Raw genomic sequence first — 222,745 nt, forward strand, 5'->3', positions numbered from 1 at the left:
CAGGGCCGATACCGATGACTAAAAGTCGTGGAGGCCGATGTTCATTTGTGGGAAAAGAATGGTGTCGAAATTTTGAAAACTAAAAATTCCAAAAGTTGGCTTAGTTTCAATTTGTTTAAGCACAACTTTAGTGATTTGTTTTTTTAGCTCTTAGAAAATACACAACTTAGCTTTAAAAGTCAAACAAAAAGTGCACGGCGCTCCCCAGCTCAGCTGCGTGTCTTCTAGTTCAATAAACACCAACATCTCTTTCAAGTTTACGACGGCAAATAGTTTTCAATTTGTTGCGAGTTGTCGTCGACTGAAAACGTCCGCAAAGTTGGTGGCTTGTTGCCTCCCGTCGTGCGTGTGACTCCAAGTGAAAAAGCAAGCGGGCGGCTCTCTGCTCATTGGCTGCGACCCGCTGCGCAAGGAACCAATCAGATGGTGCTGCGGGCGGGCCAATCTGCTTCTGCCGGCAGGGCCACCAGCACATCAAAGAGAAAATATTGTGGGCTTCAGCGAGCCAAAATCAACCAACTTTGAATTTATTGGCCTTGAAAATAAAAAAAAAGTTCAAATGCCAAATAGCGACCCCGATAATCGACCCGGTCGATAATCGGTCTCACGCAGTCGAAGAGGCCGAATCGGTTCCAAATAACAGACGAGCCTCAACAATGCGAGGTTTCCGCCCAACAATGACAATTTGCATGAAAATAATGAAAGAGGTTTGTGCGTTCCGCCGTCATTTGTTTTGAAGCTCGATTGTCGTGGGCGGCCCAAATCAGCCAGCAAACGTTTGCCTTTTCTGCGTCAGTTTAACGACAGCTTGCTGTACACCACCCCCGCTCCGTCGGGCCAGTACAAGTTCAACAACATGTTGTCTCTGGCGGGCATGAAGGTGAGAACTTGTCGAACGCGCCCATCCCGCCGACCGTCTCCAAACCATGATCTGCGTCGTCGTCGCAGGTGAGCCGACCGAGCCAAGAGGTCCAACCCAACGAGTTTCTTCTTGAGAGCGTGGAGCGCTCCTTTATTCTCTCGGCGAGGTCATCATTTTGCCTTTTCTTCTTCTTCATTTTTTATTTCGCTCTCGGAAACGACCTTTGTTTTTTTTCTCGCCGCAGTTCGTCGTCCGAGCGAGACGAGTGGCTCGAGGCCATTTCCGCGGCCGTCGGCGACTACGCCCGGAAAAAGATCACGTTCATATCCGGAAAGTCCTTTGACGAGGTCACGCGACCGTGACGGAAAGATGGAGCAAAAGATCCGCGCGCACGTCCTCAACGAGTCGTCTCTTTGCTTTCCGAATGTTTCAGGTCCAACTGAGCCACGACGATGGCGCTTCTTTGGGCGCCAAAGCTCCCATTTGGATCCCAGACCCGCGCGCCAGCATGTGCATGATCTGCACCTGCGAATTCACACTGACGTGGAGGCGCCACCACTGCCGGGCCTGCGGAAAGGTGAGCGGGCGGGCGCTTCGCCGAAGCACGCCGACGCGCATCTAGACCACTTCCCATCATTCGGGCTCGACAAACAAGACTCTGGCGGTCGGGCCGTCATCGTCGAAAGCATCGATACGATACAAAAAGGCGGCGCAATCGTTACCTCATCTGGAGCGCGTCGCCGTCATTTGGCGAATAATAATAACTCGGCATCAAAAACACATCTTGAATTCATCGACGTTTCCGTGACGTATGACGACCGGCGGGACGATGACATGATCGTTCGTCCGTTCGTCAGATGGCAGAAACAAAACCGACATCAATCGTTGGCGACTTCCTGCACGTCGCTATCGGCTTTGCGTTCACTCGAACCAGCCCGCGCGGAGCCGAAACGGTCCCACGGGGGGGGGGACAAATTGTGAAAAAGGGCTCGACGGAGCCAGGACGGAGGGGAGTTGGAGTCCGGCCTTCGTGCGTGCGAAGCGCTCGCGAGGCGGCCAAAAAGTTCAGCTCGACCTACTCGGCCAAATGGGCGACGACAAAAATGCCCTCAAAATTGCCGATTCGCATCGGGCTCGTTTGCGGAGAAAAAGAAAGAAGAAAATTGACACGACGAAGAAAGAAACAAAGAAGACCATCACGAGGTAAGCGCAGTCGAATCGTAAATTAGCCAGCTCGTGCTGGTGAAAGAAACGTTAGCATCCCTCCCGCGGCGGCGTTTTTTTTTTTTTTTTTGGGTGGAGGGGAAGGGCGGAACAGAGTCGGGGGGGGTGGCCGACCATTTTTATATCTAAGGCCAGAGATTGGCAGCCGGAGGGCGGGGGACTGACTGACCTCTCTGTCAATGCGCGAGTCCACATGATTTGGTCTTTTTGTCCGGTCGCCCGGCGAGATTTTTTTTTCATGGAAAATGCACAAAATGGCACCAAACGCCACCGCGCTACACGGTTGTTTTGTAATTATTGATTTATTTGCCCACCAGGTGGTGTGCCAGTCATGTTCGTCCAACAAGCAAAGCCTGGAGTACCTCAAGAAGCAGTCGGCGCGAGTGTGTGACCAGTGCTTCGCGGTTCTGCGGGAGCACCAAAGTAGCCTTTCCAGCAGCGCATTTCCGCGTGTTGCGTGTCTTCAAAGAGGTGGTCAGCATTTTTTGGGGGGTTTGGTTTGCCAGGCCGAGAAGAAGATCCCTCCGGAGCGCCACTTCCCAAAGCCTCCTTTGCTTTCTCTCGCAAGCACAAGCGCATTCCGGCCGCCCTCAAGGAGGTGAGCCCAACTTCCCCTCGCTAACGTGCACTCTCTCGCCAACGCCTCTTATTGCCGCGCGTGCGACTTTTGTCAGGTGTCGGCCAGCGCGGACAGCCGCTCCATGAGTGGCTATTTGCAGAGGTCCAAGGGCAAAAAGAAGCCGGCCAAGCGCTTGTGGTTTGTCATCAAAGAGAAAGTTCTGTACACCTACGCCGCCAGTGAGGTAGGCCCCGCGCCATTTGCGTGGCTTTGCTCTCGGGTGGCGCGGAAAGAGAAAACAACACATGGAATCGGATATCATCAGATCATTCACAATTTTGCGCATGAGGATGAAAAGACCACATTTATCGGATCATTCCTAACGCAAATTTGGCGCCGATCCCATAAAGTCGTGAACCTCCGTTTATCGGGGGAAGCGCCTGCGATGATGGCTTGAATTCCTACACTAGAGACAGTGTATATTAAAAAAAAGAAAAAAGGAGGGGGGCGGGGGGAATACCAACAGTGCGTACTTATTTGCAGAAGGAGACAAAAAAATCAGATCATGAAAAATGGCCTGGCCTCACTCTTTGAAATCCGTCAAGAGGAAGCAATCGATGTGCAACTCCGAGTGACGCGGTTCCATCCTGTAGGACGTGGCCGCCTTGGAGAGTCAACCGCTTTTAGGCTTGGTCTTCAAAGTCGACTCGTCCCAGAGGTCGCAGTTCGGGCTTTACCACAAAAACACTCTCTACTACAATTTTCAAGCGGACGACGTCCAAACGGCCCAGAGGTAAACTATGAAGGTCTCGTGAGGAGAGACAAGCTGACGATAGCAACTTGAATTTGCGCTTCGCAGGTGGATCGACACATTCCGAGAATCGGCGATACTGTAGTGCGTGACGTTGACATTTCATCTGTGGCCTGGCAGCTTTTGACCTCAGCGTTGCCGGACTTTGCCAGCTGGAGACGCCCCATCTGGAAGGCTCTCGCCCCGATTACTGACGGGACCTCTTCTCTCGCTCGTTTCATACGACACAGGAGCATGCACGTATTGTCGACGGCTCTCGCGTTCTCATCTGCGCATTTTTAAACCGTAGTTGTCTCGAATTAAGTTTTGGGGGGGTTCACGCAAAAGCTTGTTGTTTACGGTATGTAGCACACACTTTTTTTTTTTTATTCCTGTGATGAACGTTCCTTTTTTTTTTAAATTAGACCAAGTGTGTATTGGTGCACCACCACTCGTCAATATTCCATTCACTTAACTTACTGAAATGTTGCTAAATGCCGAAGCACATGCAAACACTGATAAGAACAAAGGATCTGTAAATACACATCTGGTTTCTGTCATAAATACTGTGCTGTTTTAAAAACTTGCAGCTCTCCATAACATTTGAGTTTTATGATACATGAATCCCTTTGCTTGGATCTGTTTGACATCTGCCGCCATAACACATTTTGTTTCATCGTGCACTAGAATTATTTTTTCATTTTTTTTCCCGCCAACAATCCTAAAAATCACATACCGTTGACTAGACTTCCTTCGTGTGCGACACAAAAAAAAAACACAACAACACAATTTAAAGGTGGACAAAAACAACTTTGCTTTCTGTGCTGGCCAAAGTCATTTTCATGACAGGCCACATTGAAAAAAAACATTCAAATGTCGACTCACCTCGCCAGATTATCACGTACTAGGACTGCTGATAGCGACTTTTTTTTTTAAACTGGCAATTAATCTGTCAATTTCTTATTTGATCATTTAAAAAAAAAAAAAATTCCCCATTTCCATTTCTCCAGAAACGGGGCATTTCAAACTAATAGTACTGATTATGATTCAATTACTGGCTTGCTCTGCAACATGTTAAAAAAAAATCTGCAAAAATGTTTACTATCCAGCCGCTTCTCCTGTTTTTTTTTAAATTTTAAAGCAGATGTTTGCAACGGTTTAGTCAACTTTCATGAAGGATCTGACAATATTTACCGTTTAAAAGTTGAATTTTGTTTCTCGCTAAACGATTCAGCAAATATCAAAATAATGGATTGTACTAATCGACGAGTTGTTGCTTTATTTACTAATTGCGGCATCTCTCACATTTCAACATTTTACCTTGCATTATATATTTTTACCAAATGAACTTCAAGTCATGCAAAATAGCAACAGTAAAATATTTCAGTCTCCATCTAAATTCCATTTTATGTTAAGAAGGAACTTGGTTAAAAAGGATTGCTTGTAAAATCGGCGTAAGTGAAGAAAAAATGCGTCCGTTGGAGCCTTTGAATGCATTTGCAGCCATATTTTAAAGAAGCGAAAATTGTTGCTTAGCGCTTTCAAAAAGTTGCTAGGAAAGTCGCAAAAGTTGCTGACTCGAGCAAATTTAGCTCTAACTTGTGGGCTCATATTTGCGCATGCGCACACTTGCCAAACGGGAAACAATTGGGGTCACGAACTCTGACCCGCCCACCAATCTCTGAAATAAAAAAATGTGATTTATTTGGATATTAAAGACTAAAATACGAGTAGCCGCCTACGGATAGGTAAGGAAATCGGGCTTTTGTGTGTACCGAGGTGTCTCGGTGAGCGTCGCCGCTTGAAAGCTTCCATCGGCGGGGAGGGCGCCAGGGAGCAGCCGGGTTGCCTGACTGCCTGCCATTGGCTTCCTGCTAGCACACAGCTAACAGCTAGCACTCTCGTTAGCACCTCGTCGACTAAGTAAGTAAATCGTAAATATGAAGAAGTCCCTGAACCAGGGGCACATTACTAGCAATTTGCTTTTGTTCATATTGGCATAAGTACCGCATTTAATGGTTATCTCGCGTGCCAGCTGCTATTCCGCAGACGTTAGCTTAATTGCTAACCATGATTTCAATCTGCGACCGGAAGGGCAAGTTCGAAATTGGGCAAAATTGTGATCCTAAAACTGGGGAATATCGAGGCTATTGAACGCGAACAACTTTTTTTTTTTCTGCCGTCGTCGTCGCGGCGTTTCGTTTTCGCTGCGCTCGCGCGGGCCTCCTAGCAAGCTTGAACTCTTCAATGTTGACCTTTCACCGACAGGAAAAGAAATACCTTTATCTTCCGTATCGATTTTTTTTTTTGCCCAACGGGGACACTGCCAATCAGTCGGGAGTTTTTTTTTTGTTTGTTTTTGTTTTTAATCACACATTCACGCCGGGTTTTTCCTTGCCTTTTCCTCGCGAATAAAACAATTGTCATTTAATTGTTGCTAACACAGGCCACAAACGTTTGGCGGTGACGGCCAAGAATAACTCGACTATGGAAAGGCGTTCAAGCATTTCGTTATTGGCTTTGATCTCCACCTTCGGGTCCTTTAGGTCCATGTACCAGTACACTCCTAGTCAGGCTCGACCTGCAATTCAGTCTCGTTATTATTTATTGTTTCAGTGTTAGTAAACGCTTCCATGTCTCAACCAACTGTGGTGCCAACGTTCGGGGTCAGGGGTCGTTCTATAACGGACCTGTGCCCCCAGTGGAGCAAATCCTATGATGCAGACGGACCCACTGACTCTGCTGTGTGATATAATTACGAGCAACATGATTTACAACTTTGTTTAAGTATGGATCATATCCTTTCTATTTGAACAATATTCCCAATTCAATTTATAAAAATGATTGGTGGTGCTCTGCACCAATACTTGCTCGCTGTCAAAGTTCTCTCGCATCCTCACAATCCTCATCATCTAGTCCGGACAAGCAGAGCTTCCTGCTGAATGATATTCTCACCAGTAAAACAATTCAGCACACGAGTAAAACTCCATTTTCTGCTTCTGACTTCCACTATTATAAAACATTTCCCTAGAAGAGTAGGACAACTTGAGGACTGAAGCTATCAGATATTTTTAGATTTGATTATGTCACTATTCAAGTAAGAATACAATAACCAATTTGCGTGTGACATGTAGGAATTTCTTTCTTTTTTTTGTCCACATGGGGTCACCACATTATAATATCTGTGACTTTGGTAGCGAGTAGCTGGGCCTTGTCTGGTAAGTGACATGGGCGCCCAGGTAGCTGCCACTGATATTCCATCAATTTATGTTTCCTCCCTAGGTGTGTATACTTGATGGGGCACTGAGGCGAGGCGCGGTGGCAATTGGATGTGTGCAGCCTTAGCATGGATGGGCAGACTCAGAGGATACAGCTTGTGTCAGCAGATAGCAACATGTCCGTGGGACACCGAATTCAGGTCATCTTTTTTTTGTTTTTTTCCGGGGGGTTGGCTGAGTGGATACTGGTGTGAATCGTTTCACTTCCACCTTTACTAAAACAAAAAGCGGCCATATTTGTACAATAGCAGCAGATGATTTGGTGGTGTGAAACAATATTCATAAGGAACATTTGATTAGCTGCCTGCCGATCGACTTGTACAGGCAGTTTTCATTTTCAATGCTTTTGGTCTGTCATGCGGTAACAAAAAAAAAAAAAGTCTGCCTTTTATGGTTAAAAACAAAACAGTTTATTTATCAAGTTGTGCCTTGCGGTACGAGTTCAATTTAATCTATGACCACACTTGTTACTCAGAACTCCTGCATCTGAAATCGTCTTCTCCCAAACAAGTGAATGGAAACGGCATGAATCCGGTTCAGCCGAAAAAAAAGAAAAAAAACTATTCCGGGTTCATACCGGAATGATTTTCGGAGGATCTGCTTGCACGTCCCGCGCTGCTCATCTGGCTCTTGACTGTTGTGTTTATTGTTTAGTGATCTTCGAATATCTCTTCTCCAGATTGTCACTGATCCGCAGACTGGCCAGAAGCTCCAGATCGTCACCGCTCTGGAGCCGGCGTCTCCCGGCAAGCAGCAGTTTATCCTGGCCAATGCCGAGTATCCCCCCGGCGGCAAGGTGATCCTGGCCAAGCAGGAGGGCTCCCCCAACAAGGTCATCCTCGCCAGCCCGGACGGCTCCGGGCTCAACCAGCTGCTCTTCGCCTCTCCCGATCTGTCGGGCCCGCAGATTCAGGTATCTTATTTTGGACGAGAAAACGTGATTTAATTTCCATCCCTTTATTAAAAAATGGGGCGCCATTTCAAATGTCCCGAAACATTTTGGGTTTGTAACATCAGTCAGAAAATTGGCCAAAAATGTTTTTGAAAGTAAAAGCAGAGAGATGTCTTATTTTGAAGAAACAAAACTCAAACATAAAGATAAAGATGTCCTTTATTAGTCCCACAATGGGGAAATTTGCCAGGATGGCCGAGTGGTCTAAGGCGCCGCGTTCAGGACCCGGTCTCCCCAGGAGGCCTGGGTTCCAATCTCGAATTTCCCCATTGTGGGACTAATAAAGGGAATATTATTATTAAACATAATCAGTCTGCTATCATGGCGCACTACAGAAATCTGTGAATATTTGACTGTTGAGAGTTTAGGCAATTTTATTTTTAACAAGGACCCGAAATTGATTCTCAAAAATGATTTCCCATAAAAGTGATAATCAATGAGTTGACGATTTAATTGTTGCGCCTCTAGAAACAAAACAAAAGAGCAGCAGTTTGGTGCAATTAAAAGAAATTAAAATCTAATCTCAGCAAGAAGAAAACAAAAAACACTGTTTTTGCGATTTTCTTTTCATTTCTTCCAAGTGATGTCATACAGTGAACGAGAGATTGACGGCGGCACCGCGCGATCCGGTAAAAAGTGTGTTCACAACTTCAAGTGTGTTTGACGTGTGCAGGAGGGGTCAAAATATTCAAGGAATTTTTTTTTTTCCATGCTTTCTCTATTTGGTTGATTTTCAGCCACAACCAAAAGTTGACCTTTTCACGTCTCGAGTTGCTTGCAAGGTGTTGCGTGACTCTCTTCTCTGTGCCGTGTGTCAGTTTGTAACCGAGGGCTCCGAGCAATCCGTTGCCAAGCCCATCGTGGAGTACTGCGTCGTGTGCGGCGACAAGGCCTCAGGTTGGAATTCACTCGAGTTGGCCGTCACGTTCGCCGGCGCGCGCATCTTGCTTATGCGTTTGGTCCCTCTCGCAGGGCGCCATTATGGAGCCGTCAGCTGCGAGGGCTGCAAGGGCTTCTTCAAGCGCAGCATCAGGAAGAACCTGGCCTACACGTGCCGGGGCTCCGGCGAGTGCGCCATCAACAAGATCCACCGAAACCGCTGCCAGTACTGCCGCCTGCAGCGCTGCATGGCCGTGGGCATGAAACAGGATTGTACGCCGCCGCCGCGTGCGCTCAAGTGTGTTGCGCCGTTCTGACTCGAGTGTGCTGCTATGTCGTAGCCGTGCAGTGCGAGAGGAAGCCGATGGATGTGCCCGCGAGGGAGAAGTCTGTCAACTGCGCAGCCTCCACAGAGAAGATCTACATCCGCAAGAACCTGTGCAGCCCGCTGGCTGCCACGCCCACTTTTGTGTCTGACAAGGAGACTTCCAGGTAACGCGCTCAAATGCTTGCTTTTGCGCGTCTGTCCGTAGGCTCGTCACTTGGCGTCGCAGCAAGAAAACGGACACGATAGGGTTTTTTATTTTCTGGCTCGATAAGTTGTTTATCCTCGTCATCAACGTTCAGTTGCGCTTTATGTTCCTTTTCCTGTCACTCAACGTGCTCGCCGCTGTGGAAGGCGAGTCTCTCTCGCTCTCTCTCACACACACACAAAAGACAGACGGCCTAAGCGGCATTAGTATACTCTGAGTTGTGAAAGTGTATTGGCCTAAAAATTGTTATAGCGAAAGGCTTGCCTATCTGCCCCCCCCCCCCCTTTTTTTTTTTTTTTTTTTGACAGACCTTGAGCTCATTTTGGTTCGCACTGGAGCTAACTTTGATTTTTAACTCTCACCATTTTTGTCATAATAGCAAATGCATTCTAGAAAATTGTTTTCTTGTGATTGTGGTGCTTTGTCTTGACCGTGCCCAAACGTCGCCGCTCCAATTGGCCCTTCTGGCATCTGGTGGAAGAGCTTTTCATTGTCACTATGCCGGCAAATCCAAACAACAAAACACCATTTGTATAAATTCCCGATGACAAATTGCCGTGTTTGTTGGCTGCTAGCGAGTCGACGGTGTCAGATGGGCGGATGGATGGATCTTTGTATTTTTTGTGATTTGTGATCTGATGCACGTCCGTACAAACAGGTCTACGCATTTGCTGGAGTCAAGCATGCTGCTCAACATCCAACAAACCTTCCCGAAGCTGGAAAACGCCATCTTGATCCCAGCGTCCCCGGAAAAGGTAACGCCGGCCATCCCAGTGGGAATGCACAAAGACAAAACACTGCCAGGACACACGAGGAGCGAGAATGAAATCCAGTGCGGCTCTAGAACACGAGCGGTCTACTCCCAAAGTTGAAGAGAACATGTTGAACTGCCGTCCGGTGAATTGGGGAAAAAAAAACAAAAAACCAAGAAGCAATGCGACGGCTTAGATGCTCGGTGTGTTTTCAATCCGCATTGAGCTTTGCCTGCTTGCGTATTCATCGCATCCGTGCGGACGTTGCAGCACGACGACCCTTGTCAAGGTGACCTTGGCACGCTGGCCAACGTGGTGACCTCCCTGGCGCACCTCAACAAGGCCAGGGAGGCCAGCGAGGGTGCCGGCGAGCTGGTTTCCATGGAGACGCTCAGCAACGGCGACAGCTCCATGACCGACCTGCAGGAAGACGAGCAAAGCGATATCACCAGGTGAGCAAGCGGGCGGCCGAGACCTACGTGCGGGCCGTGCGTGTGCTCCAAGTGCGCTCGCTCGGATGTTGCGCTGCCCTCTCGTCGGCATTTTTGACCTTTCTGCTTGAACTACATCATGAAGTCGTGCTCTGCGCTAGTTTTGCTTTCGATCGAATAATACCGCGAAAGAGCTGTCCACGTCACGAGCCACTTCCCGTTTAAGGCGCGTCAGGCGTATTTAGCACACGCCTTTCTGGAGCAAAGACGAACATTTTGTTGATGTTGTTTTCGGAGCCGTGGCAACATCTTCACGGCATTTTCATTTGAATGGGGAGCGTTGATTTCTTCAAAGGGGATTTGAATGGAAATATTGTTTTTAATTGAACGGATACGATGGCCTCGGATCGGCTTATTCGCCTTTAAAATATATGGGATCCTTTTTGGGTCTGATCTGAACCGCATCAAATTGAATTGTAACCGCATCCGATGAACTTTGCTGGCTTTGGTCAAGCTTCCGCTTTGTCCAAATAAATACATTTTCCCCGACAACATTTGTGCGCCGTTCAGAGCCTTCGACACGCTGGCCAAAGTCCTTCACGCGGGCGACGGCTCGTCGGCGACCAACCTGGAGGCCACCATGCGGCTGATGTCGGGCGACCAGTCGGGCCCGGTGTTGGAACTGGAGGGATCGCTGCTCTCGGAAAGCCATATTCCATTCAAAGTAAGCGCGGGGACGGCGACGTGTGCTCTTCTCTCCTCTTGTGGCCGCTTGCTCACCTTTTCGTTGGCACAGCTTATGATGCCCGTGCCTGTGCCAGAGTACCTCAACGTCAACTACATCTGCGAGTCGGCCTCACGCCTCCTTTTTCTCTCCATGCACTGGGCGCGCTCCATACCCGCCTTCCAAGCCTTAGGGTCAGTCACAGGCGCTCCTCTTGCTTGATGCGCGCGACAAAGACGCTTCTCGCCAACTCCGACGCCGTTGTGTCTTTGCAGAGGTCAAGAGGACAACGACATCAACCTGATGAAAGCTTGTTGGAACGAGTTGTTTGCTTTGGGTCTGGCTCAGTGTTCCAACGTGATGAACGTCGGAACCATCTTAAGTGCCATCATCAGCCATCTGCAGACGAGCTTACAGGAAGGTAGGAGATCTTTCAAGATGCGGTCGCCGACGCACGTTGGGTTGCTCGTCGAACGGGACAAACAGTTCAACGCTTTCGCGCAGACTAACTGATTCAAGCTCCTGACTTCATGACCCTAAACAGAGAAGCTTTCCCAAGACCGCGTCAAACTGGTGATGGAGCACATCTGGAGGTTGCAGGAGTTCTGCAACAGCATGACCAAGCTGTCCCCGGACGCTTATGAATATGCCTTCCTCAAAGCCATTGTTCTCTTCAGTCCCGGTGCGTCTCGGCGGGAGTTCAACAGGGCTCCGTCGCGAGCCCACTCGCGTGCACGCCACGTGCCGAAACGGCTTGCCTTGATTGTATTCTCTCCGTTAAACTTTGCATCAGATCACCCCGGGATAGACAATACTCTTCAGATCGAGAGGTTCCAGCAGAAGGCCTACATGGAGCTGCAGGATTACGTCACGCGGACGTATCCAGAAGATTCCTACCGGTCGGTACTCTCGTGGAGTTCCTCGGGTGTATCGTGGCATCCATGTAACCTGAATTTGGACATTAAATCCAGAGGCACTCAGTCTAACACTAATCTGCGCTAATGCAGTCAAAGTCAAAGAAAGATAAAACTACAAAAAAACAGAAACACGGCGGTAAGTGAGCCGGCCGTCTCATGCCACGTGACCAACGACGTGCAATCCACATTGAAAATAATAATCATCATTTTAACACTCCCACAAGCCTCACTCATTTCAATTTATGAAAACATGCTTTGACGTATCCCCCAGAACCTTTTCTCACTCGCGGTCAATAAACAAAAGAAAGACCATCGCATTGATCATTTTGAGAAAACGCAAAAAAGGGGCTTCGTGCTGCAAATTTGTCACTCCGCGTTGAGATGAAAATACAGTAATACCCCGGTTATCGCGGTTAACGGGGACCGAGACCACCCGCGAAAACTGAAAATCCGCAAAGTAGCGGCGCACCTTCAAAAATGCTTAAAAAAAAAAAGTGCGAAGTAGCGGCGCACCTTCAAAAATGCTTAAATAAAATATATATATATATATATATATACGGGTAGAGAGAGAATGAAATTCATGTTATAACAAAAAAAATTTATTATTAGAACTTATTTTTTTTTATTCCCCAGCCAGTATTTTTGTATTTATTCAATTACTTCTTTTTGTATTTATTTAATCACTTCGACTTTTACCTGCTGGTACGCCGTCCGGTGTGCCCTGTGAAATGAAAGGTGGCATTCTTCATTTATTTATTTATTCGTTTATTCATTCATAACTGACAGCCTCGCGCTGCGCTCGTGCCCGGGCGGAAGAGGTGCTCCTCTCCGGCTTAATTGTCACGCACGCCGGACCTGCTCCCCCGAAGCGTGTCTCCGTTCGGTTGAACTCGGTTTCATTTCGCCCCGCCCGTGCCCGGGGAAGGTGCTCCTATTCGCCGTAACTGTCACGCACGCCGGCCGGCCTCCTCCGGAGCTCTCGTCCGGTCCGAACCGCGCGAAACGTCGCCCCGGATCGTGCCCGGGGGAACTTGCTCTTCTTCGTCCACTCTCCTCTTCGCCCACGCTCTTCTTCGGCGCACGCCGGCCGTCTAACCGCTCCAGCGCCCCGTCGTGCCGCTCGGCGAAACTACAATGCCCCCGAATATTTTTTAGACCCGCGAAGCACTGAAGCCGCGAAAGGTGAAGTGCGAAGTAGCGGGGTATTACTGTACACTCACACAGAGAGGAGGACTACTTGTTGCCTATTTAAACACCAAAATGCTCAGCCACATCATCAAATTTCATCTCACGAAAGTCAGCAGCTTGTTGCAAACATCATGAGATTCTTAGCGCGCAAGTTTCGGAATGCTAAGCCTTCAAACGGTTGCGACTATACTCGTCACAAGCGTCGTCCGTTGCAAAAGAGAGTTTGCGACGCACGTTCTTCTTGCAGTTGATGACCTTGCGGCACAACGCGCTACGACACGGACGCTGCGTCACTTGCTCGTCTTGAAGCTTTGCCGAAGAAAGCGCCACGCAGCAGCGCCTTCCGATGCCAACTTTGACTGTTACCAGCTCGCTCGCGCAACAAAATTGTGGAGAAGTTTCGAAAGTCGACCACCAAAAGAGTGCGTGATGACTCGGCGTTGTTCCGACTATTCAATCGAAATGGACTTTGTGTTCACTTCTTGAGTTGATGTCCATTCCGATGTTTGATTGTCATTTAGAAGAATCACGTTCACCTCAGCAAAGACGCACGACCGCTAAAGTCGCCTTTTTCTGCGCAGGTTGTCCAAGCTGCTGCTGCGGCTTCCCGCCCTGCGTCTGATCAGCGCCGCCGTCACCGAGGAACTCTTTTTCGCCGGCCTCATCGGCAACGTGCAGATCGACAGCATCATCCCTTACATCCTCAAAATGGACTCCACCGACTACAACAGTCAGTCGCTCCCCGGGGTGTGAGCGTCTTTCCTCGCGGGCGTCGCCGCTTTGGCGTTTGGGAGGTGCGGACGGGCGCGGCGCTTGGAGTCGGCCGGCAGAGCGTGATCGCGCAAGGTAAGAGAGTCCGGTGGCAACGTGTGCGCGCGCGATCAGGACTGAAGCGAGTACGCATTTGTCTGTACAGAAATGAGGATTTTATGCTTCGTCGCTTTTTTTTTTGCAAGCAAGTGCGGTTCTGTTCGACACGTTTTCTCGGCACTTGTTGGAAACCGTTTGCGATATTTGGCTTTGGGGGGAAATTTCCGAATGAATCGAAAATGCGCCGACTCCAACGGTGCATCTTTCAGTCCTTAAATAAAAAAGGATAATACGAATCCCCGCAAGTATTTGATCCGCGAATGGACCGGCAAGGATCTTCTCCACTTCTTTGCCTCTCGGTGGCGCTTTCATTTTCTCTGTCGCAACCTGCGACGGTGAAAGAAGCTCAGTGACCGCATCAGCCGGTCGCACCGCAAACACTGCAAGAGTCACAAAAAGGCATTGGTGATCATCATCATCATGCGTTTGAGGTTTGAATTTGAAATTTCACCCCAACCAAGCCCAATAGCCCAAACGTTTTGCGGGTAAGCTCAAGTCATGCTGTCCTGTGTTTTTTTTTTTTTTTTTTTTAATGGACTTAAAATGTCCTCTTGCGAATTTATTTGTGGCTGTTGTTCAAGGTTCTGACCTTGTTTTTCTTTTAAATTGTGCATTTGTTTGCCCATCCAAAGGATCGGACCAACAATGCTGTCAACTGTGTGTAAATAGAACTGTGATGATCACATCCTGTCTTTTGGACGCAAAACGATATCTATGATGGGCTTGTCATCTGAAAATAAAAACATGTCTCTATTATATTTTTACGACTTGAACACGTATGTGTTGCTACGCAGACTGCTGAGTCGGCTTTGTTGAATTTTGTCTTTGCCTTGCAAAAGCCTTCTCAACAATTGGCGTGATCAATCATTCAATTCATCATTAAGAATTAGACTCGTACTCAATTGTGCAATTTCAAAATGAAACGTGGCGTATATGCGTGTATATGTGTGTGTATATATATATATATATCCATATCCATATCCATATCCAAGCACACAGTAGACAAAGAAAAAAAGGCCCCAAAAGATAATTTATGAATTTGACTAAACTTGGGCAAACAAACTGACCCAATAGGTTCGTGTTACAAATTTGGGTTGTCGCCACCGGAACAAAACTCCAATGATTTCCAAAATGAAAACTGACATGAAATTACAATATCTGAAAAAAAAAAATACAGCAAAAAATGTATACAAAAAAAACAATACAGTTCATCAAGGAAATCTGGCGAAAAAATGGCACACCTTAAAAAACCGACAACAAAAAGGCAAAAACATGCAAGGGGCTACGCTATGCTACTTGCGAACCACGCGTTAGTTGAGTGTGGTGGCGTCTTGAGTCAAGTGGGCCATGCCTGGCAAACCTGTTTTGGTGAAACTGACCTCAGGGTCACGTGACTCAAGCATGCAATCAGCGGAGCACGCCATTATTCGCTCCTCGTGGGGACTTGACAAGCCTGCCTCAAAGTGTTGTGTTCTTTCAAAAAAACAAAGAAAAGGTCAGAGGTCAGTCATCCCACATGCCGCTCCAACGAAGCCATCAGATTGTTGACATGTTGCCGGTTTTGATTAACGTCGGGGATGTGGTGGGAACTCTTGAGTGTGCGTCATTTCTTGTTCATCTCTCATGACCAGCTCCCTAAGTCCGCGAGCACGACGCTTTCCCTTTCCTCACCAAGTAAAATGGGTCCGTTTATTGCATGAGATGGGAGGACACCAACTTGAGATTTAAAGGTCAAGTCAACCCTTCCATTTTCTTTACAAGAATTTGAACGTTGCTTTCTTCCAAACGTGGCATTCTGATGAATATTGCGTCTGTGTTGCTCATCTTAAGAAAACAAGTGAGCGGTTCGCTCAGCCCCGAGCCACTGGGATGTCGTTTTCAGTTGACAGAAGTGACAAAATGGCCGCCCCCGACATGGCTAAAAACAGGTGCATTTTGCTGCTTGAGTCATATTCCACAAATGCAATATTCATCAGAATGCCACTTTAGGACGCATGGAACATTTTATTGCAAAGAATTTGTGGGGGTTGACTTCCCTTCAGAAGCAAAATGGCGTCAAAACGGTCGTGTTCCCAAGCAAGCAAACGCATTTGACCCAAACCCAAATCCAAAAATGCGTCCCTTTTACTTTTTGAGGAACTTGAATTGCACAAACGGGCGGTGACGCAACGTGTGGGCCGGTGCGCCTCGGCGGATTAGCCCGTCGCCGTCCATCGGGCTCAATGTGGAGCGTTCCCACGCTCTCGCTGGGGATTTGGGATTCGTTGCGCCCAAGCGGCCGTTGCCAAATCAGGCCACAAAAGCTCCATTTTGCAAGCAGACTTCATAGCGTTCACATAAGCGCACTTACGTAACCTTGGAAGAGTGGAAGGGAACGCAAATTCACTTGGACAAAATAAGTCAACATGTACAGTTGAGCAGCGGACGTCTCCATTTTCTTTGGTCACGTGAGTAGAATGTTTTTTTTTTTTTTGGTTTTCTGGTTCGACATGAAAGCGAATCATTTTTATTAGGAGTGTTTCTAGGAAATAAATGAAGCTAATTGCTTTGGTTCAAAGGGTTTTTCTAAAGATGCCATTTCATAGCAAAACTCAAGAAAATCTTTTTCTTCCAAATCATTTTAAGCCAACTCTGAAACGCTAAATTGAACTCTTCTCATTCTGTTTGTTTTCTGAATCCAAGTTGAGAGCGGGCGCTGCTACTTGATTGCGAGTTGCACAACTCATTCGTTGCTAATTAGGATTACGACGCTCTTAAGATTGTGAGATTTTGCAGATGTTGTCCTGTCACCCGCAACTTAACTTTTTAAATGATTCATTTCATATTTTTAACCCTTTTGTTTTGTTTCATGTCAAATGAATCCATTTTCAAATGCAAAATAAAACTCAAATATTTTTAAAATGTGAATGGAAATCACAATCTTGCAATTGTGACGTATAACTGATATATTTTTTCAGCGAGTACAGGCAAAAAGTGGCAAGAAAGTGGTCGAATATGAACTGAGTGAGTAGCCGCACTGCATATTGACTGATGAGTTTGTTGCGCTCTTGCCAAGTGTGTTCCTTTTCTAATGTTTAATTTTCGATGGTTAAACATGCTTCGGGTCACTTTGACCCGTGAACATAGCAAAGGTCTTTTTCATGACGCTTCATGTCTTATGTCATATCAGACCACTTTTTTGGAAATCACAATCTGTCCTGACTGCACAACTCCAACATTGCTTTTTTGGGGGGGAGGGGGGACTTGAAGCACACGAACGTTTGTGTGATGAAGCAGGCGATTGAAATGCAGGGCGAGGCCACTGTGAGACACGCTTGCAAAGCCCGACTCGGCCCAAGCCCTCGCTTAGAATGATACAGTGGCAAAACAATCCAAAAAGGTTACGCAGCTCTCGTTCACCATTCTCGGGTGCACAAAGCGAAAGCGACGACAACAAGTGCTGATGATCCCCGCCCCCCAAAAATGGCACGGCTAAGACGCTGAAAAGTGTGAAAAACGTCACATCCCCTTTCAGCACCCCCCAAAAAAAGCCAAATGTGTTGCGTCATCATCAAAGAGAGCAAGCCATTTTTAACACTTGACATTATTCAGCAAAAATGTTTTCTTCTTCTTTGTAACACATCATATTTTTGAGAGATTTTCATTTTTGGTTTTTAAGTTTGACCTCTGGAAGCGTCTCTCATGAAAATGGTAATTTGTCAAAACAATGTAGCCATGTGGAGAATGGCCAACAGTATCAATTTATTAAAAAATGTGGATGGACATTGGAGGTTTTCGGCCCTATGCCAGAAAAACACTTATAAAAGTATGTTTAAAAAAACACTTGCAGAACAAATACTACAGTAGGTACATGTCATAAAAAGTTAATTTCTTTACATTTCCTTGTATTTTGTTTTCTTATGTTTTAATAGGGATGAGTGAGTATCGATACCAGGTATCAAAATACGTTCTTTTAAGGTATCGGGTACTTAGGGATGCCGCTGATACCAGTCACTGACTGGGGGAAAAAAAAATCTGCCATCGAGTTAAGTCCTCCTTGGCAGTAGTTGGCGTTACACTGTGTTAATTTGACACATGGGTGAAAAATCAGATCTGTCAACAGGAAGTCCTTCAAAATCCCAAAAATGATTTCTTATCATTCAAAAGTACAAGACTCGGGATTAGTCTGGAAAAAAAATGGTGGTATTAAACAGCCCCTTCGTTTTAGGTACAGTGCCATTTTATTTCAAAACACTTTTTTTTCGAAAATGGTTTTACAGCGTTTTGATTCATTTCAATGTTGGAAATGGATTTGCAGAGTCAAAATAGGACTGTGCAAGTTTGTTTCGATTCAAGACAACATTTGACGTAAATTGACTCACGATGAGCAACAAAAATTGGAGTCGAGTGTATTTTGTGTTGAAAGAGTTAAGTCAGGCACGCGCACAAAGGCGGGGTTTATTGCGCACACGCACACGCACACGCACAGGGACGGCAACGTACAAGAGAGCGGCGAGAACGCGCCCTGAACAGCAAAAGTAGTCGACGCTGAGCGAGAGAAAGTCGAGGTGCGAGCGCACCAAGATGCTCACTCGACTCGTACGTGCTTGTCAAGTGGTCTTCACTTGACGCCGCTTTTTTTTCGCGGGGGGAGGCGGGAGGCGGTTAGCATGCCCAGTGCTAGCGTGTCCGTGCGGAGTTTGTCCGAAGTGGAGAAACACCTCAGCAGCCGGCGGGTGAGTGCTGTGCCGTCGTCGCTTCTTCTTCTTTTTCATCTTCTTCTATTTTGTTGTTGTTGTTTTGCGCGTGCTGGCCTGCCACCTTTTTGCCGGACTTTCTGCCATCTGGTTTAGTTTGCAAAGTGAGGCAACAAAACGAAGGAACGACTGTCACGCTGCGTTCAGGTTTGGGCCAAAAACGTCGGAAAAGAGAGTAACGGAACATTGTTTCATATTCGGTGGATATTCGAGAATACGACTCGGAAGGGAGGGAAAGAAAGAGTCGACGACGAGAACACGATGTGGTGATTATTTTTTTTTTTTTTTATACTTTTTCTTGGTTTTCTTGCTGCTGTGACGTCATTTCAAGTTTGCTCACAAAGGGAGCCTTCATCTTAAAGTGCAGCATCAGCAGCTTCTTTGTCACAAGATTTCAAGTTGCGTTGTTGGGCCACACTAATTAGTCACGAAACAAAAGTAGAAAAAAAAAATCCATTGTGGGATTGGGGTCAATTTGTAAAATGTATTATATGTATGCCCCAATGCAAAATGAGGAACAATAATAATCTCAAGTGTATTTATAGAGCAACCAGTGCTGTAAACAAAGCTGCGTGCCGTACATGACGCAAAAATAAGTCATAAAAAACGAATTAATAACAAAGACGGTAAAAAGTGTGAAAACAAAATCAGGCTTCATGCTGAGTCTAAAACCAAAGAATTAAAAATGAAATTTAAAATCAATTTCAAAGATTCAAAGCGACATTTAATTTAGACAGAGGTCAGTCTGAAGAGTGGCAATGAAAAAAGGAAACGTTCGAAATAAATAAATGCACCATGAAATGTTTAATTAAAATTTAAATTAAATCAATAAATTCACCATTAAATAAGTAAATAAGTGTCATTAATTAACTCATTCACTGCCAACCCAGGTAAAATGAATGTACTTTTTGACTTCTATATCCGTCAATGGCAGCAAATGAATTAAACATTTCATTTATTAATTATGGATTTAAATAAATAAATGCCATTAATTAAATTCTCCTTCTTCTTCTGGTGCCATGGCTGAAACAGCCCTTGACGACTCATGATGAAAAAACTTTCAGTCTTCGGTTTCTTGCGGCGTCCCAGATAGCTCGCGAGTTTCTGAGCCCGGTGTAGTCCTTGATCTGATTTAGGTACATGAGCCTCTGTCCGCCTCTAGCTCTTTTCCCAGGTACTTTTCCGGCTAGGCATAGTTCTTCAATTTCGCCTTTACAGATGATGTGGCCGGTGAAGTTGACCTGTCTTCTTTTGATGTCTTGGAGGAGTTGGCGTTCTTTCCCAACTCGTTGGAGCACCGAGATTAAATTAATTAAATTAATTAAATTGCCAATGATTGGATGTGAAACAAATCTGTATTTCATGATATATCTTTGGTTTATATTTTTATTATATTTATATTGTATTTCATGAACGTTATTATTGTTTCTGTATTTAATGAAGTCCCACTTTGCAGTGTTTCATGAATTCATTTTATCTGTCCAAGTCATGCATCAAAATTTGGAGGGCAGGTCCGAACACCTGATTGGTTGCGCTGTTCATCAAGGCAAATCAATTCCAGAATAATGGATGGATGCCAACTGAGTGTCTCGTGAAAATATTCTGATACACGGAGTGGCGCTCTCCACCTCTCTGTTGCTTTGAATACGCAAGCAAAACAACCAAATACAAGCCTCGACCGCTCAATCAGGGGAGCTCATAAAAGTCCTCCATGGTTGTTTGTTGTTGTTCTTTTTTTTTTTTTTTTTTTTTACAGATAATTATTGGTAATTTAATAAATTAATGACACATTGATTTAATTCCACATGCAATTAATGAATGAAACATTGAATTAATGACACATATTTAAATATCTAACGGTGGCTTTATTTGTTTGATTTATTTAATTTCATATTTAATGAATGAATGAAGCGATTGTAATGAATTGATGACAATTTCACCTAAACATTTCATGGTGTATTTCTTTCTTTAATTTGGCCTCTTTGAGTCCTCCTGTGAGCCTTTGCTATCCCAAAAATGTCTCAAGGAGTATGATTGTACGGAGCCCCTTAGGGGTCATGGAAGAGAAAAAAAAATAATTTGCGTTCCCTCGCAAAGTTGGTTTTTTTTTTCCAGTGAATGTTTATTTATTTATTTTTTTAATGCGCGTTTATGTCGTTCCGAGTCAGTTTGACTACCCTTGCCTCGAATGCGCTGCTGTTCAAGAGACGACAGTACGTTGGAGGCGGCACTAATCATGGAGGAGGGCTTGGAACTGTCTTTCACTTATTTGAAAACCGTGCTTAATATCCACAACTGATTTTATTTCTTTGTATTTCAAGACAATTTCAAAGTAAAATTCAATTCAACTCGCCCACGGGTGAACACACTCCATCTTTGCTGCGTTTGTTTACACGGAAGATGACCCGGAAGTACATAAACGCGCATTAAAAAAAATAAACATTCACTCGAAAAAAAACAAAAAAAAAAACTTTGCAAAGATTTTGCGAGGGAACGCAAAGTTGTTTTTTTTCTCTTCCGTGTCCCCTCAGGGGCTCCGTATGATTGAGACTTGAATCTTGTAAAAGATCCTTTTTTCCTTTTCATGTGCTTTGTCATTTTTTTTTTTTCAATTAGCCTAAAACTCACGGACTGAGCAGACGCGTAATTGTTGATCGTCCATACGTGCGTGTCCGCCTTTGCCAAGAGAAATTGCTCGTGAGTGGTGACGTGAAACAAAGTGTAGAATGCGACACTTGAAGTTTGGATGTTTTCAATCCGTCGAGAATTTTGTTGACAGAAGGTCAATCTGTCCAATTTGGAATTCTGTTGGCAGCTTTTTGGGAAACGGAAGAACGCTAACGTGCATGTCGTGACGTTTGTCGATATTTGGACTTTTTTTTTTCTCGTTGGCAAACTGCACAATTGTAAATTTGGCGAATATTTGGACACGGGAATCATTTGTATCGGTTGAGAAATGTTTGAATCACTTGAGATGTGGAAGGATGAGGTATCTCTTATTTGTGAACTTTACTGCGGGAAATGAAGGAATTGTTAAAAGGTGACCAATGTTCTAAATTTTGGATATTTATTCAATGGAAAACAAATCATTTGGGAAAGAGAAGGTAAACAGCAGAAACGTCCGAGGTCTGGCTGCACGCTTCGAAACGAACGAAGCGTCTTTTCTACTCTTCGGCCTGGCTGACTGCTGTTGCTCAGTTCGAGCGGCTGCGGTGGACGAAGAAGCGTGGCCGCCCCGCAAAGGAAAAACAATGTCCTCTCGCGTCTCTGCCGAGGAATTGGCCTACTTTTCCTTCGCTTGCTCCCAAACTCATATGCAGCCCTCCACCAGGGGTGATTGAACTATGGCCAGTCCTTGGCGCTGTGCGTGTGTTGCTGGGGGGGGGGGGGGCAGCGGATTAAGAAAATGGAGGCAGATGGCCGCGGGAGGCGGTTACGGCGTTCTCAGAAGGGGCAGTTGAGGAGATGCGCTTTGGGTCAACAAGTCCAAAAAAGGCACCCAAGAAGTGATGGATGTTCAACTCTGGAGATCCAAACAAGTTTGACGTCAACAAAGCTGCACGACAGCGAGACGTTGACTTGACTCGAGCAAAACTTAAGCGGAGCAGCTCGGACTTTCATCTTGCCAGCTACTTGGTCCAAAGAGGTCCTGCGGCGTGTCCCGGGACGCCCCCGAGTGGGCCCTTCCCGGAACACCTTCCTCATCTCGGCTCCCGATCTGAGCCGCTCCCGGCTGACCAAACGTCTCACCTGATCTCAAGAGGAAGCAAATGTTGCGTTCACATCAGAAAAAAAGAAAACAAAACGTCTGGCCAACTTTTGCCGAAGGTTTGCGACCCTCCGCAAATTCCGACGTGGATGGGTATTCTCGACCAACATTCGCCCCTCAATCGGATACGGCAGAGCTCGTATCTGCAATCGTGTTCTTTCGGTCGCGAGCATCGCTGAGGGCGGACCGCCAAGTGGAGAGTTTGCCTTTTTGGCTCAGCTCCTTGACCTTTCGACCTCGACAGACCAAAGCGGAGTCTGAAGGAGTGGAGACGCCGCCCGCCGGATGCCTTGCATGGTTGCTTTCGAACTTGTGAACAAGACCTGGAGACTCAAACTCCTCGGGCAGGATCTCCTCTCAGATCTGAAGAGGGCGCCACCGTTGTCCAACCGCGGCCTCCGAGTTGGAGGTGCTGGTTGTCGTGCCGACCGCTTCGCACTCGGTTGCGAACGGCACCGCTGAGGCTCGTGGCGCTTTTCAGGCGGCTTCGATGTTTTGTTTCAACGTTGAGCCATCCAAAAGGTGCCGATGTTAAGTTTGGGGAATCCCCAACAACCTGAAAGCAAAGCGCAAAACGTTCATCTCAGTCGCTTGGAATCGAACGTTGACTGGCTGACTTGAACTCGCCAAACTTGTCGCGAGCAAAGAATGCGGCAAACGATCCGGTTTTGCCATGAGCGCCCGCTCTGTCGCCTTTCACTTTGATGTCATCTTGCGCTCACACGAGCGTGCGCATCTACTCGTTGAGGTCGTGAAGGCGATCCAAGCGGCCTGGCCCCGCCTCCGCCTCCGCCTTCGCCTTTCTCTGTGTGCGCGCCGTTTGCCCTGGCACAACACAAGCCTCTTTCTTTAGCTCGCCACTCGGGGGTGGGGGGGGGGAAGGGCCCGCTTTGTCACCAAGCACCTCCGTCCGCAGCTAAGCCGCCCCATGCGGAGTGACCTCACCGAGGCAAGGCGGGGCAGCGCAGCGCGGCGGGCGGCCTCCTTGGTGCCTTTGGGCGGCAGGCATTAGCTTCTGTTCGGTCCAACCGGTTCGATCACGTGAGGAGCCTTCTGACTTGTTTTCAAAGAAAAGAAATTCCCTTGACAACACTTTGCTGAGTTTGTGTTGGGTCAGAAAAAAAAAAAAAAAGAAAAAAGAACCTCGGCACCGAATAACCGTCGGGCTCCTTTTTCATTGTGATACCAAAAGTCCAACAGAACACTTTTGGGCCACCAAATGCTCTGATTCAGCCATTTCCGCCGTTGGCCCCCAATTTTGGCGATCCAATGTCAAGCCAAACCGTTTGTGGGGTCCTTCCAAAGGGACGCGCGACCCAAAGCGAAATCAGTGACGTCATGCAGTGTTTACGAAGGAATGACGGATCCAATGCAGCCAATTCTCTTTCATCAGTTTGTGATAATATAACAGTGATGCTTTGGCGCCATCTGGTGGCACCTGCCGGTAATTGCAATCGATATTATGGGCGATGTGAATTACTGCAGCGTAAACAGGTGGTTACGTTTTTTTTCTCCTACAAAATTCCAATCAGTTAGGACAACAACTTGACTGACTTTCTTTTTTTTGAATTTGGAATCTTTTACTTTAACGAGTTTCATGTCACGTTAAAAACTACAAAATCATTCAGTGTGCAACTGTTGCATATCTGAAAAAGAAAGTACCAGTTGGTACCTTGCAAAATTCTGATGAGGTATTTCCAAATGATTTTGCATGTCAGAGCTCTATGCTCCATTAATGATGACTTGAGAATTTCCAAATGTTGAGCTCCGACTTCTTGGTGCGAACTCGTGTTGGCAGCACCCGCGAGTTGTTCAAAGACAAACATTGCGTTAATGAAGCGTTGGTGACATTGCAGGACCGGAGTGCCGAGGGCAGCTTTCTCAGTCTCCCGGCGACGATGCGTCGAGGTTCCTCGGAGAACAACCTGGACCTGGACCTGGACCTGGACCTGGACCTGGACCTGGACCTGAGCGACACCGTTCCCTCTCCGGCGCTCCGGCGCAGCCGCTCCTGCTTGGACAACCTCCAGCAGAAGATCCTGAAAGTGACGGAGCAGCTGAAGATCGAGCAGACGGCGCGAGACGACAACGTGGCCGAGTACCTGAAGCTGGTGAACAGCGCCGACAAGCAGCAGGTGGGGCGCATCAAGCAGGTGTTTGAGAAGAAGAACCAGAAGTCGGCGCACAACATCGCTCAAATGCAGAAGAAGCTGGAGCAATATCACCGCAAGATCAAGGACGGCGAACTGCAGCACACCCCGTCGCCTCAAGCGGCCGGCGCCAAACACAGCACCATCCCCAGGGAGTCCCGTCGGGAGCTGCTGAGGGACATGACGGGCAGCGGCCGCCACCCGACCATGGACAAGATCAAGACCATCGGGCCCGGCGTTTCCCTCTCGCCGCCTTTCTTCTTCAGCAAACCCAGAGAATTTGCCAACCTCATCAGGAACAAGTTTGGCAGCGCTGACAACATCGCCCACATGAAGACCCCCGTGGACGCGTCGGCGGGAGTGCCGGACGCGGCGGCGCCGCCGGCGCCCAAGGGGCTGAGCTGCAGCACCTCGCTGGTGGGGAAGCCCAAGTACCCCAGCGATGACGAGTGCTCCTCGGGGAGCGCCTCCAATTCGGCAGACAGTAACGGGCAGGGGCGCGCGCGGCCGGTGGAGGGCGACGCCCACGGCGGACTGGCAACGAGCCTGGAGGAGGTCCGAGTCATTAAAGACGCACAGAACCAACTGGAGGAGGACATGGAGGAGATGAAGGCCCAGTTGAAGAGGGAGTTTGGCGTCATCAGCCAAACGCTGCAGGAGGAGCGATACAGGTCGGTGCGAAGATGGAGCTCATAAAAACGCAAGTGGCAGCATTTGGCGGGCGGGCGGGCCTCTCCCGTCCCCCAAAAATGCGAAACCTTGAGACGAGACCACCGATGGGGGAAGCCCCCGATGCGGCGCCGCAAAGATCGACGCCAGCTTGAATGTGTCAAATTTGAAAAGATGTCGCGCTCATTTCTGTATCGGGCCACGTTTCAGGTCTGCGCGTTTGGAGGAGCAGCTCAACGACCTGACGGAGCTTCACCAACACCAGATGACGGACCTGAAGCAAGAACTGGCCAGCGTCGAGGAGCGGGTGGCCTACCAGGCCCAAGAACGAGCCCGAGACATTCAGGTACATTTGCCGCCGACGCGTGCGCTTCCTCGCCGATACGCGAACAAATTGACGTCACCCTCACAAGAGCGTCCATTTGCCACTCAAATCAAAAGAAGCAAAAAAAAATAAAGAAATAATCAACTTAGCTCCACGCCGCTCGGTTGAATTCGGATCCTCTGGCCAATCGCCGGCTTTGCGCCGAGCCATGTTTTTTCATTAGAAAGGATCCGAAGGAGCAAACGGAATGAAAAGGCTCCATGGAAACGCCCAAATCGGAATCAAAAGTCTGAATAGGATTTGGATTCACAGAGCCGGCCTTGCCAAGTCAACAGTTGGATCGGATTAGCCCAACGGCGTGCCGTCGTGATACGCACTTGAAAATCGTTTTTCACCCTTGTGCCGCGTTCATGAACAAAGGCCAATTCTGCGCTCAATCGATGAACGGACGTTCGCGGCCATCTTTGCTTGTCACACGCCTGTAACGCGGCCGATCCGATGAGCCGGGCGGGGCGGAAAAGATCGCACGTCAACAGGAGACCCCGCCCGGAGAGTGACAAACAAACAAAAAAAACGCGCCTATTGTTGGCTTGCCGACTGAATTCGGAGCCGTTTTTAAGGCGGTGCCGTCGGCGTCCACTTGGTGTTCCCAGGAAGCGCTGGAGTCGTGTCAGACGCGCGTGTCCAAGTTGGAGTTCCAGCAGCAGCAGCAGCAGACGGCGCAGCTGGAGAGCGGCGACGCCCGCGTCCTGCTGGGCCGCAGCATCAACATCATGCTGGCCCTCATCACCGTCGTCCTGGTGTGCGTCTCCACCGCCGCCAAGTTCGCCGCGCCGCTCACGAGGAGTCGCCAGCACGTCGCGGCCACCTTGCTGGCCGTCTGCGTCCTCGCCCTTCTCTGGAAGAACTGGGAGCGCGTGCACTTTGCCATCGAGCGACTGCTGCTGCCCGCGTAAGCGTCGCCACGGCAACGCCGGCTGCCGGCCGATGGCTCGCGGCCTTTTTACTGTCAGACTGAAATGAAATGACGTCGTTTGCCTTCTTGGACAGGAATCTGACAACCCGGATCGTTGGATTTCTAGACTACGAAGCCGCGAACCCGTTTGTGGCGGGAAGTACGCTCAATAAGGAAAAAAAAAAAGCAACAACATAGCATTTCAAAGTTGAACCTCTTCGGCACATTCCAATCGGTTCTTTTTCAACGTCGTCGTTGGGTTCAAGAAAAGGGAGGCTATCGTTTAACGTCGCGTGTCCAAAAGAAAAAAAGAAGGCGAGGCGTTTCGTGCGTCACGTCGTTGCAAAAACAAATCAAAGTCCTGGCGATTGATGATGAAAAAAAACGATTTTAGAAAATGCGAAAATTGGGTTAGCATATCCGTTGCTACAATGTCGCGGCCGAGACGGAAGTCAACGGTCGCGTTTCTCTCATGTCGTACTTGTGCCTCACGCGCGTCGTGCCGAATGCGCGAAACTTGGAGTTCCCCGGGGATCGATCCCCAGGGTGCAAAAAAAAAAAAGAATCTCTTGAGCCTTGTTCATTTTGGCACAGGCGTACCTAATGAAGTGTCCGTTGAGCGTGATTTTGATGTCAAATTTGCACATATTTAAAGTAACTCTCTGCGTACATCAAAAATAATTCCATGTCTTTAATCAGGTAGCGCTCGCGGTTAGCACACTAGCCTCACACTTGTGAGGTTCTTGGTTCGAATCCCGCCTGGGATCTTTCTTTGTGGATCTTCCATGTACTTGCGAGTGTTTCCTGTGAGTGCCTCAAAATGCTTCTGATGTCAACTGCACACGCAAAGCGTGAGCGTGAGGACAAGCGCTGGAGAAGATGGATGGATGTTTTCAGTTGTGGTCACAAATGGAAGTTAGTTTTTGTTTTGAATGTTCCTGTTGTTTTTCAAGTGCAATATACTCGATTTCCGAACAAGGTTAAGACATTTTAGGCTGTTGGCTGAGTGAAAGTGCATTTTTAGGTTCATCTTGCAATTTCTGCCCACAGCCAAATCTTCCTAACTTCTTCTGAATTGAGCTTTTTCTTGTTTTCTTTGTTTCCGATTTGAACTCTTGTTTCCGTGCGAGTGTGCTGAAATTATTCCGAATGTTCCTCATGAAGCGACGCTGGCGGCGTCGCAGGGTCGGGCGGTCCAGGAAGCCTCCCGAGATGGATCCGCTCTTGGAGCTCCTGCTCCCGCGCAGCTCGGCCCCTGGTTGCCAAGGGCGACGCATCTGTCCGGACGCTCCGACCAACCTCCTCTGTCCGCTTCCGACACCCTCCAAGCAGGCACACGCAAACGCAAACTCTTGAGTCTGCGTTGTGGCGCGATAACTTTCATACTGTGATACTTTTTTGGTTTTAAGGCGCAAACATCCTGGAAGGATGACAGGAAGACATTCCTGAAGGAGCTTAGCAGCAAACTACAAAAATGAAAATAGTTCATGTGCACACGTGGCAAAAGAAACAGAAAGAAAATGACCGTTGAAAGTAATCTTGTTTCAACACCTTTCTGTCGAAAAGATTCTGCGAGCTCATGAAAGTACAAATTCATGGCCAATTTTGATGAAATGAAAATGTTCACAAGTACAAATATTTGGTTACTTCCCCACCGCTGTGCATGTGCTGAAACTCATGTGGACTTTATTTTTTTTCTTTCAATCTTTGGTCTGGCGACTTTATCTGAAGTTTTGCCTTCAGAACCACACTTTGCGGTCATCGAAATTGTACAATCCCCAAAATTTTGCTCACCTTTTGATTCATGCGGTCATTAAAAAAAAAAAAAGTACCTGTTAATCAACTGAGCTGATGTCTCTTTTTTTTTTTGTATAAGGGCTGATTTCTGGATTGTGCAGGTGTCCCTAATGAAGTGGCCTCGTGCGTGGGTTTCGTGAAGCGCTCACCTTTGGTGCACTGTGACCAATCTTGTATTTGCTTGCATTTGACGAGCCTTTCGCCTTCCAGGGGTTGTTCAATTAAAACCCATTTGATCAGCATTCGCAGTTTGTCTGCCGAGTCACATTTTTGACCAACCATTGAACTGTTCCCTCAACGTCTTTGGACATTGACGAAGATCGTTTTCTTTCATAGAACTTTTGCAACTGCAGTCAGGCCAGTTTCCACGCGCAAAGACGAAGTCGGGCCGGCCGCCACAGTTATTTTTAATGTTGTGCAACACGGTGCATTACGGTAATGCGCCGAAAGCGCTTGTTTGCCACCTTCAAAATAAAAGCTGTAAAACTCAAGAATGCACGTCAGTGGTTTGGATTTAAAATAATGTTATTAAACTTGGCTTTTCTCCCAGGGGGAATGCAAACTGACTCAGAATTGCACCAAGAAATGTTATGAATTGAGCTAGAAAGAGAAATCAATGTTAACTGCATCAATGGCCGATATTACAACTGATTAAAAAAAAAAAAGAATTAAAAAACAGGTTTTGGTTATCCCGCAACTATACCAGTGCTGGTGCACACTAGGCCACTCCTGGTATCCAACCAAGGTACTTTCATCAAAATCTGATGTGGCATTTCAAAATAAAAGGCAGGGGGAAAAAATCTAAATTTGGCCTCTACACCCAATTTGGAAAATTCATTAAAAATTCCGTTTTCGTTATCCCACAACCAGACAGGTTTTAGGGCACACTAGGCCACCCCAGGTAGGTACTTTCATCAAAATCTGATGTGGAATTTCAAAATAAAATGCCAAAGAAATATCAAAATTTGACCGTTACGCCCGATTTTGAAAATTCATTCAAAATGAAGTTTTCGTTATCCCGCAACCGGACCAGTGCTGGGGCACACTAGGCCACCCCTGGTATCCAACCGCGGTATTTTCATCCAAATCTGATGTGGCATTTCAAAATAAAAGGCATGAGAAATATAAAAATTTGACCGTCACAAACGATTTCGAAAAATCATTAGAAATTAAGTTTTTGTTATCTCGCAACCAGACTGGTTGATATTTCTCCTGCCTTTTATTTTGAAATGCCACATCAGACTTGGATGAAAGTTCCTTGGTTGGATACCTTGGGTGGCTTATTTTGTCCCAGCACTTGTCTGGTTGCGGGATAACGAAAACTTTATTTTTAATGAATTTTCCAAATCTGGCGCATTTGTCACATTTTGATATTTCTTTGGCATTTTATTTTGAAATGCCACATCAGATTTTGATGAAAATACCTTGGTTGGATACCAGAGGTGGCCTAGTGTGCCCCAGAGCTTGTCTGGTTGCGGGATAACGAAAACTTCATTTTTAATGATTTTTCAAATTTGGGTGTATAGGTCCAATTTTGTGATATCTCACAGCTTTTATTTTGAAGGTGGCCATCAACAAGCGCTTTCGGCGCATTACCGTAATGCACCGTGTTGCACAGTATTGAAAATAAGGGTGGCGGCTGGCTTGACTGCAGTCTTTTGCAGCAGACACTCGAGTTTTATTTTTTTTAAACCAACTTTGGAACATCCTACAAAAAAAATCTTACGACCAGCTGTAACGATGCAATGAGTACCTAAAACACCCTTCTTTAGCAGACACTCGTTTTTTAACCTTGTACCCTTGACTTCTTTTCAAAAATTCAAATGTTTTTGCTTTGAAGTAAGAAGTTGACTTTGAATACTGCAAAAACCAAGGAGATCGGCAGAGAGCAAAGTTTTTAGTGATTCATCCATCCATGATCGATCAGCTTCTCCTCACACGACGTGTTGGAGGCCCATCACAGCCGGCCCTTTGTTGATGTCTGCATGACTGCATTATACTGCCACCTGGCGGCAGGGCGAGCTCATCACATGTGCTGTGATTCCTTAAAAAAAGAAAAGACAAAACAAGCTTTGTTTTTTTTTGGGGGGGGCGGCGATTTCGCTTCGTGGTTCTGCTCACACATGAACGCAACAAGAAGAAACGTTTGAAATCATCGTTTGGGACACGCCGAACAAGAGCAAAATGAGACAGAGGGCCGACGTTGCATTCGCTGCTTTTTGCATCAATGTGAGCGTTTGTGTTTCACGCTCGACATTCCTGCGGCGGACTGTGGGCGTTCCGCCCACAACTTTGACAATTTGGAAAAACAAAGACACAAGTATGAGAGCAGTCGAGAGAATGTCTCTCTCTCTCTCTCTCTCTCTCGCTTTTATTACAATTGCTATAACATGAACAGCGCATACTTATTTGCATTGGTGAAGAAGAAGGAGACAAAGAAGACCATAATAAGGTAAGCGGATTTGAATAGTAAATAAGGCGGCTAATGATGTTTAAATAAACCTGTGTCGTCAGCATCTCTCCCGCGGCAGACATTTTTTTTTTTTTTTTTACTGAGGTGGGGGGCTGGTAGAGGGTGCGACAATAAGGCCGGAGGGGCAAGACCAGAAGGGTACAGAGAGTACGGCCGCATGGCGGGGGACTGACCGCCAAAAAGGGCCGTGTGCCCAGCTCTGTTGATTAATTGGATCAAAATAAAGGTGTGATTTTCCCATTAAAATGTCACGATTTCACTAAAACACTTTTATTTTTATAGGAAAAATGACATTTATACTTCAGAACAGTCATCATTTTCTTTTTAAGAAAGCGATTAGTTTATTACAACAGTCAATTTTCACTTTTCTTGACGTGAAGGAGTTCAATCAGTACTTTTTAGTTTCCATTGTAACTTGTAACGGCCAACACACATATGAGTTCTTCTACTCAAGTAGAAAGTGTGCGCACGATACTTTTTGTCACCACTGCAGTGCAACAAGTTTGGGGCATCAAAAGAAGCTCCCACATGACTTTTATCTCAGGTGCGAGCAGAGTGAGCATCACACACATTTTTTTTTTTTTTGGTACATTTCCTCTTTCAGATGTGATGTCACGTGTGTGTGCGTGCGCATGTGTGTGTGCGCAGAGCACTTCCTGCTGTGTGACAGCATTCTGATCCGAATATCCTCATTCCAGGGCCAGAGCGCAATGCAAGAAGGAGCCGTCCTAATCCACGCGTCCCCCCCCGATAACACATTGACGTCTTTTTGGCGACATTCCTCACATTTGTAGCTCGTGACGTACTCGGTGAGACGCTTGCAGATGTCAGCGAGGAGAGGCCGAGCGACTCCGCAGCGACAAAGAGGTGAGAAACCAAGAATGAACAGAATTTCTCATTCTGAACCGGAGGCTGCGGTTCCGAACGAGCAGTGAGCACAAACAGAAAACGGGGACAATACCGCATTCCCTATAACACCAACTGTGCGTACTTACTTGCATTGGGCACGTTTGTGAAGAAGAAGAAAGAAGATGAAGAAGAGCATAATAAGGTAAGTACATTTGGAATACCTTATTGTGGTCTTCTTCGTCTCCTTCTTCGTCTTTCTTCCTCTCCACGAAGGTGCCCGACGTGTCTTGTTTTATGTTGAGCAAGTCAGACAATCTCACGCACGTCGTGCTGCCAACTTAGAACAACATAACATTTCTCTCACCTGGTAACATGAGCCAATCACCTTCGCGTGCACGGAAAACAGAAACTCAAAGAATGATCATTTTTGGTCGAGTAGGTTGAGATGAACTTTTGGCCGCCTCTCGACCACATCACACGCATGAGGGCCGACTAAAATCCACTTTTGGCCTTTGCTAATCGAACGCTTTTTTATTTTATTTTTTTTTATTTGCCCCCCCCCCTTCAAAAAAAAAATGGACGTTCGACTGTTCCACCCCCGGGACGGACTGCCCAGCTTTGTTGAAAATGAACGAACAGAGCATTTCCAAAGGCATCCAGTGGTGAAGATGTTAAAAATCTTGCGTCACAATAGACAGCAGGTGGTAAAAATAGAAGGCAGAAAATCGGCTGAAAAGAAGTGGAGGCACTCACAAAAATGCAAGCTGGGAGGGAATGTGTGTGCGTGTGCGTGTGCGTGTGTGTGCGCGCAAGGGAGCAGGAAGCAGCATCGAGCGCCACTTGGCTCCGCCCCCTTTCCCCTCTCGCCGTCGCTCCCACGCTCCGCGGACCCTCCTCATTTCTGTCACGCGCGCGAGACGAGTGGCTGCTCAGCGCCCGCTTGGCGATCGCGTGCTGGCCTGCGGCTGGAGTGGGCGTGCGGCGCCCGTGAGCCTCTCCGTGGCACGCGCACGCGCTTCTGCTGCGGCAGCTGATGGACGGCTTGCGCTTACCGCCGCTCATCGAGGAGACTTTGGACGCCGCAGGTCTGTGCGCGCTACTCGTGCGTCGCGATGTTGTGCTGGTGGCGATTTTTAGCAGGGAGAGGGAAGGACGGATGGACGAGAGATGGATGGATGGATTGAGGAGGAGGAGGAGGGGCAAAAGGAGGTCAGGTGATCAGGAGGAGGGGAGATGAAAGTGAGAGGTTGTCGGGCGAGCAGACGGACAGACAGACGTGCACGCGCGCGGTCGGGTTGGCTGCAGGTGACACATGGGCAGGTAACGCAGGCGGAACATGAGTGCCGCTTGGCGAGCTTGTCCGGGGCTGTTTGGAACCTCGGCGGTCGTGTCCTCAAAGCCGTTTGACTCGGCTGGTTTCAACTGAACGCGCAAGAGTGGTCCAAGGGAAATCGGCGAAAATGCGGTGCTAATCGGGTTCCTTTCGACGTCACAAGTTGTCAAATGGTGTTTTTTGTTGCCAGGGCTACAAAAAAAAACAACCCAAACCTGAGTTTCTTTTCCGAAAACATCCCAATGAAGTCTTAGCGACGATAATTTGTCGCTGTCAAGTTCCTTTGTGACAGGAAGTCAACAATCAGGCTATGAAGATGGCTCGTCACATTTTTGCAGCCGACTTTTGTTTTCATCGCCGCTTTGCGAGCTGGCGTCCACGACTTCAAATGAGCTTTCCGCACAAGTTGAAGAGAAATGGATGAAAAAGTGGCGCCGAGACGCTTGAATTCACGCTGATCCACTAATTTGGTGCTCGTCTTCATCCGCATACTTGAGAAAGTTTTCACAGCGTGTGCGCTGGCATGAAAAAAATGTGGTTTTGCGTGCGCGTGCACGAGGAAGTCGCTTTTATGTGCAGACTGAGAATGTCGTTTCTCAACAACCTCGTCAGCAGTGGCGAGCGCGTGGCTTCGTCTTCCCGACTTGCCGCAAACATTTTCTTGTTCATTTCTGCGCAATTCACGACACGGACGAGCAATTCCTCGCTGGCGACACGCTTCGACGACGCCTTTCGATGTCGCGTGACGTTCGCGACGACTCGACATGACATTTCACTCACCCCGTAACGTGAGCCAATCACCTTCGTGCGCACTTCAAGGACCGCGCGGAAAACAGAAACTCAAAGAATATGAGCCAATGCCAGGAAGTACGTGAAGTTGGTCGGCCACTCCCAACGACGTGTTTTTGCTGTTTGGCCATTTGGCGAGGAGGTTCCTCACGTGCACCAGGATTGATTTGCGGGCCACCTCCGGCTGTAATTAATTGAAGCCTTTTTTAAAAGGACTGCCCAGCTCTGGAAATAAGTTTTAGGGTCTCTTGTCATGGCCGATTTTCAGCTCTTTCGTTTGGGCCGGAAACTGATTCCCTGGACGTTGGCTGTATTTGGAGAACGAACGATCGAACGATCGAACGAACGATCGAACGAACGAACGAACGAACGAACGATCGAACGAACGAACGAACGATCGAACGAACGAACGAACGAACGATCGAACGAACGATCGAACGAACGATCGAACGAACGATCGAACGAACGAACGAACGAACGATCGAACGAACGAACGATCGAACGATCGAACGATCGAACGAACGATCGAACGAACGAACGAACGAACGAACGAACGAACGAACGAACGAACGAACGAACGATCGATCGAACGAACGAACGAACGAACGAACGAACGAACGAACGTATGCAGTCGCAGCTGCTGGCTGCACGTTGGCATCAAGTGGCGCTTTGACATTTGCAAGCCGTTTGCAAGGATGTTGGATTTCATCTTTCATCTTTCAGGCACCACATGGCGCCACCTACGTGCGTGCGCCAGCCAGCGGCTCCCTGCTTTCCGACTCAAACAAGCGCCTTCGCACGCACACTCCAAGGCAGCTTTTGACCTGCCTCAGCCCACTTTGGCACCTCCAGCAAATCTGGAATAATACTAAAATGTGTTTTCGAGAGCGCTTGTCGCCATGGATCCATTGTTCAAGTAGCGCATTTTGGTGGCGATCGGCTCCGGCACCCCCGTGACCCTCGTGAGGAGAAGCGGTTCCGATAATGGACGGACGGGTGGGACTTGGTGGATTTTGTGCATTCCGGCAACGTAACTAAGAACGGCCACATTTTTTCATTTTTTAGCACAATCTGTCCAGTGAGAGTGTAGCATCCCCTCCGAACCAAGGATGAGACTTTACTGATGATTTTGTGGTTTATTTTTGAGCCAGATGTATCCATAACCGTGTAACCTGAAAACCGAATCACCGTAAGAGCTGAAACACAGTTCAAAACATACGCATACAATTAGCTGACATATTTCACATTCAACACTTCATATTTACAAACACAAAATACTTATATCCATCATTTACACACCTTTTGCCTCTTCGGAGGGGGTGCTAGAAAAATAAACGTCCGTTTTCTGAGACTCAATATGAAACTTTTTGCCATATGGCGTTAATTTACCTTAAGTGTGAACAGTATTAAACATTCAAAATAAAAGCACTTGGCTTAAACCGGAAGTAGACCATTTCAATGCAAATTTCAAATAAAAATAAAATACAATAAACAAAATCACCGCTGCTGTTCACAAAATATGAATATGGTTAGTTACAGAGAGTCTCGAAAGTTTTCCCTCCGACGCGCACGTGTTGAGTGGCGGCTTCGCTTTGCTTCAGGTGACACCAAAAGCCCCCCAAAAAAGATGGCGATGGTGTCAGGTGGGAGGCGGCGATTGGAGAAAATGGAAGGGGTGATCAGCGTGTGGTTTGTTTGCCAGCATTGTTCTCTCGCTGCTCGCGTCGCCCCGGCGCAAGAACGCATCGGGCAAAGCCAAGAGACTCAAAAGACATTTGCGCCGGCCGATTTGCGCGCGCTGTCAAACAAATTCATTCCAACCACCCACTTTGAAAAATGCAAAGATCTTGCTTGCTTCCTGCGAGTTGCTCATCCTCGACAAGAAGAAGAAGAAAAAAATCACCTTTCGCCAGTGCCACGTTTCACTTGCAGCAAGTGTGCGCACGTCACTGCGATGACCAACGACACCACGTGAATTGGACAACAAATGAAGCACTTGTACGACGGCCATCTTCCGCCAGTCCTTCCTTCTGCTTTTTGGGCGCTTTCAATATCCCCCCACTGCTCCCCTCTTAGCGGGAACAACCACAGTTTGCCTGTGCAGCTCCACGGCCCGTTTTCCAACTTCAAAGATGTGATGCATCAGCACCAACGTGCAACGAGCGCGCGCATGCTCGTGACGCGACTCATCCGTGCATGACGCGAGGCATCGCACAAACGCCAAAATATCGGATGGCCGAGTGGTCTAAGGCGCCGCGTTCAGGACTCAGTCTCCCCAGGAGACTCGAATTTCCCCATTGTGGGACTAAATAAGGGAATATTGTTATTATTATTATTATTATTATTAGCAGGATGCTCATTGGCAGCGGCGCTCCAAGCTTGGTGGCCCTTGTGCGGCCAACCTGAAGTGTCGCCTCAAAATCTGGAGTTAGGGCTTCAAACTAGGTTGTTTTTGTTTTTTGGGTCTAGTTTGTCGCTGAAGGCGGCGTTGGCGCAGTCAGTGACGTAAAAAAGGGATGTGCTGAAACAGTCCATTTGATGGTGCTGTTTGAGCCACTCGGCAGATAATTGTTTGCCAATTTGCTGCTTCTTGAGAAACACGTCAGAACTGAGCACACGATTGCTTCGTCTGGCCGTGCATCCGCCAGACAATTATGGAAGATGCGCTTCTCTCGTCCTTGACCCAACCTGCACAAATCCGCCTTTGTGCCGCGTGACAACATTTCGGTGGCACGCGCTCAACTCACCAAATCCCAAAAAGGACACTAAAATAAATAAATAAATACACATCGCAGTTATTTAATTTCATCTCAGGCAAGTTGAAAAGAAGAAGGCTGCTTGCACCGCTGCCTGCTGACACGACGGGTTCCACTGTAGCGGGATTACGTACACAATAATAGATATATAGATATTTTTTTTATTCAAATTCCCTGGTGACGGTGGTGCAGTTTGGCTGCACATGACGCCACGCCTTCTCTCTTCTTCTCTCATGCGCATGCAACAGCTGTGCATGATGTCATCAACTGGAGTCTTGATTAGGGGCGTGAAAACGTTTGTGCTCAAGGGCTTGTGAATGTGTTCATTTTTTTTAATGCTATCATTTAGAATGGCCAACACGCACACACCTCAAAGTGACATGCGAGGACGTGTAAATGACACGTGCGTTGTGTTTGTCCCATCTCCTTCGAATGGTTTCCTTGCTCCTTCCTCTTGGACTTGCATTGCTGAGTGCAAAGTCATCGTCGCGGCTACAGCAGCAGCAGGAAAAAAAAAACAAGAGAGAAAAAAAAAAGCCCACTCCTCTCTGCATTCTCAACTCTCTCACGCCACCTGCTGGACTAAAAAGTCGAGACCCCAAAAGACGCATTTGGTTTTTAAATGCAGTGGTTGCAACTACTTTGTTTCTCGGGTATCTGCACTTCACTTGAACATTTACCAGTCCAATCACGTTTTAGTTTGACATTCCTACATCCATAATTTATAGTCTTCAAAGATGTCATTTGAGTCTTACATTGTTGCACTTTAATTCCGCACAGGGTGCGAGTTTTGCCACGTCTGTTTCAATTTCATTCGACGCCGTTTGTCCAAAATGACAACTCATTTCGAAGCGTGTGCGCGAGTGCCACCACCTCGTTCCATTTTGCTTCACGTGGCCCTCGGCTCCATTCTGTCAAGCGGGTCAGCTCCAGCACCATGAAAAGATGGCCGCACACTGAATATTCAAATGCTGCTGCCGCACAAAAAGAAGATTCAAAAGCACTTTCATCACAAGAGGGTGCTCTTGATTTAAAACAAACAAACAAACAAAGCGAGGCTCGCTTTCAAGCGGGGCTGACGCCAGGAGGTTTTGTCACCTCCATCTGACCGACCGACCGCTTTCATGTCTCCTTCAGATGATCTGAGCGAGCTCAAAGGCGACAGCGGCCCCGCCGTCGAACACAAGGAGGGAGGCGTGCCGGCCGACGACGAGAAGGTGGAGATGGAGCGCGAGCAGGCTGGCAAGCACGAGCACGAGCACGAGCACGAGCACGAGCACGAGGATGAGGAGCAGGAGCTGGAGAAGCTGAGGGCTCAAGTCGTGCAGATGCTGCTCGAGTTGGAGGACGCCAGGGAGACGTCCAGCAAGCACCGCGACAGCTTCCTGGAACTGCAAGGTAACAAATGTATATGCAGGAGGACCACTTGGTGGCGCTGTTTGGCCTGATATGCACTCAACCCCGTGGGGGGTTAGAATAGGAGACGTCATACTTGTTCTGTTTGTAGTTTCCCCCCAGCCACTCATTTCAAGCACACTCAGGACTTCTCCTTAAGAGCTTTGCCTTCTGTTGCGCTAACACGCGAGCCAAAAGGTCACGAGTGGGCTAATGAACAGAAAACTTGTTACATGTTTCAAATCAAACATGAACACGTGACAAAGACGCCGCCATCGTCAAACCATCTCACTTGTCTGCACGATTGTATTATACCGCCCCCCGGTGGCCAACTGCCGCATATCAGAAGGAGATGCAATGAATGAATCATGATGAGCAAACGTTGAATTCTTTCATCGTATTTCATGATGTCATGACTGGGAAGAATTCCAAATGAGAATATTTTGGAGTTCGAAAAAAACCCCAAACAATTTGGTGAAGTCCCATGAACACGACACGGCTCAAGTCGTCTGCCAGATAGTTCGAATTGTCGGACGCGTCGCTAATAATTCAGATTGTGTAAATAATTCACGAGGCTGCTGCTGCCCTGTTGGAGGAGCAACTGGAATAATATCGATCAAATAATTTTCCTCGGTGCACACTGGTGGCGCTCGATTATCCGTCGGCGCTCGGTGTCGTATTAAAAGCGAGGCGATGATCTCGACCGCTCCCTTCAACAAACGCAAACGTGTCGTCTATATGTTGTCCCTGATGTCATCGTTTGGAGGCCCTCGGCAGCCACGGCGAGGCCTTCGTCTGCGCTCATCGCGTGAGTGTGTGTGTGTGTGTGTGTGAGCAACACATTCCCGGGACAACTGCGTCCGTACGCTCAAGAGAAGCTTCCAGACTTCCCAGCGGGCCAGCTCAGCTGTCGCCCGCCGCCAACTGTCGGGGTTCCTCAGCGAACATTGTCAGCGAGCGGGAGACTATTTTGGTGGCGCTGCCGGTCACGCGCGTCACTTTGCGACGTTGCACAGAATCGCCGAGGTTTTTTCCCCATCGGCGAACAATTCGGCAAACGGACGTTCTGTAAAGCCATTGTGGCAGCTGTCGACTTTTCAATCGAAATAATCACAAAACTAAATGCACAAATCGCGACGACTGCAACATGAGGGTGAGCACGCCGAGCTCTTTTTTTTTGGGGGACTCACCCCATCGGGGAGGTTGGCCTCACGATTCCGTTTGAACGATTCTTTTGGATGAATCGATTCGAATGATTCAGTTGACGTCAAAGCGCTGTCCCGCCCACCACCAGTTGACACAACTAGGAGAAAAAAAGTCTTGTTTGGGGGCGGGAAATGCGCCTGTGATGAAAACTGACGTCTCCAAAACAAAAAGATCATCTCAATTTCTGCAGCGACAGAATGAACGAGTTTCTTTTTGGAATTTCACACGGGACAATGAAAACATTTCATCCATTCCACGCTTTGGGAAGAAGTGCGAGTTTCTGTTTGAGCGAAAACCTCCGCGAGAAAAAGTCGGATTCATTGCGCACGAATCGGAGGAGAAGACAATTGCGATTTTAGTACTTGGATGACGCAACATTTGGCCATCAAGTTGAACGGCGCAGGTGCTGACTCCAATCTGGCGTTGCAAATGTTTGCTGGGCAAACGCTCTTCGTTTGATTTCGAGCATGTCCATCTTTGCTGGCTTTCATAAGCGGAAGCACGTCCCCTTCCGGTTCGGTCGCCTCCAACGGCAAAGGACAGATGACGACAATTGCAGACGCATTTGGCGAGCCCGCAGATTTGCTTTTGTCCCTCGGTTTGGCCTGACGGGCGAACGAACGGCTTTTCAAGCGGTCATCTTTGCATCCGTCTGCCGAATTGACGTGACGTCGTCCTCTTCTCTCTTTTGCTCACCTCGGCCTCGGCTCCTTCCCGAAGGACTGCTGGAGGACGAACGTCTGGCCGGCGCCCATCAGGCCGAAGCCTTCGCTCGCCGGATTCAGAATCTGCAAGGTACGAGACGAAAAAAAAGAGGAAAAAATTGCATATGGTGTCCTGATTTCGGGGGATGCGTTTGAGATTTAGGTCGGATTAAAACCAAAATGAGGGATGAAAGGCTAAAGCCACGTTGGCGACAATTTCACAAATATGTCGTCGGCCTTTTGTTTTGTGCAGCCATGGTTGCTTTTGAAAGCAGACAATGCAGTGCGACATTTTCCTGAAAATATTGGCTTTCATGCAAAAGTAAGAAAATACTTTGTCCCCCCCCCCCAGCCCAGCTGCGCTCGGTGCAAGAGGAGATGGACAGTCTGGAGGAGGAGAAGGAGAGCGAGCTGGCCGAAGCTCAGGAGGAGCTGCGCCTGGCCCGGGAGGAGGTGCTCCTGCTGCAGCAGGCGGCCGAGGAGGCGGCGGCCGAGCGCGAGAACGACATCGCCTCTCTGCAGGAGGAGCTGTGCCGGCGGCGGGCCGAACTCCAGCGCCTCGGCGACGACGCGCAAGAGTACGCGCTGGAGATCGCCACGCTGAGGGCCGAGATCAGCGTGAAGAGCCGGCGCGGGGCGGCCGAGAGGAGGGACGGTGAGAACCGCCGCCGCACATTTACAATTTAGTGATGTAGCGCATTTCACAACCGCTGGAGCTGCAACAAATCGCTTTCCGGGGGCCGGATTATAACTTAGAACGCAAATGGAAACGCAACTACAATCGATACCAGAAGAAGAGGAGCGGAGCGGCGACGGTCTCGTGTTGAGTCGAAAGCCAGCGAATGAAAATGTGTCTTCAAATGAGTTTGAAAAGTGGACACAGAGGGGGCGGGGCTCGCCTCACATTCAATGGGAGGTCAAAGGTCATCCCATAGGGAAGGACCGGCAGCAGAAAAGGCACGATGAAGTACAGTGAGGAAACGTTTGTACCCGCAGATGGTCCCGTCTCTCTGAACCAGTCCTGTCCTGTCCTGTCCCACCCAGGCGACGTGGACCTGTTGAAGGAGGAGTGCCAGGCCCTGAAGGAGGACAACCGGCGTCTCTCGGAGCGCCTGCAGCTGCTCTGCAGACAGAAGACGTGGTGAGAGGTCGCTCGGCAGCTGACGGCCAAACATTCCGCGATTGGCGGCCGCCTGTTTGGTTTGGTGGCCATCGTCTCGTTGCGACGCCACGCAACCGGCGGCGGGCCGCGCGTTTGCTACCTGAGACTTTGCCGCCACCGTCACGCGGCAAGAATACGAAGCATCGAGGCAAAACCAAAATCGAGACGGTGTAGAAAAGGGGCCGCTCTGCAACAACCTCACCTGGAGAAATTCGGAATGGCCAAAACGGATTTCTTTTTCAGACAAAACATTTATGCATTTATTCAGAAATGTCGGTCTGAAAAAAAACGGAAACTTTTGAAATTGAAAAAAAAAAAAACGCTGTCGTGCCGTTTCCAGCGCTCTTTCCATTTTTAACTTTTCCGGACACTCGAACTGAGCGAAAGGTTTTGCAACGTGAACGCCTTTCGTTGCAACTGAATGGCCGGGGAACGCTTCCGTGCGGAAGGAGCGGCCGGATGCCGAGGGACGCTCTCGGCGTGCAACTTCCTTGACGCCACGCGCGCTGCAAAGTCCATGCTCGGGTGCGTTTGTTCTGTCACAAGTTTGTCATTTTCATTTTTGCATCTCCTTCCAGTTCCAGCGTGTACTTGTCCCTGAAGGAGGAAGACGCTGGCCCCGAAGGCCCCGAAGGCCCCGAAGGCCCCGAAGGCCCCGAAGGCCCCGAAGGCCCCGAAGGCCCCGAAGGCCCCGAAGGCCCCGAAGGCCCCGAAGGCCCCGAAGGCAGCGAGGGCAGCGAGGGCAGCGAGACGCAAACGGAGACGCCCGCTGACGGCGTTCTGAACGAGAGCTACATGACGATGGCCCAGGCGGACGAGCGCCGCCCGGTGGACGCCTCCGTCCAGAAGAACATCTCCTTGGACGGCATCGGCGAGATCTTCTCGCTCCGGGAGCAGCTGAAACAGGCCGAGGAGAAGGCCTCGCAGGTTCAGAGAGAGGTCAGGAGATCTTTGGGACTTTGTTCAAAGCATTCAAGTTGTTTCACGCTACGCACGGCTGACGTCAGAAACAAATGCAGAACTTTGCCTTTCAACCTGCTCGATTAATGCAAACACTTTTGGGGAGCGCTAACAAAATAGCATCCATCCTTTCAGAAACACCAACGGCGCAGCAGCACACAAAGTGAGACAATAAAACAATACTCACGGCCATCGATTTTTTATCCACGACAACGACTGCTTTATGATATGACCAATAATTCTTCAAACGTGCAATATTCCAGTACAAATATGTGGAGTTTGCGTGCTCTCCCCGTAACTGCGTGGCTTTTCTCCGGGTACTCCCGCCTTCCAATGACACGCATGCTCAATTGCGATGGCGAGCGCAAACGCTTTTCTGTCTTTGAGAGCCCGGCGATCGGCTGGCAACCAGTTGCGGGTCTTAGCCCCGCCCACTGCCCGAAGACGGCCGGGTGAGACTCCGGCACAACCGCGACCCGCGTGAGGAGAAGCGGCTCGGAAAATGGACGCTCGAATAATGTCGGTGATCGCCGCGAGAACACGAAACACCATGAGCGCACGCGTCGAGAAGCCGCTGAGGCAAACGCGAGGATGCCGGCCAATTTTGCGCTAACGATCTTGTTGCCTTTGGTCCAGTGCGACGGCCTGAAGCTGGAGCTGCAGGAGCTGCAGGAGCTGTACGACAGCAGTCAGAAGGAGCGCAGCGAGCTGGAGGAGGAGCTTCAGCGCTGCAAGGCCGAGCTGGAGAAGTTGTCTGGGGGGGCTCAGGTGGGTAAAGCCGCACAACGGTAAAAAAAACACAAAAAAAACTACTCGATATGCAGTGGTGCCTCGAGTTACGTGAGTTGAGCTTTTTTTTTTTTTCAATATTTTTGAGTTGCAAGTCAAATACTTGCGCTTCAGACATGCATTAAAAAAAAAAAAAAAAGGGGAGCAACTGTCATATTGTCACGTGTGGACAAGGAGAGCCGCAATCATGGCTGGACTTTTGGTCGTTTATTGAGCAGGTCAGAAGAGTCCAACACTCAAATCCAAAAATGAGAGCACTCTCAAGGAGCTGCCGAAGGCCACGAGTGACCTCCAGAAACCTCACACGAGGACAAACTGGCCGGCAACACTCCAGCTCATGATGTCGCTCAGCTACGCTCTTCTCGATGAAAAAAAATCTTTTGGGTTTGGAGCCAAGCGGAAGTCGAAGGCTCAAAAAAGGAGCCTTGCCGCACTCCGCAACTGGATGAAAGCAAAAGGACATTTTGGCTGATTAAGAACATTTAAATGGGTGCGTTTATTCAGAAATTGAGTGAGGAGGAACAAAATTCAACTCTTAAGTCAAGGCACCACTGAAATGAAGACACTCGCTAAATTTTCTCTCTTGTTACCGAGCGACAAGACGTGTCGACGAACCCAAATGGCATCGCACCTCCTGTTTCTTGTTTCCGTTGCGTGTCTGTCATGATGTGGTGGCGTACGTCTACGTACGTTTCAAACTGATCGAGGGTGGGGGGGGCAACAGGCCTTAACAGAACACACGCACACACACCGTCTTGTGCGTGTCGTCCAATCACCGTGAGACGGCAAAACCTTTCCAAACGTGCCGCACTAAAACATTCAAGCGCCATTTGTGTCCCGTCTGCGTCACAGCGAGGCTCATGCCGTCGGCTCGACGGGAACAAAAGGACCGGCCGCTCATTTACAAAAAGAGCACCGCGATCGTTTGGGGTCTGAATTCACCAAATCAAACAAAAATGCCACGTCGGCATTTTATGAGGGATATTTCCGCACCGTTTGAGCCTCGGGCTGCGTTTTAAGCAGCGGCAGGGAAACAAAAGAACAAACATGTGACAACCGACAAATATCGCACCGGACGGCTCAGAAAAAGAACACGCGGTCCGAGTTGCCGGTCAATGTCGAGCAGGTCATGACGCGGATCGGGCGAGTCCCACGTCGTTTGCGGCTCGACGCGCCGCGTTCGCGACAATCGGCGAACATGTTCACGATCGCGTCGTTTTTGAAACGCTCCCGAAGCACCGCTGCAATTTTTCCTTTCTCAAAACAACATCTTCCGACCGCTCACGTCCACGTCAACGTCAAGTCTTTCGTGCGACTTAGCCCAGCTCGCCGAGTCATTCGCAGAGCCGATCTCAAACAATCGAAAGCCATCCGAGCGATTTTGGGTGTGGCAAGACGTCCGCGTGTGTTGTGTCAAACTGTCCGGCCGTCTTTAATTCTCCCAATGTCCCTGACCGCTCCGGCCATTCAAACAATCATCATCATCATCTTCATGGCTTGAAGCAACGACCCACTCGACCAATCCGTTGCGCCCATTCCACATTTTTCCAAAGCATTTTTGAATCTCGTCGCGACCAAATAAAAATGCGCTGTTGCGGCCTTCGCCGGACGGGAAATTAGGGTTCATGGTGAATGTCTCCAAACCGTCGAGCCGTGTCCGCCTTCAAAAAGAAAAAGTTGCCCTGATTTGCTTTTGCTCTGAGCTATTTGGTTCAAAACTCTTTTTTTCAGCACCAAGCCAAAGGGAATGTCCAATTTTTCTTTTGGATTTTGCAACATTCACGCCTGATGCCGTTCCCGCAAATTTTCGCCACTTCCGCATGTTGAATGCAATTGTGGCGGCCGCACGTGGTCTTTGTCTGATTTGCATCGTTGCATCCCCGCATGTGTTCATTCACCGTCGCCATCTCCACGGTTCCCTCCTCAGAGCGTCATCCATCCTTCGCCTGAGCTCCCTGTTCTCTCCGCCCCCTTCGTAGGAATGATTGTAATAGTGGCCGTGGTCTGGTGCTGGCTGTCCGAGTTGGCGTCCCGGAGAGCAAGGTATGAGAGGAGCGCGCGCGTCGCTTTGCCGTTTCGCTTTGGACGAGACAAAAGCAAAAAAAAAAACAAAGCAATTTGGCTTCGATCCACAAAGCGTATAGAGTGGCGACTTGCGATTCGAGCGACGTTGCGTACTTAAGACGACTTTTGCCAGCTGCTAGCTAGCTTCACGCTAACACAAAATGCAGCCCTTCAAGCAACCGATGGTTGAACACAAAGAGTGCCGCAACACATGGAGACACACAATCGAAGAATCCTCACAGGAGTATTTCAAAAGCATCACGCTGACTGCATTTTACGCAGTCATTGAGAGTTTCGGTGAAAGTCTTCTTTCTTTATGACTCCATGAGTGGATTAAGTCGCACAAACCAGAAGGAGTTTGCACAATGACATTTTTTGACAAATTTGATTATCTTATGACTTTATCATTCATAAAGTCAATATGTTGAAAAAAAAAAAAACGGACTTGAGAGGACGCTGAAGGATCGAATTGAACCCGTGTCGCAAGGCACCACTCAAATTTCGCCAAAAACAAGTTTCCTCGTAAGGACGACGAGATTTGGGGAAGGGAAAACGGAAACGTGACGGGCGGGCACTTTGTCCAAACACAGCACGACTTGTCGTGTGTCGTCAAGACGACGGGTGAAAGCGACACGCTTGCGATGCCAGAAAAACAAAACAAAATAAACTCCAAGTTTCAAGGCAGGAAACTTTGATTTCAAGTTGCGCAATTCCACAAAATGTTTGACGTTGTCGTGAAAATTGGCAACAACGATTACTTTTATCAAAGCCCAAGTGGAAACTTTGACACGTCGAAGCGACTCGTCACTAATTCAAAGCGGAACATTTTCCGACGTAAACGAGACCCAAAATTGACGAGTTGTGTTTTTTACAGGGCGGCGATCAGGGGGGAAAAAAAAAAAAAAAGCAAAAGCTCCTCGTCACTGGCGACAATTGTATTTTTGATTGTGCGATTTTCCTTCCGTCAGGGGAGTGAGCTAGCTTGGGACTCCATCTTGACGGCGGCGGCGGCGCTGCTCGTGATGAGCGGCTTGATGAGGGCGCTGGTCCGATGTTGACTCGATTTCCACACGTCGGCTCGAGAGCGGTCGGCGTCCGTTCCGTTCGCTTCGAATCCACGCGGGGCGACGACGACGCGTGTCCCGAGGAGGCTGAGGACCGTCGCCGTGGCAACAGCTCCAGGACACTCTCACTCCTCTTCTGTGAATATTTTAGCCGCCCATGTGCACCGAGTGGATTTATTTCAGCGTTATTTATTCCTTTGTTGGCTTCCATATTGTCAAATGTCGTCCATGCGCTGAAATGTACTCGTGATGATTTCATGATCGGCGCGGTGGCCAAGTTGTCGTGCACACATTGGATTTTTAAAGCAAACACTTGGTTGAGCGCATTTGTAGTAAAAAAAGTAAACGCATGTCAAAGAGTTTAAAAATCAACTTCCATTCCTTTATTCCAAATATTATATTTCTGGTGGTACTTTGATTCGAAAATGTTTCAAGTTTGCGAAGAGTGAGGAAAAAAAAAAAAAGCTGGGCCGCCCATTGTGATTTTCTAGGACGGTTGGAGAAGTGAGCAGAGATTTGTAAAAATATTGATGTGACGATCGAAGCCGTCGCATAAATGAGGATCATTCAAATCACAATAAAAAGCAAGTTGAGATTTGTCTTCATGAAAAACACGCCACCAAAAAATGGCAACCGGGATCGCAAAGGATTTCAAACGGATTGGAAGTCAACGTTCACGACGACAAATTGGCAAAGAAAAATCGAATTTGGAAATGATCAATTCAAATGAATAAAAAAAAAAAAAACGGGTTTCTTCCAATTATTGCATCCTAATAGTGATGGGTCCAACGACACCGAGGCGTCGATGCGCGCGCCGAGCTTCAAGGGCAAACCCCGTGTCGGTGCGCGTACCGCTTTAAGAAAGTCACGTGACCACTACCGGAATCCGTCGCGCGCCAAACTGTGTTCATAAGGAAGCGCATCTGTCAAAACAAGCATCGAGTTATTGGCGCGTTACTTTGCGTTAAATATCCGCAGTCAGACGTGCAGCGTTATACGTCAGCAGGACACGTTGCACGTACGGAAGACTCGCTCTTATACTGGAAGTCCACGGAGGCAACGTTCCCTCACCGATTTATATTAGCCACACCGCCCTCTTCAGTGCCTTGTGAGAGGATCTTCTCAAAGGCGGGGGAAATTGCCTCAAAAAAAAGAAACTAATTTTTTGGAATAAAAATCTTTAATTACAATGAGTCCATTGTCATTCACAACACTTTTATTGTTCTCTTCATTTATCAACTGCGTCTCGAATATCAAAGATTTCTTTTATGAAATTGCGTGTATGTCAAAATAATGTGAAAGCAAATGCCTAATCGGAATCACAAATCCCTTTGTCATTGTACTCAAGTGCGCGACGAGATTAGAGAGCTCCCCTCTCCAGTGCAATACGACAAGAATTCAGTTAAATATATCAATTAGATAAGAGAATAATGAGTGCGATGGAAAGTAATACGAAATAGGATATATAAAAAGACATCAATGGAATTGGATCAAATTAGTTTGACAGATCAGTGTCAGATGACCCTGTCAAATGTATCCTGCAAGTCCACCAGGTGTCAGTATTCAGCAACACAGTGTCAACACAGTGTCAATACATTGCGTCACTGTGTCGAAACGAGACAGGATGCCTCATCTACCCGTCACTACATCCGAAATATCGGCCACATTGAAACTTTTTTTAAACGTTAAATGGCAAATAAATCTATCAGAAGTCACCATCGAAGTCTTTGTTTGCTGCCCTCACGGTGTGTGTGAGCGTTTTTTGTTTTTTTTTGTCTCACCCGTGTCCCATTCATGAGCGTGAGCCGTCGCCGCCGGCTTCACGTGACGCCGCCGTGTCACGAAATACGAATACTTTGCGACCAAGTCAAGTTCTCAACTCCGCACTTTGATTCGTGCCGAGCCTTTATGGCTCCGCCTCAACGTTTTGCCGATGGCAAAGAATGCATGTTGTCTCCTCATCTATGGAAACATTTTGCGGGGAGGTCAAAGGTCATCCCATCGGGAAGGACCGGCAACGGAAAAGGCTGCGCTTTGTCCTCGACACCTCCAGCGGCATTTGGTCCTGACGCAGACCCGAGGCAGCGGGCGGGTGCGTTGCTTAAGGAGGTCCGCTGGGGCGAGTCCCTTTCAAGATTTCAAGACGAACATCTTCAAGTACACTCCAGAGTGCACTGGGAGCCAGTGAAGAGAGGCCAAGTTTGGGGTGACGTGATCCGTCTTCCGAGCAGCAGCATTTTGGAGCGACCGGAAGCGCTCGAGGGAGGACCGGCTGACTCCAAAATCCAAAAGCGCATGACGGTTCTGCACTTTTCGACAAGCACAATCGTCAATTCGCAACAAACATCTTTCCAACAAGTGACAAATCTCGTATGTGTGGATTTTTTTTTTTTCAAAGTCTCCTCTCACTTTCTTTTCTTAGCTCAGTTGTTCAGCCTCTTGAGTGCTTGGAAGTGACACACACTGTCAACAATCACGCACGCACACACAGGCTCTCCCAAATAGGAGGGCCTAAAAATACCCCGCGTGCTTTGACAGGGCTCTGACCAATCAGGCCCCCCCTAACCGGTAAACCGAGCCGGAGCCCCCGGACTGCTTGCGGATGAGCGCATGGAGCATGATCGCAGGGCTACGGAATGACCCGCCTAGCCGGGGGTTGGTGGGGGTCTTTATAAAGCCAGCGCTGGTCCGTCCGGACATTCAAGTCAAACACGTCGAGAGACGAGCCGCGGCCTTTTCTCCGGGGGACGAGAGCGTGCCGATCGCAAGCCCAATTTGGACATCCGTCAACGACGCCGCTCTCTTGACTCCAGCCACTTGCGCACTTTGCCGTCGCCAAAAAGCGAAGCGGGACTGCCGCCATGAGCAACAACTACGGCGAGGAGCCGCAGTACTACCAGGCCGCCGACTTTGGCGGCGAGGATGACGACGAGGTGCCGGCCACGGAGAAGGACCTGGCCGAGGACGCGCCGTGGAAGAAGATCCAGCAGAACACGTTCACGCGCTGGTGCAACGAGCACCTCAAGTGCGTCAACAAGACCATCGGCGACCTGCAGCGCGACTTCAGCGACGGCCTCAAGCTCATCTGGCTGCTGGAGGTCCTGAGCCAGAAGAAGATGTACCGCAAGTACCACAGCAGGCCCAACTTCCGCCAGATGAAGCTGGAGAACGTCTCGGTGGCGCTGGAGTTCCTGGACCGCGAGCACATCAAGCTGGTGTCCATCGGTGAGTAGCGCCGACGCTTTCCGCCACGGCAAACTTGCAAAATCCACTCTGAAGTCAAGCCATTGGAAGCGTGCGGCGAAAAGCGCTTCCGACGGTGGGGAGCGAGCGGCACGTGAGCCGTCTTTTTTAGGACGCCAGCAAGCACGCCGCCGCCCGCTTTTGCGTGATTCAGCTCATCCCGAGCGGGAAGGCGCACCCGAAACCAAAAACGGCTCCGGCAGAAGCCAGCACCAAAGGTCACGTTGCGCCGAAAGGAAATCCAACACCGAAAAATGCTTTTCTTCTCGTTGCCATTGGCTCCAAGTGCGCCTTCACGAGCGCATTTTTTATCGATTGAAGTTCCGTTTTGTCCGTTCCGTCTGGTTCGCCGGCGCGTCACGGGACGTGTCATGGGACTGCAGAGGCGTCACTGAGGTCAGAACCGCCTCGGCTTTCCGCTGGCTTGAGCCAAGGCGGCGCATTCACCGAGGCACGTTGCGCGCGCATGCATTGTGCCAGGTCAGGGGTCAGAGGTCGGCAGGCAACGGGACACACGGCCCCATACATATTTTTAACTTCCGCTTCACCTGCTGGCAGGCGGCTCCTGCACTTCTGGACATGGGCGCGTCCGCTCGGCCTGCGACGGATGTTCCTTTGTGCTGGCACTTGCCACACGCACGCCGGGCCTCTTTTCGCCACTCAAAACGCGACGCATCGAAGGTGACGAGCGCTCGGCAGAGCACAAAAAAGGAGCTCACTCAAATCAAGAATCAAGCGCAAAACCATTTTGGTAAACGGCAGCCGGGCTGTCACGTGGCTTTTCGGCCTCGCGTACTCGTTACTGACGACGCAACAATCTGGCGCATGTGCTCACACTGCAGTCGACGGCGATCGAACCCACAACCGCCGAGTTGGGAGACAAACTCCCCTCCGCTGATCCGTGCCGTCGCTATACTGGTAGAGGCAAAAAAGTCACGACAGTCCTGACATGAACAAAATCAGGTAAAAAAAAAGGACGGACATCCCACAAAACTTGGAGAAAAATCGGGCAAACATCGGAAGAAGAAATGAACAAAAGAGCACCAAAAGGAAGCAAACGTTGGACTAAAGCCTACAGAGAATTTAAAGAAACATAACGAAAATATGACGATGACGATCGGACGTAAATGGACTTTTCGGGGGGGTGGAAATCTGATAACAGTGGACCAACACCGGCAAGGAGAAGAGAAGCGGTCGAGGGAAAAGGTGAATGAATGCCATCGGGGGGGCGTGGCTTCGTTTTCCACTCCGGCACAAATTCGGGTTAGGATGCGCTGCGCACATTTGTCGTCGGACCATTCGAGAGCCGACGATCAGGACGACGATGCGCGAATCGAGGAACATCGAAAGGGAACGTCGCATAGCAACGGAACAGCTTCTTGGCATTCAGATCGGATCGAAACCGAACCCCCCCCTCCAAAAAAAACAGCGTCGGCGGCTGCGCGGCGGGCGTCATCGTCATTCCACAAAGTGCCGAGCGCATCAAAAGTGTTTGAGGTGAAGCGATGGCATCTTTAAACGAAAGCGGCTCATTCGGAAAACTTTCCCCGCCGGGCAACTTTTGGGAAATGAAGCGCTCGCTCGGCGTTGCCGCCGATTGGGCCGAGCTCCAAGTCTTTGATTTATGGCCCGCTGGCGCTCCCGCTTTGGGAGGTCATTGAAATCCAAGCGCTATTTATGCGGCGGGCGATCGGCTTGCACGTCTCCTCAGCTGTCACCGTCTTGCTTGAGTGCGCCATTGTGAGCTGGCGACGTGACGGATTGTGCCGGCTCTCGCGCCAGACAGCTGTCGGCGCGAAAGGGGGCTCTCCTGTTCTCTCGCGTCTCTCCTCGCGACTCAATCGCCGTTGTTTAGATGCCGACTCAGAATAGCCCGCTCAGCTCCGCACTCACACATGGAGAAAACACGGTCGGCCGGCGTCGCTCTTCAATCTCGTCGCCGACGACAAATAGTCGAGCCCGTTCCACGGGTGCTTTCATTGACAATTTAGTTTTCTGTCGCACGTGGCGCTTTGAAAAGAAGCGCATCTTTTGGTCCACTCGCTTAACGCTATCGCTAACTACCCATCTGCTTTTTGTCAGGGCCGATACCGATTCTGAGAAGTCGTGGAAGCCGATAACCGATATTTGAAGCCGATATTCATTTGGTTGGAAAAAAAGGGTTGAAATGGTGTCAAAATAAGTAAAAAGTTCAAAACTTGACTTGCGTTTTAGCACACATTTATTCATTTAGTGTGTTCAAGCTTTTTTAGACTTTTGAAAACAACAAGACAATTTGGGTTTAAACGTTGAATAAAAAGTGCACGGCGCTCCCAGGCTCAGCGGCATGTCCTTCAGTTCAATGAAAACAAACATTTGTTGCTTTAACTTTCCCGTGGCGTGTGCGCGCGACTCCAAGTGAAAAAGCAAAACCGGCGGCTCGCTGCTCATTGGCTGCTACCTGCCGGGCCAGGAACCAATCAGATGCTGGTGTGGGCGGGCCAATCTGCTTCTGAAGGCGGGGCCACCAGCACAGCAGAGAGAGAGAGAATATTGGGCGCTGCAGCGAGCCGGCTTTGCATTTATCGGCTGATGCCGCTAATCAATCCATCACAACGGCGAAGGCATTCTGGAACCGCCGCTGTTAGCATGTGCCATCATCTGTGTGGCTGCACTAGAACCCTTTAAGCAAAAGAGAGACTAGAACAATGTTCACTTGCGTATGTTCTTTCTCGTCTGCAAAGAACGACAAACACGATTGTGGAGTTGCGACACCTCGTCTGTCGCCGCGTATATTTGCCGGCTCTTCGGAAACACAAGTTGAATCCCACCTTGTACTTTTCTTCCACAGGAAGTCGCTTTCAATATCTCGGACTTGGTAACGAGTGGACGTACTTTGGTGGTGAAAATGAGCAGCCAGAAGAAAAAAAAAAAAAAAACTGAACTTTTGTTTTGTCTCTGCCGGCAGACAGCAAAGCCATCGTCGACGGCAACCTCAAGCTGATCTTGGGCCTCATCTGGACTCTCATCCTGCACTACTCCATCTCCATGCCCATGTGGGACGACGACGACGACGAGGAGACCAAGAAGATGACGCCCAAGCAGCGTCTGCTGGGCTGGATCCAGAACAAAGTGCCCCAGCTGCCCATCAACAACTTCAACCGCGACTGGAGGGACGGCAAAGCTCTCGGAGCGTTGGTGGACAACTGCGCTCCAGGTGACAGTCGGCGACTTTGCACGAGAAATGACCAGCAATTGAGCAAGTTGCGCTCACTTGTTTTGTTTTGTGTTTTTGTTTGCCGAGCAGCCTTCACTAGATGGCGCCATGGTAGTTGCACGACAACGATGCCGCCACTAGATGGCAGCAACAACACAAACTGCATGCCCCCGCTCCACCCTTTTTCAAACACCAAAAACACCGTGGGCAGCGCCCACCCGTACTCTCCATTGCCCATTGCGATTTCCAATTTCAGCCTTCCCGTGTGGACTTTGCATGTCCCACATTGTGTTTTGCGTTTGCGTTGCTGTCAGGGCATGTTTTCGCCCGTGAGCTGTGATTGGCCGGCGACCGGTCCAAGTTGTCTGCTTATCAACGCCAGCTCAAAGGCGACGCTGGACAAAATGGATTTCGCCAAAGCGGCGAGCGGTAACATTTGCGTCCCGGCTTTGCTTTCCCGGCGGCCGTGAGCCGCCGCAGTCTTCGCCGCGCCTCCCAATCTGGCCAGTTGGCGTATGAGGCGTCGGTTTGAGTTGTCCCCGGTCGCCACGGCGACAAGGCCAAGCACGCCGTCCATCAGTGCGTCGGAAACAGTAACACACACCTTCCAGAGAGAATTTGCCTCCTCGGCATCCGACGTCACCCGTCGTGCCGAAGTCTCGCTCGTGGCTCGTGACGCGTCGGCCCGCTGTCAAGTCCGACGCGCTCGCATTCGATTCGCTCGCCCTTTGCCGCTACGACGACAACCCCAAATATGGCTCGCAAAGCTCGTCCTCGGCGGAACGGGACGCTTGGCCACATGTGTCACAGGCAGGAACAGGACAGCCACGAGGCCCTCCGAGCGCACGACGGCCGTTCCGAGCGGTGGCAACCAAGCGCAACTTTCCTTGAGCGATTCTTTTCCTGAAAACATTTCTCTTTTTTTTCTCCCCACATTTTGGGAACGGTAGAAAAAACCAATTTCAATCGAGGAAATTGCTTTTGAGTCAACGGACCGAATGGATTTGTTGCATTTCAAAGTGTCGCGTTCTTAAAACACATCGCAGCCTCGTCTTTTGCGAAGCTTATCAAATCATCTTTTACGTAAATCGGCTTGACCTTGCCGATGATTTGTTGTTGATCTGAATTTCATTCATTTGAGCACGTTGAATATTTGGAAAAATGAAAAAAGAAATGTAGCTGCGCCGTAACAAATTGAATCGAAGCAAATCGAAGCTTTCTTTTTAAAATCGTCACATCGTAGTGCGCGTTTCAAGAAAGGCGTCGAATGATCGGTGCACCGCCAGAAAACACACAAGTTGTCGTTCACCTCGACTTGCTTCTTTTTTCAACTTCTGCATCACTGGGCCTACAGCCCCCCCCCCCCCACACACACACAAAAAAGATAAATAAAAAAAAATCTGAAATACACAAATGGTGAAAATGTGTTGAACACATTTGTCAGTCTTTGCAGGTTTTCAACAATTATCTGGAAGCGCGTGCGACGGATTTCCAAAGCGACGTCTGAATTGACCTCGCAGGGACGTGTTCGCACGAGACGCTTTTGGAGGCGAGCGCCAGCCGGGGCCGGAGCGTGTTTACGCCCAGACGGCGCTGCAACGCTGCCCTTAAAAGGCCGCCTGACGTTCTCGCTTCCACACGCGGCGGCTCTGCTTTTTGTTCACGCGCCACTGTGAACAAAACAGCGCTGAGATCAAATCAATGATGGCAAGAAAACTTCAGCAGGATATTGCAATGATTTGAATTTTGCTCAAGTTTCAATGCGAAATGAAACTTTCACATCATCACGTCGCACCGTCAGGAACGTCGATGTCACCAATGGTGGCACAATGACACGACTTACACGATTGTGTTTGTTTTTCTTGCTTCGATAAGATGGAAATTGATTTGAAATCTGCTTCAATGCTGCCGACCTTGTCAAACGAGTCACCCGAAATTTCAATCTTTACAGATATTCGACCAATTTCTTTCTATGACTTGTGAGCGAAAAACTTTGGGTGACGAACGGCGTTTGGCGGTCGCGAACGCAACTCGACTCAATTGACTTTACGAGAAGTAGCGAGTGAACAATCGGTCTTTCGGATGTTCTTTGACCCTCCACTTGAAGTTTGCGCTCAAGCGAAACCTAAAAGCAACAATTGCGCATTTGGTACATCGCGAAATGCCTTAAGAAAGGCCGCTAGCTTTATGCTAACAAAGACAAATGTCGTAGACGGGCGAAAGGACAGCATCGGTAACACAAAGGTGTGTTATAACCCTTGAAGCGACGGATATTTCAAGAGAAAGCGTACTCGCATATTCTTGATCCTCTGCACAAAACAATTCCTAACACTCACGTGCGCGTCAAACGTGGCCCTCGGTGGCCACAAAGAGCCGCACTTTCACACACTTTCTTTGCATTCAATTTGATTATTTTAGGATGGTCAAAGCCCGGTCCTCGAGGGCCTCTATCCAGCACGATTTACGCGTCTCCCTCCTCATACACACTTGATTCAAACTAGATCCGGATCGGTATCAGGCTTCGCAGAGCTTGCTAGTGACTGACCGTTCAGGATCAGGTTTGTTGGAGGAGGGAGACATCGCAAATTTACAGCATAGAGGCCCCCCGAGAACTCGAGATGGACACCCATGTCCGATGTAATCTAACGCTCTCTCTCGGCGCTATGCCCCCCGAGTGTCTCTAATAATTGGATTAGAGCATTGTGAGCTGGCTTGGCCTTGAAGCGGAAGGCCCCGTCCGTCGTCAAGAATAATAATCCAATTTAGCGATTAGCCGCCCACGGTGTGCTAGCGTTAGCACGCCCCTCACGTTTGTTTGCGTTGGAGGAGCCAGGCGAGCGATGGAGCTGGAGGTGTCGTAGCGACAGTCCGACTGGGGCCTCATTATGATATCCGTGTTTGCGTTCCGCCAGGTTTGTGTCCCGATTGGGCCGAGTGGGACCCCAACCAGCCCGTGGAGAACGCCAGAGAGGCCATGCAGCAGGCCGACGACTGGCTGGGGGTGCCGCAGGTAAGAAGGTGCCGAGGACGCACGCGCACGCGCACGTCTTCGTTCATGCCGACGTGGATTTGGATTGGACTTTGCGACTTTTTCCTCGTTTGATTTGATTTGCATTTATGTGGGCGGCGCCTTACACGCTTTGAGAATCTCTCGTTAAATGCGTTCCAGGACTGAGCTTGACTTATTTTTTCGTGGCGCAATAACACGTCTATTAGAAATGATTTTCAGGGAGTAGGAGTAGGGAGGGTGGGGTGTCTGGATTCCAGCGCGCTGGTGTTAAGGAGATGCGGGGAGAGGTCTGGCTAAGAATAAATCCCCGTGGCGGGCTTAAAGAAAGCAACAATCCTTCACCCTGCAGGAGCGGGGTTAACTAGAACCAGCTCAGGTCATCGTTTTGTGCCGGCAAACGACCTGACGGCAGTCCGAGTGCGCCGCGTACAACAAGGTGCTAATGGATGTGTTTATTTTCCTGTCGAATGTCATTGCGCCGTGGTTATGAGAGCTTTGCCGAAATGCACTTTAGGTGATCGCACCTGAGGAGATTGTGGATCCCGATGTGGACGAGCACTCGGTGATGACCTACCTGTCGCAGTTCCCCAAAGCCAAACTCAAGCCGGGAGCCCCTCTCAGACCCAAACAGCTTTTTCCTCACAAGGCCAAAGCCTACGGACCAGGTGGGGAGCCCGCAACCGCAGCGGTGCAGACACGTCTCGCACGTTCGACTCGGTTTGGGACTGACATCGATACGGTGCCGTCACAGCACCGCTCCCGTTGCCAAACCAGACATGCGAATGGTGCTTTTGTTTCCACGGCAGGGATCGAGCCTCACGGGAACAAGGTGCTGCACCCTGCCGTTTTCACGGTCGAGACTCTGGAAGCCGGCAGTGGCGAGGTCCTGGTCTACGTGGAGGATCCCGAGGGACACAAAGAAGAGGTCAGCTGAGTCTCGCCCAAGTGGGCCATAATATTCTGGCGAGGAGCCCTCTCATACTTTTGTCCGTTTTGTGCAGGCAAAGGTGAAACCCAACAAGGACAAAAACAGAACCTACACCGTCACTTATGTTCCGAAAGTGGAGGGTCTCCACAAGGTCAGACAAAGCCGTCATGACATCCGACGATTGAGAGCACACTTCTTCAAGTGATCCGTTTTTTTGCGACCCGCCCCCCTCCCTCTTAACTTTCAGGTCAAGGTCTTATTTGCAGGTCAGGACATCGACAAGAGCCCGTACGCGGTGAATGTGGCAAAGGACATGGGTGACCCCAGTAAAGTCCACGCCAGGGGACCCGGCCTGGAGCGCACCGGCAACGTGGCCAACAAGCCCACCTACTTTGACATTTACACAGCCGGTAAGAAATTCAAACCGTTTTCGCACATGAGCGCGGACGGAACACTTTGTTCCTCAAGGGTTAACCGAGTGAAATAAATGCGGCTTCGGGCATTCTTAGAAACGCGTTTTTCTGCACCGAGGCCTTCCGTCCGTTGACAACAAACGTTCACCGGCGACCCATCTTCTTCGCCGTCATTTAGGTGCCGGCAACGGCGACATCAGCGTGGTCATCGTTGATCCTCAGGGTAAAAAAGACACGGTGGAGATCATTCTGGAGAACAAAGGCGACAGCGTGTTCCGTTGCACTTATCGGCCGGTGATTGAGGGTCCTCACGCCGTCCACGTGCTGTTTGGAGGCCAGGAGATCCCGAAGAGCCCGTTCCCCGTCAACGTCGCCGAAGGTGAGCCACGCGTTACAATTTGCTGGCAATGTTTTAGCGGGCCGGTCAAGTCTGGGGGATTAGTTCATCACGCCGCTATTTCCGTGGGATGCGGTCGCCGACTTTAGAACATAACGCTTCTTATCTGTCATTTCTAGCACCTCCTGTTGCTCCTCCCACGGGAGCTCCTTTGCAGATAATCCCTCAATCAGTGCTCACTCCTCCTGGGACAAAGGGGCCCCCACCCCAAAAACCCGCCCGCCCAAGTTAGTATGTCCCATCGAGATGAGCCGACGCACAGCGCTCAGCTCACGTGGCTTCCCGAAAACGTGCTCTCTGTGTGCCGTGGCCTCGGACGCTTTCACAACGGTGCCGTGCGCTGCTGGGTCCAACTTCTTGCGGCCGGCCAGCTTGACACTTTAGTTTCGAAGAGGGCGCAGACGCGACGTCTCTGTTTTGCGTTTGGATCCACTTTGGCTTGCCCGGTTGGCTTTGAGCGCATTCCGTTAGAGCCTGCAAACGTTCACTTCTGACCGACTGGTCTGCTGCCAAAGTGTTGCTCCCTCCGTATGTCTTGAAAGTGTCTGCTTACGTAAAAAGCATCTCTCTCAAAGGCCGGTCTTTCCAGACCGCCTTGAAGGAATCCCACTTGAATATTTCGCTGCTCACTAACACTGCTGCCAAGTGCCGACTTCTCCAGATGAGAAAAGACTGTCGTAGCGCCAAACGTGTTGCTTTTACTTCCAGCCATCAATCCAAACGCCTGCAGGGCGACCGGCAGAGGCCTTCAGCCGAAGGGCGTCAGAGTGAAGGAGGTTGCAGACTTCAAAGTTTTCACCAAGGGAGCCGGCAGCGGAACGTTGAACGTCTCCGTCAAAGGACCCAGTGAGTCACGGCGCCTTCTCATCTTCGCTCTTTCCTTTCTCGATGACTTTTCTCCTGCTGGCTTCTTGGCGCAGATCATGCCATAAATGAAATCAAATAAATGTTGTTTTGAGGGACAATCCGTGTTGCATTCTTTCGCCTAGCTGGAGCGCAGGAGCAAGTGAAAGTGCGAGATGCTGGGAATGGCGTTTATGAATGCGAGTATAACCCCCTCAGGCCGGGTAAATATACCGTCGGCATCACCTGGGGAGGCCAGCCCATCCCGCGCAGGTGAGAGCCACCCGCTGCTTTCCCGTCCCGTCATCAGAAAGAAAGCAAGCAAGAGAATATTCCTCGTGGATGCGTGCAGCCCGTTTGAGGTGGAGGTGGGACCCGAGGCCGGTTTCCAGAAGGTGAGGGCCTGGGGTCCGGGTCTGAGGACGGGGATGGTGGGAAAATCGGCAGACTTTGTGGTCGAGGCCATCGGCGCGGATGTCGGGACGCTGGGTAAGTCACGGATCAAACGCTCATCTTTACCTTTACAAACGACCCCCCTCGCATGCTCCAGAGCCACCCGCAAAAACCGGCAACGCCGCCGCAGTGCCAACAGTGAACGGTTGCCCGTATCTGCCATCTGCGTTTGTGAAGGCTTCTCCATCGAAGGCCCCTCGCAGGCGAAGATCGAGTGCGACGACAAGGGCGACGGCTCCTGCGACGTCCGCTATTGGCCCACGGAAGCCGGCGATTACGCCGTCCACGTCATTTGCGACGATGAGGACATCAAGGACAGCCCCTTCATGGCTCACATCCTGCCCGCCGCCAAGGACACCTTCCCCGAGAAGGTCGCCATCCCGCCCGCCTAAGCGACGCGCGATGACACGCACCGCTGCGGCTAACCAATACTTTGAAACGTTCAGGTCAAAGCCTTCGGACCGGGCCTGCAGCCGACTGGCGTGACGGTCAACAAAGCCACCGAATTCACCATCGATGCCCGCATGGCCGGGAAAGGTCCGCTCACCATCTACGCTCAGGTACGGCGAGCCCAAAACTGCAGACGTTTTCTTTTTCACTATGCTGGTAGCTTTGCAAAGGAACACGCCCTTTTTTTCCCCCATACGCCTAACACAACTTCCAGAGCGCTTGACTTTGGAGATGCGACCGTATTGGCTGTCTTGAGTTTGTGAGCACAACACGCTTTTTGCGTGTGCTTAGGACGCCGAAGGCTGTGCCATCAACATCCAAATCAGCGACAAGGGCGACGGCACATTTCTGTGCACGTACACGCCGACCAAGCCCATCAAACACACCATCATCATCGCCTGGGGCGGCGTCAACGTGCCCAACAGTCCCTTCAGGGTAAGACGCACACGCGCTCCGCCACGTCTTTCACACGTCCACGTTTCAGCTAGCGAGCTAACGACTTTAGCGGCAAGTCTGTGCCGCTCAAAGTCAAGTAACCAGCCGATCGCTCGATGATCATGTTCGGACCCGACGAAATGCGAATCACGGCTGGCGGCTCGTCACAACTCGGCTTGCGTCACTTCTCATTTTTGAGATCCATGGAACTTTTAAAAGATCACTTGGACCAACGTCGTCATTTTTCTTTGAGACATTTGGAACGTCATTGTGAGTGGCCAAAATGGCTTCCATAAATAAGAATGGGTTGCGAAATTCAGTTTTGCCTTTTGTTTTTTTTCGACGCAGATCTCTCCAGTTAGCTGGCAAAGATTTATTCGTCAATTATGGATAACAGCATCGGAATTGTAGAAAGCTGCCACTCGAGTCGGAGATGCCTCCAATTTGACATCATTCTGGTTTTAGATCATTTTGCCTTGTAAAAAACGTGAGTTTAGATTTGGACTCGGAGACTTTCAGTTCGCTTTTAGTCCGTGCGACGTGACGTGAAGACGCCCACAAGCAGCCGGACGCTCGCGTCTTGCCCGCTCAAGAACTCGATGGTTGACTAGGTGCTGGTCGGCGAGGGTTGTCATCCAGACAGGGTCAAGGTCTACGGGCCCGGAGTGGAGAAGACGGGCCTCAAGGCGAACGAGCCCACGTACTTCACGGTGGACTGCAGCTCGGCTGGTCAAGGTGAGCGTGCGTCGGATTTTGCAACATTGCCCCGCCGGCGTCCAGAATGAAGCGGAAAGAAATTTGTTTTGAACTCTCTGAACTTTCAGGTGACATCAGCATCGGAATCAAGTGCGCCCCGGGGGTGGTCGGCCCGGCCGAGGCAGACATCGACTTTGACATCATCAAGAACGACAATGACACCTTCACCGTCAAGTACACGCCCCCGGCGGCGGGTCGCTACACCATCATGGTGCTCTTTGCTGACAAGGTAACATGGTTACGTAACAGAACCTTTGGAGAGGATTTTTTTTTTTTTTTTTTGCTGCTATGATTATTAATGAATTCGCTCATTGTTGACCTGGTCAGGAAATTCCCATCAGTCCCTTCAAAGTCAAAGTTGACCCCTCTCACGATGCTGGCAAGGTGAGAGCAGAGGGCCCCGGACTCAACAAGACAGGTTGGTAACGGTCGGGGGGAATTGGTGGGGGGGGGACTAGGACGTCGTTGAAGTTAAACTTGTGGAACCACAAAAAGAGATTTTTGTTCTTTTGACTCCAGACTACGTCAAAATAAGCTTGATTCTTTTTTTCAACTGCGATTTTTTTCAAATACGATTTTAGGCAGATCTCATCGGCAGATATTTTGCATTGATTCAAAACGGTCGTTAGAATAGGCCGATGAATCAATGATGCCATTTTTTTCCCAAATGTTTTAAAATGAATGGGTGTTCCTCTCCTTTTTATTTGGTTCACGAATGAGGGTCATAACCTCTCACTACACTTGCGAACAATATCGCCAAATTTGAATGTTTCAAAAAACTACATTTAAATGGTGTAAAATCAAGCAGTGGGCGTGTCTGGAAACCTTTGTCGTTTTCCGAGTACAAGTACAGAATGGGACTACTTTGTCAGCCGCCGTTTGTCAAGGTCCAAGTGTGCAGCATCGCCTGAACGACCAAAATGTGTCTCGGATTGCAGGAGTTGAGGTGGGCACGCCAACCCACTTCACCATCTTCACAAAGGGAGCCGGCAAAGCCAAGCCGGAGGTGCGCTTCGCCGCCCCGGGCCCAGGAGAGCCGGTGCGAGACTTTGAGATCATCGATAACCACGATTACTCGTACACGGTCAAATACACGGCTCTTCAACAGGTACGCCGGCTTTCAAGTCCTTTTTTGGTGTTTGCCTTGAAAAGTCAGCGGGACGTTTCCCTCTTTGGTCTTGCCAGGGCAACATGGCCATCACAGTGACCCACGGAGGAGATCCCATCCCGAAGAGCCCGTTCCATATCACAGTGGCGCCACAGCTAGATATTGGAAAAGTCAAAGTGGAGGGGTTAGACACCAGTAAGTGCATGCGGTCGTTTTCCAACGAGGTGCCGAATGCGAAAATGGGCAAACAAACGACGCAGGAAACGGTTGCCTAACGCGAGTCGACAAATATCTCTCATTCTTTTTTGTCCTTCAAGGAAACTAATGTGCTGATCACTGAACATGGTGGGGGGGGCACCCTAGCGCCCCCTTTTGACCAGCGGCCGCGGGCTCAGTTGCTGCCAAAATTACTCAGTTTCATTTGATTGTTTTAATTTTTGCCTCCTATAAATATTTCCGGGGCTTGCAGTCACGACAAAAATGTTGCACTCAAGTCGCCAGAAATGTCGAAAAAGCTTCCTTGCAGTTCAAACGGGGCTGCAAACCGTCCCAAAAAGTCCAATTGAAATGGTTTTGTTCCAGAAGTGGAAGTGGGACGGGACCAGGAATTCACCGTGAACGCAAAGGGTGCTGGCGGGAGGGGCAACGTCGGCGTAAAGATGACCTCACCCACCGGCCGACCAATCCCGTGCAAGCTGGAATCGGACAAAGGCAAAGGCGTTCACAGCGTGAAGTACATCCCCCCGGAGGAGGGCCAGTACAAGGTGGACGTGAGCTACGACGAAAACCCCGTCATGGGAAGCCCCTTTGGGCTGGAAGCCGTCATGCCTGCTGATCCCTCAAAGGTAAATGGTCAGCAAAGTTGCTCTTGAACAATTACTGATGGGGGACGTTTGGGGACCCCCAGCCGCACCCGCCTGCGGTCGCCTCCCAACCCAGATGTTGTGGGTCTGATCCCCGGCCCTCGTGACCATGTCCATGTGTCCTTGAGCGAGATACTGACCCCCCCCAGTTGCGCCCGATAGTGCGCCTGAAAGCAAACTCAGTGTGAAGTGCCGTGGTCATAGGTGGCAAAGCGCTAAACACGTGAAAATCCACCAGAGCGAAAGCATATGAAGGGTGCCTGCTTTGAGGGAGGCAGCGAAAGACGCCAGTGAAATAATAATTGACGCGCTTATAAAATAGGAGAAAATGAGACGAATCAGAGGATTGTGCCCCAAAAAAATGAAGAAAGAAAAAATGGAGACGATCGTACCACGATCATAAAACATCGCTTTGACGTCAGAAGACTCCAAATACGAGACAAAAGGTGCCTGCTTCAACCTGTTTGTCACAAATGAAAGCAAAAGACAAGTCAACATAGTAAATTCGAACAACAAAATGTTTGAAAAGGAAACAAAGAAAATCGAACAAACGACAACTAGCTTCATGCTAATATAGAACAGAAAATGCACGGAGCAGCAACACAAACCAAAATGTTCTTGCTTCTTGCAGTCAATGATGCTGCGTCTCCGCCAGTAGAGGGCAACGCTGCTCAGTATGTCGAGGCACGACGTGCTGGGACGCCGAAGACGCGCAACTCGCCTGTCAACCTAGCAACGATGAACGGCGATTCCGAGGGCTCGATTGCATATCAAATATTGACCTGACCTATTTGCGTTTCAGGTGCGAGCGTTTGGCCCCGGTCTTCAGGGCGGCATCGTGGGTAAACCGGCTCCATTCACGATCGACACGAAAGGAGCGGGCGCCGGTGGGCTGGGTCTCACGGTGGAGGGTCCCTGCGAGGCCAAAATCGAGTGCCAAGACAACGGCGACGGCACATGCTCCGTTGCCTACCTGCCCACCGAGGCCGGCGAGTACGCCATCAACATCCTGTTCGCCGAGCAGCACATCCCCGGCTCGCCTTTCAAGGCGGCGGTGCGGCCGGCCTTCGACCCCAGCAAGGTCTCGGCCAGCGGTCCGGGTCTGGAGCGGGCCAAGGCGGGGGAGACGGCCACCTTCACCGTGGACTGCACTCGGGCCGGCGACGCCGAGCTCACCATCGAGATTGTATCGGAGACCGGGGCCAAGGCCGAGGTGCACGTCCAGAAAACGGCAGAGGGAACTTTCTCCGTCACGTACATCCCGCCGTTGCACGGCGCGCACACCATCACCATCAAGTATGGAGGACACATGATCCCCCACTTCCCCAAAGTTCTGCAGGTGGACCCCTCCGTGGACACCAGTGGGGTGCACGTCTACGGGCCAGGAGTGGAGCCCAGAGGTAAGACGACTCAAAGAAAAGCTGTTTTGTTTGAACACGGTGGTACCTTGACTCCGGGATTTCCAGCAATCGCTCGATTTGCGTTGTGACTTCAGAAACACAGCGAGAGAACTGTGCCAGTCTCGAATGCCAAAAATAATCCCAAATTATTGAGGCATCTATGAATTGTTCCTTCCTTCGACTTCGACTTGAACGTGCTCTCCGCCATCCTACAAGTCATTAAGACCGCCACTTCTTGCTTTTGGAGCAGCACGGCGACGAGTAGTTAGCACGTAGGCCACACGGGCGAGACGTCCGAGGTTTTCTTCAGGTACAGCGGCTTCTTGATTTCTAAGCGCATCAACGGAGCTCAGTTTTGGAACAAGTTAACGACGAAAATCAAGATAGTACAGAATTCGGTTTTGAACAAGTACTCAAGTAGACTGACGCTTAGCTGCTAAGCGCTGTTAGCATGTAAAGGACACAATTCCAAGTTGGAATGTCGATGACTAAAAATGTTCTTTGCGCGGAAATGTGGGTGTGAATGCGTGTTTGGCCCACGACTCCCACCGCAAATCAGCCGCGGTTGGCTCCGGCTCACCCGCCTGCCTAACGGCTGAGGCGCAATAGAAAATAGACGGATGGGACAAGCCCACAAGATTCTGTAGAACTTTGCTTTTGCCAGGGAATCATTCATCATACAAAACGTCAAGATTTGGAAAGGTTTCCTGCTTCTGTCCTTTTGCCAAAACATATTTTAGCCATGACAAAAAGCCATCGAGAATTAGCGGCGCGGGATATTGACTCGGGGCTCTGGGACGTCATCTTCAAAGAGTTCCGGATGATGAAGGGTGACCGGGCTCAGCGACAGTGACAAAGCGCTTCAATCTTTGTTGTCAGGCGTTCTGCGAGAAGTCACGACTCACTTCATTGTGGACGGCCGTGCCCTCAACAAAGTGGGCGGGAATCACGCGAAGGCTCGCATCGTCAACCCCTCGGGAACCACCACGGATGGCTACATCACCGACAAGGGCGACGGCACCTACAGAGTCGAGTACACGCCCTTTGAGGACGGTAGGCGCACACACTCGATCGGGTCTTGATCCGATGTCAAAGGATGATGATGATCACTCTGCGGTCAGGTTGACAAAACGCGTTTCCATCGTGCGCCACATCGTAGTTATGATCGCCCTCAGCAAAGCGGGTACGACAATTTGACGCGTTGCCAAAATTCGGACTTGCGAGCATTTGATTGATATCCTTTTCACGTCAGAAGAAGAAGGAAAATAATGTGGCAAGACATGGAGGGCCTCCCGTTTGCCAACTGTGGTCGGAAAGCTCTGCGAGAACACAAACGGTCACACAATCAAGTGAGGAACGAACGAGTGTTACTACCGCTGCGGGAGCAGAGAGAGGCGAAAGTCAGCCAGAGAGATTTGGCGAGGATATAAATACGAAATGATGCAGCGTTGTAATGATGTGAGGGCCAGAGAGCAGGCAGCCACTCAGACTCCCGATTTATAAATAGTCGCCTCGGGAACAGAAGCTCTCAACCAGGCGGGCATGTGTGCCTAAAGGCTGCGAGCGCACCTGCCATACGAGGGTCCGAAATAAAGTCGAGCTCTTTAACGGCCAACACGGCCACGACGCCGTATGACACAAATGAAAACAAAAACAGGTTCCGCTTTTCAACGTTTCTTTCTTTCCACGCTATGTGACGCGTTTCGACTTTCGGCGCGAAATTGAAAGGCCTCGGAATTATGGCAGCAACCAAAAGATTGGCTTTCTGTCCAGAACGCGACTAATTCAAAGTGTTTGTGAGCAGGCGTGCATCTGATCGAGGTACTCTATGACGACGTGCCCGTACCCAAGAGTCCCTTCAGAGTATCCGTGGCGGAGGGATGCGATCCCACCCGGGTGAGGGCCTACGGACCCGGCCTGGAGGGGGGCATAACCAACAAGCCCAACTGTTTCACGGTGGAGACCAGGTCGCGGCAGAGTCAAATATGGCTCAACAGTTCCTCTCGTGGACGCTCGACTAAAGTTGCACTTTGCTTGTCTGCAGGGGCGCCGGCACGGGAGGTTTGGGCCTCACCATCGAGGGCGCGTCCGAGGCCAAAATCGCCTGCAAAGACAACAAAGACGGAAGCTGCAGTGTGGAGTACGTTCCCTTCACGCCCGGAGACTACGACGTCAACATCAACTACGGCGGTCATCCCATCCCCGGCAGTCCCTTCAAGGTTCCCGTCAAAGACCCCGTGGACCCCAGCAAGGTCAAGTGCTCCGGTCCCGGCCTGGGCTCCGGCGTGAGAGCGCACATCCCTCAAACGTTTACGGTGGACTGCACTCAGGCTGGACAGGCTCCGCTGGATGTGAAACTATTTGGGCCAACAGGTTATTGATCAATGATTTAGTTCCTGATTTATTTATTTTTTGCCATCATGTAACACTTGCGTTTGTTTGACTTGAAGGCACCATGGAGCCAGTGGGTGTGAAAAACAACGGTGACGGTACCCACACCGTTCATTACACGCCAGCACAGGATGGCCCGTACACGGTGGCCGTCAAATATGCAGACCAGGAAGTCCCACACAGGTACGGCGCCACGGAAGCCACAGAACTATCAAGCAGCAGCGGATCACCTCAACTCTCTCCATCTGATCCCAGTCCATTCAAGGTCAAGTCTCAGCCCGGGCACGACGCCAGTAAGGTGCGAGCCAGTGGCCCCGGTCTGGACAGCAAAGGCGTGGCCGCCAGCCTTCCCGTGGAGTTCACCATCGACGCTCGCGATGCTGGCGAGGGGCTGCTCACCGTGCAGATTCTAGTCAGTCAAGCGAGCGTCCACCTCTCGAGCGTTTGCCGCTTCAACTCCACGACGTAACCCGAGCCGTCTCGCCGACAGGACCCCGAGGGCAAGCCGAAGAACGCGAGCATCCAGGACAACCGAGATGGCACCTACACAGTGTCCTACGTTCCCGACTCCATCGGCCCGTACACCATCACCATCAAATACGGAGGCGATGAGATTCCGTACTCCCCCTACAGGATTCAGTCCAACCCCACGGGAGATGCCAGCAAGTGTCGGCTCACAGGTAAATGCGTGAGTATATCGTAACCCACCGGCTGACGGACAATCGTTTAGAAGAAAAGAAGCGTTGACCGTCACAGAGAGCGAGCCATCTTCAATGACTTCAATTTGAAATCATCAACAACCAATAGTAACAATTTGAGCCAATTTGGAAGTAGGAGGATTGTGGCCAGCAGCGACGACAATATGCGGCGTCCGCGATACGGAGGGGGGAGACGTTCGCCTTTGGCGAAAAGCCGCCATACAAGTCCCGCTTATTTCAACAAAAATTGGAAGCGTTCAACTCCCAATCACTTTCAACTCGTTACGTTCATTTAGAAAAAGGCACATTTTGATCAAAGTTTTCTGGAAAAGCCAATTCGACACGGGATACAAACGTTCAACCAAAACAGAACTTGTCTTCAGCTAGCTTATAGTGCTATCTGCCATAGACGAGCGGACAGAATTTAGCCTTGACGTTTATAGACGGCGATTATCATTTTCAAAAAACGCTGACCATTTACAGAGCAGCAACACATTCAAACAGCGCAGAACGAGGCACACGCCGGATTCCGCGCGTTGGTGACCGTCTCCGTCTCGTCATGGTGATGGGAAATCGGCTGCATTTACAGCATATCCGGTGGAGCTCAGTGGTACTGCACCAAAGGTGCGCCACTCTCAACTTGGACGAGCCCGATTTGTTAAAAATGGAAAGATGAAGCGTGGCATTTGATGGATGGGTGTTATTTATTGACAAGGTTACCTTTTTATTTTTGCAGTGTCCATCGGAGGACATGGTGTATGTAAGTCATCGTATTTTACTTTAGTTTTTTTCCTCTGCAAAACCTTGCAATTTGGTTGCCTTCACACGTTTCTCACCCCCTCTCCCCTGCCCCAGCGGGCCTCCAGAAGCTGCAGACCTCGGAGGACACGGTGATCACGGTGGACACCAAGGCCGCCGGCAAGGGCAAGGTCACGTGCAAGGTGCTGACGCCGCAAGGGATGGAGCTGGACATGGACGTGGTGGAGAATCACGACGGGACCTTCGACATTTACTACACGGCCCCCGAACCCGGCAAATATGTCATCACCATTCGCTTTGGGGGCCAGAACATCCCCAAGAGCCCCTTCCACGTGCAGGTGGGTCATACGTTTACTCTTTTCAGGAAGCAAACTGCTGTATTAAAATGCACACATATTGCCTCATACAGATTGATAAAAAGGTCGACAGCAGATTGCAAACTTTTTTTTTTTATGTAAAAAAAAAAAAAAAAAAAGTCCACTAAAAAGACCAAACCAAATCATTTAAGTTGTTTTTACCATTAATGTGACCCCTAAGTTTTGAGGGCGGAAATGAAAATAAATGATGTGTTTGCATAAGTGTGCACACCCTCCATGCTTGGGGAGGTGGCTGTGTTGAGAAGTTGGAAGCCGTGTTAAATGCCAGTCAGCACAACTGCCAAATACACTTCGGGCGTTCCAGTTGGCTTTCCTGAAATTGTTCTGCTTTGTAGACAAAGCCGAAGAAGTTTTTGCCAACACGGACGGCAATTTGGAACCGTTCATAATTACGTCCACCTTGAGCGAGGCTTCAGAGGCTTAAATTCATTGCACCGTTTTCGACATGTCCGTATTTTGATGTCGGGCTTTGGAAAAGACAAAAAAGAACGAGCAGCAGTTGGAAATATCGGCCAGTGAGCGGCATCACAAACTGTGGGAACAGACAAAAAAACATCGCAAACGTCTCGATTTATTTAGATCACAAAAAACCTAGCATTAGAACAAGGGTATGTAGACTTTTCAAATAGCGCAGTACCGATGGAAGGATGGATAAATCGCTAAGAATAGGTCCCCCCCCCTCCCCCACGAAAACATTGTATTTTGCACAATTTGGTCAAAAGTTTCTGGTGTCCGACAGGCCTCAAACGAGCCGGTCGCGCCACGTGACACGGTGGATCCGCTCTTCCGACCCGTCAACTTCCTGGTGCCTTTCACGCCGCAGCAAGGAGAAATATCAGGTGAGGCTGCAAAGAGCAGAAAAGCTGGCGCCCCCGCGCGCAGAAGCTAACCCAAGCCATTGGCTGCCATTTTCAGGTGAGGTCCGAATGCCGTCCGGCAAGACGGCCAGGCCGCACATCACCGACAACAAAGACGGCACCATCACCATCAAGTACCAGCCCACCGAGCGAGGCCTGCACGAGATGGACATCAAATATGACGGCAACCACATTCCAGGTGCAGAAAAACACAAAGTTGTTGCTCGGCGTTTGAACGTTTTGATTCAGAGATGAAAACAACAACTGGCGGGCGGGTTACACTTCTTGCTCGAGAATTGGCTTGACTCGGTCCAGAAATGCGTCAGGAGAAGGGCGAGATGTGAGCGCTCTGGCCTCGTTCAGCAATTTTACTCGGAACATTTATTTGGACAGTCGCTGAGCTAAATATTCGGAATTTGAAAGAAGAAAGAAAATCTCTCTTACGTTGGGATTTTTTGCTCGAATCGTCTCGAATTTGGGGAATATTGCAAATGATTGGGAGTTGCAACGCCACAATTTGGAAAACTTCTCTTCATTTGGGAAAGTGGAAAACGACGTTTCATAATCAACACAAGAGATTCCCGAAGGAACTGAAATGATCAAAATTGGAATCCAAAATGCAAACTCGATTTTCATTTGAGAACTTTACAGAGAAAATTTGGGCAGGACATGAAAATTTCTTCAGGTGTCCTGAGACGGAGCGGACGACTTTGAAAGTCGAGAAATGGAACTCACTAAATTTGATTGTGAAAATGCCTCCAATTGGGGAATGTGAAAAACGAACTTGAAGATGAATCAAAAAACAAATGGAAAAGACGTCCTTATCGGTGTGAAGTGTCAAGTTGGAATGTTTTTCAACCAGCATAATCGATCTTCACTCGGAAGTTTGAGGAATTTCTGCACTTTGTCGGAGGAGTCCGAAAATGGTTAATTATTGGACAACAATCGACACTTGTACTATAGACTTAATGAAACCATTTTTGTATCTTCTGCTCATGTAAATGAAAATATGACTTTGCCACTGAGTTGAGGTAGAATTCTGAAAAAAAAATAATAATGTGTGCTGAATCCAGGAAGCCCTCTGCAGTTCTTCGTGGATGCCGTGAACAGCGGAGTGGTGTCGGCGTACGGTCCCGGCCTGAGTTACGGCACGGTCAACAAAGCCGCCACCTTCACTGTGGTCACCAAGAACGCGGGCGAAGGTACGACACGAATCGCACAAATTTCAAGGCGGCGTCATTCGCTAGCAGGGCCTCCCCTCAGAATCGAGGGCTGTTCCGCAGCGCTCTTTTCAGACCAAAATCAGGACGAGTAGTCCCTCTCTGAGCACTCGCCGATAGCTCGAGAACTTGCGATCTATAACTTTCCATTTAACACAGTAAGACGCCGAAGGCGTCACTTATTTTGCTTTAAGTATCGGCAGCCTCCACGAGGTCCCCAGAATAATGAAGGCCCCAGAACATCGGCCTGATACCCACGCTTGGTATCGCCACTCGTCCGCAGCCAAGAAAAAGCATCAAGACCGGACCAAATTACAATCTCACAGCATGCAATCGAGCCGTGGAAATCGTCAACATTGATCTCAAATCACATGCCGACGATTAAATGGAGCAACGTGTTCACTCTTCACATTGCTACAGATGGGATTTGCCCGTCAAAGTAGGCCGGAACAAGTTTTGCTCCGACCACCCAATCAGAGCACGCAAAAAAGCCAACGTCATCAAGGGACGTGAATTTGAAATGTGTTCCAATGCTCATATTCTGTACTTGAAGAGACGCGGTGGCCACTTTTAACTCGTTAACTGCCATTGACGGCTAAGACTTTTTTTTTTTTACTCTGCTGGTAGTGAATGAGTTCATTTTTAGATTGACACGGCACCACATGAAGGCAGTTGATAGTGTGAAGGCCAGCACCGCTGCGGAAAGGTCGTTGCTTTGGCAAACGATTGCTTGTGCGTACCGTCAGGTGGCCTCTCGCTGGCCGTGGAGGGCCCGTCCAAGGCGGAGATCACCTGCAAGGACAACAAAGACGGCACCTGCGCCGTGTCCTACCTTCCCACGGCGCCGGGCGACTACAACATTATCGTCAAGTTTGACAACAAGCACATTCCCGGCAGTCCCTTTGTTGCCAAGATCACCGGTGAGGAAATGATTTCTTGGGTGAGGCCAACTCACGCCGATATCTAAAAAGAAAACACCTTTGCCTCGCCAAGGGGACGACAGCATCACCAGGACGTCCCAACTGAACGTGGGCACGGCCGCCGACGTGTCGCTCAAGATCGCCGAAACGGACCTGAGCTCTCTCAGCGCCAGCATCCGAGCGCCGTCGGGCAACGAGGAGCCGTGCCTGCTCAAGAGGCTGCCCAACAGACACCTCGGTGAGAAAGCCCAGCCGGATCGCGCTCGCCCTTTGTCGCCATCGTTCCATTTCACGACGCCGACTGCGGCTCGGCCTGACTCGCTGTCGACCGCGCAGATTTATTCGGCGATATTTAGATGTTTTTTTGTTTTGTCTCTCAGGTATCTCATTCACCCCGAAAGAAGTGGGCGAGCATGAAGTCAGCGTGAGGAAGAACGGCGTGCACGTGGCCAACAGCCCTTTCAAGATCATGGTCGGCCAATCGGAGATCGGCGAGGCCAGCCGCGTCAAAGCTTTCGGCAAAGGCCTGGTGGAGGCGCACACGTTTGAGATGGCCGAATTCTTTGTGGACACCAGGAATGCCGGTACGCTCCGCCGAAACGACGACCGGCACGTCGACGTTAACGTCAAAGTCTGCTCGTTTGGTCCCCGCAGGTTACGGCGGGCTCGCGCTGTCCATCGAGGGTCCGAGCAAAGTGGACATCAACTGTGAAGATATGGAGGACGGCACGTGCCGGGTGACCTACTGTCCGACGGAGCCCGGCAATTACACCGTCAACATCAAGTTTGCAGAAAAGCACATCCCAGGTTAGCGATTGATGGCGAAAGGACTCGCGCTCTACTTCAGGTTGAAGTCGATACGTCGATAATTACAAATTCAAAAATCCTGTTTGAGTCACTTCTCTCAAGCGAGCCTCTGACCTTTGTGACTTTGCACCAGGGGAAATGTCGAAGGTTTTAAAATGCGCTTTTTCTGGTTGCTCCAGGAAGTCCGTTCACGGTGAAGGTGACCGGCGAAGGCAGGATGAAGGAGAGCATCACCAGAAAGAGGCAGGCGTCGTCCATCGCTTCCGTGGGAAGCACCTGCGGTCTCAACCTGAAGATTCCAGGTCAGCACGCCAGCCAGCCATTTCCAGTCAAATGCCACAGCGTGCTCGGCGGGGCGACGCCCACCGCCTGATGTCGTACGATGGGCTTGTCTGTGGCCGTTTCACACGAGGTCGCTTTTTCCTAGTCTTCGCCTTACGTAAAAAGTCTTAGCAATAGATGAGCGCTGATTGTTGTTGTCATTTGGAGGACAGACCGACCTCGTCGCCGTCGCCGTCCATATCACGACATTCGGCAGCGTTTTTTTTCTGCCCAAACTGCCGCGCACACAAAGGCAATTTCTTCTTCTCTGTATTCTCGATTGTTTTGTCCGACATGATGGTCCAAATTTGCAAAAAAAAAAAAAAATGAAAGAGTTTGGTTGTAGTTTTGAAAACTTGACTCAGACTCAGACAAAAGCCGCGACGAAAAACTCGCGAGCCTATCTTTAAATTCCCAAGTGTCTTTTCCAAATCTTCTCAAAGTCATCCGCCGCTCGAGTGGCATTAGCGCCAAAAGATTAGCGCGAGCGAGAGGAATCGGAACGAAGCGTGGCATTTCGTCTTGCTTTCCAACAATCGTCCCGAGTGGAGCATCCAAGCTTTTCTCACACGTGTCCCGTTGCTTTTAGGAAACTGGTTCCAGATGGTCTCGGCCCAGGAGAGGCTCACCCGAACGTTCACCCGCAGCAGCCACACTTACACGCGCACCGAGCGCACCGAGATCAGCAAAACCCGCGGCGGCGAGACCAAGCGGGAGGTCCGGGTGGAGGAAAGCACGCAGGTGGGGGGTGGAGGAAGCCCCTTCAGAGACGTCTTTGGAGACTTCTTGGGCCGGGAGAGCCTCAGCAGCTTTGCCGGCATCGCGGCCAGACCTGAAGGTGAACTTGACACGATACCGTGAAAATTTCTCTCATTTGCCTTTTTCTTTTCGGTGCAATCCAAGAGCAACTGTCCAGTGAAAAGCTGGCAATTGGTATCAAGGAAGTATGTTGAAGGGCTACGTATTGGCCCAGAGGCACCTTTTGTATGTTGGGGAAGAAAAACCAAGTTATGAGTTTCTATTTTGAGCAGCTGTACGGAGTTTGCAAATATTGTCCGATGTGTGAAAAAAATGGTGCCTCCGCCCTCCTCAGCATTGAAGTTGCCCGTCAAAGTCTAAATTGTGACAAAGCAAATGATGTTTTGTTCCTGAGCAATTGTGATGTTCCACCTCAGCGGCAGAGCTGGGCTCGCAGGCCATGACGGCCCAGGTGACGAGTCCCGGCGGGAAAACGGTGGACGCCGACATCGTGGACGGCGGAAACAGCACATACAGCGTGCGCTTCGTCCCCCAGGAGATGGGACCGCATACCGTCAACGTCAAGTACCGAGGCCAGCACGTCCCCGGGAGCCCCTTCCAGTTTACGGTGGGGCCCATGGGGGAGGGTGGGGCGCACAAGGTCCGAGCAGGCGGTCCTGGCCTGCAGAGAGGCGTGGCTTCAGCACCTTGTAAGTCACGTCGCGGAGACGCACATGAGCTTGTCTACGGTCAAACGCCGTTTGCCGCGCTTCGATACGTTTCACACCCAAAACCGGCATATATTTTCACTCCCTCACGCGCTTTCGACGCACTTTTGAAAAATCGATTCATTTGCACTCGCGCTCACATTCTCGCTATCAAGAGATGGGAAAAGTATTGTTGCGTAACATCGCAATATTGAGAAGCTCGCACAATTGGGCTTTTAAATGCCGAAATGTTGACGTCAACCAAATTAAATCATGCTGACACGCAACACAAGACGAAAAAGTTAGCTCGCTGAAAGTTGGATGGATGTCCGGTAAAATCTAGATCCGTTTTTGCACTTTTTCACTTTTCCCACACGAGTCGTAATTAAACATTGTATAATTAAACGTATTAGTTAACCAAACGGAAATTAGCATCCATGCTTCAAGAATTTCAAAACTTCAACCAACGCAGCACCGGTCTCTTATTCGCCAGTTGAATGATGTCGCAAGTTTTCTTGTTGTGGCAAAACGTGGTACTACAACTCGGAATTTGGATTTGGTTGTCGACGGTCAGCGCCCTCCGAATCTGATCGGCGACAAACCTGCCATGTAGCGAGAGCGTGGACAAAGAACCGCACGCTGTTATTTATTTGTATTTAGCTGAATTTAGCATCTGGACCAGAGAGGCCGGCGCCGGGGGGCTGTCGATTGCCGTGGAGGGGCCCAGCAAGGCGGAAATCTCCTTCGAGGACAGAAAGGACGGCTCCTGCGGCGTCTCCTACATCGTGAAAGAACCGGGTGAGTCGCTCACGAGGTGCCTCGTCGTCCTCTCGTTCATTTTGCTGTCGTCCGTTTGTCTCTCTCCCCTTTGCGCTGAAAACTAAGCAGCCACGTCTTCCCTCAGGTGACTACGAGGTGTCCATTAAGTTCAACAACGAGCACATCCCCGACAGCCCGTTCATCGTTCCCATCGCCACGCTGTCGGACGAAGCCCGCAGGCTCACGTTCACGAGCCTGCAGGTGAGAGCGTGCACGCGTCCACACGGACAATTTCAAATAATCCAAAGGTGTCAAGCCGGACAGCGGCAGCGCGAGCGCTCTCTTTGCCCTTGACGTGTGCGGGTGAAGCCGCCGTACGAGGTCGCTGGCGGCCGGTAAAGGTCGGGATTAAGTGTCCCTTGCTCAGCGCACGCCGGGCTATGCGCGGACCGTCGGCTCGTCCGCGGCCACCGGGACAACAATAATGCCACCTCATTTGGACCCGTCGTGTTTCATTCACAATGGGGGAGTGTGCAATCTCATTTTTTTTTTTTCTTCTTTGTTGACATGTTGGCGCGGGGAGTCCGGAACCGGTCAACGGAAAATTCCAATCCCAGTCGGCTTCATGTGTCGCTCAAACTATTTGGAAATTTTTCATTTCTTGCTTTTAAGTTTGATCAACACGAGCTCGCGCAATACAAATTCCTGCTAACCCATCCATCCGGAAATATTGTTCTTGTTTTTTATTCGTGAAAAAAAAACAACAACAAAAAAAAAAAAAATCAAGTGATGATTCAGAATCAGCTAAAAAAGTCAAAAAGTTTGCTTCCACGTCTAATAATTGTCGTCGTGTGTTCTGAGAACTATTCAATTGATTCATTGAAAAATCAAATATATTTCAATGATTATATTTGGGCGGCACGGTGGCCCGACCGGTTAGCTCGATGGCCTCACAGTGAGAGACGGCATCGGGCGTGGCTCCGGCCATCCTGTGTGGCGTTTGCATGTTCTCCCCGTGCCTGCGTGGCTTTCCTCCGGGTACTCCGGTTTCCTCCCACATTCCAAAACATGCACGGCAGGCCGGTCGGACACTTGAAATTGCCCCTCGGCATGAGTGTGAGCGCGGATGGTTGTTTGTCTCTGTGTGCCCTGCGATTGGCTGGCAACCCGTTCAGGGTGTCCCCGCCTCCTGCCCGAAGACAGCTGGGATAGGCTCCAGCACCCCCCGCGACCCTCGAGAGGACAAGCGGTATAGATGATGGATGATGGATGGATGATTATATTTGTATTTATTAGAAAAGCATTTTTCCTCATGATTGCCATTTGGTTTTGTTAAGTGATTAAAAAAACAACAACAACAACATTCAAGCAAAATCACACGAGAGGCATTCATTCAGCGTTTTGAACCCGATTCAGTCAACTACTTGCCTCGTTGTTCTCTAAAGTAAAATTAAATAAAAAAAGGGGAAAAGCAGCTCGGGGAACATTTTTGACGAGAGAAAATCTGGGCAAAAAAGTGGACTATTTCTCAACATGCCTTCGTTTTGTTACTCAAAGGAAACTCTTCTCCGATCGGCAGACAAGTTTGCCTTGGAAATAAGCACCAATAATTTTGGGCCAAATTTCGAAAGGTTCCCCGAGTCCGGGCAGCAAGATGACAAGGAAAATGTTGGAACAACAAAACGCGCAGCGTGAGCAGCGGAACGGCTCACGCAATTTAGTCCCCCAATTGTTCCGACCCAAACGGAGGACTTTTCGGTGAAGATGGCGATCGCTTGATAGGTCGCGACGAGACCAGAAGTCATCATTCCGAAGAGTTGAGAAAAATAACGCTCTTCTTTGTGGGAATATTTGGAAGAGAAAGGAGTTGCTCATCGTCTGCAAAGCCAAGCCGGCGTTCCGTCCGGTCGGTCGCGCGCAATCGGCTCCGTGACCCGGATTAGACAGGTGATGTTTCGTGACGGCAACAATTTGAAGCAAATGTGAAATCATGAATGAATGCTTCCTTGAGTCAAAATGCATTTTTAATCATATTCCCTTTATTAGTCCCACAATGGGGAAATTCGAGCCTCCTGGGGAGACCGGGTCCCGAACGCGGCGCCTTAGACCACTCGGCCACGCCCGATCCACATCTGAAGCTTTGGAGTATATTGCTTCCTTTTTCTCACAATTTCAAACAATACGCACGTCGGGGATGCCGAAATACACCAGAGATCAACCGTTTTTCTGTCACCAAAGGCCTGCTGAAGTGCCGGACGGCAAATGTCAGGCAAGCGACGGCCGCTCGTACGCCTGCGGGCCACAAACACAGCAAACGCCTCGCCGGCAACTCTGACCTTTCCCGCCTCGCACGCCCAACTGCTCCGTCTATTCTTGTCCGACCTGGATGAAGCGCATACTCGCCATCCCCGGATAATGTGATCCCATTTGTCCCCATCTTTTTTTAGGAGAAGGATTTGAAGGTAAACCAAGAAGCCTCGTTTATGGTGCAGCGCAACGGCACTCGCGGCGCGGTGGACGCCAAAGTCCACACCCCCTCCGGCTGCTCCGAGGAGTGTTACGTCACCGAGCTGGATGGCGGTAAGCCACTCGCACAAAGCGCCCAATCCTCTCCGTTTACAACGCAGGCCTTCATACGCGCATTCCAGATTTCATGTGCTATCCTGTACTTTGCGTTTAGAAACAAACCGCACTGCCCCAAAATGCAAACAAACAAACTACGAGTGCTGTCAAGTACATTTTTCAGCAACAAAATAGGATCTAAACGGAGACATCTTCAAATATTTCCCCAAAGTGTCCGCAAGCAGCAACACTCCAGCAGTGTACCTTGAGCCCCGCATTTTGTTCTGAGATGACGTGCTAAAGATGGACAGCTAATGCGCGACAATATTTGCAAAGGATGCCAATTATTTTCTGATGATGACCGTGACCGTTAGCTTCATGCTAACACCGTGGACGAGCTAACTGAAATTAGCATGGAAATGACCGCAATTTAAGCCGTCAAACTGCTACTTGGCCACGCAAAAAACTCCGCATTTGAACTTGTCGGTCGAGTCCAAAAACGCTGACAGTAAGTTGACGGCAATGCAGAGGCACGCGTGATGAACACTTTTGCCGCAATTCTTTCAAGGCCCAATTGCTCAGGAACAACGTTGGCGCAACTGACAAAACGCAGCATCTTCCCGGGTGAAAGAACGTCGGGCCGAAGCGCTCGCAAAGAGCGAAAGGGAAGCATTGTGCCTCCTCGCCACAGTTGCTGAGCGGGAAGTCAACGGCGACGCGACACGACACGACACCGGCGCCGCCGAATGGACTCGGTTCCTGTTCGGACTCCATCTTCGTATTTGGTTTGCTTTCAGACAAGACGTCCGTGCGCTTCATTCCTCGTGAGAACGGCGTTCACTCCATCGACGTCAAGTTCAACGGCTGCCACATTCCCGGAAGCCCCTTCAACGTGCGGGTGGGAGACCCCGGACTGATCGGAGATCCGGGCATGGTGACGGCGCACGGCCCCGGACTGCTGGGCGGAAACACAGGTGGCCTCCTCCGCCGAGCGCAATGTTTTTCAACCGCGGGCCACTTTGATTTCCTCCCAAAGGCGTGCCCTCCGACTTTGCGGTCAAGACGTGCAACGCCGGCCCCGGGACGCTGTCGGTGAACATCGACGGGCCGTCCAAGGTCAAGATGGACTGCTGCGAGTGTCCCGAAGGCTACAAAGTCACGTACATCCCCATGGCGCCCGGCAACTATCTCATCACCATCAAGTACGGCGGCCCGCAGCACATCGTCGGAAGCCCCTTCAAAGCCAAAGTCACGGGTAAGCGGGCGCCGCCCTTCGCGCCCGCAACATGATCCGGTCGCTAAGAAATGATTCAAATGTTCTGTGAGCGTTTTAATATTAGAAAAGTCAGAATTTGGGAAAACAAGAAAAAAAAAAACAAGACAATTGATTGCTCGTTGCACACTTGAGTACAATGACAATAAAGGGATTTCTAATTCTAATTCAATGATGCCATTTTGCTCAAATAGAGTAGGAAAGATTTGCGAAAGATTCCGACTTGAAGCTCGTCGTGCGTTTCCTTTTGTATTTCTCAATAGCGCCCTGTTCTTTGTCTCGCAGGCGCTCGCCTGTCAGGAGGCCACAGCCTCCACGAGACGTCGTCCGTCCTGGTGGAAACGGTGACCAAATCGTCCAACGTGGGCGGCGGCGCCTTTGGCGCCTCGGCGTCGTCCAAGCCGCCGTCGGACGCCAGCAAGGTGGTCTGCCGCGGGACGGGCCTGAGCAAGGCCGCGGTGGGCCAGAAAAACAATTTCACAGTCGACTGCGGCAAAGCGGGTGAGGCGCACGCCCACGCACGCACGTTAACGAGTCTTCCTTTCAGGGGCCGCTCGGGTCGCCTCCTTTGCGCTCGTGCGTCTGTGTGTGTTTTTTTTCTTGGAGTGAAAACAGCCGTGCGCTCCAGATGGGCGTTTATCGCTCGCATTGTCAGCGAAGCGCGCACGGAGGCCGTGAACGCAGCGGCGCGAGGCAGCCGACGATCACATTTGCTCTGAAGAGAAGTCGGCTTCATTTTGTCGCCGTCCGCCCTTGAACATCGTCGTCCTCCGAAGTTGCGTCGCAATTAGCCTCCCATTTCCCGTTCCAGCACGTGAGCTCATTTGCGGGGAGCGCTTTCAAAGCTCTCGTCTGTGGAAGAAACTAGGAATTCGGAGGTTCGTGCGCATCATGGGAACATGCGTTATTTTGCATTTTCATCTTGGGGTTGCGCTCACTTTTGTTGCGTTTGCGGACGCATCATGAAGAGATTTTGCTTTGCGCATTTCTTATTTCTTTTGTACTTGACTTATTGAAGTTGTCCTAAAAGTAATGAGCCGATTTGGATTCAAAAATAAGTCAATCAATAATTCAAAGTAGAACGTCATCAGAAGTCAAGGGACAGCATGTTGCCGAGATTGCTCCGGAAGCCGAATGTTGGCCGTCCTGACTATTTTTCTTTTTCGTGCGCAGGCAGCAACATGCTGATGGTGGGCGTGCACGGCCCTCAAGCGCCGTGCGAGGAGGTGTACGTGAAGCACGTGGGCAACAAGCTCTACAACGTCACCTACGCCGTCAAGGACGAGGGCAGCTACACCGTCATCGTCAAATGGGGAGACGACAACGTCCCCGGCAGCCCCTACAAAGTGTCTGCTACCTCAAAAATAAATAAATAAATCCAAAAATTCTAAATCAAAGCGGCTGAGCTCAGCCCACCAGCAACAACACGCTCATTTTGCAGGCGCTCAATTGACGGCACGAAAGCTAAAGGCGGTTTCAGACGTGCGTGTGTGTGTGTGTGTGTGCATTCCCAAATAAGCATGGGCCTGTCAAGACAACAACGCGTGCTTTCCAATTGGCAGTGATGTTTGTTTGCAAGTGTTGCGCAACATCACGACAATATTGACGTGTGGCACACTCGGGTTTTTGTATGACTTCAAAAGGAACCATTGCTTTTTTTTGTTTTGTTATATTAACCTATTTTTGCAGACCTAATAAAGATTTCAATATATCCTCATATATTTGATTGCCACGTGTGTTGAGTCGCGGGGGGTGACAACTTTTTACCACAAATCTTCAAACGCCAACGGTGCTCACTTGCATAGAGCACGTTTGTGGTGAAGAAGAAGGAGACAAAGAAGACCAAATTGAGGAAAGCCGATTCGAATAGTTAATTAGCCAGCAAATGACGATTCGTCTTTTGTTAGCATCTCTAGCTCGGATGCTATTATTATGAATGAATGAATTTATTTATTGATTTTTTTAACGGGGTCGGAGGCCGACAAATGTTATAAGGCCGGAGGGTGGTACCGAGATCGCGGCCGCAGGGCGGGGGGCTGACCGGCAAAAAAGGCACAAGTGCCCGTCTCTGGAGGTTCCCATTCCACGTCTTTGTTCTATGACGCCGTTTGTAGGTCAATTGAAAGATTTGCTCATATTGCCCATGCAAAAAAAAGTGTTTCACATTTGAGGTCGTGAACTTGCGCAATGTTTTCCGAGCACCCTCGTGAGCCGCCGACTGGCAATTTTCTCCATCAGGAGCCCGAGGCCTTTCCAAAAGTGTCGGCCGCATATTCAAACGTGACGAGCGCATTACGCCTTCTCGTTTGCATAATGTACTTGTCGAAAGGCAATCACAAGACGGCGGCATCGTCGAGCCGTCCTCACGTCTCCGGAGCGCATCCAAACGTTTATCACGCCCGCCTGACGAGCGCAAAGAAAACACAAGCGTGACCTTCTGTTGTGCGCTTAATTAATCTTGTTGGCGGCGTCACGGCACCGGAGGTCGTTTCCGTTGTTGCGTCCTCAAGGGGGCCCGGGGAGGGGGGCACAAACCGACCGCAAAGACGCGGGGAGGAGCAGGCGCAGGCCGAAGCGTCGCTCAACAAAAACGACGTCCGCTCAAATGTGAAGAAATCACAGAGCAACTACAGATTCCACTCCAGTCATGACGAGCGCCAAGTACAAAGTGGGAAATGGTCGCCGCAACGCGTCTGCGGATGTGCGAATCGGGCGGGTCGCGCTCGCCAACATCGCCGTCATCCGCTCGCCTTCGAGCTTACGCACAAATGGGGACGGAGCGTGCGGCAAAAAAATGCAAATTGTCCTCCAGCGTTTGAAATGTCGTCAGACACCTGCTGTCCTCGCTCGCGCGACCCATTTTCATTTTGCCAGCCTCTCTCGCGTCCTCTGTCAAGTCCAATGCTATTAAGTCATTCACTGTGATTTTTGGCGTCAATATCCGTCAACGGCAGTCAGTGAGTTCAGATATTTCCCAAAAAGTTTTTTTTTCCAGAGGTTCTAAAGAGATGGAATTACATCAAGTGGAAAGAAATGAAAGCGCTTTTCACATTTCTTGCTTCAGTGACCGTATTTTCACGAGCAGAAGGCTAAGTATTAAGTGGCACCGCCTCCGTGCTATTTGGGCGCAAGCATGTTAAAACATACGCGACTGAAAAACACAGAGATGAGCAGTACGTCCTGGACCAAAGTGGAAGGACGCGAACATCAATGGCTGTTGTTCTAGAATCTGTCGGAGTGTTTTGCTCCACCGTTTGTGTTCAAATCCTCATCGCTTTGAAGTCGATCAGGCCAACAGCATTTCCGACGTGGCACACTTTTCACAAGACAATTGTCCCAAATGGAAGACACGTTGGACACTTTTCCTCCTCCATTTCATGACCGATTCAAGCAGCGCAACATTCAAATATTCCCGAAGTCAAAACCATTTTCCACAAACATTCATTTGCATATTCAATGGATGGCAAACAAATGTCACGTCCTGCATTTCAACAACATTTGCCTTCAGCTCTGAAGCATTCACGCAACCTTTTGACATCAATAAATAAATAGATTTTTTTCAAAAAATTTGCCTTCTGCAGCTTCCGTAATTTGGCGGGTCGCCTTCTCTTCGCGTTGCTCTGCCGCCGACCTTTATTTGTCAGCGCGGCGGTTTCAAATGAGAGTTTTACAAGACGCTGACCTCTCTCGGAGACGGCAAAGAGAGAAAAGCTCCCGTTGCCGAGCGCGCCGCAAAACAAATGTTTGCGCAAGCAAATGGTCGCCTGGCTCCATTCATGAACGCACGCGCTCATGCCGTGCGCGTGTGCGTGTGCGTGCGCGTGTGTTGTTTGTTGGGGGAATTGTTGGCGCCCTCGGGCATTCCGTGTAACTGCTTCATGCATCGTTGATACGGCGTGTAATCAAACAAATACGGCAGCTGTCGGCCATCTTTGAATGGACGAGCACTCGCCGTCATCCCTCCTCGTACGCACCGACGAGGCTGATGAAAGCTAGGTCGGCCCGCGGCTGAATCAAGGTCGCGCTGTGTTTTATTCATATGGAACAAATATGAAATATTCAGAAGCGAGCCGTGTCGTGAATGACTCCGTCTCTCGCGCTCGCAAATCTCCATGAGATCAGACCAGGCAAAAAGCAAAAGAAAACAAGCGGCCGGAAGGAGCTGCCAGCGGACGGCGCCAGATCAAACGCGGCCAAAAGTCATGGGACACGCCTCCTCATCCATTCACAATTCAACAAGAGGTCAGACCAGATGCCGGAGTCACCAATCTTAAATCTTCCGAATCTTGCACAATTAAACACGTGCGCAGTCTCACACATTGAAAACACACACACATGCACTTAAAACACACTGCATGAACTTAAACACGCATGCAACACACACACACACACACACATGCAAACACACTTCACGATGGACACTAAAAGACGACTTCCGGCAACACACATATTGTGTTTAGTATCGTTAATGCTTTCAAGATGGTTTGGGCATTTTTGTTTCAGACTTTCTACTTTTCTAAATGATGATTTGCAACTTGCCTTTGCCGTTATTTTGTTTGCCGAGACACGCAAGCGTTGACGCATCGCCACAAGCTTGAGCACTCCTTCATTTCCAGGCGGGCATTCGTGGAAATGACCGAGTGGCGACCCGAGGCAGCGGCAATGACAAGGCAGGCCGGCCCCGCCCGCTCGCCGGTTGTGAGGCTCTGTCGGCCACCGCCGCTTCAAAAAAACAACAACAATAAACCGGCGAAGAACGATATTTGAGAGATACACGATGAGGCCAGCGAAGGAGCGACACCGCCACTTCTCAGGAAGCAATGTTTGGAAGCATGATTGTGCACAGGTGCTCGCGTTCCGACGCCACCCGCTCCAAACGCAAAGACGCCTCATTTGCTTCTCACGGCTGTTGAGATTTCCAAAATGGAATTCAGAGCACACGCCAAATTCGTGGCAGCAGCGAGCCCCGCTGAGCACGAGAGTGAGTGCGTGCGTGCCGGCGGGGCAAAGCGCTTGCAAATATTTGAGCGGATCGATCATTTGGAGCCAAAACAAGAGCTCGGCTTAACTGTCGGACGGGGACAAATTTGTGAAGCCGCCTCGCAGGCTTGACCGCAGCAAAATCCGAACGTGGACGGTTTATCCTGCACATTTGACAGCTGACGTTTGCTGCGAGCGGCCAAAACGCAAAGTGCCAATTGAGTACAATTTTTATCTATTTATTTCTTTCTTTTTTTTTAAATCGTGACACGCCACTGTGACAGAGTTGGAATGGTTTCTTGTGGATTTTTTTTCCCACGTCACATTTCTTACACCAAAAAAAAATGGCGTGTTCAACCGACTCCATTCGAAGTTCGGATTCGATAACGTTTTCAAGTCGACTTGGATCCGGATGACTTATTTTGAGCGACCGCGACACAAAATAAGACTGGAGTGAATTCAACACCGCTGATTATTAAAGACTTAAAAGTCGACTTTTCTTTCGGTCCCCCGACGTGACCTTTTTCGTTGGACAACAAGATGGACCGAATCTTCAAATTGCTTTTTATGGGGAAGACTGCTTTGAAAAGGGCAGCCGGTGGGAAAAAAAAGAACATTTCTTTCCCGATGGGGAAAACACAAGAAAGAGAAGCAAAGAAATGCGAAGCGATCCCATCTCGTAGCGGCAACGACCGCGTCGCTCGTTGTCGTCAACACATTTCGGAGCGCGGGAGGCCGCACGAATACGATGCGTCGTCATCGCCAGGACGTCTCGTGACGTGCGCGTTGATGAACACGCGCACGCCATCCGGATGCGGCGCGGCTCGATCGGCTCGCTGACACTTTCGGTGCACTTTCAGCCGTCATTAACGATGTGACGCTTTCATTTTTTAGCGGCCGGAAACAAGAACATTTCTTTTGCATTTGCATGTACATTGAGGCCACATTGGCGCCGCGCGGGCCCGCCGCATTCTGGGAATTTAATCAAGCGTGCTGTCTATATCGTGACGCGGCGCATTGCAGCCGTCCCAAGCGGCGGCTGGGACGATAACGAGAGAAATGACGGAGGGCCGCAAAAGCCTCACTCGCATCCTTTGGTTATTCCACGATCTCGGCGAGCCTCGGGTGGGCTGTGTAGGGGACTCGGCTCAAAGGTGATACGCTCCCGCCGGGTGTCGGTGAGAACGCAAGGACGAGTTCAAGATGCGGCTCGGCAGTTTAATGGTTTCTCATCAACCGGCACGGGCAACGGGCGGACAAATGTGGCCACGGGTCGAATTGATTTGAGGATGAAGATGGGGAGTGCATGGGTGGGTACCAAAGTGTGAACGTGTCAACGTCTGGATGACAGAAGAGTGTCAGGTTTAAATGGCCATTTTGGGAGGGCTTACTGAAATAATTGACTCAATGTAACGGCCGAAATAAAACGCTAGCTGAATGGCCAGGAGGAACCAGACACCGTTGTTCATTTTCACCGCCGAGTGGGACCGAGAGCTGCCTGCTCGCGGCCGCTCCGTGCAACTCCTCTCTCACCGGCTCGGCTTTTATTAGTTTGACTCAAGAATCCCAAGAAATTAGAATACAATGAAGGTCTGTTTAGCCGAAACTAAATCGCCAGAATACAGGAGATGAATTAACGATGGTGGTCTAAACTAATCAGCAGAAGACAGAAAACATCAATAACTAATCATCAGTAACTCGAGCAGGCGGAGAATCACAACTCACAGTTTAACGATACACATCATCGGGATGGGGTGTCTATGTGTGCGTGTGTGCTAAAATAACAAGTAAGTGTCCATGTGTGTGTGTTTAAACATGAATGAGTGTATAAAAACATGATTATAAATACACAAACTGATTAACTATCCTCAGCCCATCTTACAAAGAGAAAGCAACGCACTCAACTGAACACAACAGCCGCAAGTAGGCTGCAAAATGTACGCCAAATGAGACGCGCATTGACTTTGCGACCTTCAACCAGAGCCCATTACAAGCGTGGACGGCGCGCACTGCCCAGTAAACGTACAAACGTGATGTACAAAACTATGCACAACCACCGACACACAGAGAGAAACATTGAGCTATTCGGGAACACACATTCAGTTGGGCGGCAAACTTCACGCACAAGGGCAAAAAATAGAAATGACCATGCACAGCGGCTCTCAACCATACAAATAGACAAGTGTACTCACTCGAGGTCAGGAACGCACACAAACGCATCTCACGCTAGTAGCCGCCGGCTAACAACTGCCACGCGACGGCCAGTTGTCGGGAACCCGTTTGCAGGTATTTCTCGGCACTCCCGCCATTCTGATCGTACAATAAGAACGCAAACCGCGACGTCGTCCGACTGAAGGAACCTTTCTAACGGATGAGCATTTCCACAAAGCTGAAAGTCACTCCGTGCCATTTCAGAAGCAAACGCAGCCGACGACGTCATCTCGGCTCAAGTGTCAACGTTCCAATTTTGTACAAAAGTCATTTTGAAAAAAAGTCGACACTCCTGATTTTTTTTTTCCACTACAAAGAGAAAATCACAACTCCGTTTGGAGTTCTTGACCCGTTCTTCAAAAGGTGGCAGTTGTGCAAAGATTCGGAATGCCGAATTCCACCGCTGGGCAGTCCGTCCCGGGGGGGGACATAGTCCGACCCTGCGGCCAGGCCTATTTCACCGTTTTTCCAGCTGTGCCGATTGCGCAATCGACTTTGATTAATTCATGAAACACTCGACGCCGTCGGCCCGTCTGTCTTCTCTGACGGGTCTTCAAACTCGCGGCGACCCATCCTTTCAGTCCGCTCAGTGAGACGAGTGGTGAGATTTGGAAAAAGAAAAAAAGTTTTTAGCATTTCATTTTTTTTCACCTTTTATGCATATGTGACATTATTTCGTTTTGTTGCGTTTGTCTGGGCGGCACCGCTTCCAACACGCGTGTGCATTTTTTTTTGCCATGCCAAGCTGATGTGGGCAAAATCAGCAGTCGACTTATTCAACTCTCAAGGGAGCGCGTGGATATTTTTCCATCGTTGCAGCCGACTGTCAAACGAAATGCAACAATTGTGACTCGTTGTCACGACAACGGATCCACGTGGTTAAAAAGCCTTGGCTTCTTCTGCAGGACAACATCGGCGTTGTCTGCTTTGGCCGGACATAAACGACGTTATCCGCAAATCGGATGAGGGCGGACGGCGCTGCCGAGTCCATTATTGTCCTCCGGTGCGGCCGAATCAAGTTCAAGTTCAAAGTTCGACGTAACGCCACGATCGGATTGTCCGGGAGCAGAACACCATCGGCAACATTTTTCTTTCTTCACCGGACGCGTAAATTTGTTGCCCGATAAATGATACATTTATTCCGTTGCCTCGCAGTGGCCAAAGCCGCCGATAAAAACGGCTCGAAGCGTTAGTGATGAATCAATGTCAGACGAGAGATAAGAGCCTGACGGTTCCTCTCGTCGCACCGCAACGCACTCCCGTTTGGCTTGTCGGCAGGGATGACGCAACAAAGGTGACGCCTTGATAACATGGCCGTGCGGACGGACGGCGGAAGGCCGTGACGCAACGGATGCAAAATATTCTGCATGCCGGCCTTCCCGAAGACAATTTGTTGATGTCGACCAGACGGATTATTTGTGGCGCTCGTCACTCAGATTCACATCAAAATAAAAAATTAAAAAAACGCGGCAACGTGACGCCAATCATCCTCAAAATAAATTTGCCGCCTCATTAGCGCTAGCTCGCTCGCTGACCGGCGTTTAAAAGGCGCACTTTCCGCCACAATGACACGACAAAGAGAGAAGCTTACAATCGGGCAAAGTTCCTCAAAAAAAAAAAAATGAGACTCAATTGGGTTCATCCAAACTGTTCAGCTTGTCGTCTGGCCTGTAGGTGCGAAAAAAAAAAAAGAGAAAAGACGACCGCAGGAACGCGGAGGCCCAGCGTGTGCGCGATGTGGCGACATTGTTGTCGTCCCAGTTGTGACTCATTATCGGCGGTCGTTTTAATCGTCTTGGTCGTTTTGTCCGGCGGCAAAAAGTCTGAAAACGGAAAGCAGAACATCCCTCCGGTGTGCCGCAGGGAAACGAGCCAATTTCATCAATTGATTTGGATCTCGAGATCCAAGCGAATATCGGCGAGACGGGTCAGCTTCATCCCCGCTCCGCTAGGTGGCGCCGGTCCACTTCAAAACGTCCCATCGCCATCAAGTCACGTTGCAGTGGAGGCACAGCATCCGTTGGTGGCGCTCATGCACCATTCAAACGCTTTGCCAACTCCCACTTCAGCAAAAGCACAACAACAAGGGAGGACAATACATTAGGTACAGTTGTGTTTTTTGGGGGGGTTCGCTCGAATTTTGCACGTTTATAAAAAATAAAAAAAAAAAGTGAAAAAGTGTTTTTATTTATTACAATCGTGTTAGGAGCATTTTTTTCCGAACTTAAAAAAATGATTCCAAAATGAATTTCGGTGTTCTTGTCCCAGTTGGGAAGAGATTGGCTGCGTTTCCATTCATGTGAATCGGGAAAGATGATTTGAATCCAAATCGCTCACGAATGGAAGGGCCTCGGCCACATTTGCACGCGACAAAAATGAGTCGTTTTTGTGTCGTCGCGACCGCATCGGAGGGAATCGTCTATTAATCGTGGCGACAAACGGCGGATCGATGCTTTTTCCGAGCTGAGGATGAGTTTCCCCCTCGATGCGATGACAACGGCAGCGGGAGGAAGTGGAGCGACTTCACGCTGAATTGCCTTCGCGCCTTCACATGATGTTGATAAAGTTCAAGTCAACACATTGCAATTATCAACCTTCCCTCCGTGCGTGCGCGCGTGCGCGTGTCAGCCTGTTGAGAGAGAGGATTGAGGACTCGTGATGGATCAACTCGGGCTGCAAAACAAGACAAAAGTGTCTGTCGGCTAAAAAAAAACTAAAACATTTTTAGCATCGGCAGCGCTAACTTGAAATACCAGCGTGTCTTCTTCCTGCCCTTTTTGTCTTTTTTGTACTCGAGAGGAGCAACGCAACGCAGCACACGCCGAAGGAGATTGCACCGTTGCGCCAACAACAATCACGAGTCTCCTGGAAGAATCACACGCACGAAAAAACCAACAAGACAAGGATTTGCCGATGCTCAAAAATGAGTGAAAGACGGACAGTAGGTTTAAAAAGAAGAATAAAAAAAAAAGGCACACAACTCGGAGAATTCACAAATTGGAAAACTCTGGCTATACGGTGTTTTTTGGGGGGGTTGTTTTATTCAAACAAAATAAAGTTGAAAGCAGAGGTCACGGGAACGAGTGATATTTGATGTTTTACGGCAATGTCAAGAGGAGATTTGCTGAAAAAAAAAAGATTGGCCGCTGAAATGAAAAGCACGAAAAGCAAAAACGAGGCCGACGTATTTTCTTCAAACGGTGATCCGACCAAGCGGCAGTTCGGACAAGGTTGAAACGATGCTCGCAGACTGTTTTGGAACATGTTTGAAATATTGTTGGCCTCAAGAAAAAAATAAATAAATATATATTTTCCGATGATCACCCCAAACTCGATTGTGTCAGCCCGCAAGCGGTCGCCGCTTAGTTGGCAGCATCAACAAAAAATAACGCGGAAGGCCTTGAAATTGGAAGAGCTGCTGCGATTGGCTTCGACTAAAGTGTGACCACACCCACAGTGGCGCGGCCCTCCCTCGCCGATCTGCGATATTACAAACAGCTAAGTCACGTAGCGCTCATGCCATCGCAAAAAGTACAGCCCCAATATCTCCACCAGTGAAAAGTCCGTTTCCATTTCAGGAAGATTTATCTCGCAGGGATCTTCACATTATTCACTCTGAGTACTCGCCGATACCTTTATATTGACTTTTGCTCAAGAAAATGTCGCTGAACACAAAACCAAAAATTGTGACCAAAGATGCAGATGATGATTCGCTGATTGTACTATATTTAAAGCGCTTTGTTACAGCTCCAGCTGTTGTGAAATGCGCTTTCGAAATAAAGTCGGATTGGATAGGATTGAACGTGTCCACCTGCCACAGTATAGCGCCATCTACGGCAGTGGAGGTCTTTGGACTTTTTTATTTCTTTATTTCCTTAAGTATCAGTGACCAAGACATTTCACCCAGTGCGTGTCGTGTCCCGCGTAAGCCTCGCACATTTGTCATTTCCGCCCAAAGAAAGCCAAATCCAAAGCCAAATCCAAATCCAAATCCAAAGCCAAAGCCAAATCCAAATCCAAAGCCAAATCCAAAGCCAAATCCAAAGCCAAATCCAAAGCCAAATCCAAATCCAAAGCCAAATCCAAAGCCAAATCCAAAGCCAAACCCAAATCCAAATCCAAAGCCAAATCCAAAGCCAAACCCAAATCCAAATCCAAAGCCAAACCCAAAGCCAAACCCAAATCCAAATCCAAATCCAAAGCCAAACCCAAATCCAAATCCAAATCCAAAGCCAAATCCAAATCCAAATCCAAATCCAAAGCCAAATCCAAAGCCAAAGCCAAAGCCAAAGCCAAAGCCAAATCCAAAGCCAAATCCAAATCCAAATCCAAAGCCAAATCCAAAGCCAAATCCAAATCCAAAGCCAAACCCAAAGCCAAATCCAAAGCCAAAGCCAAAGCCAAAGCCAAAGCCAAAGCCAAATCCAAATCCAAATCCAAATCCAAAACCAAATCCAAATCCAAATCCAAAGCCAAATCCAAAGCCAAAGCCAAAGCCAAATCCAAATCCAAATCCAAATCCAAAGCCAAATCCAAAGCACGGGAGCCTCCTGAGTCCGCCTCGCCGAGAAAGACGATTTGCTTCGAAGAACAATTGTGCGCCTTCGTCCTTCCTTTTCGCTCCAACGACAAAGATTCGCGGAGGCTTTTTTTTCTCTCTCTTTTTTCTTAATTCGAGCTTTGATTGGATGGTCACAGGCCATAAAGCAGACATAAAACTGCTTCAATCCAGTTGCAGGTCTGCGCTCGCTTTTCTTACATTTTATCGCCTGCAGGAAGCTGCCTAATGCATTCGTGTGCCTCCATGTCTTCCATCCGTGGATTTGGTCTTCTCCTCCAGGGAGGATGCAAAGGAAATGAAGAAAGCGAACGTGACACTTGAAGGGGCGGAAAATGGCGCGGCTAATCCTCTCCGGGTCATCCTGAGGAGGAAGCGTCTTTGGAAAAAGGGAAGCGCAGACACGAGCAAGGTCCTCCATGTCCCGAAAGCTGACAAAAAGAAAAAAAATCAAGTGCAGGCCACTTGAGGAGGTGTCCGATTGTCTTCAGAATGAGAAAAGGAAGACGATCGATTGGCACGAAGACGTCGTGGCCGTTTTACAGCTTCGCAAAAAAAAAGGAACAAATTCTTCACCTCGGGAATTTCCCACCTCAATTACACCCGCCGGCACCAAATATTCGGCACGACTCAATCATGTCCGAGCTTTATGAGGCTTTGCTTTCGTACGTGGCGATTCATGGAGGTCGCATCGCAAAGATTTTCTGAAGACAAACGGAAATGAAAACAGCGCATTTGCTTTTCACGTTTGGCTGTGCGATCCGACGAAAGGCCAGAACGCGAGTCAACGAAACGCAAACACAAAAAAGTGCCACGTTGAAATGAAAAGAAGAGCAACAAAAAAAAATCATCAATGGTGTTTGGCAAAGTTCAGCGTTTTGCGTTTGAAAACGTTCAAAAGGTTTCCCGAGAGAATCGTCATCGGTGTCCGGATGAGCAAAATCGAAAGAATTTCAAATTGTTTTGGTTTTGGATCGCGTTGCAATCAAAAAAGTGACTCAATCCTTCATTTTGCCACGTCGGCGCGCTCTCTCGTCACGTCACGTGACGACGTTGGCCCTCAGCGACTTTCAAACGTCGGCACGTCGCCCAGCGGCGTTTCCCTCCTCCGCGCTGAACAAAACACGTCAAAAAAATAATCAAAGAATAAAAAAAATGGGTAAATATTTCAAAGTTGTTTTTCGCATCAAGAGACACAGCGGCTCAGTGTAAAGCTTAACGCGTGGCTTTTTTTGCCTCCGAAAATAAGCTGACAGCAAACTCCATTTGATGTTAATGCGACGTACGCGTCCAAACTTCTTTGACGCCGACGTACTTTCGCCTTGCAGTCGCACAAATATTTCATCACTCATCAAACTTAAATGGGACTTTTATTTACGAGGGAGCTCGATGCGCCGCGCTCAGCGGCACAGCGCGGAAAAACATCACGCACGCACGCTAACCGCCAAAGTTGGGCAAGTTACGGCAAAAATGGAAACGATTACGGCAAAACGAGGCCGGCCAAAATGAGTCGACGAATCACCGCGACGTCGCAAAGCTATCGACGAGTCCTTTTCGAGATTGATTTATTTGCCGCGTCGCTTCGTCTTGCGCCGTTGCGGTGAACCGGGTCATCCGCGATCTGTACGATGCAATTTTATTTCTCGAGCGGGAGGAAAGCGCTTTCCATTTGCCGCCGTAGAAATGAGCGGGTCGTAAGAACACAAATGGAAACACGGCAACACGTTTACAATTGATGCAAAGAAGAAGAGCCGAACAGCGACAGTCTCACGTTGAGTCCAAAGCGAAAGAATGTGTCTGCAAACGGGTTTTAAAAATGGACAGAAAGGGGGCGGGGCTTGCCTAACATTTAATGGTGAAAAGTCACGATACATATCCATCCATTATCGGTAAACGGCACACGGGAAGGCCGGAGCCGGAATTAAACCCACGACCTCTGCAGCGTGAGGCCATCGTGCTAACCCGTCGGGCCACCTTTGCAATATTTAACATGACAAAAAAGAACTTAATTTGGTGACTTTAGGATTATTTTTTTTTAATTTCCATATCAGCAGCGCCGCCCTTTGAGAGGCATCTTGAATCGAAACTCATTGAAAATGAGAAGGCATCCCTGTCGGCTCGTGTATTTTGTGGGCCTTGGCAGGAGGAAAAGCGATGACGACGATGACGACGATGACAACAACGACGACGACGACAATGACGACGATGACGACGATGACAATGACGACGACGACGTTGACGACAATGACGATGACGACAATGACGACGATGACGACGATGACAACGACGATGACAATGACGACGACGACGACGATGACAATGACGACGATGACGTTGACGACAATGACGATGACGACAATGACGACGATGATGATGACGACGATGACGACGACGACGTTGACGACGATGACGATGATGATGACGACGATGACGACAATGCCGATGACGACGATGACGACGATGACGACGATGACTAAAGAGCCGTGACTGACGGGTGCTTTAGAAAATCCGATTTTCAATTCGCAGCATTGTGGAGGCAGTTTTGCATAATACAGTCATGCAAACGCAAATGAAAAAAAATCGTACTTCTAGTCTCGGCAACTCTGTAAGATGCCGCTCCTGTAAGATGATGCTCCTTTTTTCCGAGAGGTTAAGCAATGGATGCCAGACGGTGAGGGTTGCTATATTTTCTGTCAATATGTGTTGCTGCACCGTTTGTGTTCAAAAATAGCATTCCCTCTGCAATTGCGACGACTGACGCTAACCGTTAGCACGTCTATGGCCTTTTGAGCCCGTTCGGTTGTTTTAAATACGCAAAGTGTCAACGTTTTTCCTTGATGTTGACTTTGACGTTCAAGTTCGAGGAAGCAGCTCGAAGCCTCGTTTTCATCCACCGTTGACGATTTGCCAAAGTGCTGAAGTGAGTTGACGTCGGCACGCGGGACTCCTCGCTCAAGTTTGCGCTCGCAAGTCAAAACCCAAAATAAGCGGGCTGACCCGTATCTCGAGGCGCCGCCGTCGTATCGCTTTGAATATGGACGATGCGCACGAGGCGTCCGCTTTGCTGTTGTTGCATCGAGCGACAGACGGAAGAATGCGCGTGGGATGTCGGCGCGCCGGCTCGCTCTTTCCTCCCACCCTGCGGCGGAAGAATTAGCGCAACGAGGACCTCCGCCGGCTGCCTGCCATTAGAACAGTTTCGGAGGAGCCTCGTTTTGTTTAAGGGAGCACGAGGGACTCTAAAATGATTTCATGTCTCTTGAAGAAGTAGCAGGCGTGCGTGCGTGGGGGTATCCGTGATGTAAGAGTCATTAAGATATGGGCTCACATCTCACAAGGGCTTTGCACGTGGGAGACCATCAGATAAAAGCCGCCGTTGAAAGAGTTTGCTTTTAAAAGAGCGACTTTGATTCATGACAAAGCGCTGAGCCGACGCTCCGCCCCCGTCCGATGGAAGCCAAGCCGGCCACCCGGCGACCTCGCCGTCTTCTTTAATTCCTGCCAGCCACACGGAACTTTGGGCCAGGCTGGAATGCGTCGTTATCTTCATATAAGACGCTTACGTGCAAAGATTTCCTTCAAAGGCGCCGATGAGACGCGCGGCGTCGGCGAGTCGCACCTTTCAAAGTCAAAGAGGAGTTTAGTTTCTGCGGGGGATTTCAATCAAAAGATCAATATCGCGCTTGCTCGTGTTAGCTTAGCAACGAGCTAACGGCTCAAAGAAGGCCAAAAGCGCCACTTTGCTAATTACACCATTTTTTTTTTTCTTCATTGACAGCGTGTGTTACGGGACGTCAGGGTCACATATTGGCTGGCAACTGTTGCTAGGCAACCGCTCAAGACTACAGGAAGCCGCGGCCCCAGCGCCTTTGCTTCTTTCCGGCAATTAGCCGCTCGAGTGTCGCGCGCGCGCCCTCACCACGTTTCGCCGACGGCAGTCACCCAAAAAAGCGCTTCTTCCGCATTTTGCTCAATGACGAAATGAGTCCCCCCGTCGAAACGCCAACATTTCAACAGTTCAACCCAGCACGTGTGCCGTTTTGTTACGTTTGCGCAATCATTCAAGAGAAACGCTGGTCTGTTTTTCGCTCAGCAGATTTGCGTTTTTTGCTTCGCCTCTGGCAGGAGTTTTTGTTTCTCCCTCAATGGCCGCCCCTTCACCGATTTCCTCCTTCCGGCCTGCACGCGTGTCCCGCCACCTGTCCGCACTGTCGCGACCTCGCTTCTATTGCGGTCGCTTCGACCATCCGGGCATCTGCTCGGACGTCGTTCCTCGACGCGACCGCCTCGTCTGTCGCCTCGCCCCGCGAAGGTCGACGTCGATGCTTAAATGCAACGTCGGGCCGCAACAGGGACCAAACGGAATTCGGGCGGCGACACGAAAAGGAGTCAACTCTTCCGAGAGGTGGCCACACGCTTGGCGGGCGCGTCCAATTATTTGGCCCCGCCTCCCTCGTCAAGATGACGGCACCTCAGTCCACCGCCGCAGAATCAGCAGCGAGGACGACGGCCTCCAAATTCCGCTCGCTGACGAACGCTGCTTTGCCGAGCCCCCGGCCGGTCGGCCATTTTCGTATTTTAGTCCGGCCCGCGAATCGGCCCTCGTGCGTGCGATGCGGTCGCGCCATCCGCTGCTGCCCGCTTGAGACTTTTTTAACCGTCAGTTGTCCGCCCCCCCCAAAATGGACAAAATGGGCCCCCGGGACGCACTGCCCATCTTTCATCCTGAGCAACCTCTCAGCACGACGAGCGCATCAATCCAGTGCGGCGGCGGCCTCCAACTTCAGCACTCGGTCAATTATTTGGGGGGGCTGTGAATCGATTGGTCGCCTTGCCCCTCCCCCCTCCGCTTTGTGCCCAGTGGAGGCAAAGTTGCGGTTCGCAGCGCACGCATGCGTGCGTGCTGATCCAAAAGTGGGCTTTTGGAGGCGCCATCTGCCATCTGGCCTCAAAGTGGCGGGAGGGCAAATGTCAGCGGTCGCTCGGGCCGAGCGGTGCCAAGGCCTGACAAATGACGTCAGCAGACGAGCCGATAAACAAGCGGCGCCGCAACTCGGACCCTCGCTTTCGTTCGGCTGCTCGTGACAACGCGAGCTGCGTGCGGATCGAGACGACTGCGCGACTTTTTTTTTTTCTCACTGCCGTGCAATTGGTGACTTACGAGCCGACGCAAGAGTGAATGAAAGCAAAACCCCCCAAAAAAATCATTCGTTGACTGCTCGCTCTTTTGCCCCAAAATAAAAAAAGCAAATCACTCGTGTGGTGTGATCTGTATGGTGATGGTTTGGCCCAGACACCCCCCTTATGTTGCGGTCCGGTCCGTTGGCCTTATCGGGCGGGCGCTACGGGGGTCAGTTAGTTCAGTGAATGTCGAGTTCAAGTGAATGTCAATAAATCCCGCGGTATTGGAACTTTTTTTTCTTGGCTCTCCATCCCGCCGCGTGCACGAGATGCAGCTGCAGCAAAGATTGTTTTGCGCCGGCGCGTTTTGCCGTTTTTTTTTTTTTTTTTTTTTTTTTTTAGCAAGCGCTCGGCATGAGCGCCTTCAACTGGAAGCGACAATTTTGTCTTTGGCTTTGAATTGGGGCGCCGTGAGATGAGCACGCGCACACACACGTCAGCGCAAACATTTGCGTCCGGATGTTCGCAAGTGGCGACGAGTTGGGCGAGGCGCGTGGCTCGCTGCGGCTGAAGGCGGACGGCGGCGATGCTCTCGACTTGTTTTAGCGCCACATCGATTTTCTACCGGCTAAATTCAACAAAGCGATCATTTCCCGCACGTTTGATGTCATTTCGAGAACAAGAATGGCAGCGCTCAACCATTGGAGTCCCAAAGCCAAATTTGCCACTTCTCCCGAGAGTCGGAGGAAGCTCGCTCGTGACGACGACACGAGATTGGGAAGACCGCTCGTCGGCGCCGCTTATCCTCTCCGTTTATTCAGCGTGGCTTCAAGTCCAAAAATTGGCGCCTTTTCAAACGAGGTCAAAGGCAAGCAAATTTACGGAGAGATTGGCTTGCGATTGGCAGTTGTCCACGAGGGGGCGTGGCCTGTTCATTCCTCCAGCCAACAGAAGTTGTGAAACGCCACGTACGCTAGTTTGAGCCATTAATATTCACATCAATGCTAATTTAGATTAGCCCGCCAATGGAATTTTGCATTAGACATTAGCATTGAGCTAGTGGACTAATCAATAAACGGGTTATTTATTTATTTATTATTTTTTTGCTGCATAACTTTTCATTTTAGACTGCTTTATGTGTCACTTTTAAGTAACATTTCAACTGGGAGAGACAAACATTTGGAAGCAAGCGTGCTTAGCCACTAATTAGAGAAATGTCTTTTTGGAATGAAGCGAGCAAATGTCCGCTCAATGGCTCGAATGCGTGAAAGAAATGCCGAAAGAAACTGGATTAGAGGAGGCCATGCGGCGTTCAAAGCAAACGCGGTGACTCGGCATGCAACTTGCGCGCCGTTTTGGCATTTCAAGCATATTGTTCTGGCGTCAAATGACACCTTTTGCCTCCGTCATGGTCCATTTCTGAAGCTTTTTTGACTGGATGCTACGCAAGCGTATTGCTCCGGCACACGACAAAAAAGTTTCGCATTTTGACATGAGAAGTTGCCACCTTGAAAAAAACGAAAGAAAAAACAAAACAATTGCTCCAAGTGGCAAATTTTTTGCTTTTGTTTTTTCTCAACGTGAGCATGGTGCAAACAAAATGGAAGGTGAAGGGTTAAAAGCAAAAAATGAAGCTGTGATGTTTGTTTAAAAAGTCGCCGTAGCAAAAGCGCCAAAAGACAAAAACAAAATACACAAGTTGCAGGCGGTGTGAAAATAAAAAAGCCACTAAGTCGCTTTTGGTTGCGTGTGAGACGCTTTGCTGGCCACCTCTCAAGTGCGTGTGCGTGTGCGTGTGCGTGTGCGTGTGCGGTGGCCTGCCTTGACGTTGGCACACGAAGCACACTGAAGGAGCTTGTTTACAAATTGCATCCCGTTACACAATCTAATCCCAAAAGACTTTGAAAATGTCAACAAACAATTTGGCGGGACGGGACGACACACGATTGTCATTACCGGAAACCAAACGCGTCGTCCGAGCACGCGGACGTGTCCGAACGCTCTCATTTGATGGGAAAGCTCATTTTCATCCCTCCAGAATGCGACAACGAACGCGCCGTGAAGCCAAAACGGCGAGCGATGTTGGCAAAATAGGTCGACGTGATGAGGCGACTTTACATTCAAGTTGCAAAATTCTCCGGCGCGGCGGCGTTTGCTGCCATTTGGCAAGCGCTGGAATATTTCAATGTTCCGATGAAGCCATCGCCCCCGGCCGGGCACGACTGCTCCCACCGAACCGAGTGCTCGACATACACCGACGGCACTACGGACGCGCCCCAGCAAAAAAAAAATTGGGCTCAGTGCCAGCCGTGCGGTGCAAACGTCAGCCCGGGAGGACGCAAAAAAAAAAGCAAGCCGGACCCTGGCAATGAGGATCAGGGCATGTCGATTGCCATTTATGGGCAGACAAATCAAAATGACTCGATAAAGGACAGCGGAAGTGAACTTTTTTTCTTCACCGCAAAGACGCCTCGTGTCAAAAAGGCGAAAAGAACAAATGAAAACGGACTGAATTCAAGAGAGAAACATCAAAAAGGAAGCCGCGACACTCGTCCGCAGTTCGGGTGCTGTCCTTGGCGCTGAAGTCGCACAGAAACCAAAAAGAGCATTGCGTCTTATTTTTAAGATCAGCGACCCCCCACGGAGCAGGGAAACAAAAATGGTGCGCGTGCGTGTGCGTGTGCGTGCGTGACACGCCACATGAACCACAACCCGGTTTGTTGTAGTACCGACACTGACCTGTGAGAGGCAGTGTGGTGCCACCGAGATCCAGATTGACGGCTAATACAAAGAAGAGATCAAAATGCACAAAAAGACATTTGAAACAAAAATGCCCCGCCCTCTACTCCCAAAAAATAATAAAAAAATAAATCAATAATCGTCCAAAGTCATTTGGTTGGAAAACAAAAGCCACTTGGGTGCAATTGCAGCCAATCCAACAAAGTTGATTTCGGCGACAAAAGACGGTTTGGTTTCATCCATGAGCGCTGACCGTTTGGCATCCTCACGTCACGGGAAAGGAAATGAAACCAAAGCAGCACCTGCCTCAAGCGTGGGCGTGAAGACCTCCAAACTCCCCCCCGTCGGGCGGCCCGTGTCACGTGCACCCTTGTGCCATACGAGGGGCAGTCCATCCATTCTCCTTATTTTGCAAAATGTCAGGCGAGCGAGCGCCGCTGACCTTTGTGAACCGTGTCCATCTGTCGAGCCGCCGCAAAAGCGCGACGACGCTCGCAAATTCAAACACTGACTGGAAAAACAAGAACCATATGCGCGCCAAACGGCCACGGGCAAAAATCCGCTCAAGTGACGAGAACACGTCCATGGAGTCTGGCGAATTTTAAGCAACGGGGATCTGAACGCAAACGATTGATTTGCAGCAAATATGATTTATCCTCTTGAATGATGTCATTGCGGCGGTCTTTGATTTTTCAGGTAAAAAGTTGGACCGCTTGGGAGCCGCAATGAAGCGAGCGACCGGACCATCGGAAACGCTTCACCGAAGCAAACAAAAGCTGAGATGGATCATCTCCAAAATGTCTGCGGACGCGACGCCCACGCCAACCGTCGTATTGTATTCCCGGCGGTCGCGTTCGTTGGCGGAAGTGAGGATGATTTTGCGACGACGGCGAGATTTGCGCCGGAAACGGTTTCAAAGCGGACAAAAAGACTCAGCGGCCATAAAATGTCAAATATTGCCGATGTGCACGAGCACATGAATTTGGGGGACGACCGCTCGCGCTTTTCCCACCTGAAGCCATTTTGCAACGCCAAAAGCAAAATTGACATTCAAACCCTCAACCTCGGACCTGCGAGGCGACCACGAGACGATTCATAAACTCCTTCTCGACTGCACGGGGAGGAAAAAAATAAAGAAAAGAAAGTCCTCTCCTCGAGTTGCTCCTATCTGTGTTGATGGAATGATGTGAGTGTCGACGTGCAAACCGCAAGAAACAAGCCACGCCCCCTCCCAGCCTCTTCGCTCCCCCGAGGGAGGATTTTGGAGATGCCGCCCAAGCAATGACAACACAATGATGAGTTCCTCTGACTGTGAAGCAGCACAGGAATTTCTGCGCGCAGATTGGACCACTCCTCCCTCAACCCCCCCCCCCCCTTCTCGCTCTCTCTCGCTCTCTCTCTCTCTGTCGCGCTTGCTGGTGAGAAAGCGCCGCGAAGAGAAGGGGGAGGGTGGTCTTGCAGTAGACGCGAAGGAACAGGACTTTATTGTGGAGTAACTGCAACGATCGAGTGGAGGGGGGGGGGGCCCTCGCTTTGCGGATGCTTGGAGAGGAAAGGAAAAGGAGACGAAAGACGAGGAAAACGAAAGCTCGCAAAATCGCGCCTTTTGCGCTGCCGAGAGGCTGCCGGCTGCTTTGTTTAACTTGTTGATGCGACGCGATTGCGCGGTTTTATTTGGCCGTGCGCGCGCGCGCGCGTGTGTGTGCCTGCAGTGAGGATAGATGGGAGGCGATACGGCAAGTCGTCTGCCGCGAGGATTTCATTAAAGTCCCCTTGGAGGCAGTTGAAGGAGCAGCCTAGCCGAAGGTGAGTGCTCGTTGATTTTTTCAGAGGGGGGATCCCGCCGCTCGCTAATCAGTTTGCCGCAAAGTGCCAGTCAATGCGCAAGCTTTGGAATGCCGAGTCTTGGCCGCACTGCGATAACGTGTCGCGTGTCTCTCCCCTCCACCATCGCGCCCCCTGTCAGGGTCAGCATGGCAGCAGGCGTGGCGGCGTGGCTCCCGTTCGCCCGCGCGGCGGCCATCGGGTGGATGCCGGTGGCCAGCACCCCAATGCCGGTGCCGCCGCAGGACAAGCGCAAAACCCAGGACGGTCTGATCATCCTCAACGTGAGCGGAACCCGCTTCCAGACGTGGCGGACCACGCTGGAGCGCTACCCGGACACTCTGCTGGGCAGCAGCGAGAAGGACTTCTTCTTCCACGAGGAGAGCCACGAGTACTTTTTCGACCGCGACCCGGACATCTTCCGGCACGTCCTCAATTTCTACCGCACGGGCAAGCTGCACTACCCGCGCCAGGAGTGCATCTCGGCCTACGACGAGGAGCTGGCCTTCTTCGGCATCGTCCCCGAGATCATCGGCGACTGCTGCTACGAGGAGTACAAGGACCGCCGGCGCGAGAACGCCGAGCGGCTGCAGGACGACGAGGAGATGGACGGCGGCAACGACGCGGCGCCCGTCAACCTGTCGGCGCGGGAGTACCTGTGGCGCGCCTTCGAGAACCCGCACACCAGCACCCTGGCGCTGGTCTTCTACTACGTCACCGGCTTCTTCATCGCCATCTCCGTCATGGCCAACGTGGTGGAGACGGTGCCGTGCGGCACGCTGCCCGGCCGCGCCGGCGAGGAGGTGTCGTGCGGCGACCGCTACGCGCTGGCCTTCTTCTGCCTGGACACGGCGTGCGTCATGATCTTCACCGTCGAGTACCTGCTGCGCCTCATCGCCGCGCCCAGCCGCTACAAGTTCATGAAGAGCGTGATGAGCGTCATCGACGTGGTGGCCATCATGCCCTACTACATCGGCCTGGTCATGACCGACAACGACCAGGTGAGCGGCGCCTTCGTCACGCTGCGCGTCTTCCGCGTCTTCCGGATTTTCAAGTTCTCCCGCCACTCGGCGGGCCTGCGCATCCTGGGCTACACGCTGAAGAGCTGCGCCTCCGAGCTGGGCTTCCTGCTCTTCTCGCTCACCATGGCCATCATCATCTTCGCCACCGTCATGTTCTACGCCGAGAAGGGCTCGGCCGCCAGCAAGTTCACCAGCATCCCCGCCGCCTTCTGGTACACCATCGTCACCATGACCACGCTGGGGTAGGTGGCACGCCCGACACGCACCCGCGCCATCGCCCATTCCGCCTTTGGGCCAAAAGCCGAGCCGAGCGCCTCGCTTTTTTTCTCGTCGACGTCGACGGAAAAATCACGTGCGATGAATTCAAAAGTCCGTTGCGACGGGAACCAAAGCGCCGTTGACCGTAGGACGTCACGTCCGTTCGATGGATCCGTTCCCGACATCCCCAAATACGGACATTCCGAAGACACGCGCGCCAAAAGTCACGTTGGCCTCAACCCATGACATTTACGATAGTTGCGCTCGAGTGGCGCGAGGCTCATACGGCGGCCACGCGGTCCTTTACGTGACGATTCCAGGCAAGGTGACAAAACACACCGACTGCCGCTGAGTGACAAAAAAAATAAATAATCCAAATTTTGCAAGCGAAAATATCTCTCGGCACGCCATCGGACAGAAATGTCGGGAAAAAAGCGGCGTCGCTCGGCTTGTCGCTAAACGCCGCCGGCACGGACAAGATCGACTCTTTGACCCCGCCCCCTTCCTCCCCCAACACGTAATTTCAGAGTCCTTCCGTTTGTGGCCCGTTTACTTTTGTTTCAAACGTTTGGAGGTTCCAGACGGCTCGCCAAGACCTCGTTCTACGCCGCTTGGTAAGAATTGGGCGAACGGCTGAAGGACTGCCTTTTTTTTTTTTTGTTCTTTTCGAGCGTGACTCCGGACGAACGGCAAAGATCGGCCACGCCCTTCGTCCCGTTCTCCTTTCCTACTCGTTCCGAGCGCATGTGAGTGACGGGCCATTTTCCGCGACGAGGCCGCCCCGCATGAACTCTGCCTGGCAACAGGCGGGCAAGAAGCCGAGCGATGCGGTCCATTGATGTCGCTGCGGCGACGCCTGACGGACAAAAATACGGCGCAGTCAACTTCTTGTCCTCTAAGCGTTCATCAATTATTTGCCGTTGTGGAACGCAAAAGATTTGCACCCTTTTTTGCATCTGCAACTCGCGTTTGCACGTTTACGACTTCATTGTCCCGTTTGCCCGGTGGAATTTCGTCTCTCGTCATTTTGTCGCGCGCGGATGTCCGATTTTTTCCATTTCCATTTCAACCTCCAGGTGTCGCCATTTGCTCGCGAGCTTCGATGCAACTTCAGCGACGCGTTTATTTCTTTGCCCACCGACAAGACGGAAACGCAGTTTCGTACTCCTCCCGCTTAGTGCACCTTTGCCACCGGGGGGCAGTGTCACCGCTCTCATGATCAACCCAACAAAGTCAACTGGAGGAATTGTGTTTTTTGGAATATATGCCGTTGACTTTTCTCTGACTGCAGGCGCTGCTGCACCGTTTGTGTTTGAATATCCGCCACGGCGATGCTATTTTTCAATCTTCCGTTTGGCGGTGAAGCGCAAAAACATTTCGTTGCGATCCGGACGTCGATAAATGCAAAAATGGTAATCGTTTCACGGAAAGCTTCCATGCTCAATAGGAATCGTCTTTGGCGAGGGGCTTTGCGTCCATTCGACAGCCATCATCGATGCCACGCACGCACCAAATGTGTGACGAAAACTCAGGTGGCGTGCCAGCGCCACTTTGCGGCCAAGTGGCTTCAAATCACGAAAGCGGCGCGAGACGACGACCCGCCGGTGACGTCCACGTGAATCCGTGCACGTCCGACCCTCAGCGGCGCCCCCCCCCCCGTGCGGCCGAGTCGTCCGGCCGTCGGGCGCCGCGGCCATCGTCATCTTCCGGCACCGCTCAGCCTCTTGGGTGCGGCGCGCTTGCCGAGCTGCTGGAAAGCGGCGCGGCTGTTCCGACAGGCGGCCATCTGCTCATTTTTGGTTTGGTTTGGGGTTTTTTTACCTCCTGGAAACAATAAAGCGGCAGAACGCGGGCTTTGGCTGCCTGCAGCGTCATCGCTGCTTAGACAGTCGGGGGAATGATAATCAGATCATTGTTAAAAAAGCATTTGTGTTTAAAAATATCTCACTTTGCTCTCTCTCTCTTGCTGTTTTTTTTTTTTTTTTTTTTCGGGCAAAGGCAGGACAAACACGCAAAATGGCCGCAACGGGTTGATGTTGATTCTCATCGCAGATTAGATCCGGCGCATCTTCGGACAAACGTTCTGCGATTAGTTCAAGTGACGCGTGCCGGATACCGGCGAGGCCCGTTCGGAGACGCCGCGGGGCCGATCGCTTGGCTGCCAGGATGGCCGAGTGGTCTAAGGCGCCGCGTTCCGGTCCCAGTCGCCCCAGGAGACTCGAATTTCCCCATTGTGGGACTAATAAAGGGAATATTATTATTATTATTCCACAAAAGGCTCGTTTCGTTCGTCTTTCGTGAAAACGATCCAGCGAGGGCCGCTTGGCGACGCGAGCGATTGACGGAGCCGTCGAGCTTTGCCTCGAACGGAGACCCGCTGAAATATTTGACGACGGTACGAGGACCACGCGGCGGCCGGTCGACTCCAGTTCGATTCGAGGCAACTGGCCAACAACGTCAATCTCATTTTTTTTCCCCGCGCATCACTCGAAAAGCACCGTTTAAGTGCGGGTTTGGTTTTCCGGGGGCCCCAAATGACGTCGGTAGCGGCGAGCCGGTTTTCTGCCGGCGCTTTGACGACGAAGCGGCGAGGACTGACGGGAACGGGCACACGACACGTCGGCCAGCGACGCGTTTGCCGCAAACGCGAGCCCGCCTCGCACGAGAAACGGAGGCGGTCACGCCGGTGCTTAGTTTTGCTTTAGTTTTTGTTATCGTATCATCCGGCGGCTCTGCGTTTGTCCTTTTGGCTTTCAATGTGCCGGACGAAGGCGGAAAAATGCAGATTGGGACTCACAAACGACAACGCCAAGACGCTTCTCACGCTTACGTGACGCACTTTGACCTTCTTGACTGTCGTGAGACGCCCAAACTAAAAGTTGCGGCAGCGCCACTTCCCATTCTTGGGATTTCGTTTCCGATCCTCAACGAGCGACCCGATCAAAATCGACAAATGTTTGCCAGCAAACTTTGGACACGTTGCTCGCTCATCATCCGCAGCAGAAAGTCCGTCAGGGCGGTCGTAGAAACGGGATGGATCGTAGCGCAAGCGCTATCGTTCCTTGGTATCGGTATCGGCGAGCGCTCGACGCCGAACGCGTGGGCTGGTATCGGAAACGAAAGCGGCATATCCGCGGCGCCGCGATCAATTCTCTGAAATGGCGGCGATGACGCGAACGCTTCCAGCGGACGTCGAAAGATTCGGCCGGTCGTCGAGACGCTTCAAATATGAGCGCGATCAGGGAAAACCGGTTGTCGTGCGCTCGGCGCCATCCGACCGACGCTCCGATGCGAACCGAGCCGCCTTTCTTTGAACTTTGGCAGGCGCCGGCGTTTGGAACCTTTTCAGAAGCCGATCGTCAATGATGCTTTGTGGCCACCCGCTATCATGATGCCTTTCCGCCACATATACTTTCAATTCCGCTTCCCCGTGGAAGCGGAGACAGCGGCGTGCGTTCGGAACCCGCCCAGCCCCCTACCCCCCCGCTGATAGCCCATTGATTGCGCTTAAGCAGACGTCGCGAGAGCAGGGCTTCCTGTTCCGAGGCACTTGGCGGGCAGCCCGGATGAAAAGGACCAGCGGAGAATCAATAGCGCCGCGCAGCTGCGTGTCGCGCCGGACAGCAACGTCGTCTCCTGCTTATTTAGTGGCCAGATGAGGTGGCATTTCGCCATCCTGCCTTCTTTGTCCACACTCGGAGCTCTTAAAAAAAAAAAATGCAGCATGCTGATTTGGTTCGAGGAGCCGCCTTCAAATTTGGGGAGCAATTTATTCTTTCTTTTTTTTTTCTTGGTGAATCTCTGGGACCGCTTCCCTTTTTGAACATTCAAGTCACAAAGTCATCGATTACAATCCTGAGAACTCAAGACAAAGGATCAATATTTACGTGCGCCTCACACACTTGAGAGGTCGCGGGTTGGATTCTGGCCTGCCTGTGTGGCGTTTGCATGTTCTCGCCGTGCCCGCGTGGCTTTCCTCCCGCATTCCAAAAACTTGCGCGAATCATCGAGCACTCCAAATTGTCCCCGAGGACGATTGTGAGCACGGGTGGTTGCGTGCCGTGCGATTGGCTGGCAAGCAGTTGAAGGTGTTAGCCCCGCCTACCGCCCAAAGACGACCGGGACGGCCTCCGGCACGCTCGCGATCTACGTGAGGAGAAACGGCGATAACGGACGGACGGATGAAACGTTTTCGACTTCCGTAGCGATGCTTCGCTGACTGAACCCAAATTCTTTTCAACATTCACGATGACAACTCCACAAAATTCTTGCAAACAAAAAAAAAAAAAAACAACCGTGCGGCTCCATCTCTTCGACTTTGGATCGGTATCTCGACACGATCGCATTCGGGAAATATCGAAAGTAATCAAGCCTGACGACCAAACGGAAGATTTTGTTCTCTTGCGAAATTGTCCAATTTTTAGGAAAGTCGATGAAGCGATTTTGAAGTGAAAGTACGAGCGGATGACTTTCCAGGCCTTCCGACAGAAACGATATCGACGGTGGAATCAGATGTTGCAGCGTTTGCTTGTTTTTCTCCAGACGCGGTCGAGGCCAATTAGCCGCAGAGGGAGTTTTTGGGGGTTTTTTTTCCCCGCGTCTCTGAAGTGATTTAAGGTGTAACGGAGTGCAGTGCTGAGAGCAGCCGTGAAAAGGGCGGAAATCAAGCGCAACTCGCAAGGGAGAACGGGCTGAGGTCTGGCGTGCGGGCCGGCAGCCGTCACACGCACGCCAGTTGCCGAAGCGCTTCGGCATGCGCTGCGCAAAGTCAAATTGCAAAAGTAGAAATTCTTCATTTTCAAATTTGAAATTCTGCTAGCATGCTAGCAATGCCCGCGTGGCGACGAAACACAAAGCGGTGAAGCGAATCCATTTCGAATGTTAGCGCGGCTTCCACTGGCGAGATCACGGTGGTGCTGAAAGAAGGGAGAAAGGCTTTGTTTGTTTGTTTTGCTCTACCAAACACGGGCATTTTCTTCCGATTTTCCTGTGCAAAATTCTGGAAATTTCTTTTCGCCGCTCGCTTCAAAAAGTCAAAGTGCGCAACACACTTCATCATTTGGATGATTAACAAGAAATAAAAGTGTTTTTGGCAGCCAATCAACATCAACTTGACCGACTTTTTTCCATCTGAAAAAAAAAAAATGTAAAAAAAGAAAAAATAGAAAGAAAATGCTGACGAATGAGCGGAAACAATTTTTATGGAATGAAAATCAAATTTCCCGCCGGGGATCATATTTGGTGATGCCATCCAATTTGGGACGCGCCACGTGCCTTTTTTTTCAGGAGTTCAAAGTGGCATAAATTCATCGTCGAAATGAAACATCGGCGGGCAGGTCAAATCACCTTGAATTTGTTTTGGCGGGCTTGCAAATGACGCCCGAAAAAAAAAACTAAAAAAAAAAAATTCAGAAGTCGCGATGCTGTCATTCATTTGGAATCCAAAAATGTTTCAAAGGCGGACGCGAACGGAGGCGCTCCGCTCTTTCGGAGACACGCCCACATGACCCAGCTCATCAGATGTTGAGGAGAAGAAGGCCCGACGTCGGGCCGCCGCGTTCGGTCCACAATGAGCCAACTCGTTTTGGTTCGCCACCGCTCGGCGTTTTCATCCGCCTCGTTACGACTCCGTCAGAGTCGAATGGAACTTTTCTTCTGCGAGGAAATTAGGGGCGCCTGCAACGAAGGCGGCGTGCGAGAAAAGACGCGGGCTTCATTTCATTGTCGTTTTGTCAGCCCAGGGCGCCGCTTGCATCCAATCGAACGGCCCGAGAAAAGCCCCACCTCGTCCCGGTGAACGCTTGATGGATTGCCTCTCGCAAAAGATACAAGATTGAACGCGCATGCCGCCAGATCGGCGGATCAAATAATGCAGCAAAAGACAAATCCCGGCCGCAAGTCACATGCTCGCCTTTCATCCTCGGCATTTACACGGGGATGAAAATGGCGACTATTAGTATGCAGACGCGCATAATGCCTCGTCATCACTTTGTTGGCACGTCGCGATAATCGCCATTGGAGCCGCGCAGTCATCAAGTCGGCGTTGAGATAAAGACGCCCGCACCCAAAAAAAAGGACGAGCAGCAAGTCGGCAAAAAAAAAAAGGAATATTTTCGCCGTTCGTGACGTCACATCGTCGGCGATCGTCGAGCCTCGCCGTCTTGCGCCGGTTTACGACGCCAGCGCGCCACCATAAAAAACCGCCGGTGATAAATATCCCGCTCGAACGAGACAGTAAAGGAAGATGTGGCCGCCCGCGCCGCCCGCCGTTAACCCACTTTCATTGTTCCGCCTTTCCCACAGGCTCCGTCGCTGATTTTATTTGCGTGCGCGCTGCGCGAATGATGAGGCACTCTGCCCACATTTGAGTTTGGACAGAAAGCGCCGGCCGCCGTCCGCCCGGCACGGAGGTCCTGCTGCGAACAAGGATGTCAGCCTGTCACCCTGACGCACGGCAGCTGTTTCCTGCGCGCTAAAAATAGCCGCCGCCGCGTACATCGACTCATGTAGGCCGCTTGGTCAAGCGCACGCCGTATTTCTCACGCCGCACGCTCACATCTTTGGCGAGTGCGTCGGCGTCGCAACGCTTCCCTCGTCAACGCCCGATGGACGGCCGTCGTTCACTTTCGACGGCGCAATGTCACATTTTGGACGACCTTCAGACAACAACAAACGAGAAGTGAAAAAAGAGCAAAATAGCCAAGCAAACAATCCAATGTTGTCCCCCCCATAAAAGTGCGAATCGCGCACGCGCGTCACGGCAACACTCGCATTCTCCCCGTCCTGCACGAGGCCGGCGACCGAGCTTAGTGGCGAGCCGCATTTGGCTGCAAAAGTCCAAAACATTTTTAGGAGCGTTTGAAGAATAACAGCTCAAGCGCACCGTTTTCAGTCCCACGCCACGCCACGCCACGAAAACGAGCCGCACGACCAAAACTCGACAAGGCTGTAGACGGATGTCGCTCCATTTTGAGACTTCCGCAATCTGCTCGAAAAGCCTCCGGTGACTGGAATCCATCTGACGGGCTTTTCCACACCACAACCACGAGGCGCTCCGAAATCTGCCGGCCGTCGTGGGTCTCTCCCTTTTTCCTTTCGCCCGCCTTTGTCAGCGCAATGCGAGCGCGCTCACTCGCGGCCGACGACGAGGCGCTCTAAATGAGCCACGTCAAAGCGACCGGTCCAAAAGAGCCCAAAAAAACGCAACAATTGAGTCGGACGTCGTCGCCATTCTTTGCACGTTTTGAGCCATTTTGCAAATTTGGCTTCTTTGCTGACTTTCTTGGACCGTTTGTCGTCGTGACGCTTGAGCTTGCGGTCACGAGTTCCACTTTTGTGTCGTCGCATCTTAACGACGGCATTTTTTTTTTTTCAAGGTATTAGTGGAGAACCACGAACATTTGGACGCCCCCCCACAGCCAATTGTCCTTCTTCCCTGTGGATGAGCTTCAAGAGTTTGCCTCGCTTGCCTCGCAGCCTTTCTTTTTTTTTTTGCAGCCACAGACAAATGCAATGTGTCGAGTGGACTAAGAGTCTGACATTGGAGCTAAAAGGGAAGAAAGCGAGCACGAAAGCCAGCGACACATTACGGTGAATAAAAACGGACGAGCCGGCTTTGTCTCCTTCGACCCAAAAAGCAACCTGGCTTCTCGCTTTTGCCAGAGAAACATTCTTCGGGAACGTGAAAGCGCAAAAGCAGGCGGGGGCACCGAAGCCTCCGATTTGAACGCGGAACACCTTGAAACATTTCCACGTTGTTGAATTTGTGACTTGACGGCCTCCGACTTCACATTTATAAATATCTCCTCGTGTTGTCGGAATCTTCAAGGGCGCACGTCCCACAAAGCAATCGCCTCGCGACCAAAAAAAGGAGAAGAAATGAACAAGTGCTTAAATATAGCAAGCCCCGCCCCCGCCCCCGCCCCCCCACGGGAGAGTGGGAGGGAGGAAGGGAGGGCGCGCTGTCGTGTGATTAAAATGAATAACCTTCATTAACACATCATGGTGAGCGGCGGCGGTGCCGGCACATCGGGAACGGGACTCGCGGCACCGAGCGCGCGGGCGTCGTGTCCGCTTCGGCCGCCAAAGTGGTCAAAGCTGAGCGACACGCCGCCAATTGCCATCAACTAAATGACCTTTCGCTCGTGTTGCGCCCACGGCCCCGAGTTATTATTTCTCGTGTCGTGTTTTCATTTGACAGGCCAACTGTGGTGGAATGAAATGGAAAAAGTAATGACCCCCCCCCACACGGCAACCGCTTGCAGCGCCGCTCCGCCCCCCCGCCCCCACGGGCCGCTCGGATCGCCTTCCTCCCCGATTCTCGCTGGCTGGCTTTTTACCGGCGGGCACGCCGCCGTCGCCATCTTGGATGCTTGGCGGCCACCGTTTGGCACATTTTTTGCGCCTCGCCCGTTTCCCGTCCAGATGTTGCCGCATCCTTTTCAACTCTCTTCACCTCGCAGGCCGGCGCGGAACGTCGACTCGTGCATTTCGCACGCCGGCCTTCGGTCAAGTCTTGAATAAATCGCCCTGACGACATCGCCATTTACGGCGGCTCACGAAAGGACCGTCTTAAAAAATGGCGTCGCGAGTGTATCTGCAATAAATGCACACTTTTCCCTGCTTTGCGTGGCTTCAAACAGCAAGAACAGATTTCAGATTTTCATGTGACCAAGAAAGGACTTTTTTTTTTTTTTTTTTTTCAAAACGATCTTAAACATTTCTTAAATGGAATTGAGAAAGGGGCACCTAAATCAAGATTCTGTCCAAAAAGACTCCTCGATTGGCACCCAAAATGCGCAATTCCACGTTTGGCACGTTTGAAAAGGTTCGATCTGCTTTCCGTTGATCGTTTGGACTGCGAAAGCCGTCCGTAACGATTTCCCACAGCAAATATTTGAACGCGTTGCAGGCGGCGCCAAAACGCCGATCTGAAAGATTCAATCGGCCAAAGTTGGCGACTCTCGTTTTGCGCCGACTTTGGGGCCAGTCGGGGGAGCAAGCTGAATTCCGGCGGCTGCTCCGAGAGAAATTGCAGATGAAAATTAATCTTGCGCCGTCGCCGCCGAGCGCTAATCTGCTGTCAGAGTGACGAGGCTCCGGGACCCGTTGCCTTTCGACGACACGTCGCCACTAATCCGCGGGACCTTTCGTCCTCGTCATCGCCCCCGCCGGCCTCGTCTCCGTCACCCCAACGCACGTCAAAGGTCGCAATGTAAGCTTCTTCCATCCGAGCGGCGATCGTCCTCGACGATGTCATCCCGTCCAATTAAAAGCGAACATCTTTTCGTTTGTCATCGACGTGTTCAAAGCGAAGGCCCGAGTGCTTGCGAACCTCCTGCTGCTGGAACACTTCAAATTTCCCCATTGTGGGACTAATAAAGGACATCTTTTATCTTTATCTTTATCTTGATGCTCCATCACAGGAGTCCAGAAAATATCGCCCCCCCCCCCCCCGATCACGGCAATGAGCTCATTAGCATAATCGCTCGGGAGGCGAAAGATTAACTTTATCATCACGCTTTCTTCTAATCTAGAGCTGCGGCGCTCTTTTTTTCTTTCGGAGCGGCGTCATTTTCTTCTCAAAGTAAAATACTGACGGGCTGCAAATGTATTTTTAGCTGGAGGCTTTCCGAAGAGCCGCCGCGAGGACGAGGATGGAAAAGCGATGACAAATTGGCCTTGAGGTCACGCCGGCTAGGTTTCATCCGACCACGGCGGGTTGAACAAGATCTCGTTTTCAGGACCCGCAAATTGGCACATTTGCAGGGGACGAGGCCAGGAAGACGTGTTTGAATTGTGAGCGAGGCAGAGCTGAGGTGATTAATGCGCATGATTCATTTGCGTCTGCGGCACGCGCGGCTCGGCTCAAAGACACGAACGGCGCGAGCTTTCCAACGTTGAAGTGAAGGATCCGACCTCCGGGCCACGGCGACAGCGGCGTCGCTGGTGTACAAGTGCAAGACGCGGCTGAACGGCGCACGCTAGCTAACCTTTGGCTAAGAACGTTGAAAAGGAATTGTGTCTGTCCCTCCAAAACAAAATCCCTTCCACCCGAAAGACAGAACCGTCACGAATGCAAACAGTGAAAACAGAGCACACGGGATTCTTTAGCGTCGGCGCTGCACGACCAGTACAAAAACAGACGACGGACGACGGGGGTGTTTGCGCGGTTGGTCTGCGCCACTCGTACGTAACGTCACTTTCATAAATCGCCGCCCATAGAGGCAAAAGGCGTGAGCGGAGTTCCTCAAGGGTCAATCTTGGGGCCCCTCAACGTGCTTCCTTTGAAAGAAGTCGTCAGCAAATTTCAAGCTCCGTGTTGTCTCAATCGGAGCTAGAAAATCTTTCGAGCCTTCGCCAAGGCAACTTCATTTGTACCGACGCCAGTGGAGAATCCGTACGCGTTGCGCTGCCGCTGCGTCCATCTCCACGTGGTCGCCATTGTTTGCAGCTCGCTCTCTCCGCTCTGCTATCTGTCCGTGACGTTCCCTTCGCTCCCTTATCACCTGTGGTGAAAATCTAGCGGGCTAATCCCGGCGCTCGTGGGATTCCCCGCATCCTCCGTCATGACGTCTATCCGAGGGAGAGCAACAGAGTGGAGTCTTATCGGCCCGCGTGCTCGTCAGGCCATCGGCGTTTGGGTTCCAAACGCAGGCGAGGAAGCGTTTGGGATGCGGCGGCCCGACGCCACAAATGATCGGCGAGGATGCCGCCGATTTCTTGCTTCCGATTCGGCAAAGACGGCGGCGCGCCCATGCCGTCTCCGTGGCATTCGTCTTCTTCTCATCACTGGCGCCATTATTTTGGAGAGTTTAAGCGTCTGCTCCTGACAAAGGTGGATGGGGCGGAGCAAAAACAAACAAAAAAAAGAGAGAGAGAGAGAGAGACCCCTTTTCTTTTGTTTTGCCGATAATCGAATTTCCGAGAGTCTTGGTCTTGTTTTTTAGGAAATGGATTTCTCACGTCGGCCGCGCACGTTTGGCTCGTCCATTCTTGTTTGATGAGTGCTCTTAAAGGACGCTGCGGCAGCACTCGGCAAACGCCAAACGTCGCCAAACTGGATATCTCATTTCACTGGCAGGCAGTGGAACCCCATTTTCTTGAGATACTCAATTCGCAGCCGTACGGGCATGATGGAGTTCAGCGGCAAAATTACCTTTTTTTTTTTTGCCCCCCTTCTATTATTTAGCTGTCAGCAAGGATGAATTTTGTGCTCCGTCAGAAGGTGCAGAGAAGCGCGTTCCCGCATTTGCTTGTTGTCAGGATTCGCATTGAAAAAAAAAAGCTTGCAAAACTTCATGGCGTGCGTGCGCTGTGGTCAAGATTTGGAGCTTTTACGCACGACGTCCGAGTCACTTCAACCTTTGAGTGACGCCACGATGACCGCGACGACTTTTTCGGTGGTCGCCGCTGCAAACTGGAACCTCAAACGGAGATGGAGGTGCCGGCGGCGGAAGGGCAAACTGAAAATGGCGTCCCGTCTCGTGTTGCGCAAAAGCACACGGATGGCGCTATTCAGTCCGACAAAGCCAAATGAAAGTCTTGACGGGGGCAAAGCGCCCGAGCGCGCCCGAGCCTTTCGCGCTCGCAACCAAAGACAGACGCAAAAACATATCCATGTCCATAAATATTTCGAGGGAGTCCAAAAAGTGCCACTGGCTTCGACGATTGGAGAGCGTTTGTGGATCGAGGAGAGCAGGTCGGCGAGTCGCGGCGGTGCAAAATTGGAAAATAACAAACGTTAACGACGACGATGCCAAAATGAAGCTCGGCGAAGCATTTTTTTTCTCCTCTCGATGGCGCTCTCGGTTTGAAGCGCGCTAACGGAGGCAAAAACGGGGCCAGGAACCCAACGGGTCCAGAACACGGTCAGGCGGTCTCGTGCGAGTTCTCAGACGTTGAAGCAAACCAAGCGAAGCGGCACCGAGCCGTCGTGACGTCCGCTCACGACGGCGCTAGCGTCAACTTTTCATTCCAGCTTGGCGTCGATTCATCGGAATCGGGAATCCTTTCGGATACGTTTGATTGCTTGAGTCTGACTTGGTTTCGACCTTCCTCGGACTTGTCCGAATACGAGGAAAGGAGATGCCCGAGCCGCCTCATCGGGCTCCTCTCGACGCCGAGCTTCTCACCGCTCGAAGGGAGAGCTCGGACACCCGCAAGAGGAGGCGGGGAACCCGTTCTTTCGGCTCGTGACCGCCGGTGAGAGCGCTAAATCCATTATTCTTCACCGCGTCAGAGCGATACAGCGCTCGTGGATCTCACGCTGCGTCCTCCGCTTCGGTTGTGAACGGGAGCCCGCGATACTCAAACTCGTCCGCCGCGCTCCGCGCAGGTCAAACATTTCCGAAGGACGATTACGCAATCTGCCGTCAACCCTGATTTGGGGTCGGCTCCAGATGTTGTACGGGGGCACGCGCGGGAGCGCTACCGTCGCCTTTTTGTGTGGCATTGCCGGCTTTTGCGACTGCAACGAGCCACTAAAAAGGTGGATTCAGTCCAAGAAATCCCCACTGAAGGCCCGGGTAGCAAATTCCCGCTCCGGCGCTCCACGCTTCAGTAGATGGAGAGAATGAGGCTGGCGCTTTTCAAAAATATTCACTCCATACAATTTTCATTACCTCCATTTAAAAAAAAAAAAGGGTAAAGAGGTGACAATGAAAGCATGGCTTCTCATACCGTTATTTCCCCCCCCCCCAAAAAAAAAAAAGAAAGGTCTCCACAATGGAAATGTCGAGAGCGCGATGTCAAGCGGCACGTGAGCGGACGGCGGAGGCTCCAGCCGGGCTGGAAACGATTGCTCGCGTTCCCTTCCCGCCAATCGTCAAACGTCTAAAGAGCTCATTTGTCTTGTCGCCATGAGCGACTGGACAAGATCAGGCTTTTTCTTTTTTTTGGGGGGTCTTTACAACCTGCAATTGAATTATATCGGAGCAGAAAGATCCGGCCTGTCTCGAAAAGGAGAAATAAACAAATGACGTAGCTGTAAAGTCAGCTTTTTTTTTTCACGTCCTCTCTCTCGATGGCGGTCAGATTTCAGACGCGAGCTTCTGGAAGACAATCGAGCGATGAGAAGGCGGGGTTGCTTTCACTAGATGTCAAATTAGAAGCCTTTTCTCACCCGAAAACACGCACACACGTGCTCTCAAGTTGAGTGTCGCCACGAAGAAAAAAGGCCTTTGGTGCGATGAACAAAAGGAGTGAATCGCCGTCGTGAGCACAAGCTCGCTAGCTAGAGCTAGCTAGCTCGCTAGCTAGAGCTAGCGAGCTCGCTAGCTAGAGCTAGCTAGCTCGCTAGCTGTCTCCATCTGGTTCTCTCGCCCTCGGCTAGCTAGCTGGCTAGCTTTGGACGGCTCCTCTCGATCGCCGGAGCTCACCAACGCTCTCTCTCGCGATCGCTTCGTATCGCTCGCTCGACATTGATCTTCCGCTCGCGTTCGCCATCTCGCTCTTGACCACGATCCGGCTCCCTCGCGCCTCCCTCATTTGACTTTTTCTCTCACTCACGCGACATCTCGCCGTCGCTCAAGATCCAAAGCGTGACGGTAGACAGGATCCATCTCCAGTCGCCGGCGAATCAACTCGACTATTTCGAGAGCAGCGGGCCGCGCTGCCGAAAAACTGCTGGCGTGGAGTCAAAATAGAAAACCAGCAAAGCGGCCAACACCGTCAAAGAATCCAACGATGCTCGCTCGGACACCAGAAAAAAAAAAAAAAAAAAAAGAACGTCCCTCTCGTGGCCAGTCCACAAACGACAAACGGCGGCGCCAACGGTCCGAATGATTCAGGTCAGATGAAGCGACGTATCCTTTTGATTGGTCGCTCGGTTTCTTTGCACGTCATCGAGAATGTTCCGATCAAATTGACGAGACAAAAGCGTTTGGCAACACCCCCAAAAAATAAAGAAATAAACTAAATAAATGGTCCGGATTTGCCGTCAAATGTGAACGTTTGCTCAATCGGGCCAACTAACAAAGTGAGAAAAATGGCTCTCAGCTCGTTGGCGAGGTCATTCGTCCAAAGGATTGCGCGCGCGCTCTTCAATCCGATCTCGTTTTGCGACTCTTTGAACGGGGCTTCGGGTGGGTGCAAGCGGGGAATGGATACTCCGTCATCCGGACACGCCTCGCCTTCCGCTGCGGGCTGGAGAACGATCGGGCCATCCATCTTTGGGCGCCTCACAAAAGGAGACGACGGCAACAAAGCTCCGACATGGCTTTAATCTCTCTCGCCGCCGTTCATTTCTGGAGGCGGAGATGGCGAGCTCGGCTCCTCCGTCCGACAGCTTCTTTTTTTTTAAGATCATTGCGATGCATTCTATTTGAGCGTTTTGCATTTTCAGCGACATGTGCGAGAGGGGCGTCCGTCCGCGCTTGCCCATTTTGAACATCCGCAAACCATCTCTAAAACGTGAGCGGCCCCGGGGAAAAAAAAAAAAAAAAAACGAGACGATGGAACCATCGCACCACACGCAACCGGATCTGGATCCGATCCAACTTTACTTCTGTCGCGCATTTCACAAGAGCTGGAGACGGACCGAAGCGCTTTCCACGTGCGGTCGTCGAAATGAGAAGCAAATTAAAAGACAAATGAAAACCATCGACACCAGAAGAAGAGCAGCGCGGCGACGCTCTCGCGTTGAGTTGAGAGCTAAAAGAATGAAAATGACATCCAAATGCTGCTGGAGGCGGAGTCTCGGGGAGGGGGCGTGCCTTTCCTGTTGGATGACCTTTGAATGTGAGGCAAGCCCCGCCCCCTCTCTACCCACATTTAAAACTCGTTTGAAGACATTTTTGTGGATGTCTTTTCATTTGCGTTCCAATTTGCCGCCACACGGAAAGCGCTTTGTCACGGCCGCGGCTCGTGAAACGCGCTCCGTCAATAAAGTTGCATCGGATTGCATTTGCAATCGAGGATTGCGGCGGACGTCTGGCGATTTGTTTGGAACGCGACAATGGCCGACATCGGATCGCGTCCTTATTGGTTGTCGTTCCGGTTCGCAAAGGTCACAATGACAAAGTTGTCGTTTACCACCGTTGGCCGACAGATCGAATATTTGCGCAAATTCACGACACTTTTGGATCATCCCGGCAGCCGATCCTTCCGTTTCATCGTCATTTGCGATCGAAAATGCCTCGGCGCTTAATTGCCTCGCCGAAATTCCTAATCCTTCCCCGTCCGTCTGCGATGACGTCGAGAAACGGCGCCGGCCGTCACGAAGGCCAAGCGTGATATTCAAACAACTCGGCAGACGGCCGTCGACATCAGACGACTTTGTTGTCGCCGTACGTTCACATTTGCGAGACGCGTCGTGCTCAAGTTGCCGCCGCCTGGCATCCGTCTTCCGGTCGGGTCATTTGCGCGTCATTCATCTCACGCCGCCTGCGACTCGACCACGTCACGGCGTGAGAGGTTTGACGGCGGCCGGCAGCCGCGCGCACGCTCCCGTTTGAAAAGCGAGGAGAACGACAGGAATTCGGATGGAGACGCTTCACACCGCTCCTATTTATTCTTCGCTCCGCCACTTCAAATCTTTTTGAAGCGACGTCGCGGCGACTATTTCAAGACGAGCAAAAAATAACACAAAAGGCTTCAAGGAGACTTTTTTTTTTTGCTTTTCTGGTGACCCGTTTTAATAAAAGCTCGCAGCACGAAGGCGCTTTACATCAAATCCCTCCGTTTTGGGGGGCGGGTCCGTCTCACCTTTCATTACCGTGGCAACCAGAGGCAAAGCGAGGGCATGCCATGAAGTGCGCCGACTCGCCTCGATTGCGTCGACTTTTTTTTTTTTCTTTCCATTTTGGAACACGAGCCGAGACGTCGAGCTGCTTCTCGCCGTCGCGGCAAATGTTGACTCCTGCGCGCCGGGACTGCAAATGAATTTGAAAACGGGAATCCCGACCAGCTTCCAAGTCGTCGGCAAATCGCTCTCGGGCGGCGTTCGCTATTTTAGCATCCGAGCCCGCCAGGCCCCCGTCTTCGATTGATGCCGCGTGACCCGAGATAAGATGAGATAAGATAAGGGAGGTGCAAAACGCTTCGATTCCGTCGACGTTAGCGTTTACGCAGAAGCGAGTCCAGTTCCCGGCCTCCGTGAAAAAGCGCAAGCGTGCGTCCGTCCCGTCACGTTCGGAGCATCGGATCGGTCGTCGACGTTCCGAGTCCCGATCGCCGAGGACGTTTCTTGGCGACGGCAAAAAGCATCTTTATAGCCGCCGTGGTCACGAGTCAGACAATCCCTAGAACGGGCGGCTCGACTTTTGGCCGGCGCCGCATCCGTTTGGCGAGTTTGTGGGCGGCGGGCGGCCAAAGTCGCTCTTTCGCTTTTTGTCTTTCAGGTACGGCGACATGGTGCCCAAAACCATCGTGGGGAAGGTGTTCGGCTCCATCTGCTCGCTGAGCGGCGTGCTGGTCATCGCCTTGCCCGTGCCCGTCATCGTGTCCAACTTCAGCCGCATCTACCACCAGAGCCAGAGGGCGGAGAAGCGACGAGCCCAGCGGGTAGCGCCTCGCCCTCCGCTCGCGTCTCGTCTTCCGTCTGCCCGCCTGTCGCCCTTTTCCCCGCAGAGTCGCGTGCCGGCCGAGAGGGCGCCACCACCATCTCGCCGGCGTTGTTTCTTGTCAAAATGTCGAGCGGAAAAGCGAGGCTGCCGCGGGGAGACGGCGCCCACGTAGTCTAAAACCCAAATCTGTTTGTTCAAACAGAAAACTCGGCTCGCTAGAATCCGCGCGGCGAAGATTCGGGGCACTAATGCCTATATGCGCTACAAACAAAACGGGCTCCTGATCGACTCACTGGAGGAGGTAAAAAAAAAAAGTGGAAGCATCGGCGAACGGCTGACGCATGCATGTCGCTCGGCCGTTTGGGCACGTCGGGTCTGTGGTGGGGATCATGCCACCGCCGCACTCACGGGGTTTGTCTGCCGTCATCCCAGCGCTTCTCGTCTTGCATCGGCATTGACATGCTTGGTGGACTTTGTCGCTCTCTTTCTCCGTCCACGCAGCAGGCGGCCGGCCAGGCGCAAACTCCACCTTGTGGCGGAGAACCGTCATTACAGTCCCACTGACTCATGAGCCGGCTCTGCATGTCTGTCCAACAGCGTTTGGAGGGGCGGGGCTCTCAAGAAATAAATGAAGAAAAGGCGGCTCGCCTCTTCTCAGCCTCGCATCTCCTCTAAACTCTGTTTTTTTGTGATCTGGACAACATTCAGACTAACATCTTCCATCCCAGAGCCGCGCAGAGCTTCATCCGACGTGTGTGCGTGCCATGTGGTCGTGTCGCCGCTTTGGCGGTTCCGTGCTGTGTTTGGTGCAAGTGCGTTGGATCGGCTGTTGCACTCAAGCGCCCGTTTGGACTTGTCCGCCCCAAAAGTTGTCGTTTTGTCATGCATCTGCGGGACATGGTCACGCTCGCAGCCGATTGGCCGCCGCGCTCCGGACCCGCATTTGCGTCCTCTCCGCGACATCGCCTCGACCGAGCGAGCGGCGAACGTCCCGAGCGGCTCATTGTTCCTTTCGCTTTGTGTCTTCAAGGCCTCCAAGGAGGCGGGACGAGCCCTGGCGGCGAAGTCGGCCGGCCCGCCGTTCCAGAGCCAACACCATCACCTGCTGCACTGCCTGGAGAAGACCACGGTAAGGTCCCGAGCGTCGACCGCGCCTATTTTTCCCACCCAAAGTGTCCGAAATGTCTCAGCTGGGCGAAGAAGTCAACTCCTTTCTTTTGGGGTGGCGGACTGACGATATTTGCTTTTGCGATCAAAAGATCCATATGAATGTCTGCTGCTAATGTTACACATGACGCCGCCGCCTCTGAGTGATCGAGATCTTTGCTGCTGGAACACTTCAAATTTCCCCATTGTGGGACGAATAAAGGACATCTTTATCTTTATCTTTATCTTTATATGAGACAGCAACGAGTCAGGACAAAGCGTCTTTTGCTCCAAATGGCGCACTTTTCCAGTGAGCAAATTTCCTACTTGCCTGCCAGCCAGCGCGCCAAATTCTTCATTTCAGACACTTTTCAGGCCTTTCACTTCTTGTTTGACTGTCCCAAACCTTCCGTCTCTCGGCTTCGCTTTTTGCTCGTCGACAGCTCACTGGCGTTCATGTTCGCTTTTCGCAGGTGAAACCCGAGCCCCAAAACAAACCCTATCTCATCTAAAAGCAATCAATCGAAAAGGCAATAAGATGTCAAATCAAGAACAAATGTAAGAAATAAATAAATGCATTTCTCAAATGTGCTTTCAAATTCATCCTTTGATTTGAAACAAAAGTTTCTTTGGTACACAACAAAAACAACCTCGCTCCTCCAAAGCGTTTGAACCGGAGTGCGAAAGAATTTCACACGGGAAAAAAAATAAATAGAAAAATCCACCAATAGGTGAAGCGTACGCGAAAAGCGGCGACACTTTGATGCTTTGCTCGTTCCTTTCATCAGACCCTGCAGTCCACCGATACGGTTCGATCGTAAGAAAAAAGTCGACGAGCCCTGAAAAGCGTTTGAAATATTTAGAAATCAACAAAATCAGGAAATTTCACTCCCGTGCATTTGTCACGATCCACACCGCTTCTCCCGTACCGAGTCGCGAGAGGGTGCCGGAGCCGATCCCGGCTGACGACGGGCGAAAGGCGCAACCGCAACCTGAACCGGTCGCCGGCCAATCACAGGGCAGACATAGACACCGTCACCGAGTGGGAACCGAACCCGCGCGCAACTCGGGCGGGTGGACCGCGACACCATCAGTGACCCTCCCGTGCATTTCATTCAAATTACAGCTGGAGGGAGCATCGTCATTGCCGGAAAAAAAGAGCGATGTGAATGTTCCCTCTTTGGTTTACGGAGTTGAAAATAGTCAAAGAAAAAAAAAAAGCAGGTCGTCCATGCAAAGCCGCGATACGACGCGTCACGCAAATAGAACTGAAGACACTTTTTTCATCCGCGCGCTAAAAGTGGAAGCGATTCATATGCGGCACCAGTTAAAAATAGCGCCAAATGGGGCTGGCGAATACTGCCCCCCCCCCTCACGTCAGCGACATGCCATGATAACATGGCTCCAGCCAGCCGGAAACATTCTTCCCGCCAAACAAGCCGGCACGCTTCATTTTACGCAATGTATGATTTAGAGGCTTAAAAGGCTTTTAAACGTGAGGATGCGACACAAGTTTGAAACTGGCGCAGCTCCACCAAATTGTGCCACTAAATCCCGCTCCTTTCTTATTCATGGCCTCGGCCGGCCCGCTCCAGCGCGACACTCCGAGGACCAACGGCGCCAGAAAGGCTTCATGCCGCCGTTACTGGGCTGTTTCCAAAGATCAGGTCCACATCCTGCTGCACATTTCCGAGCATCTTCACAGACATTTGAAGAGCCACAAAATAGAGATAGAAAAGTCGGCTGCTGGTTCACCAGACAAAAAGTTGCTTTCCAGCTATTTCTAGGTTTGGTTACAACAAAAACATCGCTTTCTCAACGCACAAATGGAGAAAACAAGTTTGGTTTTGAAGAACATTGACACGAAAATGTTTTTGCTTTCATCAAATTCATTGGATTTTTTTTTTCTCTTTTTGAGCAGGCCACAACAAGCATGTCACTTTTCGAAAAAAATTAAATAAACAACAACAACAACTACAAATATATACACAGTGCAAAAGATGTTTTTGTGCACTTCCGGAAAACACCACATGAAGGCGCCAAAAGCACACATTTTATATTAGAGCGTTTAGGCAGCAACGCCATGTAGGGACATTTATGAAATTACTGCAGAAAAAAATAATCAAAAAAATTTTAAAGGAATTTGCAAGTCACAACTTGTCCAATTTGAAATCGCGATCAGGTTTAACATTGACAAATGTCAGCCACAAACCTTTTTCCGAGCAAATCGGGGAGGGAAAATCCCTCGGAACGCCGTCATCGCCTGGAAAAATCTTTTGACGACACGCAACAATCGGGCCGTCGCAGACAACGACGAGAAAGAAACGAAAACGCTCCCGACGATCACCGTGATCGCGATGTGCAAAAAGGTCGTCGGCGGCGGACGTGCCGCGTTGTCGCCCCCTGCTGCCCGAGCCTGAAACCCGCTGTTTGGCAACGTTTGCACAGATGGCACTTAATGAGGACATCTGGCGTCATACATTTGGGCTCTCGCCGTGATTCATTGTCCAATTAGGAAACTAGATGGCGTTAAATGCCGCTCGCCAGTGGTGGGAGGCGACCAAGTGCAGTATTTCTTCACTGGAGATTATTCAAGTATCTTGACTTGATTTGAGATTTGAGGATTATTCGTTTCCTTTCAATCGCTTACTTTCTTCAAGTTAACACGTCGCTGACGTCGTTTTCCGAAGAACGGCGGTTCGTGCGTTGGGTTTGGACGTGCCGCGAACTCGCGAGCGTCACGCTCGCCGGGATTTTTTTTTCCCAAAATGACTCGATGCAATTGACATACACGAGTCCTCGCGTCGGCCATTTTGAAAGTCGCCAATCGACGCGAGCAGACGACAGCGACGTCACGCTCCGGGCTTTTGCTTCTTTTCAATCGGAGCGGGACTTAAGAAGCCCAACAAGGTGCCGGACGTGAAACAGACGAGGCACAAACGTGGCCACAAAAGGCAACGACAGCCTCTGTCTGCATCTTTCTGGCAAACGCGCACAGACTCGCGTTCGCCAAGTCGGCGCCACGGGTCCGCCTTGTCGAGGACCTCGGGCGGCCCAACAAGGCGCCGGGTGGAAAAGACGTGAAATTGAGCAGCCAACGGCAAACCCACCAAGAAAAAGAGCAACCTTGTGCAGAATGCAGAATTCCAGCCTCGCACGAGGCGCCAAAAGTGGCGTCCCGCCGCTTTAACTCCAACCATTCCATTTCTTTACCTGCAGAACCACGAGTTTGTGGACGAGCAGACGTTCCAGGCCAACTGCGTGGAGATCTCCGTGATCAAAAAGTCGGGCTCGCGCACGTCGACGTCGTCGCCGCCGCCGCCGCCGCACGGCCTGGGCTCGTGCTGCGCGCGGCGCCACCGCAAGAAGAACAGCTTCAGCCCGCCGAGCACAAACAACCAGGAGCTCAGCACCATCCAGATCCGAGAGAGGCCCGTGGCCAACAGGTAGCCGAGCGCTTCGCTCCGCGTCCCGTCCCGCGCTCACGTTCGGACGACGGCGAAAACGAGGAGCGACTTCGAAAGGGCTGCTCGTCGTTCGTTCGTTCGAGTGGGGTGGCCATCGGGAAAATGCACGACGTCTCTCGAATAGCCGGTCGACGGCTTCGTTCCGGCGACACCGACGCAATTATTTTTGGTCAGGTGACGGCTGCCGGTGCCGAATTTCGGTCCGAGCGGGTCCCTGCCGACAGTTCTCATCTATTGAGCCACGTTTTATTTTTTTGTCCCCGTAAGACGCACATTTCCTCCGCAGATCAAGCCATTGCGATGTGACGTGATGCAACCCCCTGACTGATAAGCAAATAAATAATAGGCAGCACACACACACACACACACAACTCCACGCGGAAGACAACGGGCTTGCATGTGCTGATAGCACACCCGGCCGGCGCCATAATGAGCTTCACAGGCGGGCTCAACGGATCCATTCGCTGCAGTTCGTTCGTGCCAGCGTGTGAAGAAAGCAAAGTCAATGTGAGAAGTCCCCCCCCCCCCCCAAAAAAAAAAAAAGAAAGACACGTTTGCCGAATGACAAAGACGCCGTCCACGAGCATTCGGACGCGTCGCTCCCCACGGCAGTACATCGTGTCCGAGTTTTGCTTTTCCTCCTTTCCCGAACATTCCGCAAAAGTGAAAAAGGTGCGCCATGTTTGGCGGCAAAATAAATGAAGACGGCAAGTGCAATGTCCAATAAAGGCGACGAAAGAAATTGTGGCTGAAAGAGAAAACAAAGATGCGATGCCAAACCAGTTGCATGTTGGCCATTTGGCGTTTTGTGGGCGCAGATCTGTGACATGTTCAAGCGCAAGCACGTATTTGTGCTTCGAAAGATGACCAAACATTGATAAAAAGGAATCGATTTGCACTTTTTGGGGGGGGTTGATGAGAACATGAGAAATGAGAACAAAATGCGAGCAAAATCTCATTTGATCTCGCAAACATCTGCTAGCTTGATGCTAACCTATAATGGGAAACGCCATAGACGGGCTAACTGAACTTGACATTGCCAAACGCTCGCCGAAGCCAAAGTCTTGTCCACTTATCTGCGTGTTGTTGCGCTTGTCTTTCGCCAGCCGCTCCAGCCTCAACGCCAAACTGGACGAGACGGTGCCCCTGAAATGCGACGAAGCTTACGTCAGCCCCCGCACGGTCAGCCTGGCCGCCCCGCCCGACGCCGACGGCTCGGCCGCCGTCGCCTCCGCCTACTCTCACAGCAACATTGTGCGAGTATCGGCCTTGTAGACGGCCGCTCGCCCCGCCCCCGCCCCCGCCCCCGCCCCATGCTCAAGGACCGGCGAGCATGAACCTGCCCGAATTCCCGAAGGAATTACGAGATGATTTGTTTCCGAGCGGTGATCTCGTCTGATGTCAAATTCTCCGTGCACGTTATTTTTTGGGTTTTTTTGGGTTTGACGACTGCGACCAGCACATCTTGTCCCACGAAGCACAGCAACAGCCGAGGGAATGCGTGAGGATCATCGTTGCCGAAACATACGGAGAAATACTTTCTTTTGGAATATATCGTTGGGGGAGGAGCCTCTGATGACAAAGCACACCCGTTTGTTCGCGCGAAGGCCATTTGTCACCAAACGGAGGTCTCACTTGGTTGATTGAAAAAAGTTTGGGTTTTTTGTTATTTGCTTCACGCGCCGTCCGCCCGCCATCAGTCTGAACTGTTGTCGTCCCCACGTTGGGAAGAGTCGCCGTTGCCGCCGAGCAGAGAAAATATACGCCGGTGAGCGTTGCCGTTTGTATATACGTTGCCGCTCCGAGGGTAGGAAAGTAGTACTTGTCTAACAAAGGCTTCTGATTACTGAAACATTGATTAACTTTTGGATTCTAGACGGCAAAACATTGAAATTGAAAATGGACGTTCATTATGACAGCAAAAATCCCCCCCCCCAAAAAAAATAACACCATTTTGAAAAATGAATGAAAACAAACAAGTGGGACTTTCTAAATGTACACACGTGGCGGGTTGCACAAATCATGGAGCAAAAAAAACCCAAATTGAACAATTTGCAAATGCTGACGTGTGAAATTGTGAAAATGTTCAATCTTTTTTAGTTTTGTCACTTTGTTGGGTCACTTGAAGCAAGCACACTCGGCTTGATCTCAAAGTGATGTCATGTCTTGACCGAGAGCGGTGCTTTGAGATACGAGTGGCTTCGTTCTTTTTGCTTTGACTTGCGAGCACAGACTTGAGAGTGAACTTTGCACATTCATAAAATTCAAAAGCCTTAAGCCTGTTTAAAGTCTCTCCCAAACTAAAGCGAAAACAAAAAAAGAAAATGACCTCGCATATTTTAAATAGTTGAGCTTTTCATTCTGATGGCTTAATGCTAACGCTAAATAGCACCTGTGTTGCGCGACAGAACAAACACAAAATGTACGTATATTTCTTGTCTTCCGCGTAGAACAAAATATTAGCGCTGCACTGATGATCCCATTTGCGATTCAATGATTCGGAATGACAAGCGCGGTCGGAACAAATTCAACTCGAATCTCAAGGCACCGTTCTATTTCAAAAGTCTTTCAAGCGTGTGTTACGGCACTCATGCTACACTTTAGATTTTTGTTTTTTTTTTTAGTCTTCATTGGTGTGGAGCATCTTCTCTGTGATCATTTTTTAATCCGGTAAACTAAAGTACCACTGCAAACATCTCGTCCGTTTGTCATGCATTCAGCACTCTTGTCAATTCACAGAACGGGCATCGAGGAACTGAAACTTGCGACCAAAATGAATTTGCAACATTTTTTTCTTTTTTTAAAGGAGCGCAAATAAGATGCATCGCATTAAAAAAAAAAAAGGAGCAACTGAACTCAGGTGGCGACTTTGGAAGCACCTGGAAAGAGACGGCAAAAGTTGCTCTCGAGACTAAATAGATTTCATTGCATTCAAGGCCCATTTTGTACATTTTTCAGATTGTAAATATGTCAAGGACTTGATTGAGCAGGAAGTTGGATGCTCGTATTTCAATTTTGTTTGCTTTGGACAGTGCTTGGCGTTCTCTTTTTTGTCTGTTGGCTGGTTGGATTAAGCATTCGCATGCCGTCATTGCAAAATTCGGTTCGAATAAAGTTTGTCTCTGCTTCCTGTAGGAAGCTTGTCTGTAAAAGGAAATGAGGCGTGCGTGCGTGCGAGCAAGCGAGAGTGTGGCCTGATGTCAAATTCTGGAACACTTTTTGTTTTGAAAGAAATAAAAGACTTGTGAACGGGTTAGCCCCGCCCCCTCCCCCAAAATGGGCATCATTTCAAATGTGAATGTCTGAAAATAAAACTTGTACCTACATTTATTTTGGAAAACCGTTCTAAAAAATGTATTTTAAACAGAAAATCATTTGCAAATGATGTTCAACCTCCGCTGAATCAAATAGACTACAACTAATCCAACTTTGTTTTTAGCAAATAATCAGAACTCCACACGTTCCTTAAAAGTCGCGAGACGACACATGTGTTGCGTCACATTTTCTCTGAACGAAAGCCAAAAAGGTTTGGGAAATGAGGACACAACCGGGGACCCTTTGAGGGGAGAAACCATGATTGGTGCATGCGAAACAAGGAGTGTGCAATTTCATTTTTCGGCCGCAGGTGGCATTGAGGGATTTTCTTTTCCTTCGCACAACACTAGAGGGAGCCCGCGTGCCACTCTTTAGGAATGACTGCTCCATTCATTAAATTGGGTTTCTTTTTTTTTTGTCGTCAGTATTTACTCATGATTTATATTTTGTCCATGTCGGCCAGACTTTCCACACTTACGAAATGACAACGGTTCAGGAAAATAAATGAGAATAAAAACTCCACTTAGTTCAAACTGATGTTTTAGCTCATCGTTATTGTAAGATGGAAAATAAATCATCTTACATTATCTGCACCGTTTCACGCCAACACAACACGTTCTGGGCGATCACTAGTTTCAAATGCTTAAACAATCGCTACTTGATGAGGCAGTCATTCACTCGAATAATGTTGCAAATATGACAGCCTGAAAGCCAGACAAACTTCCGACGTGCAAAAAGCCTTCCAATCGTTGCAACGCTTGTCAAGCTAACCGGCGTGTTACGTCATCTTCTCAAACTCAAGCAAAAGTCATAAAATCGTGCGTGCGTGCGTGCGTGTGAATGAGCACGCACTCACCTGGTTTAGGATGTCTGACGCGCTGAGCCGCTCATTATTTTCACCAAACACGTACACGATCTCACGCATTCATTTCCAGGTGGCTCCAATTGCGTCTGATTGCTTGTTTGGCGTAAGGAGAGAAAGAACTTTCTCACTTTCCAGCCTTAAGCAGCGTTGCTGCAATGTCTTCTAAAGCTGTTGTCACCTCTTGAAATTGTTTGACAGCGCGTCAATTTAGCAGAGAACTTTTTCAAGCGGGGGGGGGGGGACACCAACGCGTCGAACGAACAAAGAGGAAATGAGGTCATCTTCCGGCGATGACGTCACACTTTGCCGCCACAGATGGGAACGTTGCAAAAGCTGAACCAGAAACCAAATTTGTGGCTCGCTGCAGACCTTTTTGCGTCCACCACCACAAAAGAAGTGCTCGTTGAAGTTGAACTAAAAATTTGCAATCTTTTGAGTGACAATTGGGTTCAATTGCTCATTTCAAGCTGAAAATTCATAAATGATGTGCTCGGAGAACTGAGAGCAAACGCCATGCAAAATACCGCCCCAATGCCATGCAACAATTTCTTATTTAGGAGCATGTAAAATAATCTCAAATTGACCAGACACACGCAAAAGAAAAAAAAAAAAGCATCACGCATTCACATCCAGTGACATTTCTTGTGGGAATTGGGAATTATTTTCAGTTGGCCTCAAGCGATGTTTGGCCGACGCGCTCGTGTGAAGACAAACGCGCAACTCGTTTCGCCCAATCAATCAATAAATACAACACAAACCAATCCACCCCTTCTGAACTCTCACACACACACGAGACCGCCCTTAGCTTGCAGAACAGCATCGTGATGTGTTTTGATATACCCTATTCAGTATTATTTTCCATTGCACTCTCTTATTTATCTCATTGATATGTTTGTTGTATTGCACTGGAGAGGGGAGCCCTCTAATCTCGTTGCACTCTTGAGTACAATGACAATAAAGGGATTTCTAATTCTAAAAAAAAAAAACTAAACTGGCGCATTTGACGACCGCTGAAGCTGGACCGAAGCGCTTTCCATGTGCCGTCGGAGAAATTGAAAACACATCCGCAGTAGAAACGGGAAGAAGAGCAGAACAGCGACAGTCTCATGTGGAGTCGAAAGCCAAAGAATGAAAATGACGAGTTCTCAAAGTGGACAGGGAAGGGGCGGGGTTGGCCTCAAAGGTCAAAGGTCGCCCCGTAGGGAAGGACCGACAACAGAAAAGGCTGCACTTTGTCCTCGGCACCTCCAGCAGCATTTGGTCCTGACGCAGACCCGAGGTAGCGGGCGGGTGCGTAGGGATGGCGCTCAGAGAGGCACGCTGGGCCGAGTCCCTTTAAAGATTTCAAGACGAACGGCAGTATCTTAAAGCCAACTCGAAAGTGCACCGAGAGACGGACAGACGGATGACGAAGGTTTGGTTGAATCAAGTACGGCTGGGCGGAAGGACAGCTACCAGGTTGCCCACCGGGGCGTTGGTCCACGTGCGCTTGCACGCGGCCAGGATGTCGAAGGCGTTGGCCGCCAGCCCCGACAAGATCTCGCAGTTGGCCGGCTGGAAGGCGTCGCTTGGCTTCGCTTCGACACGTTTGGTCGGCTGCCCCGGAACATGCGGGCGGGATGCTCGCCAAAGTGTCCGCCCCTTGTCATGAACCCCCCCTCGCCCCCCCTCCCCAACAGCGGCGGGCGACGGCCCACTTCTCTGCATTCACGTCAATTAAATCCGCAGGAGGGAAGGGAAAAAAAAACAAAAAAACAAAGCTGCTAATTGAAGAGCGGTTGCGTTGCTGTTTAATCTCGTCAAGTCTTTTTTCTATGACCATCATAAAAAATGATGAGAACATAATTCAAGCCTAATAAAAGGATGTGGCGGTGCAGGAGGCGCTACGCCGTTTACAAATCAAGTATATGGCCTCGGCTTGAACGCGAGCGCTCGGGACAAAGATTTTTTTTGGCCTTCTGAAGGTTTGCAGTGGCATGATAAACGGACGCATGATGGACGGATGGACAAATCGATGGCAGAAGGAATGCCGTGTGGCTCGACTGACACACAGAAAGTGCGGACGGATGGACCGATCCTTTTTTCCAATTCTCGTATTTCAGTCATCAAGGCAACTTGACCGTCGGTTCCCCCAATGAAAGCGAGTCGAGGTGCACATTTCCATTTGAGCGTCCAAAGGTGAGAAGCCGGCCCAGATGGGATTTGTTGAGCGGGCTGAGGAAATGAAGGCCAGCCGGCCGGAGGATTATTGCGTAATCTTGTTTTTGCCGATAAAGCGTGAAATGCTCTTTGCTTCCGACTCGAGGGCAAATCTGGGATTAAATCGACACCATGTATGAGTTTCTCTCGTCCACGTGTGAGGCTCCACACGTTGGTCCCAAAAGTCACCATGTGGGCCATTTGCAGTCGACAGTTTGACTCTTTTATATTTTTCGTTTATTTTTTGTTGGATGTCGTAGCGTTTATTTTGTAGTTTTGGTTAGTGTTTGATTTGTTTGATTCGCTGCGGTATTTTGCACCTGGCGCTTAGACGTGAAATGACGTCTTTGGTAATGAACAGGTGCAGCTAATGTTTGAAAGCAACCGCGATCGAGTCAACAAGTCGTCACCACGTTTCTGTTGAATGCAAAGACTCCCATTTCTTCTTGTCTTGTATTTTTGAACGTTTGTTTCCAAAAATGGGCAAAAGATTTGCGACTGTGTTTGATTTTTGACGGAGATGAAAACCAAATCCATTACATTTGCAACGTAATAGGAATAAAAATGGTCAGAAACTGTTGACTAAACCACAGAAGAAAAAGATTATTTGTTGCGACATGAATCTTTGAAAAGTAAAAGTCTTCAGTACACATTTTAATGACAGAAAACAAGACGAGATGGAATGGACAAAAAGATGTCGGGCTGCAACATTTGGTGCACCGGCACCATTTATCGGATTTTTTTTTTAAATTACACTTCAATGATTTCAAATAGAAAATGAGAACACTCACAAGGAGCCACAACACAAACTCAGACGCTCTCTTGCAGACTAATCAGCCAAACCAACGTTACTCACAAGGCCACGCCCCTTAAAGGCACACATGCAATACACAATTAATACAGGATGTACAATCCAACGCAACTTTATTTCTGTAGCGCATTTCACAACAGCTGGAGCTGCAACAAAGCGCTTTGCTTACGATGACTAGGCTCACTGAAAACAGTTTTTGTCGTTCTTTTGGGTTTTTTGGTTTGCTTTTTTTGAAACGGCTCACAAAAGCGATTGTGTCATTTTGAGGGGCGGGGTCTGATTGGAGTAAATGCAGGTACGATCTTGGAAAGGGAACAAATACGACTGCGGATCACGATTCTTGCACCATCATGGTTGACACGCTCTCGATGTGCAGGTGCGGGTGTACCTAATGAAGTGGCCAATGAGCGTGTCGGACAAGACGAGCTGAGGACTGGTCTCGGATCGCTCGCGTCGATGGCGTTTCCGGGTGGCTTTGTCACAGCGGCAGCACTTTGCCGTGCCTGTTGATCCTGCTCGAGCAGCCTGTTGACGGGCCGCATGCTGATGTCGACCACGGCGGCGTTCCCGCGCGGGATGTAGCGGCCGCACGACAACATCTCCAAAGTGGCGTCTCGAAACCGCCGGGACAAAGAAAAGCAGCGTCGTGCGCATGCCGGGCCAGTCGGTGGATGACGACGGGGTTGTACACGGGGCAAAGTACATGGGCATGGTGGCCAGCAGCGGGGGGACGCGCAGCTGCGGGCGCAGCACCGCCGCCGCCGCCAGGGCGGTGTACGGCAGAAGGAAGGAACGGCCCACTTGCAGCTCCACGCTCTCGTTCAACTGCGAAGGAAACGAATGGATTCTCGATTGTTCTTTGCTCATTTTGCGACGTGAAGACCTGCCGCCTAACTTTGCCGCTCATGATTGTGAAATTGGCGGCAGCGGTCCTGCGGCATTCCGATGACGGGTCAATACGATTGTTTGTCTTGTGTTTGGCAACGTGGGCGCCACGGCGGAAGGCCGACAGCTTTTGCAAATGGCCGGGAAACTTTTGGACTCCGCTTTGCATCTGGATGTTGGATATTTTGCTCTAAATTGACTCCACGTATTTTGCAGCAGGTCGGGCAGCGTAGTTTTATTTGTTTCATTCACAATCTGAATTATTTGCAAAGCAGGTAAAGAAAAAAAACAATCATAATAATTTTCCAGCACGTTGTTGACTGATATTTACTGTCAACTTTAGTTGCCAGCTAAGTCCTGCAATGTATTAGAATGCAAGAAACGGTTGCAAAAAATAATTGTGCAGTGAAAGCATTTCCAGTCATTTGGATTTTTACAGCAATTAAATTTGAGTTCATAATATTTGGCTTGCAACTTTCTTCCTGTCAATTTTTTTTTTTTTTTGGACGATGTAGGTAGAAATCCACATTTTGGATGGAGAGGCGCGTGCAGAAAAATTTGAAGGTGCATTTATTTTATTTTTGGCATAACATATCTTTGATTGTGACGCGACGACGGTGGGAGCGAACAAACGGACCAAGTCGCCGAAGGACCGCATTCCAAATGCGGTAAAAGAATCAAAGCCATTTTTTTCTTTTGTACTTTAGGACATTTGAGAATGTGGACTTTTTTTTCCGCCTTTTGTTTGTGTGCGCACCAGTTGCTCTTGCCATTGGATGGGCGTGTGAGGCACCTTCCGCATGGTGGCCGACACTTTGGAGTAGCAGAAGACGATGACGGCCACGGGGAAGACGAAGCACATGAGCGTGTAGAGGACGAGGTAGCTGTAGTTGCTCCACGACCGCTGCTCCCAGGCCAGCGAGCGGGACGTCTGCACGCCCGCTCCAGCCCAGCAGGGGCGCCACACGCCGACCAGTCCCGTCACGCTGCGCCGCACGCTCGCATACCACCTTGTAACGCTCGTACGACAGCAAGGTCAACGTGCACAGCGACACCGGGCCTGCGGAGACGCAGAGAGACGCGCACGCCCCGTCTCGTCGTGTAACAGATGACGGCGACAACAAGCACTCGCTGACGACGCAGAAGGACAATTTGGGCCCGATTTGGGGTTCTGGCAACTTTCCCGTTTTACTCTCCTCCCGCTCCTAAATAAAAGTCAGGCTTGTACTCGGATACCTTTTCGCAAACCATCTGGGTTATTCCAAAATGACGTTTTGTCGCCATTTGCCCGAAAAGTTCAAGAAACATTTCGGCGGCCTCTATCAACCGTCCACGGAGAAGTCCGGAAGCACCAGGACTCCTCCTGATCTGGTCAATCGGGGCGAGAAAGGAAGGAGGAGGGAAAAAAAGTGGCCCGACGGAAAACACATTGAAATTCATCAAGACTTGCGCTCGCAATGAAGGCCAAAGGCATGTTTGGATGATGAGTCAATGGCAACCTGATTGGACTTTTGCTCGCTCACAGTCACCGTCGTGTCCATTTTGCATGTTGCCATCCATCCATTCAGAAGGCGGGACCGGTTGCCAGCCGATCGCAGCAATTCATTCATTCATTCAATGGAACCGTATGGAAAAAGCACAAGGACTCCAAATTGCGCTGCTTGTATTTTACGTTTCATTTGATGACGACGGCGGGACTGCAGTTGGTCACGCGTGTTAAGTGTTGTTACGTAGCATTTTCAACCATGTCTGATTCCGTTTGACAAGTAAGCAATTGCGCTCGTGGTGATCGAATCAAGTCATAATTAAGTAACAAATATTAAAACGACATCTTTGCATCACGGTGCCATTTGGTGCACGCGCACTCACCAAAGTATATAGTTGAGCGCAAAGCCTTGGAAGACGCATGCAGGCGGCGCGCCCGAGGAAGAAGGAGCCGTGGGAGTTGGTGATGGTGACCAGCAGGTCGGACACGGCCAGGCTGACGATGAACACGTTGATGGGGTGCAGCAGCGACACGGTGATCACCGGCGTGTTGATGAACACGAGGAAGGCCAGCACACGGGGGAAGACCGCCACCGCCACCGAGGCCGAGCGGGCGCCGAGCTCCACGCCGTGCTGCTGCCGTCCATCGTGCGAGTGGCGGCCGTCCGCCCAGCTGCTCCACCTGCGTGATCTTATCAGTTGCGATCTGTCGCGCAATATGACAAATTGGATCCCCAGAGGTTCCGCTGCTATTATGCTGATTGCAAAGTTGGGCCATGTGGCTCCCTAAAACCGACATTTGGTCATTGACATGGAGTGCATCGCAGGAATATTGCATGGGCACAAAAAGCCAAACACGTCTCCATTGGCACATGCCGCAGTCCCAAAATGTTGACGGCACTCAAGTGAAGGGAGGGCCTCATACAACACGTCAACTTGACTTTTAATGTCATAATGGCACATTTGCTCGACTTTCTGCACAACTTCCGATTGTTTACGGGCCCGTTCACGCGCAAGTCTGCTCACGCACGTGCACATAGTCAGAAATTGTGGAGGCAGAAAAAAAAAATCGACTTGCTTGTTTCATTTCTCACTTGATGCCAAGGCAGACAATTTGGAGAAATCATGAAAATGTCACTCGTCTCCTAGAACTATTCCAGTAACAGCCCCAAAACGACCATCGACAAGAACACAAATAAAAGAAGAACAACACGAGGTCATCAGAACACCTTGCAACATATCTTTTCAAGTCGGACCAAAGTAAACATCAGGACGAAGCTCGGTGAGGCCGTCACGGGACCAAATGAAACCCGCCGAAACCAAAACGCGTTCAAAAGGGACAAAAGTGTCGGTTGGACACTTTACAATCCAAAGATGACAAAAAGGCAGAAATAAAAGAGCTCATTGAGGCCGCCTGGCGTGTAAAATGCTGCCGCGGAGGAATATTACAGCAGAAAAACAAACAAACAACAAATTACCACCCGGAGTTAATGTGGCGTTCCCTCACGTTTCGAAATACAACTCGATTCAGAAATCGTCGCGCGCGCACACGTTTGCACTTTTGGGGAGGGCAAACGTTTGTGCTCAAGGGCCGCATTTACATTTTCTAAATGGAAAGAAGAAAAATAAAATTCAAAAAAAGCTCAAATGTGAAATCATTTGGAATTCCTTTCCCGGTTGCATTTTTATTCATGTTCAAATTCTACTCATTTCAAATAAAAGTCCATTTGTTTAGCGCTTAGACATAAGTAACATTTCAACAATGAGAAAAAGTCATCAAAAGTAAATACTATGTAAAATTATGACATTAAAATGATTTTGCTGAAAGTCCAAATCAAGACACCTTCATTTAATTATTTCTGTTTTATAACGATGTCAAACGTTTTTTGCACAAAATTCTAAAATTTCTTTGAAAAACATTTTTCAATTCAGTGACAATGCAAATGTTCAGATGGATTATTTACAATGACTCCAAGTGTGCTTGCGTGGTTTGTAACGTTTCAAAGAAAAAAAAGTTTCTCTAAATTGGCCTTTTGACTGAATTTCTAACGCAAATGCTTGTTGGTCTGATTAAAGAACGGAGCAGGCCGTATGTGGCCCCGGGGCCAGAGTTTGCCCACCCCCGATCAGGTGTCTAAAAGCTACAGATGGCTCACCACGCTCGTTTCAAGTTCCACTGCCAGTATTGAAGATGAATGTCAACTTTCGTTAAGAATGACGGCCGAAGCTTCCAAAAAGAGACGCGTGAGCGCGCCGTTAGCGGCGACTCTTTGGAGCTTGAGCGCGAGGACGACTCGGGTCCGGTCCGGTGGGAGCCTGCCCTTGGACGAAAGGCGACTCGTGCTGCAGGGGGGTTCGTCGCGGGAAGAAGGTGTGCTGGAAGTCGTAGTTGAGCAGGCAGCTGATGGACGCCATGTAGATGTCGGCGAAGCGCGACAACCGGCGCGAGAAGTACGTCGGGTTGTGATACGTGCGGAAGAGACTCCCGAACTGAGGGTTGAACATCTGCTTGGTGTGCGGCCTGCCACAAGCATACGTGAAGAATTGAAGTCCTCATGTCACCGCAAAAAGCGAAATATTGTGGCCAAGAGTTTTGAACTCTTTGAACGCCGTCTACGAGAGCCATCGACGTCAGCAGCCGTCAATGGCATTTTAAAAATGGACCAATTCTGGTTTGATTTTTAGCCGTGAAAGTAAAAAAAATATATATATATATATGTCAAGCTAAGACCAGCAGGTGGCAGCATTGGGCTTCTTTTGGATGAGATCGCATAGCTTGTGAACTATGGCTGATCTCCGGAAAGTTCGACTGTTGCAAGCCGCCTGCGAGAGTGTGACGAGATGATGGAAAAAAAGAGAAGAAGCAACGACGTAAAGTGTACGTCCTTTGTCATTGTTGTCGTGCGAGTTTGATGAGCGCTCCGTTGACTGACAGGGAGCATTTCCAAAATTGAGGAAAGGCGGACGTGACTGCATGAGGACGCGAGCCGCAAATGAGCTCGGAAGGTGCCATCATTCCAACCGGTGGACATCAAGCGTGTGAGCAAAGGATGACAGAATGAGAACCAGAATTTGGAAAGAGACAGCTGACGAACTTGGCGCAGTTAGGCCACAATTTGGGAATGGATTGCGGGCGCTCGGGCTAACGCGTCTGCTTGCCGTGTTGCTCAAGCTTCCGCAAAAGCCGGCCTCATTTGCGAGTGGCCACACGGCAACGAGATCGACTCTGGAAATAATGAGCCGTAGAGAATACTTAAGAACAACCAAAGGCTGCCCTCGCTAGCATTCAAGCTGGCGTCGTGCGCTGAATAATACGGTGAGCCTTGTGTGTTAAATACAGAAATAGCGCCCATCACTGAGGCGGCACTTGAACGCGCGCTGCGCTTTATGCCGGTGAAAATACACAACGTGTCATTTCTCACTCGGAATGTGAATATTGAAAATTGTTGCTTGACTCACGTACAAGCAATCGGGAATGGAGTCAAAGTTTCGGTACCTCATGGCTTGGCGCTCTCGTATCCACTCCTCCACCACGGCCTGAGAGGCGGCATCTCGGTGGACCTGTGGACGCACGTGACTTGGCCCAGTGCTCATTTCATTCAAAAAACAAACAAAACTGCTCCATTTCTTTTTCATAATTCAATATTTTGGTCACTTTTGCTTTTCCAAGCTGACCTGCATCTGCTCAATGAGGCCGGTGAGCGCTTGCATCCAGCTGATGGTGTGCACGTACTCCTGCGTGTTCATGATCTTGATTTCCTTCCTCAGCTCGGGGATGATGGCGCCGGTCCTCCAGCCGTGCTTCAGGGTCAAATCCTGGCCAGGAAGAGATGAGTTGGTCGGCTGTCCGATCCGGTTTCAGACTCGGCGTGTTGCCACGTCAGCCTCGTGCGTGTCCACAACATGACGTTGTCAATGACCGCATTTTAAGAGCCGTCGTGATGTCCGCACATTTTGATCATTGTTTTAAAATGTTTTCAATGATGTTTTCTGCTGTGCTCGTTTCAATCGTGAAGTGCTCTGATGCACTGGAACAGTCGCATGCTGTTACATCAACTTTTTCAAAGTTTCCCCAATTACAACATGACGACGGCAAGATGACGAGTCGCCGCGAGAGGGCTCGCGTACCAAAAGCGCAGCCTGCCGTCGCTTAACAAATGGATGTGACAAGAAACCATCCGGCATTCCGACTCCTTGCAATGTGGAGAGCTCAAGTTTTTCCGCATGGAACCGGGGAACGGGGGAATTGGTCATGTGCAGTGTGCGGTCATGATCTCCGTTGCTATAAAATCCATACACGGGTAAGCGGCGGTAGACACACACACACACACACACACCATGCTCCATCTTCCTAAACAAGTGAGGTGACGTTGTTGACAGCGGCCACCGGCAGGCATCGTGCCGGAGATGTTAACTGCGCCTTTCATTAACATCACTTGGAGCTGATCACACGCTCGTTCACAGATTAAAAATACTGTTGTGGCTGCAAAACTTATGATGGACACTTTCTGCTCAAAGACAGCTGCTGGCCATCTGCCAGCATGCTGGTTCAAATAAGTTGCAATTGGCACATGTACATGCCAGAAAATTCTGTTTATAAATTATATATATACGCACATATATATATTAGGGCTGTCAAAATTAAAGCATTAATTTAGGTGATTAATCCCCCAAAATTTAACTCAGTTAAATATTTTTAACTCAATTAACTCAGTTTGATTTACTTAGCATACTTTGCAAATATTGTGCCATATTAGCTGTACATCTTTAGCATGCTTCAGAACAAAACATCGTGTTCAAGTTACCACTGGGCCTTGCAAACCAACACTGCTGGAGTGTGGCGCTTGTGGGAAGTTTTGAGAAATGTTTCCAGGTAAAATAAAGATGTCGCCATTTCGATCATATTCAAGAATCCAAGAAAGCTATTAGAACAGCCTTTGAATTAAATATACTTTGTATTGGGTGATTTTGCATCAATTCCAAAATATTATTCAAGTAAATTTCTGTTACAAGCATTGCAAAAAATTGTAGTTGAAAAATGTGATTAATTGTGACTAATCATGGAATTTTTTGTGATTAATTAGTTAAAAAAATTAATCACTTGACAGCACTAATATATATATATATATATATATATATATAAATAAATAAATGGTGACTTGAAGTGGTGCCATTTAATTGTTGTGCAAACACGCCCCCTGGTGGCTGCAACTGTTGGGTCTGTCGCCTCTCACCATTTGTGGAGAAGAAAAAAATCACAAATTGTCACAGAAGATTGACTCGACTGGGAAAGAGCACCTGCTCTGAAACGTCTACACATTGACCTTTGACCTCGCCTTATGACTGCGAGCGAGCGCCGTTTGCTGGCAGAGAACGCAACTTTGCTCGCTTCAGCTCAATGAAGCGACAGTTTGGCTTTTAGCGAACAATTCTTCCACAAAGACGCTTTAAACTTTTTATGGCCACTTTGAGCCTAAAAGGCTGATTTTCACGACTTGCAGGCGAGTGTGGAACACATCCCACTAAGCCACCCCCACCCCTCCCCTCCCCAACGCTGCCTTCAAGTCAACCAACTTTGTCGCAATGTGTCGAGGTGTTTCTTACTGCCAAGTCGCTGTAGATGTGGTCACCAAAGTAGAGCACTTTGGATCCTCGCCAGCCAGTCAGTCTGAGGAACTCGTAGAGGTTTCCCTTGAGGTGATTGAAACAGGATTGGTGTTTAAAAGCGCTTCATGGCATTGTTTTCAAGTCTTCACCTGTTTGTAGATTTGCCCTTTTTCCAACTTGTGAATTCGGTCCCACAGTAGGGCACCTCTGTCGGTAACACGCCTGAAAGGCCTGCAGAGCACAAATTTGGCGGACTTTTAATCATGAAGACGTCCGCATTTGGGCCGCAGAAGAAAAAACGACAGCGCGCGCACTTACTTTCTCCTGTCGTTGAAGAAACTGGGTTTGTCGGCCTGAACGATAACGACGTCAAACAAGTCCCTCCAGTCCCTGCCGACGATGTAGCTCATGCCTCGATCTCTAAGGGGGCAACGACAACAAATGTTCCGGTTTTTTTTCAAGTCGGGAATGTCATCAGACATTTTGATCAAATATCACGCAACATCTCGCAATATTCAGACAGTGGTGCCTTGACCAAGTTACAACTTTCGAGTTTTTCAAATGACGAGGCCTCACTTGGTCCATTTTGGGCTTTGTGTTGCCAAGGAAACCGCTTCAGGAATGCCACCGCTTGAGTGAGGCGCTAAAAAGCACACCAAATGACGGGGGCGGGGCCCAATGTGACAAAACTGGACAATTGCAGGAAAAAAGAAAAACACGTGACCAAATTGGGGGCATCGTAAAAACTCGGTCAGATGTTCTTTTTGGAAAATCACATTCTGAAGCTTTGGGACTCCCGTCCATTGGCCATCGCTCGCAAGGAGCTCGCGCTCAGACGTTTGCGCGCAGATTGGCCACGTAAAGGCAAACGTCAACATCCGCGCAAAATTCTCTTCTTGTGTTTTCAATTCGGAGTCACGTGACCACTATCATGGGAATATAAAACGCCGATGCTTTATTATGATTAGAAATGTGGCCTGAGGGTGAGTTTGTCAGACAATCGTCGCATGAAGACTTACACAAAGTCGAAGGGGCTGTTTGTGATGAGGAACATCTTCTTGCCGTGCTCGTACAATTTCTTCAGCACGGCGTGGCTCTGCTCGCCGTAGCAAACGTATTTGCCTGCAAACACAAAGATTGCTTCTTTGACAACGTTGGGGCTCTCTTTGACGAGCCACGTGCAGTTCAAGACGTGCCGTTACCGATATCGGCCTCCACCGCTCGGTACATGATGCCCTTGACGTGAACATCTCTGATGGCTTCCTGTGAGGAGGAAAAGGCAAAAGCGTCAACGCCATGTCGAGAAACGAGGATGGAGATGACCAACGGAAACTTCAAAGCTCTCCTGGCATCCCGCAAGGAGGCTTTTGGAAAGGCTGCGCCAACTTTTCTCATTTGGGACATGAAATTGAAAAGGGGTGAAAATGTTTCATGGCGAGAGGTCACTGGGACAGGGAGCGGTGTTTAGGTCAGGGCTCTAAAGTTGCTCGGCACCAAACCGATTCAAATCTGACTTGCGTCCAAATAAGAAGCTGGGAACACACAGACGAGAAGGACCGAATTGAGTGTTTTTCCTTCCGTCCGATCAAACGTAGGGAAAAAGAAATACAGACGCCAAGTGCCGATCGTCCATGAGCGGGTTTGCTAAGCGTGAATTGTCTGCTCGGAAAACTCTACGTCAACAATCGCAAACGTTAAAACGTCTTCTGGGGCCTCTTTCTCCGTTTTGGCATTTTCCCGCAGTGCGGCACCATGCTGCCTCCCACAGGTCTGTCTGGGTACTACAAAGGCCGTCTGCTTTGGGGCATGGCTTGCCGTTGGGTTATGCACGTCACAAAGGAGTACGGCACGCACGCACAAGCCGTCAGAACACAAGGACGATTTTGTTCCTGATGCGAGGGCGAGCTCGCGTTTGATCTCTTTCAATGCCAGCAGCCGTTAAAAATAAATCCGAGCCTTTTGAATGCCAGCCAATGTGGAGCATTCTGACTGATCTTTCAAGGCTCACGGAACAATTATCGTACTTTCTGGCAATGGAAACGCAGCGACTACCGAATCAATCTTCTTTGATGGCAAAAATAAATAAGTAAATAAAAAGCCTGCTTCATTCTGATTCCATTTTGGACAGAATTGGAAGCCCAACATCGGCTGCTTTCAAGTTTTAACTCAAAAAGGTGTTAAAATGAGTTTTCTTTTTTTAAGAATCTTTTGGTCGACAGGCTGGCCTGTGATTTGGCGTCAAAAACGGTGACCTTGAGACGTCGCTATTGAAACATTGCGGGTGCGCTCGTGTGCGTGTGCGTGAAAGCGTTTAATGACAGCGATCCGTCAAGGATAACTGACTGTCACTCAGAACGAAGGGATGCATGGCCATGACAGCCCGCTTCAGAAGACCCAACGGTGTTGGGCCGTGACTGCCGTTCGCTTCTTTCTGGCGTCCGGCAGCACACATGTCCACATTTATAATTAGACGCTGGGCTCAGAGGCTCAAATTAGCTGCTCGGCGTATCACACACACGTCACTCAACAACAGTTGCGTGAATGACTCAATTTGGAATGCGCGTACATGCTGGCCATAAAGCACAGCAGCACCGCTTTTGCCAAAAGTGATTTAACAGCAGATGCGGCCCAAGGCGGAAGAAAAGTGAGCGCCCCACGGGTGCCCAGTTGACAAAATAAGTCAGGGGGGCTCCTCGGAGGAGGGGGTGGGGGTGATGACTGCAGTGAACCTTTGCGACAAAAATGCACCAGGAATCAACGCAATTGCCTATAAATGCCACAAGGTGGCAGCAAAGCGACAATTTCAAATTAGACGCGCCTTTGAGAACAAAAACATGTTCACGTAAAAATGTTTTTCATTGGTTTGATTTCTTCCTTACCAAAGCTCTTGCACGTTTGCACGTAGCTTCAAGACCCACTGCAATTACTCAACTTAACTTTATTTGTTTTAAGCATCATCATTAAGTATGCGCTGTGCACGTTATTGTTTATTTTATTTCACACTCTGTTGCTAAACATTTTGTTATTCTTCTATACTGCATCTAAGTGATTTTAGGTGTGGTGGCACGTTGCTGATCTTGCACAACAAATCTTTTTTGCACCAAACCAAATAACCCAGATGACATTTTGACAGGATTTGACAGTGACAGCTGATTGGTTGAAGGCGCGAGCGTGAGGCTCTAGCACGCGTGGCCGCCATCATACTACTTTCCTTCAAGACAAAAATCTATTAAAACAAAAAAAAAAAGGGTTGATTGTGTAACAAAAATATTTCCGATCAGGTCGATTTTGAGATGAGCAAGATGAATCGCGTATGAGCAACGACCGGTCAAGTTGTTTCACCAATCGACTCTCGGCTCGTCTGCAATGCGTGACATCGGACCAAGTTGGGGGGGCGACACTCGTCCGTATGGTAGCCCGGTCGCCATGGAAAGGGTGTCCAACTGCCGTCGTCGAGGGCCTCCCCAATCCTGCATGTTTTCGATGTTTCCCTCCTCCAGCACTCCTGATTGAAACGATCAGGATCGTCATCTGGGTTCTGCCGAGCTTGCAGATGAGCTGATCGTTTGAATGGGGGAAAACATCGAAAACATTGCGACTAGGGCCCCTCGGGACGGGACTCGGGCCCCCACGACATAAACATTCTACATTGGTGGACGTCGGTCGGCTCTCGCAGGGTCATTTCTCAAAGGTATTCTTCTCATTCTAATTCAACAAGGAACGCCTCAAACCAGAAGTTTGCTTTGCTTCGACACGGGCTGACGGCGTCCAAGTGTGCAAGACCGTTCACCTTGACGTCTTTGTACAGGTGCACGGGCTCGTAGTCGATGTTGTGCTTCATGAAGAAGTCGTTGACGCAGGACAAGAGGCTCATCTCTGGCAACGAGAAGATGTCCATGAACTGTTTCATGGAGTGGCCGTGAGAACTCTGCAGGAGAGAGAAGAACGCCAATGCGGGCGCGGCACGTGGGATGCCATGGGTTTTACCTTGCCGTAGAAGTCGCTCATAATCTCAAGAGGGACATGGCAGCCGTCGTACATGGCGATGACTTCCTCGTCGGGGACTGGATGAAGGCCCCTTAGACCCACAAAAGCAGCCATTTGTTATTTACTCCATAAAAAAAAACTCAATTTCACATCTAACTAAGGCAAGACACTACAAAAATGAACAAAAACAAGTTTGGGAATATCCAAATACAATGAAGTCATTTCAATGGAAGTAAAAACCAAACTTGGGCTAAGATTTTAAAGATGCTAAAAAATATTCTGTACATTGAAAAATAAAATGCAGGAAAGAAACATCAAACACAAACAGCATTTATATAAAAAAAAAATTTAAATTACACAAAGTGAAAGAAAGTCAACGCGATTCCAAAGAAGTAATACAGAAGAAAAAGAAACTAAATGCCAGGGACAACGGTCACCCTACAAATCAATTCAGATTAAATAACGACAACAAAAAGCCATAGGCAATAAAAAAATAAATAAATAATACATTGTTATGTGTTAGTAACAGACAAACTCTCTTTCTAAAATATGAAGAATTATCTTGATTTTATTAAATTTCACATTCATTAAATGATGAAATGCCATTTGTCCCTTCTGAGATTCTTACGCCACCAAAACGCTTGTTTTTTTTCTTTTTTAAGTCAAATGATTTTTATGCTGTGAAAACAAACAGAATAAAATAAAGAAAAAAAATAGACATTTAGGTTTACAATCTACCGAAATGGTCCAATAAATATGTGATTCAAAACTCAAGGTTTTTAAAAAATAATAATAATAATCATGAACATTCTAACAAGCTGCCGGAAGTTTTTGGATGATTTTTGTGACGCTCCCGAATTTGTGTATTGCGATTACTGCACCTGTAGACGGTCCCCAGCTGGATGTAGTGGAAGGCGTCAATCTTCATCAGCAGTGCCTAGCACAACAACGGCTGCATTCACTCGAGCAAATCATCCATTTGAAGCAGACGAAGCAGATCAAGCCGTCAACACTTCTTACTTTCTGAACATCATAGTGAAGGCCCCTCACAGCAAAATTGGGAATGTACTCATAGGCCCGAAGACTTTCTGGATACTGAAAGAAAATCACAGCATCATCAACCACATAAGGGCACTGATTGCAAGTCATATTTTTCTTTAGATTAGTTTATTTGAAAGGCGATGGGGCAATTTCGCATCACACGTGAAAAATCACAGTTGGAAAAAAAACAGACAGAATTAGCAAAAAGCTATTTTTTTTTTTTTTTTTTACAATTACAAGGAGTCCATAAAAAGAGCAAGACACTAAGTCCTTCAAACATTTTACATTCTAACAATAAATTAAATAATTCTTAACAAGTAACAATATGTTAGCATTAAGATAGCTAGCTTTCCTTAGACCAAATGACCAAGTTTGGTTGCACATGATCCGACTCAAATACACAATAATTTTAATTTCTTGCGTGCTCTATTTGTTTTAGCACAATGCTAATTTCTGTGAGCTAGTCTATTACATTTTGCATTATGTATTAAATTAACTGACTCTCAGTATACCAAATTACATAATTTGGTTGAACATTTTAGTCTTTAAATGTAAAAAAAATGAAATAATTTTTTGTTGATGTGTCACTTCTACAATTAACTTCACGCTTGGCCTCTATTTGGAGAACAGGTGCTCAGGAATCCATTGAAAGTGTGTTTGAAAAAGTTTCCGTTTGTTTTAATAGTCAAACGTGTTTACAAATGTGTGGAGGGCTACATTCACTGAAAATAAACTTTTAGATGGCTTCTCAGTCGTATAGAGTTTCGCCTATTGCGGGTGGGTTGAGAGAAAAGCAAATGTAGCAGGTTGTTGAGAGGACACACACGCACGCACGCACGCACGCACGCACCCTGTGCTTGCTGATGAGGATGTCCCGTGCTATGTTGAAGATGAGCGTGTGGAGGTGACTGGAGTAGAAGGCCAGCGTGTAGTCATAGTCGAAGCCGTAGACCTCGGTGTCCCTTAGACTCATCTCATTGTTGGCGAAGATGCTATCGGGGTCCACGGAGGCGCTGGAGACGGACGGCATGACATCTGACCCGAGAGGCATAATGACGTCATAAAATAAGGACAAGAACACATGCGTGTGTGTGTGTGTGTTCACCTATGAATGGATTTCTTAATTGGACCTAAAGGGACAGCTGGTAGCTGTGGCAAGCACTTTCTTACAGCTCCAGCTATTGTGAAATGCGCGATATAAATCAAATTGTATTGTATTGTATTGTTGTTCATTAAATAAATAGTACCGACCAAAGACTTTTTTCTCAGTCCTGTATTTTATGGAACAATCGCTTTATGCAATTGAATGCCTCCCTCGACTTGGTATTCTCTGCCGTTAAGTAAACATGCCCAGGTGAAGCGCCATCGGGGATTCAACTCTCCTACCTTGAGTGTGTCTTTTCGTGTGGTTGTAAACAGACCACAAGCTGTCTGGCGAGCTGCTGCACGCGCGCGATGCGGAGTCAGTCCGAAGAAGGGACAAATGGTGGGAAGCTTTCAAGACGTGACGACGTAGCAGCGTGACCTTCCACGGCGTCAGGATACACGACAGGGGCGCCGACAAGGGCGCCATTGTTGTTGCTCTCAAGGAGAAAGCGCAGACTGCTCAGTTGCAAACGCAACAGCAGAAGCAACAGCGCGGATGACAGTCGAGACCTTCAACGGCGTGGCGTCACTTCCGTGTTTGGCGAACCCACAGCCAATCAGCAAGTCGCTTCCGGCTACCAGCAGAAATAAAAGTATACCGAATAAGATAACCATTTGATGTCTGAGTTAAGGCTTGAAGTCTTACAAAAGAAAAAATACAATATATCGACCAAATGACGACACTCAATACCGTAAACGTCACTTCCGCGTTTGAAGAGTCTCCAGCCAATCAGCGACCCACACTTTCGAGACCGAACATAGCGGTGACACATGAAAGCTACAAACAGCGCTCATTAGATTCGTTGGTATTGTTTTCACCGGTGGCGTTCACCTGTTGCAAACCATGAACACCCTTTTATTGAGAGCCACTGGCTTTTTTGACTTCTCTTCAAACGTCATGGTCGTCGTAATTTTCTGCTGCTTCCTCAGTACAGCGACGGAGAAGAAAAGTGTTCCTGTGGACATCCGTGTGAGCAAAGTGATGCTGAGGAGTGTCGAGAACTTGACGGGACCCGGAGAACACAACGATCTGGTTTACATGGAGCTTGACATCAATGCTGATTTTGAGCCAATATTCAACTGGAATGTCGGGCAGCTCTTTCTCTATTTGACTGCTGAGTACTCGACACCCAAAAATGCTTTGAACCAGGTGATGCTGTGGGATACGGTCGTCTTCCGCGAGGGAAACAACAAACTGCAGCTCAGAGACATGAAAACCAAATACTTCTTCTGTGACGATGGAAACGGTCTGAGAGGCAACAAGAACGTTACTCTAACGCTGTCGTGGAATCTCGTTCCTGTCGCTGGAGCTCTGAGCTATGCAGAGGGGAATGGCTTCAACAGCGTTCCCTTTCCGGAGAAATATGAGGCTCTCACAAGCTACTCGAATCGAACTGAATTAGTGATTTATCGTTGACTCCACATTATTTATTGACTGGCCTTATGCAAGTCAACCACACTGATGTGTTAATTTATCACTTTTGTGTGGAATAAAAGGAAACTGGATCAAGAAATAAAGTGCATCTTGTGGATATTCTTGAGTACATGAGTAGTTACGTTTCATGAAGGGTTCTTTGAAAGCGCGATTCTTTGAAGTGGTGGCAGAAATGTAAGTCTAGTAGTACTGTGCTAATATATGCGTTGAATAAAAAGTCAGTTTTTGGCTGGACCACGATCAAATAGTGACTGTCAGACACGAGTATAAATTAGAATATTGTCGATGGAATCATTTAAATGTGATGTCATTTCATTCTGATGCCACCTATTTTCATTCCGTGAGGTAACAGCGTAATTATTGCAATGCGGACCCACTGGCTGCAAATAATGAATTATAAAACACAAAGTGCCTTATTTAAAGTCAAATTGCACTGAGGCCAATACATGAAATCAATTCACGTTTCTTTATAGCCACTTGTAATCATGATCTAACTCAATGCCTTGTATTTCTTAGTAATTGAATAATTTCTCCATGAAATATAGTCTCTTAAAGCATAGTAGCAGCGGCGGTATTATCAGATTTATTTTGGTATTAAATTTCTTTCAGCGGGTTGCGATTCCATTAACCTTTATTATCTATTATAGTACGATGCAACACTTGTTGCGTGATGAAAGAAATAAAAAAAATCAAAGTTACCACGTAATCGAAGGGGGTGAATTCCTTTCAGCGGCCAATGGTGGCCAGCCACGATTTGACGGCATCGACTTATGTTGAGGACGCCGATTGGTGAGCGCCGTGGGGATGTCTGTGCTATGATTGGTCGACGGGTGTGCGTGGTGCGCCGCCATTGGTCGAGTGCGAGCGATTTAAGTATGCCATGTTAGCGAGGGCGGCCCATTGTCAACTTGTCCGTCTCTCGTGGAGCGGCGGAACGGCGTGCGTGCTCGAGGCGCAACAACACTCACGATCACAATTAAGCTCTAAACCCAAAATGAAGCGAGCATTCCTTTTCGGACTTCTCCTCGGACTCTTAGCCTTCGGTGAGTGAGCGCCGGCCCTTTTTTGTGTCTCGGGAATCTTTCTCTTGCTATGTTAGCTGCTAAGCTAGCTTTGCTTGCCTTGACGCCGCGTAGCTTATCACGGGTTGAGTTTCATTCAGAACTTGTTTGATTTCACGTAAAGATGTGCTTTATATGCATTTGTCTGTTATTGCGCATGTTGGTGCAACATTGACGTTGCCCTTTTAATGGATTCACGAGGCTTTCCGGAAGTTTCTAACCTGACAAACTACATCCAGTGTCATTTGAAAGGATTTTTTTTTTTTTTTAAGAAAGGCGTTTGCGAAAAGCAACATGCTTTGTTGGTTTTCTAATAGTATTCCAATTTATGGCCGTCGTTTGTCCCCTACATGCGCTAATGTAACTAACATGAGCTAATATTTTCAAACGACTCGGTCCAATTTGGACACACGTGACGTCTCTCCATCAATGGTAGCTGCAGCGAGGGCCGAGGACGAAGTGGACGTGGACGGCACCGTGGAAGAAGACCTTGGCAAAAGCAGGGATGGCTCCAAGACGGATGACGAGGTGGTTCAGAGGTTGGTATTGCTATGGAAACACCTTTTTGCAACTGAATTCCATTGCCAGGAACGGACGGGGCTTACTCGATATAAAGCAACGATTGGGCACTTTATTGACGTAATTGGCTTGCAAACTATTGCTACCAATGTATTAGTTCTTCTGTGCCGATGTGTTGTGACAGTCAACACAATCAAAGGCAAAAGGCTTGTCCACTCGAGGGCAGGAGTTACATAATTAACTGGTGGATCTGCTTTCTCATATTTTTTTTTTTAATGTAAAGTATGCGCCGTGGCTCAATAAAGGTTGAGACACATTAAATTGGAGCTGGGAAAATTTGCACTGAGTGTGAGGATTCGCCGGGGGCTTTGATCAGGGATGTCCTTAAGATTGCTCAACTGGGTTTGTGTCCTTGGAGACACTTTAGTGATCAAATCAATTGAGACTGTTTTTGACTGTGAATCACCTTTCATAGCTTTTCATCCTCAGAAGTACTTTTATTAGCCATTGCATTACGGTAGTTACTCATACTCGTTTTTTTCCCCCTTTAAATTAGAATATCATCAACATTTGGGCTCCTTGCAGCTCGTCAGTAGCGATCAGGACCTTTCTCTGTATTGTGAAGTTTTCCTTTCTGTTTTCTCTGGAGCCCCCCCCCCCCCCCCCCCCCCCCCCCCCAAGGAGCTTGACTTTTGTCTGCAGCAAAAGATGTGCGAGGATTACAATTGTCATCTTGCAGAACGAGGTTAACGTGACCACGCCTGCGCACAGGAATGGTCGCAGCAACCTTTTGAATGATTGTGCTGGAGCCTACTGCAGCCAAATGATTGCTTGCAGAGTATGAAGTCCCACCTGAGTTTTTTTCCCACTCCCCTCTTACACAGGGAGGAGGAAGCCATCCAGTTGGATGGCTTGAACGCAGCCCAGATCAAGGAACTCCGGGAAAAGTCTGAAAAGCACGCTTTTCAGGCTGAGGTCAACCGCATGATGAAGCTGATCATCAATTCGTTGTACAAGAACAAGGAGGTGAGCCGGATTTCCATGTCCGGGCTTGAGTTTAGCGGCTAATAATGTGCCGTTTTGCTTTTCAGATCTTCCTCAGGGAGCTTATCTCCAACGCTTCTGACGCCCTGGATAAAATCCGCTTGTTGTCGCTCACCAATGACGATGCGCTGGCCTCCAACGAAGAGCTGACCATCAAAATCAAAGTACGTGGTGTCTACGAGCGCAATCTCCAACTATTGTGAATCCCAAATGAAAACTTGACACTCGTCTGTGAACCCCCTGCAGTCGGACAAGGAGAAGAACATGCTCCACATCACCGACACGGGCATCGGCATGACCAAAGAGGAGCTGGTGAAGAACCTGGGTACCATCGCCAAATCGGGCACCAGCGAGTTCCTCAACAAGATGACGGAGATGCAGTCTGAGGACCAGTCCACCTCGGAGCTCATCGGCCAGTTTGGCGTGGGCTTCTACTCGGCCTTCCTGGTGGCCGACAAGGTCATCGTGACCTCCAAGCACAACAACGGCACGCAGCACATCTGGGAGTCTGACTCCAACCAGTTCTCGGTCATCGAGGACCCCCGCGGGGACACGCTGGGCCGCGGGACCACCATCACGTAGGTTGAAATGCTGACGCTGTCCGCCGCTAGCGCCCACGCGGACGCTCATTTGAATTCCCTTCCGCAGGTTGGTGATGAAAGAGGAGGCCTCGGACTATTTGGAGCTGGAGACCATCAAGAACCTCGTCCGGAAGTACTCGCAGTTCATCAACTTCCCCATTTACGTTTGGGCCAGCAAGGTGCTGATTTGCGTCTCTTAGCGGGGCGGGTACGCTTTTGTGGTACAGCATCTCATACAGTGAGCGCGGCTAACACATTGCGAGCATGTCATGATGAAAGGTGAGGGTTAAATGAATTACTGCAAACGTTACACCACTGACCATTTAATGGCAGCATGATCCAACTCGGGTTCAGTATCTTGCGCAAGGACACAGGGAGCCCATAATGGCTCCAAGCGGCGCGTCAGCGATCGTTTTTCAGATGCTGCAGACCTGCTGTCACGTCAAAGTGGCCCAGGATTTTTCACCTTTGTTGCTGATGTCATGGGTGAGGCGGACTGGCCTGAATTTTTTTTTTTATTTTATTTATTTTCCCCACAAACGTGCACATAACATTTCATTGGTTGTTAAATTTCTCCCCCCTCTCAGACTCACAATAATTTGTATACAAGCGGCCATTTTACGCCACCTAGTCTAGTTCTGAAGTTCCAACAACCCTCGTGAGGACGAGTCATTTGGATAATGCACGTTCTGCGAACGTGAACCATTCAGCTGCGGGGGAACTTGTCTACTGTACGATCAAACGGAGTGTTTGAGTTGACCGTCGCGTGTTGTGCGTTGCACACATCAGACTGAGACGGTGGAGGAACCCATCGATGAAGATGGCGAGGCGACAGAGGAACCAGAGAAAGAAGTCTCTGAAGATGAGGCGGCCGTGGAAGAGGAGGAAGATGAGGACAAAGACAAGCCCAAGACCAAGAAGGTGCAACGTTGTTGGCGACGCTACCAAATGAGTCGTTGCCAAAACTTGTTTTCTGATCATCAGGTTGAGAAGACGGTGTGGGACTGGGAGCTCATGAACGACATCAAGCCCATCTGGCAGAGACCAGCCAAGGAGGTTGAGGATGACGAGTACGACGCTTTTTACAAGACCTTCTCCAAGGTGAGGCGCCAGGAACAGGTCCCCAAAAAGAAGTTTAACTGTTAAAATATGCTGATGAGCGCAAGTGGGGCCAGAGCCACCCAAAATAGGTGCAAATCTGAAAAAAATAAACGGAAAGATTGTACCTAATTGGCTCCCATCAGGACAGCGAGAACCCTCTGGCTCACATCCACTTCACGGCCGAGGGCGAGGTCACCTTCAAGTCCATCCTGTTCGTGCCCACCGCTGCCCCCCGCGGCCTCTTTGACGAGTACGGCTCCAAGAAGAACGACTACATCAAGGTGAAGAATACCAGATTTAAAAAGAAAGGACTTTGCTTTTTAAATGCCAAAAGGAAAGGGGTGAACGCAACTAAATAACAAATGATCCTTGTGGCTTGAAATGCCGACATCAGTTCAGAAGCCGTTTTGAGCTTTGACGAAAATGTGGTCTTGTCGCAGCTTTTCGTGAGGAGGGTTTTCATCACGGACGACTTCAACGACATGATGCCCAAATATCTCAACTTTGTCAAGGGAGTTGTGAGTCCTCGTTTTGCCGTCATGCTGCAATGTGCTCAAGTTGTCCGCAATATTATTATTATTTTTTTTTTTAAATCAGGTTGACTCTGATGACCTTCCTCTGAACGTGTCCCGAGAGACGCTACAGCAGCACAAACTGCTCAAGGTGAAAATCTCAAATGCAGGCATGGCTCAGTCGCGACCACTTTTTGGCCAATTTGACGCTTTAATACGCGTTGGGTTTGCACTCAAGTGTTCACAAAAAAGTTCCCTTCAAGACACAGTGCCATACTTTAATTATAACGCTAATTTTGTGCGTTTCCAGACTTGTGAGCTGATTTTGGTCAAACTCGGCGTTCATGTGAAACGGAGGCATCAGAATGCTCCACCGAGCCACCTTTCTGATAGTTTATCTTAACTGAAGATTGCATTAAAATTCTTTACTGTGAGCAACAAAAGGGTAATTTATCACACAGTAAGACCAGAAGTTCATTTTGGTTTTCTCCCCGCCCGCCAATCAGGTGATCCGTAAGAAGCTGGTGCGCAAAACTCTAGACATGATCAAGAAGATTGCCGAGGAGCAGTACGACGACAAGTTCTGGAAAGAGTTTGGCACCAACATCAAGCTGGGAGTCATCGAGGACCACTCGAACCGCACTCGCCTGGCCAAGCTGCTCCGCTTCAACACGTCCAACAGCGAGACGGCGCTGGCCAGCCTGGAGCAGTACGTCGAGCGCATGAAGGACAAGCAGGACAAGATCTACTTCATGGCCGGCACCAACAGGAAGGAGGTAGGCCACGACGGCCGCTCGCTCCCACACGTGCGCGCCTGTGTGAAATGCCACAGACGGGCTAACCACGCTGCAAAGGTAGCGGGCGCTTAACCACCGATGTGGTCTTCATCCAGGCGGAGGCGTCGCCCTTCGTGGAGAGGCTGCTGAAGAAGGGCTACGAGGTGATCTACCTGACGGAGCCCGTGGACGAGTACTGCATCCAGGCGCTGCCCGAGTTCGACGGCAAGCGCTTCCAGAACGTGGCCAAGGAGGGCGTCAAGTTTGACGAGAGCGACGAGGCCAAAGAGAAGCGCGAGGCGCAGGAGAAGGAATACGAGCCGCTCACGACCTGGCTCAAGGACAACGTGCTCAAGGACAAGGTCAAAAGAGAATTTATTTTTTCTTGGGCCAATTTGGTTTCAACTGTCCACTTACTGCTGTTGTAACGCGTGAGAGCTGTCGTGTAAAACGAACGGCCCCTCATATGCAGAAAGTGGTGTAGTACCAAGATTGACCTGTGAGGGGCAGCGTGCGCCCTCAGAGCTTTCAGACTGAGGGAGTCCATTGTAGCTGGGTTAGCAAAAAAAAAACTGGAGGCATACAAGGGCTGCCAAGTCATTGGATGTTCTAAGCATTCTCATTGATTAAAAATGGTACTCATTTAAATTTCAAATGTGTTCAATGCAAAACTGTTTTACCACAATTAGCCTTTTGGAGAGCTGACACGTGACTCTTTGCTGAATTTGAGCACGAGAAGGAGAAAATGCTGATATGACTTTCCCATAATTGCTTTGTGCTGTGCTTTGTTTTGTGTCTGCGCTTGGACAGATTGAGAAGGCGATCCTGTCTCAAAGGCTGACCAGCTCTCCGTGCGCGCTGGTGGCGAGCCAGTACGGCTGGTCGGGCAACATGGAGCGGATCATGAAAGCGCAGGCTTACCAGACGGGCAAAGATATTTCCACAAAGTGAGTTTAAAAAAAATAAATGAAAAATTCAAGCAAGTGCCGTGACCGCCCGCCGCTCACGCTGCCGATGTTGCAGTTACTACGCCAGCCAGAAGAAGACGTTAGAAATCAACCCCAAGCATCCGCTCATCAAGCAGATGCTCAAACGGGTCAACGTGAGTGCAGACGTTTTTTCATGTATTTTGCCATTTGTTCTAAATGAGCATTTTTGTAAGATGTTGGAGAATTGTATTTGAATCTCCGAACAGTCGCTCTTTGTTCTTGATGACCGAACGTAGGTGGCACCTTTGTTCGTTTCTGCGTTGTCTGCGAAAGCTCGTCAATTAAACCAGTTAGTCTCAAAGGTGCCACCTCAGTCGTATTTGTTGGAATATCGCGCTAATTTAATCTCAACTATCATCTCAAAAGTAGCGATACTCCAATTTCAAAAAATGTTGCTACTTAATTTGACCTTAAATGTTGAGCTCAAATGATGGGACTGAAACGTTCAACTCCAATATTCCACTTTCTGATTGAAAATCAAATGTTCAAATGCAGGAGACAACCATCTTTCCTCAAATGTATGAGCCTGAACTTTATTCTCAGTGTGTTGGTTTTTTTTTTTTAAATATTTTTCCCCCCTTCTTGGTGTGACCCGCTAATATTTTCTTGGCAGCACTAGCAACTTATTAACTGGTGGGTGCCGTAATCTCTACTTGAACGTGCATCTGTGCGTGTTTAGGACGACGCCGAGGACCAGACGGCGTCGGACCTGGCCACCGTCCTCTTCGAGACGGCCACCCTGCGCTCGGGCTACCAGCTTGCCGACACCAAAGCGTACGGCGACAGGATCGAACGCATGCTGAGGCTCAGCATGAACATACCGCTGGAGGAGCAGGTATGCGATCGATGGTCGTCATGGTAACAGTTTCCTAATTGAAAGTCTTGTGCTCACTTTTGTGACTTGAGGTGGAAGAGGAGCCAGAGGAGGAACCCGAAGAGCCAGCCGAGGACATGGAGGATAACGAGGAAGCTGCCGATGAAGTCGTGGACGATGAGGATGACGAAGATGAAAAAGTGGTAGGAACGCGTCACATTTCAGCAACAATTCTCACGGGAATGCTGTCCTTGACCTTCAATGTTTCTGCGTAGGTCCTGACAGATAAAATTGAACTGTGAAGAGCACTTGGATCAACAAAGCTGGGGAACTCAGAAGAGCGCCCCCCTGTGGTTGATTGTCCTGGGTCGGTCTGTCAGTTTTTTTTTTTTGAAGGAGAGCTTGGTTTTCTTATTTTTTGTTCGTTTTTTTACATTCCTCATGCCTGTAAATTTGTTAATATTTAACTGACCTGTTGATGGAAAGATTGTGTCCCCTGATTGAATAAATGTTTCCTGGGAAAAGGAACGTTGATGTTTGTCATTTATTTGGACACGTTTTATTTTGTCGTCATGTGGTGTGATTTACAATTTGGGAACGATTAAGGAGCCCTTCTGGCTGCTTGTTTTGACCAATGAAATTTAAAATGACATGTCGCATGTTTACACAATAACATACCTTTAGGACTGTTGTGTAATTGGGAAGTTTCTTTTCCCCCTAGAGATGAAAACAATGCAACTTGTCCTTTGTGCACAGATGTTTTATCAATTGTTATGCATTATATCGTTTACTCGTCATGTGATGTTTTTCCAAATTATTGACCGACCTAAAGTGAAAATGGCTTGCTGTTTTATCCAATATTAATGGTTGAACAGGCATGCCGATTTGGATGTCACTTGGAGTAAAACGATTACACCAGCCGTATAAACAGTCGATAACAAAAGTGCGTGCGTGTACAAGAAAGTCGAAGGTACTCACCGGTGTTCTTTTATGTATTTTCTGTAGCTGCACATACTAAACGTGTGTGCGCGTGTGTGTGTGTGTGTGTGTGTAGAGCGTATACACCAGGGGTGTCAAGGTCCCGTCCAGGCGGGCTGCTTCCTGCACTCTTTCAATCTCTCCTGGCTGCAACGCACCTGATTGAAATGATCAGCTCTTCATCAAGCTTTGAAGAACCCTGTTAAGCATCCTGCTCATTTGAATCACGTGTTGCAGCCATTGTGCATAATGTGCACATTTATTTCGCAAGGCAGAAGCACCGTTTTATGGCCTCACAAATGTTGACTTTATTTAGCTTTTTTTTAATTTTTTTTTTTTATAGCATTTCTGTGTTTTGTGCCTCGAGGATGAAGTGTTTGCTCCGCTGTGCGTATGCAATCATTGGATGGGGCGTTGCCATGGAAACGTGGGTCACATGCGTGGGTTTCCTATACAGTCATCATCAGAGGAAGAAGAAGGCGAGGATGGTAATGATGACGCTCTGGCCCAAGAGGTGTTTTCTCGAGCTAAAGGCGCATCTTTGACATCCCTCTCAAGTCTTCTTCTTGTTCATTTTTGCTGCTGCTGTCGTCGTCGTCATCGTTGCCGCTGTTGTCGCTCGAGCCTTCATTTGTTGACGCCCTGCAGGAATGAGTATAGAAATCCCCGCGGGCCTGACGGAGCTGTTGCAGAGCTTTACCGTGGAAGTGCTGAGGAACCAGCCGGGGGACCTGCTCGACTTCGCCCTGCAGTATTTCACCCGCCTCAAGGACCGCGAGAGCAGCCGCCGCCGGGCGCCCTTCGGCCGGGATGGAGACGACGACGGCGGGGAGGCGCCCGCGACGACGAGAGCCGCTGGCAAGGCGGTCAATTTCCTCGACCAGGCCATGCAGATCGACTCGGAGAACGGAGAAGACGACGAAGACGACGACGACGACGAAGAGTTTCAAGGTAGGTGCTCCTCTCCGCCACTGCGGATGTTACCGTAATGTACGAAATGAACGCTCCAATGGCCTGAGGCGCCACCAGATGCTGAAATGGTGCAAATGTGCGCAAATGTGCGTTTGTTGCTCCTCTCTCAGGAAGTAGGCCTCATGCGAGCCCGACTGGCTACGCGTCGTGCATGATGTAGCACAAAGTTGCACGTTGGTGCAGCGCACACATGCATGCGGGTCTTCAACAAAAAAAAAAAAGAAAGCAAGAAAAAACAACAACAAGGCTCGTGTGTGCAAACGTGGCTGCCAACCTTCAGTTTCGGGTTGTTTTGCAGCTCAGTGGGAATGCTGCCATCAACTGGTCGATGTAGCCTAGCAAAGTTAGCTGAGTGGACAATGAAAGCATCCTTCTCATGCGTCTTCCTTCGAAGAAGTCACCAAACATTTGACAACATCAATGTCGTTAATCTACTCTAGTTACGTTTTGATTTTTCTTTTGTTTTGCGGGACTCGGCAGTGGATTTTTGTGAAATGCTTGTTTCCATATTGCATTTTTTGGAGAATTCATCTGATCACATTCTTTTGTCTGATTATTTATTTGTCATTTATGTTAATTTACGGGTTGTTCATGTTTTCTTTTTTTTTTTGACTTTACTTTAGAAATTATGATAGTTTGATTGGCTTTTTAGTGGTTTATGTCTATTTATTTATTTATTTATTTACATGATCTTTTTAGATATATTGGACACATGTTTTTGTTGTAGCTTTTGTTTTCTTCTTTTTTCATGTTAGTTTTTCTTTTGTTGTTATGTTTGTTTTTACTTGTCACTTATTTTCTGGTATTCAATTTATTTAAAGGATATTCTATTTTGATCATATCAATCTATGTCTTGAATTGATTTTCCTTCTTTATTTTGGCAACCGTGAGTTATTTTTATTGTAGGATTCAGTTTTTTCTAAATACAATAAAGTACCTTTTTATTTCGTCCTTAGGGCGTATTTTTAGTTGTATATTATCACATCATTCTGCTTTTTCAGTCCTTTTATGGAGCTGCTCATATTTTGATTTGTTTTTGACTGAAGCTGCACGAAGGGGTCCACACATTACAAGCAGGTATCTGTCGTCAGTATGTTGCAGTGTACTTCAATATAATCATATTGTCCGAATAATAATGAGATGTTCTTGTTTATGGTTGTGCAGGTGCAGTTTTGGATGCGGCTCTCGCGAGCCTGCTCAGGGCCATTTTGCATTCACTGTGTTGTGTGCCATTTAGATTAAGATAAAATGTCCTTTATTGGTCCCACAATGGGGAAATTTGAGATTTGGCTTGAAGGACGTGCACGTGCGGCAACACACACACACACACACACAGACGCACACACTTGACAGCGCGTCGTCCTCATCGCCGGCTAAATATTCCAAATGAGGTCAAGCTTGAAAAAAGCTCGCAGCATGCAGACGTCATTAAAAGACGAGCAAAGCGTTTAGTTGACTTGAATGTGCATTTTCTTGTCTTTTGCCAGCGCCGATAATAAACCGATTCATCAGGAGAGCGTCAGGTGAGTTCTGGCGGTGACTTAAAAAATGTCAACGACATTTCTCCTCACTCTTTCCATCTCTTTTCCGTCCAAGCTTTGGTACAGTGGCACCTTGGGATGCGACTTGCATTCATTTCGTGAGCAAATCTTTTTTTGCCCATTAAAACGAATGAACATGACATTAATCAGTTTTTTTTTTTTAAAAGGACTTCTTAATAGCGTGTTGCCTGACCTTTTGCCGGTGTTTCGTTCCATGATCCTCAAAAGGTGAAATTGTGCAAAGTAGAGGATGACTCATTTCTGATTTATTTTTATTTTTCACACCCACCCTTTGAAACACTTGTTCCACGTCATAAATGTAACTTTTAAAATGCAAAACGAAGAAGACGTAAATCCTCGCTCCAATGTGACGCAGGACTCGGGTGAAGGTCAACTATTTTAAACTAAAAAGAAAAACTTGGTGCAGTTATTGATTGGATGTTTCGTGGCGTTGGTGGGTGTGCGCTCTGCTTGCCAAATATTGAAACTGTAGAAAAAAGAATAATAGCAAGAAAAGCCGCAAAGTAGCAATCGAATCGATCCATTTTTGGTCCCGAACGAAGTGTGCCGGCGCAATATTTAGCGGGGCAACACAGTGACGGACTCATTAAATGGAATTGAAAAGAAGCAGACAGGAGCTACTTTTCAACTCATCCGCGCGGCAATTATATAACGATGAATGTTTGTTGTCGCCTCGTTGCTATTTGGCGTTAGCATTAAGCTAGTGGACTGAAGGGCTTTGATGTGTGCTGGTTTGACAACATTTGAGTCAGCAAATGAATTCGACTTGTAACTCAAGGCACCACTGTCTCGAGCTATTTAAGATTTTCTTTGATCAAAACTTGCCTACGTCATTGTTGGCAACAAGTAAAATTGCCTCGATGGAAGTTTGCAGTTTTGCCGCACTTGAGTGACTCGCTGCCCTTTTGTCCGTCAGTGTGCGCCGAAGCCTTCAATCCCGATGAAGACGATGAGGATAAAGAGCCAAGGGTAATCCGATTACTTTCAATGTGAATCGTCGTGCCATTAATTGCCGTTTTTCTTTTTTTCTACCTTTGTGTAATATAACAAAATTCAAATACAAACCAACGAGATGACGTCTAGATTTGTCGTCGTTTTTCAAATTGACCTCATCTGCCGTTGTTTCCATTAAATCTCAAAACAATGGAGACGAGATCCCATTTTTTTGATGGATTTACTTTTTTTTTTCCTGTGCGTTGCAGTTTTTATGATGTTTGTTTGTTTGTTTGTTTTTCCATCTTATCCCCTCAGCGTCCAAAATGTCCATTTGCGGCTGTTGCGCTTCGGACTGTTACTAAATTTGATTTGACTGCCGTCTGTCCTCCTTATCGGTGTCCAATCGGGACGTTCAGGTCGCCCACCCCAAAACTGACGAGCAGCGACAGAGACTACAAGAAGCATGTCGCGACATTCTTCTCTTCAAGAATCTGGACCCTGTGAGTATATGACCTGTTCCGCTCAAGTGTGCCACGTACGCAATCCGGAGCGCTTGACAATCTGCATTTGTCGACGGTGACAAGGGAACAAAAACATCAAACGTTTCAGGATCGACGTCATACTCACGCTTATCGATGTATGTACATAAGATTCCCTTTATTAGTCCCACAATGGGGAAATTCGAGGTTCGAACCCAGGCCTCCTGGGTAGACTGGGACCGGAACGCGGCGCCTTAGACCACTCGGCCATCCTGGCAGCCAATATATGGTCCCCAAATAGGGAACGTATCAGATATTAAACTGATAAGAACAGATACTACACTTGATCTTAGCCAAAAGGCCGAGAAGCGACGGACCCGAAAATTATGAAATATTCTTATCAATATCGGAGTTGCTTCTCCTCATTTCGGTCGCCGGTGCGCTGGAGCCTATCGCCGTAGGCGGAGTCACGCCCCGGACTGGTTGCCAGCCAACCACACGCGCTCCCATTCACACAAAAGGACAATCTCGAGTGTCCAGTCATGTCTTTGCAATGTGGGAGGAAACCCGGAGAGAAGCCACGCAGAAATGGGGAGAAGATGCAAACTCCACACGGGAAGGCCGCAGCCGCACCTCATGCCAAGCGGCCGACCAATCGGTCGATGTAAAAATTTGCTTCAAGAAAGTGTCCCGTTGCCGACGCTAAACGTGAATTTTGACGTGCCATCAGAGTTTGAAATCCCGCAGAAGATTTGGCTGTCACGGCCACATGTCAAGACTGAAAAAAAAACCTTCTCAACCTCCACAAACAATCAAAATGTTTGTGGTTGCAAGCAGTGTTCGAATGGAACTTTTTGTTTTCACCTCCGCAGGAAGAGATGTCGCAAGTATTGGACGCCATGTTTGAGAAGTTCTGCACAGAAGGCGAACACGTCATTGACCAAGATGATGATGGCGACAACTTCTATGTGATTGAAAGGTGAGCACCGGAATATTTTGGGGAAGGGCCAAATATGGCCCATTTCTTATTTTTATTTCTTTTTTTTTTTTTTGCAAGGGGACGAAATAAGTCGCGTGAGAGAGCCTGTCCGAATATCCCAAACATTTACCGTGACGCCGATTTCTCAAGTTCCAGACAAATTTGTGACGTCTAGACGCAAAATCAAAGTCTTTTTGAAGGCCCACCCAAACATGTGAAAGCGCACGTTTCTGAGCCGCTCTCACCAAACGGAAGACGACACGCCAACAAATTCGCATCAAAACGTGCTTGCAAATAGAACAAAAAACAATCAGGCGTCGTAAAGCGAAAGCCTGCAACGTTCAAGCGAGCTCGCTTGACGTTAGCCAACTTCATGAACGCGCTAACCGGCGTTAGCATCGACGTTGCGCTAATTCAAAAGCTTCCCGTCGACTCAAACGGCGCAACGGACAGCGTATAGGACGGCCATCTTCTCTCGTCTGTGTGTGATCTCGGCGCCTGACTTTTTCGCTCCTCAGGGGGACCTTCGGCATCTTTGTCAAAGTGGATGGCGGCGAGAAGCTGGTGGGTTGCTACGACAACCGCGGCAGCTTCGGAGAACTGGCGCTGATGTACAACACGCCAAGGGCGGCCACCATCGTCGCCAGCTTGCCCGGGGCCCTCTGGTGCCTCGTGAGTCACATGACGCGTCGTTAGCGACGACGCAGATGTTCACAATTTGGGGGAAATTCGGAAATTTGACCAACCCTCCGAGCCACGGGGGGCAGTATGCTAAATGCTGATTTCTTTCTTTCTTTTTGTGCTCGTCAGGATCGTCTGACGTTCCGGAGGATCATCGTAAAAAACAACGCCAAGAAGAGGAAGTTATACGAGGCGTTCATCGAGACGCTTCCGCTGCTGACGTCGCTGGAGGTCGCCACTTTTTGGGCTCGCTGCGGCATGTCACAATACTGAAAAACATCTCAAGCTTATTTCTTCATTCTTTTTGTTTTTTTTTTTTTTTTGTCTGTCCGCAGCTTTCCGAGAGGATGAAGGTGGTGGACGTCATCTCGACTAAAGCGTACGGCGACTCGCAGCAGATTATTGCCCAGGTGAGCCCTCCGGTACCGATTGGAAATATTTCCTGCATCCTGAAATTGGTTCCTTAAAATGGATCTATTCCTGTTTTTGATGTATTTTTGGAAAATCTTGTCACATTAGAAAATTCAAAAAATCAATTTATTGTAAGCAATCGCGAACATTATAATACACATTAAACATTTTTTTTGGTCGTATTTCTACATTTATAATAAAATTCAAATGATTGACTAACATAAATGGACATCACCCAAATTTTTTCTTTTTTTTTTTTTCAATCATAACTGATATGAACAGTTGAAAGTGTAAATAAACCCCAAACTAGGATCCCAAAACAATTTCATATGACTTGACTTGACTTTTGGGCTGCACACTCGATCCCAAAATATCCATTCGGTGATGTCGGCCCGTGCAATATCCATTTCGCAAAGACACGCATTAAGTTTCTCACAGAATTGTGTGAATATGAATTTGGCCAGTCAGATGCAGACTAAAATCTTGCCATCCAATCGTCGCTTTGAAATTAATTTGCAAAGAATAAATTGAGCTCGCTTGCAAAGAAATGTCATTCTTTCATCAGATCATCAAAATGTTTTGTCTCGTGTTAGATATCACAATAAACTCCTCACACGGGAGCCCATCCCAGCTATCTTCAGGCAGTAGGCGGGGCTCACCCTGAACTGGTTGCCAGCCAATCGCAGGCCACACAGAGACAAACAACCATCGGGGCAATTTCCAGTGTCCAATCAACCCGCCGTGCATGTTTTCGGGATGTGGGAGCAAAGCCGAGCACCCGGAGAAAAGCCGCGCAGGCGCGGGTAGAATATGCAAACTCCACACAGGAAGGCCGGAGCCGGAATCGAACCCACGCCCTCAGCACTGTGAGGCGGACGTGCTAACCGCTGCCCCGTCATGTTGCCGCAATAATATCCATCTGACTAAATTCAACGGTCACATCACACATGGAATCTTTTGCCAATATTGTGCAGCCTCACTTTAAGTTTTCTTCTTCTTCTTCTACAAATGAGCTTGTCCATCTGTCAGTTTTCAAAACTTAACGTTTTTGGTGTTTTGTTTGCCCCCTCCAAAAAAAAAGAAAAAGAAAAGTATCGATTTCTTCCAAGTTAATGAGAATATCCGGGCGGCCCGGCGGACGACTGACGAGCGGAGGTCGTGGGTTCGTTTCCGGCTCCGGCCATCCCGTGTGGAGTTTGCATGTTCTCCCCGTTCCAATGTGGCTTTTCTGCGGGTGCTCCGGGTTCCTCGTACATTGCAAAACATGCATGCTAATTTTATTGGACGCTGAAAATTGCCCCTACATGTGTCTTTGTTTGCCCTGCGATTGGCTGGCGACCAGTCCCGGGTGTACTCCGCCTCCCGCCCAAAGACGGCCGGGATGGGCTCCGGCTCTCCCACGAGCCTCGTGAGGAAAAGCGGAACGGATAATGGATGGATAAGAATATCCAAGGACATTGTCTTGTTGACAGGGTGAATTGGCCGATTGCTTCTACATTGTGGAGTCCGGCCAAGTTCGGATCACCATGAAGAGGAGCAGGGTGAGTTTCACTCTGATGAAAGAAAAAACAATCTTATCATAAAAAGGTGTGTTAGTGGAACAAGCCATATTTGATTCCAAGAAATAAGAAATGTCACCCTGCGAGCGTTGGCCGGTTCGCAAAAGTTTGCGCTTCCTTGTTCCCAGACGAAAAAGGAGCCGGACGAAGAGGAAGTGGAAATCGCCACGTGCTCCCGGGGCCAGTATTTTGGGGAGTTGGCGCTGGTGACAAACAAGCCCAGAGCGGCTTCCGCCTACGCCGTGGGGAGCGTCAAATGCTTGGGTAAATGACGATTGCGCTCGCCTCACTTGAAGTCTCATTTTGCAATCGCAATATGAAGCCACATTCCAGTCATGGCAGAAAAAAAAAAAAGGAGTTGAATTCATTTTAGGGCCACGCTTGGACCTCAAAACGCTCAAGTCAGCTTTGCCCTTTGAAAGAAATGCAAATGAGCCCAGACACAAAAAGTTTGTGACGTGATTCCCGAGAAAATAGTCATCGACAGCATTCGTTCAATGATGTGCCTGCCTTGGCCACTAGAGGGCAGTGTACACACGGCCCTACGACACGTAGACTTGATGGGGAGGATAACGAATGGATGCATGTGAGCACGAGTGGTTTGCTCTCCGGTGTCCCCCGTTATGCGTTGCGCTATCGTGGGTGACTTTTTGTACATCCGGTGCATTGTCGATTTTCTCCAAATCTGGCCAACATATTCTTGCTGAAGTTAAAGCCAGCACATACGTGACGTCGTCTCACTGACTCGCTCAACGGAGCGAAAGGCGAGCGCACTTTTGCCAGCACGCGTGAATGTTGAGTGACGCTGGGCGGCACCAGTGAATCTCGCAAATGTTTTTGATTATTATTATTCATTTTTTTCTTGTGCCCGTCAAGTGATGGACGTGAAAGCCTTTGAGCGACTTCTGGGCCCGTGCATGGACATCATGAAAAGGAACATTGCCAACTACGAGGAGCAACTCTTGACGCTGTTCGGAAGCCGCACCGACATGGAGCAGCAGTGCGCCTGAGACGACTCGGCGGACGGACGGGTGCTCGGCGACCCCGCCTTCTTCCGCTTCCGAAAAAAAGAAAAGAAAAAAGCAACAGCTTTTCTTATGAGACGATCGCGATAAGACTTTGGTGTTTTGCAGTCAAGTCACATCCGCCAAAGCAGATTCACTTGAAGCTCCCTTCCCATCCACGTTTGACTTTTGTCGGTGGTCCCGTTTTGGTTTGAGTGCCAGCTCGAAAGAGGATTTTTGACTCGGGCGCAACGTCGACACGCTGGTACCTCCACATTTTTACAACATTAAATGTGCGTGCCTGATGGCTGACAACTCTTCTTTTGCAAAAAAAAAAAAAAACTTCAGATAGCGGATAGTTTTTTAAGACTTACCAACAAAGTGTTGTCTAATTTCATCGTAATTGAGGACATTTAATTGCTTCAGTTGCCCCACGACACTTATTGTCACGTATTTAATTCCTTTGTCATTTTTGGGTGAAATCTAAGACTCATTTTTGGGGTTTTGGTGGAGCACATTTTATGATTATGCTTATGTCTACCTCGACCAACAACAACCATTTTAGGGATCGTTTTCAACAGGAGAGCCAATCGATTGAAAGTGAATCAAAGTGAAGTTTTTCTCAATGTTGCCCGCTCCAAATCAAATCTGAAAATAATCTTCCTTTTCATCCCTTGGTCAGGTACTTGTGTTTCTTCAACGCAAACCCGTTACACAAACACATCATGATGACTGTATGTTTCACTTTCCATGTCAATTAAAACACTTTTGTATTCACTTGTTTAGTGTGTTATCCAAGCATTGTCCATTTATATGTACACACAAATGAGTGACTTTTAATAAAGATTAAAAAACTGACACATTTGGCAAAAAGAACTAACAGATACTGAAAAATTTCCGACCAACCCGACTGAAACGATGAAGAAAATAAAACCAAATCTAAAAAAAAAACACTTCTGACAAAAAACATTTCAGTCGAATAGGAAAAAAAAGATAGATACTGAATGATAAAAAAACTGGAGAAAAATCAGACAAAAGAAATGAACAAAAAGCCAACGAACGCTGACAAAAATGTGACAAAGGTGTATATGTATATATATATATATATATATATATATATATAGTGTGTGTGGACAAAGTTACGTGGCGCAACAATGCATCTGACATTTTTTTATTTCTATTGATTTTCAAACAAGGCAACCATGAACATGTAACTGGAATGCCTACTTGAGTACTTAGTTACTCGCTCCATTGGCGATCAAAAAAAACGGAAAAAAACAACTGTGCATTGTTCAAGTTGTTGCCAATCAGCTGTTTATGGGCGGTAACAGGCGTGGACTTTTGTCCAATCACACGACGATCAACAAACTCCACGCCGCCCTTCACGTCTTCCCCAACCGCAGCGTCCAATAGGATCGCGGCATTTGAGTTATTGACACCGCAGTTATCCAATAGTACGCGTGAGTTGGAGCACCGCCCTCGAGCCCTCGAGTGAATGCCACAGTGAGTTTGTTGATGGCGACGCGTCTGGTAAGTGAATATTTGCTGACTTTTTTCGCTCTCGTCCTCGAAGAAATAAAAGTCCAAAGTCATTCCCAGGGGGACAAACGCCGACGCGGCGTGTTTGTGTCGCCGCCGCAAGACGTTAGCGAGCTTGTCAAACGTTTGTTGGCCGTCGAACGGTAGCTCAACCGTCGTGTGTTTGTGTTGTTTAGTTTTTTTTCGCCTCTCGTGCGGCTTGTTTTTGTTTGCAAATACGGCGAGTGAAGTCATTGCAGCGGTTCGATCCGCTTGACATGATGTGCCCTCCCGATGTCATTCATTAGCAAGTGGGCCAGCCAGCGAGGTTGCGTCATGCCTCAACTTGTTGACATTCTTTTGTTTCCAGTGAAAAGGCAACAAAAGGCCACTTTTCCGTCATCCCGCCATATCCGAACACTCGTTTGTAAAAAGTATCGCAGCCGCGTCGACGGTATGGTTCGACGAGTGTTCAATTGGCACTTTGGCAGCAGTTTGGCACGCAGGCTGCGCAGTTGGGAATGAATGAGCTCTGGTGCGCATGCGCAAGAAAGCTCGCAACTTTATAAACAAGGCCTGCTCGCAGAGGGTCACGTGACCGCCCCCATACCTTCACCGTTCTGGCTTTTGACAAAGGACAGATAGAGAGTCGTGTCATTCGGTTGTTGCAGCAATTGTTTTACTGTGCACATGTTTGCATTGCTTTGGAATAACAAACACAATATGCTGCAAATGTTCATAAACAGGCCAACAATTTTCGGGCTCCAGTATTAGTGCCAAGTGCCACCCCGAACATTCAGCAAATTTTCTCAAGAAAAAAAAGTTGTAGATTTTTGAGGATTGAATTTCACTCGCTCGGGATCCAACCGGCTGTTCTTCTTCTTTCATTTGCCTTCGTAAAAGTACAACTTGATCCTGTTTTTTTTTTTTTCTTCTCCAAAACATACACGTCATCACTCGCTTTTTTTTTTAAATCCAAAATGTACCGTACGTCTTTATTCTTGATCGAATACAATGTAAATACAAAACTTATTTTTTTTAAATCGAATCGCTTAATTCTACGATTGAAAGCCAACGTGAGTCAATCTCGTAACAAGATGACTTTAATCTTCATCGTAAAAAGACGTGAATTGAATTTGGGACATATGCAAGTATCTTTCCATTATTAGTTACATTACACCAGACTTTAATCTTGAAACTATTGAATGTTTCATCTGGAAAATAGTTGACTATCCCGACAGTTTTTGTCCTTTTTTTTTTTGAAACATGTTCTTCTTTTTCTTTCTTGACAATGATCGCAACACGTCTCCGTCGGAGGCTTTTCTTGAAGCACAGTCGTGCAAAGAAATAAACAATTGTTTCTACTTTGTCATTTGCTACTTTCTTTCTTTCTTGCCTGAAAGCAGGTCATGTGATGAAGATTGCGCCGATGGAATCCGAATGAGTTGCGACGCATCCTGCTAGTTCAAGAACGATCAGCACATTATTGATGCGCGAGAATGGACGACATGTACGATCCGCTCAAGTGTAACGAGGACCTGCCGTCCTCGCCCGGCTGCCACATGGACTTTGGTAACGGAGACGGCCAATCTCGTTTGCATGAATCTTGAAAAATCTGCATCACACAGAGGGCGGATGGTTGTTGCCACTTTCAACTCGCTGCAACCTTTCAAAGTATTCTTTGGCGCCAGTTCTCGCTCTCACACGTCCCAAAATCATAGAACATCACCTCTAGAAAAGGACGACGTGCTCTCGCAGTTCTTCAAATAGGAGGCAAAGCGAGAATGAAACGAGCGCAAATGATCAACCGATAACCAAAGTACGCGAGCTTCATTCCAAAAGCTTCACGCAACAAAAATCAGCACAGATGTCACCGGAAGAAGAAATCTTGAAAGCGGTTGCCAGTCGAACACGAACAGCAGGAAATGAGCATTTTCAAGCAAGCCGCGGCATTTTGTCGGACAAATGCACGCTCGCGGAATGTGACGTGGACGCGTTCACAGATATGGCGGAGCAGCAACGCATCCAACCGCCGACTTTTTGTGTTGTGCTTGCAAATGCGCCATCCGACGTGCAGACGACATGCCGGAGCTGCAGGCGGTGGAAGAGGACCAGAGGTCGCCCGGCTTGTTCCAGGTGGGCGCCGGCGTGTCGCATCAGGAGCCCGGCGACCCGCCCAGCACCAACTGGCTGGCCGAGCTGGCGCACATCGCCACCGGTCCGCAGAGCCCGCTGCTCAAAGACGCCCCCTACAAAAGGTGAGGCAAAATTGCCCTTTCGCGCTTCACCTCAAAGTCGCCCGACAAAATCGGGCTCAAGTCAAAGTGGCGTTTCCGTTCGTGTCCACGGAGAGACGATTCTTTTGTCATACGATCGATTGGAGGTGCGAGCGCGCTCGCTACTTGGGCTGCTCGATCCTGAACAAAAATCGGAATTGTCTGCCGTCGTAGTTCACTTGCAGGTTTCGGCAGATATTTTTTTTGGTGATGCTTGGCATTTCTTTGACCACATTCTTTCCCGTCCCTCCTTGTTCTTGTAATTGTGTGCGGTCGATTGTCAAATTGGCACTTTTGCAAGGAAGCCAATTTGAATTGATGGCGGACAGAGGTGAGCCCGGTTGACGCCATCTCGTGGTGGAAGTGTGAACTGCACTCACTTTGTCCGAAGATCCCCAAATTGTCCAAGCGACAGCTCGGAGCTCACTCGCGTGTCAGGGCATCGCTGCGGTCGTTTGCATTTTCGGGATGCCTTTGCTTTTTTGTTAGCTCTCGTGTGTCCCTAATGAAGTGACCGGCGTTGACGGACCAGGAAATGCTTTCAACTTCTTGCCTTTGTTGTGGTTTTCCCTCAAACGGCAGATCATCTCCAGTCCACATCTTTGGCAACAGCAACAGTCTGCATTCCTACGCCCGCCCGCCTCTGGTCAGCAGCGCGCCCAACCCGTCCCGAGGTCACCTGAGGGAGCGCCGGCGGGTCAGGGTAGGCGGCGCGCTCTCTTTTTTTTTGTTCGCAACGCCGTCACGTGCCGCCGCTGCGCCTCTCACGCCCCTCGTTCATCGCCGCGCTCCGCAGGCCAGCAGCGAGTCCGAATCGGGCGTCTTTTCCATGTCGTCGTCCTTCTCGGATGACGAAGACATGGCCTGGTCTCACTCGTGGCCCTCCACCGCCTGGCACTGCTTCCTCAAAGGTCGGTGGCAACGCGCACGCGCACCACAAAGTTACGGGAAGATGACGAAGCCAGAAGTTGATTTCCATGCGTGCAAATGTACTTTGACATCCACACGATGACGCGTGCGCGTGTGTCATCGTGTGTGTGTGTGTACTGAGCAGCGTTTGTGCGTCGCAGGAACTCGCCTTCGTTTCCATCGCGGTCCAAACGTGGAGTGGCAGGAGGCCGACGAGCTCGGGGAATCCGATGAAGATTCCGACGACGAGAGCGTGATGTCGTCTTCGTCCTCCTCACTTAAGGTTTGGGAACCAATAACCCCCCCCCCCTTTTTTTGGGGTCAGATTCGTTTCTAGAAATGTGACATTTCTGCACATTTTTTGGGGGGGGGGGTCCGATTTTTGCCGGTGATTTGTTCATTTTTCTTTTATTTGATTTTTGTTAGTTCTTTGTCTGCTTTTTAAGGATGTGTTTTTGTCTGTACTTTTTCGTTTTATTTGAAAATGTCCTTTTGAATACAAACTTGATTTGTCCAATTCCGACACTTTAGAGATTTGGCTGTGAGGGCTTGAAACTGATCAGCCACGAAGAGACATTGTCTTACGGCCAGGCAGTCCTAAAACTCACCTTTGACCCCGGCTCCCCCGACGCCGGCCTGTTAACCGCCGAATGCCGACTGGACCATCCCTTTTTTGTCCGCGGCAAAGGTACGGGAACCGACGGCTGGTTTGGAGTCGAGCAAGAATCTTGAAGGTGTGTTTAATGGTACGTTTCTCCGTACGTCCATCTGCGTCGGCAGGGTGGGCCTCCTTTTATCCGAGCCTTACCGTGGTGCATCATGGGATTCCTTGCTACGAGATGCAGCTGGGTGACATGTGCCTGCCGCCCAACCACCCTGATGCCATTAAATGTGACGATTCGGTGGTTTTTGATACCTTTCGAAGGTACGTATAAGCGTGCCGTTTGCACGTTCTCAACGCACCCATTTTTGCAAATGCAAGTCCTGAACACGAATGCACTCCCACAACTCAGTCAGTTACAAAAAAAACATGCAAAACAGGCTGCACATGTCTATCGTAACATGATGCAGGAAAAAAGGCGATTATATTGAACAGCAAGTCGGCTGTTCTGAATTGAAGCGATTGTGGACTTAATTGTCCCAAAAACATGTGATTCATTAAAAACAAATAATGCAACTTTCTTCATCAATCTCTTCCAGTGGTGACAGACCGAACTGCAATTCACTGCTCTTCCACTAGGGGCAGAATGTACAATTAAGGACAGAGGTCATGGCTTCCCGATGGAACTAAGCAGGCCCGAATGAAAAGCTCGGCAACAGGCTGATTTCTTCAGCGATAAGCATGAAAAAAAATGAAATTACAAATGCTGAAACGCAAATCTGTGTCTTTCACTATATATATGTTTTGAGAATAGAGAATCATGTAAGATTTTTTAAATGTAAAATATGATCTGAAAAAACTCAAACAACAAAACCAGACTGCTGTGCTGAGTGTTCCAAACAGACCAGGAGAAACGTTGCCGTGCTTTTATCTCCAGTAGACTTGATAACTTTAACAGTCTTTGTACTGGACTCCCTCAAAAGAGCATCAAACAGCTGCAGCTCGCTTTCTGACCACAGCAAAGACATGGAAAAATATTTCGAAGGGCTTAAAGGCTTTCCGCTGGCTCCCAATCGGCATAGATTTCAAAATTCTGCCGCTGGGTCGGGTGCTGAACACATTCAAAAAATGCTGATTGAATACAAACCCAGTGGGGCTCTGAGGTCCGCAGACTCAGGTCAGTTTGTGGAGCCCAGAGTTCATCATAAACACGGTGAAGCTGCGTTTAGCTGTTATGCTGCACACAAATGGAAAAAGTTGCCAACTGTAGTCAAGTCGGTCCGCTATACCAATAAATGGTTTGAAATCCAGGTGAAAAACTTTGCTTTTATTTTTAAATTCTCAAATCTTTGATTAAATCCTCCAAGCAATGTTAAATTGGGGCTGCGGGGCTGGTTCTGGTGAGTGATGACCATTCAAGCATCGACCGTCGTGACCGTTCACGAGTGGCCACCGTGGACGTGTGTGTGTGTGTGTGTGTGTGTGTCGCAGTTACGACTTCACCCCACTGGACTCGTCGGCCGTGTACGTCCTGAGCAGCATGGCCCGCCAGCGCCGGACCTCCCTGTCCGGCTGCGGCGCCGCCAGTCCGGACTCCGACAAACCGGAGCCGTCGTCGGGCGGCAAGTCGGCCAGGGGCCCGACCTCGGCGGCCACGCCCGCCAAATGCAAGCGGCCCATGAACGCCTTCATGCTGTTTGCCAAGAAGTACCGAGTGGAGTACACGCAGATGTATCCCGGGAAAGACAACAGGTGCGCGCCGTGCCAACCGAGAAGTCGCTGACGGGCTTCAGACAACATGACTCCTGATTTGAAATTCAAGTCATCCCAAATGGGCATTCAATTGTTCCGTATGGAGTTTGGATTTTCAAGAACAAGTGTCGAGTCCGCCTTCCGCTTTGCAGAGCCATTAGTGTCATCCTGGGCGACAAGTGGAAGAAGATGAAGAGCGAGGAGCGCCGCCTGTACACCATGGAGGCCAAAGCGCTGGCCGAGGAGCAGAAGCGCCTCAATCCCGACTGCTGGAAGCGCAAAAGGACCAACTCGGTACGTAGCGCAGCCAACATGACCAATTGTTTGATTCCGAGCGTGGGCGGCGTGTGCGCGTGACACCGGCGTCCCGTTGCGTTCCTCAAACAGGGTTCCCAGCAGACTTAAGAAGAACCGGCTGGCAGCCACGGAGACGCGCCGCTCGCCGCTCGCCGCTCGCCGCTCGCCGCCCGGCTCTTTGGCTCTTTGGCTCTGGCGTCTTCCCGACGGCGAGGATGCTGCCCGCGCCGCTTTCGGGACCTCGGAAGCCCAACAAGGACGGCCGTGTCGCCACTAACTAAGCGCGTATATTTTCTTACTCTATCGCTAACGGAAAAGGACCTCGTATTCCCCTTTGGGTAGGAATGAACCTCCTTGCTTTTTATTTTGTACGGAAACGAGCCCGCGGTGCTACGTCTGCTTCACTATAGCGCGTCTCTTTATCGTTGTGTAAAAGGGGATTTTTGATTGCGCCGAAGCGGCGAGCCTTTCATACCGTCGGATCATGTTGTCAAAATGTCTCCGAGCCGCCGCCGACGTGGTCTTCGGAGACTTCTGCCACACGTTGATCAGTGATCAGTTTACACGCAAGTCGGCGAGCACTCGAGGCGTTTTCGCTGCCGGTGCTCACTCCCATTGCACTTTAAACCCCGATCTCCAAAGCGTCTGTCGTCTTCAACTCGACAGCCGCGTTCTCACTTTCAGGTCGCAGTGATGTTCAGAATGGACAGCTTTCACAGCCCCCAATTGCACACAATATCCTTGTATCATATTATAAATCTTTTTTTGTCAAACTCGCACGGTCTCGCTCGTGTGTTTTGTGCGACTTGCTCTCGTTGGCTCGTTGTTGTGTGTCACCGTTTGGCCCGTTTGCACACGCCTCAGCGGGCAAACGGCTTGCGACGAGCTCCGTGCTTGGAAAGTGTCTTGTATTTCATTCTTCGCTATCGGCGGCAACATTAAAAACAAAGCGCAAGCAGCAACTGCACTTCCGACTTCAGAATCGGAATCGATCGGCCTCGTTGAAATTTTTCTCAAAACGTTCCGGAAACACGGTCTGGATAGCGAGCCCATGGAAAGCATCCAGAGCAGGTGTCAGCAAGCGGGAAGTCCCCAAGGACCGCACGAGCAGCCCACGGGCCTCTTCCGAAACAGTGCCATGGGACAATTGGGATTTCTATGTCGAAAAATGGAAACAACATCTCAGGAAATGAAGAGTTTCTTTCCCTCCCGTGTTAAACGGTTTAACGTGATCATGTGCAGGAATGGTGACATGAAGGTCATTGGAGGACGTTTTTGATTTGGACCGGCCCTTCGATGAATCCTTACCCCAAAAAGGTGGTCAGCCCTCCTCGACAGCACGCAAATATGCATGCAACCTCACCTGGAGCAATTTTCAAAAGCTGATGTGACCAAAACCGGGAAAAAAAGACATCCGAATATGAAATGTATTGTGTACATCGCTACAGACGTGCTTTGCTGGACAAACTTGCCTTTGACAATTATTGCTTTAACTGAACAATCAGAAGGCAGAAAATGATCATTTCATCAAATGGTATTGTTATTATTTTTATTAATATTGTCAGCCAACTGAATTCAGGAAGGAATGCACAATACGAAATTCCAAGCAACCAACTATCATTCCCGGTGCTACAGGCAGGGGGCGCAAGCACTTCAATTAGTTAAAAGGGGAAAAAAAGATTCATTCGAAGTCGAATGAATGTGCATACTTGTACTTGGTGACGTAGGAAAGGATGAGATCAACGACATCAGTCACTAACTTTGCATCCAGTCAAGAGTTGCAGAGCTGTGGCCGAGATGGAGGTCCTCCTCTGTCCTCTTCTCTCCTGCCTGCTGTGCAAATAGCAACATACGCTTTGGAGTCTGCACGTCTTATGAACTCTCAACGCTCACCCCGCAAGCGCACGAATCGAATAATCGCTCCTCTGCCAAACGATCCCGCTGGAATAGTTGACGCCGGAGCATTTCAGCCATTTCCCCTTTGGGAAAGGACAGTTGCTCTGTCGTTACAGCTACGACAGGAAACTATTTCGATTTCCGTTGTCATTGTCCTGTCACGCACGCTCGCGATTGTGGTCGGAAGCCAAACGCGCATGCGCACTCAAGAGCCGGTGTAAGCGGATAAGCGTTCGATTTTGTGGAGGCGATCACGAGCTCACGTTTGATGTCAATACAAACGATTGTGCAACACGCGTTTCTGCTTTCACAGGTTGAAGTGGACAAGATGTGCATTTTGGTGGCGATCGCTCGCCGTTTTTGACAACACAACTGTATATATATATATATATATATATATATATATATATATATATATATATATATACATATACATATACGTATTAGGGCTGTCAAATTAAAGCATTAACTAATTAATCCCCAAAAATTTAACTCAGTTAAATATTTTAACTCAGTTAACTCAGTTTGATTTACTGAAAAAATAATCTGCATACTTTGCAAATATTGTGCCATATTAGCTGCCTTTAGCACGTCTCAGAACAAAACATCGTGTTTAAGTTACCCCTGGGCCTTGCAAACCAACACTGCTGGAGTGTGGCGCTTGTGGGCAGTTTTGAGAAATGTTTAGAAAATAAATGTCTGCAAAGTTGTCTCCATTTAGATCGTATTCAAAAATCCAAGAAAGGTATTTGAACAGTCTTTGAATTAAATATACTTCACATTTGGTGATTTTGCATCAATTCCAAGATATTATTCAAGTAAATATCTGTTATAAGCGTAGCAAAAAATAGTCGTTGAAAAATGTGATTAATCACGATTAATCGTGGAATTTTTTGTGATTAATTAGTTTTAAAAAATTAATCACTTGACAGCACTAATATATAGTGATTATTTTTTTTTATTTAACATTGGCACTTCTTACAACAATTCCTACCTGCTGTGACGTAGCCGCTAAAACCGAAAAAAAAAAATACCCGAGCCCCAAAAGGGGGTGTGCCAATTTGTCGGATATCTCATCACAAAAAAACTTAAATCACGACAGACTTTTAGAGGGGGGGCATTTTAGTACCGATGTCATTTTGACATGCAAACGGATTCTAAAAATGCCAATATTAACGCCAGCTAAGCGACCTTTTAGTTGGCGTGGCCGTTGGCTTGTTGTGTAGAAATGTGCTGCAAAAGTATTGTAGCGACTTTGTGAATAGTTCACGGGTTCTGTGGTTTCCTATTCTCTGGGAAGGCAGTGAAGGCAACAGGGGCGTGGATGGCGGAAGGCGGCAGGAAAGAAGCGAGCGTGGCGGACCGAATCTAAACAGACATGAATGAGTGTCATGTTGGTTGTTTCGGCGTGGTCGCTGCTTGCAGTGGTCGTTTTTCTTAATAAAAAGGACTTTGCTTCAAGAAATATTGGCCTGATTTGTTCTTCAACGTTACAGCATTTTTTAAGACCGTAATAAGTGCCGTTGGCTTTTTGCAAATTCATTTCTTGGAGCGTGTGCCAACGCCACGTGTAAACATTCGGCGGCGCCTGGCTTGGTCATTACTAGTTCATGAAAAATATTTCTCAAATGGGATCACAGCAGGGGAGAAAAGTGGATCACATGATTACTTAATCTCGCGTTGACACTGAAAATAAATCTGAATTTAGATGAGGAAAATCCAGCCATCCACTTGCCAGGATGGCCGAGTGGTCTAAGGCGCCGCGTTCAGGATCCAGTCTCCCCAGGAGGCCTGGGTTCGAATCTCGAATTTCCCCATTATGGGACTAATAAAGGGAATATTATTATTATTATTATTAATATTATTATTATTATTCCATCCTGGCCATCCTCATTGGTTGGAGATGATCCAAAATCCGCAGAGGAGGGCCTGAGCCGAGATTCCAACTCAGAACCTCTTGATTGCGAGGCAGATCTGACGGCCACTACAAATGGAAATATATTATAGAACTGCAACATAATGTGTTTTATTTATTTTATTTCATATTTATTTTCAATCTAATTATTTAAACTTTAATGAGTATAATTGATATATCTAATAAAATTATTTGTGATATTGAACTGGAGAGGGGAGCTCTCCAATCTCGTTGTACACTGAGTACAATGCTAATAAAGGGCATTCTGATTCTAATTCGGATTCTGAAGACGTCAATTGGGGCAGCACGGTAAAGCGTGTGGGAGGCTGGTTTGCCTTGCATTTCTGAGGTTCTGGGTTTGAATCCGGGCTCCTGATCAATGACTGAATGGATGGATGGACGGATGATGATGACGACAACATCGCGAGTCTGGCTCCGTGTTGCAACATTTGACGTGTTGTTGGGTTTCCCGGCCGCTAGAGGGCGTAAATTCATTTTTAGGTTACACGCATCATAGCCAGTAGTTTCCTAATAGGGCGTGACTTAAAAAATAGGGCGTGGTATTTAACAGGAAGTGACGCATAACCGAAAGCGGCATTTAACAGGAAAAGCCATAGTCACTGAAAATGTTTTGCACAAAAATAGGAGGTTTATCCTTTTTCTGCATTCATGCCAGTCAATTTGTTCCAGCCCTTTGTTTGGAAAAACGAGTAAGTTGATACATGTTTCATCTTTTGCCGACACCATGTTCTGCCTCATTTTTATAAAATAGGGAATATGCCAATTTATATGCCAGTTCTGCATTTGGAAAAGTTGGTGAACGCATCGTTTCTTTATTTTATTTTACATAAGATATCGTCTATGAATTTCTTGAATGTTGAATGAATCCCGATGGAATGGAAAGCCAGTTGGTTTCTGAGGACGGCTGTTGGGGAGGTGTCAGGACGAGTTCGTTTAAGGGCTAACTTTGAACGGCTTTGCACGATTTGCGGCTGCCGCACAATCTGCTTCGGTTGCGGGGCCGTGGACGCGGGCTCGGCCCAAGTGCGGAACGAGGATGCGAAAGGGGCGGGGCGACGGAGAGCTTCTCTGAATTGGCACACCCGACCCCCTCGCAGCCTCCACCGGGAACGCGCAATTGCAAGTTTGCCGATTGCGAATTGGGCTATTTCATCTTGGCAAATCATCAAAAGAGAGGAGATTATCTTCTGGCAGATGTCACTAGAAAACCAGCGCGGGGAGTTTGCGTTCATGCAGTGGAATCAAATGTTTCCTTGCAGAATTTTAGTGAGTGAAAGCCAAAAGAAGCGCGTCCTTGTTCACATGGCCGACTCGTGTTCTGTTGCTGGCATCGGAAGAAAAGGGACCGGTGGCAAGAAGGAGGGACACGCGAAAGGAACAATTAGAAGAGAGTGAAGAAAGAGAGCCCGACAGATGAGAGATGTTGGCTGGCGCACAAATCGCAAGCTGCACATCTCATCTACAAGTTGTCATTAGGGGCAATTAAGCGATCAACGAGCCGGGCGCGTGCGTGCGCTTGTGATCGCTCGCTTTCACGCTCTTGCTCATCACTGTTTGTTTTGAACGGGTTTGAAATCTTTGGACATGCCCGGTCGGATTATGCATTCTGCAAGGAGGCCATGGCTCCGTTTCTTTTCCTTCTTTTTTTTTTAAAAACGGCTCTCGCATTTGAACTCGTCACATATGCTGTAAGCGCGAGTGTGGCAATAAAAGTGCTGTTGTTCTCTTTTCTCATTCGCCTCTTTTTGTCGTTTTCAGTGTGACCTTGAGCTCAAATGTGAAATGCTTCGTTTTGTGGCGATGGCGATGACGTCATGATGTGGCGTTGCGTCGTGTCGCTGTGCTGCCTGCCAGTGTCTTCGCTCTTCCACGCGTGTCTTCGGCCTTAATTGGATGCCGTGAAAGGGGCGCAATCACTCAAAGGTGCGCTTCTCTTTTCTTTCTCTCGGGTTTGAGCAGATGGCAAAGGCGAAGCAATCCTTTGCACTTTGCCTTCGCAGCTCGAGATCGCAAAAATGAGACGGGAATGAAAGCTTTGCTCCTTGCTGTCGCCTTACGTTCTTTTTGTGCCGTTCGGATGCAGACAGAAGCGAGCCCGGCTGCGTTCGGGGCCGACTCGCGTCCCGTGCGGCCGATTTGATATCAAAGCATGCGACCTTTTTCATCAACTGCTTCGATTAAGTCGATTAAGTCTGTTGAGCGTTATTGTATGACTGCTTGTTACTGTAATGTGCTTATTTGCCACAAGGGGTGCTGTCGCTAACAGACGATGCGATGTTAGGCAGGTGTTCAAGCCTTATTTCTCTCTCTCTGCTTTTGGCTCTGGAGAAGAGCAGTTCGTGTGTGTTGCTGAAATAAACTACGCCAGTTGGCTAACGAGAGAAGTTGTCTACATATCAGAATTATTCTTCTGCTGCGACTGGGCATCAAGGTATAATCCTATGATGCCACATGACCATGGATTTTATCAAAGTCCAACACCAAACGAAGGGCAACGTTTGGAAAGCGGCAAAACGAGGGCCAATTAGTATTTGCAACGCGAGACGAGCCTGCCGGGGTTTGGAAATGCTGGAAGGACACAAATAACCTCACGAGGAGGCTGTTGGAGATGGCGCTGATCTTATTAAGGTATGGGTTATCAGCCCGGATATGGTTTCCGCCGAAGCTGACACACAACAAACGTGCGAGGCAAAAGCAAAAGACATTTCTGTCTCGCGTCGGTCCTTCTTAGCGCTGCTCCTCAAACTGCGTTTGTTGACGGACGATTTTCGTTCTGTGAATCACCGTCCCAACAACATGCAAAGCACGAGGTGGCGATGGTGCCAAATGTCGCCGAGTCAGCGCGGCCATAATCGGACTTCATTTTGTGTCGCACGCATTGAGGACGGACGGAGACGCGCCCGCCACGCGCTCCTTTGCACATTTCGTCCTCCACGCGACCTTGTCGATGGCGACGGCGCTTTGTGTCCTCTCAACATGAAACGCGGCGCAAACGAAAAGCTAATGAGCTCCTGGTCACTTTGTTCTCCGAAGTTCTTGGCTCAAGCCCCGCCCCCTCTCTGTCCACTTTTAAAAGGAAAAAGTTGTCCTTTCAGCAAACGGTTTGATTTCAATTTGTTTGACAATCTTTTTGTTTTGTATTTGAAAATGTTGCTTTTTCTTCCCAAAACAGTAACTTTTACCCTAACTCTCCCGAAAAAAACCCAACAAATGTTAGGCTTTGAAACATACCAACTTGGGCTTTTTTTTCTTTCCTTTTCTTCAAAAAAAGGACTGTTGATTTTTTTTTTTTTTTTGCCGTTCTTTCCTCAAATGAGGTTTTTGTCCCAATATTATTGAGAAAGTGTTATGTCAGATTGTGTAAATGTCATTTCAAGGAAAAAAGTTTTTTTGTGGGAGTTAAATGTGAGATTTTCCAAGAAATATGACATTAAGTTTCATTTGTTTGAGAACAACCTTCACATGTAGAATTTTGGAAATGGAAGAAAGGAGGGAGAAACAAAACAAATGCATCACCCTTGGGGAAAAAAAGAAAAATGATTCTTATTTTTCTTGGGGGGTGGGGGCGTCCTTTCTTATGTAAAGGAAAAAGTTATTTGTTGAAGAAAAACGGAATTTTGACAAAAGAAAATCTTGAATTTGAATAGTCACGTTTTGTCTTCTTCCTAAGGAGTATGTTGAGTTTTTGTGTGTGTGTGCGTGTGTGTCATGTGAAAGTCAGCCGCACATCCGCAGCAGCGCACGGCCGACTCGTCCAGAAGCGCACGCGGGCTGAATGTAAACGCGGCCAGGCTCACCTTCGTCCTTTTTCCTCTCTCAAAGACGCAAGGGCAACTCTGCGCTAATCCCGCCCCCCAAACACACGCACACACGCGCGCACACGCACACAGGCAGACATTCGGCAGGCCTGCTTCGACGGGCGGCAACATTCTGGTGAGACTTGACCTGAAAGGCACACGCGTTTTGCTTAAATTGCATCCGGACGAGGACGCCAGACGCAACACTTACTCGAATCATGCACGAGACAACGAGACAACAGGCAGCCAATCAATTTGAGGCACTCACTTGTCTGATGTGAACATAAAATAGACTTTCTATCAAATACAGCAAGCGGTATGTGAAAATATGAGCTTGAAAAACAAAATTTGAAATATGTTTTTTGAAGCCGACACATTTCAACTTCAATTCGATGAAAATCTCCCTTTTTCACCTGTTCACACGCTCGCTTTAAAAAGAATGGCCGACTACATATGACGTCAGCCAAAAAGAAGACTCCCTCGCTTGCTCTGACACGTCAAAACAAGAGAAATAAACTTGTCTTGAAACAGATTCTTAAACACCAAAAGGCTCAGCCAAACCACTTCATTCCATCTCATCAAAGTCAGCTAGCTCAATGCTAACATGCATTCAATTGACTCTTATATTATCTTATCTAATATTGCATAGCATCATTGTATGTGTCAAATGTTGCCCAGTTGGCATCCATTGCAGCCTGGTCATCCTGGAAGGGGGATTCCCCCATCTGTGGTCCCTTCTCAAGGTTTCTCACTTTTCCCCTAATGAGGTTTTTTGAGTTTTTCCTCGCCCTCCTGGGGGTTAAGATCGGGGATGTCGATTGTGGCTATGGAAAGCCCTTTGAGACTGTCTGTGATTAAGGGCTATACAAATAAAATGGACTTGACTTGACTTGAAAAGGAGCACGTCATTTTCTGAAAATTTCAAAAGGATTTGATTTTTTAAAAATTCAATTGCCTCTTTTTTGGTTTGCGAATGCCACTTCTCTTTGGAGGAAGGTGGGACAAGCCAGACTCTGGAGTGAGTGAGGCGGATTAAGCAAGCGGCCTGCATTGGGTCACGCGACCTTCAATGGGCATCGACCGACACCGTACCTGCGCTCGATCCAAAAAGGCAATCCGGCAGCACGCCACTGTGCCACAATCTGAACACGGTCCGAAGTCGTTGACTTAGAATATTCCTCTTCTAACATGAGCCCAAAAATGTCACACTCACCAGCGTACGAGTTTGCCGATTATTTGCCACTCATTTCAGCTACCCGAAAACAGACACGTTTGTACATTGGTGTAATCTTCTGGTTTCAATTGATTTTTTTTTTTCTGGAAGTTTTTAGAAATGATCATGTTTAACTTCTCGTACATTTTCCTACTCAACTCTGGAATTCGACTTCTTGAAAAACAAAGCAACTTTTTTTTTTGTATGTGCCTTTTAATTTTGACAAATGGGGTTATGGTTTAATACTCATTTGCAACTTCATAAATGAAAATGTAGCAGAGAAGTCTCTTTATGTTAACAGTTCAAGTTCAAGTGACAAGAAAAAGCTTTTCAGACGGCCACTTAGCACCTCCTTTATAAACCAAAGCAATCATTTGGACGATTCTTTCTTGTGGAATCTTCAAACTTCTCGACATGGTCAATTTGTGAGCCGTGAGCTGTCTTCAAAAAATAAAACTCAATTCATCAATGAATTCATGCAGTATTTCTCTTCACTTTGTGTGTGTAATGAATGCATTTATTCCAGTAAAATACGACGACGTCATTTATTGAGATGCTCTTTGGCGAGCAGCGTGCAAGATTGTGCCTCCGCAATGTGGACATTTTCATTTCGCCAAGATAATAACGTTGGCCGCTGTAAAAAAAAAATGCCTCAGCTTGGAGTTTTATTAGAAATGGAAAAATGTGCACCACCTGCTACAGCGAAGTCGGCGCCAACCGAGATTGTAAGCCCGGCACACACACGCACACAATCTACAAGTGCTTGGGAATTGCTCTGCCTCCAGTGCGTGTGCGTGCGTGTGTGTGTGTGTGCTTGCGTGAGTGCGTGCGCGCATGCGTGTGTGCGTGCGTGCGTGTGCGCACACTCGTGTGCGGGCAGAAAGATTGGCTGCATCTCAGCACATTGCAGGATCGCCAAAGGGGGCGATTGCAAGTGGTGTGTTCTAAAAGGAGAGCATGGCCGAGGTGCGTCAGAGCATCGCACTTGAGAGCAGCGCCTTCGCTGCTCCGATTGTACAAAAGCGAGCATTTCCCAATGCGTGTTTATCGCTTCACATGACAAAAACACTACAAATTAGTCCAGACGTGCTGCTTCTTCAATGCATTCGTGAGTGAAGATGCGTTTTGTGCTCGAGCAATTTTGTCTGGCCGACCAATCAGATGATGTGAAAATGATGATGTCATCAAGGGCCAGCACTCTGGCCCTGTGAGGACCAAGACCCACTCCCATTTGTCATCGAGTTGAAGATACATAATCCAGCACTGCAATTTCTGAATACAGCGGCGCGTCCGGGTCAGCTTCCATTGACACGGCCACAAAAAGAAGCTGCAATGTGATTGGACAAAAGTAAATTGGCAAGCGCTGAATTTGATCAGAGAGAATGTCACAGCAAATTATTATGAGTGCTGCACTTGAGTCCAGGAGCAGCAACATTAATAAATTCAATCATTAATGGGAGAAATAATTAATTTGAGAGAGAATATAATACATAGTTAAGTAAATGTTGTAGTACACAATAATTATTGAAATTATAGAGTATATTATATCACGACAAGATTGTGTATTTATCTGTTGACACTTTTGGTTCGGCGGAGGAAGCAGTGCAGTGCAGCCCAAAGGAACACTAATAGATAGTTGGGAAGAAATGAAAACAATTTGATGTGGATGAGAGCTTTGGAGCATGCAGAGAAGGCCTTGCTGGCCCCGACCTTCCACCACTGCAGAGAAAACAAAGACAACAATGTGTCATTGTAAGAGAGTGAGATGTGCTTGCATGAAGGAAAAAGCGCAGTCGTTGTTGTTGTTGCGGCCAAACTTGACGAAAGTGTAGGCGTGACTTTTGCGGCCTCCTGAAAATGACACCTTGTTGTTGTTGTGCAGACAGATGGCCTGATCTCATCCATTCCTTCACTCCTCTCCTCTCTTTTTTTCTCCCTACCAATTGAGAGTGCGCATGTAACGCTGCACTGATGTACTGACAGCAGCGAGGCGCTTACCATCTGCCATTTGCCATCTTTGGCGCCCGCGCATGCATTTTCTGCTTGCAAAATGGCGCGCAGGTAATCGCTCATTTTCATTCACGCCGTCACACGGCCCAGATTAAGTGCAAATTCTCATAAATCTTATACATTCATTCATGCCCAGTATGTTCAAGTATTCAGCTTGCATTTTGTTTCGTATTTTTTTATTGGTGTCTCATGATAAAATTGTTTGATTGTTCCCCCCACTCTGAAATTGGCTCTCACCCCCCGTGACACATTTGAAATTAAGTTTATTTAAAGAAATAATAAATTACGAACGAATTTCTGTACAGTCTGTTTATTTATTATTTTTATTTTTAATAGAAGGAATTAGTAATATTTAAAAAAAACAACTCATTCACAGTTATTGATAAGATTGTGGCGGACATTAGGACCATGCCTCTCACCCAGCAGGCATCCCGTTTGGGGGCGTATTCATGTGAATGTTTGTTGGCGCGAATTTGTGATTCTGTTGTTGGCAGTCTTGGAATAAAGATGTGTTCACAGACAGTCGTGTGTGCTCATTTCAACTGCCACAAGATAAATATATTATTGATTGTTGTCTTAAAAACATTTGTATAAAGTTCAATGTATTTGTAAGGGGAATAAATGCCTGTTACTCATTATTTTATTTGATCTGTAATGTCTTTTCAATCCACCTGTCTCATTACCGTTGTTGAAGAAGAAGCAGAGCCAATGAGAGTGAAGGGGGCGGGGTCGAGAAAGGGCCCGTGGGGGAGAGAGAGAGTGAGAGAGGAAGAAAAGTAATTCGAAAAAAACGTGACGAATGTTGTAGTACATTCTTCTAGTGTTGACATTGCGATGAAGGAAACAATTTAAGAACGGATTGTGAAGCGCTCGTCACTATCGACGTGCTCATAGTGTCCTCGCAGTGGTTGCTAACGGCTAGTTAGTGAAAGAAAAAGTGGTTGTGCTTTGATTAGCTAAAGCTAATTGCATGAGTGTTCCACATTGCACGGTTAGCATAGCCGTCTAGTTAGTCACAGCTAACCAGTAGCTTGATTAACTGGACAGGCTAATGGCGGCGCTCCGTCGAAGGAGAGAAAAAAGACTTTGGACAGTTAAAGGAAGTTGGATTGCACTTCAGAAATGTGGAGCGTTTGTGCCGAAGGACACGGGAACGTCACCGTCTTCAGAACTGTAAGTACATCGATTCCTTCGACGAGAACGCCCCCTACTGGTCGTCGTGAGAACCGGCCGACTTTTGGGTTTGGATTTGCTTTTCAAAAATGCCGGCTTACTTTGTCAAATATAGGCTGTGATTTAGTATGATCGGTGAACTAAGAGAGGTGGGGTGAAACCATTTCAACGTTTGAACACAAAAGAATGTCAAAAAGAACTCTGAATTGGGATGATGTGCTCCCTTCTTCCGAACTCCAGTTAGGAGGCGAGCAGCGACATTTTGACCCACTGGAGGCGCTTGTGGGCGGGCTGGCTGGCTGGCTGGCTCCAAACTCAAGTGCGTTACAATAATCCAGTCGAGATGTGCCGACGGCATGGATTGCACTTTCAGTCTTCTTGACAAGGGATTGACTTTTCCATAGCCAGCTGACTAAAATGGGGAAAAAAAAGATGTGAGTATTGTTGAATGTTCCATTTGTAGAAGTCTTTTGACAGGTTATAACATCTCCAAGCTGGTCCAATAAAATATGCGACACGCTGTTGCAATTTAGTCACCAAGCAAATGCGAATTACTAAACAATTAACAAAACTTTACTCAATGCGTGTTTGTTTTTATATACAAAAAGGAAAAAGTTCAAATAAAAACTCAACAACTGATCCAAATTTAGTTCTGATAGTCTCTTCAATTCTCTGGGGTTCAAAAAATGGTACAAGTAAGATATCTGGGCTACTTTTCTTATCCTCGCCTGGACCTGCACCCAAGTTCAATGCAGTCAAGAAAGAAACGGTTGTTCCATCATAGGTTACGCCGGTTGAAATCGGTCCGTCCCATGAGTCCAAAGCTGGGTCGTCTGGTCCCACAGTTTATCCAAAGGTCCCCGTTTTCTGGCATCCTGCAATCTTGTCTTTGGACGTGGGTGTGTATCGGTTCAGATCTGCCGTAATTGGGCCCTCGTGACACCTGTTGTGCCAGTCTTCATATTGACAATCATGAAATCTGGAGGATATTTTTGCTATAATTTTCATTTTCTCTGGAAGCATTGCTTTTATATTGTGAACGCACATTTTTAACTGTCGGATTCCATAGGTTTTGTGAGTTTTGGTGCACTATAATAACCTTGATTGGCCCCTCATCATTAGCAGGCCAAGGCCTTAATATGATATGCTTTAGCTGCTCGTGGGTGTTTTGCAAACATATTCCTGCCTTAAACACGAATTGACGGTAACGTAGCAAAGAGTCGCTGCGTCATACGAGGCCAAAGTGTTGAAGTTGAGAGCATGAGGATGACGGAGCATGCTTGGCTCGCTAATTGTAGCCCGTCCCGTGAGTTTCCGAGCGAGGCCCCCGCAAGAAAATTCAATCTCTAGCCATCATTCGGGCAAAGCCGAGAAATGACAGACACTTTGTGAAGTGGGACCAAAATGTAATCAGTTTGCTTAATGGCGCGGGGCGCCGCTAAACACAGCCCGTCGATGTCGCGCATCCTCGTCGGTGTCTCTGCAGCCTGCAAGAGAATTCAAATCACTTGAGCATCTGTCGCCCGCACGAGTGTTGGCGAACGTCTGCGTGGAACAACCGTGACAATAACAACACCGCCGCCGCCGAGCACCAAACGATCGCCCCTGGAGCGCTCTCGAGCCCACCTGAACTCAACGACGCGGTTCCCCGGCCGGTCGTATCGCACAATGTCCTTTGCGACACTGCGTCACGAGGGATTGTTTCTTACGTGTTTATTGAAGGCATATTTTGGATATTTTTCACAAACAGATCTTTAAATGTTTAGCTGATGCAATGTCAATGATTCGATGGCTCGGGTGCCCTTCCTCCACGGCCAAAATGAGGACAAGCGCTACGGAAAATATTTGCTTCCATTCTGCCGGGCGTATGAAGCGCAACGTGAACAGACGCCACTGAACGGTCGCGAAACATGCCGGGGAAGCAACGGGTTTTCGTGAGGGGCCGACCTTCAGCAAATAGTTTTGCTGCAATTCCAAATTTGAATCTCAGGCAAAAATCAATAATGCCATGTTGTATTACATGAAGAGAAGAAAGTTTAAAAAAAACAACAAACAAAAACATGCCTGTTGAGTGTGTCACGTCACGTCAACCTTTTTTTTTTTTTTTTTGTGTACTTGCGCCTGCCTCCCACACCAACATTTTACCAACAAATAAGATCCTGTCAGTACCCTCCGTGCAGACTCATTCACAGCAGAGAAAAAGTGTTTAATAGGAAAGCCTCAGCAAATATGAAAAAGATTCAATCCGATTTGAATAATATTCCTGTCATAATGCGAACCTTGCTTCCTTCCTTCCTCTTTGGATGTGCGTAATTAGTTGCTCAGTGCTTGATGGCAGGATGCAATCTGGGCACGCACGCACGCCAGGATGCACATGCAAGCATGCAGCCTGTGAGTCAGCCGGCATGTCATCAGCATTGATTCTTTGAAAGCTCCTCATCCGATTCACGTGGACGTGCAGCCCAAAAGCGCTCATGGCATCAAAGCCGATCGTTTGCTTCTGTTCCGAGAGCTCGCCGCTTGCACCTGGTTCCGTCCTGGAGCTGGCGTGGAAATGGAAACGGCTCGCCTGCCTGCTAAGACTCGCACGTCAGCCACCTGAAGCACTTTGTTTCAGAGATTCTCATTTGTGAATCGTAGACTCGGCTCCAAGCGGCTGCGCTGCGAAAAACTTGAGCGCTTTTAACTATCCCGTGAAGGTTACGTTGTTTCCTTTAATATGAGCTTTCTTTGCAAAGCTGTCAAGGTCGTCCTGGAAGTTGTTAGTTGTTGATTGTCGTCTTTTCAAACTGCGACGGTGACATGAAAACATGCAGGGAGGCTCACACACTCCACTTGGCGCTTGTCCACGACTCAAGATCAGTTTAGCGACTTGAAACTGGAAAAGCCGCTTACGGGCCACGGCCGCCCGTTATCACCAAGCTCAATTTGCATTTTTTAAACGTATTTATTTATTAGTTTTTTTTTTGTGTGTAGGCCGGTTCATAATGTTGGGAAGTTTTGAGAGCATAAAAGAGGAGCCAGCGCATTCAAGCTCTAAACTTTAATAAAAGTGGGGGACATTTTACCAAAGCACGACCTCTATTTGCCAAACGAAGCTGAAAATGTTTTTTCAATTGACAGAAAGTACGGGTGGCACTTTTGCAGATTTCTGACCACTTTTTAATTGTGCCGAAACGCACAAGTTGAATCATCTTTTTCTTGACGTATCAGTACTTTGAATTAAGGACAGCGTGCAAGTACGGTACTTTGGCTTCCGCCTGCCGCCGTCAATGTGACCGAGGTGCTGATCCTTGCGTATTCTTTGCCTAATGAAGTTGAGTAAGACGCTCACGTCGGCACAAAAGGCGCCGTCTCATTAGCACCGACGCCAGCGGCCTCGCTGACGAGCCGCCCGCCGGCCAACGCCAGCTAATTGCACAAGGGAGGAAGAGAAGTGCAAAAAGGGCACACGGGCCCACCTGCGAGGAGATTGGAAAACGGGGAACCGGCGCATCTCGTTCCCTCAGGCAAAGGCGGTTGCAAGTTTTTTTTGCTCTTTCATTCTAGCATCGTCGGCGCCGACGTGACGTCACTTGATCCGAACGTTGTTTGCCCTACGCTGGTGTCTCGACCTTTCGCGTGCCGGCTTCCAAAGGTTAGCTACAATGTCGGATGCCCCGGCCCCAGGAATTCACGTTACCGTGGCGGGATTTTCAAGCTCAACGTTGTCACCTTTAGCTCGCGCGCGCTAGCCACTAGACCGAGGTGGAAGGGGGACGGGCTGAGGGGCTAGAAACCTGTCATGGGTCAAAACAGGCGAGCGGCTGACGGACAATGCTAACCCAACTAGCACGTTGGCTACAACCCATGCTAACACATCTACGATGAGCACTTTAGTCTGCTCTCGCTGAAAAAACACGTCCCTCTTGCAGGAAAAGCCTTTCAAAGAAGCGTGCGAGTGGTGCACAAGGCCGGAGTTGCGCTCAGTCGCCCGCTAGATGAACGCCGCCGCTGTCGAGACTGTGAGAAATCGACCATTTGCTGCTTCCAAAACTTTTAAAAACAGTCCTTAAAAAGTAAGGGACAAAAAAAAACAGGTTTCGGGTGAGGAGACGAAAAAAAAATAGAGTTTGGAGCGACGGACAACAAGGAAGCGATCCGGAAGGGAGCGCTTGGTGTGTGTGTGTGGCTGCCACACTTGGAATCTATTTCTGGAATTTGCAGACACTCGAAAAGTGTGAAAAGAAGCTGCCACGTGCATGCCTTTAAATACGACTGGCAGAAGTGCCGCATGACGCCGTGTCCCAATTAAAGCGTGTCGCAAGTGCCGGCTTTCTCCCTGCGTCTTACTTTCCCTGTTCATTTGCGCTAAAAGGTCACACGGCTTCTTTTTCTTGAGCACAGACCTACTCTGTGTCCAATCTTCTGACATCATCAACTTGATTTCTTCTCATCATTTTAAATGTGTCTCGCCCGCTCAAATCAGTTCTTTGGCTGAGTAGACGTGACATGCATGTTTTGAACGCTCCAATCTCAAAAGGATCTCTTTCATTTCCGCCTTCACAAAAACGGCGTTTTCTAGGAAGCGTCATTTAAGCACCAGTCTTTTGAAACATAAACTGTGCCGCTAGCCCCCACTGCGTGCTGAGCTGTGATGGACATTGTGATTTCCGAGCAATTTCGGAGAAGTGAGCAGAGATGCACGGCGACCGCATGTTTGAGAGTGGAGGAAACTTGACCGCCATCATCTGCACGTTCACGTTTCCTCTTGGTTTCTTTTCTTTTTTTTTTTTGTCCGCTGGCTTCAAAGCGCATCGAAGCTGAAGAGGGCGAAGCCGCAAATGGCAACGGCAGCTTGATGATGCAGTTGCAAGGCCGAAATGGCCGAAAACGTCGTCGCTCTCCATTCGCCGCTCCAAGACGACGTGCACATTGCTCGTTTGGACGTCACGTGCGGTCGGCCTCGGCCGGCCGGGCGATCCGTTTTCAGCTGGCGGAATGCAACCGAAAATCGCGGATGACAGCCTTGGCGACAGAAATGACCGTCGTCGCCTTTTCAAATCTACATTTTCTTACTTTGAACAGTTTGCTTTTAATTGCTTTGAGGGTCTTGCAAATTGAATGGATTATTTTTATTTTTATTTTTATTTTGACAGTGTTTGTTTGCATCCAATCGAATCACCACTTAGCAACTTTTTGTTTTCTTGAGTTTCACCGCCTCTCACGTGCTCTAAATGAAACTCTCGGTACACTTGCGCCTTGTTTATCGCAGGTGCTCAAGAACCACCCACAATTGATGAAAACCTGCAAAGTAGCAATCGTATACCGGTGTTGTATTTATTTCATGATGCATATATTTATATTTTGAAGCTTTATGCATCAAATATGCACGTGAGGCGCAAGTAAATCGAGGTCAATCTCAAAAGGCAATCAATTTGTTCTTGTACGAAGCAGGTGATGAATAATTAGCTGCTCTCTTCTACACGTTTTGCAGGATGAAAGAGTTTGTCCAAAGCGAGCAGCTGCACATTTTCCAGGACAACAATTCCCAAGTGGGGTCACAACGAGCGTCCGAAATGAGACCTCTAACACCGAGCCCTCTGATGGCCTCGAGGGCCTGCATCTGGGACGCTCCACACTGTGCCGTGCGTGCGTGTGCGTGTGCGTGTGTGTCGTCACCGGGCGACTTGAGTGTGCTGTCCCCAACGTGCTGCCTTGTGTTCCCACGCCTCGCCTGACGCAACTAACACAAACAGATGTGGCGGCCGTGACAGGAAGTCGAGCACTTCTGAGACGCGTTCAATCTCGGACACTGAGAGCGTGTGTGTGTGTGTGTGTGTGTGTGTGTGTGTGTGTGCGCTGTACAGCTGGGGTGGGCTGAAGCACTGAGCTACAAAATCTTTCCTTTCTTCATTGCAGTCTTCAAGGCCTTCTCTGCTGGCCCAACCTAACCAAAAGTCAAGAAATCATGGTCACGGTGGCCTTTTGCGCTAACTACAACGACTGTCCCCATGTCACAAATTAAACGATGTCCGCATCAGCCGCAATGTGCTTTTTTTTTTTTTTTAAATAAGATGCTCGCCTTGCTGCTATGATAGAGAAGTTTACATTGTATTCATTCATTTGGTGACATGCGTCCGGACTTTTGGACTCTGTTGCTCACGCTAGCGCAGTGCTTCTCAGATAGTGGGGCGGGACGCGTTGCGATGCTGAGGCGGGCACGTGTGACTCTGGAGAACATGCTTTTTTTCCCGCTATACTACAATAAAGTGTGATTGCACTTCCAGTCCAGTAGTTGGCCGTGGCGCTCTCATTGGCTATTGTGCGCAGTGAGTATTGACTCTACGGTGTAGGTTTGCTTGCGACGAAAATGCTATTTATAGTTGCGGCAGAGAATCAGTGGTAGGGTGGGGGTGCGAATACTTTTCTTCTTTCTATGCGGGGGGAGGGGGTAACAGAAGAAGCACTGCGCTAGCACGAGTTAGCCATGAAACTCTATTACCCACAATGCTTCTGTTTCACGTCACAGATGAGTTGGCTTACCCCTGATGCACACGTGCGTTGCATTCATTGTACAGATGCAGATTTTTTTTGTAGCTGCAGCAACAAAGACAAAGCGTGAAAGCGTCTCTCGTTAACATGGCGTTGCAAATCGACTCTTATTTTTTTACATCACCACACGTTGCCCAGTTGTATGCGGTTATGTTACATAAATTTGACCGCTTCTATAATTGTGACACGATAGTAGGGCTGGGCGATATGACCTCAAATCAATATCGCGATAAATTGATCAATTTTACCTCGGTGACGATAAATGCACGGTAAATTCCCCCTCATGGATCAAAATCAAAATAAATGCAGGAAATGCATATTAACTGCTTTTTTTTATTGACCAACTGGTACACATTACTGTCAATGAAAAACAAAAATACAAAAATCATTTGTATAAACATTCCAAATAGCTTGCATGACGTGAACAATGTCACAAAGAAGAGGAGAAAAGGGTACCACTCTCGCAAAACCTGTTTCTGCAAATGGATTGCACCAAGATGCTGTCATGCCATGTGCAAAGGCCTCGATTTGTTTCTTGTAAACAATATTAGTTATGCCATGTGCAAAGGAGCTCGTGTGGCCTGTAAACAAAATGCTCAATAGAATGAAAAAAAAACTGTCAAGCCAAATAAACGCATGTGCCGTCTTGAGTTCTCTGGTGCGCAGTCGCCACTTGTCGTCGACGTCACGCACAGTCGGGCTCAAACGGGGATCCGTGTTGCGACTCGACCACAAGTCGGATGTGGATGCGAAATGCGTGACATGTCTGAGCTCCCGTCCCGATGTGGTCCATATTGCAAAGTACTGTTTGCGACAAATATTTTCGTACCTCTTGCCGGCTACTTTAAATCCCGTGCGCTCCACTGTAGCTCGAGGAGCTCTATCTTTAGCGATGCGCGTCCACCTCTTAGACGTTCTCTCGGATGGTGTCGACTCCGTTAGTGGGCTGTTGTCACTTGTCCAACCTTGCTTCTCACTTTGAACTTTTAGCTCAAGCTCCAAGTCAACAGCATGGTTGTGTTGGAGGTGATGGAAAAAAAAAAAAGGTTGGACGCTCTGTTTTGGTGCTTACGACGCACGTTGGAGTTTGTGTTCTTTTGCTCAAACATCGTCTTTATGGAAGCCAAAATATTTCCAAACGGCAGACGTCGAATTTCTATTTGGGAGAAGCGGGGCAGGAACAACTTCAACGAACGTTACTTCGTCTTCCGCCGTGTCAGCCGCTTCAGGATTTGAATCGCGGGCCACGACCATGTCGTGAGTTTTCATTCTTGTTCTGATGGGTGGAGTCACGTGACTACACGCGCTGAAGGCGTCTTAACGGGGCATGAACATTGCCGCAGACAGAAAAGACTTTGTTTCTTTTTTTTTGAAACACCGAATTTACAGACATGTGAAAAATGATGTCGGTCATTGTAATAAATTTCGATAACGGTAAATTTTCGGCCCTACACAATAGTGCTATATTTTTATTGAAAGAATTGCTTTAGTGGGGGCGGAGACTATCGGCATCCACTCACAATCCCCAAAACTTGAATAATTACAATTGGTACATTTACAAATCACATACCATAAAACTTTAGATAGTAGTCAAGTTCTGTCTAATTCCACAACTCTAAAAAAATGCAATTGGAAAAGTCCAAAAAAAATTAGACCACTGAGTAACTATGTGTGTGCGTGTGTTTGTCTTGAAATGCCAAATCTCGGAGGTCAGGGGGAACGAGCCCATTTTGCTTGATGACTTTCACCTCACTGACTCAAGTTGTGTGCTCATGGCACAACGGGAGAGGTCATGTGACCACAGCGGCGGCAAGACAACAGTGTCCTGTGCACAAATAAAAGTCAGCGAGTCCATCCTGTGATTTTTGCCACACCGGAATCAACTAGAATACGAAACTGGACGCATTTTAATAATTAGTGGAATTATATGAAAGTAGCGGAAGAATCCTGGAATCAACCCAGAGTGGCTGCTTCAGTTTCAGGAAAGGCTTGTTGAGACTTTTTTTTTTTCTCTTCTTCATCCTGTCACAATGGATATTTCATGACAATTGGCACAGCTGGTGTCGAGAATACATTTAAATTTTTTTTTTTTTCCGGGAGCACTACTGAGTGACTTTTTTGGAGTTGTGTTCAGGGCCTGCAATATAAATCACCCGAATACGCAGGCTTTTAAAAATCAAGAAGTTTTCAGGCATGCCGAGTCCCCACGAATGGCCATGAATTCCTCTTATAATAATAATAATAATAATAGAGGCCGATTTACAAGCTTGAGCGAGAGGGGGTGAAAATCAACAGTTGGATGTCGGCGGCAAATCAGCAACTAGAATTTTCTAACCAAAAGGGACAAAAATTGGGGGTCGAGAATTGAACCTTGGGGGTCACCTTGTGGAAGTCAGCCACTTGTTAACTGAGAGGAATTGAACATTTGGACCGAGTTTGGGTGTTTTGGTGCTTTTAAAACGTTTATCTCGTTGGTGATTGTCAAGTCATTCGCTTTAATGGAAATTAAAAATGCAAAGTCTTCCTTTTCATTTCCCACGTGTCGTCACGTTTTTTTCAGTGAAACCAACCTCTATTTTTCTTGATAGTGTGAAGAAAATCTGTGCATTGCTAGGGAAGAGGAAGATTGGAGGGGGGGGGGAAGTCTGCGCTTCAATTCTAATCAACGTGAGTAAATACAATAATGACTAATGAAGTCAATTGCACAAGTGAGTCAAGTTCAGACTCTCTGCGTCGTCATTTCCCAAAAAAATGAGATTCGATTTAGATTTCGAGGCGTCATCGTCTTCTAAACGTATGCGAGAATTTAGCAATTGAATTCGCCAAAGTGGCAACAAATGTTGCTTCACGGACGCCTCCAAAGTCGTTGCGATGGCACGGATCACCTGTCCACTTCTTGGCGTGACAAAAGCGACGTCTTCAATAATGACATCGTTGTCGTGCTGGCTATTGTGGCGCCATCTGTCCTGACAACAACTCACACTTGCGCTCCATGCTGGGATGGCGTGATGTTCCAGACCCTCCCGCAATAAATTAGAACATTTGCTTTTGCTTATTCAATAGTTATACTTTGAAGACATTTTGACATCTTTTTTCCAAAGTACTCCGAAGCACCTGTTCTCAATTTGGCTGTCCAGATCATCATATAGTATAACATCACTTTCAGGAAAGAAAAAGAGGTCTCTCACTTGCACAATTATCCAAGAAGGAGCCTGTTTGCTTGAGGCTAAGGTATAAAATGTGCAATATAAAAGATGCACCAAAATTGGAAAGGGGGGGGGGGGGCAATATTCTCCAAGCGCCGCTTGACCACGAGGACAACGGTGGACAAATGAAACCGTTGTTTGTGGCTCGGTGACAAAGACGACACATTGCGACGCCTTGTCTCACACGCTTTGGATACGGCAGGGTGGACGTCACGCACACACACACACACACACACACACACACACACACACCCCTTGCCTGATGTGAGCAGCTCTTTGTTGCAGGCCGGCAGTGGCGGCGCCACCGTGGAACCAATTTTGCTGGCTGCGATGCTCGCTTGTGTGTGTTGAATGTGCTTGTGGACGAGGCGGTGACTCGCACCCTCGAACTGGGACGAGTGCGGCGGCGGCCACAAGACGGCCCTTGTTAGCTCGAGGCCACCAATTTGACGGACCTCTTACGCTCGCCCGTCTCAATGTCAACATTTGTGCTTGCGTGGATTTTTCTCCCCTCATTTGTACTTGAGTCTTTCAGTTTTCTGATGACCTGTTTTCTCTCACTTTCTACATTTGAAAACCGCTTCAGCTTGACTTTCTACTCCGACTTGGTCAAAATGGCCTTGTTATGTTTTCAACCTGTGCAGATCAGAATCAGAATCAGAGTGCACTTTATTGTCATTGGAGAGCTTCCCCTCTTCAGTGCAATATAACTCTCATCGGTTTGTGCGTTGCGCAATTGAGACATGCTAAAGAATTGGATGGCCGACGCGTTGACATGACACATGAAGATTTGCGTTCGGAAATATCGAACAGGTTTCCCATTTTTTCAGTTGATTTGTACTAACGTCTCCTCTCACCTTGTCCTCAATCCTTTTTTTTTTTAACCTCATCATAATTCAGTGACATTTTCTTCCCACCAATATGATTTATTTAGCAAGATTTGAATGTTACAAAGGGGGAAAGAATGGAAAGATTATGCTGCAAGAGATCAAAGTGAGGTCACTGGGGAATGATGATGCCGTCTTGGTGAACATTTTTTCATCTTCAGGCAGTGCACGTCAATCTCTGCTTGTGTTTTATGTAGGAGGAGGAGGAGGTGTGAACGCCCTCTCTCGTGTTTTTTTTTGCTCCTCTCCTTTTGCCTCAAATAAGAAAACGCAATCCTCGCTAAGCAAGCATGAATCCTGAGTAACGCCGCACGAAAACGGCAGCGAATGAAAAATAGAAATGACCAAAAACTCAAGCGCAGGCGGGCCTTCATCAATTTTTCATATTCATTTGCTTTTGCTTGCCTCGGCGAATACAAGCGTCCGTTTTTCATTGAAAAGAAACCTCATGCCGTTGTTCACTCCGCAATACGCTCAGAAATGCTTTCAAGCTTTAAAAGCTCCCACGGCCTGGATTCTTTTTGGAGCGGAGCAAGATTGTCACCGACTCGCAGCTTCACTGGCTTTGCATTTTCCATTTTCAACTCCAGGTGGAATTGGAGAACGCAATTTCTTACGCTGATGTCGTTTGTGACATCCTTAATGCCTGTGCGGCAGGTTCTTTGCACCGCAGGCGACTCGTCCGGTTCGTGGTTTGGAAAATGCCAAATGTGACCGCTTTTTTTTTAAAGCTTGTAACTGAGGCAAAAATGAGATGAGAGCAACGTTTTAGCGTTGTGGATAAAGTTATTAATGACACCCCGCATACACAGACGGTTGGGCTGGGCCATATGACCTCAAATTAATATCGCGATAAATTGAGCAATTTTTCGATAACGATAACAATAAATGCGCGATAAATTCGCCCCCGTGGACCAAAATCAAAATAAATGCAAGAAATGCATATTAACTGCTTTTTTTTTTACCAACTGGTACACGTTACTTTCAATAAACAATGAAAGTACCAAAATCATTTGTATAAACAATCCAAATAGCTTGCTTTGCATGACTTGAACAGGAGAAAAGGTGTTACCTCTCGGAAAACCTTTTTCTGCAAATGGATTGCGCCAAGATGCTGTCATGCCACGTGCAAAGGTCTAGATTTGTGTAAAGGTCTTTTGTAAACAATATAAAAAATGCAAAGGAGCTTGTTGCCTGTAAACAAAATGCTAAATAAAATGAAAAAAATGTCAATGGAATGCCAATGCCAAATAAACGCGCGTGCATCTTTAGGAAAATGTACCCTCTCGAGTACTCTGGTGCGCAGTCGCCACTTGTCGTCGACGTCACGCACAGTCGGGCTCAAACGGGGATCCGTGTTGCGACTCGACCACAAGTCGGATGTGGATGCGAAATGCGTGACATGTCTGAGCTCCCGGCCCGATGTGGTCCATATTGCAAAGTACTGTTTGCGACAAATATTTTCGTACCTCTTGCCGGCTACTTTAAATCCCGTGCGCTCCACTGTAGCTCGAGGAGCTCTATCTTTAGCGATGCGCGTCCACCTCTTAGACGTTCTCTCGGATGGTGTCGACTCCGTTAGTGGGCTGTTGTCACTTGTCCAACCTTGCTTCTCACTTTGAACTTTTAGCTCAAGCTCCAAGTCAACAGCATGGTTGTGTTGGAGGTGATGGAAAAAAAAAAAAGGTTGGACGCTCTGTTTTGGTGCTTACGACGCACGTTGGAGTTTGTGTTCTTTTGCTCAAACATCGTCTGTCGAATTTCTTTTTGGGACAAGCGTGGCAGGAACAAGTTCAACGAACGTTACTTTGTCTTCCGCCGCGTCAGCCGCTTCAGGATTTGAATCGCCAACTACGACCGCATCGTCTGTTTTCTTTCTTGTTCAGCTGGGTGGAGTCACGTGACTAGACGCATTGTAGCCGTCTTAACGGGGCATGAACATTGCCGCAGACAGAAAAGACTTCTTTTCTTTTTTTTTACCGACATGTGAAAAATGATGTGGGCCATTGTACTAAATTTCTGTAACGATAAATTTTCGGTTTATCGCCCATCCCTAATAGACGGGCAGACCACCAATTGGGTCAAAAAGGTTCCAGGTTTGTTTTTTTTTCTGTTCGAGAAAGCCAGAGACGGAGTGAGTTGGCCCGATGCGATTCCTCGACGCGCACGCATGCACGCACGCATAAAGGTGATAAGCACACGATTGCGCACGCTTGACAACTGGCAGCCTCATGCAGCACGTATCCGTCTGCTCAGTGGAGAAAAAAGCAAAAGCGTGGCGGTGAATATCAGTCAGTGGAGAGCGCTGACAGGGAGAAATAGCTGAATGAAATATTTACAGCCATGAAATATTAAAGGCTTTCGTTTATTTCATGTTGCAAATTCTTGGGAACGGAACGTTTCCGCACCGGCGTTTTACACGTATGCCGACCATCGGGGAAAATGTGAGCGTTTTGAGAGATCAAAGTCAGCAGAGGTCAGAGGTCAGAAGTCTCCCAAAAACCTATCCCGAACTGCGTTCGGAAGCATTCTCCCCCCCAAGTCTAGTTTTTAATTATCTTATTTCATTTTTTTAAATCGGTACTCTACATGTCATCTGTCACCAATTGGAAGTGTTAAAAATGGGTGCTCAACTAACCCGGTCTGAGAAGTGCGCTAAAAGTCGGCCTCACCCTCACTTTGCACAAACGTTGCGTGTCGGCTGCAAAAGTCAAAAGGCGGCCAGCTTGTCTCTTCAGTGCCTCGGAGACGCGTGAGGGTTTTCTTTTTTTTCTCGGCCCACCGCCTGTTTTGTTTGGCAAGCGCAACCAAATGGAGCTTGAAATTCCCCAATCTCAATTTGAAAAGACGCAAAACAATGAACGGTGTTACTCGTCATTGGCAAGCGCCGACAGGATCCCCGGCCTGCCCGCGTCGCGTTTCAAATTCATCCTCGTACGACCGGCGCGTGAGAACGTTTCCGATGGCGTGGTCGGAGCAAAACTGACTCGAGTTGCGATCTGCGCACATGAAAACATTCCAAGCGGAATATTAATATTATGATATTGATTTGAGATTGCTCCAGATGCTGTCGTCCTACTTTTGGCTTTCGACCGCTCCTCGTTGGGCTTAGCGGTGAGGTGAGCTGCCTCGAGGGCGAGAGGCGGGCTCCCCCCTGAACTGTTTGTTGCCCGAATTTGAACTTTGGCGCTGGTGTTACCCGCTTCTTGTCGTTAATGTTGATCAGGTTGTCGCGCTCGGATTGCTCGGACGACACAATGGCAGACGCTCGTTTTAATTGAGAGCCGCAGCCGACTTTTGTTTGGACATGGTCCCCTTTTTTTTCCTTTTCTTCTCTACCAACTTAACCAGAGCCGCAAGATTTAACCTTCAACAGAAATGCACTTTATTTATTTATTTTTCTTTTCATCCCAGCAACGTCGTCACGTTCTTGTCTGCTCTCCCGCTTAACTCACCAAAAGCGTGTTTACAATTCATGAAGTGTTAATTAACTGTTCCTTTTTTTGTTTTTAATCCAATCTCCACGCATTGAAGCTTTCGGATCGCTATACAGGTTTGTCTGTCTCCTTGTTTCCCGATCAGGACCTACTTGCATTTTCGGGTTGATTTAAAGTCGTCAGCATTTCAAAGCTTTGCCGTCGCAGTTTTGCTCACCATTTCGCCGCCTTGCTCATGGCCGGGGGCAATTGACGTTGGGGCGATGTTACAAAATGTCGTCTTGGCATGAAAATGTTTCAGCAGCATTCTGAGCAGCTTTGTGGCTCCACTTGAAGGCTTTGAGGTCGGTCGGGGTGCCCAACTCGTTTTTGTGACAGGCCATATGCCTCTTATGGTTTCGACGACTCTGAGCATATAGAAATTCATGCTCGCCTTCACACTTGTCACATGTATACACAACAAATTGATGCATAACTCCTTTTAAAATCAGAAGCCAGTCAATTGCTTGTTCGGGAATTTGTCCATTTATTTCAAATGGTGGATTTGGTAACAAAACAACCTTGCAATATCTCATATCTCAGAATGGCTAAAAGTGACGACAATCTGCACGAATCATGGAGTCGACACGCTTGGCTCGCCTTCTGGGGCCCCATCAAATGTTTTTTGCGGGCCAGTTGCGGCCCCCGAGCCTTGAGTTTGAGACCCGTGAGCTCAAGCTTCATCACTCTGGATCGTGAGCTTTTGTTGTCAGTGCGCATCTTTCAGAGTTGCTCGTTTTCATCAGCGGTGGCAGTAGCAGACTTTCCGCTTCTGCTCGGCTTGTCAACAACGATTCGTGTTTCGAGAAACTTGTTTAGCTGGCGAAGCACTCGGAGCGAAGGGCTGCCTAAAAAGCTTTTCAAACTGGCACCGAAGTGCCGTGAGGGGCACAAACCCCCCCCCAAAAAACCTCCATGCCAGCCAGCAATTTTGCAATGCTGGTTCAATTTCAACCGGTGCTCCATTGGCAAGGGAAGGATTGAATCTTGTAAAAACGGAAGGAGGATCTTTTGGAAAAGCTGCCTGATGTGAAACCGAAACAAAAACAAGTGTAGAGTGCCTTGTCATGGGTCAAAAGTCATTTGGGGCGAAAAATAAATCAAGTCAACTAAAGCCACGATACGTGAAAAATCTACTCGAGTACAGTAACAAAGTATTTGTAATTGGTTGGCTCTCTTCGCTGGTTGCAGGCTCAGTACAGGGACAAAAAGATTTTTATTCAAATCACAACAGTGCCACTCGGGATGCTGCGCTTGAGCGAGAACAAAAGAAAGTGCAAAGGGTTAAAGGCATTACGGCAGACCAATGAGGAATGGGGGAGCACTGCAAACCTCCGCAGTAAAAGAGAGAGACACAGAGGGAGCGAGCGAGCGAGCGAGCGCAGATCGAGATAGCAGGAGTGCCGAGGTTTGCTCTCCCACCCAGACAGCCGAGGGAGGTTGAGGAGTCGTCACACGCTCGGCCGCCTGGGTGGATGAAAGCCTGGCGGCGGAGAAGCCCACCACGGACCGAGTCCCTTGCGGTCTCCCGTCGGGCTCGAGGAGGAAAACGGGACAACTGTTGTTGCATCACTGCAACCGGATTGCCAGATAGACGAGAGGACAACGTGCGCGGTGCGTGTTTACGTGCGTTGGGACCGGGAACTCGCAACTCCGAACCCTTTACGAGTGTCGGAACGGCATGCAGTAACTTCTGTAGTTTGTCGCTATCGCCTCAAGTACGGAAGACTGCCATCTAATATGCGTGCTGTGTATGAACCGAAAAAAATGAAGAGACAATGGAACAAAAGAAAAATAAATGAAGAAAACGTTTGCACGTCAATGAAGAATCGTTGACATGAAGTTTCATTTCGTTCGCTAAAGAGGAAAATGCATACGGCTGAGATCAGAAGGGTCGTCTGTCACACGGTCGTGGGCATATTCCTTCCGCGGGGTGGCTGAGGGGGGGGGCGATTATCTGCTCATACAGAGGAAGCGTGCATGTCTGCTTGACAAGTTTCCTGAGGAATCACGTTGCGCTCGTAAGGCTCTCAGCCAGCGCGCCTGCCCTACATCTTGACAAATTGCACAAGCGTTTCATCACGGCGGCTGTAAAAGTGTCATCCAATCATTTCACACCAGCGGGATGATTTGCGTGGCAAAAAGAGACGGCAATCGTCCCCGGTAAGGCGGTGGAACAGCGGCAGGGTTTGCCGTGATGAAAATGGAAAGACGAGCGGCGGCGACATCAGAGGCTCGCTGCAATGCAAATGAGACCTTCTTGCGAGGCGCATGTATTTCGTTTCAGCAACACTCGTACCTCTGCTCCTGCTCCTCCTCGCTCATCCATTTACTGGCTCGTTCTCTCTCCGCAGGTCGCCTCAAGACGCAGGATTGAAGGGCAGGGAGAAAAATCCCGCTCGCGCTCAACTCCCGTCGAGATGACCTTCCGTCCGAGCAATCTCTCCTCCTAAATTCCGCTATCGCAAATGTCACGGCGGTCACACGCCGCGCCGATTGGGCACTCCACTAATCTGTTCCACTCACGCAATCTGCCGTCGTCGAAGCTTCAAGCATGTTGAGGGGCCGGCGGGAGACCGGCGCTGGGTATGCCGGTGCAACGCTTCTGGAGTCCAGCGTGCGGATAGAAGAAGCAGACGGCCAAGGACTCGTCGGGTAGGGGGGAGGGGTCATGGGCTGGAGACGCTGACCTCGTAGGCACCGATTACGGAGACGCTGTGGCGGTTCATCAATCCCGCCGACCGACTGACACTCTCTTGGAATACAAGCTTGTGGATATAAATCGGGATTCCCGACTTGAGCAAATGGAGCGTGTTTGTTTGTCTCTCCTGGTGTGGATTTCAAGAGAGGTTCTTCTGACCTCCTAAACGCTCGAGCAGCCGGCCCACGACAAGTCTTTGCCCGACAGTGTGGACGTGATGCTCAATCGGACGGATCCCGCACACGCTCGCTGGCCCGATTGCGCCGCCCTGCGACTCAGATAGTGCTGGAGGCAAGTTTAAATACGACGGCAAGCTCATCTTCACATTGCCATTTGGGTCTCCGGGGAAAGTTCTTTCCTTTTTAATACCACGCGGCCGTTAATTCAATCGTTTGAAGTGCAGCGACCTCCTTTTGTGCTCGTATCTTTCCAACGTAACTCCACCGTGGCGGCTCGTCAAGTGACGGGAGCACAAACGCTAACAAATTTGGCTCCTCTGTCCCTTTGTGGCCACGGTGTCGTCTTTCTTGACCTCTGCTGCGCATGTATTATGCAGAGGACACGCCCACCCAGAGGGGGCAAAATACTCGCCTCGCGCCCCATTTTTGTCCGCCCACAACAGGCAGCGTAGGCAAAAAAAAGCTCAGCAAGTTCGCGTCGCCCAACCAGCGTTGCGCCAAAGCACATCTTTTACAAGACCAAAAATAAAGAAATAAGAATCTCAACGGCACAACACCAAAAAGAAACAATAAATCAAAGTACAGGCCTTCTGTCATCGAATGGAAGAGCATTTTTGAGTTTTGCTAATTCTGCATTGCTGCCATCGAGAGTTCTCCTTACACAAACTCGATTGTATTTCGAAAGCACTTTAAGACAACCACGCACTGCTCTTTACAAAGCGCAGCAAAAATAAGAGCTAAAACAAATGAAGACAGTAAAAGGCTGTGAAAAAGTCTCATGTGGAGTCAAAAGCCCCCCAAATCAAAACGAGTTTTCAGACCAGCTTTTCCATCGTGACAAAGTGACGTGTGGCGTTTCCACAGGATTGTTTTCCGCGGCGCAGCTGATACTCGACCCGCGAACCAATTGGCTCTCCTCAGCCTTGCAAGTTTTGGAATGTGGACTCTGGCCTTCTGGCCTTCTGGCCTTCTGGCCTTCTGGCGTGGAGCGTGCTCATTACTTCCACATTCTCCCGTGATAGTTCCTCTTTGGGAAAACCAAAACACGCTCATCCGCTTCATTGAAATGGTCCATATCGGTAAGACTGCCAATGGAAACGTTTGTCTCGTCACCTCTGATTCACGGGTGAACTTCATCTTTGTGAGAGTCTCAAGCTCGCCACTTGAAAAACACATCTTGCTGCCTGCTTCAAGATGTTGATTTCATAAGAATAAGATGAAGCCGGCTTTGTTTTCTCTCTCTCCCTCTCACTCTCCCCCCTGCTTGCATCTTAATCGTGCTACACGTCTTTCAGTAGAGCTCACCGCTGCCCGCGTCTCTTGAGGTACGACATGGTACTGCAATTTTCGACACCGCTTGAAAAAAACGCAACGGTTGACAAGTTTGCGATGGCGAAACGCAGACCTCATCTGTCCTTTGTGTCCCTCAAACGTGGCAGGATAATGCAGATCGTCCCCTGGCCGAAAGGAGAAGGCATCATGAGCAACGTCACCGTCACCGACCACGGCGAGCCCCTCGGCCGCAGCGCGAGCCCGGCGCCCGCCGCCCCTTACGGCTACCCCGTCAGCTTCCAGGTGTCGGTCACGGGCTTCCTGACGCTGGAGATCCTCCTGGGCCTGAGCTCCAACCTGACCGTGCTGGCCCTCTACTGCATCAAGTCCAACCTCATCAGCTCGGTCAGCAACATGGTGACCATGAACCTGCACGTGGTGGACGTGCTGGTGTGCCTGTGCTGCATCCCCCTCACCATGGTGGTGGTCCTGCTCTCCCTGGAGGGCGACACGGCGCTGGTGTGCTGCTTCCACGAGGCGTGCGTGTCCTTCGCCAGCGTGGCCACGGCCGCCAACGTGCTGGCCATCACGCTGGACCGCTACGACATCTCGGTCAAGCCGGCCAACCGCGTGCTGACCGTGCGCCGGGCCCTGGCGCTCATGGCCGCCATTTGGGTGCTCTCCTTTGTCAGCTTTCTGCTTCCCTTCATCGAGGTGGGCTTCTTCGCGCCGGGCCGCGCCGAACTCAACCAGACCCTGGCGGACAACGTGGTCCACTCCAACCAGTACGACACGGAAGCGGGCCTCTACTACCACCTGTTGGCTCAAATTCCCATTTTCTTCTTCACCGCCGTGGTCATGCTCATTACCTACTCCAAAATCCTGCAGGCGCTCAACATTCGCATCGGTACGCGCTTCCACGCCTCTCAGAAGAAGAAGGCGCGCAGAAAAAAGCCAGCGTCCATGACGGCCATGACGCCGCAGCAGGAGGCCACCGACGTGTCCCAGAGTAGCGGCGGCGGCGGCCGCAACCCGACCACGCTGGGCATGCGCACCTCCGTCTCGGTCATCATCGCCTTGCGCCGGGCGGTCAAGCGCCACCGCGAGAGGCGCGAGCGGCAGAAACGCGTCTTCAGGATGTCCCTGCTGATCGTGTCCACCTTTGTGCTGTGCTGGACGCCCATCACGCTGCTCAACACGGTCATCCTCAGCCTGGGCCCGAGCGACCTGATGGTCAAGTTGAGACTGGGCTTCCTGGTCATGGCCTACGGGACCACCGTCTTCCACCCGCTGCTCTACGCCTTCACCAGGCAGAAGTTCCAGAAAGTCCTGAAGAGCAAGATGAAGAAGAGGGTGCTGTCCATCATCGAGGCCGATCCCACCCCCAACAACGCCGTCATCCGCAACTCCTGGATCGACCCAAAGAGGAACAAAAAGGTGACGTTCGACGACCGGGACGCCCGGCACAAATGTCTCTCTTCGGAGGTCGTGGAGTGAAAAGGAGCGTTCAAGGTTTTAAAAGGGAAAATGTTGCTCCAAAGCCGCCACGCACTTTGTACATAACGTCTCTTATTTATTGACAACAAACGTAGGCTCGATAGACGGACTCGGTATTGCATGGCTTTTTGTGTCCGCACATGATACGTGTTCAATTTAGCCAAGGAAGTAGGAAGTGTGCGAAGGGACATTGAGCGTCATAAATTGGCTTTCGACTCATCGAAAGCGGGAAAACGGCTTCTTTGTGGTCCCGCCCCCCAAAAACTTTCCACCACATTCGGCATCGCCGTCGCCGGGCCGCTCGACCCCTCCGAACGTTCGCTCGCCCGAAAATGAGGCGAGTAGGAAAAGAGAAACAAAGGTCAAGCCAGCGTTGGATGTTAAACGCACACAAGTGCGACTCGTCTGCTGCTCGCGATACGGTCAAATCTTTCAATAAAACAAGAATCTTTTTGTTATGTGACGTCAACGGCATCACAAAGCCTTTATTAAAGAAGATATGAACTATTTATTTCCAGTTGTCTTCATGACCCACTCAACTAATTGGAACAGCAAGAATCTGTTTTGAATGCAGATAGAAAAATGTCGTGCTGTAGCTTGACAACGGCTCCGGATCTTCCCCCTGACGAGCTGATCATGTCGTGAGGGGGGGGGCAATAATAGAAATGTGATGGGACAGTGCAGAACAGTTTGCAGACGGACAAACTTTGATCAAAGTTGTGCTTGAGAAAGCAAACTATTTGGATGCAAAAGAGTCACGAAAGGCAAATCTATCGAGTACAATCGCGTCGTAAAACAAAAAACTCCCAAAACTGTGACGCCGCATACATTAGTAGTCAACCTCAAAAAATGGGAGTGGTGATCGGACGCAGGCGAAACGGACGCCAGGCTCCCGTTCCGTCGCCTGCAAATCTACACATGCCAGCGAATAAACGTTTTCACGCTAATGACACGCTAAACGTAATCGTCGACGGGGATTAATCTGTGATGGGCGGTGGCGGCATTTGTCACGCCGTTTGACCGGACCAGATTTAGACCAGCCGTTCTGGAACAACATCATGTTTTCCTGAAATTCGCCATTCGCCGCTGGCTGAGAGAAAGTGTGTGTGTGTGTGTGTCTGTGGGGGGGGGGGGCGTGTGCATTTGACAGCGTACGAGGGTGCACGTGTGTGTGACAGAGAAAATGTGTCATATGCGTGAGATTTGGCGTGTGACGTCCAAATGTGGTCCCTTCCCAGAGTGCCACAGGAAGTTGCATCATTCAGATCGTCGGGACGCCAAAAGTAAGTTCACACATTTACTTTTCGGTACATTTGCTCAGTTTTTATGACTTGGGGAGGGGCTCTTACTCAACGCAAAATGTATCTATTAAACGAGGCTTCGGCCTGACTTGATGAACTGCATCCCCCTCATGTCAACATAGTTCAGAATCATTGACATGTACCAAGATGCCACAATCAAGCAGTTGCTTTCTATAATTCGATGAGCACTTGAAGACCCCCTACAGCCCCTACGCCCACCCTATCGCCACAACATACAATTGTTTAGGGGCACAAAGATACCACAGGAGGGCGCCAACGCATGAAAAATGAAGCAGAAGAAATTGCCCACCTTCCACCCCACCCCTCAAATTGCCCCTGGCAGCCCCCACTTTGACGAGTACTGCTGGCATTGTCCTACTTTGTGGCTGTCACTTCACAGTGACGGCGAGGCGAGCAATCAAAGCATATTCACACCATGTGAAGAACAATTGATGGTTTGCATGAGCAAGCAGCTGTGTGCCGCTTTCAAAAATATCATTTGCTTGCTTGCTGAAAGAAGGATGACTTTTCTCGATGTGCAGCTAACTGCGTCGATATCAAAAGCTTTTAACATCTAATGTAACATGTGCATTTATGTAAAACGCAAACTTTGGGATTATTTATTGATTGATTGAGTATTTGTTTCATGCGGAGCATCTGGATAATATTGATGAGCGTTCCTTTTGCAAAGCGTGCTCCTGAATTCGACGACGTTTGTGCGAGTGGAGAGCTTCCTCTGGTGGCCAGGAAGGTTTCTTACACGCTCTCTTATACTGGCCTAATGACGTAATGGCACGTGATTTCTACCAGCTGGACCTCGACATTGCCGACCAATAAAGATCCGTTTGAGCAAGCTTGATTGTCGCTTTGTCCTCCTGTCCTGTTCTGCCCTGTCCCGTCAGTGTTTCTTCCCCTTCAGGCGACTCTCGGATCTCCCAGAAAATTTCTTTCATGTCCGACAAATCTCACGCCAGTATCTTTCCATTCGCGATTCTCAACGCACCTTGCAGGTGTGTTCCTCTGGCCTCTTGCTTCCTTAGCGACTTGCACTTGCGCTTCCGCAGCTGCTTGTGTTTCTGCGTTCCCGCTTACGTTCCACAAAGGGGGTGGGGGGGGGGGGCAATCCGCAAGCTCCGTCGTTCACTATCAATCATTATATTGATGCGCTTATCCGTACTCGAACCAACTCAGCTTAATAGAACTTTAACAACAGCTGCTGCGGCTGCAACAAAACGCTTTACAGAACATGTGACCTTACAAAATTCTGTCATTACAGCAAGACCAAAAACATAACTAAAAAACATTTACACGCCGTAATGCTGTTGAGCAAATAAGTAGAATACATGATGATGATGATCCGCTCAAAGTAAATAAGCGTACGTGTGAGGTGACCTGCTTGGTGGCTCACCAGCAAGCTTGTCACGTGACTCTGCTGCACACGTTCTCCCACTCTGGGAAGAGGCTTGCAACCGGGAAAATTACGTCATTACTGGGCCGAGATATTTTTGGCACGTTTGCTTTGCCGTGCTCGCTCATTTTTGGGTCCATGGCAACTCACGCATTTTATTATTGCTTAGTAATTCACTAAGGCGTCTGTATTTTTATAGTTGGACGTTGGTCCTGTTTGATGTTAAGTTGGGTCAGGACGAAAGTCACCAAATGACATGCTATTTAAATATTTGCATTTTGCACGACCCTGGTTTAGTTCAGTTTAAAAGTTTTTTTTTAACATAAGCAAACAAAACATCAACACAATAGGACATTCGAGGTCAAAGAATACATTTCAGCATTCAAAATGCACAAAAGAGGCGTTGCACAAAACTTTGTTTAAGCAGCTTCTATGGCGTGTCTTTTTGATGTTGAAGAAGATCTAAATGAAATGGAGGGCGGGACGGTTGCGTTGCACCCGGTTCAAGATGGCGGACACCCTGTGCGTCACAATTGGTGGAGCACGCATGCGCCCTATTGAAGAGGCGGGCCGAAGGGCGGGGCTTGTCCAGCAGCAGCTTGACTGCAGCTATAAGTTCGCCGTGCGACACGGTGCGCCTTCCTTCCTCTTCGTCGCGTGTCAAGTCATTATCATCATCGTCACCGTCGTCGCCGGGAGACATGGCTGGCTATCTCAAAGTGTTTCGCTCTCTGTCGAGGTCTGCCGCCGCCGCCGCCGCCGCCTTTTCCAGACAGCCCGCCGTGCTGGCACCGGCTGCCCAATGGCACACTTTGCAACAAAGGAATTGTGAGTGCGCCGACACACTCGAACATCTGAACGGGCCCAATTTGGGTGGCGATGAGCTAGCTGGAGGAGCTTGAATGGCTTGCTAGCCGTCGGCAGCGCCTGCTTCGGCTTGGCCGCCATGCGAGCCGGGCTCGCGCGCTGCCCCTCCGCCGCCTCCTCCTCCTCCTCCTCCTCGTCCTCCTCCTCGTCCTCCTCCGCTTGGATGCGATTTGTTTCGACGCTGTCGACGTTAGGGCTCTCAAATGGCTGCCGTCGTCCAAGTTGCTTCGACCCTCGCTGAGCGCAGCCGCTCTTTGGCTTTGTCTTTGTCTTCTCCATTCAAAGTTTGTGCAGCTTTCCGGTAAAAATGTGCGCAAAAAAATTTTCAAGAAGCCGTGACGTCGCCTGCTGGCATCGTTGAAATGAGTGGAAGCTTTCATAAGTGACTTGAACAAGACTGTTAGTCTTTTAATGGTGCCGACAAGCCCAACTGGTTATCGAACACATTTTGGCGTCGCGTTCAAATGACTGCCACTTGTGTAAGGTGACTTGGCCGCAAAGTTTTTGTGCAAGGTCACACGCTGCAGACGCCGACGAGGCTCCTTGCAGGTCACAAATGGCCGCCGGTGTCCTCTTCGCTTGCGCTTGTGCAAACCTCTCACGTTGCGACGCTCTTCATTTGAACTTGCAAACGCGATTTGACATCAAAATCATGCAAATCGGCTGATGCGTCTTTTCTGTTCCGTTTTTCGTATTTTGCGTTCCAACTTCGTTCATCTGCTCCCAAAAAATGTTTTTATGGCTTTTCTCTTCTTGTTCGCTGGCTTCCAAATTCGCTGCAAGTAGTTGCAGATTCGACAGCAAAGCCTGTTCTCAAGGTGGAGGGTCACTTGAAGGACTCGTCCAAATCCATTTGACTTGTCTGCTTGTGCTGGTGTCGCGTTGCCTGCCAATGTAACGTTTGCTTTCCGCGGGCCTGTTTTGTGTCTGCTGAACACTTTGAAATGCTTGAAAAACAAGCCAACGGTATGACGCTGCACGCGTGTAAGATGGTCATGTCATGCTAAATGGATCATGTGTGTGTCACCATGCTGGCCGTTGGAGCGGCTGCAGCTTGTCACGAGAAAGTGAACTTGAAAGGTGACTTGTCTCTTTCAGACTTGAGCCTCATCTCAAGCGTCAACGCATCACTTGAACTTTTTGGAGCCTCTGTATGCTTTGGTGTCAATGTCGTTTCTTTTCTTTAGATGACGTAATTATGAGCCGTCGTCTCTTTTTCCAAGTATTGTGTGGCGAACGCACACGGCGGCTAGCATGCCCGCGTGACTTTGTGGCGCTCGCCCTTCAGAGCGAGCTGTGTTGATCCGTTTGCCGTTACGTCACTTTTTCTCCCCCCTCTCCTCTTCTCCGCATCGCGATGGCGGTCCTTGTTGTAGCCGATTTTCATTTAGGCCAGGCTTGTCTTGTCAATCCAGACAGGGCGGGTTTTAATAAAAAAACAAAATCCCATGATGCACTGCGCCAAACATGCAAAATGCCTGATGGAGGAGATGATGTGCAGCTCATTTTCATCTTTGTTTGCAATAATGGAAGGCTTTGTTTGTTGGAATTAGCAGGCGGGTTGACTCTTCATCGGCAACTTGAATATATATTTGAAGATAATGCTGACAAAACACATTTTGTGAATGTACACGTGGAAAAAGAAGAGTCCGGTGGCTAAAAAGGTTGCCGGTATGAAGCTTTTTTTATTTCTTTGCTCGTAACGTTTTGGGACGGCTGAGCAATTCAACGGATTAGGTCGGGCCACGGGTGCCACTTTTTTTATTTAGTTTTTCGGTGAAAGATGGGCTATTTTAAAAACGGGATCGTGTTCTCCCGTCCACTCCAATTCAAGGCCGTGCCTTAATTTGGATGCAACGTTTCTGTCTGCTCGAATGTGATAGCGTTCCATTACATGACCGGCAAGTGCCCGAAACGTTGTTGGGGGAGAATTCTTGTCATGGGGCGAGCGTGATCACTGAATTGTGATGAATTTCATAACGTATGCAAATGAGAGTGAACTACTTGGCTGCCGCTGCAAAGCAAATGAAGAAAAACGACCGTTCAAAGTGATGGAATTGAAGTCATTGTGGATTTTGGGTTGTTGCTGTTTTTTCTTTTGTGATTATTTTTACCGTCCGAGTTGGCAGTCATTGCTGCAGATCTATTCTTAGGTCATCTGCCGTCCGCTGAGGTTTGTTGGCGGCTTGGGAGCAGAGCGGCGAGTGTTCACTTGGCTGCGAGTGTCTCAAATGTCTCCACAAAGCAGCGTTGGGGAAGGGGCTTTTTTTTTTTTTTTTCGCCGCTTCCTCTTCTTTGTATTTTGGAAATTCATTGAAGGGCTTCTTCTGCGGAGATGGCTTGCGTGTCATGTTGAATTTAGTCAAACTCATTTGTATCGGCATACGTGGAAAGAGCCATTTCTTATTTAGCAACAAAATCAAGTGGAAGTTGCGGAACACAACGGTCTCGTTGAACCCTCCAAATTGTCCCAACGATCAAGTTTGCAGTGAATTTTCCGAGACTTGAGCTCAGCGAACCTTCCAAAGTAGGGCTGCCATAATCGCTTGTAGAAGTCAAAATTTGAACTCGATGTTTCGCACTGATGGTTTTTCCACGCGGACTACGTCCGAAGGCAGACTCGTTCGTTCGCCGCTGGGGGAAGAAATAAGCCACAACAAAAGACAATGTCCACATCTGGACTCATTTACAGATAAAAATTAAAGAAAGTGGAATGTGCCTACCGAAAAGCAGAAGGAGCGAACGCGTCATTTCCGGTGCGTTGGCCGAGAATAGCGATTAGCGTTGGCTCGTTTAAATCTCGCCTGCCGCTGCTCGTTGGAACATAAAATGGTCGCTGGCGTGTGCTGCGATGCCGCAGAAACGCCTCGCACAAGATTACAACGTCTGAGAAGGTTATCTTGTCACCTGCGTCGGTGGATTAGTTTGCTTGTCTCCTGGCAGGATTAGGGCCAAAACTCTCCTTGGGTCACTTTCTGCACGGCCAAGGAAGGACAAATTCAAGCATCACGAAAATCTTTTGAGATCGACGACTCACCTGACAATTCAATGTTGCTTGTCGTTCCGTTTTGCGTTTTGAAAGCAAGCCAGAATTTGGGTGAGCGTGATCGTCGCACTGCATGGTCATCAAGTTTGACTGGTTGTGATTGACAGATGGCGACAAGCGCATCAAAGTGGCCCAGCCCGTGGTGGAGATGGACGGGGATGAGATGACCAGAATCATTTGGGAGTTCATCAAGGAGAAGGTGACTTTTCAAACCGTTTTGGATGCAAGTTGGCACTTTCTACTTTGCCGGTTGCCACGGTGACTCGGCCTCGTGAACATTTTCTCCCACGAGCACTGACGAGAATAAACGGCACCTCCATATTAACAGTTTTGTTGTTTTTTTTTTTTAATTGCTAAGCGGTTGGCTTGATGCGTTTTTGCTGAATGCAGATTTTGTTTTTTGTTTTTTGCTTTTTACGGCGGTCCGCACTGCGCTCGCAGCTCATCCTGTCCAATGTGGATGTGGAGCTGAAGTACTTTGACCTGGGACTGCCTTACCGCGACCAGACCGACGACCAGGTGACCATCGACTCTGCGCTGGCCACCAAGAAGTACAGCGTCGCCGTTAAATGCGCCACCATCACACCCGACGAAGCCAGAGTGGAAGGTTTGTGAGGAGCGTGGGCGGAGTCAAAGTGCACGTGGCTCAATTGTTAAAGGAAAAACCTTTTCCAACTTGACGCCAGCAGAGGCGGTCTGTGTGATTTATGGTTTTTTTTTTTACAATTGACTTTGAGTAGATGAGGTGCGTTTGGAACGGTTCACTCATTCGTCATTCAAGGTTGACCAAAGTGTCGCTCACTCGCGCAAGTTGACGTTGAATTTGCTGTTCCCTAAACAAATATTTTTTTGCTTGCGTCGCCTTTTGTGCTGGCAAATGAACTTTGTTGCAATTTGCAGATGGCCCGCTGTCTGAAGATGAGCAAAAGTTGCGCGTTCATCTCAGTATGCCGCTTCAGTTCGTATCGCGGCGTCTTGACTGCCGGCTTGATTTTGCTCAGTGACTCAAAACGCTCGCTTCTCAACTCATCTTTTCCCCTTTTCGTGCTGGCCAAATGTTTTGATTATTAGTCAGAAAAATCAGCCGCATGTCAAAGTCGGGTCGTCGACGGGCACTTTCCCGTTGCTGTCAAATGATCAGGATTGTTGGCGATGCGCTGATCATTTGAGTCGGGTGTGCCGAGGGATCCGAGAAAACCAGGACAGACGTTTGAGACCGCTGCTGCTCGGTGTTGGACTTGATTTTAAAAATAAATAAAAATCTGCCAATAACGTCGTTGAATGCAATGCAAAGATGATTGACTTTGTGCTTCTTGAGTTGCGTGCTCACAATTGGGTCACTCGTGTCCAGGTACCACTCTGTCAGATTTCATGTCATAAAAATGCATTTGTGCAAATAAGACAAATCTTGAAGATGGGAGTCGAGTACGCTAGTTTGCGCCTCTGAAACGTTGCGCCGTTTATTATCATTTATTTTATTTTTTTGCATCAACGGACTTTTCCGTCTGCACGGTAGTCATCTCGTTTTGTTGACCGTCCAGAATTTAGCCTGAAGAAGATGTGGAAGAGCCCCAACGGCACCATCCGGAACATTCTGGGCGGCACCGTCTTCCGCGAGCCAATCATCTGCAAGAACATCCCCAGGCTTGTCCCCGGCTGGACGCAGCCCATTACCATCGGCAGGCACGCGTTTGGCGACCAGGTGACTCGTCGTGACGCCCCCCCCCCCCCCCCCCCCCAACGACGCAAAACTCCTGCGGCGCTTGAACGCATCGTTGCTTGTCTGCTCCAGTACAGGGCGACCGACTTTGTTGTGGAGCAGCCCGGCAAATTCAAGATCATCTTCTCACCTGCCGACGGCAGCGCGGCCAAGGAGTGGGAGGTGTACGACTTCCCGGCAGGCGGCTGCGGGATGGGCATGTACAACACGGACGAGGTGAGTGAGCAACATTGGGAGAACGCAAACTTTTCCTTTCCTTAGCTCTGAAGCCTCACGCGATTCATTTTGTCAAGGGCTCGGCTAGCGCTTTTCTTGACTTTCTGTTTGCTGTAACGCCGTCAGACGAGATAACGTCGAGGGGGGCGGTGCGCTTGTTCACCTCTGCAACTGATCGCATCTTGTGCTCCTTCTCTTTTTTTTTTTTTTTTTTCTTCTCAGTCCATAACAGGCTTTGCACACAGCTGCTTCCAGTACGCCATTAACAAGAAGTGGCCGCTGTACATGAGCACAAAGAACACCATTCTTAAAGCGTACGATGGTCGATTTAAAGACATCTTCGAGGACATCTTTCAGAAGTGAGTTTAGAAAATGGGCTGCGGCCAATCAGAAAAAAAGAGTCGGCAAACTTTTCACTGTCCAGGCAATTCGAACGTTTTGTTTGGCAACAAATCGGCTCGCTTTTACCACAAACGACAAAGTGCAATTGATCTTGAAGATGTGAGATTAACCACCACACAAGAATATGACGTCGCTTTATCGCTGCAATCGACAAGTTGACCTTCAAGACACTTTTGGGTCAAATCGGTTCTCCAAATCACATTGCACAAGATAATCGGCGAAGATGAGAACTTGTCGTGGGGAGCGACGGAAAAGAAAATGCGAGCGTGTGCGGACGGCTTCGGCTGCTTTCGAGCGCCTCGTTTTCCCGCTGCGGGCTGCTGCCCGTAGGCGCAAGAAAGTCCCGGTCGTCGTCACCATTTGAGTGACGGTTGAGTTTCACCCCCAAAACGTCTTGGACAAATTCTGGAAATGCTAATAAATGGCTTAATTGTTTTGCATTTAACATCTCGGTGGATGTCGAGCATGCTGGTTCAAAAGCATTAAATAAAAAATTGCGCCACTTACTCTGCTCTCTGTCAACCGTTCACAACAAAAATTGTCATCTTACTCCGAACGGAGCTTGTGATAGTTTATTTTTCCTGAGAAACTTTTGAAGGCGTTTTGTTGTCATCTGTGTGAAATAGAATAGCAAGTGAATGGTAAATGGGTTGTCACTTGCAAAGCGAAAAAAAAAAAACAAATCCTCCTCGTCTTTTCTCAAAGGCACTACAAGCCCGAATTTGACAAACTGAAGATCTGGTACGAGCACCGGCTTATTGACGACATGGTCGCTCAAGTCCTCAAGTCTTCTGGAGCTTTTGTGTGGGCGTGCAAGAACTACGACGGTGACGTTCAGTCTGACATCCTCGCACAAGGTCAAAAGCTGTTTGTGGATTTATTTTTTTCCCTCCCCCCTGCTCACACATATCTCATTTGACCTCGCTGTCTTTCAGGTTTCGGTTCCCTCGGGCTCATGACGTCGGTGTTGGTGTGTCCTGACGGCAAGACCATTGAGGCGGAGGCCGCCCATGGCACCGTCACTCGGCACTATCGCGAGCACCAGAAGGTTCGTGCGCCGCCGATTGTGACGTTCAATTGCCAGCGTGGGCCGAATTTGAGCAATTGGGTCGTGCGAACCGTACAGTGCGGCGCTGCTTTGATTTCCGAAATGAATTTGTTCTCTTACGTGCTCCTAAATTGCGTCCAATCCGCTTGAGCATCCAAATGAAAATGGAGTTGAAAGGCCACAAAGATTGTTCCTTGATTTGATTATTTGGACGCTATGTCGCCTGCTTGGCGTCCCGCTGATTGCGTCGCGCAAATACTGCGTTCATTTCATTAGCCGCTTCGTCTTTTCGGTTGTCCATTTTCTTCGGAAAAAGAAATGAATGCTGTCGTTAGACGTCGCGCTGACTCTGACATTTGCATCCCGCATTGGAATACTCCAAGCTGGCTTTTTTACAGCAAGCACCATTTAAAAACAAAAAAAAACCAGGCTGCTCATAATCTCTCTAATCTCGTTGCACACTTGAGTACAATGACAATAAAGGGAAGTCTTAATTTGGGCCGCACGCAAGTTGTACTTGAAAGTCCAAATGTCGGTTTCAGGGAAGGCCGACGAGCACCAACCCCATCGCCAGCATCTTTGCGTGGACCAGGGGCTTGGAACACCGCGGCAAACTTGACGGCAACCCCGACCTCATCAAGTAAAAGACGTTTACTCTCCGCTGACATCCAAAAAGTGCCAAGACGTTTGTGTCTGTCGATCGGCAGGTTCTCCCAAACTCTGGAGCGTGTGTGCGTGGACACGGTGGAGAGTGGCACCATGACCAAGGACCTCGCTGGCTGCATCCACGGCCTGTCCAAGTAAGGGCCTCTCCGGTCAAATTTGTTTTTTCAAGATCGGCGTCACTCGCGTGTGTTCTTTTCAACAAACACGCAATCACAGAATCTGGATTGCAATCGGACCATCTCGCCTTTCGACAGAAATGTTTTGTTGTTGTTGCTTTGACGCCAACCTTGGAAGATGCTCAACTGGCACGACTTCAATCTGACGTCACTTTGCAAGCGCTTAACAAAATTCATCCAATCGAGCGTACGTGGACAGAAATCCCAAATCAGATGACAGCCAGATGGGATTTGTCAACGTTTGGTGATGTTTTTTTTTTTTGCGATTCAACTCCACTGTGACGTGGATTTCAATGTGATTAATTGTTGCGCCGTACTTCAGAGTCGTTCCCTGGCGGCCCGTTTCAAAACGGTTCTTTGACCTTTTCGCCTGCCGCTCGCTTCATCGTTTTTGGGGTTTGCTCTTTCTAATGTTTTTCTAACGCCTTGAATGCTTTTCATTGACTGCATTTTTTTTTTTTATCTTCTCTGAAAATAAAGACTGTCGACTTTCCGCGTCAATATTGACATTATTGCTGCAGCTGATCACACAACGTCAGTGTGGGGGCAAGACGGAAAAAGTTGCATCCTAATTTTAGAGCGCTGAACTGTGGCTGTGACTCAACACTTTTTTATTTTTTAAGCCGGAAACATGGCTGCAAATTTGTGCTTTGGTCTTTTTGTAGCCGTTTTCCAGTTTCACCAGCGCACAAGTAAGGCCGGTTTTCAAAATTTGTTCCGGCCATACAATACCCAAGAAGTCCCAATGCCAATGCTGGCGACTGCCATTTGGACAAAAGTAGAACCACAGCAGCGTGCAGACCTAAAAAATTTAGTGATGTGACAAAATGAAGATGTCAGTTTCTACATTTGAGCTCGCTTTTTTTTTTTTTATTTTAATTTTTTTTGGGGGGGTGGATTGGTTTGCATTTCATGCATCTTGTCTTATTGAAACCTTTTGATTTCCTGATTGTTTGGTCACGTGACCAAGTGAACCCGCTGACGCCGTCTGCTGTCCTCCCTCCCCAGCGTCAAGTTGAACGAGCACTACGTCAACACCACGGACTTCCTCGACGCCATCAAGACAAATTTGGACAAAGCTTTGGGCAAGTGAAGGACTTGAAGGAAGACGCAAGCGTTGTCACGCTCGCTTGGGTTTTTGTACCTCATTTTTAACTTGAAGGTCAATCAATTCACAGACATTTTCATCGGAAGGATGAGCGAGCAAGCGAGCTTTAGTGTGATCTCCATTTGTAGAAGTATTTGGTGCTCTTTGAGGGCTTATGACACATTTGAGAGTTGTCCTCGCACTTCCTGCCTCCCTCTGGCAAGGTTTTATTTTTGTAATGTGAAGTACTGTATTCAATACTCTGTAATGCCTGAGGCAAGACTGCAGCTTATTTGCAATAAACCCTTTGTTTGACCCACACAACTCCTTTTAAGGTCTTTGAACGCCTCATTTGCCTCGTTGCCACGTCACTTTCCAGCCGCACCCAAAAACGCCAACCAAATGTTTTTGTTTTTTAATCACGAGCCTGCGCAATCCGAAATCATTTTCTGCTGACAGAATGAGACGTCGGAAAGGTGTGCCTCCCCTGTTGTGCGCATCCTGGCCATGTGGGGGCGATATAGGCAAGGCAAGTTGAAGGAACAAGCAGAGCAGGTTTCATACAATGAGACGATGCAAACATGCTTTACATTAAAAAAAAAAAACGTTACAAGCGGAACAAAATATTGAGACTACAAAAAAAATCACAAAATGAAATTGAGACCACGTATCCATTAAAAAATGGCCTGCATGTGGACATTAGCACAAGAGAATCAAGTTGAATGTCGCAGTTAACACAAATGTTGACATAATACACAAATTCACTAAGAAGACGTAATCCACTATTTGTCTTTTTTTTTGCGCTCAAAATGTTTACATTGTCTGTCTACACGCATTGCTCAGCAGCAGGGATGGGCAACTGGTGGCCTCTTGATGAACTTTTTTTTTTTAAAACACTAGGAAAAATTAAATGTACATTTAACCCTCCTTAAAATAAAATTGTTTTAAAAAAGGGAAATCCAAAATAAAAGATAGGCGAAGTCACCGGTGCCAAAACTGCGAATGTGCCGAGGGGCTGACTATAGTTTGAGGTTGTAAAATCAAAAGTCACCGATAGATGGCTTAGTTGTGCTTATGCTGCTTAAAACGACAATGTGAGTACGCCTACTTTTGTTTTGCCTCAATATTTACATTTTAAGTGAGTAGATGCAAAAAAAAAAGAACATTTTTCCACTGTGAACGTTAGTTTCTTGTTCAGCAGTATTGTGCCAACCTTGAATGGTCATTTTTATGGAAGGGAGCCATTTGCACCGGACAAAAAAAATGACTGCATGTGGTGATTTTTCTTTTTTGCTGTTGGTTTAGGAGACTGGGTTTTTTTGAAAAATGTATGACAAAAAATGACATGTATTATGTATTTTTCATGTATTTTCACAGTGGCATTTTTGCTGTGCGTGTGGTCGTAGCCCCCATGAAAAAAGCCATTTTTTTCAAATGAAATTTATCCATTTAACAAAAAAAGAACGAAAAGTGTCACGACTGGTCGGTTTGCATCGCTTTTTGGAAAAGCGGCGGCGGGGTCTCCGAGAATCTTTTGACGAGATCTGCGGGTGCCAGAATGCAATTTCACAAGGTCTGAAATTGGACCTCAAGAAATCCGAAAAGATTGACGGCGCCCGTCGCGTCAAGATAAGCTCCCAATCTTTGGCAGCGTGTTTTGCTGTTTAGGTTTTCTGATGTCAGTGAAACATTTCATTCAAAGAATGACGTGCATCGACTTTTAGCAGGAAGTTGATGCGGAAAGTTAAAAGAAGAAAAAGAAAAAGTATAGGCGGTGGTCTTCGTTGCCATGTAGCACTCGCTCCTCATTTTGTAAAAGAAAAGGCGACTTGGCAGACGTGTTGGAAGTTGCCACACTTGACCAGTTTGGCACCTTTGCAACTTTGGTGAGTGAAACTTCAGTTGACTTTTTCGCCAACTTCACAATTGGCTCACGTGTGCGTCTTACAGTAAAAAAATCAACTCTTTTTTTTTTTTTTTAAATCAGATACAAATAAACGTTTATAGATTTGTGCTGATTTTGAATCTGCCTGCGCTTTTTTTTTTGCTCTAGCACACCAGCTTTTCGTAATGAATGATATTTGTGATATTTGTGACGGAAGGGTTAAGTTGAGCAACAGGTGGATTTTTTTGTTGTGCTGAAATGTTCTAGCTATAGTTTCGAAACGACAACGCGTATTGCGCAACCATTTCGAGGTCACTTGTTGCTGCTCAGTGGAATCAACTCAACTTTCATGAGGCACACGTTTGTGTGTGTGTCGTTTCTAAATATTGAGTTCTGCTGGTGAATTGTTGAATGTGCGTTTGTGGCTCAGGCAGCATGTGTCTTTATTTTGGAGACAAACATCACTTTGCCACTTTCAAGACATTCTCACCCTAACTGGGAAGGAAGGGACGTTGAGGGAGCTTTCAGACATTGTGGAAAGGCCCGACCTTCTTCTGTCCACTAGGAGGCAGTGTTGCTGTCCCTATTGAACGGAATAGGAGCCATTCCCTGTTTTTTGTTGAGAAATTGGAAATTGCAAAACAGAAAACAAGCCTTCATCTGATCTTCTATTGCGTCTTTATTGAACACAGGTTGGGAAACAAAATACGAGCAGAGTTTGTTTTCCCTCCAAATTTTTGCCTTGACACTGAAGTCACAGAAGACATTCTTCTTCGTCTTCTTCTTCTACTGATGCTACTTCTTCGTTTGTGTCCACAAACGCACATTCAACAAGTCACAAGCAGAATTGAATATTCACAATTGCTGTGTTATGAGAAATGCTCACGCACATTAAAATTCGCATGCAAAAATCACAGCTACATTTAGGGATGTGAAAAATGCGAAAATGGCACGTGTTTTTTTGTGTGTGTGTGTGTGTGAATCATTTGGAGACAAATATCTCCCCAAGTCTTGTGTAAAACCTTTGTCTCGTTTTTAATGAACACTTGGGCTACTTTATTTGAAGGTGACCATGATGGCGAGCCGCCGTTGCAATTATAGCCAGTGAGCGCATTTGGAAAAGTCGTTTTGGAACATTGCAGGGAATTCCAGTGCATACCGTCCGTGCATGTGCAAGATTGCTCGGCTTCTTTGACAACAACCCAGGCAAAAAATTGAAATCAAAATAAAACGCTCAAAAGTGTTTTGGATCCTCGTCTACATTCGGGGTCGCTTTGCTAACTCACGTTGCGCCGTAATAGTCCGTTGGCGAGCGTTTGCAAATTGCGTTGTTGTTTGTTCGGTTCTCTCGCTCGCCCAATTCAAAACTGTCGTCGTCGACGTCGTACTGCTGCGGCCCTTCTGCGTCTTGGCGCGGCTCTGAAGGGAGAAGCAAAGAGAGAACATATGATGGAAGCCCGTCTTTGTCACGACTTTCCAAAAGGCGCGAAGCCTCACTGAGGAAACGCATGTCGTGCGCTGCTACGGACACGCGCGTCTCAAGCGCACACGCTGCCAAAGCGTTACGCGACGTGCTGAGTCCAAATGCTTTTGCGACTGACGCCGAGCGCGATATCGCACGCGTGCCGCAACGGGGCCTCGAGAATCGGTTTGTCGCTGGCCCCTCTCAATGAGCAAGAACAAATATCGGCGCCCGCTCACGCATGTTAGCCCCAATGTTTCGGAGAACGCAATTTGGACGTCAGCGCAAAAATTGGAGCGGCTCGCCAACCGCAATCTTGTTGAGGCCTCATCTTTCAAATGTGGCCTATGAGAATTCATCTTCACTTTTAAAAAAAGAGATTTTCATATATCTTTCGAATCAAATAGTGTATCCAAAGCAACTTCCTGACATTGTATTGTTCCGTTTTTTTTTTTTTTTGTGGTTTTGTTTTTATTTTAAATGCAATGGGTCGTTTGTTGTAGAATTTGAAGCTGAAGGTCCTGATTGATCAGTTACCCAAAATAATAATTGATACTCGAAGGGACGAAGAGTCGTCGCGGCACCTCTCGTGAACATTTCTCCGGATAAAATAACAAATTGTTGTGGAAGTTACATAGAATACAAAAACGAGGCGATTCTATCGTAAAATATGTCAAATTGTTCATTTGACTCAACATTTTGAAAATGATCCGCGTGTTGACTCTGGGCTCACGCGTCGCCTACCGTGGCCGTCTATCGTGCCGTCCGTGACGCCGTGTTTGACCTTCATGTGTCGGCTGAGGTTGCCCTTCAGGTTGAACTTGCTGCTGCAGTAAGCGCACTTGAAGGGCTTGCTGCCGGCGTGCAGGTGCATGTGGCCCAGCAGGTTGTACATTCTGTTGAAGGACTTGCCGCACACCTGAAAGCGCACAGCACAGACTTTTGCCCCCGTCCGGTCGGGTCGGGTCGGGTCGGGTGGCGTCCTACCTTGCACTTGAAGGGCTTGACGGGCAAATGGACGATCATGTGCGTCTTGAGGGTCTGCTTCTGGACGAAGGTCTTGAAGCACACGTGGCACTGGAAAGGTCTGACGCTGGCGTGGATCAACATGTGCCTCTTCAAGTTGGCCGACAAGGTGAACTCTCTGGAGCAGACTTCACACTTGAATTCTTTCATTCCCTATCGCGGAAGGACTGCGTGAGTGTTGCGTTCCCAATACTGGAAAGCTTTCCATTTTTTTTTTTTTTTCTCATTTATTGGTTTATTTCTGGGCGTCTGGACTGCGATGTCCACATACAAGTACTTCCCTCGCAGCGTCTTGTCATGTGACTGCTGCTGCTTTATTTTTCCAAAGCCAGACTTTGGCCTTCCCTAACAAGAGCGTCGTTTTGTTTTGTTTATTTTTCCGCTCCCCCTTGCTTCTGTTTTTTTTTCCCATCTAAGAAAATGGGTGCGCTGTCCCGTCAGACTTCCCGTTTTCTCGGTCACCGTGCTTTTTTTGCTCCGGACGCATGACGGGCGCAATTCGCAATTCATTTGATTCCATTTCGATTCACGGGACAATTTCAACTCTTATCTCGTGGCACGGCTGTATTTGCACGTCGAACGGAAAGCTCAAATGAAAAAATGTCTGTCTTTCCCAAACACGCCGGGTGCGTAAGCAAAAAATTTCCAGGACGGATGTCACGAAAGGATGCGTTTTTCGAACGAGCCACACTCAGTTTGCGCGAAGAACGATGCTCTGAGCATCTGACACGTCCTCGTTCCTGACGAGCCTTTTTAAGGGAACCCGCTTTGATGACGTGGACGACGTCAAGATGAATCTCGATTTCGTGACCCCCGTCCTGGAATTAGATTTGACTTTTCAGACCTAAATCTATCAACGGTTGGCAGGATCTGAAAGGAGCATTTTGTCTTTGGGCGACCTGCCAAAGGGTTGGCTATCGGACGGAAATCTTTCCATTTGCTTTTTTGCAGCTGCAGCTTTAATTCCGTGTTGATTGCGTTGCAGAAACGAATTGAATCGAGCGGTGGAATGAAGATGATTTGGGTTGTGAGATTTAAAGTGATGGAATGAGAGCCAAATGTTCCAAAAGCAAATTTTGAAGAAGGCGTTCCGTTTTCGCCGCAAAAGACGAGTTGTCGGCGTGCTGCGCGGCACCCCCTCATTCATTTTTGCCAGGGAATTTGTTTCCCCGCTCTTGGAGTGGATGGCGCGCCCGACCGGTTGCCGCCGGCCGCTTGAGCTCGGCGGCTTGCGGTGCCGCTACCTTGTGGGTGAGGGCGTGCTGCCGCAGGTGATGGATCTGGACAAACTCCACGCCGCACTCGGGGCAAACGTAGGGCCGCACGTTCTGATGCTTCATCAAGTGGTTCTGCAGCTGGCTGCGGTAGGCGAAGGGCTTGTGGCATTGGGGGCACTGGAAGGCGGCGGGGCCCCGGTGGCCGCTCAGGTGGCGCTTGAGGTGCGCGTACGTGGGCAACTCCATGCCGCACTGGCCGCAGACGTGGCACCGGCCGTTCTCGTGCTTGCTCTCGTGGGTCCTCAGCTCGCTGGGGTAGGCGAAGCCGCGGGCGCAGAAGCGACAGCTGTACGGCTTGATGTCGGAGTGCTGCAGCATGTGGCGCTTCAGGTGGCTGGTCTGCGTGAAGGCCTTGTGGCAAACGGCGCACTTGTGCGGCCGCGTGCCCTGGTGGGTCAGCAGGTGCGTTTGAAGGTGGCTGGGCTGCTTGAAGAGCTTGCCGCAGTGGAGACATTCGTGGGGCTTGATTCCGTTGTGGCCCAGGATATGCGTGACCAGGTTATATTTGGACGTGTACGACTTGTCGCACATTCGGCACTTCCAGCGTTTTAGACCCTCGCCCACATCCACGCAGTACGACTCGTCGATCTGCACGTTGATGTCCAGGCGGTCGATCTGCATTCGCCTGGCGAGGCCCTCGGGGTCCGACCACAGCATGGCCTGGCCGTTTTCCTCATACTCGCCCGGTAGCGCCAAGCCCGCCGACTCGTAGGCCACCCGGTCGCAGTCCGCAGATTCTCTGGCGGTTTTGAGATTGAGGGCCTCCTCCACGGGTTCCCCGCGCACCGCGGACTCCTCTTCCTTCTCGCGCCCGCGGAGACCTTCCCCTCGGTCTCGTCTCGGCCCTCCCCCTTCTTGTGGCGGCGATGTTTCTCGGACACGCGAAGGACAATTTGCGGTCGGATCCGCTCGCTCGGCGCTCGGGCGACCGCAAGTCGGCGACTCCGTCGGTTCACCTTTAACGTGAGCGTGCGGACTTTCGCATTTGGCCGGGTCCGCCGTCAACTCTCCATCACTCGCGGGTCTCTTGGTCCTCGGTCCGCGGGCGCCCGGCCGTCTGCTCCCGCTCGCGTTCTGCTGAGAGGGCGGCTCCCCGGCAGGCTCCGCTAGGTAGTCCCCGTTGGCGCCGATCAGCTGATCCGCATACTCGTACTCCATGGCTTCGGGCGCCGGAGGCGGGCCCTCTTTGGAGTCTCCCGCGTAAAAGCCGTTTGGAGCGATTGTAGCTCCGAAAATGTCATTTTGGGAGATGAGTCCGAGAACGGCGGCCTGAGCCAAGGATAGAACCACGACGGGTTCCGTCTGTGTGCCGGCGTCCATTTGGCCTTCGGTCACCTTTGCGTAAGTTTGCGCCAGTCGGCCGCTCTCCTCCTCCGCCTCCTGCAAGAAACGTTTGAACGTTCCAATCAGTGATTTCAAAAGTGACCTTTGGCAATATTTTGGCATTCAAACGCCTCCGCCTTTCTTGGCCTGGCGATTTTGTTTTCACGTCTGGCAATCCAAACTGTGCAAAACGCTCGCATGATTTATCTTTCCAAAATGGACCTCAAAGGCTTTGCGTTGCGTCCACGACAATCTGCGTGGCGTTGACGTGCCGCGCAACAATAAAGACCACCAGAAGGGATGCGAGCCCAACCAGGAAGTTGACTTCCGTGGACTGTCCCGCCACTTCCTGAGACGGAAAATCTTCAGGCGAGCTGGCGGCGGAGTTCACCTCCACTAAAACGCACCTCAGCCTTGCGGTGGGCGCCGACGGCTTCGGGCGGCCTTCGCAAGATGACGAATGGAGCGGGCGCTCTCATCTTCATAACGGACGTTTGATGGAGCGCCGAGCTCATTTCCGCATTCCCGCCTGATGCAGAACTCGCCGGCAAACGGTTGCGCGAGTGCCGAGAGTTGCGAACTCCGAGCAAAACTCCGTCAATGAACGCCACGAACGATCGGCTGCCGCTTTCACGAGCTTTTTCCTACTTTTGATTGGCTCGTTGCTGTGTGGCGCAAGCGTTGACCTTAAGTTTTTAGGACACGATCATGAAAAGGGAAAGGAATTAGAAGGCAACACCGAGAGAAAATAATGACTTGTGTGAGGTGAGGAGAGAAGACCCGGATGAGCACGTCATTTAGAATGACTGTTTTTAAAGTCGTCTCACACACACACACACACCCGGGGGGCGTGCGCGTGTGTGTGAGTGAAAGAAAAGGAAAGAGCGACTGGGTGTGTGTTTGTGTGGGTGAGAAAGAAAAGAGAGGGAGGGAGGGAAGGAAGGAGAAAGAGCTGTGAGCAGGAGAGGCGTGGAGGGAGGGATGTAGTCAGACGAAGACAGAAATGAGATGGAGGAGCTGAAAGAAAAAGAAAGTGGGCAGAGGAGAGGGAGAGATTGAGTGAGCGTGTGAGAGGTGGAAGACAAAAAGGAGGGCGACTGAGAGACAGAGTGAAAGAAGAGAAAGCTGAGCGCGTAATGAAAGGCTGACAAAATGAAAGAGAAATGACGAAGGCGAGGAAGGCGAGGCCGCACTTTGCCGTGGAAAGTTGCGAGTGGAAAGAAAACGGCGGCGGATGCTCAACGTGCGCGTCATGGCGCAACAAACGCGTCTGCTGAGGACTTGCATTGCAAAAGTACACACCCCCTAAAAAGTCCGCCCAGCCCAGCCCAGCGGAGCAGAGCAACCCGACCTTGAAATGGTCCAAAGTTGAACTCACCACATTGCTCCTGGATTGATGCTTGAGATGTTTCAAGGATCTCATCCTTCACCAGAAAGGAGCCCGAGCAGTCCGACAAGACGCCTCCTATTTATATCTGCGCCAGAGCGGGGCGGTCCCACGGCTCATCCTCCTCCTACTGTTGCCGTTATCACAACTGACTGTGCCTGAAACACACGCACACACCAGCCCATTTCTTTCTCTTCCTCCCACCCTCTCCTTCCTATCTCACTTCTCTTTCTCTCCTCTCGTCTCTTTACACACACACGCACACACGCACGTTATCTCGCTCTCTCACCACAGGCAATCCAGCATGACCCTTCAACACACATTCTACGTGCAGACACACACGCGTACGCATGCGCTCCATCTTGACTTGATCACGCATCATCCAGTGGTGCCTTGAGATATGAGCTCAAATTCATTCGCTGACCGCACTCGAATCTCGAGTCATCTGTTCCCATTGAACGGAATGGAAATGTCCCGCCCCAGAAAGCAAATAGTCTTTTAATTCGGACAAATCTTTTGTATTCAAATATGCGTTATAACGAGCAATGCTAACTGTTAGCGCGTCAATAGCGTTTTGCATTGTTTGTTAGCGTGAAGCTAAACAAGCGTTCCAAAAGGTCAACGTCGTTAGATGTTTAGTTTGACTTCAAACTTGACAACCTGAAGTTATTTTTTTCTTAACTGTGAAGTGAGTTGAATTGAGTTCACTGCCGCCACGTCTCAAGTTTACACCGGACAAAAATCTCAAAGCAAAGAAAAAAAATAAACCGTAGGACGAGGTTGGATGACGATCTCAAGGTGCCGCTCGACTTCACGCAAACGCAAAACTGCAGAACCCAATCACAAGTTCCTTTGCTAAGTTGCGCACAAATGCGTGCGCGTGCGCGTGTGTACGTTCCCTCCGCCAAACAGCAGAGCGAGTTCTGTAACACTTCAAATTTCCCCATTGTGGGACTAATAAAGGACATCTTTATCTTTATCTTCAACGGGTGAAGGCGCGTCCATCAATAGCAAAACAGACGGACAGCTGACATTTGAACTTGTTCTGCAGTTTTTTTAAAGCGTCCAACTAATTAACGCTCACGAAAGCACAGCGGCACAAAAATGACACGAAAGAGTGACGGAAGACAAGGAGTAGGAAAGGAAAGAAAAGCAGTTCGGAGTGAGACAGGCGTATAGGGAGAAAGAATAAGGAGGAAAGAAGCAGAAGCGGGGGTGGGGGTGGGGGTGAATCTGAGTGGAGGAAGAAGAAGAAGGAGAAGGAGGAGGAGGAGTGTGCATGAAAGACAGAAAGAAAAAGGGGAGAGAGGAAAGAGAGCCGGTGGAGTGGGGGAGGGAAGGAGGGAATGCAGCAAAAAAGGAGTATGAAAGGACAGCAGAGAGTGGGTGGTGGGGGGGGGGTGAGGTCAAAGAGAAAGAAAAGGGAAAAGAACGAGGGGGTGCAAAAAGATGGAGGGAGGCTTGAAAGACAATGTGCTGAAAGAAAGGAAGGACGTTGAGGTGTGAAAATAAAAAAAAAGAGAGAGAGAGATGAGGGAGGGGCAGAGACCTCGTGGGGGGGCGAGTTGTAGTTTGAGAAAAGGGAGGGAGCAACGGAAAGGGGAAGATATTAACTATTCAACTTCTACATTTTCTTTTCGGTATTTGTTGCACCAAAGCGTGCATGTACTCGCGAAGGCGTGGTGGTGGGGGGGGGGGGGTTAGTTTATTTGAGATGGCGAGCGTGTTTACAGGGTCAGTCACATCCTCACCATTAGACGGCTCGTCCAAGTCCTCCCTGGCTAAACCTGCTAGAGTGACGTGTGTGTGCACAGGTGTGTGTGTGTGTGTGTGTGTGTGCACGTGCGCGTGGCCACCGAGCGCTGTGCATAAACATTGGCCACTAAATAACAGGAAAGGGCAAACCTTGAAAACCTTGATCAATCATCAGCGGCTGCGAGAATGAAAAAGATGGAGAGAAAGAAG

At 48.9% G+C, this 222,745-nt stretch overlaps 14 protein-coding genes, 1 long non-coding RNA gene and 2 pseudogenes across 34 annotated transcripts in view; 12 read left to right on the top strand and 5 right to left on the bottom strand.

The window, feature by feature from the left end:
• Positions 1–4,529, top strand: part of LOC148315904 (FYVE, RhoGEF and PH domain-containing protein 6-like) — a 14,989-nt gene extending 10,460 nt beyond the window's left edge. The window contains exons 13-21 of one of the 2 annotated variants that reach the window (XM_088287261.1): positions 797–880; positions 949–1,028; positions 1,107–1,209; positions 1,296–1,439; positions 2,404–2,509; positions 2,593–2,684; positions 2,761–2,889; positions 3,299–3,438; positions 3,505–4,529. In XM_088287261.1, coding sequence (XP_088143387.1) covers positions 797–880; positions 949–1,028; positions 1,107–1,209; positions 1,296–1,439; positions 2,404–2,509; positions 2,593–2,684; positions 2,761–2,889; positions 3,299–3,438; positions 3,505–3,541 — 915 coding nt within the window. In that variant the 3' untranslated portion in view covers positions 3,542–4,529. Of the gene's footprint in view, positions 1–796; positions 881–948; positions 1,029–1,106; positions 1,210–1,295; positions 1,440–2,403; positions 2,510–2,592; positions 2,685–2,760; positions 3,439–3,504 lie in introns of those variants that run through there. The other variant, XM_088287260.1, reaches the window with a different exon arrangement.
• Positions 4,530–5,073: 544 nt separating this feature from the next.
• Positions 5,074–14,715, top strand: nr2c1 (nuclear receptor subfamily 2, group C, member 1). Of its 2 annotated transcripts, none has more exons than XM_088287267.1 (14): positions 5,074–5,183; positions 6,718–6,853; positions 7,393–7,626; positions 8,484–8,562; positions 8,638–8,817; positions 8,886–9,036; positions 9,736–9,832; positions 10,100–10,281; positions 10,831–10,984; positions 11,057–11,178; positions 11,260–11,405; positions 11,529–11,666; positions 11,778–11,883; positions 13,671–14,715. In XM_088287267.1, the coding sequence occupies exons 2-14, from the start codon at positions 6,782–6,784 to the stop codon at positions 13,840–13,842; spliced, it is 1,833 nt and encodes a 610-aa protein (XP_088143393.1). In that variant the 5' UTR covers positions 5,074–5,183; positions 6,718–6,781; the 3' UTR covers positions 13,843–14,715. The 2 variants fall into 2 exon arrangements, with proteins under 2 accessions (XP_088143393.1, XP_088143392.1); XM_088287266.1 differs by having other exon boundaries at positions 5,076–5,358.
• Positions 14,716–17,048: 2,333 nt separating this feature from the next.
• On the top strand, positions 17,049–28,602 carry LOC148315906 (transmembrane and coiled-coil domain protein 3-like). The gene is made up of 4 exons (XM_088287268.1): positions 17,049–18,674; positions 24,321–25,285; positions 25,494–25,629; positions 26,262–28,602. Exons 1-4 carry the CDS (start codon positions 18,609–18,611, stop codon positions 26,562–26,564), a joined length of 1,470 nt encoding a protein of 489 aa, XP_088143394.1. The 5' UTR covers positions 17,049–18,608; the 3' UTR covers positions 26,565–28,602.
• Positions 28,603–30,510: 1,908 nt separating this feature from the next.
• LOC148315907 (sarcolemmal membrane-associated protein-like) lies at positions 30,511–46,374 on the top strand. Of its 10 annotated transcripts, none has more exons than XM_088287241.1 (9): positions 30,511–30,812; positions 31,532–31,700; positions 37,698–37,958; positions 39,882–39,956; positions 40,218–40,520; positions 40,862–41,006; positions 41,606–41,966; positions 42,624–42,755; positions 44,704–45,800. In XM_088287241.1, exons 2-9 carry the CDS (start codon positions 31,658–31,660, stop codon positions 44,956–44,958), a joined length of 1,575 nt encoding a protein of 524 aa, XP_088143367.1. In that variant the 5' UTR covers positions 30,511–30,812; positions 31,532–31,657; the 3' UTR covers positions 44,959–45,800. The 10 variants fall into 10 exon arrangements, 9 of the variants coding, with proteins under 9 accessions (XP_088143367.1, XP_088143372.1, XP_088143369.1 ...); XM_088287246.1 differs by lacking the exon at positions 30,511–30,812 and adding an exon at positions 31,852–31,884 and having other exon boundaries at positions 31,547–31,700; XM_088287244.1 differs by lacking the exons at positions 30,511–30,812; positions 31,532–31,700 and adding an exon at positions 32,447–32,767 and having other exon boundaries at positions 41,606–41,687; positions 41,769–41,966.
• Positions 46,375–48,640: 2,266 nt separating this feature from the next.
• LOC148315908 (filamin-C-like) lies at positions 48,641–79,507 on the top strand. Its single transcript, XM_088287150.1, has 46 exons — positions 48,641–49,129; positions 52,095–52,343; positions 55,256–55,353; positions 55,868–56,018; positions 56,160–56,278; positions 56,355–56,432; positions 56,529–56,691; positions 56,873–57,073; positions 57,800–57,937; positions 58,081–58,207; positions 58,287–58,423; positions 58,565–58,758; positions 58,834–58,947; positions 59,129–59,272; positions 59,884–60,007; positions 60,097–60,257; positions 60,356–60,446; positions 60,967–61,136; positions 61,214–61,331; positions 61,719–61,981; positions 62,802–63,399; positions 64,279–64,452; positions 65,204–65,366; positions 65,444–65,772; positions 65,850–65,973; positions 66,046–66,202; positions 66,281–66,470; positions 67,225–67,248; positions 67,344–67,585; positions 68,364–68,463; positions 68,540–68,680; positions 69,555–69,683; positions 70,448–70,621; positions 70,695–70,859; positions 71,002–71,205; positions 71,276–71,428; positions 71,608–71,730; positions 72,339–72,587; positions 72,925–73,197; positions 73,855–73,992; positions 74,099–74,214; positions 76,401–76,533; positions 77,313–77,489; positions 77,552–77,770; positions 78,074–78,289; positions 78,962–79,507. The coding sequence occupies exons 1-46, from the start codon at positions 48,766–48,768 to the stop codon at positions 79,162–79,164; spliced, it is 8,118 nt and encodes a 2,705-aa protein (XP_088143276.1). The 5' UTR covers positions 48,641–48,765; the 3' UTR covers positions 79,165–79,507.
• Positions 79,508–98,802: 19,295 nt separating this feature from the next.
• Positions 98,803–124,875, top strand: kcnd2 (potassium voltage-gated channel, Shal-related subfamily, member 2). 2 transcript variants are annotated; one of them, XM_088287168.1, is made up of 7 exons: positions 98,803–99,203; positions 99,364–100,485; positions 116,842–117,004; positions 117,209–117,307; positions 118,037–118,135; positions 121,372–121,598; positions 122,726–124,875. In XM_088287168.1, exons 2-7 carry the CDS (start codon positions 99,371–99,373, stop codon positions 122,892–122,894), a joined length of 1,872 nt encoding a protein of 623 aa, XP_088143294.1. In that variant the 5' UTR covers positions 98,803–99,203; positions 99,364–99,370; the 3' UTR covers positions 122,895–124,875. The 2 variants fall into 2 exon arrangements, with proteins under 2 accessions (XP_088143294.1, XP_088143295.1); XM_088287169.1 differs by lacking the exon at positions 117,209–117,307.
• Positions 124,876–129,155: 4,280 nt separating this feature from the next.
• On the bottom strand, positions 129,156–132,132 carry parietopsin. The gene is given in 9 exon segments (XM_088287318.1): positions 129,156–129,336; positions 129,338–129,448; positions 129,481–129,505; positions 129,508–129,634; positions 130,488–130,695; positions 130,697–130,756; positions 131,570–131,604; positions 131,606–131,965; positions 132,052–132,132. Coding segments are annotated over 9 exon segments (1,056 nt in total). The 3' UTR covers positions 129,156–129,287.
• On the bottom strand, positions 132,104–143,573 carry nt5dc3 (5'-nucleotidase domain containing 3). 3 transcript variants are annotated; one of them, XM_088287177.1, is made up of 14 exons: positions 143,201–143,573; positions 142,665–142,849; positions 141,794–141,868; positions 141,655–141,710; positions 140,774–140,864; positions 140,577–140,687; positions 137,989–138,049; positions 137,806–137,908; positions 137,105–137,206; positions 136,936–137,017; positions 136,784–136,870; positions 134,855–134,995; positions 134,676–134,740; positions 132,104–133,700 (listed from the first exon to the last, which is right to left on the bottom strand). In XM_088287177.1, exons 1-14 carry the CDS (start codon positions 143,385–143,387, stop codon positions 133,436–133,438), a joined length of 1,611 nt encoding a protein of 536 aa, XP_088143303.1. In that variant the 5' UTR covers positions 143,388–143,573; the 3' UTR covers positions 132,104–133,435. The 3 variants fall into 3 exon arrangements, with proteins under 3 accessions (XP_088143303.1, XP_088143302.1, XP_088143304.1); XM_088287176.1 differs by having other exon boundaries at positions 132,835–133,700; positions 140,577–140,714; positions 143,201–143,563; XM_088287178.1 differs by having other exon boundaries at positions 132,835–133,700; positions 140,577–140,714; positions 142,665–142,827; positions 143,201–143,349.
• Positions 143,574–143,605: 32 nt separating this feature from the next.
• On the top strand, positions 143,606–144,481 carry LOC148315912 (signal peptidase complex subunit 3 pseudogene; annotated as a pseudogene).
• Positions 144,482–145,268: 787 nt separating this feature from the next.
• On the top strand, positions 145,269–152,320 carry hsp90b1 (heat shock protein 90, beta (grp94), member 1). Its single transcript, XM_088287175.1, has 18 exons — positions 145,269–145,438; positions 145,893–145,995; positions 146,860–147,001; positions 147,067–147,183; positions 147,266–147,597; positions 147,668–147,779; positions 148,390–148,521; positions 148,585–148,701; positions 148,845–148,982; positions 149,142–149,219; positions 149,299–149,364; positions 149,720–149,989; positions 150,106–150,351; positions 150,800–150,936; positions 151,013–151,091; positions 151,658–151,813; positions 151,885–151,995; positions 152,068–152,320. Exons 1-18 carry the CDS (start codon positions 145,276–145,278, stop codon positions 152,092–152,094), a joined length of 2,526 nt encoding a protein of 841 aa, XP_088143301.1. The 5' UTR covers positions 145,269–145,275; the 3' UTR covers positions 152,095–152,320.
• Positions 152,321–153,208: 888 nt separating this feature from the next.
• On the top strand, positions 153,209–162,130 carry prkar2b (protein kinase, cAMP-dependent, regulatory, type II, beta). 2 transcript variants are annotated; one of them, XM_088287180.1, is made up of 11 exons: positions 153,210–153,721; positions 155,230–155,265; positions 156,221–156,273; positions 156,657–156,740; positions 157,592–157,698; positions 158,217–158,370; positions 158,509–158,610; positions 158,715–158,789; positions 160,263–160,331; positions 160,478–160,613; positions 161,226–162,130. In XM_088287180.1, exons 1-11 carry the CDS (start codon positions 153,421–153,423, stop codon positions 161,357–161,359), a joined length of 1,251 nt encoding a protein of 416 aa, XP_088143306.1. In that variant the 5' UTR covers positions 153,210–153,420; the 3' UTR covers positions 161,360–162,130. The 2 variants fall into 2 exon arrangements, with proteins under 2 accessions (XP_088143307.1, XP_088143306.1); XM_088287181.1 differs by lacking the exon at positions 155,230–155,265 and having other exon boundaries at positions 153,209–153,721.
• LOC148315915 (U2 spliceosomal RNA) lies at positions 156,993–157,092 on the bottom strand (annotated as a pseudogene).
• A 687-nt stretch (positions 162,131–162,817) lies between the features above and the next one.
• Positions 162,818–169,483, top strand: hbp1 (HMG-box transcription factor 1). Of its 4 annotated transcripts, none has more exons than XM_088287297.1 (11): positions 162,818–162,883; positions 164,278–164,443; positions 164,949–165,129; positions 165,730–165,850; positions 165,944–166,058; positions 166,218–166,339; positions 166,588–166,744; positions 166,837–166,981; positions 168,149–168,409; positions 168,562–168,703; positions 168,797–169,483. In XM_088287297.1, exons 2-11 carry the CDS (start codon positions 164,371–164,373, stop codon positions 168,812–168,814), a joined length of 1,335 nt encoding a protein of 444 aa, XP_088143423.1. In that variant the 5' UTR covers positions 162,818–162,883; positions 164,278–164,370; the 3' UTR covers positions 168,815–169,483. The 4 variants fall into 4 exon arrangements, with proteins under 4 accessions (XP_088143423.1, XP_088143424.1, XP_088143421.1 ...); XM_088287298.1 differs by having other exon boundaries at positions 162,840–162,883; positions 164,275–164,443; XM_088287299.1 differs by lacking the exon at positions 162,818–162,883 and adding an exon at positions 162,894–163,035.
• An 11,156-nt stretch (positions 169,484–180,639) lies between these two features.
• On the top strand, positions 180,640–200,994 carry gpr22b (G protein-coupled receptor 22b). 2 transcript variants are annotated; one of them, XM_088287309.1, is made up of 3 exons: positions 180,640–180,731; positions 197,189–197,826; positions 199,154–200,994. In XM_088287309.1, exon 3 carries the CDS (start codon positions 199,158–199,160, stop codon positions 200,481–200,483), a length of 1,326 nt encoding a protein of 441 aa, XP_088143435.1. In that variant the 5' UTR covers positions 180,640–180,731; positions 197,189–197,826; positions 199,154–199,157; the 3' UTR covers positions 200,484–200,994. The 2 variants fall into 2 exon arrangements, with proteins under 2 accessions (XP_088143435.1, XP_088143434.1); XM_088287308.1 differs by lacking the exon at positions 180,640–180,731 and adding an exon at positions 196,146–196,448.
• A 2,802-nt stretch (positions 200,995–203,796) lies between these two features.
• idh2 (isocitrate dehydrogenase (NADP(+)) 2) lies at positions 203,797–212,744 on the top strand. The gene is made up of 11 exons (XM_088287189.1): positions 203,797–204,020; positions 207,213–207,304; positions 207,547–207,712; positions 208,647–208,807; positions 208,898–209,041; positions 209,264–209,400; positions 210,149–210,300; positions 210,379–210,491; positions 211,034–211,131; positions 211,199–211,291; positions 212,342–212,744. Exons 1-11 carry the CDS (start codon positions 203,894–203,896, stop codon positions 212,424–212,426), a joined length of 1,368 nt encoding a protein of 455 aa, XP_088143315.1. The 5' UTR covers positions 203,797–203,893; the 3' UTR covers positions 212,427–212,744.
• Positions 206,030–206,926, bottom strand: LOC148315919 (uncharacterized). Its single transcript, XR_015840531.1, has 2 exons — positions 206,783–206,926; positions 206,030–206,693 (listed from the first exon to the last, which is right to left on the bottom strand). It is a non-coding gene; the product is annotated as an uncharacterized LOC148315919 (long non-coding RNA).
• A 2,566-nt stretch (positions 212,745–215,310) lies between the features above and the next one.
• znf710a (zinc finger protein 710a) lies at positions 215,311–221,186 on the bottom strand. The gene is made up of 5 exons (XM_088287319.1): positions 220,772–221,186; positions 218,038–219,450; positions 216,755–216,946; positions 216,512–216,686; positions 215,311–215,724 (listed from the first exon to the last, which is right to left on the bottom strand). The coding sequence occupies exons 1-5, from the start codon at positions 220,814–220,816 to the stop codon at positions 215,588–215,590; spliced, it is 1,962 nt and encodes a 653-aa protein (XP_088143445.1). The 5' UTR covers positions 220,817–221,186; the 3' UTR covers positions 215,311–215,587.
• Between the last annotated feature and the right edge of the window lie 1,559 nt (positions 221,187–222,745).

This window comes from Idiotropiscis lumnitzeri, unplaced genomic scaffold (assembly GCF_059441095.1).
Source record: "Idiotropiscis lumnitzeri isolate Australia: NSW breed Sydney's pygmy pipehorse unplaced genomic scaffold, RoL_Ilum_1.0 HiC_scaffold_35, whole genome shotgun sequence".
Taxonomy (NCBI): Eukaryota; Metazoa; Chordata; class Actinopteri; order Syngnathiformes; family Syngnathidae; genus Idiotropiscis; species Idiotropiscis lumnitzeri.

Bases quoted from the DNA above. Each gene is read 5' to 3' on its own strand.
- nr2c1 (XM_088287267.1), top strand. From the start codon at position 6,782: ATGGATGGGCAGACTCAGAGGATACAGCTTGTGTCAGCAGATAGCAAC. The intron at 7,627-8,483 runs GTATCTTATTTT...GCCGTGTGTCAG, and splicing joins TGTCGGGCCCGCAGATTCAG to TTTGTAACCGAGGGCTCCGA. The intron at 11,667-11,777 runs GTGCGTCTCGGC...ACTTTGCATCAG, and splicing joins CATTGTTCTCTTCAGTCCCG to ATCACCCCGGGATAGACAAT.
- LOC148315906 (XM_088287268.1), top strand. From the start codon at position 18,609: ATGCCCAGTGCTAGCGTGTCCGTGCGGAGTTTGTCCGAAGTGGAGAAA. The intron at 18,675-24,320 runs GTGAGTGCTGTG...GTGACATTGCAG, and splicing joins AACACCTCAGCAGCCGGCGG to GACCGGAGTGCCGAGGGCAG. The intron at 25,630-26,261 runs GTACATTTGCCG...TGGTGTTCCCAG, and splicing joins AACGAGCCCGAGACATTCAG to GAAGCGCTGGAGTCGTGTCA.
- LOC148315907 (XM_088287240.1), top strand. From the start codon at position 32,716: ATGGACGGCTTGCGCTTACCGCCGCTCATCGAGGAGACTTTGGACGCC. The intron at 32,768-37,697 runs GTCTGTGCGCGC...TGTCTCCTTCAG, and splicing joins GGAGACTTTGGACGCCGCAG to ATGATCTGAGCGAGCTCAAA. The intron at 39,957-40,217 runs GTACGAGACGAA...CCCCCCCCCCAG, and splicing joins CCGGATTCAGAATCTGCAAG to CCCAGCTGCGCTCGGTGCAA.
- LOC148315908 (XM_088287150.1), top strand. From the start codon at position 48,766: ATGAGCAACAACTACGGCGAGGAGCCGCAGTACTACCAGGCCGCCGAC. The intron at 59,273-59,883 runs GTAAGACGCACA...ATGGTTGACTAG, and splicing joins TGCCCAACAGTCCCTTCAGG to GTGCTGGTCGGCGAGGGTTG. The intron at 64,453-65,203 runs GTAGGCGCACAC...GTTTGTGAGCAG, and splicing joins GTACACGCCCTTTGAGGACG to GCGTGCATCTGATCGAGGTA.
- kcnd2 (XM_088287168.1), top strand. From the start codon at position 99,371: ATGGCAGCAGGCGTGGCGGCGTGGCTCCCGTTCGCCCGCGCGGCGGCC. The intron at 100,486-116,841 runs GTAGGTGGCACG...TTTGTCTTTCAG, and splicing joins GTCACCATGACCACGCTGGG to GTACGGCGACATGGTGCCCA. The intron at 118,136-121,371 runs GTAAGGTCCCGA...CTTTACCTGCAG, and splicing joins ACTGCCTGGAGAAGACCACG to AACCACGAGTTTGTGGACGA.
- nt5dc3 (XM_088287176.1), bottom strand. From the start codon at position 143,387: ATGGCGCCCTTGTCGGCGCCCCTGTCGTGTATCCTGACGCCGTGGAAG. The intron at 141,869-142,664 runs GTGCGTGCGTGC...ATTTTCTTTCAG, and splicing joins TCCTCATCAGCAAGCACAGG to TATCCAGAAAGTCTTCGGGC. The intron at 140,865-141,654 runs GTGCAGTAATCG...TGTGGGTCTAAG, and splicing joins CAGCTGGGGACCGTCTACAG to GGGCCTTCATCCAGTCCCCG.
- hsp90b1 (XM_088287175.1), top strand. From the start codon at position 145,276: ATGTTAGCGAGGGCGGCCCATTGTCAACTTGTCCGTCTCTCGTGGAGC. The intron at 147,780-148,389 runs GTGCTGATTTGC...TGCACACATCAG, and splicing joins TTTACGTTTGGGCCAGCAAG to ACTGAGACGGTGGAGGAACC. The intron at 151,814-151,884 runs GTATGCGATCGA...TTGTGACTTGAG, and splicing joins ACATACCGCTGGAGGAGCAG to GTGGAAGAGGAGCCAGAGGA.
- prkar2b (XM_088287180.1), top strand. From the start codon at position 153,421: ATGAGTATAGAAATCCCCGCGGGCCTGACGGAGCTGTTGCAGAGCTTT. The intron at 160,332-160,477 runs GTGAGTTTCACT...CCTTGTTCCCAG, and splicing joins TCACCATGAAGAGGAGCAGG to ACGAAAAAGGAGCCGGACGA. The intron at 160,614-161,225 runs GTAAATGACGAT...GTGCCCGTCAAG, and splicing joins GGGGAGCGTCAAATGCTTGG to TGATGGACGTGAAAGCCTTT.
- hbp1 (XM_088287297.1), top strand. From the start codon at position 164,371: ATGGACGACATGTACGATCCGCTCAAGTGTAACGAGGACCTGCCGTCC. The intron at 165,130-165,729 runs GTGAGGCAAAAT...CTCAAACGGCAG, and splicing joins AAAGACGCCCCCTACAAAAG to ATCATCTCCAGTCCACATCT. The intron at 166,745-166,836 runs GTACGGGAACCG...CTGCGTCGGCAG, and splicing joins CTTTTTTGTCCGCGGCAAAG to GGTGGGCCTCCTTTTATCCG.
- gpr22b (XM_088287309.1), top strand. From the start codon at position 199,158: ATGCAGATCGTCCCCTGGCCGAAAGGAGAAGGCATCATGAGCAACGTC.
- idh2 (XM_088287189.1), top strand. From the start codon at position 203,894: ATGGCTGGCTATCTCAAAGTGTTTCGCTCTCTGTCGAGGTCTGCCGCC. The intron at 204,021-207,212 runs GTGAGTGCGCCG...TGTGATTGACAG, and splicing joins CACTTTGCAACAAAGGAATT to ATGGCGACAAGCGCATCAAA. The intron at 210,492-211,033 runs GTTCGTGCGCCG...TGTCGGTTTCAG, and splicing joins ACTATCGCGAGCACCAGAAG to GGAAGGCCGACGAGCACCAA.
- znf710a (XM_088287319.1), bottom strand. From the start codon at position 220,816: ATGAGATCCTTGAAACATCTCAAGCATCAATCCAGGAGCAATGTG. The intron at 216,687-216,754 runs GTAGGACGCCAC...GTGCGCTTTCAG, and splicing joins TCAAGCCCTTCAAGTGCAAG to GTGTGCGGCAAGTCCTTCAA. The intron at 215,725-216,511 runs GTAGGCGACGCG...TTCTCCCTTCAG, and splicing joins CGGCACGATAGACGGCCACG to AGCCGCGCCAAGACGCAGAA.